The following is a 279,556-nucleotide window of genomic DNA, read 5'->3' on the forward strand; positions in this document are numbered from 1 at the left end:
AGAACCAGCCTGGAAGGTCAGAAAGATGGAAGCAAAGAGCAGGAGTGTGACAGGGTAGCTGCTACTTCCATGTCTGCACAGAAAACCAAGCGAAACTTGGGCAAAGACAGAGCATTTGGGAGTCTTAGCACCCTATCCAACATCACAGGGCTGGAGGAGTGAGACTGGGATGACCTCCTGCCTTGGGCAAGGATTGGAGCCCCTGCTCCAGAGCTGGGCATGAAATATGCTTGAGCCACGGGAAGGGAAGGGAAGGGAAGGGAAGGGAAGGGAAGGGAAGGGAAGGGAAGGGAAGGGAAGGGAAGGGAAGGGAAGGGAAGGGAAGGGAAGGGAAGGGAAGGGAAGGGAAGGGAAGGGAAGGGAAGGGAAGGGAAGGGAAGGGAAGGGAAGGGAAGGGAAGGGAAGGGAAGGGAAGGGAAGGGAAGGGAAGGTCAGCACCAGCCTGAGTGTGTGGGCAAATTTGTGTCCAGCCAGATTCTGGAGGTCATGATCCAAGGTCCAGCAGGAATTTGGTGGAACTCTATTGACAAGGGTCGTTGGCAGGTGGAGGCATTGAGGGTGGCAGGATGAGGGGACCTTGCCCTGCTGCCCCTCACCTATTTTCAACACGACTCTGATTTCTTCCCTGCATCCCCCTGTCTCTACCCATTTGCTATCCCCCATGAAGTTGGCTGGTCTCTTACCCAGGAGCCAAGGGGCACAGGACTCCATGATGCCATCCTTGGCAGACTTGAGGATGGACTCAGGCAGCGGGATGGAGTGACGCACCATGGCACCGTAGAGCCCGTACTCAGCCATCACACTGCTCCTGCCCCAGCACTTCTCCCTCTTCCGCCATTTGGCCCGGCGGTTCTGGAACCAAACCTGGAGCGAGCAACAAGGAGGGACACGGGTTTTGTGCACGGAGAAGACGTGCCAGGCCCTTTCCCACATGGGAACATGCATGTACTTCTGCAGCATGATGAAAGCAGATGGGTGGATGTTTATCCCAAAGGCAATACAACCTCTTCCACCATGCAACAGACATTGGGTATCTCTCCCTCCCTCCCTTGAAGGAGTGGAGAGGGCCAAGTGTGAAAGCAGGTCCCATCCCTCTCCACAGGATGTAATTAATTTGCCATTGCAACGTCTTTTTTCTAGTGGCTTTTGGCTCTCGTGCCTGGGATTTTCTTTTATTATTTGCTGTGTGTCTGAGCAGCGATACAGGGCTGCAGGCAGCGGTGCCTGCAGGGAGGGCTGGGATGGGGGCGGATGCTCCAAAGAAGGGGGAAGCTGCTCTGTGCGCTTTGCCCTGAATTCCCAGTTTGAAAAACCCCTCATCTTCTCAGAAAATTGGCAGAATAATCTCTGAGCTGTGACCTGGGGGGCAGTGAGCAGAGAGGCAGGCAGCAATGGCAGGGAGGGGGTGATACTCGCAGAAATCTATTAGTGCTCTCTCTCCGATTTCCATTCCTCTTGTCTCCCTCACCCTCCTCCCTCCCCGGCTCCCCTCCCTTCTCCCCCCCTGAGCAGAGGCATCAGCTTTAGATGAAAAATTGCTTGAGGTCTATTCAGAAGGAGGCAAAGGAAGAGTCAGCCCCAGGGGCAGCCCAGGCCTGATTGAAAAATAAGTTAATTTCAGTTTGAATCGATGGGCCTCAGGCACTGAAATATCACGGGAAATTAAAGCAGCTGGTCCCCGGGGAACCACGCCATTGACCTGCGCTAATTAATGCCATGGAGTTACCAGGCCCCTCTCCGAGAGGCAGTCCCTCCCTCCCGGTGGACACCCCAAACACCTCCTCATTTAACTAATTAGACTCACAGAAAATTGGGTGTTAATTTGTTTAGGATTTTTTTTTTTCTTTTCTATTTTTTCCCCTCCCTTTCCCGGAAAGTACACGGTGGAATGGAAATGAATGTCGGGGTCTCGCTGGCAGATGGATGCTCGGGGTCACTCCGCAATCTTCTCCGACTTGATTGCTTGATTAGGTCGTTAGCACATTAAAAAAAAAAATTGCTTGCCGTCTGGCGCTGGCCTGATGAGTGGGATGAGGCGGGAATCGCCTGGGTAATTTATCTTTTTATACTGCAAAGAATTTGATTTCAATCTGCAGATATATGGAGGTGCCTTTGACACCTGTTTAACATTACAGAGCTGACAGCTTAACCCTCTCTTGTCCCCACTACTCGCAGCTGTGGGGGACTCAAGCTGCAGTGGGGAGCACCGGGGGTCTGTGCCAGTCCCCCAGCTCTGCCATGGGGACCATAACACTGATGCCACTGAGTGATGTCCTGGACTCAGGTGGCAAGGCAATATCATCTCTTCTACCAGTGCAGAGAACTGCCCAGCACTGAAACCTTATGGTAGGGACAGAGCTGCAGGGTGGGCAGGTGGGTGGCTTGCTAGCACGGATGACAGCCACTGCTGGCCATTCCCAGGAGCCCAGCCAGCCTGCTCCCCCAGACAGCTCTGTGGAATGGGGGGGTGGTGGTCCCACTGGCTGTGATCTCAGCTTCTCCCAGCAGAAGACACTCTGTGCATGTCAGAGAGGATTTTACCAGGCAAAAGGAGGCTGCTTCACCACATGTCACCTCCTCTGCATGATGAACAGTGTGATTTACGCTTTCATACTGCCACTCTGTAACCCCTGGACCAGGGAGGGTTGCAAATCCTCCAGGGCCTAAGCAAAGACCCCAGGAATGCAGAGCTTCCTCTCTTCTCCCTCTCCTCCATGCCTGTGTGAAACGTGGGTTTGCTTGGCTGTGCAGCCAGCAGGATGCTGGCAGAGGGTCTGCAATCCTCCCATTCCCAGAGCACAGGGTGCAGAGCTGCAGGGGCCTCTTTACCGATGCTTTTACCACTTGCCCTTTCTCTACCCTCCTACCTGCTGCCTCTATCATATTCCTGCCTGCCTCAAGCTCCTCTTCCTTTTCCCTGGCTGGGTCTCAGCCTGGCCCAGCACTGCCCACTGCCACAAACCCTGCTACCCTGGAGCATCCCCTTTTCCATGGCAGTGTTTTAAACCTGCTACCCTGGAGCGTCCCCTTCTCCATGGCAGTGTTTTAAACCTGCTACCCTGGAGCATCCCCTTCTCCATGGCAGTGTTTTAAACCTGCTACCCTGGAGCATCCCCTTTTCCATGGCAGTGGAAATGCTGGAGGAAGCAGAAGCTTTGCCAGCTGGCAGCCCAATTTTGACTAGAGCTGGTAGAAAATCTTCAATCAAAAAATGCTGATTCAATCACACAGGAAAAACTGTGTCCAGCCAGTGGAAGTGTAATCAAAATTATCTATAGCTTTCTTCTGAATGCTGTATTTTAATCTCAGCTGCCTAAGACATGCAAAATCTATGCTTTAAAGCCAAATGAGAAAATCAAAATTGCATCAACATCTCAGTAAGATCATGCTGAGATTTCCAAAACCAATTTTTGTTATTTGATGGGAATTTCCTCCAGGTTTTGATTAGGAAAAATGAAAGTTTGAAATCCCAGAATGTTTAGCAGAGCAGAAATCAGGAAGACTGACCATCTAGGTTTAATACTAGGAACCATATCTTCATCTGAGGCATGAAATGAAGTGAAACCAGTGGTGCTCAATACTGTGTATTGCTGGGATCAGATCCCAGTCAAGCATCTCTGTCACAAGCTCATTCTGAGGAACATTGAGTGACGAGCTCCAGCATGACACTGGCAGTCCTCATGCCATTTCAAATCAGCAGGATTGTCCCCTGTGTCCTGTTTCCATGATTTTGTCCTCATTCAGATGGCTCCATCAGTGGGGCTTTCATTTACAAGAAGATCTCAGTGATTTCTTCAAATTTATCAATGTGCTGCCAAAATTTTCACATGCCTTGATTCTGAGCTGAATTACACAGTGATTTAGTAACTCAGAGCTATTTTCAGCTGTGTTGGCACATCAGGCACAACATCCAAATATGCAGTTATTTAGTATTGGCCCCTCACTTTTCCAGGAGAGGGTTTCCCCCTTAGACTTTGTTGACATACACATCTCTTGTGGTTTTGGCATTCTTTGGCTGCTTATTGTTCTTTCTTGGATATATCTACTCTACAGCTTCCTTTGACTGTGTAAGATTTGGTCTGCCTCCAACAATGTCTAGGTTTGTCCACATTTCCTCTTTCCCCTTCCCACCCCGAGGATTGGCTCAGCTTTGTGAAGTGCTTTACTGGCCTTGCTCTGTACCCTGCACCTTCCTTCTCACTTGTTCTCATCTGGGTCTCTGTTGCACAGCCCAGGCTATGGTGAAAGGACTGTGCTTCTGCTTCCACACCTCATGGGCAGTGGTGAAACCATCTGATTGATTTTAGATTGAAGTATGTCGCATGTTTGTGCAAAGCTGCCACAATGTGATGTGCAGAGGTGTCTTTTGGACCAATGTGTTACACCCCAAAAAGTTTCACACCTCTATTTTCACACAAACACCCTTTGTGAAATCTGGCAAACAGCTCCAGGAAGCCTGTTCTCCAAAAGTGAACAATGGAGAAAAATGCACAGGTTTGTCTTGCAGTACTGCGAAAAGTGGGAATGTTTCTAACTTAAATCATCACCTAACACTCACCTCCAGTGCCCACTGCCCAAAGCAATAAAAGTTCAGGCACTCTGTACTTGACTATAGAGTTGCAAGGGTTTTGGAGTGGGAATTTTGGAGTCAAGACTGGCAAGAATAATCTCAACAGTTTCCTCCTCTGAATCACAGATGACAACTGATACTTCTCCAGATTATTGATGATGCAGAAGAGCAAATTGGAGGAGGAGAAATCTCTCATTTTGCAAGGGGACATAATACTTGACACATCCTTGTTATCCACATTCATCATATTAGTTTGTTTACCAAATCAGTGTCTGAAACATTGTCTGCTGAAGAGAGAAATCTCCCTGAGGTTAGCCATAATTCAGAAATCTGAATTAGTGAAGGGATATTTTAAAACATCTGTGGGATTCCTGTGTATTGTTTCTGGTTTTTTCAACCTAAAATTTTCCACTGGTAACACTCATTTTCTTGGCAGCTACTTTCCAAGCTAGGGTAAAAAGACAGGAGAATTTATATTGTGTCACAGGGCTTGCAAGGGTTGCAGGATGAAGAGAGAGGCGAGAATGTTGACCTCATGTTCAGAAGGCTTGATTTATTATTTTATGATATATATTACATTATTACTATGCTAAAAGAAATAGAAGGAAAAGTTCTCAGAAGGCTAGCTAAACTAAGAATAGAAAAGGAATGAATAACAAAGGTCTGTGTCTCAGCAGAGAGTGAGACCCAGCTCTGCCGTGAGTGGTCAGTAAATCCAAACATCCACAGGAGACCAATCACGGATTCACCTGTTGCATTCCACAGCAGCAGATAACCACTGTTTACATTTTGTTGCTGAGGCCACAGCTTCTCAGAAGGGGGAAAAAATCCTAAAGAAAGGATTTTTATGAAAAGATGTCTGTGACAATACTGGATTTTTTTTCTTATCAGTATAAATATATATATATCTTTTCCCTGCCCAAGCATTCCTCATCTATTAAAGGAAAATTCCAGGCTTGAGAATTGTGAAATTTTGCTTCCACCGATCTCTCGTCCTTGCCTGTGACGGAGCATTCCAAGAGGGCGTTTCAAGGATCGGGGTTTGTGGAGCACAAGCCCGGAGCAGCACAAGCCGAGTGTCCGCTAGATGGCCACAGGCAGGGCCCACCGCGCCCGCGGACACACGGACACACGGACACACGGACACGGACACACGGACACACGGACACACGGACACACGGACACACGGACACGGACACACTGACACACGGACACGGACACACTGACACACGGACACACTGACACACGGACACGGACACACGGACACACGGACACGGACACACTGACACACGGACACACGGACACACGGACACACGGACACGGACACACTGACACACGGACACGGACACACTGACACACGGACACACTGACACACGGACACGGACACACGGACACACTGACACACGGACACACGGACACACGGACACGGACACACGGACACACGAACACGGACACGGACACACGGACACGGACACACGGACACACGGACACACGGACACGGACACACGGACACGGACACACGGACACACGGACACACGGACACGGACACACGGACTCACAGACACGGACACACGGACACACGGACACACGGACACACGGACACGGGCACACTGACACACGGACACACGGACACGGACACACGGACACACGGACACACGGACACGGACACACTGACACACGGACACACTGACACACGGACACACGGACACACGGACACGGACACACGGACACCGCGTGCCTGTGCCGGGCTGCAGGGGCAGCTGCGCACAGCTGTGGCAAACAGCCCCGAAGGAAGGAAGGGAGGAAGGGAGGGAGGGAGGGCAGAGCCCCAGTGCCCCCGTGAGGCGCCGGGAGCGGTGCCCAGCGCACGGACAGGCCGGTGTGCCCTCTCTTTGTCCCGCACTTCCCTGCTCGAGGCGCTCCGGGGCATCGAGCCAACACCTCCGGGATCTGCCCTCCCCGGCCGGGGCTGTTGGTACCTCAGTGCCCAGCTTCTCCTGACAAATACACCTCTCCCTTTCTACCCTGACCAACCCAAGACTTAACAATGATAGTGCTCAAAATTAAAATCTCCTCTGATAAAACAGTGATGTCCTCATCCCCATATCAGACAGGACCTGTAGCCCTGGCTGGGTTCAGTCTGAAGATGTGAACACTGCAGAGAATGGTCTCATATCTTGCTTGGAGCACGTCCTCACCCATACCGGGGCTGTGTAACAGACTGCCATGAGAGCATGAGCTCTGACTGTGCCCTGGGGCTTCCTCCAATCCCTGTTTTAGCAATCACTACAGAAAAGCCTCCTGACTGCTGGTGGAGACTGCAGCACCTGTGTAAGCCTGGAAACAGTTTATTGCTGTCTTTTCAAATGTAACGTCAAAGTTATTGGTACTGTTTATGGTGACATCACTTTCTATGGCAGGTGTAAAGTGGTTATGAAGTTAAATGAGAGCAGTAAAGGTTGCACACGGGCTGCATGGCTGATCAAAGGACTCATCATCCCTCCTCTTGCTAAACACTGGGAAAGAGCTTGCTGAATTCACTTTAGAAAGGACTATTCCTATACATAACATAGCAAGAGCCCTTCTGATAAAAGCTGGAGTTGTGTCCAACCCACTTGGCTAACAGGTCCAACCAGAGGTACAAGATGAGCTGTGAAGACAGTGCTCATCCCTCTTGAGTGAAGACACAATGATGCATCATGCTTGGGTCTCCTCTAAGCTAAAAGAGTAACAGGGCACTCATTGAATATGGGCTTAATGAGCACACAGCAAAAATGTGCATGGTATTACCATGCCACCAGTCCTGCTCTTAAAAGCACTACATGGACCAAGAATAACTGTTTGTTGCAATTTATCTGACTTATGCAACCAAAGCTATAAAATCCCTCTTCACTAGGAAACATGTCTTAAACTGTGTTCCTTTGGTAAATCTGGGGTTTTCACCTGGCCTCACGGGCAACATTTTTTCACTTCCTGTAACCTTTCAAAGGCAAAGAGCTTCATTTGCTGCAGGGATCCCATCTTCCCCAAAGGAAAACGAGTGTGCACACAGTGAGATCAGTGGTTCAGTCTGTGTGTGCATCACATCTGCACAGCAAATGCATCTCTGAGACACTGACTTCACCACGGCCACACTGTGATTCCAGCTGACCAGTAGCTTTGCTGGCACTACAGAATAGGCTCCCATATGCTGGGACCTGGCAGATCAACACCCAAATTCCTCTTTTCCTAACATGCTGAGTGAAAAGCAAGAAAAACATCAGGGTCATAGAAGCATGATAGTCACAAGAAAGCTGACAAGAGTGCAGTCATCATCCTAATCCACAGAAACCCAGGAAGACATCTGTCATTGTCACAAACAGTGATAGTGCACATCCATCCTTTAGGTGATCACAGTACCTGACTCCATTAACCAAGCTGCTATCCTGCCTGAATTATTTCATTTTGCCTTCTTTTCCCCCACTAACACTGCTCTGCAGGTCCTCTAGCACAGAGAAAACCTTAGCATAGATCTTCATAAACACCTGTAAGTAATGCACTCTGTAATCGTGCAGGGACACACCACATTATCACTTTCATGCTAGAGAAGGTGAGCCAGGACAGCCAGAGGAGAAATGTCACATCCCCCTCACAATGCTTTTCAATGGGCCCTGAAATCAGACCATGGGATGCCAGCATTCCCCTGAGGCTGTGGAGCACTGCCTGTGCTCTGGGACTGCCCCCTGCATGCCAGCAGCAGCTCCCTGGTGCCCTGCCCAGACCCTGAGCAAGGGGCAAAGGTGCTCTCTGACCTGCTCCAGAAAAACACACAGGCACCAGAGGCTGTGCACCAGCAAGAGATGATGTCTGCAGTACTGCTGTGCCCACTGCTCCCTGAGACAGGGCTCAAGCCTCACATGCATGGGGACAGTCTGCAAAGCCCCCAAGCACCCTTGAACATTAGCTGGAAGATATCTACAAACAGGACATTTTGTAAAATGCTGTAAGATGTAATCAGTTTCTGTGCACCAGCTTGGGGGGGCCTTCAGCACTCTACTCCTACCATGTGTCTACTCCTGGCTCTACTGTTCCTCAGCTCTGTGTATCCTTAACCTTCGTTGGGTAATTCACAACTCCAGGGGTTTTCACATGACAATCTTCCAGCTGCAGAACTGATTCTGCAGGCCCTGGCTGCTGCTGTGCCACTGACACCTGCAGCCAACACTTGGGCACAGCACAGCTGATGGTGTGACCTGCAGAGCTGGTGACATGCAGGCTGGCCAGGAATGCTGCTCACACCAGGACAGCACAGTCCCAGGTGTCTCCCTTAGCTGTCACTTAGACTCTGAGCCTTGATCTCAGTCATGGTCATCATATAAGCTGAAGAAGTTGATCCAGTGAAATAACAAATGGCAGTGGTTGTCGTGACAGTGATGGGGCACTCTGAGTTGGAAGGCTGGCAGTGAAGGGACCCAGAGATGTCAGAAAGTTGTGATGGACATCAAGCAAGTTGTCTTGGAATGGACATCACTGGCACATCTGGCTATGACAGGAATTCCTCATGCATGTTCACATGGATGGGATGGCTAGATCCTCCCAAGAATTTTATTCTCAAGGACACTCACAGCTCAGCCCTCCCTCTGGACGAGCCAAGCAGTGTCTTTAGAAAGGAAAGGGTAGCACAGTGAAATTGTGCTGCCATGTGGGTGCCCAAGCTGCAGGTGACCCAGGCTGGTGGGCAGCCTGTCTGTGCTGGCCTGCCCGAGCAGCACAGGCGGGAGCTGACCTGGCCTGGCCACGGGCTGCTGCTCATCCACCTTGTAGCAGGTCAGCCACAGCAGCCAGGCACGAGTCAGTCACCAGGGAAGGAACTTAACCCCTATGGTTGTGAGTGTGCAACATGCATGGCATGAGCATTTATGTAACTCACAGAAAGGCAACCAGTGCTTGGCTTGCATTCCCCTGCTACAGTTTTGAGGAGAAGGCTGCAGCTGAGAGCTCTAATAACTGTGGGAGCCATAGTTTCAGCTCTGCCTTTGCTCAGACATTTGGGACCCTACCAGCTACCTGCTGAGAGAGAAAGTAGGGAGCAAATGCTCCTCACACTGGGCAGGTCCTAAACTGAACACCTCTCACTGCTCCTCCCAGGACAGTAACACTCAGGGTAGACAGAAGAGCACCCAATGCTTTTCACAGCCTCCAATAAAGCACCCTCTGGAAATCATCTTTGTTGTAAGATACTGCAGAAACAGTTTGTTTCAGTGCTCAGTTCCTCTTTTCTGCTCCACAGAAGGACCTGCAGCCTCATGCACGTGGAGATTGAGGTTCTTGGTGTGTCTGCTGAGGACTGGACTGCTCTGCAGTGCCTGGGCAAAACCCGGCTCACAGAAAACCCACAGAGAAGGGCAATGAAAAGGAGAGCAGGTTTGTGCTTCCAGAGAAGAATCAGAAGAACTTGTTGAGATCTATCAGGGTAAAACAAAAACACTACAGAGAGAAATAGATCCATTAAGAAATACAGGGAAGAGTAAATTAACTGAGTGTCTAAAGTGCCTGTGTTATTGAACTGTTAGAAAAATCTCTATTCAAAGCCAGGAAAGTAGGAAAACTTTGTAATAAAGGGTCATTAAAGGAAAACATGAACACAACCATCAGCTGTTTCCTCTGCCCGGTGTCATAAGGCTGGAGAGGAATTAACTACTGAAATTGCTGGGATGACCAATTATTTTTAGAAATCAGACGTGAAAAACTGCAGTGGTATCAGAAGAGAGAAAAGAAAGTTCATAATTAATTAAAGAAGTGAATACAAGTGCTCCCAGCACAGGGATTTGGGATGGTATTTCCAGAAGAGCTAAAGTGACCAAGGAACTGCAAGCCTAAGCTAACTCAGAGAAGTGTTAGCCTTAAACTACTGTTATTTACACCAAGAAAATGGGGGGATGCATGCAGGGAAGAGTTGTCCCAGCCTGGCATCATGCCTGCAGAGCCATTCCTGATTCTCTTGGACAGGATGGGGAAGGCCTTTACCAATGCACTCCAGAGAAATGGGCTTCAGGATGCCCATTTTTCCTGCCCATCTTTCTTCTCACAGGGAACTCGTGTGACCCAATGCTTGCAGGTGTCAGATCCTCGCTGAGAGTGTCTCCAAACCATGGAGAGAACAAGCAGAGTAAAGGCCCGTTTTCCTCCCAGTTCTGCGCAAAAGCACATCAAATTCCCAAGTCCCTTTTCCTGGGACAGCCATAAACATCTTGTAAGAACAGAGAAGAAGGCAAGAAGAGGCAAGTTTGGTTTTATTTGGTTTTTTGTTTCATTTAGAAAATTGATCAGTGACTAAAGCAACTCAGGGACTGAACATAGAGGGATAAAGCAGTACCTGGGTAAAGAAAATATTCATAACTCTATACCTTCACCTCTCCACCAAAAGGACCTTTTAAAACTGCACCTAGCAGCCCCAGCTGTAGCAGGGTAAAATCCCACAAGATAAGCAGGAATCTGCATGGTCTAGCAACAAGCCGGAGAGCCCCCACTTCATTAAGCTGAAGTGTCATTCCCAGCCCTCCATTTTCCTTCTTTTCTCCTACCACATTTTCTTTCTCTGTCCAAAAGCATGTAGTGTAAGACTTTTCAGACAAGAATCCCTTTGGAAAACTTGCCTGGGCCCCTGCTCTTGCCCATCACCCAGCCCCTCTGTTTGCAGCTCTGGTAATTAACTTGTAAACGAAGTTCTAGCACATGGGCTGAAAACAGGCCATAGATAAAGGGTAATGAAAACAATCCATTAGAGAAAGGGCCAAATTAAACAACTCTTAATTGAAAAATGGAAATGAATATGAATTTAGATCAACTAAACAAGCATGTTATTGAAGAGGCAGAAAAGTGGATGGACTCCTAACATACCAATTAAAGACATGGAGGCAGAGATGCACCATATGCCATGAGAAAAACTCATAATAATATTCTCAGTGAGCCGCTAAGTTTGATTAGTTTTATTACTCTCACTTGTGTACTTTCTACATTTCTAGAAGCATAGGGGAAGTTTATGACACTTATCTGGTATCACAGAGCCATGGCTTGCCCCAGTGCTCATGAGTTATTGGCAAAGGTAGCCAGCACTAGCTGCTCAACTCTATTTCATTATTAACTCCTTGCAGGGCTCTTAAAATGTATATATTTTGAAACAGTTGGCTCACACAACAGCAACACTTTGGCTTGTCCTTCACCTTGGTAATCTACCTCCAGCAGCCCTACCCAGTGTGGCATTTCCTTCCAGCCACGTGGTCCCCAGGAATGTGCTGTACAGAGGTACCAGTTGGAGCCCACTGGCAGTGGGCCTCATGCTGGCCTTGCTCTGTTCCATGTGGGACAGTCACCCAAAATTTTAACAGAAGTACACAGGTCCTCACTTCTTGGAGTGCTAGTGATAAGCTTAGAAAAGCCACAATCCCACTCCCTGCAGCACTGAGTAATGCTTTGGCTGCCATTCCAGGCACACACTCAGCAAAGGTCACCAGCTGCACGGAGCAATCACAGCATTCCATCCTTCCACCCTGGGACTCAGACTACACCTCAGCACTCTGCAACCAGCAGGAAAATCTGGCAGGAGGGGGAGAAGCCAGGGCTGCTAAAGCTGCATAAAACTAATTTTTCCTTCATGCTTTCTGTCATGTTTCTTGAGGGGGCGCCTGGGTTCACTCCTGAGCTCACACTCAGTGCAGTACAGGCTCCTCAGGCCTTGTCAAATCATCTTCATCTCTAAACGGGAACCTTTTTGCAAAACTGAAGGAAGGTAAGCCTCTGTCCTTGCAAAATACTCTTGGTACTTGCTTCCCTCTAAATGATTACTCCTTCTGATTCCTCCATCCCTGTTCAGCTCCTAAAGGCCTCACAGTGATACTGAAATGTGTTAATCTGGTAGCTAAACCAATACTTTTTCAATTAGAGATTTAATTGACCTTGTTTTGTTTTTAGCCAAAATTGGCCTCTTAGCTGCCTGACAAAGCTTGCTGGATGCACAGACAATCCCCACTCTTCACACAGCACCAGCCTCTTCTTGGGATTCCTTTTGCTTATGTGAGCAATTTCATTTGTCCCAAAAATTGTCATCCAATAATTACCATGCCCCTTTTAACAACAAGAACTGACAATTTTTAGCAGTTTTATTACCTTTTCTTAATTGATTACTTCTCTTAAAAGGTGACTCTAATGTCCCTACAATAGCAGTCAGGATCTTATTTTTTTTGAAGTACTGATTAATCAATTTGTTTGATTAATAGGAGACATACTTTAAGGACAAACATACAAAATCATTTCAATAATCCCCAAATCAAACTGTTACTGAACTTTCATATTGTAACTACTCAATTTAAAGTTTGGAACTGTTATGTATGAATAAATTCAGTAGGGATAACTTATCTAAAATCTACATGTTACCGTTAAGAGATTTGTTATGAGAAAAAGCAATTTAAGTCAGATGTCACAGTATTTGTCAGCCTCAGGACATTTTTAATACTTCATAATGTTTATTAAGGATATACTTCCCCACAGGAATCTACTTACCTCTCTTGGATTTTACAGAATAGCCTGGGTTTATTCCCATACTGGCACTTCAATTCATATGAATATTCTTTCAAATACATTGATTAATGTGGTCTGTCTTGCAAAATGGCCACAGTGACATCTGATGTGACTTGTGCATAGTATTTCACTATTATAAAAAATTACTTTCCCATGCTGCCCAATGGGAGGATGCTCATTTTCCTTTCAGGAGCAGCCAGCTCAGTGTGGGAGTAAAACACACACAGTGTGTGTCTGCCTTGAGGAAAAAATACACTTTCATATCCTCTTTAAAAGGAGGGTTTGAATATTTTTTTCCTGTATTCAATGTTCTCTTAAACCAGTAACTTTCTTGGCCTCTGATGGCTATTTGTAGTGTTCTGCTGAAGGCTTTATCTGCAAACAGTTCCTATATATCATTCCTTCAATTGCCCTCTTTGAATTTCACTTTCACATCAAATTTCGTAGGTGATTTACTTTCTCTTTGACTAATACCTCCTGAGAAATGATTCCATGAATGAAAATAAGGGGTAGACATCAGTCTTAGGTGAGGATCCAGTGGGAAACCACATGAAATGCTGTAGAAGTCCACAACATATGATGCTCACAACAATATTAGAAAACACTTTCATTAATGACCTACAGGAGGGAGAGAGCATTGCTGAAAGATGAGAGGAGCCACAAGCTGCAATGAAAATGCAAAACTATAGAGCTCCCTCAGGCAGCTGGAAACTCATGCAAGGAAAAAATGTGATGATGTGAAATTATAAATATTATGAAGATGGGAGTAAAGATTCATTGTAAGCTGTCTCTTCCAAGGAGCATTAAATGATGCCAAGAGATTCAAAGCAAGATCTACTGCACTCAGGCAGTTCTGCTGTACAACCTCTTGCCATGGGATATTAAGAAATTTACATGCATTCAAGATGCCAGGAGACTGACAAAGTGCTCAGTATCACTGGAGAGCTGCCCTGTGTGGCACCCACCTCTCACCACTGTCAGAGCTGGTAGGGCTGCTTTTATGCTGGTCAGCCAAAGGTAACAAAATATGAAACCCAGAACACTGAAGGGAAAATCCTGAGCATAAAATAAAATCTGTCTAAAAGAAGTTTGAAGCAGCTGAATTAGATAAATGTAAATAAATAAGGAAGCAAGCAGACCAGTGCTAATGCAAGACTATTTTTGCAAAGGCCCCCGAGTCCAGCTGAGCTGCTGTGAGCACACCCAGCATGCAGCTGTAGGCATGGGGTCCCTTACCTCCAGGAAGGCTGACAGACAGGATGGCTTCATGTAAGAACAACCACATGATTAAGAGATGAGCATGTGATTTATGAAGGATAATTTAAGGAAAGATCCTTGCAACTTATTTAAGCAATGATGAAAACCAAAAGTGACCAGGGGAAGAAATATCTTACATTTATTCAAGGAGCATGAACTTTATAACCAAGGGGAAATAATTAGGCTTTGTTTTTAGCCAAAAGGGCCAAAGTTGAAAAGGAATATGAGGTAAAATATCAAGAAGTATGATCAAATTTGGGAATCACCTTGCCATGGCTTGTCACACACAAAAAATATTGACAAGGAGATTTCATAGAATGTGTGGTAAGGGACAGTGGATTGCTGACCTGTTGGAAAGAACAGTGGTGCTCAGGACTCCTCTGTGAGCCTGATGCTCACCCTGGCAATGTGCTCAACAGGTGCTACAGAAATTCTGTTATTTCTCATTATTTCCTCTTTCATGGCCCGCAAAACTGTTATTCACAATCACTTTTTTTCTGGAATACACGTGCCACTAGTTACACCTGATGTTGAGAACAGCCATACCTTGGGGTGCTTCTGCTGCCCAAGGCTAACCTGATCTCAAGAGCAGAGGGGTCACAGTAAGGAGCACTCCTAGGTTAAAAAGCTGCAATACAGGAAGAGTAAGCAGTTGCTCATTAGCCAGCTGCAGAATGACAGGGCAGACCAGTCAGGGGCAGCTAAGATGCTTTTCCTGCTATTTAATTTCCAAATCAGTTAAAATACTCAGGGTGTTCCAGGTGCTGAGGCCCTACAAGCTGTGTCAGCTCTACACTGTGTACCACAACATCCCACTCCACCTGGCACAGAGTGAATCTCTCAGCTCTGGCCAGAGAAATGGGGCCCCTGGAATTCAACATACACTGTGCCACTAGAGGAACCTCTTCCTTGGAAAGGCCTTTTATGGGAAATCAAAGGATCTTCTTTCCAGCCCAGCACCAAATTGTGGCTGTGGGCAACTATAAACTCCCAACAATCTCTCCCCTCTTGGCCTGATGTCCTACAGGATCACAAGTGGAGAAGTGACCATCCATCCATTTCACTCCTTCTAAAGGCAAAGCATCAGGGCTTGTTTCTCAGAGCAAAGTCCTAATGCATCAGGTAGGATTTGAGATGGTGGGCCATTATTTCTGAAGACTGGTGGAAATCCTGTTAGCACACAGGTTATCTACAAGCTGTTAGATCAGCAGGAGTCCTGCCAGGACAATGGGATAAGAAGCATGAGCTGCTTTTATTAAAACGTTATTTTTGATTGAGCACAAGAATAAGGGTGGTGAGGGGGCTCAGAACAGAGGGGGAAAAGGCTACACCTTTGTTTTGGAGGATCTTCCTGTCCCTGCACTGGGTCCTACCTCAGCAGCTTCCAGCATCAGTGTTATCCTGCTAAGTGCCCTCTGAGCTGCATTCCAAACCCACAAGGGAGCAGCCTCCCGGGCCATCTCTTCAGCAAAGGAAGAGCAGGAGCTCAAGACACAGCTTGGTGGGTGCTGGGCATGCATGAGGGATGAACAGAAGGAGGAACCAGGGAAACCAGGACCCTCCCAACACCACATGGCACATAGGACAATGTCTCTTGTAGAAACTACTGCGCACCAGTCACAGGGGCCAGCCACTGCCACTGTGTGGAGAACCAGGGCAGGTTAACTTCCAGCCAGACCACAACTCCACCTGCTCAAGGCTTGGCCATTACAGTCCTGTGCCTTGTGTAGAAACCTGGTGGGAGCAAGCCATGGGGTAAAGCGAGGCAAAAGGGGCTGCTGGAGCCCACCCTTGTGAACATCAGGTAGCTCTGTCCAGTGTGCCTCCCACACTGGAAACAGCAGCTGCTGAGTCTTCTCCAGCTTTCTGGCTGTCATGCATGCCAAAGGCTGGTCCTGGCCCAGCCCTGCAGCTCAGGCTGCTCCTTCCTGCTGGAGGATTCTCCACACAGCAGTGATATTCCACACCCCCTTGTTCCACCTCCTCACAGTACCATGACAGGACTGACATGCAGCTAAAACCTTAATGTTAAAAGCTGTTACCTTAATAAAATTTAACAGATTAACAAAAAAAAAACAAAAAAACAAAAAAACAAAGAATTATCCCCAGATACTTCCAGGGTAACGTCACTTGAGGAGGCAAATCCAGTCAAAGTGCAGACGTGGTGCAAACATCTCGCTGGGACTCACCCATCATTCCCACACTGCATCCTACCCACAGCTGTACTAGCTGCCCACGCCATCCCTGGGCATCCTTCTGTGGCCAAAGGAGCAGAGATGAGCCCTTTCCCTTCAGACATGATCTCTGGGAGGCTCTCTTCTTGCTTTTACCAAGACCTTGAATCACTGTCATCTTTTTTTGCATGCCTGTTGTCCTTCTCTGATTTAAGATTCCCTCTGTTGCACCCCCCAGACCGCTGGAACCACACACCAGGCACAGCACATGTCGACATGCAGACACCAAATACAAATCTGCCAAGAATATCTGATCTGCCTGCCATCAAAAGCAGGAGAGTGGACAGCCTGGGGAAGTTTATTCAGAAAAATGTCAACCTGCCCATGCCACTACCTTTTCTTCATGGGGGGATGAACATGGCTGAGAGCAGCACAATAGGGGGGTCCAAGAGATGTGATTACCTGTATCCTGTCTTCTGGCAACTCTGTTTTCATGGCCAGCATCTCTCTAGCATACACGTCAGGATAGTGGGCCTCATTGAAGGCCTTTTCCAGCTCCTCCAGTTGATAGGATGTGAAGATTGTCCTGAGGGGAGTAAAACTCTTTGATCAAAACACGAGAAGCAGCAAAGATGATGAAGAGTCAGAGAAATGAACACTGAAAACAGTGAAACCTGGGTGACCGGCTAATACATAGCTTTTCCCCACCTCCTGTGTTTCTGTGCACAAAAGGTCAAGTGCCAGGGTGAAAGGAGAACAGAAAATGCCAGAAGACGGCATTTTTAACAGTTACAAATCACCTTCCCTTTCAGGGACTTGCCTCTGGAGACAGTGCCCCCCAGCAGCCAGCACCCGCAGCGATGGCAGCTGATGGACACTCGTGAGGATCATCACATCCTCTGCACCCCGTCTGGAGAGGTGCTGAGCCCTTTCCCAGCTGCTGGTCCTTAGCCTCTTCAGTCTCCAAGAGCAAATAATCCTTCACCTTGAGTCTCAGTCTTTGGACAAATTCTGCAAATGTTTTCTCCACCCTAACCCACCAATTTTCACCAGTTCTTCCGGTGAGAGCCCGGACCAGCTCCCTTCCTCTGCCTCTGCCCTGTCTGCTTCCTCTCCAAAATCTCCTTAGCTGCTCCCTGCCAGTTTGCATTACCCCATTATCCTTTAGAAATCCTCCCGGGCTGCCCTGGGCAGGCAGCAGCCCAACCTGCATCACGCAGCCGTTCTCAGTTTGGGACAACCAAATTGAAAAATCAGCAGCTGGAAAGCCGAGACAGATGAAAGCCCTTCCCTAGCAGATGGGTGAGAAGTCTCGGACCACTTCCACTCCCTGAGGGTTAAAACTCCCACCCTTCAACTCCTCCAGTACAAAAAGCACAATTTTAGATAAAAGCTAAAATTACTGCAATGGCAAAAAAAAACCCCAAAATCCTAAACAACAAACAAACAAAAAACCCCAACCAACAAAAAACCAAAACCAAACCAAAACAAAAAATCTCAACCAAAAAACCAAATCAAACAAAAAAACCCTCAACCAAAAAATCAAGTCAAACAAAAAGAAAAAAAAAAAAAAAACTCAACCAAAAAACCAAACCAAAATAAAACAATCCTAAACCAAACAACGAATCGCAGCCCTTGTGCAAAGTAAATGTGTAAATTTAGCATCAATCGAAAAAACATGTATCTTCCAGAAAGAAAGAGGAAATAGTCATTTTCTAAAATACATCCAAATTTCAGAAAAGCCTTTCAGTTCCAGAGGGCATTAACAGAAAATATCAGAAATATCCTCCGCTATACAAAATGAAAAGGATGCCACCAGATCGATAGTAATGCTAACAAAAGCAGGATGCAAATGCAAGGGACCTGCCTGCGATCAGACCCTTCTTTAAATTCACTTTTAAATCCATTCTCTTTTCAAACAGTTTTTCTTCAACTCTGACAAATCTGTGAACTCTAGGGACAGCAGAGGCACACTGAATCGTGTATTTTCTCTCTCTCTGCGACCACAGGAAAAATTATTCCAATTTTGATCCAGTTTAGATTTTAAGCATTCCCCTCCATCTTCCTCCCACAAGGGCTCGGAAGCCGGTCCAGCCTCACCGGCGGGAGGGTTTTGCTGGCATTCCGCTGAAGTTTCCCCTTTTTGCTCATGCCCGGGTAGTCCCCGTCCCTTCTGCAATTCCCAACCCACTGCCCATTCGGTGTTTCTATCCTGCAGCTATTTGCAGGCTATTGGCCAGTCATCTTCCAGCCCTTCCTCGCTACAATTAGAGGTCTTAACTGTTTACAACGAAATGTTCAACTACAGACAAATGTTGCAGGTCTGTTTCTGTCTAGAATTGAAAATAAAACAAATCTGAATTTCGTTTCCTATCTCTCATCCAGACCGGGACCTGTGTACCAGTCCCAGCTGTGTTATCGCCCAGCCCCGTCTGGGGTGCAGAGAAAATGAACTCGTTCTTACTCCAGAGCACCCGAAGTGGGAACATTTGCCTGGAGAGGGGTCCGGCTTTGGAAAGCAGCCCTCCAGACCGAGCCTCCTGTTGCACACACAGCAGGATGTCTCCCGGGATAGTCGGTCTCCTTCCACCCCGCATCCTGCTAAGCTTTCACTGGAGCGTCTTTTAATCCACCTTTCCTGCATCGTGGCAGGATTGATTTAATTATTCCTAAATCACCCTCAGTGGATGGTGTTTGGCCTTCCTTTGTCCTGGCGCTCTGGCCGCAGCAATGCCAGAACCCAGCACGGGATTTTTCGTTTCTGTTTATAAAGCGCAAACAAACCAACTCCATTTTAACTGTGGGAGAAGTCAGGCAAAGTCTACTACCCTGACCGTGTTTATAGGAAACCAAATCCTAACGTGGATCTTCGTTTCCTTAAACAGTTTCCCAGCCTTCTTCAGCTTATTTGCAGGCTGTCTCTGATTCCCAACTATTTAATCTATTGGCAAAATATTTATTTTTACGTAATAAAATATTTAAATTATTGATAGGAATTCTATCTTGCTGACAGCCAGTATTAAGATTGCTGCATGTGGAGCTGAAAACGGCTTTTATTATTTCTGACAGGTTCATGATTTTCCCTTCCAAACACTGATGATCCGCATTCCACCGCAGCTCCTAGGCTGCACAGGATTGCGACCCGGGATATCTGGACCCGCAGCCAGAAAAAATTAAATAAAATTACACCTGTGGTCGAATCCCCCACTCCCTGTAGGCACTTCCCCGTATCCGATTTATTTTGGACGGGGGGAAAGAATAAGGGGAAGGAGCCAGCCGCTGGAGAAGCCGCAGGAGTGCCGGGGCGCTCCGGGGCCGGGATGAATGTTTTGCTCCAGGCCGGAGCGGGCCGGGCTCGCCGCTTCCCCGGGGACTGAGGCGACGGGAGCGGGAGGGGTGGCCGCCGCTGTCTTACCTGTGCCGCCTCTTCTTTCGTTTCTTGCTCTGATTTAGGGAGGATTTGGACATTTTTCGGTCGCTGGAGGAGACATCCTCGGAATCTGCGGAAAGACAGGCAGCGGCTGTGGGCCGGAGCTCGCTCCCCGCCGGAGTCCCGCGGGCAGGGCCAGGCCCGCCGGCTCCGCTCCCTCCGCCGGCTCCGGCCGAAGATTTCGTTGCGATCGCGCCGCGGACGGGGCTCCTCCAGCGCGGCACCGGCGCCGCTCCCGCTCCGCTGCGGGCAGCTCGGGGCGTTTCGCCCCAGCCAGGGAAGGCTCCGGGCCGGGACCGAGCTCTCGCTCTCGCCTCTCTCCACCAGATTCGTTTGCTGAGGCGGCTGTTGCCTCGCTGCCAGCGCGCAGAGCCCGGCGAGCTCAACCAAACCGTAGGAGAACGGGAAAGCTGCAGCCCCCGCTCCGCGCCGGGCAACCGCGACCGCCTGCCCCAGCCCGGGGATCCCGGACTGCGCCCCGGAAACACCGGAGCGGGGAGGGAGAAACGGAGGTTTACGGAGCTACCAAGCAGCAAAAACAAGCCCCGGGAGGAGCTGCTGCCTATCCGCCGCCCCCGGCTCCCCAGGGATGCCACGGCCCGGGGGTGCTGAGGGCAGGACGCCGCCGCCTTTGCCCCGAAGGAGCAACCGGGGGACGGATCGGGGACCCGTATTTCGATGCGCGCTCCGGTCCCGCTCCAGCCCACGGCGCCGCGCCACCTGCCCGGGCTCGGCCCCGTGCTGCTCGGCCGGCCGTACTGCGGGCGGGGGCGACGGGCACGGCCCGGGACGGGCGCCGCTGCCGGAGGGAGGCCGAGAATCGCCCCCGGAGCCAGGGTCCGGCGCTGCTGCCTGCCGCTCTGGGCAGACCCGAAGCGGCCGCGGAACGGGGCCTGTAGGCAGAGTTGTGGGAGGCTGCTGCCGTCTAGGAAAAGGATGCCAAAAGACCCCCGATTATCCGGCAACACGGGCTCGCGGCGGCCGGTCCGACGGGGCTCTGCGCATCCCTAGGCCGGGCGACCGGGGCCGCACCATCAGACCGCGGCCGCAGCCCCGGACGGGGGAAAATATGGTCCCGCCCGCCCTTCTCCTCATTCTCGGGATCGAAACGAAATCTCCCTTCCACCGCCGAGCAAGCGGCCTCCCGCCGGGACACGGGGTGCGGGCGGCGGCTGGGCGCGGGCGGCGGTGCTGGCGGGGCGCAGCGGCTCCCCGGGGGCCGGGGCCGTGCCTACCTGAGCTGGCCGTCTGGCTGCTGTCCAGCTGCCCGGGGGCCCGGGCCAGCGGCTGCAGGTGGACGCTCTGGGGGTCGGAGAGCACCTCTAGGAAGGTGGGCTGGGTGTAAAAGCCGGGGATGCCGCTGGCGCCCAGCAGCCCCATGCCCACGCCGCCCACCCCGGCGGGACTGAGCACGGAGCGGGCCGCCAGCAGGTGCCCGGCGGGCAGAGAGTCCAGGGCGGCCCGAGGGTGCGACGGCGGCTCCTTGTTCAAGCCCAGGATCTCCTGGATGCCGAAGCCGGTGCAGCGGGGAGGGGTGGGCCCGGAGTTGGACTTGACCCCAGCCGCGGGGGGCGGCGGAGGCGGCGGCGGGGCGGCGGGGGCGGCGGCCGCGCCGTCGGGCTTGGGCTTGCCGGGCAGGCTGGGGGCCAGCGCCGCGCCCGCTTTGCCCGTCATGCTGCGGCCAGCGGTCCCTGGTGCCCGCTCCGGGAATGCCTGGGAGCCCCCGGCTCAGGCCCCTTTTATCCGCCCAGCCGGGAGCCCGAGCGGGGTCAGAGCCGCGCAGCCAATCACAGGGGCCAGCCGCGATTAGGGATGCCAAAAAGCCGCACCGGCGGCGGCGGGGCCGCTGCTCGGCGGGCTGGGGCCGGTGCCCGGCAGCGGACGGGGGCTGCCGCCCGCCCCTGCGCAAAGAGAGGGCGGCCCGGCCCCGCAGGCCCCGGCCCCGCTTCGCCTCCAGCCGTGCTGGGGAGGTGGGGTTAGGAAGGGAGGGAGGGATGGAGGGAGGGATGGAGGCATCCCTGCTTTCATAAACACGCACGGCGTGGGGCACCGGCCCTGGAGGAGAGATGCGCAAGGCTTACGTGTAGGGAAACCTCTGCCTTTCCTGCTCATCCCATATTCTGAGATAAATAAGAGGTCAGAAGAGAAATTAGGCCCCACGCAGGTGAGCTAAGAATTAAAACTGAGCAATGTTCCTTGAAAAGACTGAGCTGGAAGATTTGACGTTGGAGAAGTGTTCGGCTCCATGCCATCAGAGGAAGTGAAAGGGTTGTTTGGACTCTCTGGACTCCCATGCCCACGAGCAGGGTTTCTGAACCACACAGTTTCTTGTTAACTTGCCTTTTTCCATCTGTGGGCAAGACACCACACACCTCATCCCTGCCAGCCTTACCCCAGCCAAAGACACTAAACTAAGAGAAACCACAAGGCTTCCCCTGTTCTGCCCATCCCGAGGCAAGGGGAGCTGCCCCAGCACACGTCCTGCGATAGCGGCCAGCAGGGCTCCTGCTCATGGGCCAGCTAATCAGCGGGATACCACACTGGGGCTGGGACTGTAGCTCCAGGTCAGCATGGAAAATCCATCCTCTGCCTCAGCTTCGAGGAGAAGCAGCTCCCTATTGCTCCCCTTCTCTGTTTTGCAGGCCTCTGGGGCGGTTCATCAGGATAAATGTCACCAGCCTTCCCATGAAGGGGAACCTGTCCCCAGGGGAAACCTGTCCTCCTGGTCTCTGGAGAAGGCTGTCCAGGGCCAGGTGCACGTGAAACAAGGGCAGGGACTTTCTCTGAAATTTGTGTTATCCATCCAGGATGGCCACAAGTGTTTTGGACAGCCCAAAGGCCATATCCTGCATACTTTGGAAATCCTGGTTTAGAGTCTTGGCCAGCCAAAGAATTGGGGCTGCTGCAGATGCTGAAAATCATGCCTTCCTGAGCAAACCAAGGGCACCTCCACTGTGATGGCAGGATTGCTGAGACTGTCTCATGTTAGAGCAGCAAGGTAGTCATGTTCCCAGCCATTATTTTAAAGAAATTCATATCTCCACAAAGATGGAAAGGGTTCAGAAGAAGTGAATGAAGACTGCCAGAGCACTGGGGTGGTCAGCTGCTTTCTAAAGGACAGGAAGCTGGGAACCAAATGCGTTAAAAGAGTCATTGGAGCAGGTTTCCCCCAGCCCTGGCCCCATCTCACTGTACCTGAGCAAGGCAAGCAGAGCAGCCATGGGCTGTAGCCAGACTCAGCCTTCAGTCCAGATCACCAGACAAGTTGATGGGGATGAGGCAGCTCCAAGTTCTGGCCACGAAGTCCAGTCCCTGAGTGGGGGTCCGGATCAGTAGGTGCATGGCCTGGTCCAGGCCTGTAGCTCAGGCAGGAGCCAGGAATGAGACCCTCAGTTTAAAAGAGCTGCCAAGCAGAGGAGGGAGGAGCTGGGGGTCCCTCCAGGGCTTTCCCAGCAGCTGCCTGTGTCAGTGAGCTGACCTGGAGCAGCCAGCCTCTCTCCCAGAGGGTGGGGAGGTTGCACTGTGCACCTTGTCAGGGACATATCAGACAATCCTAACACCTCAAACTTTGGTTGTGTCTTGTCTGCATTAGCAGTTCTTGGTTTGACCTCTGTCCCACCCCATTGGGGCTCCCCAGGTATGGTGTGCAATGTCCTTCCCCAGCATTCATGTGGAGTTACACAACCTGTGCCTCAGCATGTGCTGGCAATCTGTTAGGGTAAAAATTCAAGCTATCATCTTGCCAATAAATTATTCAGAACTTTATTATGATTTCTCTTATTCTCAAGTTCTCTGTAAACTGATCCAAATTTCTCCAGAAACAGTTCCTCCCCAAACATCTCTGAGGCAGAATGACATTGTGTGGGTTATGTGCCCCAAGCTGCAGTCTGCTGTAGAACTAAACCCACCAGTTATAAGGCACTCTGAAATGTTGTAATACCTCTGTGTGGTGCCAGCATCAGTGTGAGGAGGTGCCCACTGTTGTTCTGCCTGAAGAACTGCCCAGAGCTCACAGAGGGTGTGGATAAGCACAGGGGCTGCTTCTCAACTTGAGCCTGTGTTCTGACAGCTCTCTGTGCACCACAATTTCTCTCTTTTTCCTTCAGACCCAGCTCTGCATCCCTGCCCAAGGACAGGTAGAGGGGTGTGGGTTATTTGGGTGTTCTAGCTCAAGCTAGACACAGAGCCCAGTTTGTCGAGCCCATCAGAGTTTATCAGCCTGAGGTCCACTCTACAGCATGTGTCACCTTTATCATTTTTAGCCTCCTTGATGGGTGATTAGAAATAGTTCATACCAAGTTAATGCTCTGACCACTGTCAGGATATAAAGGTATAGACATAGGGGCCTTGCTGATATCTACTGAAGTTTCTTATATATCAGTACTTATTTGTATTACTCAATACCTCTCTAACTAATTTCTGACAATATTTTTACCCTGTCTTCACCAGAAAAAAATCTGGCTTTACATAAAATCTGGTTTTCCTCAGCTACATGACTCAGATGGTTTCCTGGGGAGAGAAACGTTAGAAACCTTGAATTCTCTCACATTTTTCTGATCTAGCTCATCCTTTTTCCTTTTCCGTAGTTCATCTGTCTTATCCTTGGGGTTGAACTTTTCCACTTCTCCCATTTGTTTGCAAATCTATCCTTCATCCAGGCACATGTACTGGGCTGACTTGGTTCTTTCTTCAGTCTTAGCTTTACTTCAGCCTTCTCCTGTGTCCTGGAAAACTTGAATCCCAGTAGAAGCAATGTTTGTTGTTAACCCCTTAGTCTCTAAAGAAGTGTCACTTCTTCTCCATTTCTATTACAGAAGTGTGCTCTTTGCTGCCTCTGTCAGCACTGGGTTCAAAGCTGTCCTTGTCTAGACAGACCTCAGTGGATAAAAGTGCCTTAAAAAAGATGGAGGGCAACTTTTTACATAGGTAGACAGGGAGAGGACAGGAGGGGATGGTTTTAAATGGAAGGAGGAGACATTTAGATTAGATGTTAGGAATAAATTCTTAACTCAGGGAGTAATGAGGCACTGAACAGACTGCTCATAAAATTGAAAGTGTCCAAGGGCAGGCTGCATGGGGCGTAAAGCAACCTGGTCTAGTGGGTGACATCCCTGCTCATGGCAGGGAGGTAAGAACTACATGATCTTTAAGGTTCTTTTCAACCCAAAACATTCTGTGATTCTCTGATGATTCAAACAGATAGGTCAAAACATATCTCCCTGGGCTCTTCCATCCCCTCTCCAATGGCTTTTGGGTTCTTCCAGCACTGCATCAGTTATCTTGATCTCCTCTGCAGTGCAAGGGCATGCAGCTCCTGCCTGTCTCCTTTCAAAACTTAAATATATAAAAATACTATGAATAAAAGCCTCTCTTAATACGTTTTTATTTTAGCTAAGTTCTTAAACTTTGGGGAGCACTGATGATCCACTGAAGTCACAGTCACTGGACATTTTTACATTATCCTTGCACCATATGTTGCACTGTAGATGGATATAAGACATGATAATGCTAATATTACAAGAAGAGACTCTTGCTGTATTAATCAAAACTGCTGAGACATGAAGGCTGACCAGAGCAATCTGCCTACAGATGTTTTAAACTCTGTCTATCATATAAAGTCTTCAGACCAAGGCTGGACGTTTGTAAGAGATGATCTATAACTCATCCAGAAGATATTGGCCCGATGCAGAAATTATTTGGTTTTGTAGCCTATTTTATCTCGAAGTTCAGGCTAGAAGGTTGTAATGTTCCCTTCAGGCCCTAAAATCTCAAATTCCATGGAGCTCATAGTGTCTGATAGGGATGTTCTCTCTATATAAAAGCCTTCCCATATAAGAAGCTTCTGATGTCAAGTGTCCTATTGAACATACATTTTTCTTTACATGTCAGTCTATGGATGTCTAAATAATCAAAGATACAAAGTACATGATGACAGGAGATTAGGGCACCTGTCATGCCCATGGCCAAATGCTCCCAGCTGGCAGCTGCTGGCTGAGTTACTGCAGCCCTGAGCAGACCTCTCTGTTTCTGCCTGCTCTGAATCATCCTGGTAGTTTTGAGCTGCACCTCCTAACCCCTGGGTGAAATCTTCATCCTACTGAAGACGGCAGGACCTTGGTCACTGACATTTAGCAGAGCTAGGATTTCACTTTGCTTAGCACTTCTGACACTTCCTTTTTTTCCATTATACCTCTCTTTCTCTCCTGACAGAGATGCATCCATATTTCTCATATTTTCTCTCTGGCTGAGCACCTCTACTCATGCCACATGGAAGATCCGGCTGCTAGGACACAGCCACACTGCACCACAGGCAGTTCAGGCAGTTCCTCTGTGCTGCAGTTTCCTGTGGCAAGGTCAGAATAACTCAGTTCACCTCTCCTCTGGCACAGCTTGAGGTGTTGGGTGGCTCTGCTCTGCTTATGACAAGGGGTTAAACAAAACCTTCTCTGCATGGGGCTGCTGAGCAGGTAAGGGCTGGATAGCAAAGCTTTCTGTTAGCTGAATATATTAGTAACTTCCAGTTGCCTGGAAATCAGAGGAGAAAAATGTAACCCTTTGGGCCAGTCTGGTGTGGGTGCTGCATGTCAGAGCCCCATCACATCTGTTTCAGTTCCTCTCTCTGGGCAGTGCTGGATGGGGAACACCAGAGGTTTATTGCCACTCTTCTCCAACTCCTGAAGCAGAAGAGAATATTATATAGTGGATAAATAAATGTTTATTTCTCCTTTTTAAAGAAGCTTACTATAAATTACTTTTTAACAAGCTAGACCCATATGTAGACATGCTTTTAATTCTCCTGGAGCAACTGAACTTATTTTTGTTCAACCAGTTTCAAGAGTTCCAGTGCTGATTTATTAGAAAGTAACAGAGCAGGAAGACATGGGCTTTACCATGTGGACTAAAGTCTGTTCAGCAGATATCATTTTAAAGTCAGATAAAGTGTGGTGTAGGAAAGTAATGATGTTTGACCTGGACATCCTAAATGAAGCTGCCATAAATGTAGATAAAGATTTGCCTGATTCACTATGAATGTCGGCCACCTCATTATCATTTAATTATAATAATTAATTATAATATCATTTTTGGCTGAGGTTGTCCTGCTCACTTCTAAATAATGCTTTGGCACATGAGTACTTCAGGTAAATTATACATTGTATCAAAGGGGTTTGTCTGATGCATTTTCATTTAACTATATTAGGTGTTCCCTTTTCTTAGTTTGTGAGAAAGAGGAAATTTGGGAATCAATTTCATGTCCTTTCCATCATCAGGTAATTAAATACTCTGCCTTGTTTAAAGAAAAGTATGTGTTTGTGTTAAGGGGGAAATCCCAGGGAGATCTAGTTTTGTTACAAGGTATGGAATCCTTAAGGAAAATAAATATATAGGAAAATATTGCTAGGTTCAGCTTCTGTCCATGGGTGAGTACCTGTCCTGGGGACAATATACAACATAGAGTATCCAAAGCAGCTTTTTAGCCAGCCCGTGGCCTGGGTTGCACTCTGCCCTGCCTGTTCTGCATCCTGAGCTTCAGGACGGATCTGGGCTGATTGGTGAGGGACAGCAGAAAAAGAATGAGATATCTAGAAAGCATACCTTTCATTGTTCTACAGAGAAGATGACTGAAGTGAGATGCCAACAAGTCTTCAAATACATTTTTAAAAAATGTAGTAGTGGTGGTCTTCCAGAATTGTCCACTATATCTACTGAGCATAGCAGATAGACCAGAGGCATTACAGCAGATGGCTTTGTCTGTGGCAAGGCAGTAGGAGAAACTCCTTAACAGTCAGGAAAGTGTCAGGACAGGATGCTGATCCTGCAGGCATTAGGATATGGGAAACTTCACAGAGTAGGTTTAAGGACAGGTGGGTTTAATCTCACATGACTGGTTTGTGTATTTTGGAAGACAAGTGGCTTTTTCCCTAAAGGAAGAAATCTTGCTTTCCAGATCCTAATCATTAACTTAAGAAAAATTATTTTGCCTATAAAATTGCATCAATAATCTTAAAACTGCCAAGTTAACCTAAAATGATGCTAGGGAATCAAAGCAGCCTGAAGCTCTGATGCTGTAAAGAACTGCTCTTACTCATGCCACAGATTGCTGGTGAGGACATTTCCATTTGTTTTACTTTCTCTCTTTGGCACCCTGTTTGCATTTCATGCATGGAAGGAGAAGTCTGAGCAGGTGAAGGTGTGTTTTAGTGATTTACCAGATGTCTTTCATGAAGTTGGCTGTGAGGGAACTCAGCATCTTCCCAGTTTTGGCACACGTGCTTGCCTACAACCCCATTGCAAACGGCACCTTAACTGTGAACGTGCCCTGGGCTGTGTTTTGGAAAAAGCATTCCAGTGGGATTTTCCCAAAACATTGGTTTGGGTTTCCAAAAGTGGTGGAAAACAGACAATCTCAAAGTGATTTAACAAGCTAGTGGAACCAGCTAGAACCTTCTCCACTGTCTCAGTGCCCATGGGGATGTGTGTGGAGGCAGGATGCTGCAGCAGCCCCCACTCCAGCACCCATCAGCAGCTGCACTGCTGCCCTTGCCCACATCCACGCCCTTGCCATGGGGCTCTGACCCTCCTGCAGGTCCAGAACAGGCAGCTTGTGCCCGGAAGCTGATTCCTATGTGCAGGGTGGGAAGCTGTGGGAAGGGAAGGGGCACTGTGGCTGGGATGCTGGCCCTGTCCAGGCACAGGGCTTGGGAAGGTAGCAGTGCCCACAGGTTTCCTCTCTGCCTTGGCCCACTCCTTTTAAGCTTCTCAGATAGTAGGAAAGGAGAGGAAGTTCACAGCTCCCAGACCTCTGCACAGGGTGCTGGGCTCAAACCCACCCAGGTGCAGCTCCTCCTGGCATGCAGCGAGCTCATTTTCCAGGTCCCAGAGGTGAGTTTTGCCCCAGCTGGGTGAGCTTCCTGGGGACTCTCATCCTCAGCAGTGTTCCCACAGACAGATAACCCATCCACTATGCATGGGTTTGGGGCCACTGCAGGACATGGGTAAAAACTGCCTCAGAGAGATGGGGTCAGGAGCAGATCTCCCTCCCCACAGATGCTCAGCACCACACCCTGCCTTCCCTCGTGTCCTGAGAGGCTGCATAAAGCCATGCACGCCAAGAAGGGCCAAGACCATCCAGTGGCCTCCTTACTCAGAACCCTTTCAGGAGTGATTTTAATTCGTGTAAATGAGTATTTTTAATTTGTTATACTGGCCTTTATCTCTATTACCATCTCATTTGCTTTTAAACCTAGTTTTGCCATCCTGACTGAATTCCATTTGATGCATTAGGAGTAATTCTCTTCCCAAAGGGTTAGACATTTTCTCTCCACATAAAAGTCGCTTATTTTGGATAAAGAGACGATTAGATTTATCTTTAATATTTTAATGGCAGCCAGGATTATTGGGTGGGCAGCCCCGGTTTCAGTTGTTGTTGGGGGATTAGACTCTAATAAACTCTTCAGATTGGGATTTTTTTTCTGTTTTTCACAAAGTACTTGTATTTATTTTAAAAATTCACTTCTTTTTGAGTCATAAATTCCATTTGCTGTTTCCTATTAGTATTAAATCAAGTTGATTAAATTCATAGTGACTATTTGCACATATATCTTTTTAATTTTAACATCCACAACATAAAATCTTTAATGGTGCAATTTGAAATACCTGCAACAGACATTGCTGTTGCTGTTTAAACAGATGGAAATGAGGATCCAGAGGGAAGGGAGAGGGAGAGAAGAAGGGATGGAGAGATGGACAGACGGATGTTGAAAACTGGGGTGAGCTGACTATTCCCATCACACACAGTAGGAAAGATTTGGGGGTTGACAAGGATAAAGAATTTGGAGAAAGCTCCCTCTCCTCAAAATCAGCAGCATCCTCTTGGTGAGCAAAAAGAGAGAGAGCAGCCTGCCCAGGGTCACAAACTCAGTTCCCATCACAGCCCGTCCAGTGCGGGAGCCGGGCAGCCCCCGAAGGTGGCATTTGCTCAGAGTGGACGCCTGCGGGGCTGGTGCGGGGCAAACCCAAGAAACGAGTTGGGGCTCCAGCCCCTCGGGGCTCCGCACCCTGCCCTGGCTGTCACGGATCCTAGTTCAGGCTAATCGTAAACTTGGTAATAGAATAAAATGTCAGCAAAGTAGAAATCAATAAGTGTTAATGCTCCAGGACTTTCACTGCTGGGCTCCCCTCTCGGGCTCCCCCCTCCCGCACCATCCTGTCCCTTTGATTTCAGTCCCTTCTCTAATCCCCACCTCATCAGCTCCGGGAAGGGCTGATCTGCAGCAGAAAATCCCTCATTCGGGGCAAAATCAGCTTAATTTGCAGCAATTTGTAGCAGGTCTTTGCTGGGATTTGAGTCTCAAAATTATTCCGCGGGTGGGGGCCGGAGCCCCTTGCAATATGGGCAGAGATTTCCCCGCTCCTCCGTTCGCAGAGATTTGTCTGGGCAGTAATTACAGGCGGGGGCGCAGCCCGGCCCGCGGGGCCTGGCACCGGGCGAGCGGCCGAACACGCAGCCGCCCGGATTAGCAGCATTAGCGGCCAGCGCCGAGCAACAATTAATCATTTGCTGGTAAATACAAGCGGGAGCCTCCCCCGGCTGCCGGGGAGGGAAGGGGAGAAGGGGGTGGCCGCCCCGGCCTGCAATAGAGCAGTGAGGAAAGGAAAGGGAAGGGCTGGCGAGGGATGGAGACGCCCGGGGACCTTGTGGCCTCGGGACGGGAGATCAGAGCAGGCAACTTTCCTTCCGCTAATGCCGCTAATTACGGGCGGCAGCTCCGCCGCCGGCCGCGGAGGCTCCCGGGCGCGGGGACCCCCGGGGCAGCCCCGGCAGCCGGGATCCCGCCTTTCCCAGGGCAGCCCCGCAGCCGGGATCCCGCCTTTCCCCGGGCAGCCCCGCAGCCGGGATCCCGCCTTTCCCCGGGCAGCCCCGCAGCCGGGATCCCGCCTTTCCCCGGGCAGCCCCGCAGCCGGGATCCCGCCTTTCCCCGGGCAGCCCCGCAGCCGGGATCCCGCCTTTCCCAGGGCAGCCCCCGCAGCCGGGATCCCGCCTTTCGCCGGGCAGCCCCCGCAGCCGGGCAGCCCCGCAGCCGGGATCCCGCCTTTCGCCGGGCAGCCCCGCAGCCGGGATCCCGCCTTTCCCCGGGCAGCCCCGCAGCCGGGATCCCGCCTTTCCCAGGGCAGCCCCCGCAGCCGGGATCCCGCCTTTCCCCGGGCAGCCCCGCAGCCGGGATCCCGCCTTTCCCAGGGCAGCCCCCGCAGCCGGGATCCCGCCTTTCCCCGGGCAGCCCCGCAGCCGGGCTCCCGCCGCTCCGGGCTCCTGCCGTTCCCGGTTCCCGCCGCTCCCCGGGCAGCCCCGCCGCCGCAGCACCAGCCCCGGGGGCCGCTCGGCACGGCGGGATGCGGAGTGCCCGAATCCCCGATAATCGCGGAGCATGGGTGCTCAGTGGGGAGCGTCATTCAGAGCGCGGCTTGGTTTGCGGGGAGGGGCAGCCGCTGGCACCGCGCGCTTGGGTGCCGGGCCAGCACTTCACTTGGCACCCCGTCACTTTCTCGGTAAAAAATTAGCTTGAGGTGGAATCGGAATTACACGTGTTAAATGAATTAAAAGCTGACTAATTAGTGCTTCTGACAAATTCACTGGGGAATCATCCGCTGCCAGAGAAATTTCAAAGATGTGCTGTCTAGAGATCAGTTCTTGGTCCATACCATGCAATATCTTTGTGGTGACTCAGAAGAAAATACGAAATCAATGCAGGTAATGATTTCAACTTGACATAAAAATTGGTGGAGTGATAAATAATGATGGGAGTAGGTCAGTTACACAGAGCAATCTGGATCGCTTGGCAGGCTCTGCTCATTTGAACAATATGTGATTTTAATATAGCCAAATGCAAGACTATATATCTCAGAACAGAAAATGAAGGTCACAGGCTGCTGTCGTGGGAAGCAGTGGCTCTGAGGAGGATGGAGGAGATGTGGCAGATAACAAAAACTAAGCATGGATTTTTGGTGTAATCTGCTCTATCAGAGCTATGCCATTTTGGGATCTATTGGCAAGAAAATGCTACCTAGCAGAATGGAGGTGGTCTTGGCATCTCAAAACCATAACAGACTCATACTGTGTCTCTTCTGGTGTCCACATTTTCAATAAAAAAACACCAAAGAACTGGAAATTATTCAGATAAGAACTTCATAAACAACCTATGAGTTAGGAGAGACACTTTCAGAGGATGGAAGGTTCTTTAATTTAATAACAAAGGCATAACAGGATTTAGCACTAGAAGGTCAAGCTAACTAATTCATAATTAATTTAATTAAATATAAGTATTAATGTAAGGCCTGAATTTTTCACAGTGAGGATAATTAGTAGAGTAGACAAGACATTTTAAAAACAGCTTCTTGTTGAAAAAAACTTCTTTGGATGGAAGTGTTTGGGCTTTTGACAGAAAATATCTAGTTGCTTACAGAAATCCCTAGAGCAATATATTTTGAAACTGTTTGTTTTACAAAATTGTTCTGAAGTGTATTTTCTGATTTTAATTTATGCATTTTCATTTTATGTTATTCTACTACTATCACATTATAGCATGAAAAATCGTTTAAATCTATTTTCATTTTAATTTTGAAACTGTTAAGTCAGTTTTGCTGTTAAGTCTGATTTGCTACGTAGGACTGAGTAAATGCTAAATTAATGGAAAATCCTTTTGTTATAACACAGCAGAGAATCCTCATGCTGCCAAAAGTGTGAAATATTTCATGTGCCATGAAATTGCAGAAGACCTTAATGATTTTAAAATATAAACTAGGAATCACTATCTCCATTGTCAATCTGTGTCTGTATATTGCAGTATATATTGTTTGCTGTCAGCTGTTCCTGATGACCTGTAAGACTAGTTAAAAAAAGAATCAGTTGCAAAACCAGCATTTTAAAATTACATTAATTCTCCATGGAGAGAAATACTTTAAAACGCTAGGATTTCCCACAGTATGAGAGAATCTGATTTACAGCCGTGTCTAATATTCCAGCATTAAAACTGTTTACCTGAGGAATGGTCTTTCCCACTTAGACCTTCTAAAATACATGCTCCAGCACAGACAAACCTTGCAGTCTTGGCTCAGGTCAGACTAATGAGTCTGTCCACATTCAGGGTGGGTTTTGGATCCAGGTTGCTCTCTGGATGCAAAGGTCCCAGTTGCCTCAGCTGCTGCTCTGTGTTGCAGAGGGATGGCAGGAGGCTCAGCCTGCTGTCCTTGCAGATGAAGCAGCACTGGAAGATGATGTGGTTTGAGCCCCCACTTCCAACACCTTCCAGCTGCTAATGGGTCCTTGCTCCAGAGAAGAGCTAAGCCAGACAAATCGCCCCAAACATCTACAGTGGAGGTGCCAAGGCTTCAGCAACAACAGTTTTCAGTGCCTCCCAGTGTGCCCTAATGAATTAATAACCTGCAGGGCACTTAGAGCCATGCAATGTCTGAAGCAAATCCATGGAGCTACCACTGAATGCAGTAATGGGGAATGGAGTGAAGGGATGGAGTCAAAGGGTTCCCCTATCTGGGCAGCCTTGGTTGGATCTAAACAGGGGACATTCCCAAGCCAGGAGCTGAACTGTGGTGATCCCTGTGGGTCCCTTCCAGCCCAGGGTACTCTGACTCGATGGAGCTGGGGCTGTGTGGAGGCTCAGTGTGACCGCGGTGAGCCCATGCCACCCCTGCCGTGCTCTGGCTGCACAGGCATCAGCCAGCACGTGTCACTTACACTGCTTTCCTCTGAACCACTGGAGTCCCACCATCCCTTTGCTTCCCCCTTGGTGAACCAAAGGACAGAGGAGGCACAATGAGCCCAGGGTGCCCTTTGTCTCCTTGGAGACTGTATTAGCAGCTGGGATACCTCATGTGTATCCCAACTTTGGGTTGCTTGGGATAAGTTCGTTGTTTATGAACACTCCTGGGCCTCTTTCTAATCTTGCATACCTTCCAATGTGCATCCCATTTTGTTGGAAGACTTGTCCTGTTCTGTTGCAAAATAGTCTCTGCTTAGTAACACATCTCTGCCTTCATCCTTGTGTGGAGCTGAGCAGCCCACCTTCAGATCAGCGTGGATTCCTGAAAGTGCCACAGTCTCACTCCACAGACACCTTACAGTTGAACTTAGGTGACTTTAAAGAGCATTTTGACAGTCTGGGATGAGAGAAGCCTCTGCCACTGCTGCTGCTTTTGTGTGGCACAGCACAGGCAAAGCTGGCTCTCAGCCAGCTGCCAGGGGTTTGGTTTGTGTGGCAGACGTGGAGCCCAGGGAGATGAGCCATGCATGTTTGTTAGATGGGAAGAGGTTAAGGAGATAAGGAAGCACTCAGAACTGAACTAAGGTGTTTACAGACCCTGGAAAGAAAGCTGTGCTTGCTGCCCAGGGATGAGGCTGGGCAAAGCCAGTGGCACAGGGTGGTGCCACTGCCCCTCGTGGGTGACGTGCAGGAGCATCACCCGGAGAAGGTCCTGCACATGGGGTGGTCTGCAGGAGTCACTTGGCTCTGGTGTACTAAACCCACTGTCATTGGTGAAGTTATGGGAGGACTGGATTGCAGTGCTCCTGGTCCCTCCACTCATGTCATGCCCTTTGTTTTCAGACTTCTAACAAAACCTGGACTAAAAAATGAAACGAAACATTGCAATTTGTTCTTAGATTTGTTGTAAATGCACATCCCTTTCCTGAAGATCCATATAACAATCATCAAGAAAAACAATTTCAAACTAAGGCTGCTCTAGAGGATTATGAACACTAGAAAACCAATGCCAAAACCCTGATAGAAACAATGCAAAAAGAGGGAGAATAAAAAGGTAACGTGTGTTAAGGGTTTGATCATGATTACAGTTGACACATCCTCTAACATAAATCTAAACCTGGGAAAATTAACAATAAAGAAACATTTCAGTAATCCCTTTAACTTTGAATTTCTGCAACAGAAATACCAAAATGCAAAATGTTTTCATGTGGGCATTAGTGATGGATGTATAAAACAGAACAAAACACTTTTTTCAAACCGGAAATCATTAATCTACCTTCAGTAACTATGGCTTGTTTTGCATTAACCTAGGGAACAGATTTTCTACCTCTCCTCACATTATCATATTGAATAGTACTCATAGAAGCCAATTGAACTACTTGTGGGTAAAATGTTACTCAAAAAAATAAGGCTATCAAAGCCAAATCATATGTAAATAATATCCTTCAAAGTCTGCTGAACACATCTTCTAGCCACAGAGCGATAACATTTTAATTATCAAAATATAAAAATGCTCACTGCAAAAGCCCAAGAGTCCAAAGTTTTTGAATTAAGTCCATAAAAAAGAAATATATTAGGTTCAAAATGGTAGAAGTCTTTAAATAATGTATTAAATTTCTTTTAGTTTTTTCAGCAGTAAAATGGCTCCAATTGGTGTTGTGAAACCTTTTGCACCAGCAATGTTTTTTAATAAAAGTTGAAATTTTCTTGTATTCTCTTCATTCTTAGAGGTCTTCATGAAAAGCACAAATATAGTGATATATAAGGCAGCATTGTAACATTTGCAACAACACATAAATTACAGTTAATGAAGAATTTTAGTTGCAGTGACCTGTAAATGAGACATGTTACCTTAACTAGCTCTTGATCTTCCTTTGGAACTGGTGGTCCATTCTGGAGTTACCAGCTAAACAGGGAAAAAATACTGTGTGCTTCCAGCACTTACACAAACTAGCTTACCAGAATAAATTTTCATAAATATTTTTGAAGGTCAGGGTGGTGTTTCTTGAAAAAACAAGACTATTTACCCAAACTGCATATTAATGGAATGACAAAATAAATCTTCATGTTTTCATTTGTGCTAATGAAAGGGGTTGAATGACTGGGTATTCTAAACTTTACACATTTTGTAGTAATTAATTTCTACTGCTTTTGATATGGTTGGGGTTTTTTGATGCTAACATTCTCAAAATTTATTTTGGGAAACATTTGCTGCTTCTAGGTGAAGCTTTAACTACATGTAGCTTTAACTACATCCTTTATGTCTACAAATATCCTTCTCTTTTAAAGAAATAGAAGGTGCATTAAGGGGTAAAATAACTACCAACTACCATCACAGTGTCATTAGTGAGCTCACCAAAATGATCTGTGTAGTATTATATCATGTAGGTTTTACATGTAGTATTACATCATGTAGGTTTGCTCTCTGGGCCTCAGACCTTCAGTCTCTCTGATTTCTGCTCCACCTTGGTAGAGCCAGCCAGCTGCAGATGGCTTAGTGCTTAGAAGAGGCAAAAAGTGCTGCTGTGAGCACTGCTCTTAAGGGTGATGTATGAAGGGAGAGCAGAGCTTTTAATTCAGAAAAACTGCATTCACACAGCAAGCCAAGACATTGGAGATTTTAAATATCTGGTATCTTAGTACAGGGAGGTGAGTCTGTGACAGTGAGCATATCTGTTTTCAGCTCCATTTTTCTTGTAAGAGTGTGTCTGTAAGCAATATCCCTAATCATCACTGTCCCTGTCCTACAAGCCCCATGTTGAACTAGTGGGGAAATCTGACTTAGGCTGTTACTGGCTGATAGTGTCCAAATCATGTCATGAAATTACCTGAAATAAATTGTACACTAAGACCAGCAAATTATTTTTTTTTTCTTGTTCTAATTTACACGAGGAATACAAATAAACTAATTGTAGTTTTTAGTTATTCAGCTTTGTGCCATTGCAAATCACAGCGAGTGGTGGAGGTTTGCACCAGAAGTCCCAGCTGACACAGGTGGGTGGCACCTGGGAGGGAGGGAGGGAGCTCTGTTAGACAGGGTGGGGATCCCCATGGAGCATTCAGACAACAAGGTGCTGTATTTTTCTATCCAATTTTCTTCTGCTTCCTCTACTAAGTGTGACACTCAGCCTGGCTCTGTCTGTATGACTGGGAGAGGAGAAAATATCACTGAAAAAAAACCTGTGGCAAGTTTCCTACAAAAGTCTGGGTGCTTTTATTTCAGGAGACATCATAGGAGCTCCAGGACTTGCTGCTGGTTCTTCCTGGTGCAAGAGGAGAAGCAGAGCCTCTTGTGATTTTAAAACATCCAGGACAGTGTAGAAATTGCTCTGCATGACTCCAAAAGATAAGAAAAGGAAAACCTTTAAGAGCCTGCCTTATGAACCTAGGGAAAAAGCAGTGATTCCAGAAATGTTTAGCAGAAAAGTGAGAGTATAAAGACACCATCATTAACATGGCTTGAAAGACAGGATGCTAATGCAGCTGAAAGCTATTGCTGGTTGGATCTGCCAGGACATCCCTAGCCACACGGGTGTTTCAGCAGCCGGAGGGGCTTTGACTCTGTTGACGTAGGTAGTTATAATCAGGAGGAGAAAGTGGAGAGAAGGCACAGGAGGGATGCAGACCAAGAAACAAAAAAGAAAGAGGGGGGAGAGAGAGAGGAAAGAAAGGACAGAGGGAAAAGGGAAAAGGAGAAAGAGAGAAAATGTGGGGGGAGAAGAAGAGAAATGGGAAGGAGAGCAAGCGAGACTGTATTTCTATAATTACTGTGGATTGGCTCGGATTAAGGGCAACTAGCTATCTCTTGGTTTTTGCTTTTTATATAACAACTAATCTCCTTCTAATCAGTTATTATTAAATTATATTCCATTTTTAATTCATTCACAGATCATTGGTGGCACAATTCGGACATCTGGACAGATAATTGAATAGAGATAATTTATGTAAATGAGGAACAGTTGTGTACCAAGGAGGGGGAGGGGAGATTGCAGCTCCCGAGGCCGGTGACCTAATGAGGACTCTCCAAAAGCTGCCCTTGCTCCCTGGGAGGACTCAGGTGTGAGGGGGTATGCTAGGAATATTTGGGCATTGTGTCGTGGATATTAACACACATACAAGAGGCCATCAAGCCTGACCTGTCTCACTTTACCTGAGGGACCCACTTGTATTGAACATCATTTCTCTGAAGGCTGAAAACAGTGGCAGAATCAGCACCTGGAGGTGCCCTTTGCCTCCCAGGGAGAGGTTGTTTCTAACCAAATCTCTTAATGATTTCCTGTGTGATAGCCCAGAGCTGCACTGATCCGACCATAGGGTGGAGGCAGCAGTGAAGGAGCTACTCCAACTCAGAACATCAGGCTGCTGCCAAGCCTAGTACCTTGTGCAGGCCTGACTGGAACCCTGGAGCCTATTCCTTACTCCTCAAAAATGCCTCCCTGCTCTTTGATAGACATGGTCTAATCTTTCATTGCTTGTCCCAAACTCTGAATTTTGGAATCAGGAAAAACTTTTGTAGGTAGACTGTTCAAAGAGAGGTTCCATGATCAAAGGCAGTAACCAAGTACCACAGAGGAACTGGGCTAAAGCATTGTGACAGCAGCAATGTGAAAGAACAGCCCCAAGATTCTGGCTCATTGTCATCAATATGGGCACTGTCAGAATGAGCAAATGCAGAAATGGAGTCAAATACTGTACAGAGAGAGAACACAATGTGGCAGTGGAATACATCAGATCCAGCAGGAATACCTGCAGGGCAGGGAGTCTACTTTGGGCATACTCCCATTGTAGCCAGAGGACTCTGACCAATAGGCTCAGTAGAGCCCAGGACATGGCTTATCTTACCTTGATACAGGTAAGAGAGATACCAACTAGAGAAGTGGCCCAGGACTAGCTCAGGTGTGGGCATCTAAAGTTAAGAAAGATGGATCCCACTATAAGGGAAGAGAGATATTTCTCTGCTTTTGCAGTAGTGGAACAGCACAACTACATATTCCTCTGCCTCAACAAGGGAAGATCAAAATGAAGTTCTTGTTCTGGGCTATGGTTACATTACTTTTCTACAACATCTGGATGCCACAGACCTAGGTGCTGAAGAAAGAAGCATGATAGATAAATTTATCTTCCAAAGGGGGAAAGAATGATAAACTCAATTGCTACAGCAAAAATCTACTTTCCATCACTCTGTCATAACCGGAGGAATTTTGCTGTGCATAATGAATTGTCTTAGTATTATGGAACTGTTGGAGGAAGGGAACACCAAAGATGCATTCAGTGTGTGGGAAGACTACTCACAAGATTTGTATGTCAAAATAAATTCAGGTCGAATTGCTAAGAATACAATGCAAATGAAATTAAAGTGGTTCAAGTGACCTTCTTGCCCAGTGTCAGAAATGCACTGGGCTTTGTTCAGCTCTGCAGGGGTTTTTTTGTTGATTAAAAAATTCCCTTTTCAGGTCGATTCTTGAGGCTCTAATTAGCAAAATGTGAAATTGCCAGTGGAAGAATTATTGTGAATTTTTCAGATAGGAGTTATCAGTGATAACAAGAATGTAGCCATATGACTGACTACAGCCATAAAGTTGGGACAAAAGTTCTCAGCAAGGAGGGTTTAAATCAGCCCTTCTTCAAGTCTTCATAACCAACAAAGAAAGGTGACCGAGGAGTGTATTAATGCCATTTGCAGGATACTGAGTTGGGAGAATTTATGCCCATGAGCAGAAGAAAACCAGAGTGCTGCAGCATGGACAACATAGGTGGGAGTCAATTCAGCAACCTGCTTAAAGGGAAAAATCCCAGAGCCAGAAAATGTGCCTCAGAGACAGACAGTAGGACAATGAGAACAGCTGGCATAATAGTTTGGTATGATTGCCATGTACTTTTGAATATGACAAAACTCCAAAAAGGATTGAAACAACTCCACATTCAGAAACATGGCATTGTGGAGCAGCCTATTAATGTTGTATTTCTCCAATATTAAAACTCAAATTTTCTATGCAGTTTTGCAATTTTCTTTTTTAAGGAAATACTAATAACTGGAACAGAGCATAGAAAAGAGGAAAGATAATGCCTGGGAGCTTGTGGTTTTGGTGAGCCATGCAGAGATGTGTCTGACTTAAGTGATAACTGAAGAGACAGGAATAGGAATCCCTCAGCTACCAGACAGGTACAGAATCTGATGAGAAAGACTAAGATTTGGGCTAGTACCAGGAAAAGGAGTACCAGTCACTAAGTGAAAGGCAGATCACAAGTCACCTATGCACAGGATAGAGGTGAGCATTGAGGGGGAATGGAGGTTGAACTGTAGCCATTTCTCCAGAGTAACTGGCAGGACTATGGGAGCCCTGTCATGGGGAATATTCAATAGATTAGATGTTTTCACTCTCACACATTTTCCCTCTTACTGGTAGTAGCCACCACTGCAAGACACAGGAGCTGTGCAATGCTGCTGACTCCTTGCATCCTGCCTGCTTGGCGCATATAAATCCCAGGGAAGGCAGTAAACTCCTACATAATGTACCATGTCCCATCCCAACCTCTTTGACATGTTTTCCTGCAATCTTCTGCATGCTCTGTGTCTTTTCTGATGCTGCCTTCCCTTAAGCATACTGGAGGCTGCTACATGTCTTAGGGTTTCAAACCAGTTTTCCTAAGGACTATTAAACTAGTTTGGTAATTGGTTATATAGTCTATAAAGAAGGGACTATTTTCTTGTTTGTTTTAATAATATTTTATAATATTAACCTTCTTTTCTGTTATGGTGAAAAAGCTTAATAAGAAAGGGAGCACTGCTGTATGTCCTAAACATATCTAGTGTGGGGTAGTGTATTTCCTTGCCAAAATTATTCAGTAGCCAAACCTCATTGACATTTATCTCCATTTCATCTCCAGTTTTCCCCACTTCATCATGGACTTAGGCCACTGCATTTTCCCAAATGAGCAGGTGGGCTGTGATGAAAATGCAGACTCAGACATAATTGACTCTGTGAAGCTCTGAAGAACAGAGCTAATATCCTGGCTTGGCAGACAATGCAACCTGAGAATCAGCGCAACGTCTAGAACACAACAGTGAGCTGCTCATATTGACTCAAAGATGGATCCTGAGAATGTGTCCACCTTTAATCCCAGATATAATGGATGTAAGTCCAAGGCCCATCTGGCCAAGGGACCATTATCCTCTCATGGTCTGTCCCTCAACTCAAATGAAAAGGTTTGTGCTCCTCAGATAGACAAGGATGTGTGGAGCACCAAGTGTGATACAAGTGTGTGGTACAAGCATCCTGGCTTGTGTCAGAAACAGCGTGTCCAGCAGGACCAGGGCAGTGATTGTCCCCTTGGATCACTGGCAAGGTCACACCTTGGATGGATCTTGTATTCAGTTCTGGGCTCCTCACTACAAGAAGGACATTGAGGTGCTGGAGTGTGTCCAGAGAAGGGCAACAGAGCTGGTGAGGGGTCTGGAGCACAAGTCCTATGAGAAACTGAGGTTGTTTGGGAGAGAACTTATTTCTCTACAACTGCTTGAAAGGAGGTTGTAGCCAGATGTTCAGTCTCTTCTACCAAGTAACAAGGAATAGGACAAGGGGAAATAATCTCAAGTTGTGCCAGGGGAGGTTTAGATTGAATATTAGAAAAAATTTCTTAATAGAAAGAGTTGCCAAGCACTGGAACATGCTGCCCAGGGAAGTGGTTGAGTATGTCCCTGAAAGTATTTATAAGACACATAGATGTGGGTTTTAGGGGCATGGTTCAGTGCTAGGTAAATGGTTGGACTCAATGATATTAAAGGTCTTTTCCAACCCAAATGGTCCTTTATTTCTATTCTATTATTAAGAATCCATGGGTCCAAGGAAGGTAGGTGATGAACGATAGTCATACAGACTGAAAATAGCTGGGAATAGAGAGAAAGGGTAAAGGAAAATTTTTGAACCTTTACTTGAAATTCCATTACTTGTGGTGGATACTCATGCCAACCTCATACATTTACAACCTTGCTAGATTTCCCAAAGGAAATTCTGCAGAAATAGATATTTATATTAAGGTATATAGACAGTTTATTTTAAGTCTTCAAGGCACCACTTGATTTAGTTTTCCTAGCAGGGAAGAGCGAGACCAGCAGTCCGGTTGGTTACCTGGTGGTGACAGGGAAGCAGATGCTCACAGCACTCTTTAACTCTCACGGCAATGCTCAGTCAATCACGGGCTCACACGACAGTGATCTGGGTGGCACACCCCTGCCCTTCCCTTGAGCCACACCCCAGAAGATGGTAAGGGCCAGTACTTTGTCCATCTCCAGAGCCCAGTCAGCTCTGGGGTTTCCATCATTTTTCAGGTCTCCATCCTGTCGTTGTTCCTCGTTAGTAAGAAACAGTGGGGCGTGGGTAAGGAGAGCAGTGGTGTGTTCAGTGAACCTGTGTCACTTCCTTATGCCTCATTGCCCTCTGTGTACTTGCATCTCAAACACTGCTGAAGGTTAGATGGTGGATGTCAAATCAGGAGATAGATTGCTAGAAAGCCAGGACTAGTGGGAACCCAGAGAAGCTGTCTCTTTGTCCCTTCTGCCCTGTGCCATGAGCAGTTATACCCATCTCCTTCCTGACAGAGGGACAAGCATCTAAGTAATCTCTTCCAGTGTCCCTCTTGCAGTCTGTTTCACTCCCTCTCCTCATTTTTCTTAATTTTGTTCATAGTGTCTAACACAGACCTTTCCTGCTACAATTTCCTGTGCCATGGGCACAGAGGACAGCTTTTTATTCCTTCTCCCTATATAGCTTTCATGCCTGGGGACTTTCTTTTATCCTCTCTCTGTCTTCCCTCTTCAAGTTCCACAGCACCACTTCTTTCAGGTTTTTCTTTGCAGGACGTGTATCAGATCTGTGATCATTCTTGCTGCCCTCCATTAAGCACTCTCCAATGAGTCCACTTAGAAAGGCAATTCCAAAACTGGGCTCAACACACCAACTGGTCTCACCAATGCTGCATACAAGGAAAGGTAATTTCCAGAGGTCTTGACAGTTGTAGTCTTATCCATTCTCTACAGTAGGAAGTCTGATTTATTTGCAACACCATAGTATTTTTGACAGTGCTTGTAATCCCTTCTAACCTCTACTGCTTTTTTGGAAGAATTGCTGCATAACAAGTTGTTTTCCAACCCCTGTTTATGCATTTCATTCTTCATGCATCACTGAGATTCTTTGCATGGTTTCTTACTGATTTGCATCTACGTTTTTTCAACTACTTTCCAAAATTGCCAAGATGAATTTGAATGCTAAGTCTGTCCTTCAGTGTACTTAAAGTGCCTTCCAGGTCTGTGTCTTCCTGATGTGCCCACTCCCCCTTTTGTCATCCATGTTGTTAATTCATCCAGTGAGCAGAACCATACTCAGAACAGATCTTCATGAAGCCATGCTCAATACATCCTTTATTTTGATAGTAAACCATTGAGGACTATTTGCTGAGCACAGTTTTTCAACTCATTTTTCATCTATCTAACGTTAGTTTCTGCTAATTTATATTTTCCTACTTTACTCACAAGGATAGCTTTTGAAATGGAGCTTAAGCAGCTAAAGGAAGTAAAGATACTCAACCTCTTCTGTTCCCTCTTTATCTACAAGACCTGTTGCCTTGCTACAGCAAGAAATTAGATTGACTGAAAGGGATTGATCCTTGACAAATTCACACTGAAAACAATTGTCTCATTTTAGCCTTTGATATTTAGAGAAAACTAGGTAATTTATTCCAGAATTTTAATGGGAAAGGGAATTAAGCTGATTGGTCTATAATTACCCACCATCACCCTTTCCTTCACTTCTGTAAGAGCAATGCCTGTGATTTTCCTGTACTCCACTACATCTCAGCAGGTTCTGGAAGACAGCCACTACTGACTCTGAGACTGCTGTAGCCAAATTTCTAAGCACCTTCAATGAAGCTCGTTATGCCAAATAAATCTGAATGCACCTAACTCAATAACATTACCTCTCCCATACACTTTTCTTATTCTATGCCAAGATTTTACTTCTTTATCACTGTTATTAGTTTCTCTAATATTATCCTCTGTCAATATTTTTCTCTCCCTGTTGAGCAGAGATCCAATATTTTGCTTAGTCTTCCTCTTGCTACTAATGAATTTACAGAATGATTTCTTGTTCCCTTTGATTATCCTGCTACTTACAAACTTATTTTATGCTTGCTCTTTTTGATTATATTCCACCTTGCCTCTGCTGTTCTTCTGTACTCACCTTTTGTACACCAAGCTATTTCTTATCTTCTGCACCCTTCCTTCACAGGTGTGAGGTCAATGGCAAATTTGTGAACTAACCAGGTTGTTTTAATTTTTTTCCCTATTTTATGATATGACAGCCCCTCCTGGAGCAGGGGAGGATATGGGTTCAGAGAAATAAGGCTGGTGTATCATGACTTTGCTGCAGTTGAAGAAGAAGGTTAAGGGGTAGGTTGTTGGTAGACAATTAGGATTAGGAGATGCCAGAGGCAGGGAAATGCAGGAGAGCTCTTTTCCCCACAGTGGTACTTGTGGTAGCAGCAATTATTTTGAGCATTATTAAATATCATAACCACAGCTCTAATGACATTTATGTGGAGGCAGTGAGGCTGCATCCTTGAATTCTGCAGTGAGGTGTTAGTCTGCTTCTCCAGCCTGGAGACGGTTGGTGTGATCCTCAGCTCACTAACACTGAGGGCAGGTTGAGGAGGGGTGGGAGACAACAGTGCAGTAAGGAGGCCCTGCACTGCAAGGTACCCAGGGATAATGCCACAGCCCTGGTGTGCCCCCACACTGGGGCCCTGTCACCTCTCACTGTGCCACCACTAAGCCCCCATGTACAACACCAAACCTTCTTCTAGCATCCTACCTCGACAAAGCCAGGGGTTGAGTGCATGGGTAGAGGGCTTGGGGTCCTCATCAGTGCCCTGTCACATCCCCTTGCCAATGTTGCCCCATGCCCATGTCTTCTGCAGAATCCTAGTGTCGGTGTCCTTGCCCCTTTATACTCCCCATTTTGCCTTGACAACAGGTGCTCCTCCTCCTGCTGCTGCCCTGGGCTCTGTGCAGACAGTTCCCCTCCCTGTGCTCCTTATTAACACCCCTCCTAACCGGCAGGAGCAGACACCACCAACAGCTCCTTTCCCCTCCAATCCCCTCCCCTTCCCTTCCATAATCTATCTAAATATTAAAATGAGTTTGTCCCTGATTTACATGCGTAAGAAGGGATGTAATAATGAGGACGTAGATTAGAAGATTTAGCACAATCGTTTGTGTAGATTGTGTCCCATCAAAGGGCAGCTCTGACAAGCCGAGATTAAGGAGCAAACAGCTGCCGCTGGAATTCAGTCCATTTGTTTGTTTGCTGTTTTCTCTCTTGACTCCAGCAAACAGTCTCATTAACATGCAAGTGATTTGCCCCTTAAGCCTTTTCCTGTTTATTATTGGGGGAGTTGCTGACGAGGGCTTTGTAGAGTCCCTGGCCCAGTTCTGAGAGATCGACATGCAAATCAAGATTAAAATGGGAAGTAATTAAAAACAAAGAAGGGGCCACAACACCTTGGTCCCCTCTTTCCTTTGAGGGATCTTAAAGTTAAGGCACTGGGAAAAGGTGTGCAGTGAGGGGAAACGGAGCACTGTCCACCAGGCCTGTGTGGCCTTGGCAGGCCCCTCTTGGTTGTGGTGTTGAGCTCTCCCTTTCTCCTGCTCTCCTCCACTCCCTCTGCCTCCCCCTCCTCAAAATGTCTGTCTGTTAAACTCATTTGCAGCCTTTGCTTCAACGGCCTCATTTGGCAGCACCTTCCATATGGTCCCTGCTCGCTGCCCACCACAGCCTCTGCAGTCCTGGACCCACTGCTGCCTTCATGTGCACAGCCCCTGGCCCGGGGCCATCTGTGCCCTCTGCCCCCTTAGCAGTGGTGTCCCCATCCAGCATCACGAACTTACCAACACTTGCAGCTTTTTCAGCATTCACAGTGGGTGAGGGACTGACACACGCAGGGATTGTGCAGCATCCATGCTCACAGGCATTGACAGTGATGCAAAGGGTCTCCTGAACACATACGAGGGTCTCCTGAAGGGTTGTGAAGGATAGTTCAGGTCACTGGAGCAACACTGGCAACAAACCAGCACAGTGTGTCCTTCAGTAGCACCCAGACTCAGCTGGTGAATGCTGCCGGTTGGAGCAGGGCAGTGACAGCGTGCTCATCTGCTGGCTCCCCAAGTGCAGTGCACCCTGTCTACAGCTGTCTAGGGATGACAACTGTGAGGAACAGCACACAGCATTTCTTGGGTTGAGAGAGAGAGAGACTGTCACATAAATCTCCTGCAAAGCAAGCAGCCCTTTCTCTTCATTTATCAGAGCGCTTGCTCTGTCCCTTGCAAGACAAGTAAAAATATAATGAAGCCTAGAAACTCGCTCTGGGAAGCAGCCATTCAGTGTGTGTCTACACAGACAAGCAGGGACAGATGTGGCTTGCTCTGCCTGGCAGCTGACTGTCTTGCCTGGCAGCATGGAGCTGTGTTGGAGCATCTCCACTGCCAGCCTCTTGTCTTGGTCACCCTCAAGGCTCCTGGCTTGGGCACAGCTGCTCCTAGACCCTGGGATTCCTGCCCAGGTACATAGCATGCTTCACCTTGTTAAGCAGACTTGCATGTGTTCATGTGTGCATATCCTCAGGATGAGGCCGTTCACCAGGTGTGACAATGAACAGTTCTGAAATTTGTGACTTTCCTTCATGCTTTTCTTAAATCCTGGTGTTTACAGGCTGATGTGTACCTTTCTGTAAGGTGCAGGGCAAGCAGGAGCTGAGAAAACGCAGCCTGCTCAAGGTTAGCCCAAAACCCTTGGCCTTGGGGAGTGGCTGCTGTTTTCAGTGGTCACCCAACTGTTACTGAACTTTGTTTCATGCGTGGCCAGGAAGAGACTACAATACTACAGATCTGTGACTGCAGATTGTGTTGTAATGAACACATGTAGGAGAATCACGATGTTTAAAACACTTATGCATGCTGTAAGTACTTTCTAACCTGAGTCCTTTATAATCATGGAGTAGAGCTGCACTGAGAGATTGGTCAGGAAGATCTCACTCTCCATCTTGCCCCACTTAGCTGCTAAGTCCAGAGAAGCTCATGGCTTTTGTAGAAACGACTGTTTAGAGCTGCAGCGCCTTCCCCTCAAACTCCTCCTGCTGCTTGCCAAGGCAGTGCAATAAGGAACGACCAAAACATGGCCAGCCTCAGTGTTACGGCATTGCACAAAGTAAATGAGATGGTGACCATGATCCTTGCAAACAGTATTGTGTACAGACAGAATGACAGGCGAGTGATTGTGAATTCCCTGCTGTTGTTTCCAACTCATTGGTCAAAATAATTAATGAAATAGTTATAGCTTTTGCTTTTTCAAACTCAGAGAATGGCACAACTTCACTGCTTACCCAGCTTTTTTTGCTGTTTGTTATGACAGTGCCAAGGAAGAGAAGAGCATTTTCCCAGCTACCTGCAGGACAGCATAGTCTGATACAGCTGAGTGGCCAGTCAAGTTCAAACAGTGTCAGAGATAGACTGAGAGATAGACTGATAGATAGACTGATAGATAGACAGATAGATGGATAGATAGATAGATAGATAGATAGATAGATAGATAGATAGATAGATAGATAGATAGATAGATAGGAATATATATCTTTTTCCAACTTGAACTTGAATAGCTGCTGGACTCCTCTGATCAACTCTGACCCTGCCCCTGTACCCCTCCCCTTCCTCTCCAAGAGGTGGCTCTGCAGCCAGCAGCCAGGCTCCAGGTGTGCCATGTGCAGTCCCAGTCAAGCCCCTGCTTCCCTGTGGGGCAGCATTCAGCTGTGCAGTGCCTTGCACACTCACTCACCATGCAGTCCCTTCAGCAAGGAGGTTTCCAGGCAGCAGCAGCAGCAGCACCCCAGCAGCAGTAACACTGCCTCTCTCAGCAGCATTTCTTTACCTGTAACAACTCAGCCCTTGTTGCAATGGATTTTCAATAGATCATTGAAAGTTGCTTCATCATTTTAGTCCTAACAGACTTCTGCTCCCTGTTTCTCTGTTGTTTTGGGGCTTTTTCTTTAATTTCCACAAAGATAGAGTTTTGGTTTATAATGGGATAAGGATTCTGTGGCTTGGGCACTTAAAGTCATAAATCCCTGGGCCATTTTTGTTCAAACACACCACAGTCAAAGCAACCACTGCTTCCTTGGATAGAGATTAGATCTGAAGATCTTCACGCTCCCCAACCAAAAGTGTTATGAGTGATTAAAAAGGCCGCTAATAGTAGAATTGGGTAGTCAGCCTTGATGTAAGTAATTTGAGTGCTCCAGCTCTAAATGGGAATGAGCAGGTGAAACCAGTGTGCAGCATGCTGGCAAATAAGCAGGGAACTGCTGGAGAGTGCTGTTTGCTGCAGCTCACGTCACCATCCCTAACACCATCATGCAGTGCATCCCTTCCAGCCTGGTCCTCGTGAATGTGCTGATGGACCCCAAAGAGGAGAATCAGTGCTTCAGCCAAAGGAAGACACGTCATGGAGAAAGGGGTCTGGGAAAACGATGCTCATAAATGAGGGAAATTAAGATATTGGAGTTCCTGATTCCCAGATAAGAGAGGTTTTTCCCCAGAAGGATCTAGTGATCACCCTGAGGTGGCAGGTGCAGGAGAAGCTCTGGAGAACAGTGGCCTTGACAAGGGGACAGAGGGGACACTGAGTCCCCCAGCATCTCATGGCTCTTGCAGTATGTGTGCAGAGGGGTCCCTGCCCAAGCCTCCTGCTGCAGTAATAAGTGCTTGACTGAGACCAGGGCAGGCAGGGAATAAAAAGGGGCTTCCTGGGCCCGGCTGCAGCTTGTGCCACCACGTGAGCTGGGGAGCTGGGGAGTCTCTAATCCCTCGGGGCCAGGCCAGCTGCCAGGATCCCACTCGTTCCCCAGCACGGCAACTCCGCAGCCTCTCTCACACCAGCCGATGACACCCTTTGCAGGGCAGGGGCTGCTGCAGCCTCTCCTCTTGGGACTTGTGTTCCAAATAGCTGCAGGCACAGGAATGCCAAGTTTTCTGTACACCTTCTTTTGGGAGATCCAGGAAGCTTTTGTGACCTGTGTAGACACTTGGCAAGGTCCAAGGGGAAGGTTGCACTGCCTAACTTGTCACCATAATTGCTGGTGGTTTCATGCACCAACTTTGCCCGACCTGTGCTGGGCTGTTGTTTTTCCTCTCTGTCAGGAAAAAGAAGTATAAAATTATACTGTGGACATACTGATTTTTTTAATCAAAGTCACTCCCATGCAGGGAGCTTCTCCCTTCAGAGCTGAGATATTCAACTTGCCCTCCACTGCATCCTTCTTTTGACTATGATTATTGTTGCATTACTATTGCTATTATGTCATAAATTGACGTCTTGTGTTCCTGTTTGTTATCTGGGGATTCTGTTATAATCTTGACAATCGCTAATGCAGTGTAAATCCAGCACGCTGGGTGATAATCTGGCTACATAAAAAAAGAAAAAAAAGAGAAAACAACACACAAACAAATAAATTTTAAAAATAAAAACAAAAAAACAAACAAAAACCAAAACAAAAAAAACCTTTCTAGGCATAATACTTTAATATTGAGTAGAATACTTTTACGATGAAATTGCATTTTCCCCAGCTCTTCTCTGCAGCTCAGAAGGATATCATGCTGTTTGCCTCCAGATAAAGCGGGTGCTCACTGGGATTTAGCGGGCAGGGTGCAGGATTCGGCCCCGGCACGGTGGAGAGCAGTTTGCGTCCTGAGCTCCAGTGACATCCAAGAGCTGGCGGGAGCCCTACTCCTTCTCTGGCCTCGGCGGGGAATGTCTCCCCGTCGCCAAACAGAGCTCTGGAGGATGGATGGGGGCTTTTTTGGATTGGGTTAATTCCACACAAAAAGTAATTCAGTATGACTCAGTTTTATAGGTAGCAATTAGCACCTGTTGAAACCCGGTTTTCCACCCAGATGTATCTCCATGCCGTTGAGTTGGTGCGCTCAGAACCGAGGAGGGCCGGGTCAGGGAACGGGCCGTGTGTTTCAGTCCCTTTCTCAGAGAGACATGAGGGGGGTACGAGCGCAGAAAGCACGGCAAGCCGGGGAGAGAAGATGCGGAGGGCGAGGTGGTGCATTGAGGCTTGGTGGTGCGGATATTTCGCAAGAACAAACGCCCCCCCTAGGCCCAGGCCACGGCTCTTTGCGGGCCCGGGCCCCCAGGCAGCACCGGGGCCGCCCCAGGCCGGCACGGCGGGAGCGCCGCTGCCCCTGGGCCCGGCGGGGCCCCGTCCGCGCTGCCCCATCGCGGCAGGCCGGGGTCCCGGGGCCGGGGCCGGGGTCCCGGGGCCGGGGTCCCGGGGGCCGGGGCGCCCGCGAGCGGGGCGGGCGCCCGGGTGTCGGTGGCGCGGCGTCCGGGAATGCGCCGCTGATCCTAAACAAGTTTGCCAGCCATGCTTTTCTCATGGCTCCCGCACAATGGCCCGTTTTCTGCCCACCTGCCGATTATGCTTAATTAGGCGAGGAGTTGATTAATTTGAGGTAATTGACAGCTAATTACAGGCCTGAGGGCTCATTAACTTGACGTCCTGTCTGAGGGAATCAGCTGGAGGGGGTCAGGTGATGTGCAGCCCCGCTCTGTGCCCGCCTGCTGCCTCTCACCTGGCGGCCCGGGCTGGGACAGGGAGCCTGCCCGGCGGGACAGGGGACGCCGGGAGCAGCACCAGCCCCAGGGGACGCAGCAGGAGGGATGCTGCAGGGCAGCAGGGCTCCCTGTGGTGATAAAGCAGCAGGAGTTTGGAGGTTGGTGGTGGCCTGGGGGCTCGAGGAAGAGAAACCGAGCTTGCAGGCAGAAGGGGAGCGAGATGTGCGTGGGATGAAGGCTGCCAAGGCTACAGCTCCCTGTAGGCTGGGCCAGCAGTCCCGCGCCATGCCCGTGGCCCCAGCAGGGTGTCCGGGGTGATGGAGGGATGCCACAGGTCCATCACTCCAACAGGAGTCCACAGCAGCTGCTGGCAGGCTGAAAGCACTTGTGCTTGCTGTACTGCAAGACATTATTAGTCACTTCATGTTTACATCATACAACTGCTGATTGAAATAGGGTATCTTTTTTCAGTACAACTTTTCACAATTGCTCTTTACTGCATGCAAATCATAGGACAGCAAGAGAACTCTTTACCTAACAGCTTATTGATCTCCCTCACTGGAGAATTCAGGCATGTCCTCTGGCTTTACAAATGTATCCTTATCTCACCTTTTTAGAACTGGCGGAATCCCTGCATAGAGAGAGGCTAACTGACACAACCAAGGTTACTTTGAAAATCTAAGCTGGATCCAGCTTTTTGAGCCCTACACCCTGGCTTTGACCATAAAACCATCTTCATTTTTGACAAGCACAAGGCTGGTTACCTGAAGATGACTGCCAGAGGTCTGGCCTTATGGCTACTCTTCTCCTGGGGGACTGGCAGCTCACAGATCTGGGATATTCCTGGCAATGCTGAGGAGAGGGGCAGAGGATGCCTTTTTAAAAGGCTACTGTCTAATTATGTCAGAGAGGACGTGGCTGGAGAAATGTACTTGAAATGTCACAAAGGTTTGTGATGGCTTCTTGTTGCTGTGGGAGGGCTCACCACCCTCAGACTCCATCTCATCCTCAGGAAGTCTTGCCCCAGACATGATGGAGGTAATGCCTGGTTAGTAAGCTTGGATCAGGGTTCAGTGGTAAGCCAATACAAAAAGTGGCTGAGAGGAGGAATGAGAAGTAAGCCATGCTGGTGAGCAGAATGACTACAGGGCACAGTAACAGCTGGACTGTAGGGCAGACACAGGCTTCATTCATACCAAGGTGTTTTGCATTGCTATGGGCAATGAAGGCTTGGATAACAGAAATCGAAAGAATGGATCTCCTGGCAAAATTGTAGACAAAAATGCTCTTCTGTGAGCATATGGAAGTCTGGTGAAAAATCTAAAAAATCATCATAAATCACAGTTTGACCTGACCACTGGGGCTCTTCAGCCACAGAAAGCTGCATTGCAACTGAAGCCTTCTCAGACACTTCCCTTCGCACACTGGCATCATTCCTCTGCCTTATTTTAGCTTTTTTTCTGCCTCTGGGTCCTCTGAAAGTGCTATGCCATCCTCTCATTCTTGGTGTGATCAGAGAGGATGAAAAATATAGGTGTGTCATTTGCATATTGCTGACAGTGGCTTTTAGAAACCTGACTAAACAACTTGCTTTCATATTCTGTTGTTACATTCCACAGCTAACTTGTACACTGCCCTTTATCCCTTTGAAGTGCACTGATGCTTCATTTTCAAGCTCTCTTGCTTGAATTTCATGGAGTTGGGTAAAGCTGACTGGTCTCTATGGCAATTATTATTTAATACCCTTCTCCCATTTGTTGTTCCTCTCTCTACCCTAAACACACCCAGCCTGGGTGATGATTCATGGTACAGAGGCCAAATGGACCCATGTGACAAATAAATTTTGCTCACTTGCTTAGAACCTTTCCTGTGCCTGTCTCTTTCAGGAGAAGGTGTCCATAATTTAAGTTGCATTTGAGAGGAGATCACCCCAACAACTTTTATAGTGGCATTTATCATTTAGAACCTGGGAGAGGAGTTATTTGGAGGAGCCCAGACTGGTAGTTTCCTCTTTTCTCTCTAAATCCATTGTTGAAATTGGCTAAACCATGGCCATTTCTCATCTTGACTCATACAAGGCTGTTGCCTTGTAGTGTAAATACAAAGAGTGTACATTGGTGCAGTAATATTAAGCATTATGCATAGTGCAGTAATATTAAGCATTATGCATAGTACTGGGTTACCTCCTCACGAGTTTCTTCCTCTTTTCTCTGTTGACACAGATTCATCAACGGTGATGAAAGAATCTCATAAGCAAGGATACATTTAACCGTGTACATTTTCTATGAGCTTGTGTAATGTTATCAGTTTACAGATGGAGTGCTAGGACAGAGGTAGATTAAGTGGTTGCCCCCATTTAACAGGATGTCTGAGGTAGATCCAGATAGGAAAAGTGCATTCTGCATGTTTTAACTCACTGAACCTTTAGAGCTCTCTCTTGCTGTAGAAAGCCTCACCCACCAAATGCCACACTGTCGTGCTGAGTTTCTTCCAGAAGAAGGAATGTTTCATAGGGTCCATGACTCTTCTGAGGTCTAAGTTTTAAGAAAACTTCCTTTTTGTTACTGAATGTTTGCCTAAATTGCCAAGAAGTATCTGGAAGCCACAAGTCCCACTCACCATCCCTGGAAGTGTTCCAAAAGCATGTAGATGTGCTTAGGGATATGGTGGTAGACCTGTCAGAGTTACCTTTAGGGTTGGATTCAATCTTAGAGGTCTTTTCCAGCTTTCATGATTCTGTGGTAACTGAGCCAGGAGCTCCTTCTGTCTGTACAGAAATTGCTGAGTCCAGTCTTAGGGGGTTAGTTCTACTAGCGGGAAGTTTTACAAGATATGATCTTTGGGAGGGAGTGGTGAGTAGCCTCACTAGGATTGTCATACTGATGTAAGAATCAGTATAGCATAGGATCATCTATTTGAGAGGTGTTTCCTCAGAGAAATCTATCCTATAACAGTATGTGGTGGCTTAGGCTGATGTCATTTTAGCCAGGGATACTGGTTGTTCATATATAGCAAGCTATTGGTATTTAAATACAGGTCACTTGGACAGCCAGAATTCAATTAAATTTAGGGAAATTCCTTTCTGTACTAAGTCTGTGGATGCTGGAGAAAAAGAAAATTGGCAGTGTGTAATACCAGTAGTTTGTTTTACAAGTGTAAAAGTGCAAGTAATCCCTACACAAACTAGACATAAGCTTTCTAAGTCAATTAGCAGAATGGAAACTATTGCTGTGATCAATGACAGGGTAACCCATTGGAATTTAATTTACTTTTTGGGAATCCAAAATAGGGGAGGAAGTGTCAGCAAATTGTTTGTCCGAGGGAAGACTACCATGTTGGAAAGCAATCTGGACTTTCAGCATGTTGGAGTCTTTTAGAAGATGATTACCTGAGCAGTAGCAAGGATGCTGACACCTGGGCCAGCACAAGATGCTGAATCAGTCATTTGTGTCACTGGATGAGAACTGTGCTCAGATGGCAACACAGCTTGTTCCTTCTGTGATAGCCTTCCTGTTGCTTTCCTCTTTGGACACAGCTCAGGCCATTTCAGGGAGGAAGAGCATTAGATGTAAAACACTAAGATTTTCTTCACTACATCTCTTCTTCTTGGAGCTGGCAGATACAAGCAGTTTCCAGCGCTACCAACATCCCTGCAGCACATGTGCAGCCAGAAAGGCCTATCTCATAACTGCACTTGCAGCTGAAGCTGTGTCTGAACCTGTCCTGAACCTGTCCCCACCACCATCTGTAATCAGTGACTTCTAAAAGAGCAACCTGCTGATTCTCCAGTGTCTCCATTTAATTTGGGTACCTCTGCAGCAAGAGATAATACAACAGGCTGAGAGGGCTGCTCTGAACCTGAGGAGTAGGAATGGTTGGAGGGAGAGCTTCTTAGCCCTGATTTTTCTAAAACATTTCCAGCTTTTTTTCATACCTAAGAATTTTTTCTATAACATATGGAGGGCATGGCCACCAAAAATAAACTCTATTGAGTCTGGCTCCAGAAACAATTTTTTTTCCACATACACAGAGCCTGTGCGAAGTAGCTCAAAATTATGATACAAACAACAAAAGCTTGGTGAAATGTTGCTTTAAAATCCATGTCATAACTCCTATGTATATGCCCGTGTTTGTACATCTGTATATTGGCACCTTCTCTGCAAGGCTGGATGACAACTCTCCCAAAGCAATTAGAAGGCTGAATTTTAGGTCAAGATCTTGCTAAACAGCTTCAGAAACAAAGAAATATCCATAGCCCATATTGACACCAAGCAGGTCTATCTCCAGTTGTGAAGTTCAAAGAAAGTTATTTTTCTGGTGCTGCCTATGTGAGTGACAATCACCCGAAAACCAGCTTGTATTTTAAGCTTAAATGAGACCTCAGCATCAAAGTTCTACAGTTCCTACCCAAATGCAGTACATGATGCACAATTTTCTGATCCACATTCTTAACTTCATGTGCCTGAGAAGCCAGTTAGCAGAAGAGTGTACACAGGTGCACAGACTTTTTATATAATTTCAAACATCTTTCACCTTAAAGAGCTGATAAGTAACTATTCTCTATCAGTATGTGGGTTTCAGAAGAGAACATGCCTGATCGACTGCATTGCTCAGGAGTAAGAGGGTTACTGTAATGATCTTGTTTGCAAGAAAAATAAGAACATTTTTCTCATTTTAGGTTAGCAGACGGAATAGAAATTGTGAAAGTTATCACTAGCCCAAATGTATTTTTATTTCGCTGATGAATAAACATTGAATGCCTGACCTTTGTGCCAGTGTTGTTCCCATTATTTCTGTAGGAATTTTATATTAAATTTTCCATTAAATGTTGGAATTTTTGAAGATATTTGACCAACACAAATAAAACCAGACCACCTTACGTGTCCTCTATTTTAACATATTGAGGTGCGAGAACCAAAAGCCATCAGTTTCCATGCTGTAGAAAATAAAGAATATTTTTGAACATTTAGCTTACATGACACTATGTTCATGCACAGCAGTGCTGATCTGTTGCAAACTTGTTTGAATTAAACTGAAGAGACACAGGGGAGATCTTATACCTAATTTGTCTGAAGATGCTGCAAGGCAGTGTGAACCACAAGGATGAAAGAGAAGGAAACCTTTCTCTTTTTAGATCAGCAAGTCTCCAGGAGTATTCGTCTCCTGGAGTGCCCCAGAGCTGTTGGTCATCTTGAAAAGAGTAAGAGACCAAATGAGTTCCTCCTTTCTAGAATGCATCTCTCTGTACCTCCAAGGACGGACCAAAAGTCCAGAGTGAGGAGGGCACTTTGGCAAACCTGAGACTGGCATGAGGTATTGGATGAGTGGCCCTCCAACAGCACCAGCCAGGTACAAGCAGCAAAAGGTTTGGCCCTGACTTCTGACTAAGGCACTGACAGTACCTCCTGCAGATCTGGAGAAGTGATGCAGGAAAGAGCACAAGGACAGCTGATTCTGAGCACCTATTGATACCTTCTCCCAAATAAAGGTATTTTGAAGTTGTGTAAGTGCTAGACATGAAAAGACATCAGATACTCAGCCCTTGAAAGTACAGACTGTTTACTTGGTATAGCTACAAGCTGGGATTTATGATCAGTGTGGTAGGACAGCTTCTCAGAATTTATAGGGGCTGACTATTGAGGCATTATTTTGATGACCAGTCTTCAATCCAGTGCTGAGACAAAATTCATTTACTGCTCTGATAATATGGTGTTCTTTTTGTTAGCTTCCCTCAATAATACTTACAGCTTACGTATGTATACAAATATGGATGTAGCTTATTTGGATGCTATTTTTATTTCATCTTAGTTAAGGCTTTTATGAATATTATAATAAAATCATGTGCAAATGCCCTCCTGATACTTCTTCAGTAGGCAATAACAATTGACCAGAATGAATATTATCAGGCAAAAAGCCTGACTGGATTCACTTAAGAAGTCAATGGTTTCCACACATTTGTTTCACTGACAGCACATTTGGCTCATCAGCCATATAACACCCTGCCTATACACTCAAGTGTTCAGGACAAAAGAGACATCTCTCCACTTGCTGCAAGGAAAATGACAAATGTTACTTTTTGTCATGGACAATAATTTTGTTAAATTACAAAAACTAGGACGCTGCCTAGGGAAAAGGAATTGTGCTATTGATCATTAAAACAAAACAAAAAATAAGCAAATGTGGAGTTCCTAGGAATATCTATGGCTAGTAAAATAAGATAAATTTTTAAAATGGCAAAAAAATTGCTAGCCACCCAGAGATAAGAAAACAAGCATTTGTACTAGGGATTTCTAAAGACTAAATTGTGCTGGAGAAACCTGATTGCTTTTTAAAATAGAATTACAAAATTAGTGGATGATGGGAACACAATGGATTTGATACATTTAGATTTTAGTAAAGATTTGATACATAAATCCTACTCAAAATTAATGCAAATGGGTTTGGCTACACTACTAGATGGAATGAAAAATTGGCTGGAGACCCACAAATAAAGGATAATGATGCATTAAAAGGTATTGTGCTAGAGGGAGAGATCTCCCTCCCTGAGATCAGCAGTCAGCTCTGTCCTATTTAACACCTCTTGACATGACACCTTCGGCCTGAAAATCAGGGAATTTTGCTAAGAGACTGAAATATGGCAGCACAAGAGGGATAGAGCAGCTGAAAATAAAATGGCATGGCAGTAAAAATACAAGTATTGTCCAAACCACAGTATACAGTCACAAGGAGGTCCCTAGAAAACACCAGATGAGAATAACTGCAGCAGGAACCTATGAGATAGGAATTAGCTGCGTAGCACAGCAGAAAAACAGCTGAAGTGTTTGAGCAACAGAGCTGCAATTCACCCCAGTATGGAAAAACCAGAAGGCTTTTGCAGTATCTTGTCCCACATATGCTTTCAGTGAAGTCCCAGGCAGGTTTTGATGGTGTAGCTGGTAGGGCAGCGCCTGGAATCTTTTGTCTGATGCTGGAGACAAAACTGCTGTAAGGTATTTTTCTCCCCAGAAACAACCAGTGTGGATACAGTGAAGTCAGCTTGATTTGGGAGGAAGGCTTTAAACAGATCCTTGTTTATTTTTTAGAAATTGTAAAACCAGGAAAGGAAATGGCAGTAAAGCAAATTAAATGCATTAGCAGCAGACATAAATCCCCATTTTCCTAATGTTTTCCTGTTCTCTATCACTCACTCTCTCCATTTGCAATTTCAGCTATTAATCGTCTAATCTTAGCATCCATCCACAGGTGTACATGGGTGTCCCAATGACTTTTGAACCTGTAAGCTAATTTCAGACAACTTTCCAGGTAGAGAATGCATTTCTGTACATTTCTGTACATTTTTTTTACATTAATTGGCTAAGAAAGCAATCCAGTGACTGCCTTTGCTGAAGTGTGAGCATTCCTCCTGTAAGGCACCAGAGAATCCACACATGATGCAGTCTTGAGAGACACATCCACAAGGAAAACCACACTTCCTTGGCTGGTGCAACTGCTCATGAAACTTCTGTTTTTCTCTGACCTCCTTCTTGCTGAAAACAACCATCTCTTCCTATTTTCTTCCCTTGTGTTTTGATTTTTTCACTATTATTCTTCTCATACTGCATTTATAACAGTCTGCCTCCTTCATTCCTTTGCATTTGCTCCAACCTCCTGCCCACGCCTCACTGTCTTTCAAAATGTACTTTTTTACCTGTCTTGGTCTCCTGTCCTCTAAGTCCCTAATTCTTCTCACTTGCCTGTATTTTTCTTTCAGTCTTCCATATCACTTTATTTCCACAGTTCTCTCCCACCAAAAAACCTTGCTAATAAATATTTTGATACTTGCTAGTAGAATTCCTGTAAGCCTTACCCAGATGCATACACAAATGGGGTACACTAATATCTATTGTAGCAAATTCCTCCCTCTCCAAATTATTGAAGTGAATGAGAAAAATTATCTCTCTTTTGTTAGAGAAAATAGTTTTATGCTCCCTAGAGAGCTGCAGTGATCATTTTAATAATGTTCTGTGTGAAGGCAGGATCAGATCCACAGATCATCAGAGCAATAGCAAGATTTTCAACATGGTAAAATTAGGAAAATTACATTTTTCCTGCCTTGGTTTGTCAGCAAACATTTGGACTAATCAAGTGTGGAATTACATGAAATCTGCAAAGTAGCACTTACCCTCTGTGCCTGAGTGTAAAAGGCTCAGCAAAATCAGAGTAAGTGTTCTACATCAGTGAAGATGTTATGATTATTTGTAGGGTCTCTATAACAATGTTCATGGCTTTCTCCTAAATATGTGGGTACACCTTGCACACTGTGGCAGTTAACAGTGCTGTGAGAAACCTTCATTTCTATTTTTAAATTCTCAAATCTTTAACACTGCATAAAGTCACTCAAAATTAAATCCACAGAATAGTTCTTACAGGTCTTGAAAAAAAAAAAGATTAAAATGTCTGGTATTGCACTGTAATTTATTGTTATTTAAATTTCTTATTCCTGTTGGTTGCTTAGATATTTGCATTTTTATTTATTTATTTACTTTAAAACCCACATCTATTTAATGAAACAACAAAGCAGATGGGAAGCACTGGAAGGGCCACTCAACTGTGGATAAGAAGTTACAGTGTTTGAACTGTGCTGGATAACCTCTAACAAGACTCTACATCCTGACATCTCCTTTTCTTCTCCCATCCTTTTACTGTTTCATCTTCTTATAACCTCTCGAGGACAGAAACATTCACCTAATGATGTGTTTCCATGATGCAGAGCACAATAGAGTTTTGATACTTGCTGAGGTCACCATGAATTGAAGGACTTTGGTGGTGCACTTGAGAACTCAAACTGCTGAAGAGATGTCCTCCAAGCACCACTGCAGCCCACGGGCCAGGCACCACCCAACCAGTGAGGGTTACATGAATGCCACGAGGTCTCGGTGAAGGCCACAAGAAGCCATTGCACCCTTTCCCTCCAGCTGCATATTTTCACCTCTCTTCACAATGTTCTTGAGTACTGCTAATCTGTATGATGGATGTTCTTTATCGGAATGCCATCCTCACAAGGACATAAAACCAACAATTTTTTTATGGTCAGTGGATTCTTATTTACATTTGGAAGTCAGAAATTTGACATGATATTATCCATACAGCAAGATGGCAGGCCAGTCAGGTAGAGATGTTACAAGCAGGGATACCAATACTTCCTTGGGCAAAGAAACAGAGATAAATTGGCAAAACCAGCAGTGTGTCTTTTCTCCTGGTGTCTGCCAGTTAATCCCAATCTTTCGAGGAAGGCCTGACATGGGAAGAGTCACAACCTTTACACAAGGAGGCCACTCGACTCCTGAGCTTCCAGAGCACAAAAATCGAGATGGGTATGATGGTCTTAATTTTCTGCCAGTGACTTGTGACTCCCCCTTAGACCAAGACTGAAGTGGCCACATGGTGTAACAGGCAGTTGTTTTTCCTTTTCAGAAACTGTTCTGCTGTGACACTGAAAAGCAGTGCAGACGTGGGTTTCACTGAGCATCCAGGAGAGAGCCTCAGCTCAGGTAGAGTGCTTGTGCTCACACCTTTGCCTCTTTCTATTCATGAGGCAGCATAAAAGCTGCCAGCTCACTGGGGTAAGGCAGGAGCAATAAAGCTTTTCTCCTTTCCTCTCTGTGTTTTAGTAAGAGGATTATACATCTCCTCCTTCTACAATAAACCTCTTTGCAGAGAAGATACTTCTCAAGCCCTCTTTGGAGATCAGGCTTCTAAGATCAAGACTCCTAAGATTCAAGCCATCACAGCAGCCAGTAGGAAATGAACCCCAGTTAAAAGGGAAAGGCTTTTACAGCTCTGCAGGACTACAGGGCTTGGACACAGGGAACATGCTGCTATGGCAAAAGGATCCTTGTTTGGTCCACAGCTATTGGAGAGAGAATTTAAAAAAATGAGGCACAAGCACAAGGCAGAGTTCAAGCTCCATCCAAGATGACCGGAGACTGTTGCTGGAGACTTTGAAGGACACAAACCCTCCTGCTGGAACAGCTTCACCACCAGGGAAAAATAAACTATGAAACTAAAGAGGGAACCTCTTGCAACTTTAACCCTTGACAAAGGATGTCTGAAAATAGTACCCAAACATGCCTGAGTGCATGCAATGAATATATTGTTAAAAGAGAGAAAGCAAATCAAAATGTTTAAGACACGGTTGTATGTTTTACTACATTTAGCCCAAGGATACAAAGGACCTTTAGAACAATCATAACATCCAAATCAGACTTAATCACTAATACATGCCCATAACTTTGGAAATATCAACCAGCAATTAACTTGTGCAAGTTACTGTTTACAAAACACCTATGTATTAAAATGAAAGTCTGTGTGATGAGTTAATAAAACTACTTACTTTTGTTGAGCCTCCTCAGCACACTCTATTCTTCCCTTCCCTTCTGAGGCCATCTCAGCAGCTGCGCCACTACAGACCTGCTCTGGCTCCTGCTTTGTCCTCTATCTCTCTCTACTCCCTCTGTAGTAAGTCACTATCTGCTGTCACTCTCTTTACTCTCACTGTATTAGTTTCACGCTAATGACACAAAAGCACACATTTTGGTTTTAGCATTTTCTATGGCTCCTTTGGTCATCATGTTCACCTACATTAACTTTTGTGCATCATTTCAATGTTGCCTAAATGGCTTTTGGAGCAGAAAAATCATCCTGATATGTATGTACATCTTGCTTTTCACCTCAGACCAGAAGCATCCCATCTTCAACACGGAGAGGGAGAGTCTGATTCACCTCCGTGTCACCTCTCATCTTTCCTACTTTCCCCTTCCTGGCCATATTGAGAGCTGTGATGATTGTAACAACGCTCAGGAGATTTCTTTCTTGATGGCACCTGGAGGTCCTGGCAATTCCTCAGCTTTCTCCTTGCTACCCACTTTCCAGGGGCAGAAGCTGACACATTGTGCTGTATGTGAAGGGTAACTGGGGAGAGGGGACTGCTGGAGCTTCACCTGCTGCTATTGCAGCACCACGTCGTTTCCATCTCTCTGATGGCCATTTTACTGGTTCTGCACTTTTGGATGGCTGATGGATGCATCATACATAACCCCCTTTCTGCTCATACACGCAGCGTTTGCCTGGCTTGCCCAGCGAGATGGTTGGGTTTTGGAAGCACCAGGTGCAGCTGCTGGGACTGCTGGTTGGAGAAACATTTGCCTCCTGAGCCCGTTAATTAGCACAGTAACGGTAACTGTGCTCCATTAGCCAACCCACGTGGTCAAGTCCCCTCTCCGTCCACCAACCTTGCCCTTAATGAGAGCTGGAAGAGGGACACTCACAAAACACTGCCTCAGAATAATATTCGGCTTTGTGCACGCCGGTAACGAGAGCTGACAGGATCACTACGTCCATTTCTCTTCTAATTAGCACACTTCCAGCTCGGCCTGAGCCAGCAGCCAGAGAAAAGCGATCGGACAACCGTACCGAATCACAAACACAAAGAGGCCCATTCCCCGTAATTAGGTGAGACAATCCCTCAGTCTTTTCTCGGCTGGAGCTTGCCGGTAAGACTCTCGCTGTTTTGGTAAGTCCCAGCAACACAAGTTACACGTCTCCCCAGGACACTAATAAGCCCCTAATTGTCTTCCGCTTCACACGGCTCGTACCATAGGTCTGACTTGGGGGAATTCTTCTAACGAGCGGCAGCCAGCGCTCCCTGCGCCACAGACGGACAGGGAGCCGCCTCCCGGGCACCGGCAGGAGAAGGGGGACGGCGAGAAACAGCCAGAAAAGCATCCAGGCGCTGGGGCCCAGCTACATGGCACGGGGCCAGCAGCTGGGCATCAGCCACGGTGCTGGGGACATGGGCCTTCTCTAGCCTTTCTCCATCTCCAATGCCCACCTGCATGGTGGAAACCTGAATTCAACTCTCTAGACTGTCTTATCCTCTGTCATCTCCAGGGGTACACAGGTACCATTGCACTTCCATGCAGAAACGCACCATCAAACCCAAACGTCTGACTGCAAAGATTTGCCTCAAGTCTGCACTGAGGCTTGCTGCGGGCTGCCCTCAGAGAAATGCTGCAGCTGGTATGGGCTCTTCTCCAGTGAGAGAGGCCTTGCCATGGGTCTGCCCCAGAGCTCAGGCTGGGAAGGAGCATGTGAGTGAACAAGATCCTCTCAGCTCTCATGTAAAGGAACTTGTGCTGGGTCTCACAGGACAGGTTTCTAAAGATTCTAACAAAATTATTAAAAGCATGAGTTGGGAGGTGGGTAGGAGACCCCAGCTCAAGCGCTCTTATTAAAACAAGGCAAAGAAAGACATATAGTCCCTCTAATTTTCAACCTGACACTTCCTTCAGAAATTGTCATCATCCAAATATTTTTCAGCAAAAACATTTTCCCTAATTTTTGATTACAAGCTCATGTTGAGCAAAATATCACAGCTGATCCTGTAAGGATACTCACAGCCTGCAGATCCACTTGCCTCCTGTGCAGCTGATTACAAACTGATCCCTTCTGCAAATCAGGACTCACCCTGATTCCTCCCACAACGAGCCTCAGCAGAAGCAATTTGTCCTGTTTTCACATGTGCTATTTGGCTTCAGTGTGCAAAGCTGAGGGAAAACCTAAGACAGGGTGACAAGCTGATCCATGCAGAGCACAAGAGAATGACAGGTGCCATTGCTTTCTCTGAAAGGCAATTTGGAATAATCAATATACATATATATGTATATATATATATATATAAAAAAATAAATTAACTACAACTAAAAAGTTACTGTACTATAGAGAGAGGAAACAAACTGAAGGCCACAAAACCAGGCAGCCTGAGCACCTGTGCCCATTTGGGTTGCTCTGCTGGTCTCATCCCTCATTCTCATGTAGCTGCTGAGCTCTCTTCCTGCCTCTTCATACATAGCCTCCTGCATTTTGGGCTATCCTGGTAAGAGGAAGATGGCAAATTTCTGCTGCTTCAAATTAAGCTTAAAATTCTGTGATCATGAAGAAAACAGAGCCTGTTATTTTTGAGAGGGAAATCCTCCTTGACATATAAGTGTCTGCAAGTGCAAAATTTAATTACCCTATATTATTACGCCTACTCATCAGCTATGGGCCACAGAGCCAGCCTTTCAAGTGATACAGAACCAAGTCAAGTACTTTGTCCTCACAGAGATCTGGTCAATAAATAAGGTGCAAGGTCATTCTTATTACCCATTTTTTCTACTAGCAATTAAGTAAAGGCTTTCAAGCTCAGCCCTCTTCCTCTTTTCTGTTCCTTACTGAGGTGTCTATAACAGAGACAGGCAGGGAGCATTCTGGCTTCACTGGTCACTGATCTGTATTATAGGAATCAGCGGGCAGGGCAGAGGTCAACCACACAAACCCAACAAGAAAACGCCTATTCTGTACCCTCATCAGCTGCCTGGAGTCAGTCATCCTCCTCAAAGAGACACGTTGGAAAAGGTCAAGTCTAAAAACCAGCACTTTCAGTGGATGATGAAGTCAAGATGCAAAGGGATGCTGCCATGTTGAAAATCTTGCAAAATCTAAATAAAACTGGCATTGTTGCACATATTCTATGCAGAATGTGGATTACATTCTATAACTGGATCAGTCTGGATCTCTGGCCACTTAACCTCTTAACTATCTTTATGTGGTCTTCATGATTGGCCACAATGATTTGGGTTCAGAATATTGCATTTCACATCCTCCTGAGAGAAACTCAAAGCACTGGTGTAAAGATTGGCCTGTAGAAATAACGTGTTTCTAGAATAGGTTTGATTCCAAGAAGCACAGCATTATGTAAAACCAAAAGGATCCAGTCTTTTTCATCTTTCATTTTCTTTGTCTCTCTTTTTAGACTTTTTTTCTCTTTTCTTGCCTTCTAAAAATACCAAGGTGCATCTCTTATCAGGGCAATGTATACTTGGCATCATACATGCAATACCTTTTGGATGTATCTGGCACCCTGGCTGATGTATGTGTTGTTATGTACATGTAGGAGTGGGTGTAGGTTTTGGTATTTCTGTAGTGGCAAGGTTTTGCCATAATATAAATGTGTTTACAACATCTGCATTTGTTCTTTGAATAATTTTTATCCAGCTCAGAGTTGTTGTTCCATGAGAAGCTTCTGTCCAACTATAATTTTCCTGGGCTGAAGATACAGAGACAACCTGCTAGAAAATTGTCTTTCAATGAATGATCACCTTCTACTAAGATCATTTAATGACTTTTTCAAAAGTGTCAGTACAGACTGGTATATGAAGATGGGGATACAACACCAAGAAGTGAAGATTATTTTCATGCTCTGTGAAGTTTGTATGCCATGTTCAGATAGCTCACTCAAAGAAATGACACATTTTCCCACTACAAGTACCCTTGTTGCCTGAGGTTCTTACTTAGGAGAAACTCAAACGTGAAGATGCTTGAAGTGCTACACCAGAGATTGTATCTGGTGGTTTTGAATGATGCTGGTTCTAGGGGAGTGTATGCAGTGCTGTGGACTTTCTGCAACAGTAATTTGCAAGCTGTCTTTTTCTTTGGATTGTATATATCTAAATATTTATATTAGGTTTGAAGTACTACAGAAATGTTTATGAGAAGTTACTGAACTTTTGGGAGGGCAGGATTTCAGGCCATGTGACAATGATGAAATGTACCTTTTTCACATGCTGCACAGGCTGATGATGGAATTGCCAGGTGTCAATTCATCAGCACGGAATGGCTGGCATCACTATCACTGTGATTTGGAAAAATCATTGTTTGCCCAGCACTAGTTACTGCAGGTGACATGGATGAGATCAGCTGCAAATCTGGCTGACGATCCTGTTCTTACAGATACTCAAAACAAGATTTAGGCCCAGATGCTGTGAAAGAAAACAGCAGAGTAACAAAGTATGAGCTGCAATTAGGCCATACACACTTCACGGTATGCTTGCACTACAACTACTCTGCAATTTTAATTATGCCAGCTCAGGCTGTAGTAGAAGACAAACCACTGAACATTGTGAACACAAGGAAAGTGAACATGACCACAGAAAAAAACCATAGTAGAACCTGAAAAATCATGAGTAGTGCACAGATAGAAAGGAAGAAAAAATCCAAACAACTGTTGCCAACAATAAAATAAGCGAAAGTTTCAAAATGGAATTATCAGCAGATTTAGAACAACTTTCCCCCCCCCAAGCTTTTTTTGTTTGGCTTTTTTTTTTTTTTTTTTTTTTTTTTTAATTTTTTAACCTTTCTTTGTATAACTGAATTATGGAACTCACTATCCTGGGGCATTTTTCAGATCAGAAGTACAGAAAAATTAGGACTAAGACAAATTTATGGAGGGTAGGGTCTACTGTGGACCAGATTCAAATAAAACAGATTGCTGGAGACTGTGTAAGTTACCCTAATACAAAATCACTGTGTAAGCCTTTTGTTTATATCCTTCCCTATCCTTCTACAACTGCTTATAAGCAAAGAGAAGATTACAGATAAGACTGGCTTGTGATTTGACTTGTAACAGCACCTTGCATTTTTACGTAACATAAAAATCAGTAAAACCAGAATAAGGTTCAGATGTTATCTCCAAGCAATTTTCACTAATCTGTCATTCCTAGGTATCTTTTTGAGGGAAATATTAATCAAAGTTGAGAACTGTGAGTTACAGGACTGTTACAAGATTGTTGATTTTGTAACGGCAAAACACAGAGTTTAATGGAATATCACGTTATTCAATTGCCAGTGCACACAGACTTTTATTTTCATAATGATTAACATAACAAACAAGAATTTCTTCTCAGATGGATTAGATAGCAAAGCATTTGATAATCCAAGACCAAAGTGAACAGCCTTTATAACTGAATGTGTGTAACACTGGCATTTAAAAGGAACCAAATAAATATTGAGTTGACTTCTAAGAAACTCAGAGTAACATCTAATATACCAATACATGAAAACATTTTATAAAACAATGCATCAGCTTGATTAATATTACCAAATCTTGATTTTCTTACACTCTTCATTCCCATCAGTAACAAAAAGTCACTCAGATTTTCTTGTACAGATAGATAACTGCATGGATGTCAGGAAGGATAGCACTGAAGGAAAAAATTGGGTTCAAAAGGGTACAAAACCCCTTAGTAGCATTTGTATATTGACAAATATTTATTTACTGATGGGAATGGAACATCCACAGGCCAAACCCTGAGGTGATGTCATGCAGATAAGAAAAGCCTGAAGAGTAGTATTGCCTAAGTGGCCAAGGAAAAGCTTTTGCATCTCAGAGGGCTATTTTGGAAACCCAAACAAACCTCTGAGATTTGCATTTGCATATTATTAAACCAAAAAGCAATAACAGACAGAAAAAACTTCTCTGGCTAACACACAAAAATACATATCAATATTGTCAATAAAAAATAACATCATTGACTCACCTTTACAGATGATAAGTAAAAAATCAAAAAAATATCACAATTCTAAAGCATATGTTAATGGCATCCCTACAGAAGTTGATTACTGTGTATAACAAAAGGAGATTTTTTCATCTTGTTGTTTGGTTTTTTTTTTAAACATATGTATGTTACTAAAAACCACCTAGAGTTTGAAATTTCTTACTGCACATATCAGAAAATACACATATACTTCCAGGACAGGCTTTCATATATTTTCCTTTATCCTCCTTTCAGAACTCAATTCCTTAATGTGTTGGACCAAGAAACCTCTATAAAATACTGGTGATACAGATGAAGTATCCCATTATGTCATATATGTGTACATATATTACATATATTGTATACAAACCTAAATTTGCATTCCAAATCTATAATTCAATGCTTAAAGCTACATCAACATCAGTTTGCACCATAGGGTTTTTTTCTGTTCCTGAACTACCACTTTCAGCTTCTCTTTTCATTCATCTGTCTTAATTCTCATGTTCTCAAAGGATGGAGTTCCTGTTAAGCTCAGCCCTGCATAAACTGTGAAGGACAGAAATAACTCTGTTAAGTCTTAAATCAGGCTCCTGATATTTCTAAATTTGTGCAGTGTCTTTCCAGGATGTAGAATTTAACTACTTAAACTTAGTTAACCAGAGCTGTTCAAAATAAGCCTAGTTCTGATGGACATTAACCAAAAATCACAGACTGCAAACCAAAGGGTCACCAGCAATTCAGTGAAACTCAGAAGTCTATTTTATCAAAAAAATCTCCCCCTCTTTATTGCACACCCAAAAGGAGTCTCCTCTCTCTGCAAAGCCAGAAAAATGCAGTGCTGTAAGGACAGCCTGTTACATGTAATATTTCCAAACAATTTCTCCTCTCATATGTGACTACAGCCTGAGAAATGACACATTTTGAAAAGTCTGCATGGTAAAAATAACGTTATGTTCTGTTTCAACATTATGTTGTATCCTAAAAAAGAACATATTTACTAATGCTTAAAATGTTTTTTCTAGGAAAAGGAAAGAGGATGAAATGAAAACAAAATTTCCCTTAAATAAAACAAAAAGTCTGAACATGCTCTATACCTCTTCCAAGGGCTGAATATGTAGAAGTGCATGAACAGAAGAAAAAAGGCATTAAACTGTAATCACAGTGTTCTGAAAGGGAGCAGCTCACAGAAGTTTCTATCTTAAAAATTCTGGGGTTGTAGGAGAAGAAAATTTTGAGTTGCTGGTTGTTAAGCAATTAAAAATACCACAAAACATTATTTTCAGAAACATTGAGATCTTATATAGACCGACCTTTTTCACAATGTGGCTAACAGTCCTGATGCCACTTCTTGGAGTGATAACTTAAAACATTACCATCTTTCAACTTTAGAACTCTTTCCAGTTTCTAGCCCTGCAAGAAGCAAAGAATTGCAGAGGACTGACAAAGCTGTTTCTTTGTGTACTGGCCAAAGCTTCAGTGAGGATACCTTCCTGGAGACACAGTAACACTTCTCACTCCTCCCGGTCTGTGAGTTTCAATTTCACTTAGAGAACCACTCAGAGGTGAAATGAAGCTCCAGGCACACCGGAGGTCTGGAGCTCTTCCTCGGATGTGCTTCTCTGAAGGCAGTGGGCAACTGGAATCTAATGCAGAGACTGCACTTGGCTTCTACACTAAAAGCATGTGCTCCTGCTGAGCCAGTGCTCCTGGCCAATCCACACCCCAAACTACGCTCAAATCCTTCAGCACAGGCGTCGCACACATCAATCTCAGACCAAAGACACACCAAAGGGTCAAGGCCTCATGGTGGACACTGGCCGGGGTCAGATCTGCTGTGTACCTCAAACAGGCTGCCCCTGAGAGCAGCTGAGTAAGGACACTGGCTGTTCACTTTGAACTGCTGACTGGAACAGGTAACTGTGTCACAGCATGTCAGGGCCAAGTCCTCCTGCTGCACATCCAGATGAAGTCTGGATGAGCAGATGAAGTCTGAATTCCAATGCAACCAACTGCAGTCCTTGTGACCTGTGCATATTGTACATTTCCCCCATAAAGAGATGAGCTGTGGAAGCAAAAAGAAATGCTTGCTTCTGAAGGTGTAGGGCAAGAGCTTTGTTCTTCTTAGACTTTCTGGGCTTCATCTGGATCTGCAGTACATGAAATGACTTAGTCGGGGTATTTTCATCCAAATGTTAGATGTAGCTACTTTTTGGGTTTCTCCAGGATGTTCAGGAATTTCCCTCGAGTCATTTCTCTGGCTGAAATCACAAGGGAAGAAAAAGAAATCAGTATTTTTTAAAAAGCCAAGAAACTCAAACAATTGTATAATCTGTATAATTGTATAACATAATCTAACCATAGGACAAGAAATTAATTAAGATTTGTGCTTGTACCAAAACAAAGAATTATTTTATTTATCTATTAAAGTGGAAAATAAATAAAACCGCATTTCAGCTTGAATTCCTGACATGCTACAAATGCAGGCAGGGTCTGGAATCTTCTAAACTCAGCAATAATTCCCACAGGCTGTCTCATTACATACAATCTATGCTTTCTATTCCTACTGCATAATGCTCTTGCAGCACCTCCTTTTCCCTGTACTATCCATCTCTGAATGGTGAAATCCAAATCTCCATCACTCTATCTCAGCACAATTGTTCCTGTATGTTATAATCTGTCAGAGATTATGGAACTCTCTCTTTCTCTGTTTCAGGATTATTGGTCCCTGGATGATGTGATCTTCAACAGAAATTAGGCAGCATTTTCTCTCTCTCAGCAGTGTCAGTCCCTGGATGCTGTAATATAATGAGGTTTATATTCCTTCAATGTACTTCGTGTATGGATAGGGTAATAAAGTAAAGTTTATAGAGCTTTGGTCTTCTCTTTCTCTCTGCGTTGTCAGTCCTTCGATGTTTAATACAGCAAGGCAAGGCTTATGTGTCTCTCTCTCACACTCAGCACCATCAATCTCTGGTAGCTGTATTACAGCAGGGTTTACACAGCCACTTTTCTGCATGAGACATTTCTGACTTGAGAACCCACAAGCTCAGAAGCTGGCAGAGCAGTCTCATACTGTTCTTGTCTTGCAATAACAATACAATGCATCAAAGACAGCACCATTAGCAACTGAGGCCTGGAGAAAGACAATCTTCCCACTGGTGCCCCTCCATTTCTTTTCAATAGAGGTGTAAGCTTTGTGCTGGACTGGCAGGCATCAAAACATGGAGGGTTTTATTCACAGGAATGCTGAAAGCATGCATGTTTCCCACACCTAGTCTCAAAGACAGTCTAGAAGGAGAAAGGAATTAATTTTCTGTTTTATCCATTCAACTCCTGACTTCTCTACTGAGACAAACATCAGAAATTAAGATTAGCATAAAAACTGGAGGTGGGTTTGTTGATGTTGGGTTTTCTTTTGACATTATTGATTGTCTGTCAGAACAGAACTAAAATGTAATTAAAATGTTCAGCTTACAATACTCAGTGTGCACTCGGATAAAGACATTTTGTTATTGTTTACATAAAAGTTAGAATTTGTGTCTTAAGGCCTCTTCTTTAAATTACTACATTCTAACATGTTTACACAAAATTTTATCACAAGGTATTGTCATCAGTAAAATTCCTGTAAAACAAATAATTGTATTTAAGCGTATATAACCTGTTACATACTGATACTTGCAGGCTGCAAAGTCCACTGTCCTGAGTGGAACATGCTTCAGACTGGCTGCAGGTTCAAGCAGATCACTGCAGTGTTTTCTTGCCTCGTGCCTCCAGCTGTGAGTTACATCACCTGGGATCCTGCTTCCGATGCACAGCATGAGCTACCACAAAAGTACTCATTTGTACCTCTACCTCCCCAACCCCAAGATAACCTGTATGTCTTAAGTGCTGCTGAAGTGACCCAGGGGTAGAAGGTGCTGCAGAAGAACAGAGAGGATTGGTATTTTGTCAGGAACTAAGTTGTTATGCCCAAAGAACATGATTAAATAAAATGGAAATATTTTTAAATTTCAGTTTGGAATAGATTCTTAGTTCTCTGACACCTCCCTGCCTTGCTCCAACAACAGTGCAGGGTTTTAAAACACTCTTAACGAGAAAAGTACGTAAGCTGAACTGCAGTTGATAAAGTGGAAAGTTTTCCAGAGTGCAAGTCCCAGAGAGGAGATATACGAATGCATGACAATTCTGTTCCCCCAAAGAGGGCTGCACCCCATAAATCAGGCAGAGAGCACAGACTACTTCTGTGCGCTGAGTGAAATTACTGTGGGTTGGAGGTTGCTCCAGAGCACGTGCCTGCCTGTTCACTTGTCATCGGAGATGTTAACATTTCTGATTAATTCACAGACCTCTCATTTTATTCTTCATTCCTTTATCCTTGCTATCCTGTTCTGCTGCAGCTTAAAGATTCTTACCGACCTGCTACAATAATCACCACCCGCTTCCCCCCCCAACCTGGTGAAATTGTTTAGTGATGCCAACCGCGCTTTTAATTTGCAAGACATCAGACACAGAGGTAATTTATACCAACATCTGTTCATTTCTGACTTCTGAAACAAACTCGCACATGCTGCTACAAAATCCCATTAGGAGCAGGAGACAGCCTTCTGCTATTCTGTATTCCTCGTCTCCTCACAGACTCAGCCTTGCAGCAGGGCTTTATTTTTAAAAATATGATGCCAAACTGAGAAAGAAAAAGGACCTTTTATCTTTGTATATGTATGAAAATGGCCAGGAAGTAACATCCTCATTTGACAGAAAAACCACAGCCAAACTAAGGGCAAGTTTCCACAAGCATTAACAATCTCGTCTTCCCTGCTTCAGCTGCTTCTCTTATTTGTCCAAGAACCACAGTTCCATGTATTCCTGGTAAACACAGGCCAAATTTCTACTACATGGTATTGCCTTCAAACATCTTGGCTATTCCTTCACCTTTGTTTCTTTTTAATCTGTGCTGGAATATGATTTGATGGATTTTGCACAGTAAAAGGCTCTATTATTAAACTGACTTCTCTGCTCAGTATTGCTTCTGAGAAATGAATTCTGAATAATAGGAATATCATTTCCATTGGGGTCTTATGGAGCTTGCTGGAGTGAGGGAAGAGCTTGTGAATGAAGAAACCATCACCCACATTCCAAATACGATTGCAGGCTAAGAGAGATGGTAAAACCAGCTTTAAGCAACTACCCAAGGGACCAGCAGAAGCCATTTGAATAGTAGATAGAGGTGGATTTTTTAATTAAAAGGTTGGACAAAACTATAGTGAAAACCTCAGGGATTTTTTCCTTTACAATGGTAGTTTAAAGCATGGACTTCAAGGGAAGAGAGGTTTGAGCACAGGTTTCATTGTAGCAGCAGACACACACACACTACAGAGGCTGCGTAGCACAAAACAGAAACATGAATCTGCATGACAAGTCATGATTTACAACCTTGCCTATGCTGTGCATCTATGACAATGGAAAAATCAACAATGGATACCATTGCAATAGCTTGGATACAAATTAACCCCACCTATTAGGGAGAAGGAAGACACTGAACTCCACAGAAAAAAACAGTTTAGGTTGATCACAGCACTGGTTCTCTGGAAGTAGTGCTTGAATATCAAACTCCATCAGATAAATGCATTGAAAAATGGTATCAGGCTATTATAATTAACAGAGAATGCTGTACTGCAGGAATTAAGTTTGCTGCCTGGCAAAGATCTGCCAAGCAGATCTCAAGAACAGGTACTGGATAGGAAAGGCTGGGGCTGAAAGGAGGAAGAGATATTTCCACTTGATAGGGGAGCAGAATAAGGTTTAATATAATCTCCTCTTTAGAACTTCAATCCCTCAATCCCACATTTAGCCTTGTTGCCTCAGGCTCTGTTTTTACTACAATTGTCCCCAAGCTGCCTCTCCACAGTAAATTTTATAGTTGCTGGTTGAAAAGATTCAGTGGTACAGATTGATTTCCTACAAGTGAGGAGATGAGGGATTACCAAAAGCAGTCCTGGTTAACAAGATTGGGTGCAGAATCTCCTGCTAGAGCAGCCCACTCTGCCAGTGCTTTGCATCCTTTCACTATGACATATGGGTTTCATTACACAAAGATTTTCCTGATTTTAACTTGGAGGCGATTACATTGGAAACTCAGAGCTATCTTTACATCTGTAGCAATTTAAAGGTTAAGTAACTTTTAATCAAATGACAAAGACTCATAATGTTTTTTCCTCGACTGAAAATGAAAACTGCTGTTCCGGATATTCCTTCCACTGACAATTTAATTAGAAAAAAACCCACTGCATTGGAGATTGGGGTCCAGCCTGATTGCTCCCCATAAAAAGCCTTCTCACACATACAACAGCACAGGACATACTGTGTCATAAGGTCTGGATAGCCAGGAAATAATGGAAGGATTTACTGCTTTAAAATCAGCAAGGAAAACAGTGACTTACATAAGCAACTTTCACCCAGGAGAATCCTAAGTAACACACATACTTCCACACTTCCTAAACATAATATACACTTAAATATATCCACAACATACTTGGGGATAAAGTCTATGTAAAAGATATATATGACAAACTGTATTTATCACACATTCATCATGAACATCATACTTTCACTGCTTACCACTTCTGGGCTTATCTAAAAATCTCAAAACAAAGCCTGCAAGTACCTTCAAATTATAGATATTTTAATACAAAGTCACTTGCTAAAGAAGCACTTCTTAGCTTCTCTCCCAGATGTACAACTTATGGGACAAATTTGACTGTGATCCCTCTCTGACCTGAAAATGTAGTCTTGCTGAAATCTAAAGGTCTTGCTACTAATAAAACCCAGAAATACAATTAATGTTTTTAGCACTGAAATGACTTGCAGTGCCACATTTTGAATGCTATATTCTTGCCTACAAAAAGGCTATTTTAGGCACTGTTATACTTTGTTAGCTTATCAGTTATTCCTCTCATGCAGTTGTACTTATGGTAGCTAAAGAACTTGTTTTTCAGCATGGAAGGATTCCTTTAAAGTACTAATCATGCACCCTCAAATACTGCTGTGTCCTTGGACTACATAGAAAACAAAACTAGAAAGGTTTATCTCTGAAGCACTGTCAATGCAAATTACCATTTTATGGCAAAGAATATGAATTGCAGAAAGACAGCAGAACATTTCTCTGGTTTTTAACCTTCTATCACAAGAATCTGTTGCATCAGAAATTATTTCTTATGTGCTGAGATACAATGTTAGGATAAGAAGACACAGTGATTCTTTTTCTTAGTTGGCAGGACATAAAAAAGGCCTAGAGGAACCTGCCTGTGAAGGATTGTGGGAGTTTTGCTTGACTGAACTTGTGAAAGCCAGCTGCAAAGACACACCTTGCAGTTGGACCCAACTAATATTGCATATGGAAGGAAAATAAAAAAATAAGTCAGGGGATGAGGGCTGAAGGCAAAAAGGTAATTTAAAATCAGTAAAAATATTTAAGATTGACATTATTACTGAACAGCCCTCAAAGAAAAAACAGGCATATGACGGACAAAACCAAGGGAATATTTTTACCCAGACAATATAATCTGAACTTCTGTCAGAGAGACAGAAGCTGGTCCTTGCAGATCTATCTCAAACCAGACCTCCAAAATTCTATCACCACCTGGCACCAGCTCACACCTCTTTCTTCATGGGAAGAGCTTCAATTACTCTGCTATCTGCTATTTCCTAATCTAAGTGTCAGATGAGCTGCTAGTTGAAGACTGCTGGCCTTTGACAAATACTTACCAGTGAATGCTACCCCAAGCCCAATTTCAGAGAGAGTTGAACTGCCATCTCAGGAGAGCAGTGGCTAGTGAAAACAAGGTCAGTCACCTTCACTGGAGGCACAACTGGCACATGCAGACACTCTAAGTCGTGCTTCAGGAACTGTTACACTGAACTGAAGATCACTGCAATCACCTAACACTCCTGAAATACATTTCTCAGGTAAGACAATACAATCAGTGAAAACCTCCAGGTGGAATAAGCTTGCACTACCATGGAATCTCTCAGTAGTCAGTATCAAAGCACTTGCAAAGTTTGTCAAGCCTCACAATATTCTTGAAACACACAGTGATTTAATTCCCATCTTACAGATGGGATCACAGCCTCAGTACAGATTGTTGTGCTTTCACCTCAGCCAGCAACCAAGCCCTATTCAGCCATTTGCTCACTCCTCACCAGAATCAGGGAGAGGATCAGAAGGGTAAAAGCTGGGAAATTTGTGGGTCAGGATTAAGACAGTTTAATAGAGAAAGCGAAGCAAAACAAGGAATTGATTCACTGCTGTCCATGGCAGGCAGGTGTTCAGCATCTCCAGGAGAGCATGGCTCCATCACACATAATGGTGACTTGGGAAGACAAACATCACCACTCTGAACATCCCTCCCCTCCTCCTTTTCCCCCCCACTTTATCCACTGATGATAATGTCATGTGGTCCAGAATGTCCCTTTGGTCAGTTTGGATCACCTATCCCAGCTCTCTCCTCACAACCTTACATGCACCTTGAGCCTCTTTGCCAGCATGGCAGTACAGGAAGCAGAAAAGGCCTTGGCTCTGCTCACCAATACCAAAACCATCTCTATTATCAACCTGTGTGCAGCACAAATCCAGAACACAGGCCCATACCAGCCACTGTGGAGAAAATTAACTCTACCCCAGCCAAAACCAGCACAAGATGTATGCAAAAGGATTCAGCAACTGTGCTAGAATTCAGGCTCTGAAAGATGAGCTGTCAAGTCTTGCTGCAGCATTTTTAAGTAATAACACCCCCTTGGTACAAAACATCAGTGTCTTTCCCTTGGTGAATGAGCCAGCAGAATGTGCCCTTACCTCAGCTGTACTTCACAGTCTGGCATGGCTTGTTTTGAAACGCCAAAGGCAGGCTGTGAATTGGAGCAGGTGAGCACATGGACTGCTCCTCCCAGTATGCCATGAGAACAGTCCTCTCTGACAGAGAAGTGGTAATAGCTGAGACTGATGAAAGTTTTAAACCATTGAAACAGTTTTGTGAGTGTTAGCTAGAGCCTCAAGAATTGTAATCAAATACCTAATGCCTTCCTGAATTGTGAATCCTCATGTGACCTCTTTCCACCTTGTTTTTCTCCACATATAGTACTCATGTTTTATCTTATACCTGATAAGAGATCTCAGAGATCATTCAGGATTATCCAGTGACAACATATCTGCTGCAGATTAATAAATCCTCAAAAATGTTATTGTAGCTATCAATAAATACTAACATTATATCTGCTGTAAGAAAAATTAGATTCCTTCCCTCAGAATAATTTACCTTGTTCTCCTAACCAGATTTCCCTACCTTGCAAGGAAGTTACCATTCTGTTTGCATTCAGTTGCAAACTGTGATGTTCACAGAGCTTTGAATGCTGAAACTACAAACAATATTCACTCACATACAGACAGGCAGAGTCAGTCAGTGAAATGCAAGGGGCAAAGACAACCCTGCCAATGACCAGGGAGCTACTAAACTTATGTTCCAGGCCACAGATACCAGGATGTGCAGGTATTTTGTCCCAAGTGATCCTGATATTACAGTAAACTCTTAGAGTACCTCCCAATTCTAGGAGTGGCCTGCAGCCAATATTTTGTAGGGCCAAAGATCTGATCCCTTTGACCCCCAAAGCAGGGAAAGAGTTACATCTTCTCTCTGCAAAGCCAATAAAAAGCTCTTGATTATAATTTAGATAAGAGCCACTGGATTGAATAATAATGTCTGAAACTCCCCTGGCTGTTTCACCTTGAGACGTCCATCACTGGGTTAAACATGATGCTAATTGCATTTGGATTGATTAATTTCTCTCACTCCTGTCTATTCGAATAATGCTTAACAAAATAATCACAGCACCCAGAGCCAAATCTTCTCCGTCAAAGGAATGAAGCCATCAGAAGCAGCAGAGATGAAAGAAATGAAGATGACCCGTAATTACTGCTACGGTGATATCATTACCATATTACAGAAAATGAGTGCACGTGGGGGGAGCAGGGGCTGCCATTATTATTTATTTTTTAATGGAACCTCACATCCTAAGAATACAGATCCAACACACTGAGTGGAGCATACGCAAATACAGAACTAAAAAATTATTGTGCATTAAACTGCAAAATACAGTGAACACTAGGACTCCTGATACATCATGCATCCTGTACTGTGAGCTGCTGTTTATTCACGTCACTATTTTTTCATTGCAATAATATTTTGTGTATGACTAGCATAGAGATTTAAGATGCCTCTCTTCCCAAAAAGATCCTTGAGGGCCTGCAGCAGAACTCACCCATAACCTTGATGCAAAAGTCATTCTTTTTTAATATTATTACAAGTCATCTTATTTTCAATGCTGGCATTCAGATTTTTAAACCACAAGACCTAATCTGATGCTCAAAGAAAAGCTATTATGCAAGAAATTTTTATTCTTCAAAGCTGATTCCTCTCTGAAGGCAGTTATAAACTGCATCCCCAGCCACAGTAGATCACTTTCAACCATTCGATAGGTTGGTTCTGTAAAGATATCAAATGTATCAAGTCTGGAAGAATTTAAAGCAGGATTTGAAAAAAAACAAAAACAAAAAACCCCAAACAACCAAACCCACAACCCTAACATGCAAATTGAAGGCCTTCTGCTCCCTTTATTCTCCAAAATACACTCCCAAAGCCCCTATCATTTGAGAAACAAATAGCTTGGCAATTGTGTAAGATCTACAGACACCTGTGCACTGCAATTCTAATTGTGGTTTATACACTTCACTTCCCTCAGTGCTCCTTATGTCTGCCCCCTAGACTCAGACCAAAGACAAAAAAAAAAAAAAAAACAAAAAAACTACACACAACTAGCAGCTTAAAATATTTATTCTGGAATAAAGCCAAGGTCAAATACACAAGAAAACTTTGCATGCCAAAAATGTCAAGACCTAAGACCAGGCACTGACTCATGAAGCTAATTAAACACAGAAAAATTATTTTCAACTATTTTGTAAGGCTGAAATAAAATAAAAAAAAAAACAGTTATGCTTCTAATATTAAAAATAGTAAGAAAAGCAATTTTGCATCAAAGTTGAGGATATTTTCAAATATACCTGAAAGGTACTTTACTAGCATAAGTTATTATTGGAAGATCTCCAATTTGGGAGAGCTATGACCACCAAATCCCACAGATATCACAAATAAACAGCAGAATAGGGCCATGCTTTTATTAGAAGGACTCTAAAGGGTCTTTTTCTATTTGCTTGTACCAAAAGGAAAATAACCTCTTCCTGGCATCCAACACCTGCAGTGGATCAAGAGATCTTGATAATTTAGATTTTCTCACCACAGGATCTAAAGGAAGAATCTTCCTTCTCAAACAACATGCAGAAATGAGATCAAAACTCTTTGCACTAGAATTCTCAGGCATAAAACACAAAGCAGCTCAGCAAAGAGGTCTGTGCTGAACACACAGAGAGAGCCAGGTATGAAAGGTTTCTGGAGGTGAATGGGCCTTTCTCATAAGGAACAGAGGCAGAAGTGCTGTGCATGCTCCCACAGCACAGTGCCCCTGCCTGCACTGGGCAACACGTATTTGCTGCTGAGAGCAAAGCAGGTGAACCCTGAGAGTAACAATTTTTTCAAGTTTTATCAGTGGCCAGGGCATGGAGGCCATGGCCAAATCTGAGCTCAGGAGCCAATAGAAACAAGGGGATTAAGAGTTATTAGGAGCAGAGAGAATTACATATTTACAGTACAGTTACTGAAAAATAATCGTGTAATGATTATGTAAGTCCCTATATTCCTTTTGGCTAATAACGCTGGGATACAAGCTGTATGGTTATGCAAGCCAGGGCACACAAATCCAATCAGAAGACATCAAGGCTTGTTTACAGGGAGGCTTGCAGCACTGGATCAAGAATGGTACAGCTTCCTTGACCTCCAAAAGGTAGAAACCAGCCCTTGTCAATAGGTTAGCTAATGGTCTGAACTGTGAAGAAGAACTGAATTTTAAAATTTAACTTCCGTCAACAAACTTAATGGAAAGAGATATCTAGATCAAAGGAGCTCATAATATGGTAGTCTGTATTTATTTGTCCAGAACTATGTCTTTACTTTAAAGAGCAGACTAAATCTTTAAAATGTTTTATAAACCCAGGATTCCTTATTGAAACATTTTTCTGTTTAGATGACTGCAGCCCTTGACAGAACAATGCATTATCAGTATTGAAGGTCTCTATGAAAAGATTTATGGGTTTTGACTGAAGAATACTATTTGATTTGTACATTAATTAAACCAAGATTCCTTTTGCAACGAGTATGATACAACACATAATATTAAGACTTCCAAACTTTCCAGAAATCCAAGGAAGAAGTCTGTATAGCTAAATATATGCAAATGACCGAAATCTCAGTGTTCCAAGGTCAAAGCCTCAGGCTTTGTTAAGACAGAATTATGGAAGAACAGCAGTTTGTGGGCTGCAGAAGAAAACCTTCACAACTGCCTCCATCATTTTATTCTTTCCTTTGTGTGAATCAAAGGTACTTCATGTAACTATTGCCCTTACCCCTATCCTCATCCTTCCCAGTATATTCACTGCCTGCTTTATTCCAGCATTTTAAGGTATAGTTGTATAATTTAAGTCATTTTAACTTGTTAAGTTTCATGTGTTCTGCCACTACAATACTCTTCTGGCAGCAATACCCTGAGCTGAGGAGTATCTGAGAGACCAGAAGAGGATTCAGGAAATTCAAAACCATCTTTACCAACTCCAAGCTGGTCACAAGACACCTGAGGAGATGCACTGATTTAGAAACGCTACAGATTTTACAGCATCCAAATGCTAGGAGAGTCAAGCTTGAATGATAGCAAAAATCTGATCTACTTGATAACAAAACTGTAGTTAGTTGTAATAAATAAGGCTGTTTGGAATGGGTATTAAAATCTAAACAATGTAGGTTCTGTGACAATAATTACAGTTTAGCTGCTATCAAGCCTAAAGGCAACTAGGCAAGGCTTAACTGTAAAAGCAGGTGTAAAAGATATACCCAAAAATACCCTCCCAGATTCAAAAGGAAATGTGAGAACATTTTTCATAAACATCCTCATGCTTTTAGTATCTGTGAGTTTTGAAGACAATATTAAGAATCCAAGAAATACAGAGGGTATTGGAGTCTGAAGATATCTCCTGAGAGTAGGGGCCAGAAGAAACTCCTGTTTTCTGAAACCCAGAAATAAAGCCAAATAAAACATCATTACAAAAGAAAAAAATCATTCTTTTTCTCTCCAGAAGGTCTACTGAGAGTAGCCCAGTAAGCTTTGGTACTCATCTGCTTCCAAAAATCCCTTCATGTTTATTTACAGTCCATGAATACAATGGGTCTGAGGCCACGTCTACCATTAGGTACTTCTCTTATGAAAGCTGAATGCAGTGACACTGCTGTCCTTTAATGAGCACAGAACTGGTTTTCATCCACTACCACAGGAAAGAACAGAGGCACTGCAGCCCAGCAGACAGCAAACCTTCTACAGGACAGCTCAGAAAGGAAAGCAGAAGGCACTGGCTCTGCTTTGCCATGAAGAGTCTCCACAGATTTGGCGACTGGAAGCACTGCTCTGAGGGTTGAGGGGCACTGAAGAAACTTTGGAAGTCAGGAGAACTCTGAAGAGTCCATGATCCAGTGCCAATGGAATTATCAGATGTATTTAGAGTTAGGAAGGTACAGCAGAGTAGAAGAGGTACAATAAAATGAGGGTACAAGGAAAAAGTGCTTAGTGATGAAAATTTCATCTACCAGAAGAGAACATATCAAACAAGGTATACAGTACAATATCATATGAGGAAAATTGTACAGTAAATGGTACAGATTTAATAGAACCTTGGCAGGTCTCCAGTTACTGTTCTGTCCAGAACATACACGCTGCTCAAGGCTTTATCCAGCCAAGCCATAAAAATATCCACAGATGGAGACTGCACAACCTCTCTTGACAATCCTTCCAATACTTGACTGTTCCATGCTGGAAAAGTTCTCTTGATTCCAGTCAGAAACATTCTTGCATCAATTTACAATTATTGTCTCTTGCCCTTCCACAGCCTGACTCCCTCTTCTCAAGTAACCTCCCTGCATGTTCTAGCAGCAGCTATCAGGTCCCTAGGAGATCACCTCTTCTCCATGCTCAATGAGCCCCATTCCCCTGGCCTCTGCTCACAGGGCAGGTGCTCCAGCCCCTGATCATCCTGGTGGCCCTCCACTGAACTCACTCCAGATTACCAATGTCTTCCTCATGCTCAGGCACGGAGGACACCACTGGATGTGGCATTGCAGATGCAGATGAATCACTTCACGGATCCCCTGCCCATGTTTCAATCAACAGATGCATATACAATCCCACATTCCTTTTCCATATACTACTTACTTGCTGTATTCATTTTCAACACTGTTTCCTTGCCTTTAACCTTCTACCTACCTGCTGCTTTGCTCAATGTTCCAGGAAACCCAGGTACCATAGGTAAGAGTGAGGGCATTTTATGCCCTGAGACAGGGAAGGAACTCTTTGTTTCTTTCAGTTTTATATGCATACATTAATAAACAAAAATTTTAAGCTTTGTTTTGTTTGTGGTTTTTTTTTATTAATGTGCTCTTTACTTTCAAGTAAGCCAGATACTAGACATGAAAATCTTGGGGCAACCAAGAGAACTGTCTGTTAAAAACCAAATGAGAGCTTGGCCTGCTACCCAGAAATATCCATCACCCAGCCCTTTTCTGCTGGGATTTGTGTTGAATGACGTCCTCTGCAGGTTAACAATTAGTTTTTAGCATAAGAGTCCTGTGTCATCGTCATCCTCTCCCCAGGAGACCAAAACAGGCTGAGTGATTTTTAGATTATATGGTCTGATAAGACACAGGCTCCTGACTCTGTGTGCTTGTGCCATGCAGGCCACCTGCTCTATGGAGCTGCCACCAGGGACACCTTCAAAAAGGTTTAATAATGATGTTTTCTCTAGAGATGTAACTCAGAGCATGCTCAGAATTTGCATTCTATACCACTGACTAAAATCTTGTATACAAAATCCTATCTATAAATAGGAACTATCACTAGTTGCTAAAAGAGACTGTAGAAATGTTATTTCCTATCAAACAAGAATCTCTGTGCTCTGTAGTCATAAAAAGTGTAAATAAGCACAGGAACTGATAGAGCAAGGCAGATCAGTAATCTACCCAGTCAGATATCCTGTCTGACTGCAGCCAAGATCAGAAACACCACAGGAAAAGATAAATTAGGGAGCCACATCATGAAGACATATGGAATAATTATTACTGAAAGATTCCTCCTCTTCTTAAGTGCTTATTTTATATCCTGAAACAGCTGATATTTCCTACTTCATTTTAGATTTTTTCTGCTCTAATTAAAAACATTGTCATTGTCCATTTAATTGCCTGATTCCTCTTCAATTGCTGCTAAGTACTTGGTCAAAAAAAAAAAATCCCAGTGTGGCAGAAAGTCCCATATCAAATAATTCATCACATAAAAAGCATTTATTTTTGCTAATTTTAATCTGACTAGCTTCCATTACTTGTTTTCTGATTTTCTCCCCTCTCATTCTTTTCAGGGTTGGGAGTCAATAGGCATTTTCAATTTATCTTCTCAATTGAAGAGATGTAAAATAACAACTGCACTACCTTTCAAAATCAAAGAAGTCTTCTTTCCCCACCCCCCCACAATCTCATGAAGAAAACATTTGATTTATAAGCAGCTCTCTAGAAGTGAACAGTGTATTCCACACTATCTCAAAATTATTCCTACCAAAATACTGCCTGAAGTGACAGAGTATCCAAAGTTACAAAATAGAGAATGAGACTTATTTACTTCCTAGGAAAGGATTGTTAGACCTTATACAGAAATACAGGGTGTAAAGTATAAACAATTATTAAATTCAAACAGAAGATGTGGGACATAGCATAATAATTTGCTGTGGCTTGGAGATTCACTCAAGCCTGAAGACATACAGGAACAGAACAATTTGCTCAGCTTCACTATGCTGAGGACCTGCCTATTCTGGACCTGGCTGTTTAGGATGATCCCAGGAGCTCAGGAGGTTTAAGGGAGACATGCAAAACATTATTAAATCCTGCCACATCCATCAACCGTGCACAAACCCAAACTCAATTACTTTGAGTAACTGAGTAAATTCTTAAGCAAGTTCAGACAGATTTGTCAAGACAACTCTGCCAAAGACCGAGTTTTTCATCCAAAACCACAAAAGTCATGTAAAAGCCCACAATATACAGAACATCAGAATAACAATAAAAAAAAACACGACGAGAAAGAGAAATGGAGAAATGGTCTGATACAATAGTGAAGTATGTGTAGGAATGTATGGAGATCTTGATCACAGCCAAAATACGGAGCTCATCTTTCTGAGTGGAACAAGATTTGATAAGATCAGAGTAAAAGACTCTGAGAAAGGTATAATATTATAAAAACTTGGATAAGCACTATGTGGATATATAGGAAAGATTTTATTCCATAAGTGTTATATCAAAAAATGGAAGAAGATTTAGATTACGGCTTGGTGCTTTAGACTTATGGCACTAATCTCATCTCCCATTCTAGAAGAGCTAGTACTTCTTTCTGAGAAGAGCAATGAAAACATCAGAACACAAGAAGATTTTTTCCTCTTGCCTGAAGAGTATTTTTCCCATTGGAAAGACCAACAATGGAAAGCATTCACTCAGCAAAATGAGTAGAAACAGACTTGTATTTCACAATAAAATGGAACAGCCAACTGCTCTAAAGAGACGGGTAAATTCTATTCCCAGTGTAGTCCAACATCAGATATCCTAGGATTTGGGAACAAGTATTTATTAATTCAGAGTGAATAAAATATTGGCTTGATCTTGAACAATTTTCTGGCTTTTGTGGATTATGACATATTATGGTAAATCAAACTGCAAAGCACTAAATGTGTCTCAAATGTTCACAGAAATCACTGACAATACGGTATCTGCAATTTCTCATAAAGGACATCTGAACACATTCCCCTTGTGATAGTGATAGTGTAACCAAAGGACTTCTGAAGACTTTGGCAGAATGACCCTCTTGCTCTATTATGCCATTTAGACAGCCTACTGGATCACCCAAACTGAGTAAAAAAAGAGGGGTTGGCATGAAATGAGGTCTGGCATGAGGTTGATATAACTCATGTAAGAGATGCAGGAACAGATTGCACTCCTAGGTCCTCAAATACAAAAATCGTACTTGCTGACGTGAAAAAACAACAATTGTTAATAAACAGATATTCTCCTCTTCAACACTCCATATGGCAGTCTGATGGATTAAACACCAGCAGAGTGTTGATCACTCTAAAAGCTCATATTGAGATGATCTGGAAAATCTGTCTATCTACAATTTACGAATTCTGGTTAATTTAATTAAAATGTTGCATCACTAAGTGCCTTAATATGGAAAGCCATAAGCTTGTGAGGTTCCTGGCACATGCTTGCCTTCAGAAGAAGCAACAGAACAAATTAGCAAGAGTCTCCTTTTAAATTTGGGATATATAAAGGAAGGAAGACTCCTGAGCTAGAAAATTAGTCTAAGTGTACAAGCAGGAAGAAGAGGGCAGAAAAATCTCCAAAACAGGCAGAGGCAAAGGTGATACAATAAGGCTAGGAATGCCCATAGCATAAGAAAAAAAAAAAGGAGATAGGCTGTCAAAGTACAGGTGACTTTTGAAAGGGGCCAGCTAAGGTTAAAGGAAAGTAGATGTGTTATAAATAGCAGACTGAGAACTGGAGAGAGAGGGGTGGGGTTCAGGAAATGAAGGGTCCCCTTGCAAGGAGAACAAAAGCCAGGAAGTCCCAAAAAAAAAAAAGAAGCCCATGGTCGACATGCTTGACCAAAGGTAAACCCAGTGGTGTAATCTCCCCTTACCAAGGGAGGCTTGAGATCTGGCTTCTTCAATTGAGACAGGCTCCAGCACATGAACAATCAATTACTGCAATTCACCTAAGGGGTGGTACCTGTTCATTTTCAATTTGGTGTCAACACTGTGAAAGAGAATTTTTGAGGCTAAGCCAGCTTACAATGTTTTTTTTCTTCCTAGAAGCATGGCTGGATGAAAAAATACAGACATTCCCCAATGCAAAACACCATCACAAGACAAGACACTGCACAAAAGTGTGACAGTGTCCCAGTGCAAGACACTGTCACAAAAGACAAGTGAGGAAACTGCTAGGATGTGGATGCAGATCATAGTTTGGAAAACAAATAGAAAACCATGTCTGAATGCAGCTTTGAGTTAATGGAAGACAAAGCATTCCGAATATGCTCACTACCATCTCTGGAATGGCATGTGTGTGTTAATACTTTTTTGTACTTAACAATATCTACTGTTCTTTTTAAACAAAAAATGAACATGCTGAGTTCACTTCTTAGCAGTTAAAGCTGAAGATGCAGCATCAAGGATTTTCTGGGCACAACTGCTAATATTTGAGAGAAGTCAGAAAACAGGAAAGTAGTATTATCAAGGAGATGTTGTACAAGAACAGACAGAAGTCCCCATGTTACTACTGTCTCAGTCCACTGTAATTCAGTGTTTTGGGATTTCCTCCTAACTTGTCTTAAACTGAGATATTCAGTAAAGCACAAAACCTTCTTTTTCTCTTTCCATTTTCAAAACTATCCAGACTAAAGAAAAAAAATTCTAGATGGAAAGAACAGCAGTTATCTCCAGGGAAACACTGGTTTAGGCTCATTTCTTACTCCAAATAATTAAACAGAAACAATTTTGGATTTTACTCTGTAGAATGATCATCTTACTTGGCAAAAGTAGAAGGAGCAGTCTCTTCAGTAGCAATAGGTCTTCTACTTGTACAGGCAGATGAGGTTCTGCCTGCAAAACCCAAGAAAATCTGTTGACCTTCTGCAACAGACAATAGGGTATGTGAGATTGTGAAGAAGGCCTGGTTGTGTTCTATGTCTAGCACAGTATTATAAAGAAACACTGTCACCCCTTGAACACCACTTTTTCTATAATTCACTGTGTGACAAAAAAGAATATGGACCTTTTACAATGCACACCCCTATACTAATCTTTGCCATTGGAGTAGAATTCAGAAAATTTGATCTGGAGTAAATAAAAAACAAAGCCATGTGCTTAGAAAATAAAAACTATTTCTAAAAAGTTTGATCACATTTACACATCCACACTTCCCCTAGACTATTTCCAACTTCTTATCAGAACATGCGACTGAGTGTGTCAGAGCCAAAGTTAATTATTTTCATATTCAAATACAAGAGTACTGATCTTCTATACTATTATAAGCATAAGAGCCAATAAAAAGTGCCAAAGAAAGCAAGGTGGGAAAATAACCTTCCTTCCCCTAAGTCTTCTCTGCTTCAGAGAGACCAAGCAGGCTGGTTTCAAAACAAGAGCAAGTGATATAACCAAACAAAAGCAGATCTGAAAGGTGAGCAAACCCCACAAGCCACAGAGTCATTATTACTGTGTCGACAGCACACTTGTTAAAAAATGTATATTTTAATTTTCTGTATTGCTTAAAGGTCCCAATTTGCCCAGGGATCTAGCTAAGCTGCCATTTTCTACCACGACACAGTGTAATCTTTATTTAATGGATTTAGCATCTATCTTCACTAGAGTGGTCTCTAAGGGGAAGGGGAGGGGAGTATGAAGGGGCATGAAGAGATGATCAGGGCCCCCCTCTCCTTCATCCATCCGGCGCTCATGTTTGTGTTCAAAATTCAATTACCTCCTTATTGATACTTCACAGAGATATTTAAGCTGCAAACATGAAGCCCTGATTTCCCAGGGGGCCATGCCCCTCTCTATTTCACTGCTCTGCTTCCCCCAGGGTGAATTCCTGAGGCGTCCATATTAATAGGTAATCAGTCACAATTCATTTATTAAACAGCTAGCAAGGTTTATCAGCCTGCCCTGATTAGCTGGAAGAAGCCACTGAATTTCTAATTTATTTATGGAAATATAAGTGTCTTCTTGAATTCCATTCATGAAAGACAGGGGTGCCGTGGGTCTGGCACACTGAATTCTAACAGGGAAGCGCCAGGCAACCTGGGCACGGAGGACTTTGCAACTTCAGCCTGGTAAATGCACTGTGGTGACCCCAGCATGACCAAGAGATTCAGACCAGAACCTCAGACAAGAATTCACAAGCCAGCTCTTCAGAGAGGAGGCATTGCCACCCACTGCAACGAGGGAATTACCATCCACTGATGGCTCAGTGTGTGGAATAGCTGCAGAAAGTTCACTAAACAGAGCCATCAGTGCAACAAAACTAGGGCAAAATAATAATGAAAAAAAGATGCATTTTCAAAAGTTTGAATAAAACATTCAGACCAGAGCTGAAAACAACTGCCAGGTAACATCAATATATGCATTTACACAGAAAGTTCAGCTTTTTGAAAACTGCATGCTGTTACAACCTTTACATTATTTCTGCTATAATAATTTCAACTAAATTGTTTTTAAAATGGAACATCACTACTGTGCACTCAAACTCAGCCACAAAAAGTCAGCGATGCTGTTGATTACCAAAAAGTGAAAAGGGCTAAAAACAATTTAACAAATCATTTCTCTATTTTTTTAAAAATGAGATACGGAGTAATCAGTAAAAAGCAGACCATGAATGAAAAGACTTGTACATGCACTGGATATACCTCAAGGCAGTTAGAACACAGCTTCATGTAACACAAAGCTTATATACATGGGCCTCTGAAAGTTAAAGCCTCCCACTGGTGAAAAACTTTTTTATCCCTGTCAGCTGTGTAGTGATCTCCAAAACTCATATGCACCTGAATTTTACCCATCATAGCTACTTAATCAGAAAACAACTAGAAATGGAAGACTATAGAAAATGGTTATTTCCTTTTCTTTCTCAATACAAATTTGTACTAAGTAAATTTCAGTGTGTCCCCCTCTGCCTTTGGTCACTTTCCTGAATAGCTCTACAGGGAAGTAAACATAGATAAACACAGTAAATACAGGGATTCTATTTTCAAAGGCTCCAAATGAGGGGGATGTCCCTCACACAGATGCAGTAGCCAAAAGGGTATTATTCTTTCCTAAAGGGAAATAAGGGACTTATTCTTTCCTAAAATATTTTGATCTCAAAACTGATAGGATTTAACAATAGGCAGTGTTACATGAAACAGAGATGGAGGCATGTTTAAACATATTGAGAGCATTTCTGTTAACACTAATTCTGAGACACTGTTATGAGACATTTTGTTTAGCAACTCTAGTATTCTGATCACACTATTAGCTGTCTACAAAAGTACTCAAAACTAAAAAGTCAAAGCATAGAGAGGATGCAGATGCCACCCCACAATACTGTATCTCACAAAAAAAAATTCAGTTCAATCACAATTACTGGAAAATATATTCCAAAAAATACTGCAAAATCTTATGTAGTTTAAAACTGGCTATGCCTATATCCTCTGAATTTACAAGCAAAATCTCAATAGTTACACAAAAGGTTTTAATATAAGATTCCATTACACAAAAATTGCAGTAGTGCATTAAAATATATAAAATTCCCACTTCCACTGAAGTAGTACAACCCATAACCTTAAATAAAAAATATATTATTACCTCTCAAATTACAGTGGTTAGACATGAAAAGATGAAGTACATGCAATAAATACATCCAAAATGCTAGGAGGACTGAGTGCTTGAATTCATCTACAACCAGAACTTGTAAGTTGCAGGTGTTTGAAGTCAAGGATAGCATGGGGAAATGAATCCTGAAAGAAGAATCTTTTTACTGCCTGAAAAAGTGATCAATAGCTTAATTGTTATTAGTTTGTGTTTTCCTCAAATAAGAGTGATTCCGTGTATTTTTCCTACTACGTAATGCAGTTCCTAGAAGAAGGAAAAAGACACAGAATTTACAGGAAAGATTTCTCAACCCCTTTCCTCCACTGTATAAGGAGGATTTTCACCTGGCACAAGAGGCAGACACCACAGGATTTTACAACAGACCCAAACATCTAATCAAGTTGTGGCTCTCAAAAGCCAGTTTCTGCTGCCTGCATTGCTTGGGGAACTGCAAATGCTACCAGTGAAAATAAAACAACCTCTTCCTATCCTGAGTCTACCCATACTTCACCTTTTCCCCCTTCAGCAGTAAATTCACAAGGGTGATTTCAAATGAGGGCTTTGCAGAATACCCAAGACAGAACTTACCATCGAGTAAAAATAGGACACACTTGCATGTTTTCAACTGGGAAGCTCACTGAGCATCAAACTCAATGTTATTTTCACTCCCTCAATATCTAAGCTTCTTATCATGCAGCACACTGCAGCACTGTCCATAACATCCAACCCATGATGCCCAAAGGTGCTGCAAAATGTAATCTGCAATCATGTTGCAGTTATTTCCAGTGTAGACAGACGTTATTTCTAGTCTTGTAGTTTTCACAGATGTTACTCCTAGTTATTTCTAGTTTTCATTGCTTTCAAAAGACAACTGAACGAAAGCAATGTAGCACTGGCACATATACAAGAAAAAACCCTACAAAACTGTAAGAAAATAGAATTTACTTTTACAACAGAGAAAACAACATTACAATCTTTAACTGCTTGACTGATTTTCAAACTAACCAGTCTGAAGCCCATTTTAATGCAACCAAGTCTGATGCAGATACCCAGTCAAACCCAGCCCACCACTGCCCACCCACCAAGCAGAACTGGAATTCATGTCCCTGTATAACATCCAAAGGGTATTAAAATAAAAGCAGAAGTATTACCAGAAGGTAGTCCTTCCTTTCTAATGCCTTCATAGAACTTGAGGACAAGCAGCTATTACTCTGCTGAAAATTACTCTGTATATTTTCATCCTGTCCCATCTTGTCTTCCATCTTATACATTTATTTCCAATTCTCCTGAAACAATGCCTGCATACTTTTAAGGCTACTACAGTAACAAACTGCATGATTACAATAAAGCCTGAGATGATTATCTTCTCTCTTGCACAGTCAGTGCCACCAACATCATACTCTTACTGACTTAACAAGGAACATCACAAACTTCACACAAAAATTACTTCCTACACTACTTAAATGCTGTAACTTAAGTGACAGACATTTACAGGCAGAGTACAACACAGTTCAGAATAAAAATGAGACCCTTTAATTGACACTGGAGAAAATTAGATTCTAATTGCATATGCTATATTTTGCTGATGACAATGAGGGTAGCATTTGCAAAAAAAGTGTTATGAGTTCCTGAACAACCAACAGGTTATTAAGACCTTTGTCATAAAAGTCATTAGAAATGTGACATTTCCAACAGCAGAGAGCCCTCTAGAGCTACCACAGGAAAACAGTTCAGCAACCCTCCAGGAGAAGGGCACCAATGCTGCTTAATGCAACACCTGGGCTCTTCATGGAATCCCCTCCAGCTACTGACCAAACCTGACTTTACCTGTTCAGTAGAACAGACATCAAACCCCAAAGTGAGAAAACAGAAGTCACATTTTAATTTGAAGAACATGGGAGCTAATATTTATTGTATTGCCAGTAAACTTGGAAAGCTTTAAAATGTAATAATACGTTTGGGGAAAGTCGTGCAAGGACTTAGAGATACTTATTTATAATACGTATGTTTGTAAAAAATCACCAAATACCTGACAAGCAAAATTTTACATGACTGTGCGTAGTGATACCAAAATAACTGTCACTTTGTGAATTAAACAATATGTGGATATATTCCTCATAGCACAAAAAGCTGTCCATATGAAAGTGCCCTATCAATTTAAAATAATTTCTACATGGGAAATATATTCTGCTGAACATATTATAATAAAGCTTACAAGCCCTTCACTAAAACAGTGCTCAAAACAGCACATAAATGAAATCTACTTAATCAGTTATTAGATGTATTTCAATTATCTCTACTCTTGTGCTTGTGCTGTAGCAACCAATCAGTATAAATAAATTACAAACTGAAACTCTCTTCTTACACAGCATGGAGTTTCCTATTCCCACCTCCTCAATTACAGTACAAGTTGTAAGATAAACTGCAAGAAAATAACTAAATTATATCCTTTAGCTTTACTGTCAAGACTTAAAACTGTGAAAAGCAGTAAACACAACTTTATTATCTCCGCATTGTGACCAAAAATAGCAAGCATAAATTCACCTATTTTCTCAGAACCAAAACCCATTGAAGCATACAATTTTGGGACTGACAACCAAATTACAGCACACCAACCATAGGTTTAGGTTCACATTTTAAGAGCCTAAGTTAAGCACTTAAAGTTATGAGCTTAACTTTCTGCACATTAATTCATCAAACTTAATTATGATACAAGTTTGCAGTGTGCTTAGGGAACAACCATCTCTTGGACCCTTTAAAGAATCCACAAACAGCCTTCAAACATGCTTTCATGGGCAAGTATAAAGTAATGTTTTATTACCAAAATAAATTTCTAAGAGCCAACATTTCACTAGAGGGGGGAGGTGAAGAACAAACTTGCAATGAATATGATGAGAAGAGGTAGTATGTCTACCCTGCTGGCAACGGCATCAAGCTTCCTTTTTTGATCTCCAGCTAGAGCTCAAAAAGCCACAGTAAAACCTTCCTGTAGAGAGAGAGGCAAATCAAAATATCTCAGTGCCCTGACAAGTTCATGTTGGGATCCTGGAAGTCAGGAGTACAGTACCCCATTGGGGAGGGATATTTTCATCTCAAGCCCACTGCTATATTCAACAATGCACTTCTAAATGAGAACATTTTCAGAACAAAAACCACTCTATTTTACATAAATTGGTTACTCCTCTGCCCTAGACTTCCAAAATCTCATGGCCATAAACTCCAATCATATTGGGACACATGGATATGCTATGATTTTACAAGATTTATCTTACATTCAGTTTTCAATGCCTAAGAAAATGCAAATAGCTTTCACTGCTTCCATGCTATTAACAGCAGCAATCCTTTAATATTCTTAAATAAAGTTATTGTCTTCTTTAAGAATCAAGTACAATCTTTGTGCATCAAGAAGACAAGGCTTAGACACAAAAGGTACATTCAGGTGTAATCTGTTGTACATGCCTGTGCAGACACCAAGCAGGTCCACACCAAGACTAAGGGGAGCAAGGACACCACTGAAACACGTCAGGACAGAAACTACCTGCGTACACCGAGGGTCACAGCAGAGTCCTCAGCTCCTTTTCCTTATCCTTAAAATGTGCATTTCTGCAGGATATGTATGGGAACTAGTCATGAAAGTCAAGCAATTAAAAAGCATTTCTGAGGTATTCATGGGACTGTACCAGCCACAAGTGCCTGACAGCTCTGCGTGTGTGCAAGTCCCTGGAGAGCCATCACACTTCAATTACTATCACTAACATTAGTCATTATCAGGCTGGCTTCAGTCCCTGGGGAAGGCAGCTTGTGATGACAATATCCAGCCTCTCCTTGTAAAACAATTCATTAGGCAAAGCAGAACAGCTGGGGCAGCCACGTGGATGTCTGCAGAGTGGCCCTCCCACTGGGACCTCCAGCCCCCCTCTCCTTTTGGACTGGAGCAGCCACGGCCCCCATGGCAGCTGTAAAAGCCTCTGGGGACGCTTCAGGTTTAATCAGTGCTCCTTATTCTCAGGGGAAGCATTTGATTGCAAACTTAAACTAATGGCACTCAGAAGGTTACAACAATCATCAGATAAGAGGCTTTAGGGCATTTTTATCTTGTTCTAATGCTCACAAGTTAATGAGGCAATAAGAGACAGACACTATCAGACTTGGTCCAGCAACACTGTACAGAGAGGATGCTCGAAGCTGCATTTACTGCAGATGCAAGAGGTAAGGTGGCAAGTTCACTATTGATCTTATAGAAGACTTCATGCTCTGAACGACTGAAACCACTCAATAAAGTGACAAAATGCTTGGCAAATTTTCACATAGCTTTGTATGCATTATCACTGGATCCAAAATGGAGGAAACTGAAGAGGAATATAGCAAACCAAACAGGTAAATAATCTTTGGCATTAGAACAGATACAGACTAATAATTTCTAAACTTTATACTGCTTGCAAATAGAAATCCTTTTATATATAAAATGTCTACAAATGGCTGAGAATAGCCTTGCTTTTCTTACCTACCCTGCTTGGGTCCCAGGCTGAAGAGCCCTTGATATTGGGATCTGTTTTGTTATAATATTCTCATTTTACTATTGATGACTGACACAATATTCTAATGATACCTTCCTGTGGCATATAATAGCAGCAAGCAGGGGGAAACAACAAACAGCAGTACACAGCAAAGGATACTTCACAATCAATGCTTTATATACTATTTTTAAAAAATTCATTATTTTTTCAATGACTTGCAAAACCAAATTAACATGAACTCCACCTTACAGCTGGGGAGATAGGAAGAGGTACATAAGAAGGCAAATATATGAACCAAGTAGAAAAGGGTAGTAACAGAAACTCAGCCAAGTCTCCAAAGTCACACTCTAGTGAGATTTTTCACTAGGATCAGCTGCTGCTCTGCAAATAGATCCAGCAACCCATACTGTGGAAGAAAATTCTCTCTTCGTTCCTGCCAGAAGCCAAAATTTATAGGAAAACATTTCAGACAGAGATGGCATACAGATAATCTTTCCAACATCTGTACAGAGTAAATGTTCTAGTAACACAGAAGTGGAAAGTTTTAATTGAATAAAGGCATATACAAAGCAAAAGATGTTTAAATAATAAATACAGACCAGTTCTAAAGAATCAAGAGTCCCTGCTAGAATGACTCCTGAGATTTGTTAGGCATTTTTGTGATTTTAAATGATAATAGAAAAATGCACATAACCTTATGCTTGATCAAACTTTTCCCCATCCTCAATTCCTCCACTGACAGTAGTCTACAAGTTATCCTGTCAGAATAAGAGTAGCAAAAAATAGGCTTCTGACAGTATAATGTAAGAACATTTTGTTTGTAGTCATGTTTCTTTCTGGGCCAAGCATGTGGCAGGTAGAAATGCTTTAATGTGACAGCCCATTCCTTTACTTTTGTGGCTAAAAGCTCTTCAGTCAAGCCCCATTGACCCTCTACTTGTCTAGACAGTTGCGGGTGGTTTCACTGTTCATTTCAGCCAAGACACAAGAACCTCTGTGTATGCTGAGGACCATTCTCTGCTTAAAGAATTGTACTGAATGGACTGTACCTTCCTGTGCACAAATATGGGCTCTGCAGCCCACACTGCACAGACTTGTAATCAGCTCTGTCAATGCAAGTATTTGAAAGTCTATTCACCATCTTCCCAAAGCCCAAAAGCCATCACTGTGACACAGGAATTCTTAGATATCCTGTTCCTAATCAGCTGCTCCCATAGAGGCAGATCAGAGAGCTGCACCTGCCCAAATCTCATAAGCTGAACTGTTTTGGTGCTGTGGGGAATGCAGGCCTCAAATGCACTTCTAGAAGGAGAACATAGATTAGAGAAACATGGAGCCACTGGATGATTGGGGTTACAAGGGCTCAGGAGGTCTCCTGCTCAAAGTGGGGTCGATTATGAGGGCAGATCATGGTGCTTAAAGCTTTGAGTCAGGTCTGGAAAACCTCCAAGAACAGAGAATGCAGAACTGGTGACTGCACAATGCGTTCCACTGCTTGACTGACCAGTGCTAATATTCCAGATGTCTTTGCAAAGCACAAACTGGTGCTTGAGGAGCATACCAAAAATCCTGCAGAAGTTAATAATGATGAATCAGATGCCTGATTCCACAGTCTTCAGAGCAGTTTGGTCAGTTTTCAGATTAATCAGATTTCTTTCTCTTTCCCAATAACACTTCCCTTTTCTTAACCACAGGAAGTATCTAGATCAACCTTCACTCTATCAACATAAACTCAAAAAGTCTTTTCCAAAAACTATCAAACCATTGCAGAATTTCTTCCTTCTACTCAACAAACTATAGGAGACAAGGGGGACTTGGAGAAGAGACATTCTTAGACATAAATACCAGGGTATAAGAAATGTTTTGTGGGGGTTTTTAAATTGGTTTGGTGAAATGTTTTGTGGGGGTTTTTAAATTGGTTTGGTGTTTTTATTTTGTAGTTCTTGTTTGTTGGTATTTGTTGTCCTGGCTTTCTTTTTGGTGGAGGCAAAGGTGTTGTTTTTGTCTTGTTTTAATAGAGCAAGTAATACATTCTGGCTGAAGTACTTTTCAGAGGTAGCCTTTGTTTTAACAAAATCAGATTCACAAACTAGGTACGGGCACATAGAAATGGTGAGGAGGACAAGAAAAGGAAAAAAAAAACACATTTCAAAAAAGATCAGGTAAAAAGTATCTCATCAACTCAGCTTTTATTTAGAGTTTAGCTGTTGCATTGAGCATCACTCACTTCAACAGCAATTATCTGCCAGCTTTTGGGCCACTCAGCATGTGATCCTTATATATATAGCTTTGGAAACTCAGTTACCGGAGATGGGGCTCTGTCTAACACTGGAAAAACTCCCCATTGTACTCCCAACTTCAGGTTCCAGAATTAACCATAAAATGGCAGGTGTCATTTTAGCATTTCTTTTATACCTGACCACATTTTAAAGCTGTCTATGCAATCACAGAGTTTACATTGTTTATGATAATCTCCCTTTGGTAAGAGGTGTCCATCAGAATTAGAAAAATGCAATCAGCTGCATTTAGAAGTCTCAATGAATACCTGCTAAAATGGAAATTTGGGATTTTACAGTCACTTTGGATATTTTAAAATAATTCTGTGGTAAAATAATTACCTTATGACAAAAATTATTAAGTCACAGATAAAAAAATCCAACCTAAACTGTAGAATTTAACAAAGAAGATTCCACATAGACGATTACCTACAACAGGCATCAAACAGAAAATAAAAGCACAGAGACACCATAGAAGTTTGAACTTCTAACACAAACAGGAGAGTTTTAGAGATTTTTTTTTCCTTTTCTCAAGCTTCACAAGTTTACACCTCCTTCTGCAGCAATCAGAATCATCAATGCCTGGAGACTATGATGATGCCTTAGTACTCACCATCCATGTTCACCATAGCATCTTTCCCTAAGGGTAAGGGAAGGGCAAGAAGGCAAAGATGCAGAAATTTCTTGGAACTTACAGAAATATTCATTCTACTTAACCAACAGACAGAGAACACCCTAAGGATCCATGCAGTATATATGACAGTTACCTAGACACAGCATTTGTTTTATGGTAAGAATGCACTATCTATGCATATGGGTAGAATCACATCTGATAGCATCAGTATACTGTCTCTTCCTGATTTTATATTTAAGAATAACCTGAATCTGCCTTTTTTTTTTTTTTTTTTTTTTTTTTTTGCACACAGAGGGCAACTCAAATACACATCCACTTATTTAAAAAAACCCAAACAATAGCAGCCATGGTCCAAACTCGATTTCCATCCTCACCATTGCAACCTAATCTCCTGGCACGTTAATGCAAATCAAAGCGAACACTTCTCTGACACTGGTAGCAAAGCGTGTTCCTCTCCCAAGAGAGACCTGTAAAACAGGACAGTCACTGACAGCAGTACAATTACTGACACAGATACAGACTTTATGGACATGTTTATCTCTGCTGTAAATCCACACTCTCTCTCCACTCCGATTCATGAGTCATAAAGAAATTGCAGATAATGAAAAAGTTGGAGAAATTTACAGCGTGTCGGAAACCTCAGACAGCCAGAAGAAATTAAAGAGCTGACTGAGGATAAATCACACAGGTACAATTAAAACTTCCTATGCCTCCTTCACTTCCAAACTGGGGCACAAGCCAATGGAGATGATGAAAAGTTGAGGTCATGACTCCTCTGACTGTAATCATTTCTTAACTACCTACATGTCAGAATTAGCCAATTCACAGATCATGTATGAATTGCAATTTCAGGCTGCCATTCTGATGTCTCTCTTCCAACAGGAGATGCCCCTGAAAAATCCTGCCTGTAAATAAACCACCCAGCAAACAGTATAAGAAAAGGTGATTTCCTTGTCCCTCTGCAGATGCAGAGTATCTCTTACCACAGCAATGTGCATTAAAATGAAGCAGTAGATCTACAGTGTGGGAGGAGAGTGTAAAAAGAATCAGGAGAAAGGCCAAGGTTTCACATGGAAATCACAGCACCTCGGATATTGCGGAGACAAGCCATATAAACATCTTAACACACAATTCAGGTGTTCTTTTCACCTCTCTGAAACAATCAAATAAGGCCCAAGAATTACTATGAATGTAAACTGAAAATAGCCTCTATATTTTTCCTACTGTGAAAAACTAAAGCAACCATTTCAGCTGATTGTGAGCTCCTGAAATTCTCTGTGATCATCTCCTAACCCAAAAATGAACCACCTAAAATGTGACCCCTTCCATGGGAGAAGTCTACTAACTCTAAGTAACACCTCAAGCTAACTGTGTATTATAGAAATCCCGTGTCCAAAGAGCATAATTTTGTTGTGCAGATGTAAAACTCTGCCTTCAAGCTTTGAAGCACATGAAGTATACTATTTCACATAAAGTCCTTGCCAAACACAGTACTAAATAACAAAGTAAGTGAGAAATATGCTTTCGAGCAAAAGTGAAACATGATGAAGATTCACTCAGCAAGGCAGGGAATGCAGAAAACTAACCAAGAAAAAAAAACAGTTGCTACAAAGAAAATTCTAAGCAGAGCAGAAATAACTGAAGCACACATACCTCAAACAGATTCTTCTTATGCAGGACAGTTCACCTTGCATGTAAACTAAATTTTGTTTAAGAACATAACAAGCACTAGACTTGGCAGACATTGTTCTTTTCCAAGCCCAGCATATTTAGAACAATGTAGGCAATCCAAAACATATTTTCTTCTATGATGTTTCAGATTAATACAAGTACACAAGTACAATACTGTGCTAGAAGCACAGTAGTTCTGGAGACGCCAGTTTTTAACAAAGAAAAAGTGAGCATCTTCCTCACTCTTTTGTCAGCAATCAAGCTGCTAATAACACTGCTATATCTTCATCGTAACTGGCACTGAGACTGCTGTGGGATGTAGATCCAAATCACACGCTACTCTTTCACTTTTTCCTTCCTGCCTCTCCAAAAGGCAGTTCTCTTTCTCCAGCTCCACTTTAGATAGTCTTATTTCCCAAGGAAATAGGGAAAGAGTTCATGTTATAGAAAGAGTCAGCTCTTCTAAACAGTTTCAAAACCTCATTTTGACTAGTAAGAAACCACAAGAGTCAAGTTTAATTTTCCATGCAACTCTCCAGACTACAGAGTGGACATACAGCTTTTACTAAAACAGACCAACAGCAGATTTCAGATGTCATAAGGCATTTTAAAGCATCTTTTACTTACACATCTGTTCATATGTTGGTTTCCTACAAATGTAAGAACCTGAAACATTTTGTTGCAAACAACTGTACATACACACCAGAAAGAGCACCAGGCAACTGTAATGCAGAAGTAAGGCTGTGTTCACAAATGTAGACTTCTGAGCTTAAAAAGCCTCTGTGTGGCCAGAACTAAAGAAAAAGTGGTTATGATCAGAAAATATTTTTATCTGATCAATTACATAACTGATAGAAGCCTGTTTGGGTACAAAGGCCAGGTGTTTTGCATGGAGACTAAAAAGCACATTCATGCGACATGGAGACACACCCAGGCAATCCATTACACAAAAGGAAAAAGATATTTCAGTAAAAGGGTACAATATCTTCCCTAATTTCCTTATTTTGACTCTAATTCAGCAATTTTGTATATACAAAGTTCAAGTGTAGCAACTGTCATGCCCTGTTTCCTAGTTTGGGAAGTTCAGTCCACCAAGGATGGAGCCCAATTTAAACATATCCTACCTATGATCAGCATCAAAAAGTCAAAAAATAAACAACATCCAAAACTCAATGACAGTGGCCTGCAAGGATCACTGACAGAACTAAGGGTGTATGCTCAAAAAATGCTGCAGTTAAATCCTGATTAACTGCTCTGCCCCTCCAAACCTACAAAAAAGCTGAACTTGCAGGCAAGAGATCACAACAGGAAGCATTTATCTGAAATGAAAAATGAAAAATCCAAGACCACCAATCCGTAGAAAAGTGGTGATCTGTACATAGCTTGGAATTCAGAAGGACTCCTTTATGATTTTCCAGAAATTTCAGAGGCTGCTGAGGTTGCAGAGGACTACAATTCAAACCCAATGACAGCCTAACTTGAGAGCAAGGTAGTTGTTCCTCATTCATGTGCCCATCCATCTCTTGCTGTCTCTGGAAGAGTCCCTCCATTACAGGGAACCCTCAGAGATTTCTGGTAGGGGCTGCTTAACTACCAGGCAGTTTAGCCTATTACTAAAATAAATAAATGAAAATATCCATTTTCAAACAAAAGGTCCTTCCAACCCACCACTCTGACTGACATGCCAATGGCAAACATCTGTAGAAGAGTCAAAGTGCAGGGAGGCACCCAGCTGTACCTGCACAGTAATCTCTCTCTGCTTTCTGCATCTCCAAGATGTCCAAGGCACTGGGGACTCCTCAGCAGTCAGACGTCCTGGAAGGATTTATCTTCCAATCATTTTTGTCATTACTGAGTGAGAAACTCCATGACCACCAGCTCCAGTGGTGATGTGTCCTGGCTTCAATGCACAACACAAGCACCTCCTCAGGTCTGTCCCCACACACTCTTTCATTCTCTCTGGCTCCCATACTATGAGAAACCATGAAGAGTCATTCCCTAGTCACACTTGCTCTGCATTAATGTTTTACAGACCTTTTTCACATACTACATCAGCTGTTTCTCTCCAGGCCAAAAAACCCTAGCCATTTACCTATTCCTCATATTTAAGAAAATGATCACTGGCTGAGTAAGCTAGACTGGCTTTTCCTCTATAAGTCTGGTACTACAAGATGACCAACCTTTTGGTGTTCACCTCCAATCTCCCAGGTCATCTAGGTCTAACCTGTGGGCCCTTAGCTAAAGAGCTCTTCAGCTGCAACCTTTTTTTTTTATTTGCTTGAACATATATGGAAAATAAATCAGCCTTACAAAGAAAATAGGAGCAAAGTTGCTAGAACCTAGTGAAAGCCAGGGTGCACAAAACAATGGGAAACTATAAATAAAGAGACTTAATTGAGCATATTTGGGAACTGTCCCATTCCTCTTGAAAGAGTATGAGGATTTGACATTGGATAACACAGTCATTCCTAATTCTACAGCAAGAACATCACAAACTACCTTCAACTCCAAGTAAAAATTTAACCTAACACAAGAGATTAGACCAGCAAAAATCAATGACAAGGAAATTATAAATGACATTCATATCTGTTTGGTCAGTTATCCCACATTTTCTAATATTTAAAGCACACACAGCACCCAGGCACCATTATCCTCACAAAGATATTGGGGCTTAAGAAGAACAGGCTTTGCAGAAGTCTCACACTGACAGAACCACTGGAGCAGTACCGTGATACCACAGTGGCTAAATAACCATTCTGGTAGCAGTGAGATTTTACAAACATGGCTGTGATACCAGCTATCTATATTTACATTCCAGGACTTCTGAACCAATATAGCAGGTGTTATCTGAAAAATATCAGAGATTCACAGGGAAACAACAGCAGGGCCTTCAATAGTCCCTGGACAACCACATTCCTTCAGTGACACAGTGCCTTTCCCATGATCCCATCCTACATATATTTTACACAAGTTTTTTCTGAAGTTTAGAAAAAAAACAAACTTTAAGGGTTTTTTTATAAAAAAAGCATTTTCCTCTGTGTTTGTAGTTCTCTGATATTTCTCTTTGTATACCTACATACCAAAGGATGAGAGGACATATCTTTAAATGCATGGACTTCTCAGAGTTGCCAGTTCATGAAACCAAGACTTCAAAATTCTAAAGTCAACTTTGACTAGGACACTCCAAAAGGTGCAGTGGGTCATACAGTAGAAAAACAGAGCTTCCAACCTAAATTTGCAGTTATTTACATTAAGTGTTTTGAAACTTGCTGCTTTATGTCTGTGACTGTGTTCCCAAAAAAAGAACTATTTCCCTCTTGCTTGCCACATTAGCCAGGGTCTGCTCATTCTGCAATGCTCACTACTCCACTCCAAGCAAAGCCTGCAAGTGGAAAAATTAAGAGACACAGAGGGGAGGAAGAAAGTTCATAACAAGACTTTTATATCTTTTTTCTTCCCTAAACTCAGAAATGAGACTCACTGAGTGGCTGCAGCCCACTTCAGAAGAGCTACTATGCCTCCCAAAGTCAACCTAACTGTATGAACACTAAAAGTCAGCGTATTCATAGAGCCCAATTCCTTCTCCCTTAAAATAACCACATTAACAGGAGCAGTAAAATTGACACAAAGCAGGACTTTAAATACTAAAAATGATTTTGATTATTCTAACCAATAAAATAATTAATTAACCGAAGGAAAATAGAAGCTCTAATGTGAGAAGGTTGGACTTCATAATCTTGGAGGTCTTTTCCAGCCCAAATGTTTCTATGATTCTGAGAACCAAAGCAAAAAGAGAAAAGCAGCTATAAGCAAAATAATGAGGTAGAATTTTACAGAGCTTAAAAAGCTGACAAGGAAACACAAGCTGAAACCTCAGAAGTGCTGAAAAATAATTTATTTTTAAAAGACTTTCTTGATACAAGGACCTGAGCCTGGAAGCTTTCAGAGAACTCCAGAATCAGCTTTTAACAAAGAATAAATACACAAAAGAGACCCAAGCCTGTCCTTAAAGAGGAAAGTAAATATTTTCTTTTAAATGGTTCATGCTACAAAAATTCTGCTACATTCAAGGAAAGCTATTGACATGAATCCTGTGCTAAGGAATGGAAGAATATTCTGTAAGGGTCATTTTGAGCAAGAATCCACCTACTAGCTTGACAGGAAGAAAGTGGTAGAACAAGCTGGAAAGAAAAGCCAAATTATATGTTGATAAATTAAATTGATTCACAGAAGCCACAGGGCAGTCAACAAACTAGAGAGGGTTTCAGAAAGTAAAGGTAATCCCTCCCCTATGGGAAAAAGAAGGGAGGAATTTAGTTGTATAGAAAGGAAACCTGTGAAAAGCACAGAACCAAAGAGGAACTGAGAAAGCCATGGCCAAAAAGTTTGGACAGCTGAGATTGTAGATAATAAAAATGTGGGATTCAGATAACAGTATTCAACCTTTCCTAGGTGAAAGCCATCCAGATGTCTCATCAAGATGGACAAAACATTCAATACATCTGTTCCAAACTTGTCAAGAAAGTCCTCTTATACAGACAAAATAGTAAGAGAGTTCACATGAATTCAAAAAATAAGACATGTAAGTCAGTAATTATTAATTTATCCAACTACATCATGCCAAATCAATTATTCAGATTTCAATGCTAATGTTGCAATAGTACCTCAATAAATAAACTTTTAAAAAGGTACCCTGTCCCAGAGCACTTTGCCTAATGAATTCTAATGCAAAATTGATGTAAAGTATGTTGTGAGCTGGGTATAACAATAACAGATCTCACAACATGATTGCAATGTCACTCAATAGATACATTTTTCATGGAATGCTGCAGGAATCACCCTGGTCCTGCATAGTACACAATTAATAACTTGGATGAAAATAAAAGTCTTTGAAAATACGAAGGATTTGAGGTGGGATCTAGAAGAGAAGAGCTGGAAGGAAAAGTAAGTTAATACAATGAAGCAGCATTGTCTCTCAACCTCACTGCTGATTAACCACTTGAAAATACCATAAAAAAAGACAGCACACATTTTGAAAGGAAAATATGTCACAAAAAAACAATCTTGGGAAGAACAGCTTTAAACCATAACTGAAATGTCAGAGTTTTATAAAAAAGAAGCCAAACTTCCGCGGGAGGCCTCATGCTGCCATCTAGAGGAGACAGGTCAGCAGCAGGTTTGGTCCTGCTTTGGACAGCCAGTTTCCATGACCCAGCCAAGCCAAGAGGGAGTAAATTTCAGTACAGAGATATAAGCAAATCATTACCGTCCAAGACCAAACCATAAGTCCCTTAACTTTAATGAACAGATATTTTGGATTTTTTTCTTGTTCTCTTACTTGTCTAAGTTCATAAGAGAAAATAACCTAAAGACCTAAAGACAGTATTAGGAAAAACAGTCCTCAGCAGCTTCTGTTGGAATTCCACAATTTTTGGTAAAAAATTTTCCAAAGATAAATTTATATTACAACACACAAAGTATTCAATGGATTACAGTAAAGGAAAACTGCCTTCAGTGACAAGAAGTTACAAGCATGGAAACCTTTCATAAAGGTTGAAAATTCAAGATTTAAGTTATAACTGTTGAGCCTCATATTTCAGTTTTCACTCACTTTGTCTTCTTCACACATGCACTTGTTCTCAGTAAAAATAAATGGAACCACATGCAACAAATATTGCACATGCAATAAGGAAACAAACACCTCCCTAGCTTTACTGCAACTCAGGCTCTGCTAAAGTCCATCTACCAGAACAACACTGTCTGACATCAGAGCCTGCAGCTCAACTGAGAAAGCCAACCATCAGCCAGCCTTTGCATTTGACTCAGTTTTACACTGTTATACTTTAACTGCTACTCCACCAAATGCTTTACACAGTCTTAACAGATGTTAGCACTGAAAGTAAAATAAACTTGAAGTATGTTAAAACAAGCTTAGTGATTTGTTATTAAGAATGCATTAGGCTATCCTGTGTTTGCAGTCAGAAAGACTCTAAAGGTTTATTACTGAATCATGTTACCCACTGAAAGGAAGGTGAAAGACTTGAAACTTTTGGTGCTTTGTGTAGCCCAAGAGTAATTACAACCAGGGACTATGTCAGAGCATAACTAAACAGAAAAAAAAATTAATGTGGCAGTATGTATGGGTAGCATTAAGAATGATACAATACTCTTGAAATCCTCAAAGCTGGATCAACTTGTTAACAAGAGCTCTAAAAACTAGACAATGAAAGAAACTCTTCAAAAAACCACAGTAAGAGTTGGCTGTTTGCAATTGGGATGAAAGTAATCTTTATTCCTCAATGACATCACTGCCTGCCACAACTGAGTGTAGAAAAAAGTAACAGCAACAGAAGCAGAAAACAGTATGAAAAGCAAAGTGACAGCAGAATCCTATACACAAGTGCAAGTTTCCCTGTGGAGCAGTGCATGGAATTAGAGAGAAGTACTGCCACAAGGATTCTGAGAGATACCTTTAGTATCTGGGTGGGAAATTAAGCAAAGTGACCTGATTTATGTAAGACAATGCTAACTCAGGAACAGAAGTCTGTGCCACTGGGTAACACCAGACTGACACACATGTTTTCCCCCATGCAGGCAGGCTGTAGGTTGGAGATGTAAGCTCATTCTCTCATCCTGTTGCAGCAGGTGACTGTCAAGCACTTGCCAAATCTGCCAACACACTTTTCCAGCTACCAATGTACAACCACATGCTTTAGTGGAAAGATTTGGAATGCAGTCAGTCATATCTGTGTACAGCACTTACATTCATCCAGTCCCAGCTGATAAGCCAGGTTCTGCAGGCCACGAACTTTTTCCATCAGATTAGCTGTAGTAAGGCTCCCCAGCTCTGAAGAAGAGAGAAGAAGGTGAATTTTAACACTGTCTATAGTCCTCTAGTAGCAGCTCACCTGTTTAGTACTTCACAGAGCACTTTCAGGCCATACTTCTGTCAGGATCTGTTTCAGTGAACAGCGTATGGTCAAAATTCAAGCTGACTCCACTGCTAATTTTAACATAAGGAAAAAGACACCCAGGACCCTAGTTCATGATTTAATCTGCCACCATTGCAAAGAGTAATTTGATCCATACTTTGGAAGTTCCTGTACACCACACTGCAACATGAACAAGCTATACAAAAGTATGTAAGCAATATAAAAGTATGCAAAGGAATGGACTTATTTTGCATTAATAACGTGAGTTCAAGCACATTTCTTCGAGCAAGTCAGAGTTAAATCATCTCACTTTCACTCTGCAGCTGTGACATGTCACTGTGACACGATCACACATCACCATCCAGAATTCATGACAGGCAGAGCACACTGAAGGATGTTTACTGCAAACTAACAGCTGCAACATGCAGCAAGTGTACATGCTAGCTAGTCCTGCTGTAACTTGCCCTTGCAGCCTCACCATTGCATTGGAGCTCCTGGATCCATGACAGAACACACACAAATGTAGAGCATCTCTGAACAAGTCAATTAACAAGTCTAAGCTACTCACCACCTGATCAGCTGAGCCTCTCCAAAAAATCCATACTACTTCTCAAAATGCAGGAGATGCTCATTGTACTTATACAGTGATAAAAAAGGTTAAGGCAGGTGACTTAAACATGTTACACTGCCTGTTTTGAAAAATCAGCCTGCCACTGACATCTGGATAGGCTCTTGGAAATAACTGGTTTAATGAACATGGCTGTCATTAACAAGATGAAGAGACTTCTGAGTTGGAGATTCTGCAAACATGATGGCTAGAGACCTCAGGCCACAGGGCCACCACCAGAACATTTAAAGAACAAGTGCTTTAAGCCTCTTAAGCAAGTAGTGAATTCACATCTGCTTTGGCAACCTCAATTCCTGCCCACAATATTCATACTCACCCTTCAGCATATCAATATCATCATTTTCTAATTCAGCCATCCACTTGGGAGGAGAACTTGTAATTGGCTGTTTTGAAAAAATAGAAGTTCATATTCAGAAAAGTCCATTTTTAGAATTATACAATGAAGTACGATCTGCATTGAAAACTAATTATGCCGACAGCAAAAATATGAGCATGCGCTCCATAGAAATACTTTTATGTTTAATCTTGTTTCTTCCTGGACATTTTAGAGTTTAAAACGGCATACCACTTTCCACAAGCCAAAAATCAGTATGAAAAATAAGATTTTCTGAAGTTTAAAACCCTTTATTACTTCCAAAGTATAATTCCCATACACAGTGAACTGCATAAAGTATAAAAAAGAAACACATATATAAAAGATACATTAAAACCAAAAGGTATATCGTAGCATACACTGGAGTTATTACTGAGATACGGTCCATAGAAGATGTAAAGCCCGCAAGAGAACCGGCAGATCTACCATTACACGGAAGGAGGAAACGCGAAAGGCAAGGCAGCGCTCACTCACGCTTTTGAAGGAGGCGGCGAACTCGGCAACGCCGGGCACTGCGGAGAGAAAGCGGAGGTTGGCGGGGGCTGAGCGTCCCTGCGGGCAGCCCCGCCACCCAGCCCGTGCAGCTGCCCCAGAGCGGCCCGGCCCCGTCGGGCTCTCCCCACCCCACCCGGAGCTGTCACCCTCGGGGCCGCGGGCCCGCCGGACTTACGCTGCTCGGGCCACAGGTCCGGGGAGGCGCGGTCCAGCTTCTCGAAGCTCAGCAGCGAGGCCTCCAGGTCGGTGCCTGCAACAGAGAGAGGGTGAGGGGAGGCGGGGCGGGAGCGGCGCGGAGCAGCGGCGGTGCCGCCGGGCCCTCCCGCCTCACCGTCCGCCGGAGCCGCCATGGCGCGCGCCTCACGTGACCGCCCTCACGCCCGCGGCAGAGCGGGAGCGGAAAACAAACCCCGCCCCCGAGCCCCACGTGCCGCTCTCGCGGCCGCCGCGGGGCGGCGCTGGGCCGGGCGGGGCCGGGCCTCGACGCTCGGAGGGCGGCTCGGCCCCCTCCGCCAATCGGCGGCCCGGCACGGGGGGCGGGGGCCGCGGGAGGCGGGGCCGGAGCGGCTGCTGGCGGCGATTGGCCGCGGGCCGCGCGGGGGCGGGGCCCGAGGCGGGGCGGGGGGCGCCGCCGGGGGCTCGGAGCGGGGACCCTCGGCCGGGATGGCGGCGGTGGCGGCGCGCGGAGCGTGGGGCGGACCGCGCCGCGTGGCGCTCAGGGTGAGGCGGCCGGCCCCGGCCCGCTCGGGGGGCGCAGGGGGGTCGTGGCTCACCTGGCCCCGGGACCCCGCGGGGAGGTCGGTCCCGGGCGGGGAGCAGCCGGAGGGGGGTCGGGGGGAGGCGCTGCCTGACCCGCCCTGAGGTGCTCTGTGCTTTCCCCCCCCGTCCAGCTACCGCGGAGAGCCGGTGCCCCCTGGATCGCCTCAGTCACCGCGTCCTTCTCCTCCTCGGTGGTGAGTGCCCGTCCCGCGGAGCCGAGCCGGTGGGCGGGGGAGGGAGGCGCGCAGAGCCCCGGGCGCCGCCGCCCGCCGGACGCTGCCCTCAGGGCGGCTCCGCTGAGGCCGCTCCCGCCCGCTCGGCTGGAGCCCCGGTGGGTCCGGTGGAACAAACATCGGCACTGCCCCCGTGCTCGACGGGAGAAACGGAAAAAAGTTCCATGTCCGATTTGTGAGAGCTGGGAGCTGAGCGGGGGCCGCCCGTCACATCGCGTTCCTGCCGGTGGCTCTGGACTGGCCTCATGCATCTGTTTGCGACAGAGAGAGGATCTGGTTTCCTTCGGACAGTATCAAACAGCTTTAGTTGTTGTACTGCCTTTTTCCCTCCCCTGTCCATGGCTGCACTGTCTCCGAACTCCAAACCAGGATTCCATAAGTAGTCTGCTTTGCTGCCGTCCATGTTTCCACAGCAGGTGCATTCCCTACATGCAAAAAGGGTGGCGATCTTATGGAAAAAGTGCAATTCATTTTAATTCACCATTTCCTGGCTTGCTTAAAGTATTTTTTGTTGCATGTGCGATATTTGAGATGCACTTTCTAAGCAATTTGAAAAAAACATTAACTTTATTGCACTGAAGTCTGTGTGGGTCATAAAGCCCTGGCGTTTGCAGCTCCTTTGCATTAGCCTCAGTGAAGCTAATGGAGTGATTGACAGCCATAGGAGTTTGTCATTCTTTAGACCAGCACTAGACCAGCAGCTTTTCTGACAGTCAGGAAATTCGGTCAAGGCACTCAGATTTCCTGTGCTTCCTTCCAGGTTCTAGAGGAGATTGTGTTTTCATAGGCACAGATTTCTGCCTCTCTTTCCCAAGTGTGATTCCAGCTACATAATCATCTGCAACTTTTAAATTTTTTAAAATTATTTTTTTAAATTCTCTTCTAGTGTTGCTTTCCAGATCATTAAGTTTTGCTTGTCCATTAACAAACTTATTTTATACTTCTGATCCTAGCTTTCTCATCTCAAAGCTTTCTCAATTTGTTCCAACTAACATTGCTGCTTATTTTTTTTCATTTTCATCCACTTTTCACTGTCATTACTTGTCCACCCAATACCATTTATGTTCCTGATTCTTCCTCTGATCTCTTTCTCTTCATTACAATTTGGATAGCATCCAAGTCCTCATCTCCCTTTCATAATTCCACATCATAATTTCTTCAGTTTTCTGATATATTTGAGCTTATATCCCAGTTCTGTTGACCTGTCCCATTTCTGTTATTCATGCAGAAGATCCATTTCCCCTTTCTCTTACCTCTTCTCCCCAAGTCATGGATTTGTGTCATGATTAACTGGTTTTTGCTTTCTCCTAGTTCTCTCCTTACCTACCAATGTCAACTCATCTTTTCTGGTTCCTTAATTTATACAGTCACAATTTTTTTCCTGCATGGTACAGTTTTGTTGCCTATCTAATGCTAATCACAGCTTTTACCTCTGCTTTCTGTTCTGTTCAATGTTTGCCTGAACTTCTTATTCCAAACTTTCCTTGTCCCTCCTCTTCAACTGTGTGGGAAGGTTGTGGTTTCTGTGCTGCCAGCCAGGACAATCCACAGATACAGGTTTCTTGCTCTTAGACCCAGCAGGGGGTGGGGAAAGTCCAATTTTCTGCTTGAAGCTATAAACTGGAAAGATGAACCTGCTTAGTGGCCTGATGGGAAGGAGGCATGTGGGACAGTGGTACAGTCTGCACTGGGTTCATGGAATTCCCATGAAGTGAATTATTAACTGTTTCTTCTGAACATTTATGAGTTGCAGTTTTTCAGGTTTTGATTAAATAGATTGAAACAATTCTGAACATAAGCAGAGCAATGTTGTTTTTTTGTTTTTTTTTCTAAAACTGCTTTTAGAAAGAATTTTGGCCATTTTGGTGTAAAGTGAGAGCAAAATGGGGCAGAGAGCAGTTAGCTGGGTCTTGCTGTGAAGATTGGATCCAGACTCTAGTGATTCACATAGCAGTAAATGATGAAGGCTTGCATGAAAAATGGCACACTGGTCTTTAGGCACACTGAGACAAAAATAACTCACTGTCCAATATTTTGCCCTCCACAGCCAACAACCAAACTCTTCATTGATGGGAAGTTCATTGAGTCCAAAACTACTGAATGGATTGATATCCACAACCCAGTAAGTGAATGGTCTCATCTTATGTAAACGTGATCACTGTGAAACAAAGGTCTGTGCCTCTCTTCAGGGATGTGGCAGAAGAAAAACATAAACATATTTCTTAGGAAAGGTTTGGACTTGGAGCTTAAGGCAGACTACAGCTTCTCAGTTTCCTTCTCACATGAAATCTGTCTCAGAATAAGTTACTATCACCTTTACCTCTCTCACATAGTAAGCCCCTGATCTCCAGAAAGGAAGCTTAAATTTTGGTTAATTTTTTTTTAATAGAAAGGCTCTGTGATGAGTATGTCAAATTTCTGACGGGTGTCTTTCACCCTGTATATGAAATCAACTGGGTGTGATTTGATGCCAGCTGAAAGTGAAATCCTGATAGAGGCTGATATTACTCTCAGAATAAAAAGGTGAAAAATCCTGACAGCTGAAGCTCCTCTCCTTTCAGAGAGCTTCTATCTCTGACCCACAATAATCACAGAGCTGGATGCTATGCAGTGCAAAATAGATAAGTAGCACTTGTATTGTCTATGTATTCCACCAAAGACAAATGGAAATGAGGTTGCACTCAGAATTCTGATCCTCCTGGCCTCCCTAGTAAGCATTTAAACAGTAGTTTCTAAATCTTCTCTGTAAAGCTCAATTTTCATTTGCTTTGTGGAAATGATCAGAGCAGCAAGTCATGTTTAGGAAGCTCATTTGGTCTCTACATAGCAAGCTATGTTCTTGTTTAATTTTCTTCCTCTTGTTTTGAGTAGTTTCTTAGTGAGATATCTGAAATTTTTGTCATGTCAAAGCAGGTTTAATTTTTAAGAGAACATTAGAAGGAGGTTAAACTGGCAAAAAGCTTGAAGTTAAAATGTAGAGTTAAGGTTGTATGTAAATATAGTACTTTGGCCTAGGGGTATGGGTAAGCTAACATCAATGGCAATTGCTCAGTCATGTACTGATTTTCACTAAGGAATTTTACCTCATTTAGTGTGCAAGAGGGACAGCCAGATGAAGCAAGACAATGGAGAGGGAAAAGACCATGGCCCACAGAAACTTTTGCCTTATACTCTCTAGAAGTTTCAAGATAGACAAGTCACTTCAACTCCAGCTTGGAAATCAGCACTGCATTTGTAGTTTTCTGAGTGCCTAACTTGATATATTTGGAGTGCAGGTTTTCAGAACTACTCCAGTTGTAGCCCAGGCCTTTTGTGTGCTATTAGGGAAAGCATTTCCTTTGTGCTCTGCCCTCAGAAGTACAGCTCCTTGTAGAACAAGAATATTAGGTGTGTGCTGTGAAATGTTTGGTGGGAGCAGATGGGAAAAGCTGAGTTTTGATGCAATTTGTTTTCTGTTTCAGGCCACAAATGAGGTGGTTGGCCGTGTACCGAAAGCCACAGCCAGTGAGATGGAGGCAGCTGTGGCTTCTTGCAAAAAGGCTTTTTGGAACTGGTCAGAAACATCTGTTTTGAGTCGCCAGCAAATCTTTCTGCGCTACCGACAGCTCATCAAAGAGAATCTGGTGAGACACCATGGCTGTGTGCGATGGCTGTGGCTGAATGCGTTGCAGCTGATTTTAGGAACTAAATTGAGAGACTCAGGGTTTACAGAGTACTTGATGAGGTGTTGCCATGATCAAGGAATCAACTGAGACACTGTTGAGAGCTGCAGCAAAACACCTCCCATCCAATGGTAACAGAGAGGCTGCACTTCTTAGGGAATATTATTCTGAATTTGTCCCTTTACCAAGAGACCGTGGAAGGAACTTTGAGCCTTGATGGAGCATGTGTCAGTTGATGAAGACAAATATGTTACAATGTTTTTGGGTTTCCCTAATGGATTTTTTGGTGTGTATGTGGTGTCATACCTGAAAGCATTAGAATACAAGCCATCCTAGGATGATTTTTTCTAAAATGTCACCTATGTGGGTTATTGGCTTCTTGTTTATAAGGAGCAAATCAGTCAGTATAGGTTTTTCTGGATTCTGTTCAGTCTATTCATTGTGATGTTAAACTCTCTGTTAATTTTGTCTTATCTTTGCAATCTATTTCATGGGTGGACACTTTTCTAACATTCATAAATATTGTGCTTTCCATTTTCAGAAAGAACTTTCCAAACTCATCACCTACGAGCAAGGGAAGACCCTGGCTGATGCTGAGGGAGATGTTTTCCGAGGCCTGCGTAAGCTGCTGTCTCCTCCTGTTAAAAAAGGGGGTTTGGGAACCCACAGGAAGGGATGAGGTCTCCTGAGCAACTGATTGTTCTGTATATGTTGATCCCTTTATAGTCCCCTAGTCAAAGAAAAGTGTCAAATGTAGCTCTGATCTGAAGAGTTTTCTAGATAGAGTATCTTTAAATCACTTCCAAGTTGTTAGAGCTTTTTCTAGGGGTGACTGCAAACTACTAAAAAGGGATAAGAACTTCTCACCTGTTTTCAGATATCTAAGGTTGAGTCCCAGGTGGTACAATAGTGCTGTACCTGTGCACTTTGTAGTGGGACTGTTGTGTCTGTGCTTCTATCATAATGATGTGTAGTGTGGTCAAGAGAGAATCCATTCATAATTTGTTCACAATGCTTGGCAGAGAGGTTTTCTGGAGCACAGTGAGTTTTAAGTTGTGGGAGAAGAGGCTGGAAGAAAGAGGTGGGTCAAGGCAGTAGTGAAAAGGAAGTTTGGGGACTAATTGTTAACAGATCATCCAGCAGCATATTTGCCCTTTCTGCTGCAGAGGTGGTTGAACACGCTTGCAGTGTGACATCCCTCATCCTTGGGGAGACCATGCCCTCCATCACTAAGGACATGGACACTCACACCTACCGCCTGCCTCTGGGCGTGTGTGCTGGCATTGCACCATTCAACTTCCCAGCCATGATTCCTCTTTGGATGTTCCCCATGGCCATGGTTTGTGGAAACACCTTCCTGATGAAACCGTCTGAGCGTGTACCAGGAGCATTAATGTTCCTTGCCAAGCTGTTTCAGGATGCTGGTGCCCCTGATGGGACCCTAAATATTATCCACGGACAGCATGAAGGTAATAACAACCCCTCCTTGAGATGACAAATGTGTGTGTTGTGGTGTGTGCTCAGTGGGAGGTACCAGCTGGAGAGTCTGAGACTGCTGCTGTTAGATGGGTTTGGACAGATGCTTCAGCTCTATTGATGAAGCTGAAAGGTGAGTGGGAGATTTTCTGTCACCTTGCACCAGATCTTTTAGGAGATATGGTGGACAAAATTTTGGGGATTGGGGTCAGAGTTCCCAAGGCATGTAAGTGCTCAAATTCTATTTAGCAACCCAAACTGCAACTAAAATAAGTAGATAAATCATCTTGGTTTCGCAAGGAAGCCTAAACAAGAACTAAATGCCTCACTGACTATACAGTGGATGCCAGTATCCTGGCTCATAACATGCTATTTTTTACAGTACACAAGTAGCTTCAGGACATGATAATACCAATAGAGAACACTAACTTCACTTTGACATTGCTCAGACACCCTGGGAGGTGCCCAGAGCATGAAGAGATGTAAGAGAGCCAGGAGAATGAAGACAGGGCAGAAGTATGTGTCCTAAGAAGTGAGTGAAAAGTTACACAGACAGGCTTTCAGGGAACTCAGATGTAGGAAACACAGAGGCAATAATTTCAATGAGAAGAAAGATACATAGATTTAGTGCTGTGGGGGTGGGAATGGAGGGAAGCATTTGTGCACCACAGTTACAATGTATTATTTCCTATTTGAAGCTGTGAATTTCATTTGTGACCACCCGGATATCAAAGCAATCAGCTTTGTGGGATCCAATCAGGCTGGCGAGTACATCTATGAGAGAGGATCCCGGAACGGCAAGAGAGTCCAGGCTAACATGGTAATGTCTCTGAACAGAGCACACTTGAGCACATAGACCACCTCTGTCACCTGTGAATGTTAAGAGACACCACACCACTTAGCAGCAGAAGCTGACTTTGCTGCTGATAGCTAAGTGATAAGGCTGCTCTCTTGCCAGCCTGTTGGTAGCAGAATCATAGCCACTATAAGAAATCATTGCCAGAGGGCTGGAGAAGAACCGGTCTGGGGTGGTTTATAATGGGAGACTGTGTGTTGTGTTTCAGGGAGCCAAGAATCATGGTGTGGTGATGCCTGATGCCAATAAAGAGAACACCTTGAACCAGCTGGTTGGAGCTGCTTTTGGAGCAGCTGGCCAACGCTGCATGGCCCTGTCTACAGCAATTCTAGTAGGAGAAGCTCAGAGATGGCTGCCAGAGCTTGTAGACAGAGCCAAAAATCTACGAGTAAATGCAGGTACAGACTGAGATAATTTTTACAAGGTACTTCACTTCTGTACAACCATGGCTTTATAGGTCAGCTTATCTGCCATACCGTGTTGTGACCCTTGGAGCTATTGGCACCACCATTGATGTGTAGGGGTAGGAACTAGCAGATTGTCTGGATTGGGAAACCCAGCCCTAGACTTGGAGGTAGGAATATGTTTTCAGATGCTGGTGGGACTGTGATGCAATGTTTACAGGATCAGTCTTGTTTTAACTGGAGATTTGAGGTTAAATCCTATGTTTAACTCATGTCTGCCATTTATATAGCAGTCTCGCTTTGAAAAAGCGAGACTGTTATTAATTCATGGGGAATTATTTTTTGTTTATATTCAATAAAGTGCTGCAAAGGGGAAAAGTTTCCTTCCTGAGATTAATCTATTGTTGAATTTTGGCTTTCTGGTGACTCTGTATTGATATGAGAGCTGCAGGCTATTGTTCCTGTTCATCAATGTCTCAAATCTGTGTTCTGTGTCTCAAACATCAGGATTTTCAGATTTTTCCTGCCAGTGGAGTTATCTCCCAGATGCCTATGGAAAGGAAGTTATCAGAGTTAAAACTTGGTGTCTCTGCCTCTTCACAGGAGACCAGCCTGGAGCAGATCTTGGGCCTCTAATCAGTCCCCAGGCTAAGGAACGGGTTTGCGGTCTGATTGAGACAGGAGTAAAAGAAGGTGCCAGCCTTCTCCTGGATGGACGTAATGTCAAAGTGAAGGGTTATGAAAAGGGCAATTTTGTTGGACCAACGATCCTTGCCAAAGTCAAGGTAAGGTGACCAAAATCAGTGCCTGCAAAGTGTATTGCAGGGTCAGCTGAAAAATGGGTTGGCCAAATCAGTCAGGAATCAATGATCACCAGGTAGAAAGGCCATAAATGGCTCAGCCTTCCCTTGCACAGTGTCAATGAAGTACTCCTTGTAATGCAGGCAGTAAAAGCTGAAAGCACTCTGGAGATGAAAAGTGCTGCCTTCTTTAGTGTACTAGATAGAGGACAGGGCATGGGAAATGGTGAAGAGATAAGGAGGACTGAAGGATGGCCTGTGGCAATGCAGTATGACCAGTAATCCTGGGAATATCATGAGTACCAACAGCACGTGTGTTTCTTGTATGCTATTTACTATGATATTTTTATTATATCCTTTATACAAGCTGCTTTTTCTACTGTTTGTACTGGCAGCCAAACATGACTTGCTATAAGGAGGAAATCTTTGGGCCTGTCCTAGTGGTGCTGGAAGCAGACACTTTGGATGAGGCCATTGAGATGGTGAACAATAACCCCTATGGGAATGGAACTGCAATCTTCACCACCAATGGAGCCACAGCTCGGAAGTATTCTCACTTAGTAGATGTGGGGCAGGTACGTTCCAGCTAAGATTGTTGCTTTTAGCCCTCACCATTTACAGTGGGTAACCATTCAGCTGTAATCACTGCCTGCTCAGCCAGCAGTACCAGCCTCAGACATAAGAAAACAAAATGCAGAAGCATTTGGAGAGTGCTCTGCAATCTGCTATTTCTTGTGACTAATATGGCAGCTTTCCTTTGTGTAGGTGGGTGTCAACGTTCCAATCCCAGTGCCTCTGCCCATGTTCTCTTTCACTGGTTCTCGTGCTTCTTTCAGAGGGGATGCCAATTTCTATGGCAAACAGGTAACTTTCTGATTCAGAGTACTCCATTAGGTTGAATTGTGATAAATCTGAATTGTGATAATTGTTGATATAAGTGTTATAAAAGGCAATGGACAGATGGTCATCAGACCTCATTAGTGAGGAGACTTGGAAGGTATTTCAACCAGGAGACTGAAAACCAGCCAGTGATCACAGCACCATAATGCATGTCACAGTCATAGATAGCCCATTCCTCTTTATTTTTCCTCTAAGTAAAAAAATGCAAGTCTTTTTAGGATATTTGAGAAGGTAGCAATAACTAGCAAGCTTTCTCACAGAATCAGAATCTTTGTGACACTGGTTAAAAGAATAGGCTGACAAGAATTGTTTCCACAGAAGAAAACTCACTCCTGTTTAGATAAAGCAAAGACTGTTTGATATACCACTAGTGTAGACCTGATGAATTCATAAGGCCAAATATCTGATATGTGGATCTCTCCTCCAGGGAGTGCAGTTCTACACACAGCTGAAAACGATCATTTCTCAATGGAAAGAGGAAGATGCCACCATTGCCAAGCCTGCTGTGGTTATGCCAACTATGGGAAACTAAACCAGCCTTTGCAGATGCTGTTCCTGGTGCCCTTCTATGCTGCACTTTCCAGCTTTGTCCTGACTATCACCCTTTACTTGGGAATGAATAGAAAGCTCCTTTGTCTCAAGGATCTGTTACTGTGCAGGCTCATGTGACTCATGGTCTGGATTTTCTGTTGCTGTGTTTTTTTGGTTAGCTGAACTAATTTTTTCCATACAACCTATCAAAGACTAAATAACCTTATCTAACTGAAAGGGCAGCCACTGAGATAGGTCTTAGTTTGTGTTGCTTTCCAGACCCCGTGAACTTGAACATAACTCTGGTTTTCACTTCAGTATCTTTAGCCTTAGTGACTCACTCCTGACTACATCTTGTAGCAGGTTTATTTACCTCTTTATCTTGCATATTAAGATTCTGAGTTCACCTTACTCTGAGTACTCATTTTGAGTGACATAACTGGGACATCTTGAGTGTCTCACAGAAGTGACTTTACATATGATGAAAACAGCAAGTTGTCAGTCTTTCACCTGTCAAGCAGTTTCCAAAACACTAGGAAATAGCTTTGTATGGATTTTTCAGGAAAGCATATTTGATTGCTTGTCTGAGGATGAAAGAAATTTCTGTATGGTACAGTGACCTTCACTGTACCTTTGACAGCTTGTAAACTTCTGTTCCTGTTCTGTCTGGAGCTTGTATGCTCAAGCTTGCCAGCAATTCCGTTATAGCTGAAAGTTGTTTGGTGCCTTTTTGCTGTGCTAGGGGATACAAGCCTACATGTCCTGTACCATAGTGAAACTGTGGAAGCAGAAACAAAACCATGTGTGTGTGTCTTTGTGTCACAGCATCATGTGCGTCCAGATAAAATGGAGCCTAAGTAGACAGGTCAGTAGGAAGAAAAAACACATTTTTTAATAACAAAGCAGCCAGGCCTTGTCTGTTTGTTTCCTGATTGCAGCTGTCCTGATTGTAGCTGTATTTGTTGTTTGTATTGGTTGATTGACTCCTTGTCACATTTGCTCAAACACAGTCATGTACTCTTGGGACTGCAAGTTCCTGTTGATACAGAGGAATAAGACTTGGTATATACAATGTGGTTTTAAGAATCTGCATTTGGAGTTGGAGAACCTATATTTTTATTTCTGGTTCCTGAAAGATGATGCAGCCATGAAGGATCTGCAGGGATCTCACTCAAACATCCATGGAAAATAATACTCTTCTAATGATTGTAACCATTAAGTTACAAGAAACAATCTGAATGTGAACACTTTGTATCCTGCCTTCTGGTAAAGATGCCTTGTAACTGACAGCTCTATATTAGTGCAATTGCTGTGCATTCACTAATGTTTGTATCTTGCTTTTTTTCCTCTGCTATACACTAGAGGGAAATTCTCACCTTGCAATTTGATTACGAATTAAAAACATGCTTATATATTTCTGCAGAGCATGACTGTTCCTTGGTAAGACCTTACATAGGTGTGATGTTGATTTTATTCCCCTCTTCACAGGAGATGGTCTGCAGCTCCTGTAAGCCATGTATACATTTTCCTTTTACAGTATTTCAGGGACCTCTGTACCAGTTTTCTTGCACAGCATTTCAAGGAATGCCTTGTTTCTGTTTCCATGTACATATAATTTCATCACAGACATCTCCACCAAGTTATACCAACACTTTATACACAGGTTCTAACCACTAGTCCAAATGGTAGTGCTCTGTACAGAGTCTTGCAAGCTCCTGGTTTGGGGAAAAAATGAGGTCCTTAAGAAGGAGAAAAAGAAGTATATTTCAGATGGATTTCAGACACAGAGTCAAAGCAGCAGTGCAGCAGACAGGGGATCTAGAATTCACAGCCTTACTCAGAAGCCAACTTTCAAAATGAAAAGTGCAGATGAGTTGCTAATTGCTGGCTGCTGTTTAAGGAAAGTATATAGCTGCCTTACTTGGTCTGTGCTGTTAACATCTGAACATGTGGAAGGATCACTGCAGAAGAGGATGAATCTGATAATGTGGCCTACTGTTTAATAAATATTAGGTTGGGATAAGTATTTTCTGTGTTGCAGAGGTAAAATATTCTAGGTAAATCACTATTAAGACATTGGCATTCACTCAAGTACCTAGGAAAGAAATACTAATTAACAGCCTCTAATACTGTCTACAGTCATTTACTTTCACAATGCCTTCATTTTCTCCCTAATCAGCATTGCTATTCTGACTTTGCTGTTGTCCTATTAAAATCCATTGTATCCTTCTTTTAGAAATTCTAAAATCCATCTTCTCCTGTAACAAAAGCAGTCTATTATCAAGGTTACCTGCTCCCTGAGGTACTGCAGAACTATTCCTGCATTTTCTCCAGATTATCTTCTACACACCTGTATGATCTTTTCATTTGTGTGCAAACATCTTTTCTAATTATCTACATTTCCAACAGCATTTTTACACAGATAGTTTTAAATAATTGAACTAGAAATACATATCTTGTGCGTTCCTTTTCTAGTAACGAACTGCCTTTTTTAGATCAAGCTGCAGATGCTATTTGATTGTAATTTACCTGCCTCATCTCACTGCTGTTTCTGCTTTCCACTCATCCTTTTTATTTAATATTTCACATAAAGATAAACTAAATAATGTATCTTCTATGTTATACAAAAGTATAGTCTAAAGTATCTCATAATAAATTTCTTTAGACTATTAAAATATAATTTTATAGTCAACACTTTGAAGACTATTAAAAAGTTTCTTGCTCAGAAAGCACTGAAATCTATATTCTGAAAGCTATCTAATATGCTACAGTCCAAAAATTGTTTTTAAATGGCCTAACCACCTCTGAAAATTTGGCCCTGTGACTTCCACTCTGAGGGGTTTTTTTTTCCTCTTGATGTCAAGAAAAAGGCTCCAATCCACTTCCATGTCCGTTTTGGAAAGTGGCAGCCTGCCTTTCCAAAGGAAGTGTCTCACATCTTTCTATATCTTTATGTATAAATGCCTCCAGGGCTCCTGCTGATGAGCTTTATCTGGTAATTTGATGTCTGAGTATTGCATTTTGGCTCGTGTGCTGGCTGCCTCACATCTGACAAGCTGAGCATGCCAGAACCCCGCCCTACCTATTGCTCCAGGATAAGCTGACACTGCTTGCCTTGGAGGGTTATAATTAGCAATAAAGTTGTATCTGAGTTGGTATCTGAAAATCAGGCACATGAATCTCCATCATGGTCCACCCTCTGTGATCCTATACTGAATGCAACATCAGCTGCAGAGATTTTGCCTTTTTAATCAAAACTCACTGTGCTAGGTGAAAATGCACCTCCTTGTATGATCATGGACTTTCACAAGAGCATCCTCTAGAAAACATAAATCTGCTTTTCAACAAGAGAGGGCTTTAGGAGGTAATAAGATTTTTTTTTTTCATGAGAACTGTGTCTAAATGCTGAAAGATCAACACAAAAACAAATCTTTAAATCAATTTAAAAATTCCTCATTTTTGTCACACAAACATTTAGGTGCATATAGATACCTCACTATAATCTTATGTCCCAATCCACAGCTTATAATATACTTAATGCTGCTTGGACTTTGAATTTCCAGTGTAAGCCATAAGTATCTCTAAAGTCCTGCTCACTCCCACACTTCTTATGCAGATAGCAATGAACCATAGAGTAAGTAAACTTCATAATCTGGCTGCAGATATTTTTACTTTTTAATACTGGGAAGTTTTCTTTACAATACTCTTATAAGGAAATATACCTGGGGAGTGCTACAGTCACAATAGACATTATATACTTGTTTGGTAAAGATGGATAGGGCTCCATTAATGACTGAACAAAATAAATCCCACTGCACTGAGCAAAGTTAATTCTGACTTCTTGACCTTAGCAGTATCAAAATTTATTTCCACTCGTTCTTCTTTTGATACAATACACAAAGATCTAACAGTATAGTCTAGTTCATGTACAAAGTCAGTATATAGTGTACCAACTTTTTGAAAAAGTTAAAGTACCTCACACCAAGCCACACAGCTAGATTCTTATGTTAGATTTAGAACTTACTGGAATCCTGTGATCAGCTCAGTTCAGTATCCACCTACCAAAGAAACAAAAGATTACCATGGATTTGTCCCATCCATTTGGACAAAAAGCAATCACAAAACATGGGTGTTTTTTTCTCTCATGTCAACTTATTGATATCCAGTTTTTCAAAAATTTTTCTCCCTGAAAAACATGGAAAAGATCAATCTATTAGAAGAAAATTTCAAAGGCATATCATTCATGGATTCCGTATGTGTAAAGCAGGTTTAAAATTCTAGCTCTGCATTGCTCTTATTCAGCTTTTCATAGCACATAAATTTTAAAAATAAACATAAGCACAGACTTGTGTTTTCAACTTCTAAATCTGTGGCTCTCTAAAGTAAATAGAACAAACCCAATGACTTCTCTTCTGTTAGTGGTTGTAAATAGGGAGGGGGAGGCCTTATACGAACATTAACTAGTTTCAAATACATTGTCCTTTCCTTATCTCTCCTCTTCATACATAAAAGGGTCAATACACAATTTTCTCTCTCAGTTCCAGTCTCTCCCTTCTCCAGGGAAGAAGATTCCTTGGACCTCAATTACAGATTTCACCCTGGTTTTTCAGGGAGTGTTTCTGCTCTATCATCTTTGAGATAGCCTGAACAAAGCATTCCAACTGACTGTGTGTCACCAAGTTATTCAGTAGCCAATCCATCCTAAACAAACATTTTTCTGAGGTTTAGGATCACGTTAATCTCTCACCAAGGATGTATGAAAGCTTCAGCTATGGGGGACCCTAATTCTGTGGCTTAAAATCCAAGTGCTCAGGCACTGCTGCAGTTGGTAGGTACAGATGTCTAGCATGAGGCTGAAGATCTGCAATCCTGGCTACATCCTGCAGCATGTGTAGCTCTAATTTAATTTAAACTGCACCCTAACAAAAATTCTGAGATACACTTGTAAATCTGAGAACTTGTTTTATTCACTATAAAATGTAATCCTGTCAATCAGTACTGCACTGCGTGTGATCCTGTTTTCAATATGTCAGTGTCTCTTTCATGTAATTAATTTTTAGATTATTAGAAAGCTTGAAGAAAATGGCCTCTAATACTGTCTACAGTCATTTACTTTCAAAATGCCTTCATTTCCCCCTAATAATTATTAAAATGAAACTATAGAAGTATATCTGTACTGGAAGTTCTCTATAAAATTCCGTATGACATGGCAGAATATGCAAATAACTCTTTGAGTTTACCTTTAGTTTAATCCATAGAAATAAGGACCAAAAAATGATAACCTAGTTGAAATTAGGTTCCCACAAAGTCATTGCTAATTTATAGGATACTGAAACTCATACAGTTATTCTCACTACAGAAATTCCAAATCCAAAAAATATTATCATGCAAAGGACTTTTTAGGCATCTGTCTAGGAAGATGGACACTAGTTTTCAGTTTCCATACCAACAGCACTTATGTGCTTCCTCTAGGTCTCTGTGCACATTATTTGTGCTATTTCTGTTGCTTTTGAACATTTTGATTTGGGGAAATTGCTTCTTTGATGCACATGCCTCTATATTTTTTTTGTTATTGGCAGTTTGGGCCTTTTTCTTTTAATGCTTTCTACTGGATATGATCTCCTGATTCACATCACAAAGCATTTATATAGAATCTATGTTTTTCACTCTGTCCATCTCTCAAGATCTCATTTCTAGTAGTTGCTGCAGTTTTTTGATCCCCACCATACTTGGTGGGTGCTGAGTTTTATCATTCTCTCACAGATTTTCTGGTCATGTACTGTAAGGTCATTTTGTGTTTCCACTTCATACTGCAGCTGTCTGCTACAGATGGTGGTGCAGTGCTGAGGAAGTTTAGAAAAGGAGAAAAAATAACACATACAGAAAGAAAATTGGCCTTCTGGAAAAAGGTCCAGGATCTTTTATACTAGATAGGCTGAAAGCAAGCACTGGCACTTGAGCAAGAAAATAGTTTCCTACTAGCTGACTTCATCAATGTCAGAGGATCAGACCTTTTATCTTCTTATTCAATAAATTAGATGTTAAAATAACTGAATTTTCGTTTCCATTTTCAGGGGTTTTATTCTAACTGTAAAAGGGATTTGCTTGGTACTTGGATTTAGAAAAGTAGGAATAAGGGTAAAGTGAAAGAATCTGTGATAGTGCAAATAGGGGCCACAGCATACGGCTTCTTTTCCATTGTGTTCTGAGCAGAGTTTGGCTCCGTTTTCTCTAAAGCCGCCCCCAAGGAGCCAAACCCAGCGCGTTCGCTCTCAGCTTTCTCTCTTTCCGAGCTGAACGAGCGCTCCAGCCTCTCCTTAGCCATGGCCTGCTGAAGGCCCCGATCGCCCTGCCGTGCCGTGCCGTGCCGCGCCGCTCCGCTGTTCAGCGCTCCCAGGCGAAGGAGCGGGGGGGAGCCCCGGCGGGATGGAGCGGGCGGCGGGGGCGGCACGGGGCTCGTCCCGGCGGCCCGGCCCGCCTGGCGCCTTCCCGCCCGCGGGGGGCGCTGCCGCCCCACACCACGGCTCCGGCGAGACGGGCGCTGCCTGCGGGGAGCTCGCGCCGTGCCGTGCCGAGCCGAGCCGAGCCGAGCCGTGCCGAGCCGAGCCGAGCCGTGCCGTGCCGTGCCGGCCGTCGGGAGCCGGGAGCCGGTGGCCGCGGGCCGGGCGCGGTGTCGGGGCCCGGCGGGCGGGCCTGACTCCCGTTCCCGCGGAGCCCGGGTGGCGCGCGCCCGCCACGCGCAACTCCCGCGACGGGCGGCGCGTCACGTGGGCGGGCGGTGACGCGGCGCGCGGGGCCGGCGGGATGCGGCGGCGCGAGCGGCCGGTGAGCGCGCGCAGCCGGCGGGGGCGGGGGGAGGGGCGCGGCAGCGTCCGCGCGCTGCCATGGACACCGCGCGCCCGCCGTCCCGTTCCCTCCCCGCCCCCATCCCCCCGGTGCCAACGGCGCCGGGATCGGGAGCGCCGCGCCCGGGCTGGGTGAACGCCCCGAGCCGCGCTCGGTCCCGATGTCCCGGGAGGGCGCTCCGCTGGGTGCGAGGCCGGGCAGGCAGCGGGAGACGCGAAAGCTGCGCCGCCGTCCCCGTTATCCCCAGGGGCGGGCGGGAGGACGCCCCGTCCCGGTCGAGTGATAGCGCTGGCGGCCGGTGAGGCGGGGACGGGCGGTCCTGCGGGTGTTCCTGCCCAGCGGCACCGCGGCCGGCTCCGGGCAGGGCTGCGGGACCCGGGCACGGGGCGGACCGCGGGGGCTTTTGCCAGGACAGGGGGAAGGAAGGTAGGGAGGGGTTCGGGCGTGCCCGGGGCGGCGGTTGCGGTCGCGGCTGAGGGAAATGGAGCGAGGCAGGACGCGCTGGCGCCGGGATGCGCGGCAGGGACGGAGCCCACAGCCCCGTGTCCGGCGCGTTCCCGGGAGCGGCATTCCCGGGCGGCAGCGCTCCCAGCCCGGCGTGCAGGCAGAGCCCGAGGCTGCTGGCAGCCAAGGTCTGTTTTCCAGGAATAGCGGCCGCGCCGGGGAAAGGGAAGGGAAGCGCCGTTAGAGCCCCGCCGGTGAGCGCGCTCGCCGCCCTGCGCGGGGCCCGCTCCGCCGGGTAGCGGCTCCTGGAAATTAGCCTGGGGCTAAGTAAAGAGCAAAATTGAAAACCCACTTGGCCAGAAATGTGAATAAATAAATAATGGGTATTTGGAGCCTCAGTATGGGGGAAGAAAGATTAAAACTTCCGATAACGGATGTTTGTGAGTTGGTTCTACTTTTCCCCCTGGAGTTTGAAGCTCTAGAGCCAGCATTTTACGGAAAACATATGTGCGCATGTGCCACTATTTTTATGGAAATACTGGGAAATTTTGCCTTTGAATTCAGTTATTCCTTCTATAGTGTTTTCTAAACAGCGTGCTTTTAAGAAGTTTAAGTTTTTGTCGAAACAATTCATAAAGCTATTTTTTTCAATAGCTAAAAGTAACTCAGAAAAAAATGTAATAACTTTTTTTTTTCCTGGGGAAAGAAAGGTTAAAAAGTATTTATTTAGTCATGAGTGTTAAGTGTTAAAGCTCTCATCTGGGAAATAGATTTTGTGACCATAAGAGCTGCTCATCTGGGAAATAGATTTTGTTACTGTTTGAGCAGAGAAGAGTTTCCATTCTGAATGATTTCTGGTGTGCTTCAGCATGGAAGAATATTAATTGAATTATGTAGTTTTATTTGTTTCCTAAAATAGTTATTTTTGTGAAATATAATTTCTATTTATAATTATTTTTGAAATATTTTTGTGTGCCTCCAAATATCTCCCAATATTATGTTAGGAAACAGAAGTGAAATTCCTGTGTATCTCTGGTACACTGCTTCTCCCTCCCCTCCGATCACACTCGTTTTTACAGGGAGATGGTTCTGTTGTGTGGTTTGTGTTTTGTGTGTTATTTTGTCAGAAATAGTCAAGTATAGAATATTTCTTGTCTTGAAAATTACCGGTGTTTCTGTGTATGGTGAGCTCCAAATAAGGCTGTGTTTTGCTGTCTTAAGGTTAGTTATTATTATGGTGCAGTTTTTACTTTCGTTGTTTAGGGAGACTTTGGTTGCTGGGGTTTTTTCCTTCTTTTTCATGCTTTCAGTCTTGGAGGTCTCTATGCAACATCCCAGTATTTCTGGATCATACAGTTTGCATACCTCCCAAATTTTTTATCTTGGATGTTTTTCATGTGGTACCTACAATCTGCTGTGTACAGATGGCATTTACACGTGTGTCTCTGCTCTGGGAAATGAGTGTTCTGTGCTGTTTTGCTGGCTCAGGCCCCAGCGGTGTTGAGGTCAGCTGCAGCGTTTGTGTAAATGTTTTACTAACGTGATCTCAAGTTAACTTTCAACTTCTTGAAATTCATCCTGTGTAGTTATATAATCGTGTTTCACTGCTTGCATTGAGTAATGATAAACTCAAATTTGAATAACACAACTGGATTGGTATTTGATGTGCCTCCATGACCTCATGACTTGCCTGACACATAGTCCATCCTGTTAGCTGGAGCCACGGTGACAGAGTGCGGGTGCAGTGTCCCTTGCTTGGTGCTCTGGAGGTGCTTTCCTTAGGAGTCCCTGGAGTGGAATAGCTGCTGTTGCTTCCATCCTGCTTCAGGTGTGTGCTAACGTGTTCGTGGTCAGTGCTGATTATTGCTGCTCCTTCTGAAGGACACTAACTGAGCCTAGTGATAGGGAGCCACGGGCTTTGCCTCGCTGAACTGCTCCATTGCATTGATAACCTTGTGCTCACACAACAATTACCCTGTCTTCTCCTTTCTGTTTATTCTTCATTTTCTCCACCCTGTTGAGTTCTGATACCAGCTAGAACTTTTAAGTTGTTTGAGAGGAACTGTTTTGAAAATGTTTTTCCTTCTCAGTAACTTATGTCTTGTCTATTTCTACCCTGATTTTTTTCTTCCATACTTTCGATTCTGTCTTTCCACATTTTTTCCATTTCCATTTTTGTTATGCTCTGCTGACTTCTCTCTCTTGCTCTGATTTCTTACTCTTATCTGTTGTCATTCTTCTTATGGACATTGTTTTGCTGGTGTGCTTGATTAAATGGACTTCACCAGTCATTGAAGGGGCTCAGTGTGTGTTTTTCACCATGGGATTTTATTTTTCCTCTCCCTCATTAAGAATGAATGAGGGAGAGGAAAAATAAAATCCCATGGTGATTGGTTGTAAGTTTGTTGTTTAATTGGGATTTTATTTGTCCTTAGAGGTATAAAAGGAGAAAGAAAAAAAGTCAGGGGAAATGTAGAAAACAGAAAGTGGTGTATATCTGAGAAGGGATAGAGAGGAGAAGCTTTGTGAGGGAATTTCATGTGAGACTAAGGTTCTCATAGGTCTGGTAAGGAGAGTATGAGTTAATGATGGCAGTTGCTCAGATATTTTCGGATCATCAGAGATTCTGAGGCTTACATAACTGTCACATGTGCTGTTTGTAATAGGACTCTGGAGTTTGTTCTTAAGACAGGTGCTTGGGTTGCATTTGTGATAGTTCATTAAACAAAATCCTTACATTGCATAGAATAACACCTCTTTGAACCTGCTGGAAGGTGGCTCTCACTAAGGCACCTTATGTTCTGTTAAAAGAGTGCAGCTGCTTGGATTTTCAGTGGCCCTCCTTGCTGTGATGAAGCAAACCTGGGTAACGCCAGCTGCATCTTAGTACAAATCCACGGCCACAAAAGTGTCAAACTGCTTGGCACTTCTCATCAAGCCTCTTCAGGAGAGCACTGTTTCAGAACTACCTATTTACTCCTTTCCACGTAAAATGTGTTTACTTTAGAAATTACTGCAGCTGGAGTTCAGGGCTGTTGTCTGCTGGTGGAATTGTGGTCAGTTCTTTTCAGACCGTGCTTCTAAGGCAGAGAGGATCAGGAGTCTCTGCCTGCATTTCTGCATTTGTTTGAAACAGCAGGATAAAAATAAAGGTCACAGCAGGCAGGTGAGGTTACCCATCTGCAGTGGGCTGTGCACTTTGTGACTCTAGACAGAGCAGAATGCTGGCATTACAGAGGTGTCTGAGAAATGTGATTTTTTTTTTTTTTTGCTGGGGATGGGTAAAAGTTAATCTCCCTTTGCTGTAACTGGGGACAAAGGTGAAGAATGGAAATAATAAAAGTCTTACAAGGGCTGAATCTGGGATAAAAGGAAGTGGAGTATAAGTGAGCTTTTTGGGTGTGGGAGAAAGATGTGAGGAAATAGAGGCTATGGTAAACACACATAGAAAGGAAAGGAGAGGGTTTAGGAATGAATACATGTAGGATAGAGACAGCAAGTGAAGATTTCAAGAGACTGAACACGGTGGGGCTGAGCAGATTGCTAAAAGGCAGTCAAGTGTAAGAGCAAGCAGTGGGCAGGGGTCTGGGGCACAGCTGATGAGCAGCCATATAAAGTAAAATCTGCAGTGCTGTGGGTGGATGCATGTGTTACCAAGTGTCTGGGAAGTGATAAGGAGCTGTTTGCACCTTCTGTGTGCAGAGTGCTCTGTGTGTGGGTTGGTGCCGGCAACACTGCATATGGTGGGACATCTGGGCACATGCTCTTTTCTGCTGTTAAAGATGCCCAGAAATTGTCCTTCTTTTTACCTGGGCACCCCATGATTTCTGGGCCCATGTCTTTTATTAGCATATCTTAGGAAAGATACACGCAATGGGATAGGTGTTAAGGGACAATGTAGTTGTATCTTGATATTCAATACTGTGTAACACAGCTGTGGGACACTTGTTAAAAGTTCTGTAAGCAGCCTGAGTGTTTGGGGCAACTGCTTTAGGTTTGTGAGAGTGTGTGGGTTTTGCTATGATTGATTTTTTTGTTGTTGTTGTTTATAATTCTAAAAATAAAAACCAAACCAAAAAGACAGAAAAGAAAAATATGAAAAAATACGGTGAGGCAGAGCGCAGGTGCACTTCAGCTCAGCCCCTCTGGTGCAGCTCAGGCTTTTCTCAGAGATGGGGATGCTGCTGGAAGGACATGCCTTCATTCTCTCTGTGTGCTAATCTCTCCCAGCAGCTGTTCTTAGCCTGAGATGAAATTCTCTTTGTTTGTGACTCTGAATAATACTTGTGTTCTGCCACAGCATCTCAAGTGTGCAAATGTTAAAGTGATTCTGCCCAGAGTTCCCCTCTGGCACTGCTGTTTTTCAGATAATATTTGGGCTTTGGGGAGGAGGTACTGCAGACTCTGAATATTTAAATTCTGCAAGACAAATAAGAGAAAGAAATTGTCTAAAAGTGAAAACTAGAAATACTGGAAAGCAAACTACTCCTTTTCTTCTGTGCTTGGGAAATGGAGAGACTTTGCTCTGAAAGAACAAATTAGTTTGATGTAATTGTAGCACTAAGTGCAATAAACTCTTTTGGGTGAGGTGTTGGAAAGCACCTAAAGGGAGAATTTATGTGTACAGAATGATTTATTTATTTTCTTTTTTAACAGAGTTTTAAAGGAGAGAGAGCTCTTGGTAATTTTCATTCTTTCTTCTTCTTTTTTTTTTTTTTTTTTTTTTCAACTCTTCAGGACCTTCTGCAGCCCTGTGATTGCTGAAACGTGCTTGGCAGCCTCAAGGGGTCCATTTTGACAGCCTCAAGATGGCATCTTCCAGACTTCCCATCCTTATAGCACTGGCATTTTCCTCTTTGCCCTTTGTTCTTTCACATTCAAACAAGGAAATGTGGTTTAAGGAGTTCTTTCCACCTGATGTGTGCCCTATAAATGCCAAAGCGAACACTTTTTATGGCATCATGTTTGATGCAGGAAGCACTGGAACCCGTATTCATATTTACACCTTTGTGCAGAGGAGCCCAGGTGAGACCCCCATGTGTGTTGACTTAGGTTCCAACTTCTCAAAACAGTTTTGTTTTTTTGCCGGCTCAGCATTTGGGAGCAGCTGAAGATTTCTACAGTTTGTCCTTCAAATGGTCCTCCTGCAGGTGTTTGTTGTCCATTTGTCATGGTGTTTTGCTGTGTTCATACCTTTTTTGTAGGTCTTTTGAGTCTCAGAGATACAATTCTGGGTATACTGGAGAATTCTAAATTTTCAAACATTTTCATCTATGCAGCTGCTTAAAAGGAATATCTCATTGAGATGAAAAGATACTTAGGCTGGTTTTGTCAGGTTGCATGTTACCTTAAATTTTATTACAAGATACTTGAATTCTGCATATGTTTATGTCATATTTCCTAGCAAATTAGAATCAGTAAATTAGAGAGCTATTAAGTACTGAAGGTCAGAGCCATTTCCAGGAGGAGTGTGCTGAGATGCACCACACTCCAGTGTACCTGGTGCTCACACGGTGCAGAGGTGCCCAATTTTGGCTGCACGTGTGCCAGGATGGATTCAGGAGGATGAAGTAGCTTGGGTACAGTGAGCCAGCGGGTTTGCAAAGGTTGAGGGTTGCTTGCTGGGACACAGTGCTTGTGTGTCTTTGCATGACTTCATCCATGGTTTGGAAGGACTGGTACAAGGTCCAGATGTGTTGGACTCAGCCTGGATTGCAGTGTGCAATACCCAGGGACAGCTTCTACACCCAAACTGCTCTGGGAGCAGTGGGCAAACTTGTTTGGCTTCTCAGCCAAGTACTTGAGCACAGTCAGCTCTGTTCTATCTCAGTTGGATGAATCACCTAAGGATAATTGGGAATTGATGGTGTGTGTCTTAATATGCACTAGTATTTCACAATTTGTGTAAGGACAGAAAGGGAAAGAAATTTATTAAGAATAGGTGACAGTTATGCTGCATTATTGTAACTTACCGTAGTTCACAAATGCTAAATGAACATAATTTTAATTATAACAACATGTTTATTAATAAATTGTTTGTGAACTTGGAGGGTACAAGGGCAAGTTTCTGCTAAATATGTTCCTGACATGAAGGAACAAGTCTTGTTTCAGGAGGGGAATAATCTTGTTTGCAAGGAGAATCAAGGATAGTCACTTTCACTTTGGAAATAAGATTTGAGTTGTTGACTGTATCATGTAATGTTTTGTTTGTGCAGAAAACCTTCCAGAGGTGGAAGGGGAAATCTTTGAGTCTGTGAAGCCAGGTCTGTCTGCTTATGCTGATCAGCCTGAAAAGGTAGGACTGGCCTGCATTCCCTGGGGGTTGGTCGTGCTTCTGTTATAATCATTAGATTCTACCAGGTTCAAGTATTACTGATTGCAATTGCAAAAAGTCAAGAAGAAATGTGAAAGTTCTGCTGCTGTCTCTCTAAACCTGTTCCTCTACTTTTGTGAGTTAAGTTCAACATGGTGAAATAGGAGCTGGTGTTTTACATATTTCATCAGTGGAACAGTGGATTAATTAATTGCTTAAATGTTTATATAACTAGACTATATGCCTTTGAGAATTTCAAAGACAAAGTGATTTTTGTCTCTAGCAGCATCCAAATTCAGTGTTTATTTCTTCTACAGCTACCCCAAATATGAGTAAATGCATATTCTGTCTCATTTGGAAATAATTTTCTTACTTCTGAAGTAAGCTGTCATTTTCCAGACCCCCTGTGCTGACAGGAAGCTCTTTCACAAACTAAAGCAGGTGCCAGAGAAATGACAGATTAGATCCACTATTTTGTGTCCTTCAGCAGCCTTGAAGTTGCGGGCTAGCATTTATGGGGATTTCAGGTTTCTCATTTTGCTCAGTTGGATTCCATGCTACAGGAATTTGAGTGTGACACTTCATGGAAGAGTGAATGGATTTGGGATTTTTTAAAAACTTTTATAAAATCACCTATGATTCCAGTAAAACTTGGTTTTGGGGTAGGAGAGGAGAACTCAGCCCAAAAGAAATTTCTAGGCGTTTCACAGGAGAATGTTTATTGCTACTGCCAAACTGTGATTGCTAGAGCAGTGGAAATAATTGAGAGCCAGCAGTGATGTCTGTACCTTGTGTGGTAACCATTGCACAGCTGGCATTTTAATTACAATAATTGCTGTGGACACACTTGGAATTCCTATGTTGCATTTAGTGCAATCTACAGATGTTTCCCCTTGCTTTGGTAGCCTCAGTCAGTAATTGCATCATTTAAGTTTCATCATACTGCAAGATGTTTAGGTTTGTCAGGTAATTAGTTCCCTCACCTCCCTCCATCCTTTCAAAAAAATACCTTCCACAAACAATGATATTTATCTTCCTTAAAATATATTTGTGAATACACCTTTCCTTCCAATGCAGACATTCTGTTTAATGTTCTACTGAGATGTATGGCATGGTTTTTGTACTTGTTTTGGGTGTGGGTATCTTCTGCTAGTGAATACTGCTCTCACAAGTTTTGAGGGGAAACTGAGAGGCCTATTCTCTGATGGGTGTAGAAGGAAACCATATAAAAAGCATATTTTTCTTTTAAGGGTGCTGAAAGCGTCAAAACATTGCTGGACATGGCTGTCGATGCTGTGCCACCTCATCTCTGGAAGAAGACCCCAGTGGTGTTGAAAGCCACGGCTGGACTTCGCTTGCTGTCAGAGGAGAAAGCTCAGGCTCTGCTGTCAGAGGTAGTACTGAGTTGTTTTGGGTGCACTGGTATTGTTCTCCCTGTTTCATCTTCTTATTTTTTAATTCAGTTCTCTATTCTGTTTAGCATAAGAGAATTCCATCTCTGAAAAGAGACTGTAATCCCACAATAGCATAAAACTCACAGATTATCTTGTCTGGTCCTGAAATCCTGTGTCTTGCTGTGGTGGAAGGCATGGAGAGAGACCTACAAAAGTTCTTTCCTTTCTTTCCTACTCCACACACTTATCTTAGTTTCTGCTGCTGCATAAAACAAAACTTTGTCAACCTCAGAGCAGAACAAGTCTCCAAAGACCAAGAAATCTAATCACTGTTTCTTTCCTCAGGTGAAAGAAGTCTTTGAGGAATCACCATTCCTGGTTCCAGAGGACAGTGTTGGCATCATGGACGGATCTCATGAAGGTGTGTTTTAGGAGGGCTAAAAAGTAAAAGCAAAGAGAAAAGGGAAAAAGAGGGATATCTTAGAAACATGAGGGAAAGAAAAATGGTCCCTAAACCAAGCAGGAAAAAAGAAAGATTTCTGGCCCTGTTTAAAGCAATGCAATCCTGTCTTTCTGAGGTGGTGTTCATTACTTGATCACCTCTTGGGCTACAAATGCAGATAGACAAAAAGATTTCACAAGTTTCAGAACAAAACTTTGTCTCAACAATAAGCATTGCCTGATGCAGGCTGACCAGCTGAAGCCTGCTCCTGGGAACTGGTGCAGAAGAGGTGGTGTCCACCTCTGAAAGACTACATGACAATATATAGCAAGCTGGTCAGCCTTGGAAAATGCCTTGTAAATTCTGCAATATTAGCATTAAAAATAACCTATTGTGATCGGCTCATCAATTTTCAATCTAAAATTGGGAGGACTGTAAATATTAAAGGAGAATGAAGGATAATTGGCAAGTACTGAAAATAGATAACTAAATAATAAAATAGTAAGTTAAAAATATGCTATTGGGAAAAATACTGCTAGTAAAGTAGCAATCAAGTACTGTAAAATACAGGAAAAGGTGAAATATGTTGTAGGTTTGGAGTGAGCAATGATTTTGCAGTGCAGAAAACAGTGTAACATTCTGGCTACATATCTAGACATACTACCTTGGAGAATGGGCAAGTAATAATCACCTGTATGGATGCCTGATGAAAAGAGCCATCCTGTCATGTTATGTTCAGTTCAGAACGCTTCCTTATGGCAGATAAATTGCTCCTTTGGAAGGTGTTGAAGGAAAGAATTATCACACTGCTTAAACAACTAATAAATGGAGGAAGATTAAAGAACAAAATCTGACCACATGGGCTGAGAGAAAAGGAGAAGTATCATAAAGTATTGAAGTATTTGATAAGTATGGTGTAGTGCATAGTTTGTGACTATGGATTAATGGGTAAATTGTACAGTAGGGAGAACTGTTGTATTGACAGGGGCAGGACCTATGAGGCATAACAGAGCACAGGGTAGCCTGCCAAGTTTATTTAAAATCCCTACCTCTTCTATTGTCACATGTTTGGGTGAGAATCATGTAAGTGTCAAGCAAGCCACTGGAATCAAAGGAGCTGTTTGTGTTTTACTGGTTGCTGCTCTGTCTGTAGTGTAATTATAGAAACCTTAAGATTAAAACACAGTGGTGTCAATGCAGTTTTCAGATTAGGAGTTGAAATGCTGGGCTGCAAAACCAGGCCCAAGGAAACTTGTGCATTGTGTCTGCTCGTTACTTCTTTGTATGTTGTTTGGATAATAGATATGATTTATGTATGCTGCAGTTACATGGATATTACAAAGCCGTACCTATTTCAGCTCATGAGACTTGTATGAATCAATAATGCATCATAGAATTTAATTATGAGTTTGAATTCATCTCTGAAGTCTGGGGTGGTTGGGTTAAGCTAGTGATGACTTCCAGGTAAATAAATAACCTGTGGAGGGCTAGTTACAGTGGGCAGGAGATTGTGGGAGTATTTAATGGTGACTGGTTTGTTTTTGTTTTTTTTTCTTTTTTTCACTCATTGCAGGAATTTTAGCCTGGATCACTGTGAACTTTTTGACAGGTAATTATTTCTGTGTAACTACTCTAAACTTGAACTTGAGTAACTTCTGTGGAGTTGATCACCCTAAGTTCCTCTGCCTTGGCCTCTCACCAGTGCTAAAGCAGAGGATTGCCTTGGGCAGCCTGTGTTCCAGGGTCTGTAGTGAGAAGGAGACATCTTAACCCTGAAGGTGCCAGAATGTACCCAGATCTTGGAGGCACTGGCAGGCTGGTTTCCCTAACGTGCTTTGGGGAGTGGTATGCTAATTTGTGGGAAACAAGGCCTTGCAGTGTTCTTCCTCCCAGTGTGGGCTGTGCAGCTGCAGTGGTGCTGCAGGGCATGCTGCCTTAGCACTACTGGCTCTGAGAGTTCTGGGAGTGCAATCTAGTGAAAAGAAAATCAGTACCCTAGTAGATAGATGGGCAAGCAAAAAAGCTGCTCTGGGTGAAGAGAAATTACAATAGCTGGTTTGGCTCTTACTGCCCTTCCTTCCCCTACTGCTTTTGCCCAGTTGTATGGTGGTTACGAAATTTGTGTACTTTCCCTGACAGTCTTCTGCAGGAGATACTTTGTCTCTTACTTTCAGCTTTTGCTTGATACCTGGAAATTTGTCTGCTTTTGTCACTTTGGAGGAGAGATTGGAATGAAGGAAGAAAGTCTGTGTCTCATTCTGTAATACCTTCTGTTTTCCTGCCTGTTCTCTCTGAGGTTTTTTCTTTGAAGGGCAGCCCAGCCCTCCTTGTCTTGCTGTGATCACCTGGGGGCTGCCTGAGCATCCGCACAGTGTCTGCATTTCAGCATTTGTGCACCTGGGGCTGTTCTGAGCACGGTGTTGTTTGCAGGGCAGCTGTCTGGCCAGAACCAGCAAACTGTTGGGATTCTGGACTTGGGAGGAGCCTCAACCCAAATCACATTCCTGCCACGGTTTGAGGTGAGGAGTGGTTAAAAGTGCGTGGGCTGGGACTGCACAAGGCTGGTGGAGAGACCTGAGCACTGCTGCACTCTCTGGTGCCACTTTGTTAGCAGTGGCACAAGCAGAACATCTCTGGTTTACAGAACATCTGTATTTCTGTTCCCTTTGAGATCAGCAGCTGGCTCGTAGGCGCTTGCAAACAAAGCAGCCTGAATCATGAGGAAATAAAAAGAAAGCAAATGAGTAAAACCAAAAAGAAACAGCTTTTGTTTTCTGGACTCAGGCTGGGAAAGCCTCATTCATGTTGATATTGCTGTGTATTCAATAAATGTAGAACATTTCTAGGTATTATTCTTGAATATTAGAAGAAATGCAGGGGCTGTCTTTTTTTCCCCATTCGAGTCTGATAACAGATCTTCACTAAGTTTTGGAGGGGAGGAGTGTTGTATAGGGTAAATTTCTTTAATAGCAGCACAGTCAGTTCTCTGTTTTCTTATCAGCTTCTTCTCATTCCTTTTAAATATTCTGCTCTCTGTCCCCCAGACACCTCTGCTGTATTTTTTAGTAGTTCCATAGCTGTTTAGAAACAGTTTGAACTGTGACCCAAGTTTGCAGTTTGCATGAGAAAATTACCTATTCTGTACCTTCATATTGTGATGTGTTTATGTCACTTTTTCTGAAGGAGTAATTTCTTTAACTTTTTTTTTTATAGAACTTAAGATTATCTTATCAAAGGATTTTTGGTGCCTACAAAACACATGGCTTTCACATCAGGATATTCTAATTCTGCAACTGTGTGTTATGTTGAAACATGACATGCAACCTTATCCTGTTCAGCAAAGCCTCAAGTGTACTGTGGGCTGGTCCTCTGTTTTGTGTTGATAACACCTGCTAAAGTGGGCACTGGACCAACAGGAAAGGGTGTTGCATGGCAGGGTTTTGGAGAATAAATAGAACCGTGAAATAGGCTGAACTGCAGCTCAGGATTCAAATGTCCCCTTCCAGCCTTGCAGGAAAAGGCCTGGAGTGTTTGCTGCTGACCAGGACTAATGGTGTGAATTTTTAGGGCAGTGTGGAGTCAAGGTTCATGCTTGTACACTATGTCTGCTTCTCACCTGTGTTGTCAAATAAATAAGCTCAGTATGTTTTTGGGAGTTTTTTCCATCTGACAGAATTAGTGGGGATACCTCCCTTTGATTTGCAATGGAGATTTTTTCTTCCTGCAATCCGAGGCAGTCACATGCTTGCTCTTGTATTAGTTTTGAACAAAATACTGTGAGAGATTTTTTAATTAGATATGAATTACAAGCAAGTAAAGAACATATAATGACAACTGCAGGGAGCTGATTTTAATTTCATGGCATTATTGCCAAAGCTAAAAGCAACTGAAAACCAATCATAGTAATTATGAAATTGTCTATCTGGTGTCTGTCTCATTTTTTTGTGAAAGTATGGCATAAAAATAGACAATTGTTTTCTCCAAACTATTTTTTTTTGAGGATCTCTCCTTTAAATAGTTTTTGTGATGTAAGGTTTAGAAACAGAACTCAAAATATGGCAGTCTGTGTGTATGAGGCCAAGGATGTGACTGCCATTTCAGTGATAATCAACTTGAGACCCAAAACAAATTTTGATTTGTATTTGCTCAGGAGAAGCTCAAGCTGAATACTGTCAAAATCCTTTCAGCTTTGAGCAGGCTTCTGTCTAGGACTCTAGAAAAAATAACCCAGATCTGGATCTCTTACTTGCATGGCAACTGCAGGACTGTGCAGCTTGAGTTCTCTCTGACTCTGCTACTTGGCCCAGAAAAACCATGGGTGATAAAAGTGCATGGAGCCAAGGAGGATGAGGCATGAGGAGAGACTGAGACTGAGAGCTTAGGGAGGGGACACAAAGAATCAGTAAATGATTGCTGAAGCGGTTCAGCCTTGCAAGAGTGTGAGTTAGTCTGTCAGGAAGCCAGGGCAGGTACCAGGGGGATGGATGGAGGTGTGTGCAGAGAGAAGACTGAGAGGAGGAAACTGGAGGTGGTGAGACAAGAGGCTAATTTAGGTGAAGCAGCCCTAAGACTGGGAGTGAGTAGTCACAGTGTTTCCTTGAGTACCAGCAAGACATTTGACATGGTGAAAATGGGGCCTATACCTTGTATTTTTAATTCTTCTGAGTACCTCAGTTTAGGTGCCTAGTGTGACTTGAAAAAGTTCATAGCACTTGTAGTGCAGCTGATTTCTGGTAATGGGGATGGGGACTCTCTACATGTAGAGTAACATGTAAGTACTCTGAAAAAATTCAGGTTACCTGAATTAGAAAGTGTTTTCATCCTGATATGTTGTGCTTCCCTATTATACATTGAAGTAGCACAAAGATGCATATAAATAAAATCAGTGTTAAAAGCTGCAGATATTACAGCAGTGGCAGCATTGGAAAGCTGTACTTTGTTTTTAAAGCAGGTCAGATGAGTGTGCAGTAAACTGTATGGGTATATCTCTGATACTACATTAAAGTTGGTTATTCTTTATTGCATAATATAAATGAAAACTTTTTTTTTTTTTTACTTCTAGGAAACTCTGAAGGAAACCCCTGAGGATTTTCTTACCTCATTTGAAATGTTTAATAGCACGTACAAGCTCTATACCCACAGGTGAGGAGCAAAAGACTGCTATTTCCACTGGGGAAATCAGCCCCTGAGCTAACAGCCACATCACCCTGGTACCAGCAGCAGAGACCATAAGTTTTTTACTACTTATCTGCATGGAACAGTAGAAGTGGAACATGACATTAGCTGGCTGGAAGCGTTCCAGGATCATGGTTAATGTCACTGCCAGGGAATATTAAGCAGTCTTTCAAATGAAGGGACAGCATTGTGAACCCATATTTAAGGAAAAGAATTCTTATTACTGGATTCATGCCAAATATTCTGAAACAAGCAGAAAGGTAGATATTGTGCCAGTAGTCAGAACTAAAAGCGATCAGAGATTTGGAAAGAGGATTTCCTGAGACATAGTGGAGTGAACATTACCATCTCAGCCAGTTATAGAATCTGCTTACTTGACAGCAGAGCTGGTCTAATAGTCATTCTCTCCTACTCCTTACATTTGCTGATGTAACTAATTGCTGTAGTCATTGATACAGTCCATTAGATCACCTAAAATAATTGGGATTGAAAAATCATCTCCTAAAAGTTGAGAGAGAGCTGGAGGTTAGTTTAACTCTGAATATTCTGGAAACGTTTAAAATGACATGACAAAAGTGGTAAGTGACCAAACACAGAGATGGGAATGAAAGGGTCAACAGGATTTTAATCTAGCTATGTTGCTGCAATGCGTGATGACATTCTCATAAGCATTGTTCATGTTCTAGCTTATAATGAATGTAGCAATTAGCTGTGGAGTCAAAACAGGTGAATTTCACACAAAGCCACAGTTCCTATGTTGTGGGAGGTTCTGCACTCTGCCCTAAGAGCACTTAGTTTTGTGTGTGCTGCATAAGAGTGGCTGCCCTTTTCCCCGTGCACTCAGCACTTACCCTTCTTCCTCCCTCATTTTTAAGGTGGTGCTTTTTTGCTTTTCATGATCATCTTGTATAAGTACCACATCAGCTCTAACCACTTCCTGCAGGTTTAGATTCACCCATTTTACAACTCTTTGTATTTCTTGGGTTTGTGTCACTCTTTTGGCCCTCAGGGTTGTTCTGGCAAAGGGAACTCTGTTTTAGAAAGGGAGCCTTTTGGGAATCAGAGAAAGGAAATTTGGTTTGGGTGTTCTAGGACTTAGGAAGAGGGCTATGGGTAAAGGATACCAGATATGCAGGAATCAAGACTGTAACATCTGTCTTTTGTTGTTCACAGCTATTTGGGGTTTGGACTAAAAGCTGCAAGACTGGCAACGCTTGGAGCTTTGAACATGGAAGGTATGTTCATATGCTAAAACATTCAAGATTCATGAAGAGATGCTTAGACTTAGCCTTGTGTCAGCAGTCCATCTCCTGTGTGTCTTCGCTTTGGTATCTTGTGCTTTACTATGTTGCTGATGGCATATGTTTGTCTGAAAACAGCTACCACTTGTTCAGGGGTTGTCTTGTGGGACAGCTGCTTTTCCCTGTTTTTGAGATCAGGCAGCAGTGACATGCAAGTGCAAATTCCAGAAATGCACATGTGGGAGCATACAAACACCGTGGCCAGCCACAAACTCACAGCTTTACAAACATCCACAGAAGCATAAGCAGCATGAACAGATCCTTTTCCTTAGGGTTGCTGCTTAGGCCAAACCCACTTTGTAGGATCTGCCTGGCCTGTGGTGTTCCCCAGACCTGTTGTGTGCACTGCCCTAGTCTAGATGGAAGCCCAGGAGCACATCACATGCTCTCACTCAGTAACCTGAGTGCATACTCACATTCCTGAGTCTTTCCACTCCCTCACCCAGAGCCTGGGCCTTTTGTCTAGTCTCTGGCCAGGACCCGGGGTCTTTCCACCTTCTGGATTCTTACTTGACAGCTAGATGGACTTGTGATAATTACTGGAATGTACTCAAATCAGAAATAGTTGGGAGTAGGGATTAAGAAGAAGATAGGACAGACTGCAATGATTGGTCACAAGGCTCAGACAGAAAAACACATGGACCTGCTTACTTGTGACTGTCTTGTTTTATAGTCTCCTCTGGTTTGCCGTACTTGCACTTCCCTGATCCCTGAATTCCCCCTTTTCCCAGCCTTTGAGCCTTTCCCTAAGCATCCCATAGCAAATTTTGCTGTCCCAGAGTCTGCCTCAAGCATACTGTTAGAAGTTTGCTTTTCCTGTGAGACCTGTTCAGCAATAATCATGTTTTCTTCTTATCAGTTACAGTATTTCTGGTTGAACCCCTCAAAGGTTACATTCAGTGGATGCTGTAGTGGCCATTGATCTCTGTCTTAGGAGGATTGCTCAGTTGCTTTATTTGTCTTTGTTATCTGCTGTCATTAGGGTTTGTGCATCTGTGTGATTATCACCTCTCATTTCTTGTCTTTTGTGGTGAACAGCCATTATCCAGATACCTTTGTACCATTTATCTCATTAAAAAATGACAAGCCTGGCTGCTCTGCTATTTGCAGGACAAAACAGACACAACTTTTCCAGACTTTAAACTGGTCCTTAATTTGTAATCAGTTAGTGCCACATCCATCAATTCAGATTTTTGTACTTTGGCTTAAAGACTTTAATGAAGATCTTTCAGGCTTTTCTGGTTCTGCTATTGATTTATAGCTATGTAAAATTCTGTGCTTCCTGAGTCTCCTCTCTGCTCTATTTCCAGTTGTGGATGGACAAATGTTCCGCAGTTCTTGTTTGCCTAAGCAGTTGGAGGCAGAGTGGCACTTCGGGGGAGTGAAATATCAGTATGGTGGCAACAAAGAAGGTAAATTAAGGAGACTTGTTTCTTTTACAATAAGTCTTATCTCCAGAATCTGAGTTTTTCCTTGTCAAATATTTCCTCAGTTAACTGATGATGATTGGGATATGAAGGATATCTGTCCAGTTGCAAAGGTTGACTTCTGAGAAATCCAGATTAAAATCTGAAGCTGTAAGAGTAGCTGACCTGTACCCCTGTCCTCTGACTGTGATCTCTTATTACAAATCATACCTTGATAGGAAATGTTTAGAATTACTTGTACAAATAAGAGAGGTTTTTCTGAGGCTTAGAGCAAAGTGCAAAAATTCTGTTTATGTTGGGTACAAACATTTTGGCCTACCAGTTAATCTCACTTGTGGAACTGTTTCTTAAGTCTCTAATAATAATAAATCTCTAATGCTGTGTAGAGAGAGTGAGTCTGCTGCAATCATAGACTTGAACAGACTGGAGACATGAGAGCTGAATTGCAGATTTCATGTGTGTGGAGTAGGTTGGTAAAATTACAGTGTGCTGGGGAGAGAAAGCAAGGTTTTATCTAACAAGTGGCAGCAAATGTAGAAGATTCTGCTGGCCACAGAACATGTCAATGGGAGTTTTGCCTGACCTGGAAGTAGTTTGTGTGGCCCTTCTTTCAGGCACAGCAGTGATCTGCTCTAACCAGTTCTCCTCGATGAGGGGCTTTTAGAGTCCTTGCCTGTGTGTAGATGCCATGTTGGATTACAGAAGGGATATGTAAGCTCCTGTTCTGATGCTTTAATCTCTGCTTCTTTAATTTTTCATCCTGTTGCCACTATTGCTTCCATCTCTTGCATATGCTCTTTGGCTCACCCAGTCTGTGTTTTTCCTGACAGGAGAAACAGGATTCAAGCCTTGCTACTTGGAAGTACTCAAGGTTGTCAAAGGGAAACTTCACCAACCAGAGGAGATACGTGGAAGTTCCTTCTATGCTTTCTCCTATTACTATGATCGAGCAGCTGACACCAACCTAATCGGTAAATTTGGGATAATCTCCTGCATGTGAGCATGTCTTCCAGAAGGTGACAGAGGAACCCTGGTGGCTGGAGCCATGGGGAGCAGAGGAAAGCAATGTTATTGAGAAAGAGGAGATACACAAAATGCCTCGAGGGAATGACATTTATCTGTCACTGCAGTTTGGTGTTCAGCACATGAAATGTGCTCCGGGCTCCAGTCACACCTGCAGCTATGTCTTCTGTTCCAAGCAGGTCTCACTCCTAGTGCAGCATCCCTGAGTTGCTCTAGGGTCAAGTTGGATAAAGAATTCAAATGCTGTCAGGTCTATGACGATATTTTCTCACATCTTTTTCAGATTATGAACGCGGAGGTGTTTTGGAAGTGAGAGATTTTGAAAGAAAAGCCAAAGAAGGTAATTGTCATGAGCAGGGAAACTGGTTTGGACAAGAAATAACAAAAATATCAATGTGTGGGCAGCACATAATGTGACTTGGAAGAAAAGCAAATTTATTTAACCTTTATTGCACTTTACACCTGTCATGTTACTTTTATTAGTCAAAGACTAACTAATGCAGAAGACAATACTGATAGAGCAGTGAGGGGTTGGTGGATTTACAGCTCTATTCAGGAGAAGGAGGTAGTTCATAGAGTCACTACAAAAGAAAATGAATTTGCTGCATCAAGAGCTTCTGTCAAACTGCAACTCTGAGTTTAAGAGAGCACTGAATTCTGTAAGCTTGTCACCTTAAATCCTATTTAATCTCAAAATAGAGGGAGAGGGTTTTTAAGACTGGCAACCTCTTCCACATTCCTTTACCTCCCCCTGTCTTTTTTCCTGAATGCTTATTCTAGTTTTGTACCTCCTGTGGATAAAGAGCTCCCACCTTGCCTGGCTGCTGATGGCTAAAAGCAAATAACCTCTGTACTGTGATCATTCTCAAGACAATGAGAATACCATATTTTTCAGCAGAAGATGCTTAATTACGTAGTTCAGGACTGACTTTTTTCCTGAAATAAGGCCTAAATTTTAATGATTTTTCAGTTAAACTTAATCTCCCTGGAAACTTGGATGATTTTGAATAGGGGGATTAGGCTCTAAAGTTTGAGTGTGGGTTGGTTGTTATTTTTTCCCTGGATAGTGAGAGAGCTTATTTCCAAAGACATAGCTAAGATCTTACCTAACATTATCAAACCACTTACTTAGCTTTAGACCATCAGGAGATCAATTCTGTGAGCCTTAACTAATTCTTCTCTATCTCATTTCAATAGTAGAAGGATGCTGCTTATCTTTTCTTAGGAGGAAGTGAACTCTGCTCTTGCTGCTGCTAGAACAGGGCAGTGACAGTAGGGGTAGAACATGACCCTTAGTGTAAATACATTTCCCAGTCACTGCCACCCTGGGTACAGAATCTTGACTTAGCTGCAGCAAGGGAGTGGGTGGTTGGGCAATAGCCTCTTGCATTTCCTTAGACAAGTGTGGTTGGAAAAATAAACTCAACTGCCATCCTAGAAAGTGGAATCCATTACTGGATCCATCCATGGAGGAGAGATGAAAACAAGTGATGCTGTGTTCCTGAAAAAATAAGTAATCCAACACCCAGCTAGTTATCAGTTGAGCAGAGGTTCTTCAAAAGAGCTGTGTGGATCATGTTGCTGTAATAAAAGATGTAGTTTTGATGGAGTTGAGAGAAACTTGATGTACTATATGGTTTATTCTCCAACATTGTAGAACATTGATGTACTATATGGTTCATTCTCCAACATTGTAGAACAGCTCTGTAGTGTGTACCATGTGTCATGCATAACCAGTAATAGAAGAGGGTGCCTTGTTTTAGAAGGCTTTGGCTTGAGTTCAGTTCAAATGTACAGTGTGGATAAAAGTTCTTATTTTGCTGAGATCCCTTTGTTTTTTCTTTTTTCCTTCTCTAGTCTGTGATAACATGGAGAGGTACAACTCAGCCAGTCCTTTCCTCTGCATGGATCTCACTTACATCACTGCTTTATTAAAGGAAGGTTTTGGATTTAGGGACAACACAGTCTTAAAGGTGAGAAAAAACAGTTAAATCCCTATTGATTAACTTGCATTGGTTAATTTTTCTGACTAATTATCTACTGAATCTTTCCAGATTTGTAACATGTAGTTGCTGTCATTTGTGTAACTTATGAATCTAGAGAACTGTCAGGAATAACTTGTATTTCTTCTTTTATAGTTGACAAAGAAAGTAAACAACATAGAGACAAGCTGGACTTTGGGTGCTACCTTTTACCTGCTGCAGTCTCTGGGAATGACTTATTGACTTGTGATACTGCTGTGGACTTCAGCATTTCTGAAAATGCTGAGAAAGTAAATTGCAATCTCCAGGTATGGTGTTCAGCTGGACTGGTCACAGAGCAGAACATGGACCAAAAATATATGACAGCTCTTTACCCTGGATTGGCATTGTGCCTAATGAGAGTATGATTTATAACTGTGATTGCCATAAATGATCCAGAATCTGCCTTAAGAAAGTCAAAAGGTCTAAACTCCAGCAGAGAATAAGCAAGGGGCTCAAAATCAGCTTTCACCAGCAAGTTTGTTAGAAGCACAGAGTTCCTGGATGTGGTGGCAGACTACAGACACATGACTTCCCCTACCCCCTTCTATTTAAACATAAATAACTTAAATTTGCTTGTGAGATGTTAAATACAGAAATTAGGAATAGCATCAACAGTGATGCAGAGAAAAGTGAACAACTCTGAATGCTGCCAACCTCAGTGTTCCAAAAATCCAGCTGCTAGCTTAGCAAATACATGGCAAGAATATTCCAGTCTTTCAAGGGCCTGCTGTAAGTACACTTTGGGCATGGTTTTGGGAAAGGTGCTGGCTAGAACATAGTCATTTACCAAGCAGTTTTTAGGCAGTAGGCATTTCCTAAGCAGAAGGTGTGCCTGTGTTTCAGTTTTGCTGCCCTTTCCAAGTCTGTGCAGCTACACCATACATCTGACTACCAGACTTGATAAATTTATTCATTTAGCATGTAGTCATAACACATAGTTGTGCTGGCACAACGAGGCAGCAGTGCCAGCTATTGAAACTGCCAGAAGATGAGCTTGTCACATTCCACCCACAAGGAGATTGCAGTCAGATGAAATGGCTGATCTGACAGCTCAGTTTGCTGTGAGAGCCAGCTCTGTTTCTCTGCTCTCAGCAAGGCACATCCACAGCCTTCTTCCCTCTGCTGCTGGTGCTCCTCAGGTTCTTGTAGGAACTGATTCAGGACACCTGACTGAGGTGGTGCTCACCCAAGAGTCAAGTCTGGTGCTATCCCAAGGACAGCAGGCAGGGCCCAGCCCAGCATGGCCTGCTGGGCCAGCAAGAGGTCTGAGCACCACAGTCCCTTTTGCTGGAGTGAGCTCTAAGGTGTGGTCTCCCATTTCAAACCCACCCATTGCCCTAAGTAAAAACAGCTGTAGAGATGCCTTCCCCCCATGAAATAATTGGCAGCTTGCTACTGTCTTCACCTCTTCAAGGGATGTGTAAGGTACAGGTGAATTTACCCCATCACAGCAAAGAGGTATTGCTCATGTGACTGAGGGAAACTTCTAGCCACTGATGTCTTGTGATGAACATTTCCCTGGTGGGCAGTTGCAGTTACCAAGTGTCCCAGTTGCTCTAAAACACCTTTCTGTCAAACCAAAGACTGCCCTCACGCTGCCTTCTCTGCAAACTGGATTTGAAAATAATTGGTAATTCCCAGCAAGGGCAGGAAATCATGCACTCATGTCTTCAATGGTCTTGCCAAACAGTTTGGAGACTTAGAAATTTGCCTTACTGTGAACTTACTGACTACTTATTAGTCCTTTTCCTCTAGTTAGCAGTGCAAGTTTGCCTGTGGCTGATGAAGCTACCATTTCTCATATCTCAGGATTTATAGCACGAGGGTGCAAGGCATGCTTTTGATTGAACAAGTTCAGTCAGCAACAAGAAGCCAAGGGTTGCAGATGGAGCCATCCATACTTATCACTGACACTTTGCCATAACTTCAGGCTGCTTTTTTGAAACAGGACATGCTCATCCTACATGTGTGGTCCTTACCAGAATCTGTTTGAGATCCACATTGAGAAATTCCTGTGTCACACCAAAGTTCTGTTCCTTTCTCTCTAGAAGTTTCTGTTTGAACATGAAGGAAGTAATTGCAGCCTCTTCTCAACCATAAACATTTCTTATTCCTCTTCCTACTGTTGGCAAAACTTGATATATGGTCTGGTCTGCAGAACAAGGTGACTGCAAATGCATTCATTATGTCTTCAGTGAACACTTCTGTATTCTCAGAAAACACAAAGTAGGGTGCCGTGGTTACTGGCCAGGCTGCGTTACCCTAAGAACAAGCTAATTTAATAATCCAGAAATCATCTTTCAGTCTGGGCCAGTGCTATAACAAACTCTTCCTGGATCTTGGGGCTAAGAGCTGGCAGCAGTGAGGCTCTGTTTTGAAGGTGGGATGCTCTACCCAAGAGAGAAGCAGCAGTGTTATCTGCCCCCTGAAAACACACCAGCCCTGAGGAGGGCTGGAGGGCTGGGTTTTGTCTGAAGCAAGGAGGGGCTATAAGAAGGGTACCATGCAAAGGAAGTTGTTTTTTTCTGCATTCTTTTCCTCAGACTCTGGTACTACAAATGCTAGAGGGTAGCATCTGCTTCCCAGTACCAAAGTTGCATTTAATCTGAATGCTCAGGGCCTTCATTTGTCAGTGGCACAATTCGTTAACTGAAGCAGTTTATTTTTGCAAGAATTTGCAGAATTGAGCCCCTGCTGTTTACATCTGAACTGAAGTGGGTGGGGGGATCTGGACAACCCAGTCAAGTCCTCACACTTACCCTAGTGCAATGAGATTATTTATTACCTAAAGAGTAAGCAGCCTTTTAAGAGAAGAGCTCTACTTGCAGCCCCGATTTTTATCTCTTCCTTTGTAATGTCTTTGAGCCAGGCACTAACAAGGACTGCCTAATATGAGTGACTGCAGAAGCACAAGTAATAGCTTTCACTTCAGTTTCATTCTTTCTGATGTTAATTTCTGATACTGGTCACCCATATGTGTAAATCTTGCCCATGGGCAGTGCTTAGTTTAATTTTGTGAGTGGCAAATGTCTAATGCAAGATGCTGGTGTTTGGAACCGAAGACAGAATATCTTGAATTGTCTATTTTAGTAATTAAAGCATTTTTAACAATATTGAAGATGTTGTGGTATAGTTTTCTTTCCTAGATATTATTGTTGCCTTGTATCTTTTCCATGGAGCCCTTAGCCATTTCCACAAGAAACACCATTATTAAATAAAGCACCAAGAGAAAGGCAGGGAAAAGGGTGAAAGAACAACAGACAGAGTTTTAAAATACATCTGCCACCATGTGTTGTTTCTCTCTGCTGCGAACTACCCCTTCTGTCTGAGCTGAGGTGCCAAGAAGCCAGGAGTGATGTTACAGCTCTAGCAATCATATCAGAAGAAACTGAAAGTAATTAAGCAGCAAAAGCTGTTAAAAATTAGCCAGCAGTTGGCAAAATTCAGCACTGTGTCTGCCAAAAGACAGACAGCTGTTTGCACCTTAATCTTCAATTCAGGAGGCCCAGATTAAAAGCACATACTGTACTTAGTTCTGTGGCTGAAGACCTCATGGTACTATGGAAAGAAACCCTAAATCCTCCTGAGGAGGACAAATGTGACAGCTTTTGCATAAACCAGTGGATGGTGTAATACACAGCTCAATCCCTCAATTTTATTGTAAATTAAAATAAAAATTCAAAGATTCAAGTAAGTCACAGTCCTTTTAAAGGCAATGCATTCATTGGCAAGCTGCTGACAGGCAGACTGACAACAGATCACTTGCTGGCAAAAGCCATTATTTGCTCCTAAAAGAGAAGAAAAAGAGAAGTAATTCATAAGCATGTGTTTTAGAAAGAACCTTTAGGCACATTCCCATTCATATAAATGAACAACAGTTCTTGGCCAGGCTTTCTAGCCACACACAGAGAACCTATCCCTATGTCCTAGAAAATTAACAAAATTGTAGCATTCCTGTCCTTCCCAAGTAGTACAAAACCGGCAATTCCAATGGGTTCTGTGCTCAGAAAGACATCTTCAACTGGTTTTTTTCTTTTAAACAGAGAAAGATAAAAAAAACTTGTGAGCACTGAAGCAGCAGCATAGTCTTCCTTAATGAAGACAGTGTCAGTGGCAGCTGCTCTGCCTTAGGAATGTACTGATTTTTAGTTGAGGAAGTGTCTCAACTGTGACCATGACACAAAGGAAACAGGGCACCTGTGTTTAATATAAAGATGGAGAATAAATGAAGTAAAAATTGAAATCCAAAGATGAGAATCTAATTTGCTGGTGCTTGGGAGCTTTGAGAGCAGAGGGCTTAAGGAACCTCACAAAAATCCAACAACTGGGTCAAGAGGGTGAAAAGTTCAGGCAGATGGGCTGCAAACAGAGGGTCTAAGACAGAAACTCACCACCACCCTCCTCAGGTAATTCCCATTTTAGAGACTTGAACTTCTGCCATGAGGGAACAATTCACAAGGCAAAACAGCACAGAAACAGTTAAGTGTGGGCTGCACACTGCCTCTGGGAAGTCACCCAATATCTTAGTGAAGATGTTTCTTCACAGGCCTGTCTTCTCTGTGCATTGCTAGAATACAATTCAAGGTTTGACACTAATTCCATAGCAAAATAAAGCCAAATATTTCTGATGACCTCTAACTCCTAATTACTGATACAGAATATAAGACACTTAGATCTTTTATATCCCTTGTGCTGTTGGGGGGGGGGGAAAGAAGTCTCTACTGAGTCATCAGTTATTTAGGAACTCCTCAGGCCCATTCAGGACACAAACCCCCCAGTTTAAAATAGTATTTTCCAACCAAAAATGTTTCATTTTAAACAAACAAAAATCTTTACATCTTGTGCATATTTCATGAATAGTAGAATAGTAGAATAGAATGAACTCCTACAGCCCTCACTGAAGTGAGATCCTTACTTTGACAGGAGGCAGGGCATTTGTTGCTTGCAATCCCCATGTCCTCAGCAACACCAGAGGAGCCAGTGTGGTAGAGTACAGCCTTTTTAGCATATCAGTAGCAGCTAACAAGGAGACATTATGCCTCTGACGTTCTGTTTCAAACTTGAGGAGGTGTTTTAAGGAGCCTGGAAGAGATAATTGAATGTTTCTATTACACTTGATGTGCCACAAACAATTGTGCATCTTAACTACAGAGCAGTTTCCTCTGGGAACTGAAAGAGAACAGAGAAATGGTTCATCACAATAAAGACCTCTTTCCACCAGCTAGTGCTCTTCATCCCACCACATCTCTAACTGCCATCCTGCAGAGCTTTATTTTTTTTAAAGCAGCTTTAAGATTCGTGGGATGGAAACTGCATCCAAGAATCAAGAACTGCTTCACTTCACCAAAGCTTTCAAACACAAGACAGCAGCATGCTAACCAGAGGGACTGCAGCAAAGGCCTGGGAGACTAATCCTTTCCTGCCCCAATGCTGGCTTGGAGCCTTACCCAGATCGCTCCCGTTGAAGGCTGCTGCACTGAGGTGATGAGCTAAACATGCAATATCACCAAAGCCCAGGTTCACTCCTTGTCCTGCAAGTGGGTGGACTCTGTGTGCTGCATCCCTGGAGCAAGAGAAGACAGAAATTTATTTCCCTTCTTGAAGAAAGCCACAGTGGCTGACAAACCCCAGCAGGGACAGTGTAGCACTCCTCACCTCTTTGCAATGAACCACCTTAGAGCAGCATATGCACTTTATCCAGTACCTCCTTGCATGCTATGCTGAACTACCTGACTGCCTCTCCAGTTGTAAGAAGCAAGACATAGGGGAGGTAACAAAAAGCAGGTCTGAAAGGAAAAATTATAAAGAGGTGACTAGCCAAAGTCCTCTCAGATACATGTGGAACAGGCCTTTATGTTTTTGTAAGTGACCTCAGCACAAGAGGAGCTCTGTCAATGGCACATTGCACAAACACAAGTGGACAGATAACATGAGTATAAAAGAGAGGTGGGATTATCACTGAATAGAAACAAAATCAGGCTCTTCTATGAACAGACTTATCTGTAAAGCTCAAAGACAAACATTGCTGTGGGAGTCACAAAGTAAAAGAAATTAGATTAAGTTTTGATATGAAATGCAAGATCATGTGCTTTACCAAGCTATAAAGCACAGTGTGCTCCTAAGAGTGGTTCATAGGTTGGTAAGATGAAAAGTGCACCACACAAAAGTGTAGCACAGCATCCAGGAATTACTGAAAGTTACCACCATACTGCAGCTGGGGCAGAGAAGAAAGTACATGCAACCTTAGAATATAAGAAATGAGGTATTTTTCTGTTTGAATAGGCCACCACACAAAAGTCTCTGACATCTCACATGGGAGTAATTTTTGTCATTTGTGTTCAAAAAAGGTGAGTTAAAAACTCAATGTGGTGCTCAGAATGGCTGGTATAATGCAAGAGGAAGTACAGATCCAGCATGAGATACTGGATTGTTTCACTAGACTGTACAAACCACGGAAGGGAAATAATTATCTTTCAATTTACACAAACAGCACAGATAATGGGCAGAAAGCTACTCATAAAAAGGACAGGAGGGCACCCAGAACAAACTGGATCTGGGTAAAGTCAGACTGGAGCAATGAATGTATCATTTCTAACATCTGAGTTGTTGGCGGGGAGTTGCTGTCCTCAGGTCATTCCTAACCACGTGCCACCCGCTCTCCTCGGGTCATTCCTAACCACGTGCCACCCGCTGTCCTCAGGTCATTCCTGACCACATGCCACCCGCTGTCCTCAGGTCATTCCTGACCACGTGCCACCCGCTGTCCTCAGGTCATTCCTAACCACGTGCCACCCACTGTCCTCGGGTCATTCCTGACCACGTGCCACCCGCTGTCCTCAGGTCATTCCTGACCACGTGCCACCCGCTCTCCTCGGGTCATTCCTAACCACGTGCCACCCGCTGTCCTCGGGTCATTCCTAACCACGTGCCACCCGCTGTCCTCGGGTCATTCCTGACCACGTGCCACCCGCTCTCCTCGGGTCATTCCTAACCACGTGCCACCCGCTCTCCTCAGGTCATTCCTAACCACGTGCCACCCGCTCTCCTCGGGTCATTCCTAACCACGTGCCACCCGCTCTCCTCGGGTCATTCCTAACCACGTGCCACCCGCTGTCCTCGGGTCATTCCTGACCACGTGCCACCCGCTCTCCTCGGGTCATTCCTAACCACGTGCCACCCGCTCTCCTCGGGTCATTCCTGACCACGTGCCACCCGCTGTCCTCGGGTCATTTCTGACCACGTGCCACCCGCTGTCCTCGGGTCATTCCTGACCACGTGCCACCCGCCCCCCAAGGGCGGCGCTGAGCACCTTACCCGATGAGAGCCACGCGGGGCCGGACGTACTCTGTGGCGTGGCCCAGCCCCAGGGGGAACGTGGCTCTGCTCTCTGCATCCACGCCAGCAACGCTCGGGGGCAGCTGACGGACTGCAGTCCCCGAGGGCTTCAGCAGCGAAATGGCAGAACGAAACATGGCCCCGGCAGTGTCAATGAAGTCAGAGTGGTTTATGTTGCTCCACTGAAACAGACAAACAAATCTTTGGAAGCTGACCCAAATTAGACCCATAAAAGAACCCAGTTGAAGAAAAAAAATCTGAGTTCCAATACTGAATTTTAACCACTTGGACAAAACTATACAGTAGAAAAAACCATCTTCACCATTTTAGGACATTCAAATTTCCAACTAGGATGAGCCTACTCTTCCTACCTTTTGGAAATTTAAGTTAACTTCTGTGACTTTCAGAACTAACCTAATTCAGTCCCAAGGGGTCATCTTTTCTTTGCTAAGTGCCTCTTTAATATCATTCTCATCAGAGGAAGGAACTTCAGAATGCACCTCTCCCATTACTGTTGTTCAGCTACAGAATTCGGTTCTATTTCTTAAAGCCTGTTCCCTGCCATGAGGCTGATACTCACAAAGGCAGAGTTGATGCTATCCACAAAGCTTTCCTCATCCATGGCAAGAAGTTCCGATGCATGGTCATGAGATGTAGACCAGACCAGAGAGCTGGCAGTGTCAGACAGCTTGTTTAAGAGAATTTCAAGGGTAAATATCAGGAGAAAAATAAACAAAAATAAACATTCAGTGCAAAGACTTCTCCACTCTCCTGCCTCACACTGTCAGTCCCTCTGAAAATTACAGTTCCTGCCCAACTTGTTACAAGTGAGAAATGCCAAGGATGGAATGAGATGGCAGGAGGGGAAAACGCAATAAATGACAAGTGAAGGGCAGATGTGCAAATTCTTAAGAGACAGAACCAACACAGAAAGGCATGAAATAAAGTTACTAGACTACAAAAGTTTTCAAAAACATTTTAAAAAATACTAACACCTTACCGGAAGAAGCGCAATTGGCCCGGTGGGAAGGAACCGCTGCCATGCTACATTGTTGTCTGTGGCCTACAGTGGAAAGAAGCAAGTGGGCAGCAAGCCAGATCACCCTCTTAGGTTCTACTGCTTATGGAAGAGTCAGTTTAGCAGAATTTTACCTCAGATAAATGGAGAGTTGCCACCACAGCTGACTGGTCATACTGATGTTCAATGTTCTTAATTTCAGCTTCTTTCCGGACCATAGAGTTATGACCATCTGCACCAATCTGTAAAGCAAAGAGATACACAGCAACTTCTTCAGCAGCTCCCAGAAACATTAGGAGCTAATATTTCACTCTAAAAACCTCAGACTGCACCTGCATATTGTCTGCTCATTCAGAAAAAAAAAAATCCCCCCAAAACTAGAAGAGGTGGCGCCTTCTGCTCTTCTCATATTCAGCAGCATCTCCTTGCAGCAGGCAGAGAGAAGGCCATGCCCAGTGTCCCACACCCTCACAGACAGGGCTAGCCACTCACCTCACTCTAGTGCTCCACATGGGTGGAGTGGCACACATGGAATTGGAACCAAACCAGTGGAAAGGACTTGGGTTAGAGATGATGCCTTATGAACAGAAATAAAGAGCTTAGTTACCAGCAGCTTGGTCTGAAGTCTGCGTCCATCAGCTAACTCAACTTGGACCCAAGGGCTTGTGTCACAGCCATGGGAAGGAAGGGGCCAGGTGTACCCAACTGCTTTGCTCCTGTAGAAGACCTCCACGCGGTCTGATGGGAACACAGAGCGCCATGGTCACAGCACAACACGGACAGGGAGAAGGAAACATCGCTACAACCGCCAAGGCCATGCAGGTGTCTTAACGGCACCCTAGGAGCTCACCCTACAATTCTCAAGGCATCCCAAAAAACCAGACATGGACAGCCCCTTGTCACTGTAAGGCCTGCTCTGGACAAGGAGGTACAGATTTTTTAATTAAGTCCAATTTTGAAGTATTTTGGAGAACTACATATTCTGCTCTGTAGCCTTTGGAAGTCAGATTTCTCCCTCCTTCCCAATTCCAGAAGGTGCCCATTTCTCAAGAATTACTTGTTAGACAAATTTCTCCCTCTCAAGACTTAGCACACAATAGAAGGCAAGTAACTGAAAGCTATCTGCAGGAAATAAAACATTGAAGAAGTTGTCCTCTACCTGCTACTGCATCTAACTGTTTTGTGAGAGCAGACATAATGACATCATTCTCCACTATGTAACCCATGTCATCTAAGTCATCTTTCTCAAAAACGATCATGGCTTCTGAACAAGCATCCCACACCTACGAAGAAAAAATACATTACATGAAGCTATGTGACAAAGAAGTCCATTTCAGGGACTTAACAGCAAAAAGACACGGTAATCTAGAAATATAGAACTAGATGAAACATCCTGGATTACTGTTCATTCCCAGCTACTAAAGTGCACCACATAACTAATTTCATTAAATGATTTAGCTTAAGCTCAAAAAGTAATTCCAAGTCAAGTTTTTCATCCCTACTTTTCTGTTACATAACTGACATAGGAAGCTGTGCTACAGCCTTGCTGTAGGTTAACCCCAGCAGGCAGCTCAGCCCCACACAGCTGCTTCCTTTCTCCCCTGCACTGAGATGGGGAAGAAAACTGAAAGGATGAAAGTAGAAAACTCATTGCTTGAGGTAAATGCAGTTCAATATGAAAAGCAAAAGCCACATGTTCAAGCAAAGCAATCCAATGAATTAATTCACTGCTTCCCAAGGGCAAGCAAGAGTTTAGCCATCTCCAAGAGAGCAGGGCCCCATCAAGCATAATGGTTACTTGGGAAGACAAACACCATCCCTCCAAACTTCCCATGTTTCCTTCTTCTTTTCCTCAGCTTTTATTGCTGAGCATGACACCATATGGTATGGCTTATCAGCCAGGGTCAGTTGTCCAGCCTGTATACCCTCCCAGTTTCTTGTGCACTCCCAGCCTGCTCACTGGCAGAACAGTGTGAGAAAGCCCTGGCACTGTGTAAGTGCTGCCCAGCAATAACTAAAACATCCCTGTGCTATCAACAGTTTTCAACACAAATCTGAATCACTGTCCAATACAGGCCACCTTTAAGAGAAGAAACTCTATCCCAGCCAAACCAACACACCCTTTATCTCCTGGCTAATACTCAAGCCTCAATATCTACAGCTGCCACTAGGAATGCACCTTTCAGCCTGTAACAACAAGGCCCTGGGCACAGGTATTTCTGAGCAGACTGCTACCCACAAAAAAGAGACAGAAATGAACATAAGTATGACCTGCCCTTTACCATAGGAATAAAAACCTGTGTCATTGATGCAAGTACTTTTGAGCATTCAGAGTAGACAGACACAAGGTGTATCTGCAGCCCTAAGGCACCTGCATTCGCCGGAAGGGTTTGAGTCTCAGGCTGCAGACGTGATCCCAGGCACCACAACCTGAAACAGAACAAGGACAGAAATGCACAGACATACAGGTTCACATGGGACACTGAGACCAAAACTAAACTGAAGCTCACTCCACACTCTCCTCCACTCTTCCCTGACTACGCTCAGGCTTGGCTCGCACCTTCCCTAGACAGTGCCAGGTCTGCCTCGGTGCTATCACAGCTCCAGAATCACATTGTTTTACTGTTAACATAAGCCAGCAGGAAAGAAACAAGAGCTCTCCATGAGCCTCTGACCTAACAGACAGCTCTCGCTGTTCCATCACTGGGTAATAAAACAGACATAGAAAAGCACAGCCATTATTGTAAATAACATTTCTTTCTCCAAAAGGATTCAAGGCTCACATATCTCTTTAAAATGACAATTAATCCTCATTAATTGAGGACTGAGTTACCAGACTACAAAGCATTAAGCTTCTTTTGTGAATAGAACATTCCAGGTGCTGTAGAGAGCACTTTACAACCTTTCACTGCCTAAAGTCACAAATATTTATTTGATAACAAATCAGACCAAGATACCAGAACATAGATCCTTGTTATCAAGAGAATTTGGATTTAATAACCACAACTCAGCGTGTAGAGACAAAGGCAAATAATCCTAATGATGTTAGGATGAAGGCAACACATGGTCAAAAGGGTTTTTGTTTCAACAAAACCAGCTCAAATATAAATGTTAAAAATGCAAACAATAAAATCATACTTACTGCTTAGGAGGGTTGCTGATCCTGGGGAGATGGAACTGACCCTGTTGCTGTAACTGTCTGGCATGTGATCATATTCTTTCCTAGGACCAGCCTCCAGCAAAGCAATCTTTTTATCATGGAAGTGGATGTCATGCCCTAAAATAAGCAAATACATGCTTTGTTACAATGCTCCTGCCAAAAATATCAAAAGCAAAACACTTGAGTTCTTGTAATAAGACACAGTAGATGCAACACTTAATAAAGAACTACATATACAGTACAGGTGTTGACCAGGCAGGTAAACTTTTGTATGTTGAAGCTTTATGACTACAGTCCTGTTACTGAGATGGACAACTCTTTTGCAGGTAAAGCAAGGATTACATATTTCCCTTTTGCATAAAGCTTACATTTTTGTACAAACTTGTGTAATTTTTAAATGAAAATTTATTACTGGAGTATTATCAAGTGAAATCTTCAATATTTATTCCATGTTTACTCCAGAACACATTTTCCAGAGCTTAAACATAAATTCTGCTTAGAGAGGAGGAGATCAAAATAAAACTGCTGTGATATGTAGCAATTATATTAATATTTTCCCTGTCCTCTCATTCTGACAATGGAATAGCACAGGCAGTTTAGACTTTAAACTTCCACATAAAGAGAACTGAAAAGAAAAAGAAGACTCAAGTAAAGTGTAAAAAACACTGCAGCTGAGCTGGCCACGCCTGCAGCATCCCAACCACCACAGATGCAGAAGGCACTGAGGACAGAAGTGGTGTCCTTCATCATCTAGAGTTTACTACTACAGCAGCCCTAGAGACAGCAGTGTCCTGGGCACAATCTCCAGATTGTGCACAGTAATAATCTCATCTCCTGAGACGTCCCAAACCTGCTTGTCAGCCTTAGGTACCACTGCTGGAGGGGATCCTTCTCAAATCCACTGGGCTCTTGTTTAACAATACAAGCAGAACTTAAGCTTGCCAGGTAAGCCCTTATACTTGCAAAGCACTCATCGCTCAGCATCTTTGATCTTCTGGGCACTATATTTTTAGGTTTCTGTCACTACTGCAACCTTCTGAATCCACGTTGCAAATAAAGGAGCAGCCAGTACTCTCAGGATCTCTAAGGATACAAAGCAATGGATCTCAAAGGATCCATTTTAACTTGGTATTAGTGTTTAAAATACTGGGTTAGAGAATGAAACTTGGGATCAGATAATAATGATTAGATGGATGGAGCACCTCTCCCACAAGGAGACTGAGCAAATTTGTTTTGTTCACCTGGAAAAGAGAGAGCTTAGGGGTGACTGGATTGTGGCCTCACAGTACCTGAAGGGAGCCCACAAGAAAGACAAAAATGGACTTTTTACAAGATCATGTAGTGACAGGACAAGGAGAAATGGATTCAAAGTGAAAGAGATTAGATTGGATAGGAGGAAGTTCTTTGCTGTGAGGATGGTGAGGCACTGGAACAGGTGTAAATGAAGAGAAGCTGTAAATGTCCCAACCCTGCAGGTGTTTGAGGCCAGGCTGGATGTGGCTCGGAGCAACCTGGTCTATGCAAAGTGTCCCTGCACACAGCATGGGGTTGGAACTACGTGATATTTAAGGTCCCTTTCAACCCATTCCGTGATTCTACAATCAGAAATGCATTTTAGCTAAGGGTGACATTATCCATCAGCTATTTAAGGATGAGCATGTTTGACAGAAACACTACAGTCTGTAAAACTCCAGTTAACCGCCCCATTAACGCTGCGCAGACACAGAGATATGGCCTGGCTCATCACTGACCGGCTCACCAAACACCCTCCGGTGAACTTTAGAGCAGGATCCCTCAGCAGACCCCGGACACTGAGATCCTATACACGGTTACCTCACACTGCGGGGAGTGGGTCACAGCCTTACCCAGCACGGCGGCCATGGCGCTCCCGACCATGCCCCCGCCCGACACCACCACATCGTAGAGCGGCGGGCTGGAGGCGGCGGAGCGGAGCGGGGCGCGGGGCCCGGCCCTGAGCCGCGCTCCGAGCGGGGCCAGCAGCGCCCGCCCGCGCAGCGCCGCCATCGCCGCGGAACTGACGGCGGCGGAAGTGGCGAGCGGAGCCATGACAACGGCTGGGCGCGCCGCCGGCCTCGCGTCTGATTGGCTGCGTGCGGCCGAGTGGGCGGGCCCGAGCGCCGCCGGCCGCGCTGATTGGTGCAGACCGGGGGCGGGGCGGGGCGCGCTGAGGCGGCGGCCCGCGGACAGGAGGGGGCCCGGCCGCGGCGCTCCCGGGCGGGGAGGCGGGGTCGCAACCCCAGAACCCGCTCTGCCCGGTTCCTCTCGTTTTTTCCAGGTTACGCGACGTCCCCGCAGGCTGTAACGCACCGACTCCTGCGTTTCCCGCCGCCGGGCAAGGAGCTGGGAGCATCCTATCGGGATGGGGGGCCGGCGGTCTCCGTTAGAACCGGGCGTACCGTGCCAGGCAGAGTTATGGGGTGACCTCGGGGTGTTCGAAGAAGATGAGGAGCTGGAGGGTTTCAGGAGGGAGGCGGAAGTTCTGCGTGAGAAGCTGAGGGAGGCTCTCAGGTAGGACGATACCTGGTACGGCTGGCAGGATGGGGTGCAGGATTCCTTCTCCCTCTGGCCAGGGAGGAGGCGGAGCATGATGTCCCAAAATGCGGGTGTACAGTGCCAGAACACAGGCCACAGGTGGAGTCACAGCAGGGAGGATGGGTCAGGTCAGTAGGTGCCCACTAAGCAGCTTTCACCTAAAACACGAACAGCACAAATCCCCGCCTCATTCATCAGCTAATCATGCTTGCAATGTGCCAGCCGATGACACACATTCTTATCCAGTATCCAGTCTTCAGAGCTGTGGGCTTTCCAAGGTCGAGCTCTCAGATGACTTTCCTTGTGATTAATCTGGCTTTGCATTCACTAGCAGGTCACACGTGCACTCTTATAAAGGAAATAGTTTATGAAGAAGAAGAGACTGCAGCAATTACCAGCAAGTGTATTGACCAGGAGTCTGTTCACACATGATCTGCACCTTCTGTCTCCCCCCCTCACTTTTTTCCCCTTTGCTGTTCTTGATCCACTCTGATTCACCTTGATCCTTCCGTTTGCCTGCATTTATTCCATCCCTAAAATCTGTTTCACTCACTTTCACAATCACCCTCAGACATCCTATGAGAAGTTTGCCATTTTAATGAGACCCAGGATAGTCTCAGGTGGGTTTTCTTATTATCAATAATATGGTCATCTTCTCAGGTACAAAGTTTCTAGCTGAATCTCTCAAACATCACACTAAAGCAGTTTCTTGTAATGACATTCCCATCAGCATCCCAGGAATGCTAGTGTTTGGTACTGTTTGTTGGGATTTGTGCATATCTGTGCCTGATTGCCTCTCCTGCATTTGACTGTTATGTTGAGTAGCTATTAGTAAGATAACCCAAAGCTGGAGCTTTATGGTTTGCTTGTGGCCTTTCTGGCAATAGAGTGCTCTCAGCATAATAAATTGCATGACAAAGCTAAGTAGGCCTAACTTCCATTTTATACATGGAAAACAAGCAAAGCTCTGCTCACAAACTTTGGTAGCAAAGCAAAATATGGAGCTTAAGAATGACAAACCCTAGGCCTGTCCTTTACAATCAGCTCAGCCTGTGGTGTCTTTCTCTTAATCAGTAGTGTCTCCCTTCTTTTAACTCTGTTTTTTAATAATGTCACTAATCTCCCCTTCATAATGTGTTTGTCTTAGTCACACATCTGGTAACATAAGGCAGTCCAGTTCTTTGACCGACCTCACCTCAGACAGTTCCTGGGATCAGCAAAAGCCTCACTTGTTTCCTAAGTCCCGCTTGAGGCCAAAAAGCGCTTCATCTCCCTGGATTCCTTCCATCACCATCCCTCAGCCTTTCAAAATGACCCTGCGGGAAGCTCGCAAAAAGTCCGAGTTGCTGAAGTCATACATGTTCCTTGAACTAGACACACACAGAGACAAAAGGCAAAGCCAGGATGAAGCTGAATGTCAGAAACAATTCCGGGCACAGCCTGTACCTGCCCATGTGTTTCTGCCCCTTTATCAGGAAATAATGGAGCAGAATGAGATTCGCAGGCAAGCAGCAACACAGAAAAGAAAGGAGCTGCTACTTTCAACGCAGCGGCCCTTCAGTTTTGTGGAGAAGGAAGAGAAAAAGAAAGAAGCTATCAGACAAAAATTCCTGGCAGCAGCAACCCCAAATGAGAGCTCCAAACAGAAGCAAGCCAGTAAAAAAGTTCCTAAATCTACTTATGACTCACTTCTTGGAGATAAACTGAAAGGTAACATGCCAGGGCTCTTTCTGTAAAAGCACCTCCCTGCCTGTCCCTTGCTGTCTCCATCCTGGGAGGTAAGATCATGGCTCGTAGGGCACCACTTGGAGCCTAAGGCCAGTGTCTCCTGGTGATGATGAGTCTCCTGTGTGTCTCACTGGTCATTGCATTTTGTTTAGATACCCTTGCAGTAGAGTGCCTTAAGTTCAGTAGTGTATGAGTGTCAGCAACAGCAGTTCTGTTCCACTCCCCAGAAAACATGGGCACATTGAGCTCTACAGACAGATTTCCATATCCACTTTGCTGCCGATTGTGACAGTCTGGGAATCTTTGCCTGCACTGGATTTCATACCTTTGGTTACACTAAAGGGTCTGAGATGATTTGTGGCACAAACATGAAGACAGATGTAGTGCCATAGGTCTCCAAGGTCCATGCAGTATCTTAGATCTGACAATTTTACTCCTACCCAAGTGATCTATTCTGCACAGAACCCCTAGGAGAGGAGACAAGTATTTCCTGAGCCCAAAACAGGCAATTAGTTTGGTTCTAAGTGATGGTGTAGTAGTCCAGTCTCTCCTGCCATTCTCTGATGTTTCCAGTGGCCTTCCCACTTGCACTTAGCTGGCTCAGTTGCTAAAACAGGGAAAGCAGGTGCCAGGACCATTCTAGTCAGGGCAGCCAAGGAAATGCTACTGATGCTTGCCTGCTTTCAGATGGCTTAAGCCGCTGCAGTTGAAAGTTTGAAGTAAACAATTCAGACTTCATGCTTGAATGTGGGAACTAAGCCAGTCCTTAATAATTCTCATGGCTTTTCTCATTCTTTTCTCCTTTTTTACTGTTTCTGTGATTTCTTCTTGAGGATACACCAGTTTAGTTTTCATCAAAAAACATTCTGTTTTAACCTAAATAGATTAGAAAGGTAAAAAGCAGCAAAGGACAAACCATTGTTCTATTTCTATCTGGCACATGAGAAGGGAGGAGAAATTAACATTTCATACTTCAGGCAATGAATACCTATAAATTAACTCAAAACCATCTTATTTTGCAAACAGCAGTATTGATTTTTTTCCCTAAAAGCAAAAAAAAAACAACCCTCAGCCAACTGTCTGCGTTTTCATAAATATTTAGTGCTGCACAGGGAAGGACTTCAGTTTGATGCTATAATCTAAAACATATTCTATGAAAGTTTATCACAAAAGTCACAAAGTGATCTATCCATCAAATGTTCCTTACTTAAAAACTTTTCCAATGTAGACAGTTACTGCTGGAGATTATATAGAAAAGCCATCATCTGTTACAACTCATTTGTACCACACAGTCAACATGGCTGTAAATCCCATATAAAAAGTATGGGACTAGTATGGAAGATTAGCATTTCTGCAAGACAAAGGAAACAAAGGGCACAAGTTACCTGGTACCTTTAAGAATAGGAGAAGTCCTGCTCAGTTATTGCTCCAATAAGTAAAAGAGATATCTAGAAATGAATGCCTAAGAAAGAGACCCTACCATCATTTTACTGGCATCTTCGAATTATTTTTCCCTGGGAGGCAGAGAAGAGAGGGGCTGAAAAAGGGGGAAAGGAGAGCACAGGGTGTTTGGTCTCTCCTATATCTGTAGCTGTCATCGTAATGGAAAGTTTAGACTTGGGCACTGGCAGTTTCACAGCCTTTTATGTCACTCACACTGTTCTCATTGCTTTCCTTTTGATCCTTTAGAAGCTGAACTCTGCAGGGAAATCCGCATTCAAATGAGAGCAAAGGATTTGCTGGAGAGCTCTGTAGCTCCTATAGACACCAGCAACTGTCGGAGGGAGCCTCAGTCCCGAACTGCCACCAGAACTAAGCAGGAAAAACTTGGCTTCTTACAGGACACAAGTTTCAGCTTCAAACCACAGATTAATCCAGCAATACCAGACTTTGAAGAACTTTACTGGGCGTTTCAGAGGAAAACAGTGAGGAGACAAGAAATCAAAGAGCCAACTCGTAATAAGCCATTCAAGCTGAGAACCTCCAATCTCCATGCCAGGCAGAGGCAGACTAATGAAAAGATAAAGGTGAGATAGCTGGATATTTCTGTGGTACTGCTTTCTCCTATCAAGATACCAACTTCTCAAGTTTATAGCATTTAATTATTAATGGTTAACATCCTGTGACATCTGCCCTCGTATTAAGAGTACTGCAGAATTCTAGGCCAAACAAGAGAACAAAATTCTACACAAAATGAGCTATGACAGCTAAGGCTCAGTCACCCTTTCATAGCTCTAATCATGTCTCCTTCCCCTTGTCCCTCAGCCCATCCACATGTAAATCTCTGCTGATGGAAGAGAGAAGAGTGAGTGCATTCTCATAGCCCAGCTGTTCTCTTTGGTAGGCAAATAACAGAGGAGATTCTGTACTAGCAACTGTCTCTGAACAAATACACTCAATAAAGTTTCATTTCTTTCAGGATTCTCAGAAGCTTTCCAAGGTTTCAGTGCAAAAAAGTCACTCTCTGCCTGGACTTTCCTCTCTCTCTTCCAACACCCTTCCTGTGCATATTACAGATGCAACTAGAAAGAGGGAATCAGCTATTAGGTAGGTAGAAAGTTTGTCTACAAGACTGTACAACTACTGACCAACATGGAGGAAAAAACACCAGTGTTTTCCCTCATCACATCAACTACATCAACAATACATTTCCTAAATGTTTCTCTGTCTTCTTTCTTTGTTAAGTCTTGCTCTGTCTTCCATTGTATTGGAAACTGCACACTTGTACAGCTGAAATTTTACTTTTTCTCCTTGGAGGACTACAAAACTGAAATTCCCACCTAGCATCTGGCAGTCCACATGGGCTCATCAGTAACTTTTTTTCCATACAGATATGCCCAAGATAACAAAAAGGAAGGGGACAAAGAAGGAATTTATTGGCTGGAGAAACAGAAAATGAAATGTCAAGCTATGCAAAAGTCTGTGAACAGCCGAGCAAAAGCACTGGATCCTCATAAAAGTCTGGAGGAAACACAAAAGGAGAAGTTAAAACAGAACAGGTCAGTATCCTACTCTGCACAAAAATAACCTTTTACTCTAGTAACTGAAGATGATCAGATAATTCTTTAGGACAGATTGGGTATAAAAACATTCCTAGCCTAACCTTTTTTGGTTACTGTATCCATTCTACATTCATTTGGATATCTTGACAATTCCACGCTTCTCCTTCCATAAAGAACGGTTTCCTTTAGATTAATGTTTGTAGAAACTAAGTTGTACAAGCCAGTCAACTGTAATGTGTAGCTTGGTAAAGAACACATAAGGGACAAGTTTTTCTTAAAATGTGAACACTGTTTCTTGCTTGCAGTCTAGAAGAGCTTTGCTAATAGATCCATAACTTGTCAGCAATAGGGGTTTTTTTCCCAGCATTCAGAATCAAGAGAATTACCAAAGTGATTTAAAGAATGGAACACTCACTGAGAATTCATCATTCCTGATCAGCTACAGTCAGAGGTAACCTATAGTAGACAGGCAATTTTTCCATTTCAGGCAAAATATGCGAGACAGAACAAAAGAATACAGAAAGGAGCTGGAAGAAATGAAGCTGCGAGTCAAGAACAGACCATTCCTTTTTGAACAGGTCACCAAGGTAAGTGGTCAAAGTCTCAGAGTGTTTCTGGGCAATAGGATAAATTGTCTTTCATTTAAGACAGGCATTAAGAAATCTAGTCTCAAATTAATTCATGGATGAGAAGGTACAAACAGTCTCTTAAGTCTCTGGGGTGCACTCAAAATAACACATGGAAAAGCCACCAAAGTATACTTTAAATTCCTTCCTATTTTTGCATTGAAAAAAACATTCAGGCTTATTTCTAGGAGCTTGCCAGTTCTTAGTATATATTGCAATCACAATATATGGTCTGATGAAAATCAAGGCCTTATAACACCAGAAATTAAATAAATACCTATTCTGCACCTGAATACTATAGACTACATTTAGGAGATGCAAAATTTTTTCTTAACACCCTCTCCAGTTAAGCACTTTTTCTTTGTACCTCTGCTGCTACAAAAGAACATTAATGATGGTCATGTTGCTTTTATCACCTGTAGGCTTTGTAGTCTGGGGCTGCATTTAACACATCTCAACCATCACACAGTACCAGCTGCAAATCCCTATTGCACCTGAGGTGTAGATACAATCTGTACTGTATCTTTTTCCCTGGGTTTTCTTGCACTTTCATTTCCTTGCAGGAACTGCAGCTGGTCAGAGACAGTGACAATACATTGACAATATGCCGATTTAAAATTTCTCAACAGAAAGTACCCTCCTGCATCAGGCTTTGTGTTCTGATAATGGAGGCAGAGAACACACATGTGTGATAAATACTGGTAATATTGCCATGTACCAGATTGGTAAGAATTCACCATTATCAATAGTGTTCACTGATGTCCATACTAGGTTTCTATCCTTCCATATAGAACACCTTAATCTTTAGGGCCTGTCCCTCTGGAAAACCCTAATCTCAGACTACATTGATTTGCGAGGTTCATTTGCAAATAGTGAGGATATAGGACTCAAGATGCTTGTTTTTCAATTGAGCTGATATGAAGCTATTTCACAGGCACTCTCCATTTATTAACTTTTTTTCACTGTTGTTAGTTCTTACCACTTACAAGCAAATGTGCTTACAGAATTTCACATAACTTGGGTTTTGCAGATGTTTTTGATTTGAGTGTCAGAGTTAGGACTCAGACACAAGTATACCAGTCTGGTAAGACTGGAATGTGGTAGAAGGAGGAAAACAGAAGAAGAACTAAAAGAACTGAAGCAGGAAAACATGAGCTCTGGCTTTGGGAGATATAAGACATTGTCCTAGTGTTCAGTTTTGGTACTGTACTGTATGGATTACAAAAATTTTGGACAGGAGGTTGTGATGTCCTCTTGTCCCCATCAGGAGCATCAGATGTACACTTCAAAACCAGTTGACTGTTATGGGGAATCCCCAGATCTCTGCATTTACTGTTTAAGTTTCGATTTCACAGCATGATGCTCGTCAAGGAGCAGAGCGTCGCTATAGACGCACCCTGCAGCAGGTCGGCCTAAGCGAAGAATTTGTAAAGAAAAAAGGGAAAGATGCCACTGACTTGCTGGAAGAAGAATCTGATGTTCAAAGGTAATAAAAACAATGCAGCATTGCTCTTTTGAAGGTGACTAAAAATATTTTCCTTGTTCATGAATGCATTCCAGTTTCTATAATCTAGTGTAGGAAAAACTAAATTAACTTCACTGCTCTTATTAAGCATTGTGGCTTCTCTCTCTGAATTCCTATAACTGCACCCTATTTCATATGCATGGGGCCAACCATTTCTGGTATTAGCCCATCACTGTTTCTGCAGGCTGCCCGAGCCTCGGGGTGAAAAGGATGCCTGTACCAAACAGGAAGGAGTACCTCAGGAGGAACTGAGCACAAAGGAAGTGGCAGCATAAAAGCTTGCAGAAGAATCCATCAATCAGTTCTTGACTTCTTTCGCTCAAGATTCTCCAGGTTAATCCTCAGGAACTTAATAGTTTAAGCTGACACCTAAGAGTTACTGTGGGGTGAGATGGGAGAATTTAGTAAAGGGAAAAAAGCAACTGTTGTTTAGAGCATGTCTTGTTCAGCCCAGCAAACCCTGCAGCCTCCCTTAGTCTTCAAAAGTGTCCCTTGTGTGAGCTCTTTCCTTTAATGGGCAACAAAACAAGTTAGAGAGGTTGAAGCACTATCTTTGGATAAAAGTAGATATGAAAAATTGAAGAGGTGCATCCTCTACTGTCAGCTCACTGCATTCATGCCACAGAAGCACACAGGAAAGGGAGAATGCCTTCTACTGTGCAGAGCTTTATTTAGACACGTGTGGTAGAATGCTTTCAAACAAGGTACTTCTACAAAAACAAATATCAGGATTTGACCCATCTTGGGAGAAGACTCAAAGGGAAGTCTTTCTCTGGTGTTAATTCTCCATTCACCCACTACCAGCTCAGCTTCTTCCCCCTATTAGTAAGAAGCAATAGTCTTCCTATATTAAAACATGTCCCATGTTTCATGATTTGAAAGTGTTTCAACACCTTACCAATTTAGGTCATTAATTTGGCCCAAAAAAACAACCAAAGTTATGAAGAAGGTTGTAATTAAACACTTTGAATGCATCACTTTGAATTATTGCTGTCCTAATTGTATGATTACTGTGATATCAAAGATAGATTTTGGAGGAAAAAAGGTTAGGTGTTGCCTGCCAGGACTTTGCACTCAGATGCCTAGTGCACCTTGAAAGGGGTATTTCGCACTTTAGTGATCTCCCTTTGCCTGACACTAATAATCATTTCAAAAATAACAATCCTTACCACCTGGAATGTTTTCTGAGAAATTTGCACTTTGACATTAAAGTATTTTCAAATAGATATAATGTTTCGGTATTGCTCAATTTTCCTCATCAGTCATCTTTTCCTCACTTACTTAAATACAAGATGTGTCTCTTTTTGTCACCTTAATCCTTTTTTCCTTACACTGTAACAACATAGCCTTATCATCAAGTCAGAAATACAGTACCTGTCAGAGCTACCACATTAGACAAAGATATAAAACTGAAATAATGACATTTTTAATCATAACAAAGTAGTAAATCCAAGGATTTGTGGCCCAGGGGTTTCACACTGCTACATTACGGACTGAATGCACCAAACGGCAACATCCTCTTTAAGTGACTCAGTCCTCACACTGAGCACAGGCTTCAGCTCCTCGGAGGGTTCCAGAAAGGCTGTTACCAGTGTACCAGTTCCTACACAGGTGTAATTGTGTAGGGCAGCCAGAGGTTGCTCTTTCTCTGGGTACCCCCTGGAAAAGAGCAGTGATGTAACCACATTGTCACCGTGCCTCACTACATTGAAGGAGGAAGGAAAGAAGATTACTTCCATGCTCTAAGTCTGCGATTTAAAGCCTCTTTGTATGGATATATTTGGAGCAGTGGGACTGAAATTTTAATGCATACATTTTAAAGGGTATTTACTAAAATTCATTGCTGATTTCCATAATAATAGTTAATGGTGCTGAAAAAAGAAATTTCCAAGTATGTGAAGTGAAAAGGGAAACCCTAAGAAAGGAGGAACAAAAGTTTAAATTATTATGCCATATCCTTTTAACAAATAGTAAGGTGACATGCATGAATATAATAACAAATAAATTAAAGCCTTCATATTGGTCCCTAAACTGAAATTGCAGAAATGTGAGAAAAGTAAATGCATCAAACTAAGTAACTGAAACTCACATCTCTCTTGCTAAACAAAGTTGTGTTCTGAAAGGAGGATTATGTTTCTGTAATCCTAAAAGAGAGCTGTGGTCTCTTAATATGTCTCAAAAATTGTATGAAAATAAAGAGTTTCAACTATGGTTCTGGATTTTTACATTTTATGAAAGTATTTGGTTATTTTCAGTTACAAGATTTACAGCCTGTTCAGCTAACCTACAAAAATACTGTAGAAAAGAAGACATCTCACTGGAGTATCTCCCATCAATTGCTGAGATGGCAGCCAAACTGCATCACTTTGATTCCCAGGTACCTGGTGGAGCTTCTGCAGGAACCTCCAGGTTACAATACCTGCACCAGCAGCAGCACTACCTTTCCATTCAGCTAGGGAGCAATATAAACTCTAGGCATTCCCTTTGCATAGAAGCTATTACAGATACACAGTACCTTACCAAAATCGGCATTCTCAGTAACACCAGTTGTGAAGGCTCTTTAAGTTAACAAAGTATTCAGAACACCATGTGGAAGTCTCATTTAAAGAGCTTGATATACCAAAAACATTTTGGAGAAAAATGACTGGGAAAAGCAGGAACAGAACACAGCAAATGTAACCAAATGATATCAAGTAGTACATTTATTTCGTATAGTAAGTCAGCTTCTGACAGTGAGATGTATTAGAATATAGTCTCTGAAGGTAAAGGGTGGAAGGAAGGCCTGTTGCTCAAGATACTGAATATTTGAACAGTGCCTAGCACAATGAGGTCCTGGTCCTTAGCTGGGCTCCTAGGTGCTCCAGCAAAACAAACACTTTAGGCTTTAGGAGATGGACTGCATAAACAGTTTTGAAATGGCGTTCCACAACATGGGCTAAGTGACACCTAAGCAGACTTCACCTTTCAAACTCTGCAAGAGAGAAACTTGGTCCAGCAGATCTTCTCCAACTCCAGTTTCAGGATTCATCCACTATCTACCCACCCCTCTGTGCACAGTTAAACCAATGTTCATTCATCACATTGCAATATGGTGAGCCTCAAGGAAGAATGATCAATCCCATCTCAGTCACCACATATAAGAGGGCGGAAAAAAGAGCAGCTGGTCTCACCCTCTTCTACTCCAATAATTGACTCAGTGTCTGGCAGGTGCAGAGACTCAACACCAAGGCTGGGCTGAGAGTTCATGGAGATGAGATTCTTACTATGCACTGTCGATTCTTCCAGCAAACTGCTGCCCATCAGTGACTCTATAGTGAAAAAAAACGTAAAAGAGAATTTCCGTGATGCAATTACACTGCAATATAAGATCCAATCCCTGCCCCACTTCAAGTCATACTGAATTCTTCCCTAGACACCTTCTTTATCCATTCCTACTCTTTGGGCAGCCAGTGCTCCAATGGATGGAAAACACCATGTTTACTGTTTTGAACCTTACTATGGTGGGATGTTATGCAGGATTGGCTTTCTCTTTAAATAATTCACATTGTGTAAAAACCCAGGCCGCTTGCAACAAGAAAACATAACCAAGGGGAAAAAATCCACATAAAAAAACCCCAACTAGATTCACATTGATTTTGAAAACAGTAAACATATCTGCCCCTTGACTGCCATAAAAAATACACCTTTGTCTTCTGTCCTAGAAAAAGGAAGAGTAACAGTCCTTATCTCCAAGAGGAACAGACTTTTGTTTCTTACTGGCTTGTGGTCTCATATTATCAGGACAAACATCTTTTCTTCAACCATCCACTCATTCTTTTCCTGCACTTTTCCCCCAGAGTGTGTGCGCTCCCTTCTTTACCTGGCTGTTCTCGCTCCCTGCTGCCAGCTGTTCCAATTCGGGAGTGGTGTTTCCTCATATGCACATTTCTGCTACCACTCTGGGAAAATGTCTTCCCACAAATTTGGCACTGATGGGGCTTCACTCCTTGGAGTCAAAGGGGGAAGAAATATCCCAAGAATTACCAAATTGGGAGAAGAGACCTCATCAACTAAAAAACTAATAACAATTTTGAAATGGCTGTTAATACCACTGGTGGTAATTTATCAGTTAAAACCAAATAAGACATATTCCCATCTCCTTGAGGGCCATAAGCTTCTAGAACAAAAGAGGTTTAGATATCAGTGATGGCAGTTGTCGGATAACTCAAGTCGAATAGTAACAAAGTCTTCAAGTCAGACTGATGAGAGGAAACAAGTTATTTGAAATCATTAGCTCATTGATATGGAAATACTTGATGTCCCACAGATAGAATAAAATGACCAGAGGCAAGGAAGCTGTCTCCTGCCATCACACAATAAATTGCAGCATCTGCTTTACTTTACCAAGCAGAGACTTGATGATGACTTGTCACTGTGAAAGGATTTTCATTTTACAGAGCAGTTCATCATTTTCAAAATATAAGCATGCTGTCCATACTTCTTGGCTCAATGGCATGGAAGCCAAGGAGACAGGACAGAAAGAGCATGGAGAACTCAATCCCAAATGTTATTACCTCAATAAAATCTCCCATTCCCCACATACCATTTTCATTGTGTGCTGATGATATTTATGACAGATCAATCAAAACAGAAGGCAGAAGCTTTGAAAGACTTGTGAAATACATTTCCAGCTAAACCTTTGTCCAATTACAAGCATGTAGTAGGAAAAAAGAACAGAAAACTCTACCTATGGCAGAAACCCACTTGAAAGAGATATCAGATTCAAATGGCTGTGGCTAATATACAGAGATGCTAGAGTCTCTCTTTTAAAGAACCAAATGGCGGCTATGAAAAAGATATTCAACTTCATGGCATTTTAGAAAAAAAATTTAGAATGGAATTTCAGTTGTTTAAAAATAGACACAAACTAAAAAATTAAAGTGTACAGGCTACAGGCACTACAAAAGGGAAGTCAAAAAACACCATGACCAGAAGCTCTGTAGAAACCAGGATTTTTCTTAAGGAAATCAAATCAAAGTCCTACAATAAAGGTCTTTTTTCAGACAAATCACAGAATGTCAGATGAAGACTCTTACCTGAGTGGACAACCAAATGTTTGCGAAGACTGGAGTATTCAGCAAAGGAGCGACCACATCCCTGTGCCTGACACAGAAAGGGTTTTTCCCCTACAAGGGAAAAGTAAGTTCTTAGATTTTGGGATCATAACTTAATCTGGTTGCCCAAGTCCCTAAGAACAGCCTGGACATCTCTACACCATTCTCCCATTTGGCCTTATGCATATCAGAGTTCCATGGAAATTGCATATCCTTCCCAAGTTTCCTAAGGCTCTTAGAGCATTCTCTTCACCAGAGGAAACAGAGGCATTATTTTAAAATATTCTTAGACTATCATTCATCAAAACTGAAGCACTGTTTCTAGATAATCTTCCAAGTATATAAATAATAATAGAGTAATATAAAACCACTTGATGTATGATGTATCTTCTATTTGCAGTTTTCAACAACCAGCTCTCTGTTCCACACACTCACAGGGTCCTGCTCCCTTTCTGCCTCTCAGTGCCAAAAATCCCATTAACTGTATTTCACTTCATATCAGATTCTATACTTTATTTCAGATCAGGCTGAACTTGCCAAAATCCTGTGAGAGATGTGTCAGTCATTTATATCTATGTGAGGAGGAACTGTAATTCAAGGCACAAATTGTTCTCATGGGCTGAAGTTCATATCCCAGGTATTTTGGATTTATTTAAGTTATGATAAACTGGGAGGTTACTAGATTAATGCAGTGCCATAAAATTAATCTGTTTTGAACACTCTCTTAATAAAGCTAGACATAACTTTTGCCTGCAACATCCCACTAAAGAACTCAATATACCATGTTTAACACTATGATTTCAAGTCTTTAACTGAACCCCTGTACAAGAGTAATAGCAAGACCACAGGAGATAAAGCAAGCTATTTTAATAATTTATTGTACAACATATATGTAGTTCTTTCAGAGTAAACTTGTTTTTAAAGATATTTCTGCTGTGACTTTGCCTTTAGAACTCTTCTCCCAACAGCTCATTTATTAGCCTCTTATCTACAATAGTATTTGACAGCTGTAAGCAAAAAGGATCAACACAGCATGTTCGAATTGGTGTTACAAAGCTGAAATATGTAGCAGAGTCTCAAACACTGATTGTACTTTCAGGCTTGCTATAAATCTTTAAAAGTTTGGAAAAACTACCATTGACCTAAATAACAGCACACGGTTCCATCTAGAAGACACCCTGGAGCTATTTACACCTGCAATTTGATAACACCTTTGGTCTGATCAAACTCTTGATTCCACTTTATCCATCTGCAGTTTAGAAAGCTACTATTTACTCCTCCAGAAGCTACTACTCTGCTGGTTGCAGAATGCTCTCTAATCAGGGAGGATTGTGCATGTATCAGCTGGGCCTATTAACTTAATCTGGGAGCTTGCCTGGGAGCTGTAAATGCAAAAGAAAACTGCAAAAACTATGGCTGCTGTTACTACACATTCAAAATTTTATTATTGGGATACACAATTTTTAACTACATCCCAACATCTGCCCCCAAACCATGTGTTGCAGCTAGACTGCACATACTTTAAAATAGCAGCTTTTTCCCATGTGCATTGGCACACCACATACCATACGGTCGTGTTTAAGGCAGGCAGAAGGCACAAACAGCTGCTGGCGACCCACATAATCTGTAATTTCATTTTACCAGGGAGACCTTGTTCTCTCACACTTGTCAAGGTTATTTTGAAATGTTAACCAACTGTAATAAAATGCTTGCAAGGCCATCAGGGAATCTCTAACAATATTCCAAGAAGCCTGAACTGGGCCATTTGTTTGAGTGTTGCGATAACCCTGAGGCTTAAAAAACTAAACAAACAAAATCACCAGATTATACACTATGAACTTTGCAGGTCATTATTTAAATTGCTGGTCATTATTATATTGCTGGTCATTTCAACACTAACTTCTGTGCCTCTCTCAAACAACTTTCTAGTACAAAAATACCTAAAGCACTTTGGCTGCTATACCAACTTCTAAAAATACTGACAAGGCAGGATCATATTCTCCAGAGGAGCCATCATAAACAAACCATGTATAAAATACAGCAGTACGAAATAAAGTTCTTATTTTATTTACTATAAAAATCTGAGCATGAATTGAGAGTGTACAGGCTCCAGTATACAGTAACATCCCAAATTAGCATTGGCACAAACAGCAGTTTGCACACCATAATGCTGCCTTCTAATTAATGCTTTTTGCTACTTTTCCTTGCTACTGTATTTTTGCTACTCATTCAACTGCATTCCTCATTTCCCCATATGTCCCAAATGTATTCATTCTACAAGCAGCATAGGTAACACAAGCTAGTCAGTCAGGCAGACGTCAGTACAGCTCCTACTGTCTAAACTATTGAGCCTTTCAGGAATTTCAAATAACCTCTTTACAAAACACAATTTCAGAAGTCATGTTCACTAACTATTCCCTTGGTAACAGTCTAGTCTCACACACCCCTCCCTCCATCACACTACTGGAAGGGAATCTTCAGAGTATGTGTCTGAGCAGAATACAGCATCACCACACACCATTTGAAAGGTAAACCTTGTGTGAAACTACACAGGATAGTAAGAGATTAGCACTTGATTTTGCTGACCTACAGATCAAGGTGAATTGACAGAAAAGGGACATTAATGGAGGGCAGAGGTAAACAACATAATACTTTCAATAGTTTGAGAACAGAGGAGGAAGTGGTTTATTCCTCAGGAAAGACCCCACCTCAGCAGACCACAAATAGGTGAGGTCTAAAACACACCAGTGTGAATTCGTAGGTGGTTCTTCAGATTTCCAGCTGTTGTGAACTGTTTACCACAGCCCAGTTCTGTGCACACAAAGGGTTTTTCACCATTGTGAGTTCTCATGTGCACCTTCAGCCTCTGCAAGACGTAGAAACTTTTCCCACAACCCTCTGCTGGGCAGGTGAAGGAGCGGTCGTTACTGCAAAGCAACAAAAAGCTGTTTCATTACCAGCTACTGCAACGCATTTTTTCATGAACACTTGACTTCTTTCTTTTATTAAATATGAGTACCTATTAAAATTCAAAAATTCTAAACCAAACATAACAAGGACCTGCAAAATGATCTAAATCTACTCCAAGTTTTTCAGCATAACTGACTTAAAGCACTCAACAGACCTAATATATCTATGAATAATGCCAGGCTTTCACAGCTTCTTAATGTCAAAACCTAACATTATCTCAAATACAGAGTGCAGTTTTTCAAGGCCATAACAACAAATAGCTTCACTCTGCTCACCGGTGTGTTTTCAGATGATATTTGAAGTGAGCTGGCCATACAAATGTCCGATCACAGCCCTCAACTGTGCACTTCAGCTTTCTTTCCACACGAGATAAATGAGGAATGGGGCTTGAATCTTTTGGTTGCCCATCTCCTGTGCAAAGATGAACATTTTCCCCTGGAAAAAAAAAGCCCACCAAAAAAAATACATACAGATTACTATAATGTGTCAAATTTAATAGAAAAAACAGCATCATATATGATACAGGACTATAAATCACGTGTGTGTCTGGCTACTAACTGTTTAGGATGTCCTACATGCTGCTGCCCAGCCTGTAGCAGGGATCAAACACAGATTTACAAACCCTACCAGGACCATAAACTATTCCCAACAAGCCATCTGGATCAGATCAGCTGCTACCAGATAAGGCTTATCACAAAAAGAATAGAAAGCCAATGCACCAGAAATGGTAAAAATGGTCTCTATACCAACATCAAACAAGAAATTTTAACTAGCAGTCAATCTCACCTATTAGCTAAGCTGCTTTTGAAAACACCTCAGCTAAAATAAGAGGTATTGCATTTGTGTGCAATTATTTATTAAAATAATTAAGTCTGAAGCATGCAACTAAATCCAATTATGAATTCTCCAGAAAACTGATCTTCAAGCTCAGTGGAGCCAAAAAGAAAGTATAATTCACAGTATATATCAAAAATAGGCTCTTAAAAGTGAAAATGAAAGTTGAAAATCAAGCAGATACTGTCAGCAAGAAGATATTCTTTACATGTACTGGAGAACTAGTAGGCTACAATGAACAGATGGTTCCACTAGAGTTCATTCCCCAAGAAAAAATGAGAAGCCTATTTATAATGAAGAAAAATGCATAATTGTTCTGTATAATTCTGTCACTGATGATTTGAAGATGTCATAAGTGATTCAAAGCAAGAGAGAAATAGAGGAAGAGACAATGTGAAACTAGGAGTCTTGTATGGAACATTCAACTTTGGGACACAATCTGTGGATCTCCTACCATTATTGCTTGCTTTGGCATTCTTTGCGAGCTGTGCCCGAGTGGCAGCGATTAAACTGTCATGGGCCAATTCCTGCACTCGTAGGAACCACGGGGTACTGCTGTCTGTGCTGTCATGGGAGAGAAAGTCATTGCCAGAATCTTCTGCTTCATCTTGAACAAACACCAAGTGCTCTGTGGGAGACCCCAGCCCTAGAAAAGACAAATTTGTGAAACAATAATGCAACAGAGGGAAATTTCTTTTGTTTCTCAGAGATCAGTGCTCATAGCATGGATGAAATAGCTGCCCTGAAAAAGTCTCCAGTGACCTCTACATTGTAGAAAGATGTTGATGACTAAGTGCTCCTAAAATACCCAATAATGCCCAGCAAATTTCATGATCTTTCCTCTTTATAAGCAGCAGGGACATATTTGTACTTGTATGTCCTGCATTCTGCTGAGACATATCCAGCCAGATGACAAACAGAAGGACAATTACCTGCTCTTGTTAGGTTGAGAAGAATGAATGAAGTGCTGTCGCTGGGCTGGAAGTCTTGCAATAAACTAGAAGTTTCTGGAGTTGACAGAAGTTCAGATGGTTTCTGTACATTCTGTGCCCTTGTCTCCTCTCCATCAGGGCCTACATTTACCTGGAGACTTCTCAAGACAGCAGATGAAGAAACATCTTTGGAAGAATTAGTGTGACTTGGAGAAGTGAGATCTCTTTCATCATCTAATGAAGAAAGTGAAACCAGAGTAAATAAAAGTAAAAATATACTGTGACTAAAGGACATCTATGAAATTATTTTTCTAAGAAAAAAACCCCAGAACTTGAGAGAGAAGGGAGGAGGAAGTTTCTAACTAGTCAGACTTCACTATTAATTGAAGAAAGTTCCGTCACTCTGCTGAACTTGTTCCTCCATCCCTGGAATGTCATGTCAGCAAGAGACAGTGGGGCCAGAGTGGTGAAGTAAAGACAGTTGTACGAAGGGCAGGGTCACAAAGATCTGCCACATAGATCTTACCTGGCAACATGAGTCTGTTGCATTCTGAGGTCTCAGTAACAGGAAGCAAAGAGAGACAGGTAATGTCTTTTGGTTCTGATTCCACCAGTCCTTGTCCCAGTGGAATAGAAGTATTTTGAACAAACTGAACCAGCAGCTGAAAAAACATACTGAAGATTAGGTCAAGAGCAGCACAAATAATTTAAAAAGGTACTAAATCCTGTCAATCCAGTAGTCCCTACTTTCTTGTAGGAGACATTGAATATAATACCATGAATACACACAGATATAAATGTAAACTTCTCAATTTACATTAATACGAGGAAAGAACTGTTTGTCATCTCTGAAATACCTACAAACTTCTCATTCAGCATATAATAAACAGCTCTGGATCATTGCAAAGTAAGTCTAAGTAGGCTATATTTCTTTTTAATTTTTTACCACTTGATACTTTATTATGGCCTAACATTTCAAGGTAATGTTTTCCACATTCAGCCTTTGGTACAGGTATTTTTTTACATCATTGTCTTTAAATACTTAACTGAAAGCTTAATACTTAACTGAAAGACCTTTTCTAAATTAAAAAAAAAGCAATCAGAAGACTAGTTACAAAGTTACAAAGATGTCTATCATATGGCTATTCAAAAGTAGATAACAGTCAGAGAAACACGGTTGGGATGACAAAGGGAAGAACATAGACAGCCTTACCCATCCAAATCAACTACTCCTAAAACCATCAAAGATGGACAACCAACCCCACCCACTCAGGGGATTAACAGAAGAAACCCTCTCCAAAATACTACACAAAACAAGGGGGACTGTTGCATAAAGAGGTACAGGACTTAAACTGAGATGCATTCCCCGGGGAGGAATTTGGGACTGGTCAAAAGATTTGGGGGGATTTGTACAGGACCTTTTAGGCATTGTTTAAGGGAAAGGCCAAAGGCAGGAAAAGGAAAAGATCAAGATGGATCAGGGCAGAACAAACATAAGAAAATGGAGAGGGAAGGATAAAAGGGGCCCATTGCACATAAGCAGGAAGTTGGCCAATTCAGTTGTCTGGCACAGCCTAACTCTTGCACTCCATCCTGTCCTCTTATTAAACTCCATTCTTACCTGCTTCCTGTGTGGTCCTGCTCTCCCCAGTGAGTCTCCAGGGGCACACGCTAATTTCTAGTGTGTGTCATATGCTAATGAACCCCAAGCCAGCCTAGTTAGCAAGTGAAATGAGAAGTGTGGGGATAGATCCCAAAGAAATCCATGAAGGTTTTCCTTAGGCAGCAACCCTTGAACACAACCAGGTACTTTGTGCTGCCCATGTTTCTGAGGATAAAGCTACAAGCGCGCAGCCTGTATTCATTTTGATTTAACAAAGGAAGTGCTGCTGGGAGTTAGGAGATAACACAGTCTAACTTTTGCAATAGACAACAAATTCTGTGAACTGCATGAGCTTTCCTAAACACAGTCTCAAATCTCTCCCCTGTAGGGATTTACACTTCAGAAGGACAGAAGGGGGCCAGTTGTAACACACCCAGTCACATACTCCATATTTCAGAGAAAACACTGCTCAAATCCCACACGTAGGATCTATTTGTTAGCCTTTAATTTCTGTCAAACAAATTAACTCATATACTCACATTCTCAGGGTTTTTTTAAAACACTGAATGAAGAAATATGGACAGTAACAATACACTAAAAAGTTAAACCTCGAGTTTCTTATCTCTAGGAAATTCCTTGACAAAAATCCCGCATTCTGCGGATTCTGCTGCTATCTAGCAAACAACTGTAGCAATTTTTTATCTTTGGCATTTAGATGGAAATTGTACAAGATAGTTATTCAAAAGCTACTGCCCTCATTGGGACACATTTTAACATGCAGTCACAGAGAGCCCAGATGGAGCTGTCTGTGCAGTGAGATAGTTCATCAGTGTCTAAAGAAAAAGACAAAAAAATCCTGACATTCCTATTGTATATTTGTGATTAAAACCCAACAGTCACCGATAATTTGATTCTTATTTTGTATGTTGTGATTGTCTTAGTACTTCCTTTTCAGAACTATTGGCATCTAATTCCAAATTATTCCTGTGGCAGACAGCAGCCTTTTGAGTCTCTCTTACATCAAGAGAAAGTCTGTTAAATCAAAGAAACTGTAAAGAAAACAAACAAAATTGTATTTTGTGCTCTGATTTCTCTATGTTGATTTCCTCTCACAAAAACACTTAGAAATACTGATGCTTTCTCAAGCACTTTTAATCAAAGAGCTGCTGCTGCTGTAGGAACCCTGAAGCTTTAACAGCCCTGATTGGTCTCCCTGGGACCTGCACCCACACTGTCTCCCTAGGGACTTCCTTCTAAGCTCAGCCTGGGCCAGTCATTCCCTTCCTGAGTTGTGCTGTAGGTTTACCTGTCTCAAGCCCTGTCTGCTGCATGAACCTCAGATTTTTACTGTATCTGTGTCTCCAGCTCCATCTTCTGCTGCTCCTACCTGGACTCTGGGTAGACCCTGGACTGGTTCACCACTTTGCCTTGTCTAGGGCTGAGGGCTGTGGATTCCAGCACCTGCCTCTGCCTTCCATGCTCAGGTGCTGCAGTATTGTGCCCTGGTCTGTGAGGGCACTGCCTGGGCTGGGATCACCCTTGACTCCCTGCTCACCCTCCCTTAGGAGCAGGCTGTCATCACTGACACTTATGAAGCTACAAATTAAGTCCTGCAGTCATTCAGATGGCAATGTGCCATTTGAACTAGGCCACAAGCCAGATGGCAGTTTGAAAGGTTAGAATTGTTTCATCTTAGATATAAGAGTATCCAGAGGACCTAGCAAGAAGATGAATCTATTTTTATGTTGTCAAAGATATGTAGGCAATAAGAGACAGTCTCCCTCCCCCCACACCCAGGGCCATGCATTCTAATTAAGGATTGAAAAATAGGAGAAAGAGAAGTAAAAAGAAAGTTAGGAATAGTGTGCAAGGCAAGTAGAAAAAAGAAGTAGAGACTAAAAACTGTGAGCACTAAGATTTAAATTATAGGATTGTCTTTTATGCTGATGAGCCCTACTGCTTCTCATTCCACCATGAAACACCCATTTTATGGACTTGCCTATTTTTATACAAAAGGTCCTAAATGAAACTTGCCTCCTACAAGAAAAAAGCTTTGCTTCAAACCCTCCACTTCAACATAGCGATATTAAGCCACTGGAGAAAAGCAAAATGCAGCAACCACAAACAGATGGTCAGAAGAAAGAAATTCCTTTTAATTTGCTTTGTAAAGTAATGACAAACTAGTACAGAGAATTATGAGAGGGCAAAAAAAGCAGAAGGAAACAAACCAACATGAATCATGCCCATTATTAAAATGTGGAATAAAAAAACCTCAACCCTGCACATAAACTAAAGCAAACCAACCATCAACTCAAATAATTTGGACAAAATAAAAAGTTTTCATGTTAGTTTTATCTTGACAGATTTTTTCCTAAACCTTCCTATTCAAAATCATTGAATACCTTTGTGAACAACCACAGCAACTGGAATACAGGAAAGAACTCATTACAAACATTGTGTCATGCTGTCTTAAGCTTCTTGCAATATGGTTTTGTAGCTGCAAGTAAATAGGAAATTATAAGGGTATCTGGTAATTGGCTATTCAGCATAGAAATCCTAGGAACAGGACAGGTGATAAATTAAACACACAGATACACAAACACTAACAAACTCCAGCAAACTGCAGATAAGAGAGAGTAAAAATACCCAGAACTTCTGGGACACTGATGGATGGGCCAGTACAGGAATAACTTGAGTGTGACCTTAAAAAAATTCAACCAGAAACTTTGTAAGGAAGAGGAACAATGCTATCTTGGGTTACCAGAACCCACATCTCGTAGGCAAGAGCAAACTTCCTATGGGATATGGGGCAAATTCTGGGACTGGGTAAAACATATCAAGGTGTCTTGAGTGGAGACTGTGGGACTGTGGAAAACTTGTGGATGTTTAGGGGAAGGACCAAAGGCAAAGAAATGGAGGGATCATAGGTGAGAAACAACTATAGGGAACTGAAAGGGGACTGGGGTAATACTGATTGACCACATCAGTAGGCTGCAGGTTGCTGCTCTGCATCTCCACTGGGGTCTATCTCATACTCTCTAATGCTTTCTGCTCCTAAATGGTTTCTGAGTACATTAATTTGATTAAATTCACTTTGGCATAGCCTGTGAAACAGAGAAAAACACCATCTGGAAACCCAAGATCCTGGCCAGAGGTTGAATTAAAAAGCCCAAGGCCTGGAGATGGATACTGGGAGAACTCAAGGTTTGGCAAAGAGTGGACAGATGCATGACCACAAGTATGCATGTCAGCCAAGGGAAGGCACATGTGATATGCTAGCCAATATCAAGCCTTTTTACCTGATAAATAGGGACAGGATTAGGCCATTTGTGGCCTTTCTTTTCCACAGGAATGCCATTTGTGTTTGAGTGTGCTGGTAAAAGCCCTATCCTGCCACACAGCCATAATGTCTGTACTGTCTGTGTGTGCACAGGCACATTTTTGCAGTTCAGGCCCAGGTGCTCTTCTGTGTGCACCTGGGAACAGTCTGGTGGTCTCATGTCTGAAAGACCAGGAAGGCAGGAGCCTCCTAGATGATACAGTTTGACAGATCCCGTAACCAAATAACATCTGGCATCACAAACAGGCCCCAAATAGGCTGTAAATATTCCTGAGATGGTGACTGTAGAATGCCTCCCATAGGGAGGAGACTGATCCACTGTGACCAAAGTGCTAGAATTTGTAAGCAAAGCAGAGAAGTCATCTTGGGACACCAGAATAGGCATAGTTAGGGAAGCTGAATGTACAGAATATTAACAGATTACCAAAGGTGTGAGGTGGCTTTACTCTACAGCTAAGCCATCCCTTGGAATTTGAAATAAATTTTAATATTGCAAAAGGACATCCTTGACTCAAGAGACTGAAACTTTATGGGACAGATGTGAATCATACAAAGAGAATCCATAATCCTTGGAGGCCAAAGTTCATATGATGATAGAATGATATAATGAATGATATTGATATAATGAACTTTATTTTTGATCTGCCATATCACCTTCTGGAATATACTCTCCTTTAACTACTTCAGCTGAAATGCCACATAACTGAAAATTCTGTAAATAATACAGTGAAGGTATTAAAAAATGTAAAATATTTCTTGGCTCTGGTCACTAAGCAAATACTTGTTATCCCTGCTGGTCAATAAGAAATGGTTGGACAGGATTATGCCAGGGTCTATCACTGCAAGCAATACAGAATGTTTGTGTTACCTAGAGACTTAAATAATGTCCCTGACCTGAGAGAGAAAAAAACCCCCACAACAAACAACAACCAAAAAACTGTTTAAATAATTGAGAACCTCTACTAGATTAACAACAACAAAGAACCCAACAAAATAAAATCCAAAAAACCCCAAATCAAACCAGATACACAAAACAAAAAACAAATCAAAAAACCAAACAAAACCCACCAAAAACAAACAAACAAACAAAAACTGAAAAGAAAACCAAACCAAAACCACAACCAACCAACCCAACAAAACCAGAAACAAATGATGATACGGCCACCTGGGATGGATCATAAGTTTGTCCCATAACAGATGATTCAAAAGGCAAGAAGTGTCAGGCAGCTGCTTTGGCTGAAGTGGGGATTGCTGGGAGGGACAGGGTAAGAAGGTTCTCCAGAACCTCAGATCTATCCTCCCACCAGACAGCTGGAGAGCTAGACTAGGTTCCCAGAGCAGCAGGGACCATGTCTTTAATCAAAGCCATTCCTGCTCTAAATTTAACCAGTGAACCACAACAAAATAAAGAGGTCAAAAGAAAATTTAGTGGAGGGGGAGGAGAAAGGAGGGGCTGGAGCTGAAGGGTGTGCAGGGCAGAAGGCTTGTTACCTAGAAACTGGGATGTCCTCCTCCCATACAGCCTCTGGGGAACTAATTAAATCACAAGTGTCTCTCCTTGTGCAGCGCTGAGGAGGAGAGAAAGGAGAGGCTAAAATACCTCTCTTCACCCCCTTTTCAATAACTAACTCAATTCACAGAACAGAGTTGTAATTCATTTGATTATGCTAGGAGTTACCCCAAGAGCAGAAAGCATCCTGTACTGGACCAGTATGGTGGAGGTGACTGGAAATACGTGCAACTGTGATAAATCACCTTGAAGGCTTAAAGCATGCAAAATGCAGATCTTAGCAGTTCCCTGAGGGATGATAGTTACATAGCTTTGGGGGCAGGGAGTCCAGAAGAAAAAGCAGATCCATCTGTTCATACAATTGTCTCCAAGCAACTTTGTAACTTCTTATGAAAGCATTAAATATTTAATGGCAAGTTGGTGGCTTCTTTAGGGATAAAACCAGTAGCAAAGAAGTCTATGTAATAGAGACATAGTGCTTTGATTCTTATCATCTAAATGTCACAGAAATACAGCTAGCTCTTAATTAATATACTTCTCACATGGTAGGATATATGAAAAAACATCTGTGGCTATAAGAATCATGGTGCCATGGCTCACTAGAGGATATAAAATCATTATTTAGTTTCAGAGATATTTGAACTGCTCTTTGGGAAAAGTGTAAAAAGGGTATCTACCAGTTCCACATCAAAGCAATAGAAAATAGTACTAACTTAACACCCAAGTTTCATAATCAGGACTAAAAATTAAAGGGTATATATACATGGAAATAAATCAAAATTTTTAGTATAAAATAGCCTAATCAAGATTGAGGAATATGGTTTAGAAGACAGCATCTACAGAAAAGATGCTCCAACAACCACTGTAACTTTTTTATTTACCAGGCCTGCTTCTTCTGGAGAATAAACAGCTAACTCTTATTATGGGCTTGCTGGGAAGGAAATGCAACTCTGCCATGAGGAAATAGGACTATTATGTAAACAAGCCTAATTAACTAATACCTTACTCAAGCTGAGAAAAGACAAAGCCCAGTTACAGCTCCTGTTTGAGGAATGAGCAATGAGCATTCCAACTGTCCTGGTCCTTGGCTGTCAGAAATAACCTAAGGGAAACCACCCATTCACAGACAAAAGTAACAAAGTCCTCCCACCTTAAGGTTCAGAACTCAGAGGGAAATTGATAGAATGTATGAGATATACCAGTGACAAGGCAAGAGAGAGGAACTCTGCAGATCGTGCTGAGACTACTCAGAGCTGCCAGGAATCTGCAGCTACTTTTCCTGAACAGTGTGATTGGAAGGGCTTTGGCTGCTCTGTTGAGAAACAAATGCCTTAATATATCACAAGAGCTGTAATGAATTACCAGCATGGATTCATCATTCTTTTTAGAGTACCAGTTAAGACACATGCTGCACTGTTCATGGGGATAGAAACGCAAGACTTTTATTCAGAAGACTCAACAAAAACCATTCAATTATGTCTTGCAAACTTCCCCAAAAGGTATTTCATAGCTGTACCATATCCTCTGCTCTAGGACTTCAGCCATCTGCAGAGGTAAAGCTGAGAACCAGGAAAAGCAAGAACACCAAGTGATAAAACCCCTGCATCTCTAAGTGGGGATCTCTAATGCACAGAGAGCCAGCTAATGGCCATTCAACCTCAAAAAATGGGCAAGAAATAGGAGAGGCAGGAGGTGGGGGTGGTGGTGTTGAATGTAACAAATTGCAAACACTTGTATCTAGCACATTACAGGTAAGAGTAACAAAACCCAGAACTCCTCAACAACTGATTAGTGAGCCACTGCCAGAGTGACATCTTGTAAAGGCTTAACCAGAAATTTTAACTGGTAAGAAGAAAAGCTATTGTGGCTTATCAGAATGGTCTCAATATGAGAGACCAAACTTACTATCCAATACAACAAAGACACCAGGATGTGTTAAGCTTATTATGCTATGTTTAGGGGGAGGATCAAAGGAGGAATCAAGGTAGATAAATGAAGAACCAGGGGTAGGGGGGAGAGAAGAGACTCCAAACATATGTTTGCTGTGCCTGATCACTACAGTCCCTCCTATCTAATTACCAAAGACATTCCTAACTATTCCACCCACAAGTGAGTCCACTGCTAGTGAGCTTCTAGTTGACTAATGCAAGTAGGAGGCTCCCAGAGTCTGGAAAATCCCAAAAACTATTCCAGCCAGAAACTGGCTTAAAAGCCCTGGCTCTGGGCAGAAGGACTGTAGGCCTGGCAGAGATGTGAATGTGAGTATGCACGAGAGTCGAGTGATGAGGGCACAGCTATAACCCACCAGCAAACCGTGGCTGTTCTTGCCTTCCCTGCACATGTGATAATCTGTATGTTCATGCTTCACCTGTTTGTGGCCAGCTGTGCATGCACAAATGTCCCTGCACTTCATGCCCAGCTGAACCTGGAACGGTCCAGCAGCCTCACAGCAAGGAACCGGGATCCCCCGGGTGCTGCTGCCTACCACTTCTCCAGCTGCTGAATGGCAACAGGAGTACTCTGAGGAACAGGACTGGCTGATGCTGATAGAATAATTCAGATTGTCCAAAATCAAGTAGAGTCAGTTTGGTTTGAGGAAAGGAAATAGTCAATTCGTTAATTTATTTTATTCTCATAATAAAAGAATGCTGTAATAGTGGAAAAAATGTAACCTGAGAACAGGCAAGAATATTGGCTGATACTTGAAAGGAGGTGAAAAAAAACTTGCAATATTTTCTAATTTTTTACCATTCAAATCAAAGCATGGAAGCATTAGAAGATGTCACTGTAAACACTTGGAAAATTAGTATGTAAGCAGCAATCTGAATAAACTCATTGACTCTAAGTGTTGCCCATAAACATTCCTGGGAACCAAACTCAGTTCATAATTGCTCACCTCAGGTTTGGATTCTAACTCATCCGATAACATTGATTCAAGTGTCCAACTCCTGCAGCTGTTCTCAGCAAGGCACAGATTTTTTTTTTTTAATTTTTTTTTTTTTAGTTCAGAGAGAACAACACTCCCTGCTTATTTTCATATTTTCCTAAGTGCAAACCAGTGTGGTGGTCCTTCTGCAAGAAGCTGTGCTGCGGAAATAATTAATTTAACCTAAAACAACAAAAAAGGAAACATAAAGAAAGAGGAACTGAAAAACAAGAGCAAAGCAAAAAGAAGTGAACATGTGTTGATGCAACTGTAAAATGTACTTTGAGGTATTGGTAAAACTCATTAACTAAGGTTCCTGGATTTCTATTTTCACTGAATCAAGGAAACGGCCTTTAAAAATTAATTTCACGGTGTTCAGATGTTATTTACCACATTTTCTTTGCAATCACTAATTTTTAATGGACAATTGCCTTGTCTGTTCTGGAAACTTACGGGATCAACTGCAAATCACATAAAGTATGCAAGATATGAGGAAGCTGAATTCCCAGTCCACAACACAGTGGAATTATCCAAATTATTGATAAAAGGGACCCATATACAAACAAACTGTCAGCAGGAAACATCAGTTCTTCCTGTCAGCCGAGATATTTCACAGAATCAGAAATTTAATTTCTTGATGAGCCCAGATAAATAGAACTTATTTCACAAATACACATATGATGCTTGTGCTGAAAGGGGAACATGAGAACAAGCTTCTCTTGCTTGCCGGGACAACACTCAGACACTGCTGATGGGAGAAAAATGTGAACATACAGTTTTTTCCCCTTTCCAACACAACTACCAGTCTATCGACTATGTTAAAAAGTAACGAGAATGCCGGATCAGCTAAAAAGAGAACCTAAAAGCCTTCCTCTCACACTCCTGACAGCAGCACTGCAGCACGGAGCTTCACTCGCCGTGATGGGGCAAGACACCGCACACAGCGAGCAGGCACAGAGTAACTCAGCCCTGCCTCGCAGCGGGCCCGGCGCTCCTCCCGCTGCCCCTGCCAGCCCGTGCCCGGCAGGGCGGGCCCCGAGCGACCCACGGGCACCAGAGCCAGCGCTGCCAGGCCCGGCTGCCCACGCCCCGGCCGGGAGGAGCCCTGCGGAGGCCCGGGGTGGAACGGGGGCAGGGCGGAGCGCCGAGGCCCGGCGGGCAGGTGCCGCCCGCCTCAGGGCGGGGGTCCGGCCACAGCCGTGAGGGGCGGCCCCGGCAGCGGGGACAGGAAGGACAGGAGGACCGGGGCGTCTCCCCGCGCCTCGCTGGGCTCCGCACCCCACGGGGGTCGGCAAGCCCCGCAGGAGCGGCCGGACCACCCCCAGCACCCGCCTTACCGGCATCTCCGCCGCCCGGACGTGACGAGCCCCGGCCGGAAACACCGCGCGGGCTCGGGGCGAGCGCGGGGCGGGGCGACGGTGCCGCCGGCTGCTCCCGTCGCCCCGAAAAGAGACGAGAACGGCTCGGTGCCTGGGATCTCCCGGTTCCCTTGGGATCGTTACCAGGACTGCAGTCTTCAGCTGCAGCCTGGTTCCTCTTCCAGTAAACCTTTTTTATATGGATTGCTACCGTACAGTTGAACGTTATGCCGGAACCTTCAATCTGCTGAGCTGCTTTTTCCACATAAATCAATACGGAAGACACATCATCCCAGGTTGTTACAGCACACGTGGAAACACCGGTTTCCTACTAATACTTTGTTTCTGTTTAGGCTTTGCTCTGATTTGCTGCTCAGTCTCTTCTTGCTAATGATGGAAAACTCCAGGAGTTCACTGTAGCCCACAAAAAAAATATACCAAATCAGTAATTCCAGAAACATACATGTCTTTGCAATGTACCAAAAAAACCAAAAACAAACAAACAAACAAAAAAAACAACAACAACAAAAAAATAATAAAGGACTGAGTAATTTTAAAAAAACTTGCACTTTGGTTTTAGCTTGTTATGTGTACATGACCAGGACAGAGCACCTGAAGAAGCTGGCAGCCTCTGGTCCTGACATTAGCAGCTGGATCAGTGACCTTCAGGCCCTGTACACTTTAACTCGGTTATGGCTAACCCATAGCTTTGGGGCCATGTGTGATTCCTGACTCCCGTGCCAGCACAGCTGCTCATGGCACACTCCTGGCGCTGGTGCTGATAACTAGTGAAAGCCCTCGTGCTATGGAAGTGACCCAACAGCAGCTGTCAAGGCTAGCAAAATCAGATTTCCTAAGGCCCCCTCAGAGCACAGCCTCTTCTGATCCACAATGGACTGTAAAAAAAACCCTGTGGTCACTTTCTGGTAAATGGCTGTCATCTCTTGCCTTGAACTACTTTGAAATGGTTTCTTTTTTCCAGTCCCTCCAAGACATGCAATATAGCTGCACGGCCTTTCAGAACATTTGAAAATTTGATTTGCAGCATAAAGATTCACAGTTATCTCCCTCAGCTTTAAATGTGCAGTGAGTGGCTTAATGGAGGAGTCATACTGACAGCCTAGTGCTTCAGCAAAAAGACTATTGACAGCTACCTGCTGGAACCACCTCGTCACTCCATAAAGTCTGCAAGGAAGTTAGATGCATGTCTTTTTCTGAGGTAATTATCCCATCAGCTTGCAGGCATTGCATTAATACTAACAAAAGCCTGCACTGTGAAATCAATTTTCAGTCAAGCTGAAGCACATTTCTGTTGTACAAGGCAGGGAAAAGTGATTCAACACCCAGAATCAACAGCCTCAGAGACTGGGCTGCCTCAGTGCCATACTGGCCCTGCAGATGGATTCTATCAGGGAATCCATAAAGTCTGGCATTTATCATATTGGACCACTCAGCCACAGTTGTGGTGGCCTGAAGCTTTGGACAGATTCATTTATTTAAGCTTACAAAAATGAAGGTAATAGCTTCTGAGACTGAATTTTTTAACAGAATCCCAAAAAGCTGGAGTTTATTAAATGGCCACACAGCTGTAACAGTAAAAGACCATTTCCCTGTACTGTGAAAATATATTGAGGAATATATTGAGGAATATATTCAGTGCAGGTAGCTTGGTTTGCACTGCAGTGTAAGCTGCAGATTGAGCTCTCTGGATGTCTGGAGTCAGAGGTAAGAGGCTGTGAACTGCCAACCCTTTGACAAGCTCAGGGACCTGTGGCCCAACCAGGTGACTGGACACTCAGAGACATGGCAGGAGCCAAGGCCCCCCAAATGTTCCCATGCTCAGACTTTGAGGGTAAAAACCCAGGGTTTCCTTTGTTCAAAATCCCAGCTCAAGCTGTTTAGTTATTGCATCAAGACTGAATTATTTTAAGGACTGGGACCAGTGAGACTCTGCTGTGGGGAACCTGGCTTTGAGATGGTAAGGAAACCTTGTCTGACGGTGTGAGTATGGGGGTGTGTGGGGAGTCAGGCTTACTGGGGCTGCCCACTGGGAAGGGATTTTGGTCCCATCTTAGGTGGGTGAGAGTGTGACTGCCAGAGTAGGTCCTGGATGGTCAGACAGGAAAGTTTCCCTAAGTCAGCATGCCATTTTATTACTGATCCAATACAATCTAAACAAAGGCAGCAATACAATCTAATAAAAGCAGAACTACTAACTTCATAAACCAACTTTTCTTGATGCTACTTTGGTAATCCAAAGGAACTGAATCATAAAGCTTTATGCTGTTTTACATTAAGATGCTAAGTAATCTTGGAAGTCCTTTGACTCATCGCCAGCTCAACAATGGGGAGTCGTTGAGTAGATATTAAAATGTGGAGACATGTAGGCGCATAAGTTCCTTTCATTTGCATCCTTCCAGGCCAGATGAGTTTGGCTGCTGCAGAACTTGCATCTTGACTGCCTGGGGAATTTTAGTGGAATACACAGTGGGAGTAGCACACCACTTACCTGAGTTGTTTATGCTGGTTCAAATAACTTGTGCAGGTGTATGAAGCAGCACCAGTCCCTGATGAGAGAACAGGCGCTGGGAATTTTCTATAGTTTTGCTTTCATAGCAACACCTGCCTCTACAGGCTCCTTCTCTCCAATCAAGGGGAAATGGAAGACACATATCCCCCAGGACCAGATTAAAGAAAAGCTTTAAAGAAAAAGTGATGCTGTTTTTTTCACCCCTGCTGTGAGACAGCAGACGCGGCTAGTCATGGAGTAAAGGGAGAGAGCTGATTTGGATTTGGTTGCTAATGAATCTGGTTATAATGTGTGCCTACTCCGTATACAGAGGAGTCTAGACTTCATTTCTATTAGCGCATCTTTTATTATTTTGTGCATGCATTTCTGAACACTCAGATATAAAGTTGTTCAAGAAATTGTGTCCATTATTCCAAGATACTGGCAGTACTCAATTTTATTTCGATAAGTTGTTTTTCAATTATAAAAATATATGCAATTATCAGCACTTTGTTGTTCAGCCTTTCAGCATCAGCATGTAAGAGACTTAAATTCTCTCAGAACTCTGTATGCACAGAAATCACCCTTACAACACCTACAGCGGATGTTGGCACGATGTTATAAAAGCGCGTGAGATTTAAGAAACTGAAGAGTGCTAAGATTTGGAGCATTTTCTCCTGCATCGCCCCAGGCTCGCACCCGGATGTGTCACATGTCGGACTCTGCCGCGCTCCACCTTTCCTGCGCAGTCAGCGCGTTTCCCCCGGCAGCAGCAGGAATGCTGCTGAGGTAATTTTGCTGGCTCAAAGGCGTACGTGCGGTCCCGTACGGGCCTCGGCGCCGCCGCCACCAGACACCACCACACACCCTTCCCAAGTTTTCCTAAACACCGGGGGCCGTCCTGCGCCTGCCCCCCGGCAGCGGCGGCCGCTCCCCCTGTGGAGCCCGCAGCAGGGAACGCGGTCCCGGGCGGCGCCCCGGGCAGAGCCTCCGCCGCACTGCGTTGGGAGCCGCCGGAGGGGCGGGGAGCGGGGGGGCCGCGCCGCCGGCACGGGGGGGGAACGGCCAACGTCCCCCGCGAGGCGGGCGCGCCGGCTCCGCCTCCCAGGCCACCGCCGGCACGTTCCATTTTCTCCGCGGGGGAACCCTCCTCCCTCCGCCGCGGCGGCTCTGGCCGCCCCGCAGAAACAGAGCGCGGCGCCGGCGGTGTCCTCCTTCGCAGGTCGCCCTCAGGCCTGGGTGGTGCGGCCCATCTCTCCCCGCCGTGCCGGGCAGCGGTAGCGGCAGCTCCCCTTCGCCTTCCCCCCCGGCGGCGGCGCCGGTGGTGCGTCCCGGCAGCAGGCGCGTCCCGGCCGGCGCCCGCCCCCCCGCGCCGTGTCATTGATGTTGTTGTTTGTGTCGCAGGAGCCGCAGGCCAGGCCGGGGCCGCCGCCCGGGGCCGCCGCCGCGGGGCTGGGGCCGGCGCCAGGGATGTCGGTGTGCGGGGAGGCGGTGGGCGCCGGCTCCCTGCCCAGCGAGCTGGTGGTCCACATTTTCTCCTTCCTGGCCGCCCCCGACCGGCTGCGGGCCTCGGCCGCCTGCTCGCACTGGCGGGAGTGCCTCTTCTACCCGGCGCTCTGGCCGCGCCTCCGCCTCAGCCTCCGCGTCTCGCCCGCCGAGCGCCCGCGCCTCGAGTTCCTCATGCGCAAGTGCGGCTGGTTCGTCCGTGAGCTCCGCGTACAGTTCGCCGCCGACAACTACCCCACCGGCGGCGGCGGGGCGGCGGCGGGCGAGGGCGCCGCGGTGGCGGGGGACGGGGAGGCGCCGCCGCCGCCGCTGAGCCCGCGCTGGCTCGACCTGCTGAGGACTTACCTGGAGCTGGTGCTGTGCGTCCTGAGCAGCGTCCGCAACAACAGGTACGGCCGGGGGAGCGGCGTGCCGGGCGGGGGGGCAGACGGAGCCCCCGGGCCGCGCGGGGCCCGGTCCGGCCGTCCCGCCGGTTTCTGCGGGCGGAAACAACGCCCGAGCCGGCGGCGGCCGGTTCGTGCTGGGGCTCGGAGCTGTGCTGTGTGTGTGTGTGTGAGAGAGAATCTCTGAGTTGGGCAGGAACGGGGACGCGCCGCTTCAAACTACCTAATTTTTATCATATAGTGTAGCTTGAGGAGGAGTATAGGCTCAGACGTCCAGTCGGCGAGCGGCTGGTCGATACGCAAAACAAATACAGCTGCAGTAATAAGAAGATCTTCGTCTTTTGGATGGAAGCGGGGAATGCAGCTCGAACGGAGCAAGTGAGAGCCAGGAGTCTGAATTTACTGCATAACAAGACAGCTTTCGCACTTAAAATAAGCCTTACTACGGACAGAGTTTAGACCTTGTGTATGCTTGCAAAAAGGTATGAAAAACTAGTAAGGGGGAGTTAAAATTACAGCTCTGGCACGCTGAATTACTGCCCCAATAACATACCTTTGCCTTTCCAGCTGTGAGGTCTTTCGCTGTAGAAAAGCTGAGTTTTCATGCCACCTCTCGTTTTAACTGCCTGTCTGAGTTTTGAGGAGGTTTTATGTTCTTTTGTTCATTGAAAAATATGTTCGTGTGTAGGACTTTCTTGGCCCAATTGAATTTAAATGGTAGAAATATTTTCGTGTGGTTTGTAGTTGAGATGTGTTTTTCACACACTTATTTTGGCAGGTTAGCTTATTTCCTGAGCTTTGAGGTCCTTAAGATAAAAATACTTGCATTCTCTTCACTGTGTGGGGGTGTGATAGATAATAAGATGATAATCAGATATCCTAATGTGTGGCCTCTAGTCAGCCTGTAAGGAAAGCAAGGATATTACAGTTAGCTTATGATGAGTTTGGAAAGCCATGTAGGTTTTAGGATAGGAAATAGTTAATATTATTTCCCCTCTGTGCGCATGTAGCTTCACTTATCAAGGGAAGAAGAAAAGCTGCAAGTGTTTAAGGGCATCTTTAGGATGAATTAAACCTTGAGGATGGCCTTTAGAAAACTAACTGCACCTGAGTCATGATCTTGTTACCACCCCCTTTGATTCCAGAGGTATGAGAGAGTAGCTTGAGGCCTTCCTTGTGTCTTTATTTTGAATTGAAGCGAGAGAACTTTAAATGCAGTTCCTCGTTGGTTTGAGATGAATGCAAATGTGGTGTGTGAAGTCTCGCTTTCAGTTCCTCTGCTCTGTTGCCCCCAGCAGGTCCTTCCTGTGGTGCAGCTGCGATGGCTGAGAGTTACAGACCTCGCTTCAGAAAACAGCTCGTTAGTCCAGCTCACCTTTATCTTAATTCATTTCTTGCCCTGTGAATCCTTGGTGTGTGAATCGTGATCGTCTGGCTTGATAGGTCTCCTCTTGCATTTCAGGAGCTTTCACTTAACTGTGGACTCTGTGGGAAATCCAGCTAGTATTATAAGAGGAAAAAATATTGAGGTGGTTGTGGTGATTGTCTGATCTGAGGCAGATATCGTGACATGGGCTTGGAATTTTAAAATAAGTAGTATCTATAGGAGCTGTTGCATAGGGATGTTGTTAGAAAACTAAATTGTTTCTTTTTTTCCTTACTGAAGTTCGAGGCTGTCAAAATTAACTGGGATGTGAGAAGGCTTTTGATACACTTTTTCTTTTGAAAAATTCTCCATGGCCTTATGCGAAATATATACTAGGATACTTGCTTTCTGAAGTTCATTTTACAGATTCTGTATGCACAGTGGGACTCAGGACTGCAGTAAAACACTGTGCAGAAGTAGTTGTTTCTCCAGTACCTGTTCTCTGCTATATTAGTATCATTTTGGTGGTAAAGCAGGGAAGAAAAGTTACCGACTTCGATAGGATTTTGCATTGCCATACTCTCTTGCTGTCTCTAAATCATTTATATGCTGCTCTTTTGGCTTGAAATGAATGATGCATGACTGGGTAACACAGGGTACCTGATTATTACAGCAGGCTTTTTTTAATGGGCATTTAAAAAATTGGGGGAAGAGTGGCATAATTTACATTAAGTACTTGACCTTTTTTCAGTTTTACTTTCAGAATAGAGATTTTTTTTCCCTTGAACAGACTAGGTTTTTAGTTTATTTTGATGTTTGAGGGTTTTTTCCTTGCAAAGTAACTACCTACAAATTATTAGTTCTTAGGTAGAACACTGTGTTTTAGTTCTTTAAGTCGATTTTTGAGGTTGAAAAGAGGTGAGGAGGAGTATTACCACGTGCCAAATTGCTGCTTAGTTCTTACTGTGACCACCTAATGTCTAAACGAGAGACCTTGCCACCTGCTTGATGCTTAGTTTTGTCTAAGGAGGGACTGCAGTCCATAATTAATTTCTCTGCTTCTCTTTATTTATCTGTAACTCAAGGGCTGTTAATAATTCCTTCTTGTTTTCACTGCATTTCACTGTATGCAAGATAGCAATTGTAATTTCCAAAATAATGGAAATGGAAATTTTTAACTTCTTCAGTGGCTGAATCGCTGTAAGTGCATTCCTTTTGGAATTAAGTTTAGAACAGGACAGTCTTTCATAACTCCTGTCAGCCCTTGTGATAGCTTTTTGGCAGATAAGTTCAAAAAATGTTCCATTATACACTTCAGAGCTGAAAAGGAAGAAATCTGCCTTTGTGATGCTGTTTCTTTAACTGTGTAGAGTTGTTTTGGAGTTTTAAATTTATTATTAAGCAATGCAGTAGCAACCTTCCTCCTTGCAAGAAAAATCATGTATTTTAAATGGCTACGGATTTCCTTGAGGATTTACAATACTGCAGGACCTAAGAAAAGTAATTACTAAAAGTAATGAAATTTCTAAATGCTCTCTTGGCTAGAGGAGAATGATGTATGGTTTTGCTACTAAGAGCATTTTCTGTACAACATGAAATTTTTAGTTTCTAAGCAAATCTGTGTGTTAAGTCTCAAGAAAAATATTTTGGAGTGACCTTTGCTAGTTCTGATGGAATTAAGGAAATAACAACTTGTTTGCTACTTGTTTTAAAAACAACTGAATTTTTTTTGACAAATATTCCTGCTGCCAGCCAGTTACCATCCAAAAAGGTATGTTCAAGGTCTGTCTCTCATTTGAAGCCGAGCTCAAGTTGTTCTGTGGGTGGCAACATATGAAGTAATAGGATTGGGACCTTGATGAGCTCTAAGAATGTATATTTATTTGATGAAAAGTTACTAAAATAGTGCTTATAGTGATCTGTAACTTTTCCATAAGCTTTTATGTTTATGATAGCAAATGTAGCAAAATAACAAAGCTTATAACTGTTTAGAAGCTGATGTTCTACCTACTACTGAGAAAAAGGATGTGGGTGGGCATGATTTTCTTAAGTCCTCATGATCTGCTTCTTCTTGGTCTGATCTTTCAAAATTGAGTTCTGGAAGGCAGGGTGGGAGTGTGACAAACTTTGTTTGCACTTATGTGTGTACAACAGCTAATAAGCACCTTGTGATCATTCAGTAGGAAAATCCTGTTCTTTTATGTAACTCTAAGATACCAAAGTATTGTCTCCTCTACTCCTCCTTCCTTGCTTACAAAGGAAGATAGGAAGGTAGTGACACACACACACACACACACACCCCCCCCTCTTTTCCTCTGCACCATGTTAAATTGTGTGACTTGATTGATCTTTGCTATGGAAACAAAAATGCAGGTTACTGTAAAGCTGTGGTGTCTTGCTGAAGTATGGTATCTCTTGGAGTTACCAAAAATTGGTGAATCGCTCAAAGCAGTAGGCTGCATCTGGTTTTGATGTTTTCTAATGACTGTTTTTTATTGGTCTAAAGAGGCAGCTGAAACTGGCAGAAACTAGTGCAGTAATACAATATGTGCCTTAGCACTTTGTTCGCCCTGAACGTAAGCAAGGACATTTTGTGCTTTTTTGTAAATTGGGTATTAAGAAAGACCGGCCAAAACTGAAGATGGAGCCTAGTAAGAAGCTTTTTATTTCTAGTATGCTATTTGAGCTAGTGGAAAATAAATGTTTTAGAAATCCTTCCAAAACACAAATTTTACCCCCAGCTGTATGTATGGATACTACACAGGATTAAGATGCCATTATGACTTTTAGCAAAAGATAAGTAACTTTTAAATAATTTTATTTAAATATCAATCACTTTATGGACTCTATGAAATGCAGATGAGCAGTGAGCTGAATGTCATGGAGTTGTATAAAAGCGCAAATAGTAGCAAAAATCTAACATTGTGTTGAACTGTGATCACATTTGTAGATGGTAATAACTGTGCTGTGAATGGAAGAATAATTGGATATTGTCATTGGTTAAGTTTTCAGGCAGAGAACTTTTCCATTTGTACTGCATGAAATGACAGTCAAAAAGATGAAGTAAAAATATGTGGGGTGCTGGTAATTAGTGTTCCATGTGTGCTGTGCTTTGGTGGTCCTCTTAATGCCTGCCTACATCTGCTGTAGCATTGGCTGGTGGTATGAGTGGCACAAACCCAGACCTGTGTTTGATGTGAATATGGAGGTGATTCAGAACTGTTCTTGAGACTGCATTTGACTCTCATAAATAAGTCACCAAGATCAAAAGATAAAGGTTACTTACAGCATTGTCTGTGAACAGTACTTTTCAAACCTGGTGGAGGTTTCTGCTACTTCCCTGTCATACCAGATTATCTCTTACAGCTTTTGAGGAAAAAAGAGCCCAAAATACTCTCAAGTTGGGTGTGCCAGTGTTTTAGGTTTCCCTGCCAAACTTATTCTTTAGTATGGTCAGGCAATGTGTTAGTGAGACAATATTCTACAAAATATGTAGAATATTGATCATATTTTAAGGCTTAGTTTATTTTAGTGTATCATCAGTACAATAGGCCTGTATTTAAAATACAAAATATTAAATGTTTGGAATTTCAGACAGTTGTAAATCCTAGGTATTTGACTCCAGTATTTGTCAGACTTTATATGGAGCTCATGGATCTCGCTATTAAGTTGTTGTTCTCCTATAGAAAAAAGTAGCAGGTGCAACTGGATAGATTTGAGGCAATCAGGATGCTGTTTTTGAGTACAGGAACTTCACAACAGGTAAATTATGATTTATGGTAGATAATAATTTAGACTGCAACTCATACTTACTAAAAATGTAAAACTTGGCTACCTAATCCTTTTTTGCCCCGTCTTCTCTTGGTAGAATATCAGGTTGTACTGTGGAGGTAGTGAACTGTACCAGAGCTTCCCTATGCTTTGAGCATGGTAATCATATTGCATTTTCCTCAAGGCTGATTTGAAATACTAGTATATGCTTTGTGAGCCAGAAGAAATAAGGATTTATGCTAGCTCGTGTAATTGTGAGATACAGGTTAATTGGCATCTACTGTTTAGGATTAATTTAATTTATGTGTCCATTTGTGGTGAAACTGGAGTTTCTGCCTTGTTAATTATCAATTGCAGACTAGTCCTTGCATGTTAGGATAAATCTAATTTATAGGCTATATAAATAAAAGAAATGTTGACCCAAAACTTAGTCAGCTACAAGAATAATAATAATAAATGCTACACAGCTACTTTAAAACTGCAGTCATTTGCATACCTCTTTCTTGATCTGTTTTAGGAATAGAAAAGATGCAAGTCAGAAAACTAGGGAAAAGAAAAGTGACTGTCTAGTGCACTGTGTCATGTTCAGCATCAACTCAGAGGTTCTTCTTTCACTTCTTTTTAGGTATCCCTTCTAAAGATTAAAATCATATGTCATGGTGGAGCACTATTCCTTACTGATGGGGAATATTAGAAAAGCTTCCCCTACTTTGATACAACAGAAATTAGACATTTGATTAGCGTGTGGGGAACTTTTGCTTTTCCTGTCTGAGGTTTATCATGCCTTGATGGAGGCGGGTTTGGGCTCCCATTTGTAACCCAGCTGACGTCAGTTCTCAGGCAGGGTTGTTTGTGGTTGTATTCTACCTGGGCATTAAATGCAGTGTTAAATGTTGAAAGGAGTAACTATTTGATGTTTTCATTGTGACACTTAACACACATTTTCCAGGGATTAAAAATTGTGTAGAACCACTCCTGAGTTTTCTTTGTGGTGCTTCAGGCTTGCTGAAAATACTCCAGTGCAGACTGAAAAGCAGTGTTTGATCTTACAGCTGCTTTCAGCAGTTTGTGTAGTCCTCTTCCCCTTTGGTCTCATTTGCTGTAGTTCCATAAGTGCCTGCATAAGTTTCCCAACACAGGCTATGTGTTCCATGTAATAGTGGGGTTTATTGCCTGTGTTTGTCTTATCCAGAATGATTTCCCGCACCATTTTAGTTTTGTGTACAAATTCCTTTTTATTTTGTTGTTTCCTAGGAACCTCCAGAAGTTAAGTCTCTTTGGGGATATAAGCATTCTGCAGCAACATGGAACCATATCAAATACCTACCTTGGAAAGGTTGATCCTGATGGCAAGAAGATTAAGCAGTAAGTTATATTTGTAAATTATCAAATACAGGATAGTAATAACAACAACAACAGGACTTTCAGAAGTTCCTGAAATACGTGACTGAGAAGCTTTAAGTTTTTTACCAGGGTGAAAATCTAAGTTCTTGTTCCTGCTATTTACATGAAGTAGTCTGTTTTTTTGGCTGTTGTATTTTTGTTGGGTTTTTTCCCTCCATTCTCAGTAGGATGAGAATCCTTTTCTCTTTTCATTGTGTTCTAGAAACAATATTATATTAATGCCATAGAAGGGGAGGAGGGGTGAGGAGCTGTTACCAGCACCTCTTTCTATTGCTGTACATGAAAAAAATTAGAAAAGGAAGTAATCTGTTGTATTTCACAAGAGTTAAAAACATATTTGTGTTTATGTTCTCTTTCAAGTTTGCTCAAAACTTGAGAGAGAAACAGAGAAACTGTTGAAACACGGAACTGCTACAACTTATTTCAAATTGCATCTGAAAACTAGGTTATGTATTTGCAGAATTCCTGAAAGATCACAGCTCCCAGTGTGCTTGTGTAGTTCAGAGGTGTATTTTAGCTTGCCATTACATTACAGGACAGTCCTTGAATGCTTCTAATCCAAATAGTTATTTGTTCTTCTTTGGAAAAGGTTAAGTACAGTATAAACAGCTACTGACTTCTGGAATAAATTACCACAGAGGGAGTGATGCAGACTTAGCTATTTTAGCAGTACTGCTAAAACTTCTGATACAATAAAACCTGAATGCCATAATTTTAATTTGTGTCAGTTTAAACATCTTTCACCCAGTAGTTTGGGAGTAGAGGAGTAGAGTAAATACAGCCACTCTAGGTGGTTTTTTTTTTTTGGGTTTTTTTTTTTTTTTGAGTGATTTTTAGAACCAGTGTAGGTATATTATCAGATTAATGTATGTATGTGAATGCAGTCATCAAACTGAATGTTTGGTCCTGACCTAAATTTGCAAACCAGTGCAAATAGAGCTGTGAGTCACATACTGTGTCTTTTTCATCTGTTATGTTTCCAGTGCAGAACTTGGAGCAATTTGTGATTCTGTCTAACATATGTACTGTAGTGCTGTGTGCAGGTAAAAGGCTCATTTAGTAAAAGCTCCTTTGTTTGATACCCTTTGTGAAAATATAAGTATATTATCAAATCTTTGCAAAGGAACTTGAAGGGAGCCATCTAAGCAGACGTTTACTCAGCTGAGTGCATGGTCAAACATTTCTTCAAGCCAGTATTCACATTTTGGAACCATAAACCATTCAGAATTGATTATCTAACTTGTTTGTCTTTTAGATTAATATTAACCTTTGCACATTTTGGAATGAGCAAATAAATAATAAATGCTACTTCTTTTTAGTTTAGTTAATTTTGGTGTTGGGTTTTTGTGTTTGTTTGTTTCTTGTTGTGAGTTTTTGGTTGGTTGGTTTTTGGGGTTTTTTTGTGGGGGTGGTGTTTTCCTTTGTTGTTTCTTTTTTTTTTTTTTTTGCGGGGGGGTTATTGTTGGTAGGTTTGTTTTTTTTTTCTAGAATAGAACAGTGTATTTGGGACTTGCTAGTCCTTGTCTAAATTAAAGGAAAGCTGACTGTTTTATTCAGTTGTCTGAAGTCTGAGAGCTAGCAGCAGACTTAGTTCAGAAAGTAAATCTTTATGGCTTCTTAGCCTTGTTTTTTGCACTTGGGGTTTGCATCAGTAAGTTGCAAAATGTGAATGCTGATAACTAAGAGTGAAAGGTGTAAGCAACCTTTGGAGCCTGTGTTACTGGTAGTTGAGGATTTTTGGAACCTGTATGGTGATGAACCTTATTAGCTGTTTCAGAAACTTCCTGCAGTTAAAGCAGTCAGGGAAAAAAAAGTTGATTCCTGAAATCTGACTTTGAGCTGGGTGTAACAGACTGTAGGTGCAACCTCAGCTCTTGCAGAGCCATTAGGATGCTTCCTCAGGTTTCAGGCTAAGGGTTTTCCTGAGGCAGAGGAGGCTTTGGAGCATATTTTCAAAAACACAAGTTTGCATAAGTTTGTGATGCTTATTCCTTTTCTATACACCATGTGTGTCCCTGGTTACTTTCTAAACTTCTCTTTACAACTCTGTTTCTTAGTGTTGGGATGCTTGGTGTAAACAGTTAATTTGTCTTGAGTTGAATAAAGGGTAGTTGTCTAAAATTTTGGCTTTCTGAAATCTGCTTCTCATGATTGATGCACGTGGTTCAGATAGTTTGGTTTCCAAAAGAACCAGTTTAGCCTCTGTTATTAAACAAATATTTTAATTGATAGTATTTAATTAAACAAATGGCCTCCATATGGACCTTAGTAATCTGTCTGCTTCCTGTCCAGGGCCATGGATGTGCTTCAGTCCTGGTTAGGACTGGTTTGGGAGCTTAAACACTAACTGTGCCTGTTTAGTCAGGCTTTGGTCTGTCCTTTGGATAAAAACACCATTTGGGACATGAATTGTGAAAGTACATTAAATTTTTTTTTTTTTAAAGTTGTTTGTTTCAGTATAATAATGTGTAGATTACAGGTCAGTGGTGGCCATCCCATAATTGCTGCCTGCAGGGAGCAAAGGGGGCTGATGGCACTTGTTGAGGCATTATTAGGCTGCATTGCTTTTTGGCATGTGCTGAGTGAATTCTGCTTGCATTTTCTGTTATATGCTCAAATTTGAGTTTTATAAGTGAGCTCTGAAATAACTGTGTAAAGTTAGCATAGATGTTGTAGTACCTGCTGGGCAGTTGGGGTAAAATTAACATGGTAATAGAGTGGGTGTTAATTTCCAAGAATTCACGTGTCTATTTTTCAGAATGCAGTTCAGGCTATTTTTGCAAACTGAAGTTAGATGCAATCTGTTTATGAAAAATAGAATGTGCATAAAAATTTGCAGGGGCGGAAAAAACCAAACCTGCTAGGCTGTTAAAAAATTATTTGAAATATGTTAAAATTAATTACTTCTATCTTATATAGTGCTTTCTGTCTGGCCTTTTTAAAAAGCAGGTATTAAAAACAGTTCAGAAATTATTACTGTTAAATGTTCTCTATTGACATGTTTGATCTCTGTCTGGCTAAAAACTGAAGAAAGTTTTCTTAGGACCTACAGTCATTAGAGTAGCAGCACAAATCTGCATACTTGTGTAAATATTTTGATGCTTGCAATAAAAAGTTGATTGCATTAAATCATATTCTCTCTTTTAAAAAGTTCTTTACTGCAGTTCCCACTGGGGAAAAAAGCTACTCTAGAGCTGCAGAGTTTTGTGTCATATTTCTCTTTATTAAATTTTGCTGGCACTAAAACAGTATTTTTCTAAACTCAGATGTTTAAGGTGTATGAGAACCCCAATTTAAACAGATTTTTAGTGTGGTGAGGCATATAGATGGTAGCATTCTACTGACCACTTCAAAATTAACTTGTCATCAACAGTTCTGTAAAATATTGAAAGCACTATTAAGATTGATTACCTGGGCTATTACAAAATAAATCCTACCATTGCTGCAACCATTACAGCACCTTTTGAGATGTGTCTGGGGGGAGGGAAGAGTCTTTGGAAGAAATTTGGGATTGCTGTGGTAGAATCTTTTTCTTTGGGGGATTGTGAGATAATCTGCCTTCAATTGAGCATTGGCAAGAATAATGATGAAACAAACCTTGCCAGGATCAAGTAAGTTTCTTCTTAACTCTAAATCTAGGAATAAAATGGAAAAACTGCACTGTTCTGAGGGTTTTACCTGTTGTTTAACAGTTTCATTTGTGTCACAGTTGTGAGTCCTCAATTTTAAATAAAAATATTTGGAGAAATCTGGAAATACAAGTCTTTTTATCTGATGACTATCCTAGGTAAAACCTTGGGAACTGAGGTGTAAAATAAATACAGTAACCACACCAGCTTTTCCATTTGGGTGAAGTCAGGCCTTGCAAACCCAGTAACTTCACAGGAGAAGGAAGAAAGAACATGTAGGCAAGGGAGGGGATGAATGAGGATTTGCCAAGAGAGAGGATGAGTGAGCACTGATCTTTCAACTTTATTACAACAGAAGGGTTATGGGGCATCAGAGGTAGTAGGTGACAGGTTCAGAGCAAGCAAGAAGAGGAGATAATCACACTGCAAAGTTCTTTATTACTGGGTGTTATGGTTGCTAAACCCTTTTTCCCCTAAGGGGGGAACCTGAATGAATTTGTAGAAGTGAAGTCTCTGAGAGTTGCAAAATACATAAAGCCACCTCTGCTCAGAACTGAGTTACAAAGTTTTGGAAACTAGAGAGATATTTGATAAGTTGCCCCATGTCTGTCACCTTAGGGTGCTAGTGTTTCTCTGCTGTCAGTCAGGATACTGGCCTAAACCTTTAATTTTGCCTGGACATTATCTCTGTTAAAGTTATGTGGATGAGAATAAAATGTTTTATTTTTTTTGCTTAGATGTATAAACTATACAGGTCCTCATAGCAGTAAAAGAAGTGTTCTGTGCAAAACCATTACCTGATTTGGGGAACAAAAGTTTCTGCTGTTTTTATACTGGATCTTATTTCTTGATATTTTATGGTTTTATGGCATCTTATTTCTTGATGTCATAGCCTGGCTCAACTGCTTTTCTGTAATGCTGACCAGGGCTTGAGATCAAATACTTTCCTACACATGTGTCTTAATATGCTGAAAGAACGCTTGTCATTTGGGCAGGAGGACTCTTTTGGGCCTTTACAGCTTTGGAATGGAGACTGGAAACATCCTTACATGGAGAAAGTTTTTTTAGAGTGTGACTGTACTATTAGAATTTAATATTGAAAAATTAAAATACTTCTGTTGCATTCTTGAGCAAAATATCTTAATGTAAAGAACATCTATTCACTTATAAAAAGGGGTAGGAGAGGTGAGTGCATCAGAATAAGTTCATAGTAATCTGGCACTGATAATTTGGAATTGAAATGTTACTGGGTCTAAGTTGTTTTGGTAAAACATAAACCTGTTGGCTCTTGAAAATCCAGTTAGTTGTACGTTTGGAATTATTTAAAGTATCTTCTTGTATGTTTGTTCCTTACCCTCTGATGAGCAAATTAAGCAGGTAATGTTACATCATTCTAACTTACTCTCAACACCAAGTTTGTCACTTTTCATTGAAAATTACTTTTTTTCCTTACTAAATTTGCAGTTTTGGACAAGTTAGGAAATACAAAAAGCTGTTTTTAAAAACAAGAGCTGCATTTGAAAAGCATTACAGGTTTTCTTATTTGCATAACCTTAAAATGTATGTGGGAGGGTGTTAAATATATGCTGGAAAATACATGAAGTGAAGGCTCATGGTGTGTCACCATTTTTGAAAGACAAAGTACCTATTTCTTTTAGTTTACAGTTTTAACCTTTTAAGTGCAGTGGATGTTAAAATGCTCTGGGAGGTCTGCAGCCTGGTTGCAGTTCATAAGAACTATAATAATAGTATCTTCCTGCAGAATAAGGCTATAAATGAGGGAAGAGTATTTCTTGAATGAAACAATTGAATGCTATGCAGTTGGTAAGACTAAACCATGTTTAACAGGATCATTGTCTGTTTTGTTTACTTACAGAATCCAACAGCTGTTTGAAGAGATATTAGGCAATAGCAGGCAATTGAAATGGCTGTCTTGTGGGTTAATGCTGCAAATAGTAACTCCCACATCATTGTCCTCCTTATCAAACCCCATAGCCAACACCATGGAACATCTGAGCTTGTTGGACAACCACATCCCTGGTAATACCACTCTTATCACTGCGGTTGAATTGGAGCGCTTTGTGAATCTGCGTTCGCTCGCTTTGGATTTCTGTGATTTCACAGCTGAAATGGCAAGAGTCCTGGCTGACAGCAACCATGTGCCTTTGCATCGACTGTCTCTCCTGGTCCACAGTGTTTCCATAATGCACAAGTCCTTGGACAATATGCCAAAAGATGAGAATTGGCAGGCGCTGACTCGCAACAGCACTAATCTTCGGGTCTATATAATGGCCTTTGATGTCAAGAGTGATGATATGTTAAGGATTCTTAAGCCCAGTATCCCCCTAGAGAGGATTCACTTTGACAGCTATGTCACTTGTGTTTCAGGAGCTGTTGTTGATCTCATATCCAGGCAGTATGACAAGTTCCTCACTCATTTTATACTAATGAATGATGTGATAGATATGTCTGCCTTCCCAGATCTCAGTGACAACCGGAATGAAGATCCTCTTGTCTTGTTAGCCTGGAGGTGCACAAGACTGTCTCTCCTAGCTGTTCATGGTAGGTAACACATTGCATGGGCATAGTATGTGACTTTTAAATGCTTACAAGCCTTCTGCCTTTCTAATCATAGTGTGTTTTAGTGGCATGTTATACAAAAGGCTGCTGCACTGTTGCTATACATGCTGTTGTTGAAGGTGTTTTATATAAATGAGTTTTAAACCTGCATGTGTCTTACTAACTTCTGTTGAGAAGTCACATAGGATTTTATTAAACTCCTCACAGAAATGAGGATAACTTAAGAAGTGAGCATTCCAGGAGGCTTATCCTGCAAGTGGTCTGCCCTGTGCAAGTTCCATTAAGTGACTGGTTATGTGTACGTGAACTGAAAACATTTGCTGTTTTTCTGTGAGGTCATATGCTGGCAAGATTAGATGATTTTGCTTCCCGTTTGTAAATAACATGGGTTAAGTGGCCCAAAGCTGAGAAGAAGAAATGTGTTACCAATTTGGTAAGACTACCAGCAGATGAAGGCTGAAAAGTATGTAGAGGAGGGTTGCCTCACTGAGTGTGTTGACTTCACCAGTAATACCAGAGCTAGGTTTATCCCACTTATTTATTTGCCATATAGTAGCAAATAACTTTTAGAATTTATTCAGCTCTGTCATCAATAGAGAACTTGGTGGTAGAAGTTACAGCAGTCTGGCAAATTTTAAGGCACTCAAAACTGAAACAATGCAGAATAATGTTTTTTATTTGTGCTGGAATCAGCTTACCAAGACCAAGTTTGCTGATGCATGAAGGAGTTAAGCAATGGCTATTGTGTTGCATAAGAATAAATGTGTTTCATCAGACTGCTTGGGGGAGTAAATCTCCAGTTGTTCAGTGCAAACAGGAGACCTTCAGCAGCAGGAGGTGGACATTCAGATTTCCATCAGTTGAAGTCAGAAGGTCCTGCTGTATTTTCTGTTTTGCTCCTTTTTTTTTCTGTGGTCTTTTACTGAAAAATCATTGCTGGGGGCAGGGAAGGTGTGATCAATTGGGCTGTCTCTCCTTAATAGTTTCCCGGTGAGACAGATTTTGGGTGCTGGTAGATGATTGTGCCAACCTAGGTGTGAAACTGCTTTTAGCAGTTTCTTCTAGAATTTGGATCAGGACATGTTTGAGGACCTTTAAAAAAAGTTAAAATTGTGTTACCTTAAATTATACTCCTGCTACAGAAAAGCCCTCTAATATATCATCTAACTTTAAAAGCTAGTGAAGCATCTGAACATAAGCTAGTGTAAGTATCATATCAGCAGGTGTCTCTATTCAGTAGAAATTATTAGTCTGTACAGAGTATTGGGAAAGCAAACATCCCTTATGCTTCTGTCTAGCAAATGGTTGTTGCTACATCACCTGTCTTTGGAGAGATGCTGTGTTTACCTGTGTGAGAAAATGGCCAAATATCACCTCACTGTTACATTGGGATTTGCATTCTTTACCCTTCTTTTCCCCCTCCTTGCAGCAGAAGCTGGCTAAGCTGCTTTTAAATGCCTCCTGATCTTTTCTAAATTGTGGACATAACTTTTCTAGTACTATACTGCAAGCATCGTTCTTGGAGAGTAGTAACTGTAGATGGAACACTGTTAGGAAGAAATATCCAGTACAGTGTCTTAGCCTCATGCTTGGATTCCCTGAGATTTACCATTTAATGTTTTCTGGCTCCACTTGTCATATTATATTGTGAAGTTTCCTTCAGGAAAAGAAGGTGGTTTTGTTCAAGGTGCCATAATTTGCTTGAAGTGCTCAGGTTTCTTCTTCTGTCTCCTGAAGTGGTTATTCTTCAGCTTCCATTGCTTCTCAGGGTTTTGTGTGTGTGTGTGTGTATGTTTCCTCTTCTGGTATAAGTTTGCTTTTGAAAAAGCTTTTATTTCCGTCTACTTGTGGCTGCCACTTGTCATTGACCAAAAGGGCAAAACATATGCTAAGGACACTTCCCATGGGCTGCCTCAAGATTGTCTTTTGGGGGAAGTCATTGTCTTGCCACTGACAAATGGTGGAAATGTCCAGGACGCAGAGGAAGGCAGATGTTCAGTACATTCTTGCAGAATGAAGAAAGGGTTGTAAAGAGTGTGTGACCAGATGGGATGGAGACAGTAAGATATCATAGTGGTATGATCTGGCACTGTGGATAAAAAGCATGGTCCATCTGTGAGAACAAAGGCCTTTTTAATTTTTTCTTCCTCCTTAAGGGAAAGATACTTCCACATGGATTTTTATGACTCTGTGTTATAAACATCATGGTGAAGTTTTATTCTGTCCATGAGCAAAACTAAAGTTGAAATTTTTACTAGCAAGAAAGAATGAATTGCAGTGTTCTCATGGTAAATTTGTTGTTCAGTGATACCAGTAGTGAAGTGATCATTTCCTCTTACCTCTGAATACTTAGCTGGACAGAGACTTTTTGGCAGCTGGGATGTCACAAAGAAATTTCAGGCAGAGCTTTTGAAAGGAGAGTTCATTTAAAATGAGATTAAGTTGGGAATAAGATGGTTGTTCTAGTGCATAGAGGACCTCACCATTAAAAGTTACAGCAAAAGCCATATACCTGCCCAAATGATGGTAAAGGGTTTTGTGTACCAGGCTTTTTTTTTTTGTTTCCTTTTTTTTTTCCTTTCCTTTATTCTTGGACTTGCTTTCAAAGATTTCTTTGGTAAGTTCCTTTACAGTCAAGATAACTGGAAGGTGGTGTGAGCTCCATGTCCTGACAGGAGTGTGTCATCATACAGGGAGGAATTTTCCATTGAGTTCAATGTCCCTGTTAAGGAAGGGACACTGAATTAAGCTGCCTGAATTAAAACAGTTTCTGTGGACGGTTGTGTTGGAGGTGAATTATCCAGTAGATGAAGATTGTGGGAATTCGTGCATTTATAATGGTTAATATACCAGAAATGAGCCTTACAGATATGTGCAGGCTTCTTTGTTGAACACCTACCCTAACCAAAACACTTCCAGGGACATAAAAGAAAACAGAACAGAAATTTATTTTATTTATTACTTTGACATCTTTTCTTCATTCTCTGACAATCTATTTTGATACATTATGATGTAGAGCATGCTAACTGCACTGTTGGAGGACCAAACCACAGTTAGCTTTTACTGCTCAGCACTTCATCTTTCCCAGTTCAAATATTGTGCAGACTGCAGCTTTACTTGCAATCTACTTGGGCATCTCACCAAGAAGTTTAGCACCTGCAAGAATGATGATCATGGCAGAAATGAGCCTTTCCTTTTGCAGTGAAAGGGCTGATTTGGCAGAGCTCCCCAAAAGGGACGTTCCCATCTGTGGTTTGCATCTGAATAGGGAGGAACTTTGCATTTCTCTTAGCCAGGGCACAGAAAGTTTACAGGTAACTGGGGGGGAGTAGGAGTTTTTAAAGAGAAATGTTAATATACAGGGTCAAGAGAGGGAATTATATTTTGTCTTGGACATAATAAAAAGATACATGTAGTTTATCTTACATATATATATATATATAATATGTACATAAACACACACTGGGATGACATGACATGAAGAGGCTTTCAGTTTGTGTGCATGCTGACTTTGTTTGGTGGTGGCTTGGTTTTTTTTTAATAAGCCTACTTTCTAAAGCAATGAAAGCAAATACTTTTTTCTAGCATAAGCAGAGTTTTAAAGCATTCCTTTTATGCATTCAGTTAATTAATAACTCACTTTTTTTCATTCTAATTTTACTACACAGTAAATCACAGGAGGTTTGAAGTTTTATATAAACTTACAGTATTTATATAAACTTACTCCATTGCTCTGCAAGTAGGAGAAAAAGATCTAGAAAAGGTTGATTAAATGATCTGAAATATTTTTATACTTACTTATTCAGAGTGTAAAATGAGGGCTTCACCACTTGAAACCAGAAAGCCCCCCACCAGGCCCTAGGGGAATTCTGCCAGATGGAACATGATGGAATGTTGGGAATTTAGCTGACTAGAGACTAGAAAAGTACAAGGCTGTGGCTAATTCCAAGTCTTGCGCCTGCAAGATAGCGTGTCTTTGGGCCTAGCTGGGTATGATAACAAGTGGGCAGAGAGACGTAAGAAATAGGGAATGTAAGCCCAAAGGAATCAGGAAGAGTTGATAGTATAGTTTAACCAATAGATCACTTGGCTTACAGAATATTCATGAGCTTATTACTTGCTGTATAAGTGTCTGATGCTCTCTTCAATAAACGGAACTTGCTGATCACTCACATTGAGTGTCCGAGTCTCCCCTCACCGACAAATAGCTCATCCCCGACAAAAGCCTCATTCTGCGACAATGGAATAGGTTGGGAGAGATACTGGGATGGTCTGGTATTAAGTACTAGAGTAAGAAAATACCTTGTAGGAAAATGACAGAACAACTTTGTTTTTCTTTCCTCTTAGGTTACACAGTCTGGGCTCATAATCTTATAGCAATTGCTCGTCTTCGTGGCTCTGACCTGAAAGTACTGGAAGTCACAGAAGAAAGCATTGAATTCGACCAAGGAGAACTGGCTGATCAGGATGTGGATCCAGTACACAATTTCATTGAGCAAGTGTCTCTCGGATTGGGTCGCCCTTGGCACGCCGTCATGGACATAGAGCTGCTCAGTGTCTTCACTGAGCCAACCCGTCACTTTTACAGAGAGATGCAAAGCTTCAGTGAAGGCATTTAGCTCCTTATTTACAATTCCTGTGGTTACATATGCAAGTAGGGTCCTATTATGTTTTTTCGGTAGTGTGAATTAACCCCTTTTGTGCTGTGTTTAATCAGTATTAGCTATATAGAATTATATATGTGTATTCTACTTCTTGATCAAAGAACGTAGTCGGGTATTGGTTTAGAAGCTGAAAGTGGCAGTGTTTAGGGTTTTCACGGTTAATGGACTTGTCTACCAAACCTTGCAAAGATACAGCCAAAGGCTGTCTGAGGTTGCCGGCTAACTTTACTTTAATTGAGTAACTGCATTTTGAATTCTTTTGCTATCTATTGGAGTCCTGTGCTCGGGAGCCAACTGTTTTTAATACCCATATCCATAGCCCAGTGGATCTCTATGCTGTCATTGTGTGCTTAATCCAGTAGCATGCTACTTAATAGGCTTAAGGGACGAGAAGTCTGTCCAGGGCTGTTCACTGTAAGACTCTTACCTTGCTTGATTTCACGTGCGGGTTCTGCAGCATGGCTTAACTCCATTCTCGGCTTTCCTTAGCTGCTAAGCGGCGGTGTGAAACACTAGCGGTTCAGGTTCCTGCACTTACACATCCACTCCATAAAGCTGTAGTCTTTTGGATTCTTTGCAAGCTCCTCCTTGTTTGTTCTCACGTTCTGTCATCTTCCTTAAAAGTTAGCTTTGGGCCAAAGTTTAAAAGGAGAAAGCAAGAAATGTGCGCTCCGGTGAGGTAAACGCATAACAGTGAAGATTTCAATACAAAGGTCTACACCTGCAAACAAACATTAGTCGTGAAATCCCTAACAACCAAGTCACTGGATTTTCTCTGTCAGCGCCTGTGTCAGCTGCCAAAGAATAGATTAAAAACGAAGAAGTGCCCACATGCTGGCAGGGGCAGGCCAACTTTTGGCCAGCCAGATACTGCTAGATTGTAATATATAAGGTCGAATTTCGACCTGTGGTACACAGCTGTGCTGTGGCTCAGTCAGCAACCTCAGAACTCTTAACAAACATGCACCTGTTTCACTGTGAATAGTGAATGTAAAGGAAGGAAAGGAAACAAATACAAAGCTTGTTCTATCACAGGTATGAGCTGCTATGATGCATGAAGAACATTCCATGAAGTATGTTTTAAAATCTTGTTATATCTGAGAGGCTTTAGAAGCCGATGTAACTGTTTCAGGGCAACCGCGGTACAGACGTGGTCTCTGTGAGACTTCCACCTGACCCCAGTTTTAAGTGGTACGAATGTTGTGCATTTAATGTTTAAAGGACAGTCTGCAATAATAAAGTAAGTGGCCAACGTGGGTGCCCAGCAGTGCTGAGACCTGGCTGCTATATTGTAAGCTTTGGAAAACACAATTTATGCAACAGATGTCCAGATATGATTCTATTTATGGAAAAAGTTTATATGTGTTTTACAAATGGTTTTACCATCTTATATTAAAATGACCTTTTGACAGGTGTGCGCTGTTTTGTCTCCAGTGAGCACATACCATGCGGATTTTATATGTACATCAGTAGAGTGAATCCACTGGCACAGTGTGTGTATATGCCAGATGTGGTGAGATTTTATCTTATAAATGTGATCAGATTAAAAAAAAACTCCTGACAGAAAATGTAAGGAAACCAGCTGAATGTTTGAATTGATGACTGATGTTGTATGGTTTATGTTAAATGTTATATTCTTTTAATCAATGAATAAAGCATTAAAAATTGATCGCTGTATAAAATACTTTATTGTTATCAGCATGAAGATTCCTAGAATTACAATGCAACATCGTTCATAAGATGTGTATAACTAGTAGCTCCCATTGTGTTTAGGTCAGCAGAAAAATCTAAAATAAGTCACACAATTTTTTTAAATTTGGCTGAATTTTGTCAACACTTTTTGGGGTGGTGGAGGAATGGGAAGGATGCTTTGCTAAAGGTCAGACCAGTTGGCACAAACAGTATATCATTATATGACCTATTAGACTGATACAGTAAACTGTGGATTGTAGAATATAGAAGACTATTTTTGAGAAATTACTTCATCAATTGCAATTGCTTAAATCAAAATCTAATGTGCTCAAGAAAAATGTGTAGTATTCTTTGGTGTCCCACTATTAAATAGATTATGAATACCTGCAACGCTTCAGTTTGACGTTTTATCTGTACTCAGAGTACACAGCTGTGCCTTCTGAATGAAAGCTGCAATGTCTGCTCAGCTGGTGGAGAGCTGCTGTGCCCTGCAGTGGCTGACTGTGCTGTGAGGCTTGTCAGAGTGGCTGGTCAGTGTGTGCGTGCCAAGCACGGACTTCATTCGAGCTCCTGAACTTCATGGTACCATAGCCCAAACTGCTGCCAAGTGTGAAAACTGCACTGCTTGTTCAAGCAGTTTCCTGGATCTTCCTGATGTGGTAAGCAAGACCGTTTGCCAGTGTACTGAAGAGACGCTGTGGGGGATTAAGATAAAATAAATACAGTTACAGCTTTTCATGTTCCAGGAAAGTGCAATATTGGGACTTGTTTCGGTGCCTTTCAGGGCTCAGCCTCAGAAGGGAGGTTTATGTAGCAGATAAATCTGATGGTGACTGCTCAGCAGCATCTCAACCTGAAGTTTGGTTTTGAAGGGTTCAGGATTTCAGGAAGTCACACAGAAAAAGCCAGAAACAAAGCAAATTCTGTGTCCTCCGGTTTAAACAGTTGCAGAATGGTAATTTTATCTCTGCAAGCTATGGCATTTTATGGGTAACTGCCTTACTAAATAGAGTTGGGAAGTAACCTGTTTGCTTTTCTGTTGTATAAATGTGGTTTTAATCTGTTTGGTCTAACCTATTTTCTGCTTTGTTTTAATTAACTTAATCTTGAAAGATATGATGAGGAGCAGGGGAAGCAGCTCACTTGACTACAGCAGGGGCCTGTGCAGCCCTTTCACTCGCTGCAGCTGCAGCCAGAGCTGGCTCTGAGCAATGGCTGTGCAGTCAGAATGCTCCAGGTCTGGTTTGTTTCATACAGCCTGGAGTCTGCTCACTGGCTGTGGCTTGTGTTCAGGGATGAAGTCACTGTACCTAAAACAGATGGCTAGAATCTACCTTGGAAGTTTCAGAGAGTCTATTAAAGCAGGAGGGTGTGGTGAAAGCCATGCCTTGAGCAGTGGTGGAGAAATGCACCCCTGATTTTTCTCCTCTCTTAGGAATAGATAGAAGTGAGGTTTGTTTTCCTGCCTGTATTTTCAGCAGTAATCTTTATTAGTGATACCAGGATGAAGGTATTCAAGCTGAAGTGATCTGTAATTGTTAGGAAATTAAGATCATATTCTCTTTCATTTGGAGTGGGACATTACAAAATATTGCAAAATTACTTTGAACTTGCATGATCCCAAAAGGAGTTCTACTTTTGTTGTTTCTTTGTATTTGCTGAAGAGATGGCAATGTCAGTCTTTTGCATTCTAGGCTGAGCTGTAGGAGCTTGGAACACAAGCCTTCATCTGTCAAAACTTATTCTTTTGCTTATTCTTTTGGGGGTGGCAGAACAGGGACTTCCTCACATACACTTTTGTGTGGCCTTTCTGCATTTGACAGGTTACCATCTACCTGCTTCCTGTTACATGAACCTGACCTTGCCTCCAAATTTGCAAATAAAATTTTGGACTGCTACTAGGGAGGGGAAAAATGTCTCAAATTATGCCATTCTCTCTGCAGGATGATCCAACCCATGCTTTTCCTGCATTTTCTTAGTTCAGCTAGCTTTCCTTTTGCCTGCAGCTTTCAGTACCATTGTGGGCATAGACTGTTTTGGTGGAGGAAGAATTTTTCAGAGTTAACTTAGAACAAATATTTCACCCACATGGAGAAAATACTGTGTTTGCTCAGAAAACAGAGATACATTCATAAATAGTTTTTGCACCTCCCAGGTGAGTTGGGCAAGGAATGAAAAAGGTTTATGGCAGTGTTATCAGCCCAGGATTTCTGTGCTATACCCTGGTTCTCTGTGCAGGGGCAAGGCTGTATTTGGCAGTTCTGGTTGCTCCTAGGGCTGTTGACAAGGACAAGGGTAAAACTCAGTAATTCCTTTGAGAATCCTTGTGAAGTCTCTCAGGCAAACTCATAACCATCAACTAATTGGCTAAAGCTGATGCAACAGCCACGTTAAACTACATGGTTAATTTATCATGGATGATGCTTTAAAATGTCTGTTGTCAGAATCTGTCATTGAATCACTGGAGTACAAATGCTTAACCTAAATGCTTTGAGGGCTAAACTAGAAGTAGAAGGGATAAAGAAATTGTAGGAGTGAGCCATGGAAGAGTTCTACAGCTGAAACAAGCCAGCGTGGAAACAATGGTAGGAGCAGGAAGACTGAGCTACAAGAGAAAATGCTCTCTTGGCAGACTCTACCTAAGCAATTACAAAAAAAGTGGGCTGGAGTTTTTTTGGTAACTTCTAATTATGGGGTGTGGTGGCTGCATTTACATTAAAGCCTGAAACTGTGTGTTATGTGTGTGTGCATGCAGAGAATGGAGGCTGCTGGTTGAACTGCTGCTGACTTGGGGCTTGCTAAAACCAGTTTGCTTCTTTATCTTAGAGGGTCCCTTACCAAGTGACTGAATCGAGTCCTTACATTATTTTCAAGCTGAAGCCAAACTGTCAGAACAGCCAGCAGCTCCTGGCAGGAATCTTTAGATTGTACAGTCACCAGTGAAAGCTGAGCTGGGCTCTGCCCAGATGCAGCCTGGCACTGGGCAGCCCCGCCCCGCACTGTGCCTGCTGGGACAGCCACTCCTGCCGGGGAAGCACCACGCAGGAACCTGAGGAGGTGAACCAGGTGCCACACCAACTCCTTTCATAGACAAAGACTTATTAATGCTGCAGTTTGCCACTTCCTTCTTGTACTTTTTAATTCTGCTTTTGTCCTGCCCAGCATTTTCCTAATACTGGTGTTAAAACCTGAAACCTAATAAACCAAACTCATGTTGAGACAGTAAAAACACACCCCTCCTACTGATTTGCTGCAGACATGTCTTCAAAAGCAAGGGCTGGGCTGTGCTGGAGCATATCCTAGCTATGACTCCTTGCTCCCAGGTCATAAAAAGCCCCTGTACACATCTTCAATAAACACTACTCCACTCCAGCTTTTGAAGAGTAATGGGACAGTTGCTCAGCTTTTCTGCTGCCTCTTTCCCCTCAGTGTCAAGGCAGGAGAACTGCCACAGTGTAGAGCTTGAGAGCTGAAAGATCACCTAGGAGGCCATTAACAGAGGGGACTCCAGTGGAGAATCATGGTTATTCATCTTTCCCTATCTATTATGCCATGTTACCAGTGACATTGCTTTCATTTTCTGTAGATTTTTATTAACTGTTTCCATTTGTTTTCACATCCTATTCATAAAGAAAGCAGCAAGCATCACTTTTGGCATGCAGAGAGACTCCCTGTACAGCTCAACCAGCACAAAGCAGCTGGACTTTTACAATAAGATTCACATGATTTAATTTTATACACCTCTGAAGAGACTACTCAAGTTAGAAATGTGTAATTTAAAATGACTATTGTACAGTGGAAATCACTTATTCACAATATTCATAGGTATTTAATTCTTTATTTACAAAATACTATCCTGAGAATTTTTCCTATTAAGCTTCAATTTGAGCGAAGTACTTTGTATAGACCTAAGTAACAATGGTTACTTAAGGAAAAATGCCAGTAGGAGAGCACAAAACTGGTTCAGGACATTCCCCAGATGACTGTCAAGTCTCCTGCTGTGGTTCTGGTTCTACAGCTGATGGATTTGAGTGAGATGGTTCAACTCTATTTTCAGGAGGTGGTGGTGGAGGCAAAAATCCAGGTCGTGGAGGTGGATAGTGAGGATAAGGTCTCATTGGAAATGGATTTCTTACTGTGAGAGAATCAGAGTAATGCAGTTAATATCAATCACAACAGCAGACATGTACACCTGCTCCTCCTGCTGGCTTACTGTTCAGCTAGGCCCATCTAACTAGAAGTCACATGTCAGGATCCAAAGAGACAGAGATGCCAGGCAAGAGGAGGGCAAAACCATCACTTTTCTTGGTAGTTACCCACAACAGTCTCAAAGCAGCAGCCAGCCACTGCCAGCTCCTGGGCTGCTGCTGCCCCTTCAGCTTGCCACAGCAACCCTTACACGCCATACCTTACAGGTATTTTCACAGTTCTTTACATGTACTCAGAGAACAGCAAGAGTCTGAAAGAAGTCCTGCAGTCTGATACTTACACCTTGCTCCAGTTGTGCAAACTCCAAGGGAAAACAGTTGTTTTGGGACTGTCCCTTTGCAGGGCACCAGCACACTTCAGAGCCAGAGGATGAAACTTTTAAGATTTATGGAAGATGCAATTTCATAGGAAGAAAAGGATTAAGGTAACCTACCAACTTGCTTTCCTACCCCCCAAAAAGAATCCTTTAGATGCTGAACAGTACGTGTTCCATATTTTCCAGCCAAAGCTAGTATTTGTTACAAGATCAAGATGAGCTGTTGTGAAAAAGGAAGTGTACAACACAACAAACCTCAATCAGAAAAGATGCTCCCTGTTAGCTGAACTAAGCAGTTGTGCAAGTATGCACACATCTACCCCCTGTGGCACCTCAGACCTGCACAAGGCACTCATGCTCATCAGCGAGAAGCAAAGGCTGCTAAGGGCACGTACTTGGCAGCGGAGGGCGCGGAGGGCCGAAGTCTCGTGCTGGAAAGCATTCCCGTGGCCCTGGAAAGCATTCCCGTGGCCCGTAGATGGCAGCAGGAGGAGGGGGAGGAAAAGGAGGGCCTCTCCTCATGAAAGGTACTGGTGGTGCTCTGGGATCCACAGGCATCAGCGGGGGTCTGACTGGAGGGAAAGGTGGGGGTGCAAACCCTGAAGCCACAGCTTCACTTTCAGGTGGCAGCAACTGATCAGGGAGCGAATTCTGCAACACAAGGAAACCAGGAAAGTCAGGGGAGGGAAAGAGAACATCTCCAGTGCCACCAGGCCCACTTTCATGTGGCTGTGACACTAGCTAAGAGCTAGTTCCAACTCTGCCTTAGCTGCAGCAAGATCCTGAGCAAGGCTATCTACATGTACTGACCATATGCTTGAGCATAGTTTCGTCTTTTGGGACAGAATTACTTTTCAACAGGGATTATATTAGTAATACATCAAAGTAATTCACAAGGCAATAATTGTTGTGGCAAAGTATACATATAATTTTATAATTTGCACTGAAGAGTGCAATATAATGTGACCGATGGACTACAGACAAATGTTTCTATGTTTTTGCAGAAAATTAAAGCTTCTTTAAATCAAGCCTCTCTATAGCTACTTACACTAAGGTTAGAATGATCCTTCATCCCCTCTCCACTTGGTTCTGTTCTTGGACTCTGTTCTGAAGATGTCTGTCCATCTGTATGCAAAAGTTTGAAGTTATTCAGTGCTGATCTCTTTCCACTGATTTCAGTATTTTTTTCCTGAAATCAGGATAGACTGGCAATAAAACCAACAGCAAGCAGCAGTTCCATTTCCCCCTCCCTCCCACTAATAAGCCCCATGCTGGCAATGGCTGGGCCATGATATGCTTTTGGCACACAGCTTCACACCAATCCTATTCAAGTATCACTAAAAACAATTCCCTCCTTGGCTCACAAATATCAAGGAAACTTCCAGAACTACATCAGTTTTGGATGAGTAGTCAGAAGAAATTATAATAATGACCATCATCACGATCATCCTCCTCCTCCTCTCATTAGCCTTAATAACTAAAGAGATAAATAGAAACTTCAGTCTTTTTACTTTTAAACTTTGCTAGGAACAAGTATTTTCAATAACAACTACAGAAAACAATTAAAGGAAATTGTCAGAGAGTAGAATCTGACTGGAAATAAATATACTAAATATATACACTAAATACACTTTCTTTAAACAAACAAACAACCTCCCAAATCTGGATTTGAAAAATATTGCTTTCTTATGCTTCAGCTTGAATAGAGATGATTATACTGAAAAAGAACAAACCAAAACAAGCCTTTTAACTAGTGACAGTGTTTTAATGTACATGTTGTATTTCTACTCCTTGAAAGCAAACAAAGCTTTTTTTCTCAAAGAACAGACAGCTCTTTTCAAAAACTCTAAATTACTTGTCATTTCAAGGAGGCCCGGCCTTGTTGATGATATTGTTACTCAATCTAAAACACTTCAACTCCTATGTCACACAAAGAGAATACTCGTGCCTTGATATTTATGTTGCATAACACTTTGCATTTTAGGTCCTTAGAAGTTCCTCACAAACTCTGACAGCCTTTAACTCTTCTTTCTGGCAAGATGCTTCCTGCTCCAGGTACCTCCTCAAGTGAAAAGTTTTCATAGTTTACCACACCATCTTAGGAAAATCCATATTCTTTTGTTCACTTTAAATAACATTTTGATTCTCTCCCTAAGAAATGTAACTTGTTAACTCCACTGAGTAGGAGCCTTGATTTCAGTACTGTGAGACACTCTGCTGTTCTGAAGTCAGATGTGCTGGATGGGCTGTTTTTTTGGTGGTTGGTTTTTTAATTGAATGGCTCTTTTTGGGTTTTGGGTTTTTTTACAAATACTCAGCCAACTCTAGTGAAATTATGTGTCTCTAAAAAGCAACATTCACAAATTCTTAATAAATGCTTGCAACAAAGTTATCCAAAACCGTGTTTCCATTCAAACAGCTCTGAATTGCCCAGAACTGACTACAACGTTTAAAAAAAATTAATTGTTGCTTGGCAGTGACTGAAGAAAGGGGTAAAAAAAGGATACATTAATAAGAACAAAGACAGTGCACCTCTGCTGTCCTTCAGTCAGCTGCCAGGCGCCAGAAGAAAGAGCTCAGTGGAACACGAAGTATCAGAAGGCAGAAGTGAGAAAGCAGAAGGCTTGGGAAGAGGGAAGGTCAGTAGCTGCACAGGAACAGAACTGTCTTCCAGTAAAGAACAACTCCCTGTGAAACCTGAACCTTCAACTTGCAACTACATTCAGCATTCCCAGTTCTCACACACTGTGACACCGAGTAGCAAAAGTTCTCTCTCCTCTGGCCAGAAACGGTGCAAGGGAGATGGCAACTTCCTACTGACCCTGTCAGGAGCTGAGTCCTGGGTGCTGAAGTTTCTGCTGGGAATTTAATGGCTTCACTTCACTGATGAATCAGACACAAGTGACTTACCAGGGCATTACATAAAGATGAAAAATGCTTACTAAGTATGAAGCTCTGTGACCAAACTTTACCTATGAGCTTCTGCCAGATGCCAAGCGTCACAAACTAAAATGTCCATAATTGGCAAATTCAAAACTAGTGGGTCAGTGAAAGGTGTGATTAAACTGGGGCAATTCATTGTGAACTACAAGAAGCTGCCACTATGGTCAACAGTTTGAAGGAAGAGGCCTCTGTGCACCAAGCCAGTGGACACCTGAACATTTGGCTGTTTCTGTTTCACTCTCTGTGAGTCCTAAGCCTTTCTAACTTTACCAGATGGGGTACAGAAATGCAAGTATGGGTTTGTGATGTTTTAATGCTGTGATAAGCCTCATGAGAGGGACCAAAACAGACTCTCAGCCAATTATGAGTGGTTAACACACAGAACAGCGAGGGTAGACCACAAAATACCTTATGACTGCCATTGACAGAATCCTGCCCACCTGACAGCAGGGAGGGCTATTGCTCCAACAGGAAATGGCTGCATCAAGGCCAGCAGGTGTTCAAATGTTTCTTACACAATGGAACTTCACATCTGTAGTAGCTAAAAACCTGTCCTCTTGCCACAGCTTACCATAGGATTTTGCATTCTAGAGTATCATGGAAGCAACTCCCACCTGTTTTATCAAAAGACTGAACATTGTAAGCTCGTAGTTCTGCTGGTCCAGAAAGTCTTCCAGTATTTGGAGGATTAGGGAAAAATCTTTCTTGTCTTCGAGCAGGAAGAGCTGGATCAGCATAAGGCTCACCTAACATTGGAGAAATCACAAAAAGCAGGTCTGTGAAGATGTATTCCTTCCATTTCACACAATTTTAGACCAGGAAGGTTCTCTGAGTATCTTAAGCTCTTGTAAATGTACGAAGTGTCTATTAATCAGGGTGAGCAAACAAATCTTAGATAACACAGAGGAATCCCACCAAGTATATCCAATTGCTTATGTTTCTAAAGAGCTGCAAAAGAAAAAGTTCGTTGATTTTTGGTTTAACTTAGGCAATCATAACTTTCAAAATTCTGCTCTAAGTTATAAACAGAGGGGCCTTGAAACAAAGGTTCAACCTAGCAAAGATGGAAGACAAAATAAGTAACTGTATGTTTTAAGCCATTCTTAGGTAAGAATACTATTTTCCATTATGTTTCATAGTGCTGTAATATGTTTCCACCAACTTGCCAGCATCAGATCTAGCAATCTGTCATGCAGCTACAGGACAAACTGCATCAGTGAGATCCAGGGGCAAGGTGGGCTAAGAGCAAGAAGGAAAGGCCAAGGAAACCAAACTACCTCTCTGCAGGATCCTGTCAACAGACCACACCTGCCAGATGAGAAACTGCATCCTGAGAGGACCTTGAGTTCTCCCACCAGGCTTTCACACGGATCTGTATTGCTTGCTGCAGTAATAACTGAGGTTACCTAATTTTTTTTTTTCTGAACTTGTAACATTTTTTCTTCTTTATTACAGGTACCCAGGAAGGTTGTCCATACCCCAAATTTTTCCTTGAGAAATAATCAGCAGAATTAACTCATCCCTGCTTTCCCTGAGTGGTTAAGTGCATTACAGATGTTTATCTGAAGAAGTGAGAGTGAAGACTGATTTTGCTGCTGTTAATCATTGAAGAGATAGTATCAACAGGAAAACACATGCCAGACAGGATGAATGTACCATGGTACTCCTGTACTATTAATATAAATGGGATTTTTTTGAAAAATAATTTTTTTCGACATTGTCTAATTTTTATTTAAATAAATTAGACTTAAATAAATTTTACTTCTTAAATCTCTTAGTAATTTACTTCTATCCAGCCCATAGAGGTCTTTTAATGCACTAAACAAACTCCCAGTAAAATGATGAAACCAAACAGTTGATTGTCCCTTGATAATACCAATATGTTCTTAAAAGATAGCAGAGAAGTGCAAGTGAATCACACTGTTCAAGAAGAGGAAAAAACTACTATTAAAAAAAGCCAGTTCAGTTGCACGTGCAGGTCCAAGAAAACACTTAATATTTTTAAACCCAAAACAGTTAAATATATAGACTGCAAGTCAGTAACTGCTCTTTTGCATGGATACAGTAGCTAAGCAGAGTTTTTACCTGGTGGAGGCAGAATTATCCTGCGTTCTCTCTCCCAAGGAGGAGACAGGGATCCAGTATCTGATGGTGGTCTGTGGGCATCTGTTAATCTATCGGAATTCAGCTCTCCTCTTTCACTTCCAGCTTCGTACATGGCAGCTGGTCCTCTGGATCCTAATTGAAGAAATGGAGTAATTATTCACCCTTGTGTTTTAAATCCTGTGCCATGGCTCTCCTCATTCAGTCTGGAAACAGTGGAACAGATCATGGAATGCCAGCAGTGCCAGGACACAGGAGGTGCTGGCTCCACGGGGCGCTCGGCTGTTTGCTACCAACCACGAGAAGGGTTCCAAGGTGGGCAGTGACGAGCCTTAGCTCAGTAACAGCACAGAGGACCTGCAAGGCTTCTGAAAAACTCATCACTGTACAAGTTTCAGTTTATGTGAACCAGACACCAGCACCCTCATGATAAATAATCTTCTCAGTGATAAAAACCTGCTGCTAATCAAACTAGCAATTAGCATGCTGAGAGTTAATATCAGTATCATAAAACATCCATCTGCATTCAACACTCTTCTGGTTATAATTCTTTATTCAAGAAGAAGGAAAAAAGCCAAACCAAAAAATCCAAACCTAATAAAAAAAATCCTCTAAGGCCAGGTCAACACATAATCAAGTGCAATAAGAACCGTAAAAACGAGTGATTTTAGATGGCAAGCTTCCTCTAAAACAGACTGGGTCTGAAAAATTACAAATATACTGAATTCTGCTATCATTCCCTAGATCTCCATGCTATAATGCAATCTAAAACTTGAAGCCATTGTGTGTCTTGTGCACTCTGAGATAAGTACTCTAATTGCACTTACTGAAATACTTATAGAATAGAAATTTAGACATATTTCCCACTAATTAAGTAGAGGCTTCAGTGGGTGCAACGGTAAAAATAAATTAATTATTACCTGTAACAGATGTTGAACTTCACTCTACAGAGCATTTACCTACACTGCTTCCATCAGCATAAGAAATATTAATGGAGGGTATTTTTCTTCCCTTACAACCCATGCTACCCCAGCTTACTTTCACCTGTTCTGGAATTTCTGAATTGTACTCCTTACACACAACCCTCTTGGTCCCTTCTATCAGTAGGGAAGAAACACTCTCTATGTATGATGCCTACTTCAAATTTAGAACAAAGGGAAGGGAGACAAATTACTGAACCAGTAACTTTCTAATACCACAACCTCCAATAAAACTGCCTCATGTTTTTGACAACATTCTCTGACAGACTGTAGACCAATTAGATGGAAGGGGTGCTATTCTTTCTTCAGAAAAATAATTTACTCCTTTTTACTTTACAATCACACTTATTTCAGCAGAATCCCATCTGTCCAAGAAAGAAAAGATAAGGGATAAGTCTGGCTTTTTACTTCTCTTAATTTATGCTTCTAAAATGAATCCACTGACCAACCTACCAAAAAAACTAGATTTCCAATTCCACTGTTACACATTAAAAAGCTTTAGAAGCAAGCTGTAAGCAGGAAGAGTTTGTTCAATTAACTGTTGATGTTGAATTGGTTGTTTTAATACTTTTTGTCACTAACAAGAGGAAAAGGTGTGACAGGTTTATAGGAGAGGAGAGAGAAATCCAGAATAGATACATTTTCAAGTTTAAGAATTGTACCTCTTCCTCCTCCTCCACCTGGAAGCATAGGTGAAAGCCTTAAAGGACCCTCCAATAAAGTTGGAGGGGAAAGAAAAGCTCTTGTTTCAGATGAAGGCCGGCCCATTGGTGAGGGTCCATATGGGGAATGCTCTGGAACAGTTAAAACAAAATACTCAAGTTCACAATACTTAGTTTAACAACTGCATAAATAACTTCTCATGTGAAGTTAAAAACTAAACTGTGTAACTAAAATGAAAACTGTGCTCTTATTACCATGCATAACATATTCCCAGTCTACTCTCATCAAAAATACAAATGCTCTTAGTCTCAACAAAATACTTGATGTGACCTAGAGTCACTTATGACCCAATTATTTTTTTTAAATGACTGGTATTGTACATACACATGGCCAAGATAGTTTTCAAACAATTAAATATGTGTGGTCTTGGGAAACAAAACCATAAACCAAAAGAATTAGGCTCTATTTTACAATTCAATACTGTACCTCTGCCAAATGGTCTCATTGGAATATCAAGAGCATAAGGGTCTTTTTCTAAAAGTTCAAGTTTAAATTCTGCTTCAGTTAATCTGCAAAGAGACAACAAATAAGTAGTAAGTGACTAATAAATGCAAAAGCTTTCCCAGACTACACTGTTTACTGCCAGGCTTTCTACCTAACTGGTTAATGAAGCAAGGTATTTTATTTCCTAAATAAATATGACAAAGGTTGTCACAGTACTCTGAACTTATGCCTGACAGTATTTCTCTATGCTGCTGTGTTTAAACTGTAATTCAGAAGTTGAAGTTGCATTTTAGATGTCACATTCTTAATATGACATCACTCTACTGCCCTCCAAGTGTGAGTTAACCTCACACCTGAAAGTTCCCCTCAGTGACCACCGTTAGTTCAGCATTAACTTCTGAGATAAGCTGTGAAATCATTTTACTAACTTAAAACAAACAAGCAAACAAACAACCCCCCCCTCCCCCCCAACATTTGTGTTCTAGTACTACATTCTGCTTCTTTCCCCAGGTATTTCAATACTTCACATAGTTCCTCAGTTCTTACTTTCTTGCATGTCATAATTACAGGAAAGTTCAAGTGACTCCCCTTCTTTCAGAACTCAGACACTGTGATCTCTCTGCTGTATTTGGGCCACAATACATTAACAGAAAACATCAATCTGCCTAAATCCAACACATGCCAAACTGCATTTGTTTAGGAGTGGAGAAGAACTGCACTTACTTTTGTCTGTTATGTGCATTTTCTTTTTTTATATCATTGAGGTGTCTTTCAGCTGCTCGGGCTGTCAGCTTTGGGAAAGGACAAAAACCAGGCTTAGATATTGCTATTTTTTGATTAAATGCTTCATAAATATGACAATTCCTAGGTCCAAGACATTTTATGTGAAGTGTATAAATTGCATTTTCGCAAGAGAGGACTCATATATGGAGCCTCACATATGTCAGCAAATTATATTAGCAGCTCTAAAACTCAAATTTTGGAGGAATGATAAGGCTTTCCTGCAGGTTCTTAAAACTTCAGAAATTGAATTCTTTGGTTACACCTGCTTTGAAGCATTTACAGAAGATCTGAAGTCTCAAATTCTATGTAAGAATTTTATAATTTTTGTATTTTAAAATCAGATAGATAAAATCTCTGGAATTATGACCACAAAGCATCATAGCTTTTAGCAGGATTTTATCTCAGACATTCTGCGAAAGTGAAGAATGTATTAGTCAGGAGATAGTTTAAATTTTCCTGTTTGGAAAAAAAGGCAAAAACAAATTTTGTGGAAACATTGTTAGGAAGCTGTCAATGGAACATACTGTTCTGACAGGACATAATGTGTTCTACTTGTACATAAAAGAAGTGAAGTACACCCAAAGAAAATATCAAAATGGCATTGAAACAAGGCCAAAAGCTTTCATTATTAGCAAAATGTCACACATTTGTTATATGGTGTCATGTTCTTCCAGCAGATTTATTGCTATAACAAATGGTATAATATTATCATTCTACTGTGTTCATAAGTATCCAGTTTAATTTCTCCAACTATTTTATATAATAGAAGTGTTTTCAACATGCTTTTGTGTATTTATGCAAGAAATATGTTTCAAAGTGAAAGGTTAGAGATAATGTTGATGATCTGTTTTTAGTATGAACCAAAAGGTGATAAAGCAAACTTTTCAAATAATGAAAATGCAGAAAACACAGAAAATGCAGTATTTGGAACTTACCCAATTATCATGAGCTTTTTTCTCATGTGAAGTAATCTGTGAAGGAGAGATTAATTATTCACCTAGACCCCAAAACTTAGGATTATATGCTCTTTTTATAAATTTAATGTGTGTGGGCAATTTATAAGGAGGTGCCTAAACTGAAAATTCAACTTTATTGGAAAGTTATCTGGTGAGAGGGAGGGGGAGGCAAAATTAGACACCCAACAAAGCCAAGCCAAGCCAAACAGAGTTCACAAGCTAACAGCAAGTGGTATTCCAGTTGCAGTAAATCCCTCCTGCTGGGATGGATGTAGTCACACAGCACAAAATACCTGATTCTCATAAGAGCGAATGGTTCTCTCCAGCTCCTCTTCCAGGTCCTTTGCTCGCTCTCTGTAACAAAATGAGAATTTACGATATTGTAATAAAACGTGCAGGAAAGTTTGGAATACAATAAACTCACAACAAACAAGGTGTAATTGAGATTTTTTTAAATCCAAAAGACAGTATTGTCACTTAGGCCCATGGGACATAAAAAATTATACTAACAGTGGAAATTCTAGCCTTACATTTGAGGCAAACAGGGATGCAAACAAGAGAACAGAACCCAAAGCCCAACACACCCCCAAGTTTTCAGTGGTTTGTGATGTTTCCAGCATAAAGGCTGTCCTTCCTCACATGCCCTAGCAGCCAGCCTCAGCCAGCTCAGCACAGGAACTGATGTGGCTGGAGCACCACACTGTCACAGGCAGCCCTGAGGGACAGGCACCTGCACTGAAGTTACTTCAAGACCACATGTCTGATGCCACCTTTGCTGCCAGCTGCCCGTGCACAGCCTCTCTGGGTTCTACACTTTCTCAGCAGGTGGGACAAAGACACAGACAATGCTTGGTTATACTCAATTTGCAATATTAATACTATCTTTAAAATTAGGATGCCTACAAAATGCATGTTCTGGATAAATCAGGAAGAGTGAATTCTGTCTTCCTGTATGGATAGTGAAGAATGTCCACAAAGAAGAAGTATTCATCACTACTGTTCAGTCAGGCCTAACTAACTGAACCATACCCCCATAAACACTGAAGTAAAATGGCAAATATACATTACATATTGAAAAATTATGCCACAGTGACAGGAAATGCAGAAAAAACCCAGAGGTACACAGCTGGTGTAACAAAAACCAGAGCAAAGCAGTTAGGAAACAGCTACAGCAAATATTCACCCCCGACAATATTTTAGTAAATAATTTCTAAGCAACAGGACTATCTGAAAAGCTTTGAGAAATAGAAACAGAATACTACAATTATACAGCAGAAATGTTAGCTCTGTATGAAAACTGAACATTCCATATATTTCACAACATTCTCTTAACTTTTTATTTTTAGCTTTGTTCATTAAGGAGAACTAGATTAGAGACCCCCTTCTACCACACCATTAAAGCTACTGTATCAGCACAATTAGGATTCTAATGGAAGAGCAGATGCCATAATCTTTAACACCCAAATGTTTTAATATTTTAACTTTTTTAAAACGTAAAACCACCCATAGTCTGTATTATTACACACAAACCAGTGTCTAACACACATACACCACAAAGAAACTGGAAGAAAATACATTTGCTTATGCTATTTTTTTAAAATTCTTTATTGCACTTTCTTCACTTTGGAACAAGTGATTACAACAACGAAAATCTGCAATTACCTGTAGCTGTTAAGTTCTTCAGCAGCATGAATAATTTTTTCATCTACTTTAGAAAGCTTTTCTTCCTTCTGTAGACGTTCCCTCTCTTCTACTGTCAACTTCCTTTAAACAAAATTCAAAATTATGGTTAATTTTGTTTCAAGTCAACAATTTTGAAAGCAGCCACAAATCATATCAAACAAACTAAAACCCAAACTACACTAACAGTCAGAGATTTGTTCTGGTATTTTCTAAAAATAATTTTCTAGAGGAAAAAAAGAATGCTACTAGCAATTAAAAAAAAAAAAAAGAAGTCTTTCCAGGTCCTCCTTTTTTATCCTAATGCCTTATTGGGCATTACAGAAGAAAAAAAGGACTCATGCATAAGATAGTTCTGCAAAACACACATGGATACCACTGCTGAGTACAGCCCTGAATGGATAAACTGGACATTTTCCTGTGAACAGCAGCTCTTAACAATCAAGCTGTCTAAATCATAGATCTTGTGAACATGATTTAAATTTATTTTCTACTCAATCTTCGTTTCCTACTTTATCATTTTCCCTGTTTGAACAGATTCAATTTTTAAACATTGCCTTAATTAATTCTAAGGGTTTTTTTTCTACTGCTACATCACCCCACCTGCTTCTCCCCACTCCTTTTTGGCTTTTCTAAAATTCTTTGATAAGCAGTGTACATTTGCTGAGTTTTAGTGAGGTTATTTTTAAATACCACCCACACAGTCTGCTTTCTGCCTGCTTATTGTATCTTTTTTTTTTAACAGGTTCCTTCCCACTCCCTCCCTGTTCTTTTTCAAAAAATCAAAATACTAACGCAGTGATTTCTAGGATTTATTGCATCTACAAAGATGCTAAATATCTACACAAAGATACATGCTACAGAGCAGATTACTGAAAGTAATACTTCAAAAAGGTCCTGCACACTGCTCAGTACAGGATCTAGTCTTGCGCTGATTCTCTTGCTGCTTTCAAGATTACGCCCACCCTTTGAAGAAATAATTTCTGATTAGTAAAACTAATTTTACACATGGCCTAAAGTGATGCCCTCTGCTGCCACACACATACACACACACACTCCTGAAGGTTACCACATGCCCTGGACCAATCAACTTTAATTTCTAGTCCTAAACATATTTCTGATTTCAATCACTAGGTCATAATCCCTACTAACATTCTGACTGTGAGGCAGATAGTACAGTCTTCATCTCCTGGTTTTCCTGGTGAGGAAAGCCTGATTCACAAGGGTTCTATATGGCTTACCACCAAGAGCTTGCCTATGTTGTGTTTAGTTTTATATATATCTTGTCATTCCTCTCACATTCCTTGCTATATTATATAAAATATATCTCACAGTTAAAGCACCTACTTATTTTCTTTCAGCAACTTTGACACATGTATTACATCAAATAATAATTCAATTAAAGAAATAATAATCAAGCTGTCCTACTTTAATTGCCTTATTTCACAGATTAAAAATCTGTTACTTTGTTTCTGTACTTGCTTGTGGTAAAGTCCTAAAATGAACTGGTTCATGCAAACAGTTTCTATAAACTTCTGTAAACACAAATGTGCATGAAAGTGTAATAAATTGTCTACACAATTCAGAAAATTCTGGAAAGCAGTATGCAAACTTTCAATAATTTTCAGTCTCCCAAATCAGAGTTACATTCAAATCAAACAGCATTGAAGATAAGAAGCGTTCAAGATAAGAAGAGGAACCAGCACCTGTGTAGTTTCATTTCATTCTCTTGATAAAGCTCAGTCATTACTTTAAGCTTCTGCTGAAGCTTTTGAACTTCGCTTTCAAAAGATTCATTTTCAGACTGCAAGGAAGCTTGCTGGCTTTGGAGGGTTTCTATGCGTTCTGTCAAAAGTAGAGATAATTATACTGGGATAACACATTGGCAATATTTCAGTACACAAAAGTCTGTAAAAACCTTTGATTCTATGTTGATTTAGTGACATAAGATACAAAGGTAACATATTTCAATATATGACACAAAATGAGAAACCATCAATTATACTCTCTACCTGCCACAAAGTGCAGCCCTGTGTGTGTGTCAGGCCTTTGCTCTAAACCACGTAACTTCTTTGAAAACAACACAGTTTTGTAATTCAGAATCTACATTTTCATTTAGGGCTCTTACTATTGCAATTACTTGACTGAAGGAGTACAACCAGCACCACCACACGCTCTTGCAGACATACCTATACGAGGTCCTCCTCAACAGCCTGAATGGGTAACTCAGATTTGTCAAACTACCTTTATCTTTCCAAATTGAATTCAAAATCATGTTTCTTTTCCTATTTATTATTCCTGTGCCTCTTTTCAAGAAATATAACAAAGCTTCAAGTAAGTTTGAACATCTTCATGGGACAGAGCTACAGTCAATTTGGAGAACTCATCAGCACAAGGAACACATTTAAAGGACTGTTAAGAAACTGAAAAATACAGTCTGACAGAGCATTTCACATTTAACCCAAATAACAAAGCCATACATTCACAAGTGATGGCTACTCTGCCAGCTATAATTTTGAAAGCAATAGCTAATTACAGGTTTTAATTTGAACTTGAGTTGTTTTCATTTCATAAGGTTTAATTCACTATGTCCTACACAACAGAGGAAAAGAAACAGAGCAAGATGTTTTTAAGTTCAATTCTCTAAATGCAGTATTTTATATTTTAAGGACTGAGCTTGCACCCATTACAAACTAACTATAATTAAGCTACCCTTTTAATAGATGGTTTTAAAATTTAGAATAAAACTTCACTGTTTCATGTCCAGAAATTATGTAAAGAAGGTATTATGTATTTATTAACATTACTTTGCTCTTGTATTTTAAGATTCTATAGCTAACTTTATAGTTACAGAATATTCCAACAGAGTGCAACCAAATTACGACTTTGATTGCTCCACATCTAAAATCATGTCTTTAAAATAGCTAAGCAACTTAAAAATTAATTTTAAAAATCAAGTAGTTATTACTGTAAACTTAATTCAGTTTTTACTGGAATTAATACTTGCAGTCTGTAACACCATTTTACCAAAGCAGCATCTTAAAGGCAAAATAGAATTTAATTACCCATAAGTTCTTCTTTAGCTTTATTTTCATCAGACAGTTTTGAATACATTTGATCTCTTTCTGCTTCCATGGTCTTTAAACAAGCATTTAACTACAATCAAGATTGAAAAAAAAGGAGAACATTATAAGATTACAAGATTAAGAAAGTGCTTGCATGGAAAAATACCTAATTAAACTTTAAAATATGCTAAACTCTGATACTGGTATTACCAGAATAACTACATATTAGTTAGTTTCCCCTCTTCTACCCACAAGCTTCTTAAAATCACGTACCTTTGCAGCATAGATCAATTTCTTTACAGTTCGTTTTTGCTCATCATCTGCTTGAAGGAATAGAACAATAAATCATGTAAAAAGCATGAAAGGGTTTGTGACAGGGATTATTGCTATTATTTGGTTTTTGTACAAGAGCAATGCCAACATACAACATAGGTATGCTAACAACAGGCACAGCATACTTGGAGGATAAAGGAGCAAAACCAAAGCAGGGGTGTGAGTAGAAGATATGCCATTGTAGTGCTTTGTTTGCCAGTCAATCACAACTCAGACTGGTCATGCTAACAGTGAGATGCTGAATACACACTCCAAGATTGATGGGCTTGTGCCCTGTGGTACCATCAGTACCAGCACAAAAAGAAGCTGCAGCAAGAAAGAGGAGGAAGAAGAGCTTTTCTGTGTTGCTGTTTAAGGGGACTCACATCTACACCCTTAGATGACACTGCTACCACACTGCCTGCAACAAGCAACACCTCTGTAAGGATAAGGAAGAAAAAATTAGGCTCTAAGGACCCTCACTACTACTGCTGGGAGGAACTTGAAGAATAAATAAAAGCAAGATTTCCACCTAGAAATGCCACAAAGTCACTGCTTAATATAGAGACATGTACTGCAGAATTCTGCAAGAGACTGACCCCTGAGTCTTTACATTGCTCTATGACAGTCTGTATGCCACACAGTGCTGAACAGGAAAATAGGTTGCTATTCCAGAGATGTCCAAGCATCAGTTAACTGTCCAACATGAATGACATTGGGTATGATTTAAAAATCTGACTTCTACAAAGCTAATCTTGCAACTTTCCTGGCAGTTAGTCAGTTCTGTACTTCTAAAACATCTGTTAAATATTTAAATAGGGAAACCATACCTAAGGGCTCTCCACTCTCTGTTTCCCCCTTTATATCTGTGTCCCAGTGGTTGTCTTCAGTGTCACCATCTTCTTGTATTGCTGAACTCCAGTCTTTCATGTTCAGTATGTATTGTGTCAGTGACTAAGAAAAAGCACACAAGAACCTCACAACCAAATAAAAGCAATGAAAATGTAGCTATCATTACAATTACTTTCTAAGATTTCTGTCCTTTATTTAGTTCCCTTAGTAGATTAAGTCAGGCCCACATACAAGATTCTAGATGCCTGATAACACTTTTTCTATCAAAGCACGTATTTGCAGGTCAACAGGCACATCCTTGTGAAGAATTTTCAGAGAGCTCTAAGCATGGATGATTTTAGTGTGGCTTGTATATGTAAGGTACACAACTATAAGAATATACACTCAAGTTCCACACTACAAACTGGGGACAGGGGGAAAAGCCAATACTCTATCAGAACTAAACGAGTTTTTCCTTAGTTGTCTTTATCAGACAGCTCCATTGTGTTGCTAAGCAACCTTTTTTTGCTTAGCCAGAAACATTACATTAGAGAATAGAGACAGCAAACAAAAGCCCCAAACAGTGTAAGGCATATTAAGACAAAGAGAGGTTGTCAGGCTTTCTTGGAACTCTATGATTAGCATCAGTCTGAATAATTTGATTCAATCCTAAATGTCATAATTTTACCTTGATTTGGCTCTCTTTATTTTTCAAAACTTCTTCTACATCTGTTTTAGAAGACTCAAACATCTTTGTTTGTTCATTTAGTTCACTAAGTCGTTCACCCCATCCTTCAGCTTCTTGTAAAAGCTAAAAAGGGAAATACCAGATTAGTGTGACTGCCTACAAAACCAAGAATTGAGGATAAATAGCACTGAGCCTGTTACAGGTATTGGCTACACATAAGTGGGACTTAAACCTCTCACCCACCAGTAAGAATTAACAGAGATAAGAGCACAAGAAAGTTAGCCAAAGAGTTGAAAATTAAGACTTCTATGTTTAGTTCAGTAGCTTTAGCTGCTACAGCTGTCCATTGTAATTAGTTGTTAGGATATTTTGAAGCATTTATAGCACATGTTTAGTTTATTCCACTGAAGTTTAAAAACCTTGATGTGACAATAGCAATGAATATAAAATAGTGACAATTTATTTAACAATGACATACACTGGAGAATGGATGGAAAACACACCCCAATAGGAATACACACTTCTGAAATGGTGCCTATGCCTTTTCAACTTAGTCAAAGAAATAAGGGAAAACAGGAAGCTTTTAGGCAGTTATTTATAGTCATGTGAATTACAAAACTGTACTATTTCTCTTCCTCCATACCTCTTGAAGTAGTTTTAAAATATTATTTTAAGAAAGCTTCCCCATTAATGAAAGTCACAGCTGAGTGTAATCAACACCTACTAGTATGTACCTCTGCAATTGACTCTGCTTAACTAAAATGATAGGTAGGTTCCAAGATTACATTTTACAGATATTCCTTAGTAAAATCTCATTTCACAAAAATATTTTACTGAGTAAAGGGATTAGAACACCTTATCACCAGCTATTAAAAATAACCACTGCAACAAATTAACTCATGACATTGTGAGAACAAAATTGAACAGATGCAAATTTCTGTTAAAAAAAAGACTTCTTCTGCCTGAAGTTGCAGAACAGGCTATCAGTATAAGAGCAGTAGAAGTACAGAAAAGAGTAACTAAGTTGAGCAAGAAGAACATAACAGGCAGTTGTACTAAAAATACAACCAGAAAATGGTAATTAAACAGGGGAACTGCCATGCAAATAGATAAGCAAGCTTGAACACTACTTATCAAAGAGAAACCACACAGCACAGAACCAAAGGTATGTGACTAGAATTGAATTAACACACATTGCCCCTTGGCACACAATTGCACTTTCCAAGCCATAAAAGCCACGTATGAATTTGCAGCATCATGCAAACAACATATTAGAGATTAGAAAACATACACAGACAACTATTTTTATCATTTCCATCATCAAAAGGTGACTTTTAAGAGATTTCTTCTTCATGAAGCCAAAGAGAAAATAAATTTACATGACTTTATACACCTGTAAGAATTACAATAAAGAGAAACAGCAAGGATTTGCAATGAGCTAAAGCAATATATATTTCCAATGATCCTGAAGAAGAAAAACAAACCAACAAAACAGCAAAGCACAGAAGTTCATTAACACTTCCCTTGTTCAACCTAAAAGGCCCAATCCTCTCTCTGACACATCACAAACCTGAAACAGCACATCTCCTATAAAGTTTAAGCTATGATGTGCCAGAAGATTATGACCCATTTATGCAAACAGAGGAAGAAAGGACTCTAGTTTCTGTGAACAAATAACACCTTTGTTACCTTTGGAGCATATGTGAAATTCCATCTTTGAAAAAAAAAGTAAGAAACAAAAACCAAGTAGGATATGTATATTCTGATACAGTAAACTAACACTCAATTAGAAAGCACCTCAGAAATGAGAACACAAATAAATAAAGCAGACACTTTCTCTTTTTTCCTTACCAGGTTCCAGCAACAAATAACATTAGATTATTTATCTACTAAAAAGCACAACAAACTACAATATGCACAAATGTTCTCAAGCTACTAAAAACTGCAACAAACCTCAGTTAACAACAAAGTATAGCAATTAATCCTCAATAATGTGGTTAAGGAAATAGTTATACCCAGGTTGTTTTATCTGGAAGGAATACAAACCAACTTTTTTTCATCTAGGAATGTGGCAGTTAAACACTGAAAATTGTTTTTACTGATTTTTCCCCCCCTGGTTTTCCTTGATGTAAAATGATTGCCTAAGAAATACAGGCAATTGCCAGCACTTACTATTATCTTTCTCTAAGTACTATTTTTTTTACTTTATAAAAAGGAAGGAAAGTGAAGATTTTTGTCACACACAAATAATTGGATTATTTCTATTTGAACCCAAGAAATGACCATGGGGGGGGGAAAGAAAACTCCTCTCTATTAAAAAATTTATGTATTGCTTCTCAAAATGTATTACATAAGAATACTGTCACGTTTGAAACACAGCACTGAGACCAGACCCTTCCTCCTCACAAAAACGAAGAGGATGTAGAGATTAGAAAAAAAAAAAGACTCTTCAAAGCATATAATTCTCAAGTAACTTAATCTCACATTTATAACAGTCAAATCCACTGCTTCTCCACCCACAGCTCTTAATAAAACTGTCTTTGTTTTTTGCTAATCACAAACATAGACTGCTTCTAGAATTAGGGAAAAAGACCAAGTTTTACTAACAGAGTTGTGCAGAACTGAAATATTCCTCCTGCAAAAAAAAAATTTATTTCATGTATCCTTTTCTTTTCTCCTGAACCACTAAGTTTGACATACACCATGTTTTGACAGAGAGGACTAAAGCACTCCCCAGCTTTTTATAAGACTGCTAAAAACCAACAGGCCTGTACTTCCACTCCCACCACTACTCTTTCCCCCATGCAAATATCTATCAGGTTATTCCTCAGACAACAGGGTGATAATATCTCTCGGATCACCAATCAGTCAGGAAAATAAGCACATATCCATTAAAACTACAATAAACCACCTCAAACCAACATTACACAGAACATTAAACATTCATAGAAAATATCTATTTATTAGGAAAAAAGAAGTAGCTGCACTGTAAAACAACTATTGCATATACTAAATATTTTAAAATATTCAGTGTTCTTTGTGATCTGGCTACAGCACTGAGGAAAATAGACAATTAAATTTGGGAAGTAACAATCTTTTCTGTTCCTCTCTATTACATACCTGACTTTCAATTAATACATCTACAGTGGTACCACAGTATGTTTTTTACCTGTCTTCAGAATACTCTGCAATTCCTCAATTTCCTTCGTTTTCTAGGCCAAGTAAAAGAATTTTCTCTCTGCCTCTGTAGAAAATCTTAGCAGTGGACTTGTTCAGGTATTCCTGCTTTCCAACAGGTCTCAGCAAAGTTCTTACCAGAATTATATTACCACATGCTCTCCTTCCAGTGAGCTCCATGCATGATTCCCCACAAACTGTAACTACTGCATTTCTTTTAAAACACAATTATTTTATACAAACATAAAATTGTTTTAAAAACCATGTCCTCTTCCCCATTCCATTTGCTAAAACACACAAGAGGTTAGTACAATTGTTGAGGATGAGCTCTTTGGAGAAACCATATTTATCAGTATCATAGGAAAACACAGTATTTCTAAGGATGACTAGGAAGAACCTACCTGTTTCTCACTTTCCTGGAGATGGCTGTTTTCATCTACTGCATCTTGAACAGATGTCTTGAGTCTCTCAGTATTAATCTGATATACTTTTAGGGTGGACTTGGCCTAAATGAAATTAAAAAGTCTGTGGCTTAAATGGTATTGGTGAAGATATAGGCAGGGTCATGATGGTATTACCAGACTTGTCTTAGGTTTTCTGGCTGGGCTACATATATATTGTCACATTTTCTCTACAATTTCAACAGTTTTTGCTGATTGTAGTTTTACATTCAGCAAAATTTCATTGAGGAGTAAGAAAACTAAGAAAAGACAAGGTAACTACTTCTCAATAAATGCCAATCACTATATGAAATTAAAAGTTGCTCAATCAAGCCAGACCAAAGTACTAAGCTTTACAAACTCTTTTGGTTTACACAGCATATGATCTCTGCACCTCTAACAGAAAAAAAAAATTAAAGCAGTAACTACGTGGCAAACATAGAAATTGCAAAGATTTGAAAACAGAAACTATAAAGGTTAGACATACCTCATCAATTTGTGACTGGATAGATTTTTCTTCATTCTCTAAAGACTCCACTTTCTCCTGAATTTCAGCCACCTGAAAATTATTAGTTGTCATACACCTTCTTTCACATATTTGATTGACAATGTCTAGGCAATTGATAAAATTATTTTTATTTATAAACTGAGAAAGTTCTACTGCTGAGTCAGTAAAAATGTGTGTAGAACCATGTTGCAACAAAACTGGCTTTTCTTCTTTTGACTATTTTCCTTTATCATTTTTCTAATGTTACAGGGAAGACAAAATGGAAAATGTAGTTTTTATTTCAGAACACACAAAGGAAATAGTTTGTCTTATCTGCAGAGATTTTTTTCTGTGAGAACTTTTTCTTAAATGAATAGAAAGAAAGGATTCTACTTATTCTTACCAAGGTATCACTTTCCAAGTGCTTTGATTTTTCTTCTTCCAGTTCTTTTTCTAGATTCTCTATTTCCTCGTTGAGTTTCAAGTTTGACTTGTTCAGCTTTTCATGCATTTCCTAAATCAAGTTGGTTTGAGTGTTAATAAAACATGTGATATTAACTACATATGAAGACAATAAGTATATTTTAAATATGACAGAAAAGTATGTTTTACTCAAATACTCTAGAGACTCCAGCATGAAGAAAAACTGTAAGAATTAGCTCTGCAGGATCTGAGGTGAAAATGAAATAAACCTACTTGCTTTTTTTAACATTAATTTTATAGAGCCTTGGGTATTTGATTCACTTATCCAGAACTCTTTTACAAATATATTCTCAGTTTGGGGGATATAAACAATGTAGTGGTAATTTTTCTTTAAAACTGTGCACCCGTAGACTGTGGAAATTATTTGAATTAGATAAGGTGAGGGAAAAAATCATGCACTACCCTCTCTCCTGGAAATGGGAACAATTTACTCCTTAAATATTGTCCAATATGCCATTTGTTCTAGTATTACTCATCCTCAATGCAATTGTTAAAAAAGGCTTCTCTTAATTTAAAGGCTTTGATTTTAAGTCATTTTCAGTAACCCAATTAAAACTATTGTGTTGGAGTTTTTGGGTTTGCCTGACTTTTTTGTTATTGTTTTTACTTAGTTTGTTTGGGTATTTTTTAATATGGGCCACATTTTTGCTAAAATACTGCCTTATATTGTAGAAGCAACAATTTCCATTAATCTTTTACCTCAATAAAAGATGCATCTGTTGATTCTTTCAGAGTGTTACCATCCTTCAGAGACAATTGTAAATCTTCAAACTGAAAAGGAATTACTTTATATCAGAATATAGGTAAATAATTGACTAAATACTAGCATTAATTTGGAATGCTCTGAAACACAGACATCACCTAAATATTCACAAATGCACCTTGCTGGAAATCAGGAAAGCCTTAACCCTACTACACTATCCCAGTGATATAAACAAAAAAATATGACATCTTGAAGTGGATTCCAGTGAAATATATAATACTGATAGTTTGAACTCAGAACTTGCTAACACCTTAACTGCTCTTAAAGACAGTGACAGAAAAAAGCATTTGAAGAATCCCTTTGTAAGCTTTAAAACATCTTACTTTTCTAAAAGTTAATACTTTACTGGATAGAATCCATTCCTACAACACATCTGAATAAATGAGGACTGTTACCTCTTTTTTGCAGAGGCTGAGTTTTTCAAGAATTTTGCATTTTTCTTCAACTAGTTCAGCAACTTTATTGGCAAGCTGTTTTTCCCTTCCTAAAAAGTGAAAGACAAGCAAATGTTGCATCATCCAAATAATTAAAGGTGAAAAAAGAAAGAATAAAGCCACATTCCAGAGAAATATGAAAAATTAAGTATCAAAAATAAGCTTACCTACATAAAGTCGACTTCTAACCTGGAAAAAAGAGAATAAATATTGAAAATGTCTGATCAACTACTCTGACATATTATCTGAAAACTGATCTTTTAAGCTGTGATTCCATGCCAAGTTTAACCATGGAACTTAAAAAAGGAATATAAATATGGCTCCTACTAAAAGCAGGCAATCATATCTGCTGCTCTCACCCCCTCCATGTCTGTGTGTTTGCCCTGTCCTTCTCCCACTCTTATCAGACAAAAGAGGGGAAAGGAGATTAGTTTTCACCTGGATCACTTTAATAACACACCTTTGCATATTCACCACATAGAACACAGTCAGAAAAGTAGGAAAAGGAAGGGAGGGGAAAGCTCCACACTGAGCTCAGATTTCCTATTGGGAAAGATCTCTCACACATTACAACACACAACAGCTAAAGCTGCAGTAAGGTACAACCTGATGGGCATCCTTCAAGTGCCAAGTGAGCAGCTGCCACATAGGGTCTAGCGCACTAGAATCAAAATCTAACAAACTGCAGGGCAAAATCTGTCACAAATGGCCTCTACAAGGATGCAGAACTTGGCTGAACCCACAGAACTGTTACAACACAGCATTTCTCTCACAGCTGGGCCTGGGTCATGTGCCTAATGTAACAATGGGGCCCTCAGATCTTCCCTGTTTCCTCCTAATTTAAAGCTAAGGAGCCCAAATAAAGAAAAAAGGGTAAGAAAGTTGTAAGCATGCTTTTATCCTATCATCCCCAATGGATGGTTAGTTACTCCATTACTTTTCAGTGACCATCAATTCTTCAAGGAGCAGCCAGTGCAGTTCTAAGTATGTTTGACTGACAAAGCTATCAATAACTTCTGTAATATCTCCTGCCTTAAGTGGCATGTGCAGGAAGAAAACAATACCAGGTTAGCTTGCTTGCATGATTTCAGCTCAAATGCCTTTTGTATCACCCAGAGGGATGCCTCTAAACACTAATACCCTTACAGAGAAGGTCAGTTCACGTTAAAATCCTAAAAATGCAGTTGCTCATAACTGAAAAACTAACCAGTCTTAAAACATGAGTGTCATTACACCTACTACCCAAATCACAATGACTGTATGAGAGTATGTGAAAAATGGGAAGAAGTTTAGAATACTGAATTACAGATACTGACCCCATTTCCGTAGCAGGGAAAGTATGGTAGGCAGCTTTTATTACTCAGATCTTTACTTACTCTCAAGAGAAGACAGGCATTACCTCAAAAATATAATCTGATTTGTGCATTGAAAGGTTTCAGTACTGCAACTCTCAAAGTCATCAGATTTAGTGCTCACAAAGAGCATGCAGTTAAATTGGTTCAGTGTTGCAATAAACAGAATCCAGGTGTCACTGTTCAAAGAGTTGTAAAATGCCCCCCTTGACAGGAAACCACATGGATTGCTTTTGCTTGAAAGACCTGAGCTGCTCTGGCTATGGCCAGGCTAGTCACAGAGATATCAATACACACAGCAATACATACACCCTAGGGAAGACATCTGTATCTTGTGAAAATAATTTAAGGGCTGACTTTGAAAGTTCAGTGTAAAAATTAAAAAGAGGAAGCTTTACTGCAGCAAGTTTCATTGCATTTCCTCTTACAACAGTCACTACATATTCAAACACTTATTATCTTGACAAAACAGACTTCTCTTGTAGAGAGACTCTAAATTCAATCACAATAGATTTAAAACTCTGAAGCATTTTCTATCTTGAACAGGAAGGATAACAACTTCAATGCAAACTATTAATGCACTCTACATATCTGCAAGTAACTTGAACACTTTCTGTGCTGGTTTTGTCTGGAATTAAGTTAATTTTCTTCGCAGTAGCTGGCATGGGACTGTATTTTGGACTTGTGCTGAAAAGCACTGAAAACACATGGATGTCTGAGATATTGCTGAGCAGTGTTCACACAGAGTCAAGACCTCTTCTGCTTCTCACCCACAAGGAGGCTGCAAGCTCACAAGAAGCTGGGAGGGGACACTTGACTGACCAGAGGGATAATCCACACCATGCTGACATCATGCTCAGCACATAAAGCTGAGGGGAAGGAGGAGGAAGAGGGGGTGTGTGGAGTGATGGAGTTTGTCTTCTAGAGTAACTGCTACATGTGATGGAGCCCTGCTTTCTTGGAGACAGCTGAACACCTGCCTGCCCAAGGGAAGCAGTGAATCAATTCTCTGTTTTGCTTTGTTGCATGCACTGCTTTTGCTTTTCCTATCAAACTGTCTTCATCTCAACCCACAAGTTTTCTAACTTTTAATCCTCTGATTCTCTCCCTCTTTCCAGCCTGACACAGGGAGCGAGAGAGTGGCTGTGTGGTGTTTATTTACTGTCTGGGGTCAGACCACAACACTTACTGATTGATAACTTCTGTACAGGAACAGCAGAATGGTCAAGGCTCCAACAATGCCAGCACAAATCACTATTTCCCACGGGAAACCATACAGATCAGGCCCGGGTCTCATATCTTCAGGCAGTGAAGCCACAGCCTGAAAAGTAAAGTGAAAAGCTTCAGCTAAAGGAAAAGAGGCTAATATTATCCACAGAAACAGACATTAAATGTTGACATTGTTTACTTCCAAGGCTTGTATATCTATTTTTTTCCAAAACTCTGCGAAAATGGTTAACAGAAGCATTTGATTTTTAAATGACAGATTTACCAGGTGAAGGAAAAAACTTCCAATAAGACATGAAAACCGGCAGATAAAGCTCTGAAACCTTTTCTTTCTGAGACTATCAATTATCACAAAATGATTTGGGTTAAAAGGGATCTAAAAGATCTAGTTTCAATCCCTCTGCCAGTGGCAAGAGCACTTCCCACTGGACCTACTTCCCCAAAACCCATGCAGCCTGCCCATGAACACTTCCAAGAGATGGGGCATCCACAGATTCTCTGGACACCTCGGTCCAGTGCCTCATCACCCCCACAGTAAAGAATTTCCTTCTCTTATCTAACCTAAACTCATCCTTTCCAGTTTAAAGCCATCTCCCCTTATCCTATCACTACGTGCCCTTGTAAAAAGTGCCTCTCCAGCCTTTTTGTTGGCCTCTTCAGGAATTTACTACGGAAAATTCTCCTTTGAGTTGTCTTACACATTTCACTGCTGTCAGAAACAACAACAGTAAGTACTTCTTAACTGTCTAGTAGAAAACTTGCTTGGTAGAAAAACCTGTTCAACCAACCTGATGCTAAAATAACACACTCAACACACCGGTGATTTAACACATTTTAAACACTTCGATACACTCGCGTTTCCTTTGTAAACGGATCTATTTGCTCAAAGATACGACGTGCTCCATGTGGCTCCAATTTACCACACGTGAGCCGTGCCTAAGGACCCTGCGCTGTGCACTTACGCCTTCATTTCGGTTTCTCCCCTGCCCGAGCCCCTCGGCAGCAGCGCTGCACAAGCCCCCGGCCCTCGCGGGGGCTGCACCGGACCCGCGTCACTCGGTCACTCACCCAGCGCAGCCCTTCCCAGGCCAGCCCGCAGTAGCGGCGGGCGCTGTCCCGCAGCCCCGGCCACAGCCCGGCCGTGCCAACGCCGGCCCCGGGCCCCCCGCGCCCGCCCGCCGCCATCTTCCCGCGGGCGGCGCGCGCCCCTTCCGGCCCGCCGCCTGACAACCGGCCCGTACCACCGCCCGCCCGCCGGGGGGGCGGGGAGGAACCACTGCTGCCGGGGGGAGCGGGGGGCGCGCCGCACAGGTGGCAGCCGCGGGGCCCGGCTCGGCTCCCGACCTCCGCCGGCAGACCCTCCCCGGGCACGGGGGCCGGAGGCACCGGCAGCTGCCCTCTGCGTGCGCCCACCGGCACGGACGTGGCCCCGCGGAACCTGCTCCTGTTCCTCCCTGAAGTTGCGCTCAGAGAAACTCACCTCCCGAGCGGCGCTGGCCGCCTCCATGCCCGCCCGTGGCACGGCAGTAAAGCTCCCCGGGCAGGCCCGGCTCCCGGCAGGCCGCCCGTCGCGCGTGTCCCGGCCAGGGCGGCGGGGCCGGCGGTGCCGGTGGGGCGGGCAGGGCCGGGCCGGGCCGCAGGTGGGTCCCGGGAGCGCAGGGCTGGGCGGGCCCGAGTGCTGCCGCGTGCCTGTGCTAAAAATGACCCTGGCGGGCTGCTGGTAGCAGGTGTAAGGGGAGACGCAAGGCCACATAGCAAAGGATTCTCCTTCGTCTCATTCACTAGGATTAACGCTAATTTGATTTGGGGTTTGCTTTTTAACTACTTAAACAAACAAAAACCCCAAAACAAAAAACCACCACCACCACCAAACAAACAAAAAACAAACACAAAAACCCTAACAACAACAAACAAACAAAAAAAAAACCACAAAAAAATCCCCAAACACAAACAAACCCCCCCCCCCCGCCGTGTGATAGCGACTTTTACAACGCAAGGTGAGTGACTGGACTGCAAAGCACCTAAGGGACCAGGATAGGTGGATGGTGAAAGTGCCTTTTTTAGCTTTTTTATCTGGATCAAACAGTACAAGAACGAGTTTGGCGGTAGCAGTGAACTGTCAGTGAGTTGCAGTCAGTCCCGAGGGACAAAGGCCCTGCGTTTTCCTCATCCTAAACTACAAATTAACCGTAATCTATATACATACACTGGAAATCAGAAATAAATTTATGTGGTTCTTAAACTTCAATTACCCTATCTAAACAAAGTTCAACCAAAGCACCACAGTGAAGTTTACAAATGGCACTGCACCAGCCACCACTCTCTTATTTAGAGCAGACGTGCAGGAACCTTTTCCTCAAGGTGCTCGGGCAGCGTTGTTTCTTGTGCAGTCGTGCCCCTTAAGGTTCACCTTCACTCTGCACTACGTTTCGATGTTTTAGACACCCCCATAGCAATAATCACCCCATTTCTATTTTATATATATATATTTTGCATAGAAACGTGTTGCAGTGTGATGCCATTTCCTGTTTAACCTATTGACAGAAGACATGGTTAACAGAAATGTATCTTTAATGCAATTACGAATGTGGGTAGGATTTGTGAATCAAGGCTTTGAAAATACACTTTAAAAACAAGGGAACTTGTCTGGTTATTTTATTCTTCATAAGCCAAATTTTTTAAGTCTAAGCAAATTTAATGAGTACTGTTCTGAGAACTAGAGGGAGCTATTAGTTTCATTAAAAACAAAAAAGAAACAAAACCAAACAAAAAATTAAAAACACCACTCAGGTGTTTCCTGCCTGTTAAAAAAGCCCACAAAACAAAACCCGAAATCCTCACACCCTAAATTCATCAGATTGTGCACTGCAAAGGGGCAGATGATGAGCAGCTGACCTAACACTGTGCTCTGTCTCATTTGGCATCAGATAACCCTGGAAGCAGGGAATTGCAGAGGGTTTATTTAAAAGGATTTTTTTTTAGGAGTTTCACTGCAGAACATTATTTGTGGCTGGCTTAAATTTGCACTAATTGATGTTATAACCTGGAAAGAATTCTTACCGTTTGGATGATAATCACCACTGCTGATGATGCAGATTTTATTGTTTCTCTGAACTCAAGAGTATTCAAGCATTCAAATATCTGATGTATCCAGCCTCCTTCTGGTTGGATCATAAGGAATAAAATAAGAGGTTTTACATTGCTATTGTCAACTTCATATAATTCCAACTGGATTAATTGATTTTTGTTTTGTTTTTTTTTTTTTTAAGATTGCAAATTTATTTTCCTCAAAATCACAGAACTTAGCACTTACCATTACTTGGAACATAGTTCTGGATGGCATCAGAGAAAGACATTTTGACATCAGCCTCAGAGTCAGATGCTGAACTGTCCATTTTTGTTTCAGAATTTACTGAAGCAATGGCTGTTGCTTTTGAATCTTGATCACTGTCATGTTCACTGTCTTCAGCTACATACATTTCGTGCTCCTTCTCTGGTGTTTCTTCTAGTAGCTTTCTTCTGCCTACTCCTGCACATAATTGTGAAGGGAAATCATGGTTACCTTTAGAAGATTCAACTTATTCTTATAAGATATTAACTTTTACAGAGATTTTATTTTTTTTGTTTTTATTTTCCTCAAAGCCCAACACTAGAGTAAATGGGCTACAGATGTATGACTTGAGAAACACTATACAAATAATGGTCTCAGGATTTGAAGGATAGAGCTTTAAGCAAAACTTACATTGTAGTAAAGTAAGTAAAAAATAAGTGCTCAGGAAAAAATACGTTTGGTTTTGATAGTTTGTAGATTCCCTGGTCAGGATTAATAAGTCTCTTTTTTATATCCAAATACAAGTGGGGTAAGCTTTAGAGCGAGAACAGTTGAAAATACCATGGAGGATTAAAGATTAACAAATTCCAAGATATCAAGCTTCCCTGCAAAATACAAGAAACCACAGGCATGTTCATGTAGAAGTATGACTGAAGGCACCTGGCTGCCTCAGTTTTAGTAACTTGGAATAAATGCCTGAAGCAAATAAAATATTGCTTGCAAAAAAACCCACACCATGCTTACCCACAAAGAAAAAAGTTACGGATTGTTAAAGTTAGTCATATGCTTCAAGACAGTACTGGCCAAAGATACACATCTGAAGTAGTCCAGTAGTTCAAGAGCAGTAATTTGCTCTGAACCTGTTACCATTATATTAACTCAACTTATGTTATCAGATCCTTGAAATATCACAGATCAGTCCATAACTGATATGAGTTAGGCTCACTACCTCTTCATTTTAAATCACCAGAAGGAGACAGTGTTCCATCTGTTGTGGTTTTATTTTTGCCAACAAAGGATATTTTGTTCTTGCTAAATCACTGTTAGTGAAACATTACTCTAGTAACTTGAGCTGCAGTTTGGGCAGCACACTTAATTGTTATAGCAGACAAAAGCTCTGGCAGCTCTAGAAGAACATTCCTTTTTTTCTGTATATTTTTCCTGCTCAGTGTCCAAATTGTGTCCCTTTTGTGCAGACACAATGACCTGTGCCCTCCACACAGCATTATCTTTAGTTGAGTAAGCTGTGATTTCACTGTGAATCTTTTCAAATTGCTGGTGCTGCTGCAGCAGCTTGCTTCCATCACAGAGATACTCTAAGAGTTGTTTAACAAATTGTTTTAATTTAAATAAAATTGTTGAAATGTAATTAATGGGGTTGGTAAATCTATTTATCATACAGTATATGCCTTTATGATTTCTGATGATGTTCATCATTAAAAATGTCCTGACTGAAATATTTGATGTATTCATAAAAACTCTGTCAGACACTTTTATTGTGTGGTTTGTGAATTTCATCTTTTACAGTACTATCCATTTTGAAATGGCTTTTGGATGCTGAATTTTTTGTACACCATAACCTTTGACTAGTTTGGGTGTTTTCAGACTAAGACTTGGTTCACTGTCACATGAGGTCTTCTTGATGCCCAGATGATTATTTGTAGTTCTTGGCAATTCTCCATAATGCTGTACTTGCCCTTCTTTGGTTGTTGAACTCAGAAATTTCAGTATGTCCTCAAAATGATTAAAAGAGAAGCTATGGCTTTGTTCTTCAGATATTTCAGGCTTTTCTCCTGTATTTTTTATGTCTGAGGGATCACAATTTGGAGGGGCTCATGAGAACTAGACAATTGATTTGATGCAATTGATTCATGTTCCTGTTGATTATCATGTGTGCCCATATTATAATTAATAAATCTATTATAGATATTTGTATACCAACCTGATTGGCCACGTCTGCTTTCTGACTCCTGATTTTTCTTTTCAGCTCCACTATTTCTCAGCAGTTGGCTTTCTGATACCAAGTCTTCTTCTGAACTGTGAAGTTCATTTGGCTTCTCTTTGTCATGTGTTAGTGTATCAAAAGATGATTCTCTGCTGTTTGAGGTGTTTTTGGTGTCATTAAGAGTATGTGCACATGCTGGTACCTCCCCAGGATTTGGTCTGTTACTGTTTGAATCTTTTATTTCTTGTGCATAATTCTCATCTCCTTCATCTGTCACCGCATTAAGTGTTTCCTTTGATTCTTTGCCCATATGTAATTCTTTCTGGTCTAAAGTCTGCTCTTCCTCATTCTTATTTGCTTGATCCATTGTTTCTCTGCTTCTCTGGTCCTCTGTAGCAATTGTAGCTTCCTCAGCATGGCCAAAATTAAGAACATCACTTAAACCCAAATTAAACCAATTTGATTTGGATTCTTGGCTTCCACTCGTTTCTTCTTGAGGCAATACCTCGGCGGCTGTGGTTCCCTGTTCAGTACTAGAATGCTCGGGCACACCAGAGACATCATGGGTTTGTGGATCATTCTTTTCTGATGCCAAATCAACATCTTCCTTCTTTTCACCAAAATACAGAAAGCTTGTCAGTCCACCTTCAAACCAACCAGATGCAGGGGGTTCTTGTTCCTCCTTATCATTTGACTCCTGTAAATCTGTAAAGCTGTAATTTTCAGCTACTACCTCTGTTTCTCTGCCTTGAGAATTACTTGCTTCTGAAGATTCAGTAACAGCTTTTAAGGGCTCTTCATCATTTTCACTTTCTGTGGTGAACCATCCTGAAATCCAACTAGACTGAGTTTGAACAGGTTCTACTGGGAGACTGTTTTGCATTTGTGGCTCTTCAGTATCATCTTTTGTAACCAACTTTTTGTTTATAGACTCCTCAATGCGAGATTCCTCTGAGTCATTTTCAGAAACTGATTCAGTTCTTTCTTCCTTTTGTATGGGGTCTTTTGTATATTTTAAGAGTTTGTTTTCATGCAGCTTTGATTCTGCATCAGACAATGAATATTCACTTTCTTTTTTGTGATCATGTAATGTGTTATCTTCACTTTCAAAATTGTACTTATCTTCATTAAGACAAAGGAAATCAGTTTCCTAAAAGAATAATATTAACTTTTAGAATGTTCTAATGTGTAATCCTACAGCAAAATATATCCTTGTTCTTTCTGTTATAACTTTACACAAAGAACTGTAATTAATCATATTATTCCTAAAGGTTATACATCTAGATCTAGATATGTTTATATCTGTAGAAGTTATTTTAGAGAACAATAAACAATCAACTGGAACAGTTATAAAACATATTTTGAATAATCTGAAATAATCCACCAACAGTTGAATTTCTAACTGGATATTAGATTTTCAATTGTTGTAAGCTACATTGGAAAATCTAGTAATGTTGATTTACCTTAGTGATCACTTCAACTTCTTCTCCAATTAAAACTTCTTCAACCTCCACAGCATCTCTTGGGAAATAGCCAAAATCCTTTCCTTTCTGTAAAAAAGTAAAACTAATAAGAGCATTTAAACTTCAGTGATACGTATATTAGGGACTCGTACATATGCTGGAAAAGTATGGATGAACAATAAACTTGTAGAACAGCCCCCTATCTCCTTAATTCTGTTTTGTCAAATAATTGGTTTATTTTTCCTTCATGGAAGTGTTCCCCTTGCCATTTTAGAAAGCAAAAGGAAGGATATTACTCCATGCTATTATATTCTATATTATTTTTATGAACATGTGTTTGTGCAGTACCAAAGCAGTAGCCTTAAAGCTGCTTCAGCTGAAGACAGTGGTGTGTGCACTGATGGTCACAGTCAGATCCTACTAAAATTGGCTGCAAATTTCCCATTGTCTCAAGTGGGAAAAATGTCATGCCTTAATAACTAATGACCCATATTGAGTTACAAGAAAAGTAGGATATGAAATTCAGATATGAGACTAGCTGCAGCTCAAGAGAAAATGACAAAGAAGATGGCAACACTACAGAAAATAAATTAGTGATAGGGCCCAGAAGAATCAAGTCCCTCTGGCCAAAAAACCACTGCTGTTTTTACATCAAACCATTGCATGTAGCCTTTAATGGAGGGATATATCTTGGAAAGCAAGGAATAGTGAGGTACCTGCAAAGATGCTCTTGGATGAAAAAGAAAGGAAGACAGAATGTCCCTGTTATACAATAGATATGACAGATTATTTACAGAAAAAAACCCTACCCAAAAATGTACCAATGTCTTGTAGTTTTAAAGCACTTACATGATTTCACTAGCAGTAAAACTTGATTTGGATCAATGCATCCATTCCTTCTTAAATGACTGTTCTAATTTCATTGACACTTGTTCCAAGTAATTAAATATGCATGATAACTTCTCTGGGAGCTTTCCTTAAGCACTGGATTGTGAAGTCAGGTCCCAGTCTGACCTGGGATGTCTTACCCACAGACCTATAGATAGGAACCTGACCTGATAGATCTGAGTGTTTTCAAGGAAACTAGATTAAATAATTACAGCCAGATGATAAGATGAAGGAAACAGAAAACTTGTATTTCGATCTTGACTTTTTTTCTCTATGAGTGATCTTTGCCAGGATTTGAATTTCTCTTTCTGTATAAAGATGGTAACAATGACCCAAAGACTGTATTCATCCATGGCTGGTTAATATTCCAAAAGAGATAGAAGATCTTTAGAAGCAAGCAGACTGTGGTTGTTATGCTATTACTATATCTAAAATATTTATGGGGCAAGTCTTTCAGATTGAATTACTTACACTTCCTGTCCACAGGTTTTCATTTTCCCTTGAAAGTTTGGAGTATACGATGATCTCCTCCCCTGTCTTGAAGTTAAGATACCGGCAGTCAGGCCCTAAGTAGTCGGTAGTGGCTTGAACTCGGCTCATTGCCTCTGGAATAATGGAAAGAAATAAACAAATACAGCATCCATTTTATCTGAAGTCACTTTACTGAAGAAATCGGATATATATCTAATACTGATGAATTGCAGTAGCAAACATTTTTATGTATGTGTTTTGTTATAATATTAATCCATTTATATCATTGTGTGGAAATCACTAATGCAAAAAGCAGCCCTGTCTTGTTTTCTTTCCCATGTACTGCAGACATCAAGGGGAAAAGCTCTTGTCCTATATGGACATTTCTAAGAGCTTGTTTAGCCAAGGTTTCAATGCTTAAATAGAAAGAATGTATGCAGGATTAGCAATTACTAATCTACTAAAGTAATTAAATTAACATTAAAATTTATTTAGGCTAAACAGCTAAAAAGTATTTCCCAGGCATATTTATAACTTTATAGTTCAGAAATTCTAATTTAGATCTAGTAATTATTTTAGGGATTTTGTCCTCTTTTTTGAATACATTTATCTTATGATGAAAATACATAAATTTTAGGAATATAAACCTTAAACATGTTGTTAAAACTGAAGTTTCCAGTTCAGTTTGAATTATTTTGTTTTCTTTGTCTCCACCCCAGTCTCCCCACAGAAACCACTCAGTAGTAATGTGCTCTGGTCAGTTTGGAGGCCCTTTCACATGCTCTTCCGCAAAGATAGAGGAACATCCTTCTGAACATCCAAAACCTACTGAAGTTGGTACTGAAGTTGGCTCCCATAAGAAAATGGAAATCCATTATGAGAGGAAATCTAAGGTCTCTCCAACTTCAGGGGAAATGGAAGATGGAAAAGACATTGAAAATACAACACCTAAGTCTGCTAAACAAATGGAAACAGGTTAGAAACAGCTTCAACTATGATTATGACAGGTTTCACAATGGTAATCAGTGGTTAGTAAACAGGACATTTGTCCACTTGTGATTCAGTGGCTCTGCCTCCTGCAGAGTTATTTACTCTTTGAACACCACAATAAATAGTTACAGCACTTACTTCATGTAAAAGAATAAACAATAAGTAAAGAGTAAATATTAACTGTGTTTTGTAAAGAGTGTTTTGTAAGAAGGATTACAAAAGAAATCCCAAACCAGTTTGCCAGTAGAAAAAAAACTCAAGAGTTCTGCAGAATGGGCTATGAATGTACTATATAGACATGAGAAAGTCTTCTTTCTCAGTTTATAACCCACCATTTTAATTTTATTTATATTTTGTTTCTTTTATTTTGTACCTGTTAAGAATTAGTTAAAAATACTTTAAAGCTGTTTTATACTGCTCATTTTGGGGACACCTGAGGAAAACGAGCTACACAAAAATATTTTTACTGAACTTTGATATGTATAACCTTACACAACAAACCAGCAAGTCTTTTTTTTTCTCTTTTTATTTTAAAATTTCAAGCTTATTGCTCTTAAACGTAACCACAAACATTTGCTATGGCTACTCATTTTTAGTCTGTTTCATTGCTAATTTCAAATTATGATTCCCAACAGCTGCATATACACCACAGACTCCCTTTGAAAAAAACAAATTTTTACTTACTCTCACATTCCGGATCACCACACTTCTTCCATTTTGAAAGTACCTTTGTACTCTGCACACTTGCTGAAAATGAAATTACTAACAACAGAATTCTCTGATCCAAGATCCTTGACATTTTAGATTAAATCCAGAATGCACTGAAACTGTGGAAACTGCATTGATGGGCAGTTAGCAAGAATATTTTACATTTTCCTTAGTCTAACAAAGCATTGCAAGTAAACTTTCAATCCTGTTTTCCTTCTCTGATCTGCTTAAACAGAAGTACACTATGCTAACCTACTAACAATCTGCAGAGTCAGGTGTCCTGATTATACACATGCATTAATAATTAACTATGTTCTGATAGCTTGGCTGATGTTTTGAATACAAAGAAAGTAGTTCTGGTAAAATCAAAATTTAGCCTCTATCAGAAAGATTCTTCTGTACTGAGTTTGTACAAGGTTGTGCCAGGGGAAATTCAACAGGAGTTGTATTAGGATTATTTCTGGATTATGAATGCATTTTTAATGTACCTCTTTCATGTGATTTTAAGATGGTGTAGTGTGATGACCAAGAAGCCTGGCAAGGTCTAAGATAGCCTACTATCTACAGCCTACCCCACATTCCTTCTACTTTATCTTTGCAGATGGATTTCTGCTTAGCTGACATCAAGAAAGGATGAGTGGGCTGGAAGAGGCCCTGTGGAGATAGGATGGACCTGTTTTGGCTCTGAAGAACTGAACAGAAAAGAACAAAATCATATGACTGGAACTTTGAAGGACACCATGGCCAAAATCTGCCTCAGTAAGGGTTTAAATATTTAAATATTAAAGCACACACCCTGAGTATGCTAATAAGATTATTGAAGTACATGCTACCACATACATGACTATACTGCTCAGTCCTCTATCTAGATTGTGCTACATGTAAAGAAGGAGGAGGAGAATAAGATGGGGCTGTATGTAAGCTGGGTAGAATTTTCATGTACTTAGTGAAAGACCCAAAAAGATCTTGGAGTCACTTACTCTTGCTGACTTGGTAAGATCTTGGTGCGTTACTCTCTCCTCTTCACAAGCAGAAATGCTGGCTTGGTAAGATTCTGCATAGGATTATTGTCATTAGCCAGGCTAACACAATATTATTGTTATTGTTACAGCTCTGTCACATCTAGTGCTGTTTATCAACAGCAATTCCAAGTCTGTGCTTTTGTTGTTTCAGTAAACCAAACTCTGTGTGCTGTGTGTGAATCTGGGACAGTGAAGGTTCTTACTGAGCACAGCTTGACCTGTAGTTTTGGATTGGTAAATGGTAAATTTGTGAATCTGGGCTTGTGAAAGTTCTTATTGAACACAACCAGACCTATAGTGCCAAATTGATGATGATTATAAATCAGGCCCAGCCACATTCAGACCCTCTGATCTCTAAGGTCCAGCTGGAATGCAGAGGTCATTATTTTCTGTCAATCTCTATATCCTTAACACGATAGATGAACTATCAATTTTATGCTTATATTGATTTGCATTAATACTAACCTAGCTACTGACAGTCTTCTAGATTTTTGTTTGCTTGTTTCTATAATGAACTAATTTTTTTATGTTCATTGATATATTTTAGATAATTTATAGGTGGTCATTGGGAACTTGGAACAGCAATGTTTTCCACATATTCTTTTGGAGCTTTCTCATGCACTACATCTAAGGACAATCCATCCTTTAGCACAGGGAATGCTCACTTGGCTCCAAAGTCTTAAAGGTGCCTGGCAGTTTTCAGGCTTATAAAACAAGTAGAAAATCCATATGCTATCTCTGCATCATATATCACAGAGCAATACAGCAAAGCTAAGCAAATGACAAGCCCTGCTTTTTAAAGAATAGCCTGTTTCATAGCAACCTGTTGTCCAATATGTAGTTATAAATATTTTTTCTCAAATTTGTTTTACTTTAAAGTAGTAATTATGCTGGGAGAAGTACAATAGTTATACAGGCATGAAGTTTTGCTATAAATGAAAACCTGCAGAGAATCAGAATACCAGGTTGGGAGGAGGCCTAAGGTTTATCTGGTCCAACTTTTCTTGGTAACAGCATGGTCTAAACAAGATGGTCTACGTGAATCTTAGAAGTGTCAAAACATTTGGGTATCCACCATTTTATGGGGAGATTGTTCCCATGGCCAATTGCTCTCACTGTGAAATATTTTCCTCTTCTGTCTAATCAGAATCTCCCCTGAATTTTGTACTCATTATCTTTTACATGTGACTACTTGTAAAAAGAAAGTCTCCACCTTCTTTGTTTGTATCAGAAGAAGGTTTTGCTTCAAAGGCTGCATGTAATTGTCCCAGACTTCTTTGGTGAGCTAAACAAAGTATCTTATTAACCTATAAAACAACTTCATTTTTCCTTTCCCACTGTCCTGCATGAGGGAGCCTCTTCTTCCTGCCTTATTGATAGCACCCCAAGAATCTGCATTACTTCCCAACCTGATCTTTGCAGTCATTATGGTTCCTAGTAAGCCTGCCCCTCCTTCAGTCCTGAGTATGACTCATGAGGTCACTGTATTCTTTTCCACAAACCTAAGCTGTATCCTACTTGCAGCATAGTTTCCTTCTGCTCCACAGCTCAAACCTGCCAGACACTGGTGCTTAGCCTCATCTACAGAGCCAGCAAAAAAGGGCACAAAGTGAGCCAGGGTCACCTTAACCAGCAGTGGCCTGCAAACAGAAACTTCACAGAAATGACATGTCCCCCACTTGCAATCTAACACTTTGGCCCTTCCTTTGCCACATGAGCTGATAGTCAGGCAGCCTATCCTATGACCTGTCACACCAGCTGTCTCTGTTAGGTAATCCACCACAGAGCACCAAGGAACACACTGCAGATCAGCACCCCTGTCACTCCTGACTAGCCTTATTGCTGCCCCCTTTTTTTTCATTCCCAAGTCTCTGCAAAAAAGATTGGTGAGAAAGAATATACAAGTAATTTATATTGAAAGGACTTTCTATGTGCTTAGTGTTATACAAATTAAATAAAGAATAAAAAAAGGAAAAAAAGGACATTTTAATCAAACTGGTCAGAAGTCTTTCATAGTGTTGCACACCAGCCATAGAACATGGGACAAAACGCAACAATGGACCTAGAAGGGTTAAAAGTCCCTTTTCAAGCCTGGCAACATGGAGCCCATTCACCCAAAAATAGAAAAGTGTGGTATTCTGACATCTAAATTTACATACTTAAGTAGGTTTGTGGGGGAGAACAATCAGACCCACACCTTGAGGCCTGCACAATATTACTGTATTTGTGAAAATACCTCTGAAAATGGCACTGACTTCAGTTTCATATAGATGCTAAACTTAATCCAAATGTTTATGTGGAGGTAAAAATCTCAGCTAATCAGTTAAAATTGCATTTGAAATTTTCAAGTTATTCTGGGCACTGCTCATTGTGTTGCTTAGTCTCTATAAGCATTCTTCAAGGCTTAAGCACTGACAAACCCTGCTTGATCTCTGTTCTATCTTATTTGTTCCTCTAGCAACTTCACTTGTAAATCTTTTGGGTGCAAATCCTATACATAGCATAGGCTATCAAGCATGACTTCTAATCACCTTTGAACTGAAGTCAAAGATTCATGGAGTTTATTATAGCTAGATTCCAAAGGACAAAGTTGAAAGCTTTATAGCAGATCGAGTGAGACTTCAGTTAATTTCTGTTGGAGAACTGAAGCAATGAATATGAGTACTATTGCACATGCAAAAACAAAAAACAATAATGAAAAATATCTATTTCCAATATCTTTCATTAGAACTGAACTATTTTTATTTGCAATGACACCTTAGTAACTGTAACTACTGAAGTAGAAAGGCAGACATCTCTTAAGGCATACTAGAATTCAAAGAAGAATCAGAATTAATGGAGTAATTGAAATAATCTGAGGAGTATGGCACACTGGGTGGCTCATTTAAGACATGGCTTTGTAGAAGTGAAGATGTTACATTTCCTAGACTATTCAGTATCTGCATTGATAATAAAGACTAAAGCATGTCAGAAGTTGGTAGAAGTTATCCTAATATCTATTTCATACTAAACAGAATATACAGCTGTGGCTATACTGTTTTGGTAGCACCAAAGGGCTCCACAAAGGATGCAGTTTCAGAGTGTAGAATATTGCATAATATGTGGAAGATTATAGTCCATAGGTAAAGCACGTTTAACAATATAGTTCTCTTGACTTTGGATATTTGAATGAAAATACAAATTGACTTTTACGTTTAAAATGCCATGTCAGCAAAATTTTGTTTCTTTCAGCAAGTATCTTTTAAGAAATAAGTAAGAGGAAGTAATACTAATTCACTCTTCCAGTTAGACAAATCTAAGAGGTAACAGTCATTCATCATCCAGACACAAACCAACTTTTTCAACCAGAATAACAAGTAGCAAGAAAAAGCCACTGTTACTTCTCTGTTACAAAGACAGTTACAAACATGACAACTGACAGTGAGTTTCAAAAAAATCATGGAAGTTGCGACTTTTATTATGTTGAATCTTGAGAACACATTTCCAAGCTTTGAACACCTCACATTTTGCCATATAAGAGAATATGGTCATGTAATAAAAACTGCCTGAACCAGAGAAAAAACCCCCAAGACTGAACATCATCCATAACACAGATCTCTATACAATACTAATGTACCACTGCTGCAGCATTTGATCCCATCATAAATACACATATTCTCAGAGAAATTCTTCTTTGACCAGGCAACTCATTTTGAAAATCCTTGACATACATTAAATGAGTATGATTACCCTGTTGTACCACAGTAATTGCTATAAAATCAGCAGCTGAACGTGAATCTTATATCTGGGGCCTAATCACAAGACCCTTGCTTTCCCGAGAATCAAAGATGTTCCAGAAATCTATTTGTAAATTTACTGGTTTTGAAATTAATTTTGTTGGAGGGGGGTTGTTCAGTTCTCTAACACCTACTGTCTGCAGAAAAATTATGTTCAGGTTTCCTTTGAATAAAATATAAAGAAGGTGTTCCAAACACAAAGACATCACTCCAAGGAACAGAAATTTGAAGAAGTATGCCTTTTATTCAAAGTCATGTTTCAGCTTATATTCAATGAACAATCTGTGTAACATCTACTCTGACAAGCACTCCAAGTGGAGCACTGTGGAAAAACACATTATTGGAGAATTCCAGCTTATCCGTGCATCAGGACTGAAGAAAAACCCAGCAAATTATAGTACAGAGTCAGTGCATAGTGCAGAGGTTCTAAAACAACCAAACCACCAACTGCCTTCTTAAACTATACTGAAAGCTACAAGGGAGCACATGATGGAAACACTTCAAAAGATAGGTATTACCGCGCCTGAGTGGGTCGCAGCTGGTGAGAGACGGTGAATCTTGTATCTTGATCAGAAGGCTGATTTATTAAGATATTATATATAATACATTATGACTATACTAATAGAATATAGAGAGAGGTTTGCAGAGCAGCTAGGCCAGCTAAGCTAAGAATAGAAAGAAAGAATCTACAACAAAGTTGTGTTCAAGGACTCAGTCCCCTAGCTTGCACTGGTGATTGGCTCTTAATTATAAACATAGAAAATGAGCCAATCAAGGTGTCTCTGTTGCATTCCACAGCATCTGATAATAATTGTTTACCTTCTCTTCGGAGGCCTCTGGCCTCCCGAAGACACAGAAATCCGAAAGAAAGGATTTCTGTGGAGAAATGTCTGCGACAGATAGGCATAGAGCATACATGGTATATTCCCTGCTCACATAAAGCATCTCTACCTCATTCTTAGAAAAGGGAAAAACTACTGTTCCTTTGTCCACTTTGCTTGAGTGAAAAGTGAACAAGGCATTTTTCCTTTGATCTCCACTCACCATTGTGGGGGAGGGATAAGAAAATGTTTCAATCATTTCCTACCCCCATGCTATCTGCACTAAATACATAGAAAATACAAACTGTTCCATCAAATTATGTCTTAAAGTTGTCAGCTATTTTCATGGTCTCATTCCCATCCACAGCTGTGATATTGTTTCAGGATAAGAGGAGGGGACCTTGAAGGAAAACGTAACAATTACTAGACACACTACCGCTTTATGGTGCTAATAGTACATTACCATCTTGCACTATTTCTGTAGTGGAATATTCATTGGAATATTTAGCTTTTAGAAAACTTTGAAGTTATCGCACACTGATGTTCACATTACACTGAGCTGCTTAGATCTAGGAATGCTAACAATTAATGGCACTGCTTGACAATGGTAGTTAGTAAGTTTCTTCTAATAAACATTAAATTAACAATAACATCATCAGCTTCCTATGCAGCAACATAGCTCCTGTATTGTCACAGTCAAGAATACATTGCACCTGGGAATATAACCTAAAACAATGTGATCAATCCAGTCCTTAGTTCAGCAACCAGACTCACCATCCTATTGTTTTCATAAACCCTGTTAATCTGTTGCTCTGAAACAAGAGGTCAGATTTGCACACTGACTCCAGTACCAGCTATTTAAACCTGTAAATGCACTACAGCAGTGAATCACAAACTCAAAATAAGAAACGTTACAATTATTCAATGTTACCAAAAAAGTGTAATTAATTGAAAAAACTACAATGGCTTCCAAAGGCAATCTGAAACCTGAAATTAGTCAAAACATGTAGACCAATAACATTTTGCTCAGTTAGTCAGTATTAAGGTTTTTTTTGGTAGAACATTGTTTAACATCTTCAATAAGGCATTTGAACTTTTGTTTGTCCTTCAGAAAAGATAACACATTAAACCACAAGATTCCCTGAAGGAAACATTGTTGGAAAATACTGACAAGAATAAAAATTACTCTGCTGTAGAGACACAGGCAGATAAGATATTGAAGAAGGAAATGGACTGAAGAATCTGAAGTCCTTGAGAAAGGGGAAGCCTGTGTTTTCCCACTGCCTATTTGTGCTGCACTCCATTCCTTACTAGACACATTTCTTGAAGTCATGACATTAGGCATTTCAGAACACATAAATCTGTCACTAGCATTGAGTTCAGATGAAAACTGACACCCTCCAAGCTAGAACCTGGCAAGTACCTTCCAGAAAAACAGGGTGGACATGGCATTTCGTACACTAAACCCAGCTTATGTGTCCTTCCATACTGAAATCTTTCTAGGATTTCCTGGTCTGTGATTTGGTGTATCAGATAACACAATTCTCTTCCTGTCAAGACAACATACATTAGAGCACTACAGTTTTATAGTCAGTTAACAGACAATTAAAAGCTTTAAGAATAATTGTGGAAACAGAGCTTGTAAGGTACAGCCACCTGCAATTACAATTCATACTTTAAATGTAGAAAGCCTAAGATAATACACCTGTTAATAGAAAAGATCATAGGCAACAAGAGAGTTAAGTAGTCTACAAAGCCACATTTATTTGCACATGTACAGAACAAAGCAACAGATGTTATTGTTTTCCATACAAAATTATATAAAAACAGTATTCACCTTCATAGATAACACTATACCACCTTAGGTTTATTAAATACATTCAGAAAGCATTCTTGCACGCACACGACATTAGTATTAGGTAGTCCCAGGTAACTCCAACACTGCAATGTAATTATTCCTAGTGGTATGAAGGGATCAAAGATTAGTCTGCAACTAAAACAAAAGGAATCCTGGTTGAGAAGCAAACGGAAGTCTTTCTTCCACTGGCCACCAAAACAAGGATCATCATTGAAGAGATTATCTATATCTAGAACATAGATGTAAATACTACCAAAGCACCTGCAGAAAGCAGGCAAGAGTGGTTTTCCAGACTTGAGGACTTGAGCTACCTTGGCCAGTGTTAACATTCCCATTTAATTACTGCTTGCCTATGGATAAGAAATTTTTATAAAACCGGAAGATAGACAGAATTGACTAAGAGCCTGCAGTTACAGAAGAAAACAAAAAGTACAGATTCAAATCAATTACTTTGCCTTCCTACCCAGCACTGGAGAGATTATTTGCTTTACTAGGTCGTAAAATGCTCATTCTTGCAAGGAATAGAGGGGAAAGGCAGAATTTTATATTTTCTGCAATGCTGCCTTCCTACATATAATCTAAAAAGGGGAATTTAATTGTCAACAGGACATCTCAAACAATTTATTTAAAATGCACATTTATTTCTACAAAAAAAAGTGTATGATACAGAAGAAATGATCACATCTACTTTAAAGGTATACCTATTAAAATATACAGAGAATCTTAATGAGTACAGGATATTTTAAAAAAAGATGCAAAGGAGTGTTAATCTTTTATTTTTACATTTTCAGGAACTTCACATAATTTTGGTAAGTAACCTTTTACAAAATTATGTAAAAAGTACAAGAATGCCTGGTAAACAGTCTGCATTTTTCCAAAAGATTTTTTACAGCATGCAATTCTTAAGGCAGCCTTCTCTTCCTCCTTACAAGGAATCCTTTCACTCAAATAATCTTCTGCTGCAAAGATTAGGCTAGGGAAGCTTGGTCTCTTCTGTTAACGCCTTTTGTCTTTCCTGTCTGATTTACGGTCTCTTTCACTCCGTGAAGTTCTCTTGCCTGACCGACTACTTTCTGATATAGATCTCTTTCTGTCAGACCTCGAACTTTTATCCTTTGAGCTTTTAGTATCTCTACTACCACCTTTTGAGGACTTGTGACTTCTATCTACTCCTGAAGCATCCCTTCGCTTCCTATCTGTGCTCCTTCTGCGCTTTCTATCTCTGTTATGGCCCCTGCCTCGGCTCCGACTCCTGCTCTCACTACTGCTCGAGCTGCTGCTGCTGCTGTCCCTGCTCGTACTCCCACTGGTAGTGCTGCTGCTGGTGGAACTGCTCCGACTGGAACTGCTGCCAGTACTGGAACTACTTGCACTGGTAGTACTGCTGGAAGTGCTACTGCTACTGCTGCTGCTGCTACGGGTATGACCAGTTTTGTTCCCTGCCCTACCCCTGCTCCTACTCCTAGTCTTACTCTTACTTTCTGTACTCGGTGTTTGATTCTGCTCCGCCTGGGCTTCGACCACCTTTACAGACACCACAGCATTTTCATCTTTGTCTGTCTGGGGCTCTGTATCCTGAGTGGACTGAGACAATTGAGGTGAATGTGCTAGGGGCACAGACTGCGGCTGAGATAGAGCCTCAGCCACTGATTCTGTCTGAGCTTCAGGTGTTTTCTCCTGTGTTTCTTCCAGTTCAGCATTATTTTCTGTTTTGATACCTTTCTCCTTCTTGGGAGAAGGAACATTACACACTTTTTCTGGCTGAGCATCACACTCTGTTTCTGCTTCTATTTCTTTGCCATTTTCATTTTCTACGGGTTCTACACTATCTGTCTCATTCATTTCAGCCACATCCTGATCATTATCCACAGGCTGAATGTTTTCACCTTCCTCTTTTATAACTGTGACCTCCTCATGCTGACCATCCTGTTGCTTGTCATTCTCCCTCACCTCAGTAGGCTCTTCTACTTTCATCTCTATGTCATGTTTCTGCTCATCCTCTTCCTGTTCTTTTTCTGCATCGCTATGCCCTGAACCTGAACCTATTTTTCCCTTTTCCTCCCCTACCTCCTCCATTTCTACATCATTGTGCTGATTACCTGTCTCCATCTCTTCCACCTGCTGAGCCACCTTACCCTCTTCCTGCTCCTTGTTCTGTTCTTCCTTCTTTTCTTCATTCTGCACCTCCTGATGTTCTTTTTCCTTCACAGATTGTCTTCTGGGTCTGGCCTCCATTTTGTTAATCTGCTCTGCAAATTCATTTCTCCTGCTTTCAAAGAGCGCTAGGGAATAAATGCATAAATAATAGTTAAGATAATCTACAGACACTGAAGTCTACTTACCCTTTAACTATGAGCTAGTAAGTTATCAAATTGTTCAAGTTATAAATACTGCAATCTTGTCCTTTCTGAAGTAGCAAGCCATTAATGCACAATGGAAAAAACTGCTAGTTACCTTAAGAAAACAAAGCACAGGGGAGAGTAAGCTCAGCTGAGTTTTTGAACAGCAAAGCCCTAAATCTAAGCTAACAAAAACTTTTTGACCTCATTAAAGTCAAACCAACCAAGAGTATATCAAAAGAACACCTTAATTTCCCAGTATTTACCTATTAAGGTTATACTTCCTAAGGCAAACAAAAGACAGTAAAAAAAAAAAGGCAAAAAGCTAGATAGGTATTAAGAAAGCTTAATTACTGTAGGCTATCCAGACAGGTGAGCTATCTTCTCTTACCCCCCCAACCCCACAAGATAAAGAAAAGCACCTAAGAAAAAAACCAAACCAATACATTCTTAGTTTAATAAAAGAAGAACAGTAAGACTACCATCAATCGGAGCATTTTAAATTGTTCTCCAAAAGAAAAATATAGTCATCCTGTGAAACAGAAATGAACACACATTGAGGTAAAAAAAATCATCAGAAATTTCTAATGGTATGCTTAAGAAAGAACTTCTCAAATGCTTTGTAAACACCTGCAGTTCCTTGCATCTTCACAGAATCTGCCTTTTCAAAAATGAAGCTGCTGCACTTGGATACATCTGGGTACTAAAGCCAATATAAAGGACTGTTTAAAACACATACCTCTGAAATTCTGCATATGCATCTTTTGACTTCTTGAAAGAGAATCAAATCCCATTCAATATAAAAATAAGTCACTGAAAGAGTAATTTCCACTTATGATGAACACCCGTGTAAGAATATAGTTTGTCTTAAGCATGAAATTCATGTATTTAAGCATAGACTTAAATTTGTATGGCAAACAAAGGGAGGCAAGAACATGGACCTCTGTACTACAAAGACCCTTACCATTCATCTTTTTCTGTGACTCGTCCATCAGCTTCTGCGTAGCAGGACACATTCTGCCAGGTATGTAGAATAAATGAGGTTTTGTCTTTGTTCTTATGTATTTAATTATTTTAGCATTATGTTCATTCCATTCTTCTTGCTGAGAAATACAAGAAAATAATGCTGAGATACACAAGAATAGTTGAAACAAGAGAAAGATTGAGATCAAAACAAAAACTCACCAACTGAGCAAGCTCCACCTTTTGCTCCAATAACCGCAGCTCTGTCTGTTTAGCACGTCTTTCTTCAAACAGTTCTCGCCTCTCATTTTCTACTTGCTTTCTCTCTTCCTCTGCCTGCACTTCAAGTTTCTGCTCAATTTCTTGTCGTCTCTTTTGCTAAAATAAATGAAATAAAATCTTTTTTTTCCCTCTACATTAAGAGAAAGTGTTCTAGTTTGATTCACTTAAAAATCTTCAATTATTTACACCATTAAAGGTATTCCTAAAAACACATTAGGAAATACCTCCTAAACTACAGCTAATGAAAGAAAGGAGTGTCACTGCTTGCTGGCACCTAATATTTTGTTGGTTTAACTATATAGTTATGGGGCCCCGTGAATTTCTGTGTGCTTTACCATCTTTCAGTTTGGACTTAAATTTTCAATATAAGCTTGGGTTTTTTCTCCCAATGGCAGAAAAATAAAAGGAATGTATTTGAGCTATCAGGGAAATCACGTAAATTTCCCACTTGGGAGAGAAAGAACTAAATTCCTCCAGAAACAAATGAAGGACTGCAGGACAACAAAAATTAGATTGTGAACACTTCCAGCATATTAACTGCTAATTATATATATTACTACTATCTAGGAATGCTATTTGTACACCCTAGACTGCCATGTGCTCAGATCGTACAATAACTGTTCATAAAAATATAGAATTTACTGCCTGGACAACAAAATAGCTGTGTTATAAAACTCCTCAGGCCTTGACTTTGATTTATAGCAAGTGTATATGTATGAAAAAAAAGGTCTCCATAGGTACTCTCAGAAAAATTTTGTAAGGAGCAGTAATTCTTCAACGTTTCTTTGTGCAAACACATACTGCTATAAATTAGACAGGGACTCCATGTTTCTAGACCATCCTGATAAACAGCTTTTTGTTCTAATGCAAGCAGGCAAAAGTGAACTTTGGTCTTATGTGCCACATGACAAGGTAGGTAAACCACCCAAATACTGCATCTGAAAGCAATCAATACAAGCACTGTGAGTCAGCTCTGCTGTCATTATACAGAAAACATTTTAAGCTTAAATCTTTCTGTTTCAACTGGACTGCTGAAATACGAACTTTAAAACATTGTTTTTAATCTCAAGGTTATTAGTGTTAACTAAATAACTCCTTTAGGGAAACAGTAAACAAATACCATAGCCTTCACAAATTAAAAGGGAATAAAGTTACCACCATCCCATATACAAGTTTTTTGACGTAATCACTAAGCTATGCAAAGGCTTTGCTTCAGTACAATCACATGTTTATTTATTACATCAGAAATTCTGATTATCTGTACTGGAACAAAAAAGAGATTTCTAGACAGATAGCATAATAAAGTATAGATTTCTGTATACTTGGTTATAATTTAAACATCCGGAACACACCAGGGTAGGCACCGCTTCATCAATACTGCACTATTATTTCCAGAAACAGCCTATGATTTCTTAAATAGTTACCTGATTAAATTCCATTTAACACTGCCTTTTTGTTTCCACGAAGGTGAGAAACAGGGTTACAAGGTCATGGTAAGAATGCCTTTCCTGCCTCCCACCCTCATTCCCCTGAGTTGAGACAAACAAAAACCTACATGCCATCTCACCAATTTGCTGCACCTGCAACCTACACTGTAGGGAAACTTTCATTCTTACTTGAAATAACTTAACCAAACAATTTTGCTTTATTATTTACAATCTGATAAAATTTAAAGTAAGTACCCTCTCAGTAGCAATAGCAACTGTGGACTCCTGTTTGAATTTTTGAAGAGTGCCCATCAGCAAGCCAAATATACGTCGATTCCTGAAAAAAACCAAACCCATAACAAAAAGAAATTTGAGATTGAGCTCAAGTACTAAGATTTTTATTTATATAAATAATCAGAGAAACTTTCCATCTCAAGGATACTTATTAGCAACAGAAGACATACTGACTGTGCCAACAGTCCAGGATATAATTTACAGTGACATATCATTTTGCTTATAAGACACAGCTCTTATGTGTAACACAGAACAGCTAGCACTGGCAAAACTGGAAGCCTGGACATTGTTCATTTAGAAATAATAACACTAAGATTTTTAAAAAAATCTTAAAGCAGAGAGTACTGAAAGAAAAAAGTCAAGTAAATACAGTGTGAGCTATCAATAAGGGAGCAAACTGGGTTTTCTAAAAAGCATACACTCCCCCCCTCTCCACAATCTGCTTAGACTAAGGAGAAATGGAGCCACAGGGGAGTGAAAACTTATCTATCAGAGCTGCCCAACAATGAGACACTGCACTGTGGGATGAAAACAGAACTGCTCTCATCCAATTAGGTGTTGTTTTGAGAAAAATAAGTAAAATTCTTCAACAAATTCCCTTCTTCTGAGCAAGAACTAGTTTCTTGATTTTCACTTTCAATTTATTTTTATTCAATGCCAAATTAAGTCTTTAAAACCTGATGCAGACTTTCTTATTTGCCTTGAACCTGATAAAGTGAGAAAGGAAATGCTACTAGTCTTCCCTAAGTACCACTCTATTACAGTGGCACAAACTTCACATGGAAAGGTAAAAGTATATTAAGTAATAGAAACAGGAACAGATAAAAATTGAAAGCCAGACATCACTGAAAGTGCACTGAAAGTTTGTATATGAATGACATCCCAGAAGACACTGAGCAAAATCAGGAGTTCAGGGGAGGGTGTCCTCTTAAAGAAGCTCCCTCCACCACAATTCATAGAGACTAATACTGGTTCTCATCTCCCTAGGGACTACTGAACTGAAAAGCAGTAAAACCACAATTCTGAGGGAAGAAGCTTTTGGTGCCTGAAGCTCTAGGAAGTTCAGTAAGAATTTTGAAGTCTCCCTGTATGGGAAACAATTAGAACCTAGTAAAGGAAGACTCTAAGTGAGGTTATAATTAAAAGAAATAAGCAAAGTGCCAGTTGATCTGTGGGGACTTATCAGAGAAGATTTCTATAGTTCCTTATTCTGGTTCTAATTCTTCTGTTTATTTGGTGTATAATTACTACTGCACCAGGTGACTTGCATTCTGAAATGGACAGAGGCCAGGAGGTCAAACACAGCTGCAAATTTGGTTTTCCAATACATCTTACCAATAGAGCTGCATTTCAGTTAGAATTTTAATAGCCCTGAGAAAAATAAAATATAGGAAAAAGGAGATATACATAGGAGGAATCTAAAAAGCAGCAGGTGAAATGAAGGCAAGACTGTACACACAACAAGAAATCAAAGTAGTATGAGAAAAGAAACATGATGGAACTAGTTCATTTAGAAAGAGAGGCAGAGGGAGTGAGGAACCATACCCAAAACCCTACTTCAACCAACAAAATAAATGATGAGCCAAGACAGCTGTAATAATCCAAGACATTAAGCAACCAATGGAAGTACAGATATTTCTGTCTTACTCAAATGACGTTAAAACACTAGCACTAGCAAACCTGCTCCTGTAGGTGGCCTGAAAAGTAGAATCCATGTCAGTTATGTGAACAATGCACAGATTGCTGCTTGTGAAATATTTTCAGAGATATATTTAACTTTTAAAATTAAATTTTATACCATAATGGTAACTCTTCAACATAATCTTTGGTACACAACAGCTTGTGTGCAATATCTTTTAAATCTAAAGCTACTTTCTATGACTTTCTAGAACTCAAAAGTAGCACGTTAGTGTAAAAGAGATTTCTGCATACCTTTGTTTTCCTTTCTCATCCATATTTTGATCTTGTATAAGGTCTCGACGTGTTCGCTCTTTGGAGGTAGCAACAACAGAAGATGGCAACGCTGGCTACAAGAAAGAAAAACAAACTACTTTGTTCATCCTGCTGCAGGTGGGTTTCCTCTTGCACAGCTCCATTTACTATACATTACCTTTTTAATATCGTCATCCTCTGCGTCGCTTTCTTGGCGTGATTCTCTTCTTGTCCGACGTTCTCCACCCAGCCTGGGGAAGAAAGCCAGTGGTCATTAGAGAATGATTATTTAGGAGAGAATCCCTTCCAGCATGACAAAAACAAAAGTGTGTCTAGTCAGAAGAACCAACACTTGGGTGAAAATCTCCCCACTGTTCCAACAGCCAGTAAGTAACATTTTACAGAAAGAATCTATTGTTGATGAAAATCAATGAGACAGAACAGTTTAAATTTTAATACAACTTGCAGAGTAATAAAAACAGAAGAATCCACAAATACCATATTTAACTTCAAAAAATACATTTGGAATTTATTCTTTTAAATGTTTGTGCATTTCCAGAAACCTCTAAAAAGGCTACTGGTATAAAGGGCTCACTAGACAGATTTAAATGCATTGAGATGGAAAGGTTGGTATAATTTCTTAAACAGGAAATGCCGTTCAAGTTACCTACCAAATGGGAGAGAGGCAGATGGATTAGCACTTGAGACATGTATGAACTAAGGCTTTAACAAAAAACAACTTAAAATAAATAATTTAAATCAAAGAAATCCTAAAATAAATAATTAAAGCTTTCCTTTTCAGATTTGTGGCACAACACTTTCCTGTTTCCCAGCTTCATTTTCTGCTAACTCAAAAATTCCAAAGCAAGCTTTGCTTTGGTTGAGAACTATCACTGCACATTAAGTGTGCACAGCACTTAAACTCCCAATTATCACTCACATCTGATGGATTTGCAACCAGATGTGAAAGTTCAAAACCCAAGTCCATTGTCAGATTGCCTGTATTCAATTTATTAAACAGGTCTCAGTCATAATGAAATTTGTGTTCACTGCAAACAAATGTCACAACTAAGAAGAATGTAATATAGCAGACTGTACGCCAAATAAAACCAAAAAATTACAAATACCTTTGTATTGCTATATCTTTATATTATTGCTACCATCTTTACATTGCTCTAAGGTAGAAAGAAATTTCATGGAGTGATTTACTGTCACCCAAATTATTCCCAACAAGTCTTCAATAAGTAATCTCCAAAGAAGACAGTGAAAGTCCCCAGTTATTACCAGTTTTTTGTTTATTGTTACAAATTCTCATTCAGAAAATCAAGTTGGCTGCATTAGTTTTTGCACTCACCTACTGGATGCACCTTCAAGATCCCTCTGTTTGGCTGGGGGTCCTCCTCCACTATCTGAGAATCCACGCCTAGAAAGAAAACACTTGTGGTCTTAGAACAAGTTAGGTTAATCCCTAGACCACTTCAAGTCTGCATAATTCAACTATAATTTTGCTTTATAGTCACAATTATTTTACTCAGTTTTATCACCATTTACTGTTAGCACTGCAGTGCAATGTTTAAACATGTTGCATCTAATTTCACCTTGAATTTCTGCACTTATTGAACTGAGTAGCTACACTGAAACAAGCATCCCATTGTCTTCAAATAATCTTATCTGCAGTAATTTTCAGGATGTGGCTTTATCCACATGTGTTTTAAAATCCCTCCTAAAACACCTACCAGTTTTTACATCAGCAAGAGACTGATTTTGAACGATTTCAAAGACAAGGTCCCAGCCACCACACAATATCACCCTTCATTTTGACGTTTCCCCTTATTTTTCAGTATAACAGCTGAGAAGGTCGGGGAAAGCCACCCATTTAGACTTGTTGCAACTCAGAATGAAGAGCTGTTTTAAACTTAACCACCAAGGCCCGGTAGGGCAGCTCTGGCGCTCATTCAAACAGTACCGCAGCGAGCGGAGGTAAACGAGGAACGCACGACACTGAGCGCGATGGCACGAACCACTGCCAGGGAAGGGATGGATGAAACTCCGCTGCCTTTCTGCGCCTACTTACCTTAGCAATAAGCTCCCACGGCCTCTACCTCCACCGGGGCCTGCGAGGGCTAGCAGCCTGTTTTGGGGGGGCCTGCAAGAGACAGCGAGCGCTGTTAGTGCTGCCCGCCCGGCCCAACGGGCCTGCGGCCGTTCCGTCCTGCGCCCCGCGGCCGTGCCCCACCCCCGCGGGGCAGAGCTGCCCCATCGCCGCACCAGCGGGGCGGGCACGGCCCGCACAGGGACGCGGGGATCCGCGGCCGGCTCCGCGCCGCCCGCCCTGCAGGCCCGACGCGCGCCCCCCCCGCCGCCCGGCCCTTCCTTGGCGGGACAGCGGCGCGCCGGGCGCTCCCCGCCTGGCTCACCTCACATCATTGGGGTCCCGGCCCGTGAGCTTGCGGATATTCTCGTCCACGTGCTTGAGGCTTTCCTTGGCTTTCTCCAGCTGCTCTTGCAGCGCACGCACCGCCACCGCCATCCCGCCCGCCGCGCGGCCTGGCCGGGCCCCGCGCGAGGCAGCGCTGGGAAACAGGGGGGACAGGCCCCGCCCACTCCGGCGGCCGCGGGCCCGGACGGCGCAGCCAATCGCACCCCGCTGGCCCCGTCTGACCGCCAATCACCGGGCACGAGAGGAAGGGGCACGCCCGCCAGGGTGGCTCGTCAAAAGCGGTCACCAATCACAGAGCCCGGGGGAAGACTGGCATCTCGGTCGCCCAACTAGAGGAACGCTCTGCCTGCTAGCTCGACGAATCAATGAAGGGGGCGGCCGGAGTGACACGACACAGAGCTAATAAGAACTCAAGTGTCATTTCCTCGTAGCCCAATCAGAAAACCACTTCGGGGCCGCTTGTTCCCACCCGCCCAGGACACATCCTGCTTTCCTCGATGGGGCCGAGGAGCCGGCACGCTCGGGACTCGGGCGAGAGCCAATCAGCGCTGAGCTACCAGAGGGGCCTGTGCCCGGCGAGCCAATAGACGGGGCCGTTAATTGGCGCTGGCTGTGGTAGAGGCCTGACGGGGCCGCTGCTGCCCTCACATCCCCCTGGAGAGCGTGGCAGGGCAGCTCGGCGCTGAGCGTCAGGCATGGCGCCCGGGGCGGCGGCGAGGCGTTAAACCACGCTCTTCCCCGGCTGCAGCCGACGTCGCTCTGCGGCTCCCCGCGGCGGGCAGGGGAAGGCACGGGCGCTCTCTCGGAGGCAGTGACACACGCACGCCCCGCCTGCCTCCAGCAGTAGGGTGGGCTGAGGGGCGCGTTTGATCCCCGACCCTCGCTCAGGACTCTGCGCTGCCGGCGGCGCCCGAGTCCGCGGACTCTACAGAGCCTTAAGCTGAGAGCCGCTTTCCCAGAGCTTCCCCGGCCCGGCCGGTACTGCTGGGCCTCGGCCGGGATCTCCCGCGGGTGTCCGGGCCCGCCCGGAAGGGGCGGCGGCCCCGGCGATGGCGGACGAGGCGCTGTTCCTGCTGCTGCACAGCGAGATGGTGGCGGGGCTGTACCGCGCCGCCGAGCAGGGCGAAGGGGTGAGTGGGGCCGGGGCCGCCCCGGGGCTGGCCGGCAGCGGATGGGGCTGACGCTGTGGCCGGGCCCTTGTGTCTTGCAGGAGAACGGGCGCTGCACCACCAAGCTGGAGAGCATGGGCTTCCGCGTCGGGCAGGGGCTCATCGAGAGGTGAGTCCGGTCCCGGCGGGCCCTGGCAGCCGCTGCTCGTTCTCGGGGCTTTCACCGCGCCGGCAGAGCACACCTGCCCGGGCAAGGTGCGCTGGTTTGGCTGGACGGAGAGGGCGTTCCTCTTACCATCAGTCATTCTGGCGTCTCCTCTTTTCGTATTTCATTCTTGTGAGGACCTGTGTTTGTGTATCACGGGACGGTTTTGGAGTGTGTTGTTTTCCTAGTGCTTCCCGTCATGAAAACCGAGTCAGGGTACATGGTTACTTTTAATACTTAAAATTATCTATAATTCTACTTTGTGTAGACTTTTGCATGTTTCCTGCTTCTGGTACGTTTTGTGACTTCATTCTTTTTCTGATTTACTTCTTGAGCATAATTTTGTGATTGGTCCTCACTGTATTTCATTTTTGTAAAGTGCCCTCAGCCCTTGCGACTCCACGGCTGAGCAGCTCTGGCCCTTTGGGGACCGGCGGTGCCACTCCAGCGCCCTCCTTCCGAGGTCGTGTGCAGACTCCTGGGTTTCTGAATCATGCTTTTGTTGAATAAAGTGGGCCTTTAGTGCCAGATAAACACCCTCATGAGGATCTGAAATAAGCAAGAGAAAGAAGTTCGTTCTGAGAAACGTGAACGAGTTTTATATACTTGGGCCTATGTTAGAGCTCTGTTACCTAATTGAAGGACACCTTTCAAGAAGTAGTACAGATGTGAGCATTTTATTTATCTTCTATTTAGTTACTGTTTTGAAGATAAAACTGATGGAGCACTTTCCACCTTTCTGTATGTCAACTATGTTTGATAATAATGGAATTAAAACAATTTGTTGTGCTATCATATTGCAGATGCTAAGATAACACTGTGTTGCTCTTAAACTAAAGTACTTGATGAATGGACAGTGAAGCTACAACGATACTGTGCAATGGTTGGAAAACTAATTTCTATAATAACTTTAAAAATGATGTTGTATAATACCATTAAAAATATTTCTATGTTTAATTGGTCAGGTTATGTGTGCCATCATTATTGATATATTTCTCACTTTTCTCTTAGGTTTACAAAAGACACTGCCAGATTCAAGGATGAATTAGATATTATGAAGTTCATTTGCAAAGACTTTTGGACAACGGTATTCAAAAAACAAATAGATAACCTAAGGACTAATCACCAGGTACTAATGCTGTAGATTTAAATTTAACTTAGAAAGGTGGTGAGAGTTTTGAGTTGCTAGTGCATTTTTTATTTTTCTTGGTCAAAAACTAATCACCAGATAAGAAATTCAAAATGTTCCATATTTGTTTTGTTTAAAAAGCTTGTTTTTCAATATTCATATTATCATGTAGCTTTAGAATACAATTTAAAAATTGCCTATGATGTTTTTATTGCCACCCTGTTTGAAAAGACTAAATGGTTTGAATTCCATAATCACTGTTGCAATGTGACAGAAAGGACAGTAATGATTACAGTTGATTAACATTTAAACAAGAACTTTTTAATCTGTCTCTTAATAAATGTTAGTAAAAATAGTGAAAAAGTGATGTTATTGTCTAAACACCTATTTAAAGAAAATAGCTGCAGTGATTTTTTTAGTTTGAAGAATGTTGAGAGCTTTCAGCAGTTGAGACGGTTGTAGTCTATTGAAAATACTTGTATAAGAAACAGTGGAGAAAGTTCTCAGATTTGCATGTTGGTGACATTGTGCTGTATCCATGTGCTTTCCTGTATCAACAGCCACAATTCTTAAAGCCAGACCAAAATAACTTAAGGAGCCATTTTACTAGAGTAAAAAATCTTTTTCCTAATTGAATCACTTGGTTTCCTTATGGCCATTTCCCTGTTGTGTCAAATTAGGAAGAAGAGAATTTGTACTAGGATTGTGCCAAATTAAATATTTTTCAGTGACTTATCGAGTAATAAGAGATAATTATTACTTTAGAAATCTGGGGTTTAAAATCAAAAAAGCTGCAGTATTGAGCTTCAGGGTCTTAATTGTATATGCAGCCTTAATTTAAGTTCAAGTGTTAGGAAATTCTGAAGTAGCACAGTCAGTAGCAAGGAAATTAACATGGCAGGTGTAGCTAAAGCCATACTGTGTTTATACTTAAGATGCATATTGTTGCACTAAATTGTATTGTAGAAAACACCAGACTTTAACTTTGATTGTCTGCTAGGTGTAGTTGCCTGTACTGCTATTAAGAAAATAATTCCCACTGAATTTGAGAATAAGAATAGAGATGTGCAAAACCCTGTGAAGATGGATATTTGAATGTAAAAATCAGTATGCATTTGGTATATTACCAAAGACTTTCTAGAAGGAATGTACATAAACATTTTTTAGAGGTAACTGATCATATTATTATCTAGAGGTTTTTTTTTGTATACTCACAATTAAGAAAATTTTCTTTTGATATTCCTTAAGTAAGTAAGTAAATAATACAATCTAAACTTAAATCACTTATGTCTTAATCTACAATTTTATTTTTCAGCCTGAGATCATATATATTTTATCTACAAATCAAATCCACAGAAAATGTGGGTTTTATATTACTGCGCATTTAACTAAACCCCTCCATTTTTTCTTTTTAAACAGGGTATTTATGTCCTTCAAGACAATAAATTCCGTCTCTTGACACAAATGTCTGCAGGAAAGCAGTATTTAGAACATGCACCAAAGGTACCCTTTGATTCTGTGTGGAGGAGGGTCTGCCAGTTTCATTTCCATTACCTTCATCTGTTAATAACTTTACATTTTGTAATTAAATGGATACAAACTCTTCTGAAGGGCACCTAAAGATCTGCCTTCAGAATCTGTGTGCTTCTTAGAAAGGCACCCTGTTTTAGAAGAGTGGATTTGATTTATAGTTCAGAAAATGGTCTTGGTTATTGTGAAACTTGCTGCTGTTATATTTGAGTTACTTCATGGTGCAAGTGCTTGTCTGCCACTACCTGCTACTGTCACACAGATTCTTTCTCTTCAGGAAGAATGTCTTCAGAAACTTTCTTTAAAATTCCCAGAACACATGTGGAAGATGCTATTTGTTACATAAAACAAGGTTCTGAGATGATGTGAATGTTCAGAAAGATCTTCTACCAATTAAAAATAGTTTTGAGTGCAGATGCTGAGTTATGGTAATAGTTCAGGTAAAATCAGTCCCTCTGCAAAACCTATCATAGAGCACTTTGGCTCAGGTGGATTAAAAAATGGGGCATTCAGATCTATTTTATGGTTTCTTAATTCTTGATCTTAGTCCTCCCAACTGGCTGTGTCCTTGGGATTATTTTTTTTTGTGTTTGGTGAAATGTTTCTTCTATTTTGCAACACACATTTTAAATATCTGCACGTGTTTGTATCCTAAGGTATGGCCTGCACAAGAATGCTGTCTTGGACTGTTTGTCCTTTGTTGACTTCAGTACCAGTTGCTAATTTCAGCCAAGTCTTGGGAATAATTGTTTTAAGGATATTAAGTTCCTACAGGTTGAATGGAAAGAGAAGATGACTCAAAATACAAAATAATGAGAACAATCTATGTAGTGAGCTCCACTCTACCAAATATTGGAGCTTTCATCTATTAGAGACCTGACAGTCTCTCAAAACCTCCATGGTTTTCTGTTGTCCAAGTATTGTGTGCTTGAGTACTTGTTTTCAATCTTTATCAACAAGCTTCACTGTTGACACTCATTTGAAGTGCAACTTTTTATTCAGTATTTAGCATTCACCTGTGGACTAATCAGAGGAGGCCTATCAAATCTGGGAATAAAGAGTATTGTAACAGCTGAAGTTTCATCAATGCCTGCATGTAAGTAGTACTTGGAGTATTCAATTATTAGCTCACTTGGTAACTTTCCTGACTTTGTGTTGCTGTTATAAGCATTTTTCAAGGTGGGATTTGAAGCTGCTGGGCCATAGGAGTCCATGTGAACTTCAGGATATGGCTTGTTCCTATATCCTTTAGTATTTAGAAAATACTGGTAGAGGATAAGCCTCCATAATGTTGAGTGAAAAGTAAAACTAAAAAGTTGTATTTAAATTTAGAAGCATCAAATGTGTAAGGATGTGTGTCCAGAAGGTTATTTGCACAAGCTCTTTCTCTATAGGACTCATTAAGGATGTTAGTAAGTAAAGACCATTGTAACTACATACGCTGCTCAATTAAAAGTTTCCACAGACTTAGCACAAATTTTAGGTTTAGCTGACAAAACTTCTGTGGTGTGTGACACAGTCAACTTACAGACAAAAAGAAAAGAGAGAAGCTGTTCAGCGTGGAACTAAAATTTAAATGCTAAATTTAAATAATGGCTCAATTAATTAATGCTAAATTTAAAAAATGGCTCAACTGCTTACAATTAAACTGTAAGACTGAAATGTTCCTTACTATTTCTTTGAACAAAATTTTACAAGAAAATAATTACTTGGAGAAATAATTCTAATGGTAATAATGTGATCTGACTCTGCTTTTCCTGCAGGTAAATTTCAGGTGATGATACAGAAGATGTAGAGCACGTTCAAATCTGGGTATCTACTTTAAAAAGCCTTTGTATGTGGATGCAGTATCTTGGCTCATTCTTGTATATAACATGTAAATTATAGCAGTGTGCAGCACAATTCCAAAATATATAATAAATGCTCATAGAAATAACTTAATACTATGCTTGTGTCTTGGTATGAAATTTATTCTATACTAAAGTAATAATTTATACATGGTAAAAACCACGTACTCTACATATTCAGCAAAACCTTTCAATTACCAAAAGAGCCTGGAAGACCAGAGACAGAGTTTGAGAACAGAGAAAAATCCTGACCAAGACTAAATTTGAGCAAGAAATGAATGCGTGTTGTGTTGCCTGACTTGAATGCCCAAGTGCTACCTTTGCCCATTCACTCTGGGAGGCAGCCCTGCAGGGAGGGCTGCAAAATGGGTGATACAAACCTCTCACTTGGGGTTTGGACTTTGGACCACTGTGGCTCAAAAACTTGGCTAGTCCGAGACATGGGCATCCCTGCTCTGTTTTTAAGACAGCTTTTGTATTTCTTTGATGGAACCTGTTAACACATGAGCTAACAGCTCACACATCATTAAACATACTAGGTGGAGACCTTTGTAGCGTTGTAGTTTGGGGCAGTAGAAGAAAACTTGTTTTTGCATAGTTCAAGAGTTTCTCCTGTCCTTTAAATTAGCAACTGCTCCTTGTGTCAGAATGTTTTATACCTAAGGTTGTCTATACTGGCTAAAGAAGGAAATTTATTCTGTCTTGTTGTGTATAAATTCAATATTAATGTAATTGTTTTTAATTGCTAGCTACGGTTTACTTCTGTAATGTACTGCTCAAAAAGTAGTTATGTTTATGTTTTACTGAAACAATTGTTCCAGTAACATGCTGGCTATTGTTAAACTGCTATGCAGTGCTAGAGCTAAGGCACCAAAACTTGAAAAAACACATTCAGCCCTAACTCTAAATTTCTATAGTAAGGCTGCTGTTAAATAATATGGAGTAAGAAAACCCACAATGTTTAAGAACAGTCTTTAAAATCCTTTAGTTTTATTAAAAAAGTCCTCAATAAGTCTGTTAGAAAAAGAATAATAATTTGTAATGTAACCTCAGACTTCACCTAATAGCAGTGTCCATAGATTACTCAGATTGTAGAAATTTCTAACCAAGAATGTAGTTTACAAAGACAGGAGCTTGAGAGATGATGTTGGACACTTCAGTTACCACTTTACAATGATGGTGATGATGGTATTGGAGACACTGACAATCTCAGCTAAAACTCAGCTGAAGTTATTCACAGCTGTCCCAAATGCATTAGTGTGAGGGTGTTCTGAAGGGATTGTGTAATACTCCAGGTCTGAACAATGCAGTCTCTTGCTGTTAACTCTGATAATGCTCTTTGTACTGTGGCAATGCAAAATACTGGGTGTTCTCAAAACAGCCTAGGAAGGCTCGTCAGCCAGGTCACGTTGATCAAAGTACCTAGGAATGAAGTGGAATATGGTAAGAAACCTCCAATGCAACATATTCCTTACTTCAAGTTGTCCACCCATTGCTTTCTAGCTCATCTTTTAGTGTTTCTATAATAATTATGGCTTTGTGGTTCAGGGGACTCTGAAGACAGGAATAAGCTTACTTTGTTCTTAGGTGTATCTTAAAACCTTTCAGCTAAATATATTTGCTGCATTGGCCCACGGTACTTTTATTTATTTTCACATTTAAAAGGGTTTAGGTTAGTACAAATAATCACACATTTATGCTGGACATACATTACTGGTTGAGGTGTATAAGTTGCATTACCTACTAACTAAGCAGATTATCAAGTTCAGAGCTGATATTTGTTCTTCATTCTTGCTCTCCTGGAAAAGAGAGAAATATTACAGCAATTCTTTTGTTAGCTGTGTCAAATAGAGAAGCTGTTACAAGCCATGCTATGTGTATTTGTAGTCTTCCCTACAAACTTTAGACGTGAAAAATTAATTATTAAGACTTCTGAAAAGTGATCCTCCTTACCTGCTAAATTCACCAAGTCCTCTGCACAGTTATATTAAATCTTACCTCCAGCGCCCTGACTTCTGAACATCGTCTCGCCAGCTGTCGAATAAGGGAGTGAGCTTCAGGTAGCAAAGGTTTTTCAAGGCATGCCAGCAGTGCATAAAACCATCTACCCTGTGAGGATTCAAATAACAGAGTTTTAATTCTGAGCATTTCCTTGAAGATTCAAGCAATTCATGTTATATAAAGCAGGACTGAAGTGTATGTCTCAAAACTGCACTGAAGTGCTATATGCAATAATTAAATTTTCTAAACCACATTAGACACTACATGGTAGAGTTCTGTGTCTCTGGATAAGATTCTTGTGAGCCCTACTCCTGGGTTTCCTAGCATTTTTTTAATGCTGGCTAAGATATAAATTATTACAGCTGATGCTATTATAGTCCAAAAGAAGGATTATTTTAATTATATCTAAACTATTACTTGGCTATTAAACTTTAACTTCACAGTCTGTGAAAAAAACATTCCTGAAGACAGAATGCATGAACTCAGATCTTTATGGAATTAGTGGTTAGATCTGCTTTAAGATTTGCACCACTGTGAAAAGATGTTCTTTGAGTTTTACATCTCTGAATTCTGCATTCTTACAAACCTAATTTCTGGTACCAGTCTAACTTCATAATTTAATCCCAGGGTCTAGTGGCCTTCATTTTGGGACCTAACCTAAAAGTCATTGTGCACATTCTCTGTCACATACATACTGGTTAAAAAGAAAACAGTCTTCTTCAGGAAAGGACAGAGCATGAAAGGTCTTTAAGTGACTGAAAAAAACCAGTGAAACTACGCTAAGCATCATGTAATTATTCGTTACTCTTTTTCTTTGTGGTACTGAAGGAATGAGAAGCATCCACCAAGGTCTTATGTAGATATGGTGCCCTTACACTGCTGCTCAATCTAGTTGTCGCCAAACTCCATGCCAATGTAGCCTGTCAATCAGGAGTCCTTAGGTTTGATTTGTCACCACATGAATGCAGCTAAGCCTTCTGGTCTGTGCTCAGTGTGGAAAGATTAATGTGTCTTTGCCAGCACACTGTAACGTGCCTCCAAACTAAACTGGAGGTATTGGTAAAGAATGTGCAGCACCCTGACAGAACCAAAGCTGCTGGGATCTCTCTTCTCTCCTGAACCTTGATGCTCAACAAGCCTTGTGGCTGAAGTTATGGGGTGAGAGATACAAAGGGAGGATACAGAGGGAGTTTGGGTAGTACTTTTTATGTGTGTATCTGTTAAGTTTTGTAATTTTAGCCTTCCTAAAACAAATGTGAATACTCATTTTAGTATCTAATCAAGAAAGTTTTGAAAGTAACAATATGATACAACCGTCTAGAGAACTCTTTAAAAAATATGAAAATAATTTAATAGAAAACTGCAAACAATTTATTCTTTGTTTAATGCATTCATGTGCAAGTAGTTAGAATAAATTAAAAATTACCAGTTCTGGAGTAAATTTTTTCTCTCCAAACCAGCTTATCAGGTATTCTAAGACACTGGTTACTGTTGCCTTCAAAAGAGGAACAGAAAGAGACAATATAGTATCTGCAATGTTTTGTTTTGCTGCTCTTCTACCTGAAGGATTTATTATATAAAAAGTATTTCTACTCCACAAGTATTTATTCCAGTTTGAGGTTACATGTAAGGGTAAAGTAAGTGTTAAAGTACCACATTTGGAAAGAACTTTGTATGAAATGAATTAATTGTGTTAATGAAAAGGTATGGGTAAGTAGCTACAGATTAGGAAAGAAGCATCACACTGGTTGGTTGTGTGTAATGGTGGCAAGTGGGAAACGTGGTAAAGGAAAGATAAGTGTGATTCTTCTAGCCTTGCAATGTACATAAAAGTTCACAATCAAATGGAAGAACTGCACTTAAAACACTGAGAGATTTAAAAATATTGTAAAGCAACTATTGGGGTATTCAGCAAAAATTCAAACGTTAAATGTGCTATAGAGGAACTACAACAACAAAATACTTTCAGAACTAGTCATGAAAAATCTTTGCTTGTAAAGTTACTTGTAACTGAATGTAAGATAATGAATACATTCCTTCTGAGTGTACAGTTAATAGAATTTGTAATAAACAAATTCCTACTCTAGGCAAAGAAAAATAGGTAAGCCTTCTGCTGCAGAACATGAGAAATAATGATTTAGGCAATGTCACTATGTGATTCTAAGAGGTAGGCTTACCTGATTCATCCTGCTTACAATACTTAGCAAAGGGGGAAAGCCCACCTGAAAAAAAGCAAGTTGGAAAATGCAAACATTATCACAAACATCTTTGTTCTAATTTAGAACATACTAAGATTTTAATTTGATGTTCAGACAATGGTAGTGATTTGAAAGTCTGTTCTGAGCTTTGAAATTTATTAAAAAAGTATCTTCAAGAAAGTTGAAGGTCCAGTGAAGTATCAGAGCACCTTGCTTCTACTGTTACTTGTTAAAGTTTTGGTTTGACAAAATGACATAGTAAAGAACATATTTGTAGGGTATCACATATGAGGAGGGTAACCACATATCACTATGCAACAAAGCACTAAAGCAGACTATGAAGAAAGCTTCCATTCTGTTCAGTGAGGACAAAGTAATGACTTTAGCTGACAAGAGATGGAGGAAGTCTTCAAATTTTGACTGAAAACAGAGACTTAATTCCTGCTTCACTTGGTTTCTGCATAAAAAGAATGTACACTGGGACTTTGTGGGGTTGCCAGAGCTTACTTTCTATTTGGCACAAAGTGGTAATAAACAGTAGGACTGTTTCAGGCAGTTAGTCTAGAAAATAGCTGCTGAAAACTAACTAGAAGTCCTATACTCACCTTCAAGTAATCAATTCCTAAATTTTCATTATCAGATAGTGCATCTATTTCTGAGTATATTCTTTCCCCAAGGCAGAACTTCTTCCAGCCTTCTTCATCTTCTGATTTTGGCTGAAGTAAATAAAAATCAATGAAAACTGTGTAATACTGTGTCCTGAAGACACTGGAGAAAAGACTTAAATTGTTGCATGCAACTATAAAGCAAGATTAACTGTGGATTCAATAACTGGGAAAACAAACCACAGAGCAGTGTTATGAATTCTACTCACCATACTAACATTGCTGTCCAAATGTTGTGACCGCCAGTGATTCCTGTGCTTGTTCAGGCTCTGAGTAATTAAAACAAAGTCAAATCCCAGTTTAACTCTGCAGATATTTTATCCTAGTCACAAATGTATGAAAAGTATATTTTATGACTTTCTATAAATCAGTAGGTATATAGCCAGCACAACTGGCTAAATAATTCCCATGCCTCTTAGCAGAAATGTAATTAAGAATCTCATGCTGGGATTTTGGAAGTAATGTTGAAGCTAAAGGCATTCTGAATAAGGTTAAGCTGACGTAGTAAGCTTTAACAGTCTTCTAGACTTTTCTTGTTAGAACAATCTTAAGAAAAAACCCACTTTGATTTAATCCAAAAGCACACATAAAGCCAATATCTTGTTTCCTAACAGTGCTGTATCTGTATCAGAGGTCTACAGAATTGTATGAAGGAAGGCAAGTGTGCTTTCTTAGCACATTTCTTCTACCTGGCTAGACAAACTGGCCTGCTTAACAGTTACTTGTAGAGAGCTGTAAATGTTCTGTAGCAGAAGGAATTTGTCTCCCACTCTGGTTGTTCCTGTAGCTGTATAAAAGACCACTAAAAATGCTCAAAGTAACAGCAGCTGATGCAGTGGTTGAACAAGTGAATTCTGATGCTCTTTTTAAAATACTTTTTAGGATAGTCTTATATTTTACAGTGTTAATTCTGGCACAGATAAGACAATTGATTTGAGCATAAGAGAAATACCTATTCAGTGAGTAAGCCTTTAGATGTCAGTCTCCTTAGTACTGCTAAAACCTTAGACTAAGCCTAATATACAGGATGCAGTTTGATCCCTCACAAAAAGAGGGGTAGCTCAGTTACTGTTTACAATGTAGAGGCAGTAGTACAGATCTCCTCCTTCCCTAAATTTTCCTCCCTGACAAAGACATGGTACATGAGCTCCTGCAGAGCTCAGTGCTAGTGACAAGCTCATGGCTGGTCACACCTCAGTGCGTGAGGTACTCCTACAATGTAGCATCAATGCACTGTAAACATGCTGTCTGCAGCACTGGAGTCACAAGTGATCTCTACCTACATTTTTATTATATTTTCCATTTCACACTGTTTGAACTGTGCATAGAGAATAGAAGAATCATAGATTTGGGTTGGAAGGGACCTTCACAGGCCATCTAGTCCAACCCCTCTTCCATTGGCAGGGACATCTTAACTAAATCAGGCTCAGAACCCCATCCAATCTGACCTTTAGTGTTTTGAGGCATGGGGCATCCATCTGTCTCTGGGCAACCTGTGCCAGTGTTTCACCACATTCATTGTAAAAAATTCTTTCTTATATCTAATCTAAATCAACCCTCCTTCAGTTTAAAACTTTAGTAAAGCTTAGCTGAACTTAGAACCTTTACCCTTTGAGACTGCTTAATTTTCTCTTCTTCTTGTGTTACTTCCAGCAGGGTGCAAATGTATCAGGAAAGATTAAAATCTGTGCTAACTGTACAACCTTACAAATACGTTTTACCAAATCAGTATGTCTCATCATAATGGGTTACCATCTCTGTCAACAGCTCCCTAAACTGACTGTATGAAGGGACTTCATGAATCTCCTGGTGGGTTAGAATCCACTTGGTTCTTAGTTCATGTTGAACATTTCCTGCTAACACTGTTTTAATATAACTGTATAACATTATAGGGGTTTTTGTCCTTCCTCAACTACACCATAGCATTTAACCTAAATACGGACATATTTTTGTTGAAGGAGGATTTCTTAAATGTGACTCTCAAGAGTTTTATCAGAGGTTTAAAAGCCACATATGCTCAATTAGCTTTCAAGAACTTAAAACGCTTGCCTATGAACATCTACCCTGCTACAAAATCATAACACTTCTATACTAGATATAAAGTTATCCCCTGTAAAGCACAGAAATGTTCTATCCAGACAGTGCAAGACTCCTCACAGACATCTTGTACCTGACGAACAGCTGAGAAATTGGCCACTTGCTGCTGCTGCCACTTGAGCGTTGGAGAGTATCCTTCAGGAGCAGGCTGACATCCAGAAATCTGAGAAAACACTGGCAATAATTATAATGTAAAGAGAGCTTTATAAGAAGAATCCTTGAGAACAAGAGAATCAGTAAATGTTTACTGTCAGGTAAAGAATATCCTTGAAATCTTCATTCAAGAAAGGTAATTTCATGACCATATCCAAGGATGAGTTAAGATTTTGGTTTAGAGAAATTTTTTTTGTTTGACTTTTCTCGTATGTACATAAGGAGGAAAACTAAGTGTTCGAAATACATTGTCAAAGAATTACTTATTGTCTTACTTTCAGCAATTGTTCTGCTTTAATCACCCTGCTCATAAAAAACAGGACACTGTTTCCTTATCTGCGATAGATACTATCAATCTTAGGCATTCTGCCTGTCAAGACAGTAAGCTGAGGAAGACAGAAGACCATAAAACCATCTAGAAAATTAAGTTTGATAGTTAGGTAGATATAACCTCTTTAAAGATTATCATTAAAGGGTTATTAAACAAAATCTTTCTTCAAGTGTTTAAGAATGTCACTAGACACAGATGAGACAGACGAAGAGAATGGCTGCAGAAGTTACAAGGTCAGATCAGTATTAGAAACTTTCTCTGAGAAATCTAATAGTGAAATTTCAGATTACATCATTGTCATTGGAGAAAGGCAAACTATTTGAAAATAGATTAAAAAACATGCTGGCAAGGCAATGCAACAACAGAAAAATCTGCTTCAACAGATTTGTTGGAAAAGTAAGGAAAAATTCCAATAAAATGTTCTTCCCAAAAGGAAAGAAGTGGTGCTAGAATTTCATCTAACTTTAGTCAAGCTTAGCTGTACTTACTGCAGTTATGCTAGATACAGACTTAAACCCAAAGACAGGTATATACAAAATAAATATAAACAATATATAAACAATATAAATAATAAAAACATAATTTTCTTCTAAAATGTAAATATAATTAAATTATTGTAAAATTTAATGCAACATTTGATTTCCTCAGACAGTAAAATAGTCTGTTGCATACTGAATAGTATGGGGATTATCAACTGAATCGGTTAGAAAGACTGCTGTTACCCAGCAGCTGAGCAGGGGTTTCTTCAAACACAGACATTTAATTCTGTAGAAGCTTTTAGAATCTAGCAGCGCCATTTGGTTATGCCAATGACCCCCCCAAATTAATACAAACATAATTATAGTAGCATCTTCCCCCCTTTTTCCCCCCTCAAAACACGTAAAAGCTCTCAAACTTACTGAAATGTTTACTGTCGGCTTCTTTTTCAATTTTCTGGGATCTATTTGCGCCACGACCACGTCAGGACATCGAGCTGCTTCAATCCTACAAAACAGAATCAAGTGGGCTGCATTTTTCCTTTCCTGTAACAGGTCGATACATACCGGATGTCTTTGAAATACTCATAAAAGCATGGAAGGACCAATGAAGATCCTTGAGTCGAACTCCAGGACAGCCCAGAAATCACAGGGCGCTGTCCAAATGTTTCCCGAACTCTGTCATGCTTGATTCTGTGACCACTGCATGGGGAGCCCGTTCCAGTGCTCAACCACCTCTGGGTGAAGAACCTTTCCTGACATGCAGCCTAAACCTCCCCTGACAGGGCTCCATGTCGTTTCCTCGATTCGTGTCGCCGGTCACGAGAGATCGGTACTCGCCCCTCCTGCAGGTGTGTAAAACACCGATTATGCCGGCGAAGGGCAGCTCCCCACGGCCGCCCTGGCGCGGCCGGATACGGAGCTCGGCCCCGGCCCCGGCCCGTCCGCGCCGCCACTCACTGGACACGCTTCAGATACTCCTGGGGTGTCCTGGGAGGCACGGTGGGGTCGAAGTCCTCGGCCAGGTCACAGTCGCCCACGGGCAGCAGCCGCGGCATCAGCTCCTCCATGCCCGGCTCCATGGCCGCGCCGCCCCGGCGGCAGAGCCCGCCCGCTGTCGCTGCTCTCGCGAGAGCGGCGGGGCAGGCCCTGTGGGGGCGGCGGTGCTGCCGCGGGGCCCTCGGGGCGGGCCGGCCCCGCTCGGGAGCCGCTGATCGGTCACGGTCTGCTCCGGGCGTCTTGGGTGCCCTGGAAACCACCGGAGGCGAATAAAGGAAATACAGCCAAAGAGCAGTGCCAGCAAGGGGTTTGCCAATTCACTGCCCATCAAACTAGGCCTATTTTTGTGGTGAATAGGTGTAAACCTTCAATGACGTCCTTCAGTAGGCTCTGTGCCATCATTGTAATACACTGTAGTTTTTGCCAAAGGTTCTTTAAAGCTCACCCATTAGTACGCTCTTATTTAACCTGTGAACACCCAGTATTCATAATTGTCCCTTCCTTGAAATGCTTTGAGATCTGTGGTTAAAGTCAGTCACATAGAAGTTAATTATTATAAATTTACACAGAGCTCCCATTCTGGAAGGGTCAATGCCTGAGTTGCTGCTGTGTGAGTTTTTCTGAAGGCTATAATGTGGGAGCATCCACATGGCAGAAAGCAAGGTACCATTTGCACAAAGGGTCATTGTTTCCCGGGTAAAATAAAAAGCAGAAGGATGATGCTGCAATTGTTTACATTGTGTATTATGAAATTCCTGTTACACAAAATGTCCATCAGTATATTGCCTCTCCAATTAGTTCTGCATGCAAAGTCTATTTAGATCTCCTATTTCAGAGTAGTTTTAGATACTTCTGACATAAGTTAAAAAATAATAAATTTGTTTTTTAATCCCCTACAAGTCTGTATTTCAGTAGTTCTAAATAAACATCTACCTTAACTCCTCCTCTCCAATGGCTTTTGTTTGTTTTAAGGTGTTTCCAAAAGCACCTACGTGTACCAGGGAGTTTTTTTTTCTCAAACCCGGATCTGACATCCTAGTTGAGTATGCAGCAATTGCAGTCACCACTAGAAATAAAACCTTCCTACTTAAGCCTACAGTGCTAACTCTGGGAAGGCTGATGATCAAGACAAAAACTTTGGTGAGTCCAGCTATATAAAGTTCTTTTCTAATACTTTAGTAATATTCAGAACTTATTTTTCCTATGTCTTGTAAAGTCCAGAACTATGAACCAAAAGAGAATCCACAGATATAAATCCACTTTAAATATACTTTCTATCTTTAGATTACTTTTTCTGGAACTTCCCATTGATACTTGTTAAGAAAAGCAACATATTTTTAACTATTGCAGATCGTCTTCCACAGGTAATAAAATTGTTCCTAACATGTCTTACCAACAAAGCTGATGCAATGGCTAGCAAATATGACTCAGTGGAGAAAGAGGAAAGTGAAACTGGAAATGTATATATTTTTCCTCAACTGCTTAGGCATAAAGGAAGAGTACTTTTCCAAAGAAAGAGTGAGCTGCATTAGTGGATATGCCTCATTGGCTGAAAAACCAAACCAAAACAAAGTAACAAATAAATTCTGCGTTACGAAAAATAAAATGCTTTCAAGTCTACATTCTAGATATGAATATAGGGAGCTAACAAAATGCTTTCTTATAATGAGTAAATGAGTTTATATCTATTTTCTACTTCTTTTCTTTCTCCTTGATTTTCTCTGTGGTTCACACTGTCATAACAGCTGCATGACTTTTCTTCAAGTTTAGAGTATTGAATTATTATGTAATGAAATTTGTGCTGATGATTAATTAAAATACGGAATATATTTTATTTGTAGTGAACTTTCAGAGTAGTATACTTTGCTATTTTCCCTTCTTGCCTTTTGAGTGTCTTTAAATGTCAGCTGCCTCTTTTTCTCTTATTTATAGACTTCAGGTCTTGCCTATTTTGTAGGTAATTTTCTGAAAATGTTTCACAAGGTACTTGAATGCTTTTGAAATTACAACACTGAGCCACTTTCTGTGCATCTGTTTGAAGTTCCTAGCGTTGTGGGGTTTGGGGGTTGGTCTATTTTTTTCTTTTTTTCTTTTGAGTTCAGAGTGAGAATGGTACATGTCATTGGTAGGCTCTTGCTTAATACTCCCACAAATGGCAGTGTTATTTGTGGATGAGAAAATTTAAAATCCCTCCCGTAAATTCTGCTGTTGCTTAACTGTTCATGTTTTTAGTCTGAAGAGGATTGGTAAACCAGACTGGAGATGGTAATGGCAAAGCAATTCTATCATAATCACATTTGACATATAAGAAAAGAGGATAAGGTTGTTTTGGTAATTTGTATTTGCTTGGTGGTCACAGAATGTTTTCCGAGTTGCAATGAGGGAGGGAGGATCTGGTAGTCAGTCAGCAGAACCTTATTCCGTCCTTCCCCATGTCTGGATTAATTGCACTAAGACATCTCAGGAAAG

At 41.9% G+C, this 279,556-nt stretch overlaps 12 protein-coding genes across 24 annotated transcripts in view; 5 read left to right on the top strand and 7 right to left on the bottom strand.

Moving 5' to 3' along the window:
• VSX2 (visual system homeobox 2) overlaps positions 1-21,661 on the bottom strand; it is a 23,797-nt gene extending 2,136 nt beyond the window's left edge. For both annotated transcript variants that reach the window (XM_063159387.1, XM_063159386.1), the window contains exons 1-4: positions 21,223-21,661; positions 19,973-20,057; positions 17,020-17,143; positions 684-864 (exon numbers count right to left, since the gene is read on the bottom strand). In XM_063159387.1, the coding sequence (XP_063015457.1) occupies positions 684-864; positions 17,020-17,143; positions 19,973-20,057; positions 21,223-21,661 (829 nt within the window). The remainder of the gene's footprint in view (positions 1-683; positions 865-17,019; positions 17,144-19,972; positions 20,058-21,222) is intronic.
• A 44,450-nt stretch (positions 21,662-66,111) lies between these two features.
• Positions 66,112-106,388, bottom strand: LIN52 (lin-52 DREAM MuvB core complex component). 4 transcript variants are annotated; one of them, XM_063160319.1, is made up of 6 exons: positions 106,306-106,388; positions 106,150-106,224; positions 105,954-105,991; positions 105,423-105,489; positions 104,310-104,393; positions 66,112-69,072 (listed from the first exon to the last, which is right to left on the bottom strand). In XM_063160319.1, exons 1-6 carry the CDS (start codon positions 106,322-106,324, stop codon positions 69,017-69,019), a joined length of 339 nt encoding a protein of 112 aa, XP_063016389.1. In that variant the 5' UTR covers positions 106,325-106,388; the 3' UTR covers positions 66,112-69,016. The 4 variants fall into 4 exon arrangements, with proteins under 4 accessions (XP_063016389.1, XP_063016388.1, XP_063016387.1 ...); XM_063160318.1 differs by lacking the exon at positions 66,112-69,072 and adding an exon at positions 96,181-96,342; XM_063160317.1 differs by lacking the exon at positions 66,112-69,072 and adding an exon at positions 101,427-102,464.
• Positions 106,389-106,610: 222 nt separating this feature from the next.
• On the top strand, positions 106,611-117,017 carry ALDH6A1 (aldehyde dehydrogenase 6 family member A1). The gene is made up of 12 exons (XM_063160320.1): positions 106,611-106,694; positions 106,865-106,927; positions 109,014-109,088; positions 110,428-110,589; positions 111,170-111,248; positions 111,795-112,097; positions 112,803-112,924; positions 113,169-113,358; positions 113,968-114,149; positions 114,560-114,739; positions 114,930-115,028; positions 115,492-117,017. Exons 1-12 carry the CDS (start codon positions 106,638-106,640, stop codon positions 115,594-115,596), a joined length of 1,617 nt encoding a protein of 538 aa, XP_063016390.1. The 5' UTR covers positions 106,611-106,637; the 3' UTR covers positions 115,597-117,017.
• A 5,377-nt stretch (positions 117,018-122,394) lies between these two features.
• ENTPD5 (ectonucleoside triphosphate diphosphohydrolase 5 (inactive)) lies at positions 122,395-145,102 on the top strand. 4 transcript variants are annotated; one of them, XM_063160326.1, is made up of 14 exons: positions 122,395-122,420; positions 127,623-127,910; positions 129,101-129,180; positions 130,449-130,592; positions 130,938-131,013; positions 132,608-132,643; positions 133,465-133,553; positions 136,097-136,176; positions 137,383-137,444; positions 138,821-138,922; positions 139,768-139,908; positions 140,244-140,300; positions 141,818-141,933; positions 142,099-145,102. In XM_063160326.1, the coding sequence occupies exons 2-14, from the start codon at positions 127,694-127,696 to the stop codon at positions 142,183-142,185; spliced, it is 1,287 nt and encodes a 428-aa protein (XP_063016396.1). In that variant the 5' UTR covers positions 122,395-122,420; positions 127,623-127,693; the 3' UTR covers positions 142,186-145,102. The 4 variants fall into 4 exon arrangements, with proteins under 4 accessions (XP_063016396.1, XP_063016394.1, XP_063016395.1 ...); XM_063160324.1 differs by lacking the exon at positions 122,395-122,420 and adding an exon at positions 122,628-122,739; XM_063160325.1 differs by lacking the exon at positions 122,395-122,420 and adding an exon at positions 122,794-122,867.
• A 512-nt stretch (positions 145,103-145,614) lies between these two features.
• On the bottom strand, positions 145,615-155,522 carry COQ6 (coenzyme Q6, monooxygenase). Its single transcript, XM_063160321.1, has 12 exons — positions 155,363-155,522; positions 153,480-153,614; positions 152,709-152,767; positions 151,497-151,620; positions 150,945-151,075; positions 150,472-150,579; positions 150,320-150,382; positions 149,900-150,007; positions 149,299-149,501; positions 147,432-147,547; positions 146,900-147,066; positions 145,615-145,772 (listed from the first exon to the last, which is right to left on the bottom strand). Exons 1-12 carry the CDS (start codon positions 155,520-155,522, stop codon positions 145,743-145,745), a joined length of 1,404 nt encoding a protein of 467 aa, XP_063016391.1. The 3' UTR covers positions 145,615-145,742.
• A 182-nt stretch (positions 155,523-155,704) lies between these two features.
• On the top strand, positions 155,705-165,145 carry FAM161B (FAM161 centrosomal protein B). The gene is made up of 8 exons (XM_063160327.1): positions 155,705-156,026; positions 157,198-157,760; positions 159,468-159,805; positions 160,198-160,325; positions 160,610-160,777; positions 161,268-161,367; positions 162,762-162,892; positions 163,116-165,145. Exons 1-8 carry the CDS (start codon positions 155,878-155,880, stop codon positions 163,204-163,206), a joined length of 1,668 nt encoding a protein of 555 aa, XP_063016397.1. The 5' UTR covers positions 155,705-155,877; the 3' UTR covers positions 163,207-165,145.
• A 470-nt stretch (positions 165,146-165,615) lies between these two features.
• On the bottom strand, positions 165,616-183,512 carry ZNF410 (zinc finger protein 410). Of its 2 annotated transcripts, XM_063160328.1 has the most exons (10): positions 183,477-183,512; positions 182,110-182,322; positions 173,287-173,422; positions 172,761-172,994; positions 172,283-172,474; positions 171,270-171,429; positions 170,770-170,951; positions 168,007-168,096; positions 166,791-166,916; positions 165,616-166,239 (listed from the first exon to the last, which is right to left on the bottom strand). In XM_063160328.1, exons 2-10 carry the CDS (start codon positions 182,140-182,142, stop codon positions 166,055-166,057), a joined length of 1,338 nt encoding a protein of 445 aa, XP_063016398.1. In that variant the 5' UTR covers positions 182,143-182,322; positions 183,477-183,512; the 3' UTR covers positions 165,616-166,054. The 2 variants fall into 2 exon arrangements, with proteins under 2 accessions (XP_063016398.1, XP_063016399.1); XM_063160329.1 differs by lacking the exon at positions 182,110-182,322 and having other exon boundaries at positions 183,477-183,506.
• A 3,877-nt stretch (positions 183,513-187,389) lies between these two features.
• Positions 187,390-207,391, top strand: FBXO33 (F-box protein 33). Its single transcript, XM_063160336.1, has 4 exons — positions 187,390-187,901; positions 194,287-194,397; positions 199,942-200,627; positions 204,993-207,391. The coding sequence occupies exons 1-4, from the start codon at positions 187,390-187,392 to the stop codon at positions 205,262-205,264; spliced, it is 1,581 nt and encodes a 526-aa protein (XP_063016406.1). The 3' UTR covers positions 205,265-207,391.
• Positions 207,392-210,572: 3,181 nt separating this feature from the next.
• MIA2 (MIA SH3 domain ER export factor 2) lies at positions 210,573-245,460 on the bottom strand. 5 transcript variants are annotated; one of them, XM_063160332.1, is made up of 29 exons: positions 245,170-245,460; positions 243,496-243,629; positions 242,137-242,223; positions 240,671-241,823; positions 238,711-238,926; positions 238,458-238,555; positions 235,360-235,491; positions 232,986-233,007; positions 232,780-232,868; positions 232,321-232,392; positions 231,542-231,652; positions 231,139-231,210; positions 230,613-230,717; positions 227,035-227,157; positions 226,346-226,469; positions 225,477-225,526; positions 225,204-225,294; positions 223,845-223,983; positions 222,121-222,222; positions 220,752-220,812; positions 220,438-220,473; positions 219,443-219,510; positions 218,702-218,784; positions 218,215-218,346; positions 216,555-216,707; positions 215,084-215,215; positions 212,575-212,651; positions 211,922-212,177; positions 210,573-211,136 (listed from the first exon to the last, which is right to left on the bottom strand). In XM_063160332.1, exons 1-29 carry the CDS (start codon positions 245,282-245,284, stop codon positions 210,988-210,990), a joined length of 4,182 nt encoding a protein of 1,393 aa, XP_063016402.1. In that variant the 5' UTR covers positions 245,285-245,460; the 3' UTR covers positions 210,573-210,987. The 5 variants fall into 5 exon arrangements, with proteins under 5 accessions (XP_063016402.1, XP_063016401.1, XP_063016400.1 ...); XM_063160331.1 differs by having other exon boundaries at positions 225,477-225,523; positions 238,458-238,558; XM_063160330.1 differs by having other exon boundaries at positions 238,458-238,558.
• Positions 245,461-252,556: 7,096 nt separating this feature from the next.
• On the bottom strand, positions 252,557-262,479 carry PNN (pinin, desmosome associated protein). The gene is made up of 9 exons (XM_063160337.1): positions 262,325-262,479; positions 261,982-262,053; positions 261,262-261,330; positions 260,086-260,158; positions 259,908-260,002; positions 257,937-258,018; positions 256,195-256,350; positions 255,974-256,112; positions 252,557-254,952 (listed from the first exon to the last, which is right to left on the bottom strand). Exons 1-9 carry the CDS (start codon positions 262,435-262,437, stop codon positions 253,667-253,669), a joined length of 2,085 nt encoding a protein of 694 aa, XP_063016407.1. The 5' UTR covers positions 262,438-262,479; the 3' UTR covers positions 252,557-253,666.
• A 314-nt stretch (positions 262,480-262,793) lies between these two features.
• Positions 262,794-268,261, top strand: TRAPPC6B (trafficking protein particle complex subunit 6B). Its single transcript, XM_063160339.1, has 6 exons — positions 262,794-263,477; positions 263,558-263,625; positions 264,673-264,790; positions 266,210-266,293; positions 267,323-267,416; positions 268,084-268,261. The coding sequence occupies exons 1-6, from the start codon at positions 263,397-263,399 to the stop codon at positions 268,113-268,115; spliced, it is 477 nt and encodes a 158-aa protein (XP_063016409.1). The 5' UTR covers positions 262,794-263,396; the 3' UTR covers positions 268,116-268,261.
• An 876-nt stretch (positions 268,262-269,137) lies between these two features.
• Positions 269,138-277,189, bottom strand: GEMIN2 (gem nuclear organelle associated protein 2). The gene is made up of 10 exons (XM_063160338.1): positions 277,049-277,189; positions 276,512-276,596; positions 275,202-275,291; positions 273,241-273,300; positions 272,972-273,082; positions 272,346-272,390; positions 271,595-271,663; positions 270,166-270,276; positions 269,908-269,966; positions 269,138-269,589 (listed from the first exon to the last, which is right to left on the bottom strand). Exons 1-10 carry the CDS (start codon positions 277,168-277,170, stop codon positions 269,550-269,552), a joined length of 792 nt encoding a protein of 263 aa, XP_063016408.1. The 5' UTR covers positions 277,171-277,189; the 3' UTR covers positions 269,138-269,549.
• Between the last annotated feature and the right edge of the window lie 2,367 nt (positions 277,190-279,556).

This window comes from Melospiza melodia, chromosome 6, assembly GCF_035770615.1.
Source record: "Melospiza melodia melodia isolate bMelMel2 chromosome 6, bMelMel2.pri, whole genome shotgun sequence".
Taxonomy (NCBI): Eukaryota; Metazoa; Chordata; class Aves; order Passeriformes; family Passerellidae; genus Melospiza; species Melospiza melodia.

Excerpts from the sequence above, each read along its gene's own strand:
- LIN52 (XM_063160316.1), bottom strand. Across the intron at positions 105,992-106,149 it reads GGACCTGTGGCCCGAGCAGC|TGCCCGGCGTTGCCGAGTTC; the intron begins GTAAGTCCGGCG and ends TTCTCTCCGCAG. Across the intron at positions 104,236-104,309 it reads TCAGCTGGGACTGGATGAAT|CTGGAAAAGTGTGTTGGCAG; the intron begins GTAAGTGCTGTA and ends GTACATTGGTAG.
- COQ6 (XM_063160321.1), bottom strand. The coding sequence starts at position 155,522 with ATGGCGGCGCTGCGCGGGCGGGCGCTGCTGGCCCCGCTCGGAGCGCGG. Across the intron at positions 153,615-155,362 it reads CGCCATGGCCGCCGTGCTGG|GGCATGACATCCACTTCCAT; the intron begins GTAAGGCTGTGA and ends TGCTTATTTTAG. Across the intron at positions 150,008-150,319 it reads GGCCAATTGCGCTTCTTCCG|CTGTCTGACACTGCCAGCTC; the intron begins GTAAGGTGTTAG and ends CTCTTAAACAAG.
- FAM161B (XM_063160327.1), top strand. The coding sequence starts at position 155,878 with ATGGGGGGCCGGCGGTCTCCGTTAGAACCGGGCGTACCGTGCCAGGCA. Across the intron at positions 160,326-160,609 it reads AAGAGGGAATCAGCTATTAG|ATATGCCCAAGATAACAAAA; the intron begins GTAGGTAGAAAG and ends TTTTCCATACAG. Across the intron at positions 160,778-161,267 it reads GAGAAGTTAAAACAGAACAG|GCAAAATATGCGAGACAGAA; the intron begins GTCAGTATCCTA and ends TTTCCATTTCAG.
- FBXO33 (XM_063160336.1), top strand. The coding sequence starts at position 187,390 with ATGTTGTTGTTTGTGTCGCAGGAGCCGCAGGCCAGGCCGGGGCCGCCG. Across the intron at positions 194,398-199,941 it reads GATGGCAAGAAGATTAAGCA|AATCCAACAGCTGTTTGAAG; the intron begins GTAAGTTATATT and ends GTTTACTTACAG. Across the intron at positions 200,628-204,992 it reads GTCTCTCCTAGCTGTTCATG|GTTACACAGTCTGGGCTCAT; the intron begins GTAGGTAACACA and ends CTTTCCTCTTAG.
- TRAPPC6B (XM_063160339.1), top strand. The coding sequence starts at position 263,397 with ATGGCGGACGAGGCGCTGTTCCTGCTGCTGCACAGCGAGATGGTGGCG. Across the intron at positions 264,791-266,209 it reads ACCTAAGGACTAATCACCAG|GGTATTTATGTCCTTCAAGA; the intron begins GTACTAATGCTG and ends CTTTTTAAACAG. Across the intron at positions 266,294-267,322 it reads ATTTAGAACATGCACCAAAG|TATTTAGCATTCACCTGTGG; the intron begins GTACCCTTTGAT and ends CTTTTTATTCAG.
- MIA2 (XM_063160330.1), bottom strand. The coding sequence starts at position 245,284 with ATGTCAAGGATCTTGGATCAGAGAATTCTGTTGTTAGTAATTTCATTT. Across the intron at positions 225,527-226,345 it reads AGAGAGTGGAGAGCCCTTAG|CAGATGATGAGCAAAAACGA; the intron begins GTATGGTTTCCC and ends TATTCCTTCAAG. Across the intron at positions 219,511-220,437 it reads AAAAAGCTCATGATAATTGG|CTGACAGCCCGAGCAGCTGA; the intron begins GTAAGTTCCAAA and ends CCTTTCCCAAAG.
- ZNF410 (XM_063160328.1), bottom strand. The coding sequence starts at position 182,142 with ATGTTATCGGATGAGTTAGAATCCAAACCTGAG. Across the intron at positions 173,423-182,109 it reads AGTTAGAATCCAAACCTGAG|CTGCTGGTTCAGTTTGTTCA; the intron begins GTGAGCAATTAT and ends ATGTTTTTTCAG. Across the intron at positions 170,952-171,269 it reads TATCATCTGAAAACACACCG|TAACGACCGCTCCTTCACCT; the intron begins GTGAGCAGAGTG and ends GTTGCTTTGCAG.
- ENTPD5 (XM_063160326.1), top strand. The coding sequence starts at position 127,694 with ATGGCATCTTCCAGACTTCCCATCCTTATAGCACTGGCATTTTCCTCT. Across the intron at positions 137,445-138,820 it reads TGGAGCTTTGAACATGGAAG|TTGTGGATGGACAAATGTTC; the intron begins GTATGTTCATAT and ends CTCTATTTCCAG. Across the intron at positions 138,923-139,767 it reads GTATGGTGGCAACAAAGAAG|GAGAAACAGGATTCAAGCCT; the intron begins GTAAATTAAGGA and ends TTTTCCTGACAG.
- GEMIN2 (XM_063160338.1), bottom strand. The coding sequence starts at position 277,170 with ATGGAGCCGGGCATGGAGGAGCTGATGCCGCGGCTGCTGCCCGTGGGC. Across the intron at positions 272,391-272,971 it reads TAGGAATTGATTACTTGAAG|GTGGGCTTTCCCCCTTTGCT; the intron begins GTGAGTATAGGA and ends GCTTTTTTTCAG. Across the intron at positions 269,967-270,165 it reads CAGAAGTCAGGGCGCTGGAG|GAGAGCAAGAATGAAGAACA; the intron begins GTAAGATTTAAT and ends TCTCTTTTCCAG.
- PNN (XM_063160337.1), bottom strand. The coding sequence starts at position 262,437 with ATGGCGGTGGCGGTGCGTGCGCTGCAAGAGCAGCTGGAGAAAGCCAAG. Across the intron at positions 261,331-261,981 it reads CGTGGGAGCTTATTGCTAAG|GCGTGGATTCTCAGATAGTG; the intron begins GTAAGTAGGCGC and ends TTTTCTTTCTAG. Across the intron at positions 256,351-257,936 it reads TTGCTATTGCTACTGAGAGG|CAAAAGAGACGACAAGAAAT; the intron begins GTACTTACTTTA and ends CATTTATTTTAG.
- ALDH6A1 (XM_063160320.1), top strand. The coding sequence starts at position 106,638 with ATGGCGGCGGTGGCGGCGCGCGGAGCGTGGGGCGGACCGCGCCGCGTG. Across the intron at positions 112,925-113,168 it reads AGAGAGTCCAGGCTAACATG|GGAGCCAAGAATCATGGTGT; the intron begins GTAATGTCTCTG and ends GTTGTGTTTCAG. Across the intron at positions 114,740-114,929 it reads ACTTAGTAGATGTGGGGCAG|GTGGGTGTCAACGTTCCAAT; the intron begins GTACGTTCCAGC and ends TCCTTTGTGTAG.